We start from the raw sequence: 288358 nt of genomic DNA on the forward strand, positions 1-288358 counted from the left end.
CTGGTTTGTAGTTATTATTACTTTGTTTTAATTGTTCATAAATTTGTCTTTCCCACTGTCTATATAGAATCTAAACTGCCTGAGATCAGAGAGCTTGTTTCATGCTCTGCTGTATTTTAGCACCTACGGTAGTGCCTGGCACATAGTAAGTGCTCAGTTAGTATTTGTCACCAAGTTACCCTGGTGGAGATGGATACAATCCTCATCTTAGACTTAGGAGACCCAGTATCTCCATCCAAGAGAATTCAGTGTCTCATCTCTCTTCCTAGGCAAGCAAGGAGCCAGGCCACTGGACACAGGCTGCTCCCAGCCCACCTGGAATTGCCGTGGCTGGGTTCAGGGAAGGGTAGGAAGGACTAGCCAAGAGCTGAAGAGCATATCATTGAAGGCCCAAGATGGAGCGAGGTAAGCCAGGCAACTCCGTTATCAACCCAAAGAGAATAGGCAAAGAGGGAAAATCCAAGTTCAAGGAAACAGGAAGGAACCAGGGAAACCAAACCAAAACAATAGGGTTCAAAATAAAGAATGGGAGGTGGAAGCTGGAGGAAGTCCCTGAGCCATGGAATCGTAGATACAGCTGCTTATAGGGTCTTTTGACCATGTGCACAGGTGGCAAGGAAGCTATTAATGGCAGTGACTTAGATTCATTTACTCAGCATCAAATCAGACTTTCTACTGGACCAGTTTTGATCTTGTGCCCAGTCCTACTTACTAAATCTTGATCTTATTCCCAAAACCCAGTGCGTTCCCTGTAACCAAGTCCTAGATTTGAACGTTGGTCTTATTCCCAGTTATGGAGAGACAAGTTTAGCAGAGGGTAGATCTAGGTATAGAGTGACAGATCTTCTACTGTGAATGTATTTGGCAAGCCTTGTTTCTTAGTATTAAGTGTGAGCTTTGAAATGTTAAAATACTTATGAAAAATAATTAATGAAGGGAGAACTTATTCAAAGTGAGCTTTGGGGGACATATGTTGCCACTTAGCTAGTTATCCCTATGGATAGGCACTGTTTAATCTTTAGCCAGAACAAAAATGAGGTGTTTATGAGCTGATCTATTAAAGCTTTAAGTGTGCTTCATTCACCATGAAATCCTAAAATTCTGAAGGGTTATTGCTGGCCAGAGTTATATGGGGTGTGTCCTCAAGGTGCAGCAATGCTGAGACTGGAGAGATGGGTAAGAGCTCTAATCAGTCTTTGCTGTTAGGTAGCAACAAGACTTTGGGTCCCTCTCACATCATCTGTCAGATGAGTAGATGTCTAACATGCTTGATTCTCTGTTTATTTGTACTCTGTACAGATCTCATATCTGTACTGTGAGATCAGAATTCTTATGGCAAAATGTATTGATACATGTAAGTAAGGATGTTTTCAAAATATATCTACATTTGTATGAATATGAGCCTAAAAGTGAATTTTCCTGGTGACATTCACATCCTTTGCTTCATCAAATAACAGTGTCAAAATGCAGCTTGGTATTTTGGATGAAGTTTCACCCTTTGAATCCAGGACTCCTACCTGTTCATCTTGTCTCTACCGTAAGGCCGTAGTGGACATCTCAGTTGTTGTTTTGTTTTTTTTTTTTTAACTGTCTCAGCATCCGTGCCTCTTATTCTGGTAACAGCACTGTGATTCTTTGGGGGGGACAATCTCTCCTCTACTCTCAGTCTATTTCCAACAGAGGTTATATGAACCTAGGATTGGCGGATCAGAGCATTATGCTCCTCAGGCCATGGTGACTGGTTCAGGGGCCAGCACATGATCCTGTTGGAGCCAACTGGACTCAATCTTTTTTTGTTTTTTTTTTAAACTACTGGAAAGGTAGTTTCTATTTTTGTTGGAGTTGTTGGGGACACTGGACATAAGTCTGGAGTTGTAGACAGCCATTGTAACAATGTCAGGAGAGCTGGACTGATGCTTAAGTGATCACAAGAAAAAAGCAGGCTGAAATTTCATGAGATAACAAGTTCTGAAGGTTCCACATGATCTATCTGTGTGTGAAGTTGGTTACTCATGAACTTCAGTTTCATGAACTCCTGAATTTTCTTTTCTGCTAAAGCTAATTTGAAGTGGATGTTGTTTCTTGCAACAGACGGAATTTTGATATAAAGGTACTTATCTTCTCCACTTTAACTGAACAATCAAAATGAACTCTTCTAAATGAGAAGTCCCACAATGGCAGGAGTATTGCCTGGCCTGTAGTAGGTGCTCAACAAATATCTGTTACAGTAATTACAGTGAGGAGGCCCATTCACCAGTTCAGCTTTTCAAATATCTCTTTTTCTTATTATAGTAGTAAATGTTTGTTATAGAAACTTTATTTAAAAAGATAAAAAGAAGTAACTATCAGTCATTACTTTACCCCTCAGAGATAAGCATGGTTAACTTTAGCCATGGTTGTGGTATATATTTCAATCATAGATTATATATTTTTCAAAATGGTATTGTAGTTCATATACTGTTTTGTTCACAAATTTTCCAGTTAATGTATAACAAACTGGTTTACAAGCCACTACATAGTGTTTTGCAGCATACTTTTAAATGGCTACATGGTGTTTCAGTGTATGGATAAACTAAAAGTTATTTAAGAAATTTCTAAATATGGACTTTTGGGTTACTTCCAATTTTGAATAATATAAACAAACAGTGTTTACAAATATCAATTACTATTTCTTTAGCATCGTTTCCTAGAGATAGAATTACTGAGCCAAAGAGTATGAACAGTTTCAAACTTCTGATATAAATTGCCCAATGGATCTTCACCCTGACTAATCTGAGTATTAAAAAACTTTTTAAATCTTTGAAAAGTTGATAGGTAAGAAATATTATCTTTCTATTTATTTTGCTTTGTTGATAGTACAGTTTATACGTGTGTGTATGGTGTGTGTGTGTGTGTGTATGTATGTGTGTGTGTACGTCTGACTCTTTGCAACCCCATGGACTGTAGCCTGCCAGGGTCCACTGTCCATGGGATTCTCCAGGCAAGAATACTGGAGAGGGTGGCCATTTCCTTCTCCTGATCTGGGGATCAAACCCATGTTTCTTAAGTCTCCTGAATTGTCAGGCAGGTTCTTTATCAACTAGTGCCACCTGGGAAGCCCCATATATATATACATGCTGTGCTTAATCTGGAGAAGGCAATGGCAACACACTCCAGTACTCTCACCTGGAAAATCCCATGGACGGAGGAGCCTGGTATGCTGCAGTCCATGGGGTTTCTAAGAGTCAGACACGACTCAGCGACTTCACTTTCACTTTTCACTTTCATGCATTGGAGAAGGAAATGGCAACCCACTCCAGTGTTCTTGCCTGGAGAATCCCAGGGACGGGGAAGCCTGGTAGGCTGCTGTCTATGGGGTCGCACAGAGTTGGACACGACTGAAGCGACTTAGCAGCAGCAGCAGCAGCAGTGCTTAATCACTTAGTTGTGTCTGACTCTTTGCGACTCCATGGACTGTAGCCCTCCAGGCTCCTCTGTCTATGGGGATTCTCTAGGCAAAACACTGGAGTGGGTTGCCATGCCTTCCTCCAGAAGATCTTCCCAACCCAGGGATTGAACCCACGTCTCTCACATTGCAGGTGGATTCTTTACCATCTGAGCCACCAGGGAAGCCCAAGAATACTGGAGTGGGTAGCCTATCCCTTCTCCAGGGGATCATACACACGCACACACAAACACACACACACACATATATTTTCCCATGTGTAAAATAGGAGATTTTATTTTCTGAATATTTAGCAGTTTATTTCACATTCTACATGTAATGTCACAAGAGGCATGCTTGTAAGAGTCCAATACAGTCTTACTAGTAACTGAATGCAAACATTCTGAGTCTAGAGTATGATGCACACTTTTGTTTTTTTTTAACTATTCTCATTGTGCTCTCTTAGCCTGTCTGAGTCAGCTTTATCCCTCTTCTCCCCTGGACAGTCTCCCTCCTCCTTTCTTCTTTTACTCCTCTACCCACCCCATATGCTTAGAGCTGGGGAAACCACTGTTCCTTGGTTTATTCTGGAAGGCAATAAGGAATCAGTATTGGTGGCAATGAGGTTTATATTTTTTAAAAAATGTTATAGGTCACTGATATGTCCTCTTTTGTGAATTCTAGAATAGTTCTTTATTTAACCATCTGTTCCTTAATACATTTCTTGTGCTTTATGTTCCAAGATGCTTCCAGAATTCCTGTTTTCCCAACAGGGAGTGGATACGTGGCCTTTCCATGAATAGCCGTGTCAGCCTTTCAGAAGACCAGTCGCTGTGGACTTTTGTCTTTTAGTTCCATGAACAGCAAAAACATTTTCGGTCCCACTGAAATGCTCATACTGACATTTCTGCTTGATTTAATCACTTCCAAAGTTCTCTTTCTTTATCTAGACCATCAGTGTCAGTAGCATCACCAGCTGTTTCTATTTCTGTGCTTTGAACCATCATCCCCTTCCACCAAATTATTGCAATAGTCTCCTAAAGGGTCGTTCTTCCTTCTTCTCCTTCTTGGGCTAATCTTTCCCCTGCCTTCTTGCCTGGAAAATAAAAAAAAAAACAATCAACCAATCAAAAAAATCATAGCTTTTATGCCTTTGCTGCCCACAATCCTTCAATGATTCCATAGTGCTTCCTGAGTTCAGCCTGAGCTTCTTGAGCTCAAGGCTTGTTGTACTAAAGGCCTTTTATGATTGGGTCCCAGCTCACCTTTCCATTCTAATTCTGCGTTACTCTCATAACTCACAAACATTCCCCATCAACCAATCTGAATTGTCTCTATGCCTTTATTCACACTGTTTTCTTTTCCTTGAATGCCCTTCAAGCTCACCTCTTAATTGTCAGAATCCTTGAAGGTACAGCCCGTGTGCCCCCTCACCCCTACCATAAAGTCATCTCCACTTCCTCAGTCAGGAAAGTCTCCCTCTTCTGTGCCTCAAACCCATATTACATATAAATCTTAGAGAACTTACCTCCCCCTGTTGCCTCCTGCAGCTATTTTTATAGATGACTTGTCTTCCTTAACGGGAGGGAGAACACTCATCTAAATATATAGCTCTGAAAGGTTTAAGGGAAATATCAGTCAGAATATTTAAGAGGCGAATGTTTTTTTCCTCTTACATGGTGGATCTTGTCCCCTCCGTTTCCTGGGCTTGTGTGTCAGCATCCATCTTGACCTAGTCACTTGATTGTTTCGATAGCTCTGACTGCCCCTAATTTTATGTCTGAAATTTGCACAGAATTTTCTGAAATGCACTTCAGGATTCTACTTTGTTTCTCCTCTGTGTTTAGGAGGAAGGGAGGCAGGGGGTTGGTAAACACAGCTTGGACAGCTTCCCCAAACAGGCAGCTAGATACTTTGATCATGAGTTCTGTTAAGCGTCTTCCTTTCTGCTGCCTCCTGAGGATCTATTTTCCAGGCCTGTTTGGAGGAAGCGGGAGTAGTCACTCCCCCATAATCAGGGAGTTGCGGGGCTGTTTAATAGGGTGTTTGTTTCTTGTAAATTTAATTACTTATAGTCAAAATTCTACAGTGTAGAATAGGAGTTGCTCTTTCTCTTTTACACTCAGATTGGGTTAACTGGGCAGAGGGCCTAAGCTTCTTATCCATGGTGCCATATGGTTGTGAATCCCCTGATCACCCTGATCTTAAAATGATCATGATTTCACTTGGCATTGTCCTGGTGGAAATCCTGTCTTATGTCACATCAATTTCAAGATTGCTAAAATAAATACTCCTAAAATCACTACACCATGTTGACACAGTAAGAGAGTTAAAGACATTCCATTTCTCCAACCTTCCCCTCAGTCCCCTTTTTAACTCACCAAGGCTCACACTGGCAAGGTATGGCGGGTGGTTGAAAACAAATTTAATTTCCCACATGGTGCCAAATATGTTTGGTTCTAACAAGGGAAGGCTTGTCTTAAGCTGACATCCAAGTCCTTGGCTTGCCAGGAGAGTCCACAGGGAGTGTGCTCAGGAGCCAGGCATAGGCATCAGCTTCCAAGTGGAAGGTTCCACAGCACATCAGCCCTCACCAAGGAACCTCTGTTAATGTTTGCTATCTGTTGTCCACCTGTCCTGGTCTTCCCCACGCTCTCCATCACTTTCCTAACACCTTCATTTCTGTCCAGCATTTCTGTTCTGCAGCTGCCATGTCAGTGCCTGGCACTGGGATCCTGACCTGTTGAGGAAAACCTTGGGCCCTACACACAGAACCACTTGGTATGAGCATCACTGCCAACTGGGCTTCAGGCCCAGGCAGAAGCTGGGGTGAGTGTTCACTGAGGATCTCCCACGTGCTGGGCACTGAAGCAGAAGGAGGGGAAAACGGACTTCTGTCATTTAATATTTAAGGTGCCCAGGCCCAAGGATGTGACATCATCTTCACCAAGGGACACCTTTCCGTCATTTTGAACAGAATGTATATTGCCAGTTAAGCTCACAGATTTGCTCTTTCACCTCTGAAAGGGCTGAGCCAACTGTTCCATCAGAAACTTCCAGTGTCTCACTCCGTTGCTTAAGGAACTGCTGATGGTGCCGTGACCATGCTCTGTCATTCATTCACTCATTCATTTTCATTTATCAATCTCAGTGCAAGACCCTGGACTCACCACTGTGAAGGAAGCACATGAAAATAGTAAAGCTCTTCCATTTTTTGATTGGGTTGTTTGGTTGTGATCTTCTTAGAAATCAACATAACAATATGTATTGAGAAGGCTCAAATTTTTTCTTCTTGAGCCGGGAAATTTATTTTAGGGAAGTAATGAAAAGAAGAAAAATATGCTGAAGAGGTACTTTTGAGCATTGTTTATAGTCCTGAAAAAGTGAAAACAATATCCTTGTGGCCTAAACATTCCACAAATATTATATTTGAACATCCCAGTAAAATAAATATTATGATGGTAAAATAGAAGTATGAAGTATTAAGGTTATATAAAAATGAAGAGAAATATTTATATGTTAAGTGAGAGAACCATATGTATGTTAAGCCGCGCAGTCGTATCCAACTCTCTGTGACCCTGTGGACTATAGACCACCAGGCTCCTCTGTCCATGGAATTCTCCAGGCAAGAATACTGGAGTGGGTAGCCGTTCCCTTCAGGGGATTTTCCCAACCCAGGGATTGAATGCAGGTCTCCCACTTTTGGAGTGAATTCTTTACCATCTGAGTCACCAGGGAAGCCCAAGAATACTGGAGTGGATACCCTATCCCTTCTCTAGGGGATCTTCCTGACCCAGGAATCAAACTGGGGTTACTTGTATTGCAGGCAGATTCTTTACCAGCTGAGCTAGAGAGAACCATATGACACATAAAATTAGAACAAACAAAACATGAAAATAGATGCATAAATATGGACATTATGGAGTGGGCTTTTTATTTACATTAAAAAATCAATGTTAATATAATCTTGTTTTCACAATAAATGTATTTTATGTTAAAATTTACTACCATATAAAGTATATCCTACTGTCAAAAAAAAATGACTCAACTATAAAATGCCTGATTTTGAAGACTCAGTATGAAAAGAAAAGTAAAATGTCTCACTAGTAATGTTCTCAATATTGATTAGATACTAAAATGATAATTTTTTGAATACACTAAATAAAATATAATGTTAAAGTTAAAAAAATTCCTCATGCCTGCTTTCAAGGAACTTCTAGACTAGTAGCAAAGACAACCATTATACAGGCAATCATGAGAGAAATTCATAGAAAATAAGTATTTATTAGTGGTGTATAATACAATGGGACCCCAGAAGAAGAAGAATTAATTGTACTTGGGGATCTCGGTGGTTGTCTTACAGAGAGGTGAGACTTAGCTTGAGTCTTAGAGGATGAGTTGGATTTTGGTAGATGAACAAGAGAGGGTGACCTAGTTGAAAAAATGGGATGAACATGGTAATGAGGCTTGAAAATGCAGTATACTTGGCCCTTGGTCCCTTGAGCTGGGAATTTGGGGCAGATGTATAGAGTTAAGGTGTTGAGGTAGGGAAACAAGGCCAGTGTGGAGCTTTGGAATATCTTGAATGCTATATACAAGGTCATTGGAGCTTTTATTCTGCATGTGAGAGAGACCCATTAAAGTTTTCTGAGGAGGACAGTGGCCTGAACTAAGTTGTGCTTTACAGATACCATCCTGGCAGCAGCGTAAAGGATGAGTTGAAGGGAAGACATCGTGGGCAGAGGAAACAGGTAAGGCGCTTATCCAAACAAGAGATAAGGAAAGCCTAAACAAGGACAATAAAAGGACTTGACTATTTATCAACCTCATCTACTCAATTCTTTCCTGTAGTTTAAAAGTGGTTAATTGCCAGAAACACTTGCAGAATGAGGGTAATAATATAATTTTTAAAAAAGAAAACAGAGAGAACACATTTGTAAATTCTATGTTAGACTGTTACTGTCTAGACACATTTACTGAACCCCTAGAGTCTGCAAGTCTGCCTAGGGGATACATGAAAGGAAAAAAAGACTTAAAAAACCACAATTCATGTTGAAGAACCAGACATAGAATCATAGGAAAATAATCAAGTATATAAAGCACCACATACAGTTAAGGGTTTAGAAAACAGAATGCACAGGAGCATGGTTTCCCTGCGTCTGTTTTTTTCATAAGAAGAATTCTGTTAATTTTATTTATTCTGATGGCATCAACAAGTCATGGCTGGATGCCAGAGGCAGGAGAGGTGGTTGGATGTTTTCTGGGGTTCTTGATTGGAAGGTGAGAGTTTGCCTTATCTAAAGCCTTTGATGTGATAAAAAAAAAATTGAATATGGACACTCATTAGTAATACATAATTTATTCAATTAAATTCAACTAAACTTCATGAGGTAGTTATTATGTGTAAGCTGCTGCTCAAGAGGACAAAGATGAACAAGGAATGATCCTGTCTGCCTGCATGTGGCTGAGGTGTGTCCTCCCACAGCCGTATTTGATTCAAACCCTTCTCATTGACGTATTGCGGATGAGATAAAGACCGAGTGAGGGTCAAATGACATAATGTAGTGGGTTATTGTCTTTGTCTTCTTTTTTCTTATGTTGTGGGAGACTTGGCTGAATTTTTGGGCTAATCACTCTGTAGAGTTTATTTAGTCCCTGTTTATTTTCCTCATCTGAGAACTATGAGTCATAATTACAAATGTGAACGTGCTCAGGTCTGGACCCTAGGTACTCTATTTTCTTTCCTTTCTCTGTTGGACCTGATTCCTCAGCATCAGCAGTTCACCTCTTTCTCAGATGAACTTATTATTTCTTCCATGGTCATTTTGTCTCCATTTTTCCTCTTCTGGTCCCTCTTTCTCCTCCCCTTGGATGCTTTCTTTTCCTTGGACTCTTTCCTCCCTCAGTTGACCAGCTGCTTATCTATTCCTCGGCTTCTTAATACCCCGTGTCTATCTCCTGGGACTCTAAGAGAGAACGAATTTCCCATTTTAAGAGTATATTGTGTTTACTACAGAAACTCTTAGGTTTTTGATTCTAAACATAAAAACTGGTGAATTTAATGTTTCTTATTTATTTCAAGCAAACAAGGAGGTACCTTTTACTTAACTTACTTTTGTCATTTCTCATTCTCCATGGAGAGGTGACCCAGGCTAGGTCTGGTAAAGATAAGAATTGCCCTGGTAAATTTTCTGAATGGTTTAATTTGTGTCTGAGTATTGTTTAATGTAATTGGCCAGGCCATCTTTGACCAAGGTACCTGACTGTTCAGGTTTAACTGTGCCAAAACCCAGTACACACAGGCAGCCGGATTTCAGATCAGCTAGCTATTCTGCACAAAGCTGAGCTCCAGAATAAATTTTGAAACTTAAATTCCAATGAAGTCACTTTGCCTCTACCTTCCAAGAGCCTGTTTTCTCTGGTTTGGAGGGGTGAACTCATCTCAGTGGATTTAAAGTGAATCCGTGGAAGTCTATGTCTGTTTCTCTTGCTTTACGTGGAGGATAGTAGCATTCATTTTTTCATGTATAATGTGTGTCTACATTTAGCCCCTCCCAGCTTCTGTGCTAAGTGCTTTATGTTGAACCCTATTTAGTGGTATAATTCTGTTTTACAGATGAGGAAACTGAGGCTTAGAGATTAATGTTACCATGAGCAGTTCTCTGAGATTTAGGCCCAACTCTGTGTGACAGCTCCTTGCCTCCATGCTAGGTACGTTCGTGCTTAATTTACTTTAAATTCTACAACTAGCAGAAATAAAGATTATTAACCTGTTTCACAGTTGAGGACCCTGGAATAATGGCTTGAACTTAAACCCTGAAGAGAGTACTGTTTTGAGATCGAGTGGAAGGTAAGATTAGGAAGAGAGATCAGGGGCCAGTTTATGGACTTTGCATACTAAATGAAATACTAAGACTTTATCTAAGGGATAATTGTGAACCCTGAACTTTTTTTGTTTTTATTTTTCAACTTTATTCTCGTATGATAAGTCATATTTTCCAGACTTAATGGAGACCAACAGACTTAAAAAAAAGTAATTTTATTTATTTATTTTTGGTTGTACTGGGTCTTCATTACTGTGTGGGCTTTCTCTAGTTGAAACAAGCAGGGGCTGCTCTCTAGTTATGGGACATGGGCTTCTCATTGCAGCGGCTTCTCTCGTTGCAGAGCATGGGCTCTAGAGCACGCATGCTGCAGTCGTTATGGCGAGTGAACTCAGTAGTTGTGGCCCCCAGGGTCTAGAGCACGGGTTCGACAGTTGTGGTGCACGGGCCTAGTTGCTCTGCAGCATGTGGAATCTTCCTGGACCAGGGATCGAACCCGTGTCTTCTGCATTGGCAGGTGGATTCTTTACCACTGAGCCACCAGGGAAGCCTTCCCCACTCTTAAAGCTTAAAAATTATTAAAAAGTAAGTGAGTATGTAAGGTTGGATATTTCTCTAAAAACCTTCAGTTTTTCACAGAAAGGAAACTTGTTAAATTAAGAGCATCACTAAATTTTAATATTTAAAAAACATGAAAGACATTATTTTGTTGGAATTTATAAATAGAATAAATAAGAAACTGGCTGTATGGACTGATGAAGATTAAAGTCACAGTAAAAAACAAATTGTCAGGAAAAATCAAAAGGAATGCTCAGCAGATATAAAAGGAAAATAAATCTGCTCCACTTAAGGAGGTTTCACTAGAACCAGGGTCAAGGATACCTACACAGTCAGAGTTGAGAATGATGAAGAAGTCTCATGTGATTGAAATTTTACTCTAATCTGAAGACATTTTATTTAATTGGATGCTGTGGGCTCCAAATTCATGAAGTTTACTTTTGTATTTATGATAGAAGGATTGCCAAATAATTTAATAGTCTAAACAAGATGTCATGAAGATATTTAAAGTGCTTGAGACTACAAATCATAATGAAGCACCTCCAAGTGTTTCAGAAAAACATTTTATGTACAATTTATTTACTGCAAGCAAATTATTTTTATTATCTGCTAACATAGTTTCCTAAGGTCATTTTCTAAGCCTTATTTTAGTTTGGCTTTAGTATTTCTCTGAAGGTGAAAAGTGAAAGTATTAGTTACTTAGTTGTGTCTGACTCTGTGACCCCATGGATTGTAGCCTGCCAGGCTCCTCTGTCCATGGAATTCTCCAGGCAAGAATACTGGAGTGGGTTGCCATGCCCTTCTCCAGGGGATCTTCCTGACCCAGGGATTGAACCTAGGTCTTCTGCACTGCAGGCAGATTCTTTTCCACTTGAGCCATCTGGTAAATGTACATATATAAAATCTTTAAAAATATTAATTTGTACAAAGTAGAAGGCTTTTCTTCAAAATATACGTTTACTTTTAGCAGGGCGGCTACCTGGTGGCTCAGATGGTAAACAATCTGCCTGCAATGCAGGAGACCCGGGTTTGATCCCTGAGTCCGGAAGATACGTTGGAGGAGGGCATAGCAACCTACTCCAGAATTCTTGCCTGAAGAAAATCCCATTGGCAGAGGAGTCTGAGGGGCCATAGTCCATGGGGTTGCAAAGAGTTGGGCACGACTGAGTGACTAACACACTTTAGTGTATTATACCAAATAAACAGGTGAGTTTCAAAAATGTCAGAAAGGTTATGTAAGCCAAGCACGTTCATTTGAATAGATTGGCAGAGCCATTACTCAACTTTAGACTTGCAACCTACTGATCAGAACTAGAAACTTCCTTTTGCTAATGATATTTAGAATATTTTGGAAGGTAAAGGGTCAGAATCTTATTTCATTAAACTTGTTGTATACAATTACATATTGTGTATGAAAACAGTTGTTTTTAATTTGGCATAGAACTAGGGAATATTGTGATCCAGGGTGAAAATATCCAAAAGGAATGGTGTGATATATGCATCTGACTTTGACCTTCATTTTTTTCTTTTGTAAAACTTTATATATGTAAGATGGAATGGGAAGCTGAGGCTATTATTCTAAATAAATAAAACCCTTCACCATTCATTATCTTAAATTATTTTCATATTTTAGGCAGAAGAAATTTTTATTTGCCTATAATTTCCAGATATTTATGTAAATTCTTAATTCATATTTCAGGGATACTTCTTTCCTTCCTTTTGATTTTGAAGCTGTTTTCAGACTAGCTCTGGTATTCTCAAGAGTAAAGAGCATGTGTTTTACATACTTTGTATATCTCCAAGTGCCTTGTACAGTGTTCTGCACACGCTAAAAGCTTAATAACTGGCTTTAACTGATGGTGGTATTATGATTGATAGTGATGATGATGGTGGTGGTGATGGTGAAGATGATAAAGATGGTTCTACATTGGGCATGTTCAGTTCAGTTCAGTTCAGTTGCTCAGTCGTGTCCGACTCTTTGCGACCCCATGAATTGCAGCACGCCAGGCCTCTCTGTCCATCACCAACTCCCGGAGTCTACCCAAACCTGTGTCCATTGAGTCGGTGATGCCATCCAACCATCTCATCCTCTGTCATCCCATTCTTCTCCTGCCCCCAATCCTACCCAGCATTAGGGTCTTTTCCAATGAGTCAACTCTTCTCATGAGGTGGCCAAAGTATTGGAGTTTCAGCTTCAATATCAGTCCTTCCAATGAACACCCAGGATTGATCTCCTTTAGGATGGATTGATTGGATCTCCTTGCAGTCCAAGGGACTCTCAAGAGTCTTCTCCAACACCACAGTTCAAAAGCATCAATTCTGCGGTGCTCAGCTTTCTTATCACAAAAACATAATGAAGTCCCATTGCAACATGAAGCCAGTCAGTGGGCTATTTAAAAATGGTTAAACCTTAAATATATTTAGAAAGCATACTCATTTAAAAAAATATAGCATATAGGACAAGAGTGAGACTGTAGAGTTGAACTGATTGAGTTAAAATTCTTGCTACTCTGCCTATTGGCTCTGCAACTTTTTGCAATTTCCTTAATTGCTGTGTGCCTCAGTTTGTCATTTGTAAAATGAGGATAGTAATAGTATTTATTTTTTAGGGTTTTTTATTTTTAGGATTTTTAAGATAATGTTTATAGGATTAAACATTAGAAGGTGGAATATTACATATTGATTTAGAAGAGTCCCTGCTATATAGTAAATACTTGATAAGTGATATTATTATTAAATAAATCTTTAAAATAAAAACTTTCTATTGCACATTATAGAAAATTTAGGAAGTACAAAAACAGAAAGAAAAATCACCCAGTGTCCTATCCCCTAGAACAGCTATTTATTAATATTTTGATATATTTTATTTATCTTTGGGCTTCCCTGGTGGCTTAGATGGTAAAGAATCTGTTTGCAATACAGGAGACCCAAGTTTGATCGGTGGGTTGGGAAGATACCCTGGAGAAAGGAATGGCAACCCACTCCAGTATGCTTGTTTGGAGAATTCCATGGACAGAGGAGCCTGGTGGGCTGTAGTCCAGGGGTCACAAAGAGTCAGACACGACTGAATGACTAACAACATATTTATCTTTATTGTATATTAAGTTAAGCAATTAAGCAGCATAGTCTTAGAATAGGTAAGATATATAGCTGACATAACTGATGACAAAATTAGGTGAATTTTAGGTAAAAGTATTGTGCAGTCAGCATAAAAATGAAATGGTAAGACTATGTGGAAACATGTGAAAACGTTTAGCATAGTTTTAAGTGGAAAAAGACAAAAGTAAAATTAATGTGTATGTGCAGTGTATTCAATTTTGTAAAATTAAATATGCAAAATAAAATTAATATCAGTGGGGTAGGGTTATATGTGATTTATTATAGTCATCATTATTAGATTTAACATCAGTGTTGCTGTTGTTACTTTAATCTTTCTGTGTCAAATTTGTTTTTAAAAATATGGTACCTGCTTGAATTATAATTATTCCGTGGTTGAGTTGTCAGATGACAGTGTGAACTCTGCTATCTCCTTGGAGCTTGGACCTGGAAGGGATGTGTAGAGGGGGTACTTGCTTGGTACGGGTGGTACTCACAAGAGACCAAAGTGCTGGGTTAGTTTGAACAGTTATATAGCCTGATGTTGTTCAGATCAACAGCATCAGTTAGATGTGGTGTCGTGGTGATGTGGGGACAAGCATTCCAATGCAGAAAAGTACACTTGTGTGTGTGTGTCTTGTGGGAAAGGAGGGAGAAGAAAAGATAGAAGTAGGTGCAAAAGTAACAAGTGAGGAAAGTGAGACCTAAGAGAGAAGAAGTTAAAGAGGGGAAAGTTACCTTAGCTGGAATTTGTAGAAAACAGACAGCTATGAATTACATATCTTTTTTTTTACATTTATTTATTTTTTAATTGAAGGATAATTGCTTTACAGAATTTTGTTTTCTGTCAAACCTCACATGAATCAGCCATAGGTATACATGTATCCCCTCCCTTCTGAACCTCCCTCCCATCTCCCTCCCCATCCCATCCCTCTAGGTTGATACAGAGCCCCTGTTTGAGTTTCCTGAACCATACAGCAAGTTCCCATTGGCTATCTATTTTACATATGGTAATGTAAGTTTCCATGTTAGTCTTTCCATACATCTCACCCTCTCCTCCCCTCTCCCTGTGTCCATAATTCTATTCTCTATGTCTGTTTCTCCACTGCTGCCCTGTAAATAAATTCTTCAGTACCATTTTTCTAGATTCCATATATATGCATTAGAATATGATATTTCTCTTTCTCTTTCTGACTTACTTCATTCTGTATAATAGGTTCAAGTTTCATCCATTTCATTAGAACTGACTCAAATGTGTTCCTTTTTAATGGCTGAGTAATATTCCATTGTGTATATGTACCACAACTTCCTTATCCATTCATCTGTCAATGGACATCTACGTTGCTTCCATGTCCTAGCTATTGTAAACACTGCTGCAGTGAACAATGGGATACGTGTGTCTTTTTCAGTTTTTGTTTCCTCAGGGTATGTGCCTAGGAGTGGGATTGCTGGTTTTATTCCTAGTTTTTAAAGGAATCTCCATACTGTCTTCCATAGTGGCTGTATCAATTTACATTCCCACCAACAGTGCAAGACTGTTCCCTTTTCTCCACACCCTCTCCAGCATTTATTGTTTGTAGACTTTTTGATGATGGCCAATTCTGACTGGTGTGAGGTGATATCTCACTGTAGTTTTGATTTACATTTCTCTAATAATGAGCGATGTTGAGCATCTTTTCATGTGTTTGTTAGCCATCTGTATGTCTTCTTTGGAGAAATGTCTGTTTAGGTCTTTTCCCCACTTTTTGATTGGGTTGTTTGTTTTTCTGATATTGAGTTGTATGAGCTGCTTGTATATTCTGGAAATTAATCCTTTGTCAGTTGTTTCATTTGCTATTATTTTCTCCCATTCTGATGGTTGTCTTTTCACCTTGCTCATAGTTTCCTTTGCTGTGCAAAAGTTTTTAAGTTTAATTAGGCCCCACTTGTTTACTTTTGTTTTTATTTCCATTGCTCTAGTAGGTGAGTCGTTCTTGCCTGGAGAATCCCAGGGACGGCAGAGCCTGGTGGCTGCCGTCTATGGGGTCGCACAGAGTCGGACATGACTGAAGCGACTTAGCAGCAGCAGCAGCAGTAGGTGAGTCATAGAGGATTTTGCTTTGATTTATGTCATTGAGTGTTCTGCCTATATTTTTCTCTAAGAGTTTTATAGTTTCTGGTCTTACATTTAGGTCTTTTATCCATTTTGAGTTTATCTTTGTATATGGTATTAAGAAGTGTTCTAATTTCATTCTTTTACATGTATCTGTACAGTTTTCCCAGCACCATTTATTGAAGAGGCTGTCTTTGCCCCATTGTATACTCTTGCCTCCTTTGTCAAAAATAAGGTACCCATAGGTGCATGGGTGAATTTTTGGGCTTTCTATCTTGTTCCATTGGTCTATATTTCTGTTTTTGTGCCAGTACCATACTGCCTTGATGACTGTAGCTTTGCAGTATAATCTGAAGTCAGGAAGGTTGATTCCTCCAGCTCCATTCTTCTTTCTCAAAACTGCTTTAGCTATTCGGGGTCTTTTGTGTTTCCATGTGAATTGTAAAATTTTTTGTTCTAGTTCTGTGAAAAATTCCATTGGTAATTTGATAGGGATTGCATTGAATCTATAGACTGCATTTGGTAGTATAGTCATTTTCACAATATTGGTTCTTCCTACCCAGGAACATGGAATATCTCTCCATCTGTTTGTGTCATCTTTGATTTCTTTCATTTGTGTCTTACAATTCTCTGTGTACAGTTCTTTTGTCTCCTTAGGTAAGTTTATTCCTAGATATTTGGTTCTTTTTGTTGCAATGATGAATAGGATTGATTCCTTAATTTCTCTTTCTGATTTTTCATTATTAGTATATAGAAGTGCAAGTGATTTCTTTGTATTGATTTTGTATCCTGCAACTTTGCTAAATTCACTGATTAGCTCTAGTAATTTTCTGTTACTATCTTTAGGGTTTTCTATGTCTAGTATCATGTCATCTGCAAACAGTGAGAGCTTTACTTTTCCGATCTGAATTCCTTTTATTTCTTTCACTTCTCTGATTGCTGTAGCTAGGACTTCCAGAACTATGTTGAATAATAGTGGTGAAAGTGCACACTCTTGTCTTGTTCCTGATCTTAGGGGGAATGCTTTCAGTTTTTCACCATTGAGAATAATGTTTGCTGTAGGCATATCATATATGACCTTTACTATGTCGGGGTAGGTTCCTTCTATGCCCACTTTTTTGAAGAGTTTTAATCATAAATGGGTGTTGAATTTTGTCAAAGGCTTTTTCTGCATCTATTGAGATGATCATATGGTTTTTATCTTTAAATGTGTTACTATGGTGTTTAATAAATACAGTATGGTGTATTAACAAATACACCATTGATTGATTTGTGTATTTTGGAATCTTTGCATCCCTGGAATAAACCCAATTTGATCATGGTGTATGAGCATTTTGACATGTTGCTGAATTCTGTTTGCTAAAATTTTGTTGAGGATTTTTGCCTCTATGTTCATCAGTGATATTGGCTTGTACTTTCCTTTTTTTGTGTTGTCTTTATCTGGTTTTGGTATCAGGGTGATGGTGGTCTTATATAGAATGAGTTTGGAAGTGTTCCTTCCTCTGTAATTTTTTGAAGGAGTTTTAGAAGAATAGGCATTAGCCCTTCTCTAAATGTTGGATAGAATTCTCCTGTGAAGCCATCTGGTCCTGGCCTTTTGTTTTTTGGGGAGATTTTTTATCACAGCTTCAATTTCAGTGCTTGTAATTGGGTTGTTCATAATTTCTGTTTCTTCCTGGTTCAGTCTTGGAAGATTGAACTTTTCTAAGAATCTGTCCATTTCTTCCAGGTTATCCATTTTATTGCCATATAGTTGTTCATAATAGTCTCTTATAATTCTTTGTGTTTCTGCATTGTCTCTTGTAACCTCTCCTTTTTCATTTCTAATTTTGTTGATTTGATTCTTCTCTCTTTTTTTCTTGATGAGTCTGGTTAAAGGTTTGTCAATTTTGTTTATCTTCTCAAAGAACCAGCTTTTAGTTTTATTAATGTTTACTATTGTTCCTTTCATTTCTTTTTCAGTTATTTCTGCTCTGAACTTTATAATTATTTCCTTCTACTAATTTTGGGGTTTTTTTGTTCTTTCTTTTCCCAGTTGTTTTAGGTGTAAAGTTAGGTTGTCTCTTCGATGTTTTTCTTATTTCTTTGAGGTAGGATTGTATTGATATAAACTTCCTCTTAGAACTGCTTTCACTGCATCCCATAGGTTTTGAGTTGTTGTGTTTTCATTGTCATTTGTTTCTAGACATTTTTTGATTTCCTTTTTGATTTCTTCAGTAACCTGTTGGTTATTTAGAAATGTATTGTTTAATCTTCATGTGTTCGTGTTTTTTACAGTTTTTTTCTTGTAATTGACATCTAGTCTCATAGCATTGTGGTCAGAGAAGATGCTTGATATGATTTCAATTTTCTTAAATTTACTGAGGTTTGATTTGTGACCCAAGATGTGGTCTATCCTGGAGAATGTTCCATGTGCACTTAAGAAGAAGGTGTATTCTTATGCATTTGAATGAAATGTCCTGAAGATATCAATGAGATCCATCTCATCTAATGTATCATTTAAGACTTGTGTTTCCTTATTAATTTTCTGTTTTGATGATCTGTCAATAGATGTGAGTGGAGTGTTAAAGTCTCCTAATATTATTGTGTTACTGTCAATTTCTCCTTTTATGTCTGTTAGTGTTTGTCTTATGTATTGAGGTGCTCCTATGTTGGGTGCATAGATATTTACAATTGTTATGTCTTCCTCTTGAATTGATCCCTTGATCATTATGTAGTGTCCTTCCTCATATCTTGTTTTAAATGATAATTAAAGCATCTCAATGTCTGTATTTCCTTTGCCACCATTTTTTTTGTATATAAATAAAAAGACAGTATTTGAGTTGGTATTTGAGGTGGTATTATATGCCATCTCTCTCAGGAATCCCGAGGGGTAAGTGGCATCACCATTTGGCAGAGAGGATTGTGTGGGACATTTGTAAAATCTATAAAAATGTCACATGACAAATGATTTTATTTAAACTACCTGAGGTTTTCCTAAAGAAGTAGCCAGATTATTACACTGTCCATCCTGCTCTGCCAGTGGTTAACTTGACCCCTTGCCCAGGGTGAATCATAGTATTTGCCAGGTTTCAGTGAATTAATATCTGTCATTTTACTGTGATTTTGAGAGGGGGAAGTGAGAGGTGCAGGCTGGTGAATTTTGCCTTAGGGTGTTCAGAAATACTTATTTGTTGAACTCATTTTAGAAGCGTCTCTCAAGATAGAAGAATGAGGTGCCTAATTGCACAGAATGGCTGCCTGCTGCCAGATCAGAATTTTTTCCATGAAGCCTCTCCTCCTGAGTAGGGTAGCAATAAGCGAATAACTCAGACACATTGAGTTTCTCTCAATTAAAAGATCTTTATTTAAAATCAAAAGGACATTTAAATTTTATTAATACTTCTCAGGGTAAAAGAAAATAATAACAATATATATCTTCCCATTTTGCATAGCTTTATGAAACTTTACCTTTGGGACTTTTGTTCTACTTTTAGCTCAGGGAGGGTTACAGTTTCAGGTTTGCAAAGGGCTTCTTTTGGATGTGGTAGCTGAAACTGTCTGGAATCAATGTTTTATTAAAAGAGGCATCAAAATGGAGAGAATCATCTCTGTGAGAAGGAGTAGAAAGTGGTTCATGCTATGACACTCACAGACATACAAGAGCAGTGAAAATTTAAGACTCAGAAGCAAAAACAGGAAGAGCAAGAAATTCAGTTTCAGGGAGAGCTGGAGGACTTTGGAGGACTTCCTACCGTAATCCTATCTTCTCTCCATGTGTTTGTGTAGCTAATACCTGCCATCTGCGCAAACAGATCGAGGGACATGCATCTTTTTGAGGGTGTTTCTCTGGGAGGCCTTTTCTATCTCCGGGTTGAGGTGGAGAACTTTGGCACTAATTAATTCCACCTTAAAAACAGAATGGCTAGTTAATGAGCATGGTTTCCTTAGCACATTTCAGAATAAATCTGCACAAAGTTACAGGGAAAAAAAAAGAGTTGAATGTTTGAGGTTTTCTAGCCCATTAAATTTTCCAGCAGTTTAATCAGGGACCAAATACATATCAGCAAGTTTAAAACCCAGTAATACCAGACAGATAGATGCAAATGAGCTTTTGGGCAACTCTGTGGGGACCAAGGGATATAGGGAACTGATTTGAATATTCCACATAGCTTTGGGTGAGTGAGGTGTTGACAGGGCTAGGATAGGTATGTGTCACCCTGCATATATATATATCCTATGACCTAACGATTCCACTTCTGGGTACATACCCAACACAAGTAGTGTATATGTCCACAAAAACATGTACAATAATATGACATGACAGCTTTATAATTGCCCCCAAATTGAAGCATCCCAAATATCTGTTCACAGAATGGATAAATGGTGCATCCATAAAATAGAATACCACATAGAAGAGTGCCTACTTCTTGATTCCATTTATATACAGTTTAAAAATAGGCAAATTAATCTAGTGATTTGAGGTTAGAATTGTGGTTTCCTTTGGGTGGCAAAGTGTTGACTGGGAGCAGGGTAAAGAGAACTTTGAGGAGCTGCTGGCACGTTTGATGTCTTGATCTGGGTGGTGGCTACAGGTCATACACATATGTAAAAATTAGTCAAGCTATACCCTTAAGATTGGTGCCCTTTGTTGTGTGCAAGTTGTATCTCAATAAAATAATGTTATAGAATGATTGTGTTAAATCCGGAAGAGAGTGATGTGAAAACATCGATGAGGGGACCATTGACTTTTCCTGAGGGAATGAGATGCCCATGTGAGGGACGTTTGGCCTACTGTGTTGAGGGTGTTTGGCCCTTCTGGTCAAGGTTTCAAGGATTTGGACATGGGTCAAGAGGCAGTGTTTGTAGTCCAAAGAGAAAGATGATTGGAGCCAAAAGTTGGGCCCTGGGAATGGAGGGAGGCAGAGGTGAGGGCATTTCAGAGGTGGAATGAGAAAGGGTCTCAAGTGATTAAAACTGCATGTGTGCATGAAGCGGGTGGGAGATGGTAAAGGAGAAGGTAAAGATAAGAATGGCTCAGTGTGTTCTCCTTTGGATATCTGGGTTGCCGATGCCATTGCTAACAGAGAAAGGTTGGAGAAAAAAACACATTTGGAAATATCTTAAATCATATGACCAGTTGGTTTGACTTGGCCCCAGTCAGAACCAACATTTCAGTTAATTAATAGCACCTGTTATATGAATTCAACTTCTCCTCCTTTTTTTATTCTACAAATACAATCTCAAAGCATGGATCCCTTACACTATGTCTGTGTGATGTAGATCCTTTTCAGTAACCTGAAGAGAAGCCTTAAAATGTTTAATCATGGTGATCCTCATAAATTGGTATATTTTGGCACATTCAGCGCTTAGCTCTCTTCTGTTTCTAAACTCAGGCTTGTTTGGGAGTATTGTTAAATTTTGCAAAGAAATACAAACAGAATAAGCTGTGGGTGCACTACTGTACCAAGTCCAGGAGGCCACAGTACAGGAATTCGTGTGGAAGCATGGACTAGTTTCTCAAGTGACTCAGTGGTAAAAGAGTCTGCCTGCCAATGCAGGAGCTTCAGGAGACATGGGTTCAATCTGTGTGTTGGGAAGATCCCCTAGAGGAGAAAATGGCTGCCTACTCCAGTATTCTCTTATTACTGTTACATTTGCTAGGGGACACTATAACTCGTCTTACTGTTTCTCCTCATTTTGAGTTTTTTGTAGCTGAGTGCTATGGTGATGTTCTCCCAGAGGAGTTTGTCCTGTGTGTGCTTAGCCGCTTAGTCATGTCCAACTCTTTGTGACCTCATGGACTGTAGCCCGCCAGGCTCCTCTATCCATGGAGATTCTCCAGGCAAGAATACTGGAGTGGGTTGCCATCCTGTTCTCTAGGGGATCTTTCCAACCCAGGGATTGAATCCAGGTCTCCTGCATTGCAGACAGATTCTTTACTGACTGAGCCACCAGAGGAATTTGGGGCCCAGCAAAAGACTTCTGCTGATGGAAGGTAGCTTATCTTTTGGTTGTTCACTGCCATTTGACAAAACTATCTTCCCTTTTGTTTAAAGTCTAGTAAATGTGCTTTGAGTAACATTCATTTTCATTTTCCCAGTATTAAAACTGAATGGATGTTATTTGGCTGTTAGGGAGAGCTACAGTGGATTGTAGGTGTCTGCTACCTAGCAGCCCAGGCCTGCAGAACAAGCCATCTTGTTCCCTGGGCTGAGTCAACGTAACTGATAAGGCTCCTCCCATTGCTTTTCCTGTTCTGGGGCAGAGTAAGAATGGCTGGCAGATAGCTTCCTGTTTCCTGTTTGCCTCTAGGAGAGCACAATTTGAAATGGCCCCAGTTCTCTGCCTTTGGAAAGGCAATTGTCCTCTGCTGTTAATCAACCCTCTTGGGAAGTCACCTGTGATTCTTTGGAAGCCCTAGTCTTCTAGAGATAACACTGTTGTTAAGAATTCCTCACTTGCTGCTTGTTAGAAGAAAGAATGAAAATAGTAAAATTGCTGATAAATTACAGCTATTGTTATAGCTAATTTGAGGAAGATGTTCTGGAATGACAATATTATTAATTAACCCTTTGAATATTTCTGTATTTTTTTAAAAATTTTGAGCATGTAAGAAATTATGTCTTTAGTCTGCAAATTCTTAGAATAAATTTTTGGTTTTTATTTTTAAAAATACAAAAATTATTTTTCTAGGTCAATCTGTTAGATTGTGTATTTGAACAGATTAATTTTATGCCTCATGAAATCAATGGGGATGTTCAGTTAAGTATTTTATTCTGTGAAATATGTAAGAAGACCATCAAATTTATATTTGGAGACAAAAATTTACCGGTGATATAACACTTCACTCCAGGCTCTCCATGGTCTTGATTCCAGCTGTGTTGTTATGCTCTAGAAATTCTCTATCCTCATGAAGTCCATCTACTCATGAATCCTCTGCACCTGCTTTGCCTTTTCCCACACTCTTGGGCAGTATCTCACAAATGGTTTAGTATACATCAGAATTACCTGGAGGGCTTGCTATAACATAGATTGCTGGGCCTCACCAGAGTTTCTGATCCAGTAGATCTGGGATAAGGGCTGAGAATTTGTGTTTCTAACAAATTGCCAGCTGATACTGGTGCTGTTGGTTCTAGGCCACTTCATTAAACCTTTGCGAAAACATCTGTGGTACAGAATAATGGACTGCTGAGCATGTCTACATTTCAGTCCCCAGAACCTGCGAATATGTTAAGTTACACAACAAAAGCTCTGGGAGGTGGTGAAGGACAGGGAAGCCTGCTGTGCTGCAGTCCATGGGGTCTCAAAGAGTCAGACACAACTGAGTGACTGAACAACAACAAACACACAACCAAAGGGACTTTACAGCTGTGGTTAAGGCTCTTAAAATGGGGAGATGATACTGGATTATTCAGCTGTGCCCAGTGTAATCACAGAAGTCCTTGTAAGATGGAAGCAAGAGGATCAAAGGCAGAAAAAGGAGATTTGATGAAAGAAGCAGAGGTTCAAGGGACGCACTTTGAAGGTGAAGGAAGGGGCCACAAACCAAAGAATTCAGGTGACCTTTAGAAGATGAAAAGGACAAGGAAATATTCTCTCTTGGAGGCTATATAAAGAACAAATCTCTGCAAAAATAATGATTTTAGCCCTGTAAGACTCATCTGAGACTTCTGAACTCAGAGCTATAATATTAAGAAATTTGTGTTGTTTTAAGCCGCTAGGTTTGTGGCAATTGATTTCAGCAGCAGCTAGAGACTAATATGGGCTTCCCTGATGACTCAGATGGTATAGAATCTTCCTGCAATGCAGGAGACCTGGGTTCGATCCCTGGGTTGGAAAGATCCCCTGGAGGAGGGCATGGCAACCCACTCCGGTATTCTTGCTTGGAGAATCCCATGGACAGAGGAGCCTGGTGGGTACAGTCCATGGGGTCACAAAGAGCTGGACACGACTGAGTGACTAAGCACAGCACAGCACAGAGACTAATGAAGCATCCTACTCCATATCACAGACTACCTAAGTTCTATCCACTCTGGCTCAAATGTTAAAACAGAGGTTTACATCAACCTGCATCTTCATGATGTTTTTACGTAATGATTTTGGTTCAAATTTTTCTGTCTTTCTGTGAATTCCTAGAGTATTTATTGTCTTGACCAGTTGTATAAATTTAAAAGACCTCATTCATTTAACAGTTTGCTGTGTTGTAGACCTTCAGCTGAGGCTGACAGTGAAAAGTCAGAATTCCTGCCCTTAAGGGGTCAATTATTCAGAATTCATCAGTCAGGATGCTGCTGGTAAACTGAATTGCAGATTAATTCTTCAAATGACAATTATAAGTGATGGATAAAAATTTTAAAAATACATACTCAAAGGCATCTGAGAGTTACCAAGACTGAGGTTGAGGGGCCAAGATGCTGGAAAGAAGAGAAACACAAAAATGAACCCAACTTTTGTTGCCAATTTCTCTCTTAAGACATTGGGTGATTCATAAATGGAGGATGAAACATGAAAAAGCTGAATGGAAAATGGTGGCTAAGAGGCTAAATTTCTACCAGTGTTATAGCTGAAGAAACAATATTGGAATCTAGGGCCTATCAAGAAGGTGGGACTCTTGTGAATGAAATATTCCAGGCTTTCAAAGGATCCCCAAAAGATTGTATCCTAGCAGTAAGGATGAAATAGAGGTAAGCAACCTTCACAAAAAGCAAAATCCTGTATCATGCCAGCTCAGTTGGATTAAATAATCTGTTCTTACTCAGAATACCTGGGAGAAGCAAAGTAAATAATCTCTGGAGGACTGTGATATCACCCAGAGCTTCAAATTATCTCTATAGCTTATCTCCAATTTCTGGCAACTTACAGGCATACTAGCAGACAAAACCAATCATCAAAAATCAAGGGGAATAAACCCCAGACAATAGATATAGACTGAAAAAATTTCTTGATAGTTGAAGTAGCAGATAAAGAGTTTAAAATAATATGTTAAATAGATGAGATGAAAAGGTGGAAAATTCCCACAGAGAACTGGAAACTGTGAGAGAAAGCTATATAGTAGTTTTACAACTGAAATGTCAATAATTGAAATGAAGAATTCAATAGATGGGTTTAAAAGTACATTAGGCAGAGTAAGAAAAAAAAGATCAGAAGAAAATAATGGATTAAGGAATCAAAAGAAGAAATAATGGAAAATACAAAATTGAATGTAAGAGATACAGTGTTGTGTTAGTTGCTCAGTCATGTCCAACTCTTTGTTACCCCATGGACTGTAGCCAGCCAGGTTCCTCTGTCCATGGGATTTTCCAGGCAAGAATATTGGAGTGGGTAGCCATTCCCTTCTCCAGGGGATCTTCCCAACCCAGGAATCAAACTTGGGTCTCCCACATTTCAAGCAGACTCTTTCCTGTCTGAGCTACCAGGGAAAGAAAATGTTAGTCGTTCAGTCCTATCTGACTCTTTGTGATCCCATGGACTGTAGACCACCAGGCTCCTGTGTCCATGGAATTCTCCAGGCAAGAATACTGGAGTGGGTTGCCATGCCCTTCTCCAGGGGATCTTTCTGACCCAGCAATCAAACCAGGTAACCTGCATTGCAGGCAGATTCTTTACTGCCTGAGCCACCAGGGAACAACCCCAGAAATACAAAGAAATAATGAAAAGAGATAACATGTGTATGATTATACATATACATGTATAATACAGAAGTACAGAGATATAATGAAAAGAGAAAACATGTATATGATTGAACTGTCAGGTGAGGACTTCCCTGGTGGCTCAGACGGTAAAGCGTCTGCCTGTAATGCGGGAGACCTGGGTTTGATCCCTGGGTCGGGAGGATCCCCTAGAGAAGGAAATGGCAACCCACTCCAGTACTCTTGCCTGGAAAATTCCATGGACAGAGGAGCCTGGTAGGCTACAGTCCATGGGGTCGCAAAGAGTCAGACATGACTGAGCAACTTCACTGGTTCACTGGTCAGGTGAGGAAAGAGAGAGTAGAGCAAGCTCAATATTTAAATACTAATCAGAGTTCCTAAAATGGATGGAAGATGTCAAGCTACTGTTACAGGAGTTCTATGGACACCAAGCAGGATAAATATAAAGTTTCACTATGGGGCCTAGCTTATCAGAATTAGTTACGCTGGCACTCTGCTTGTTTTCCCAGTAAAATATTACAGTTTCCACCTGAGATGTAAGCAAAAGGTGTTGATTAGGATTGCCAGAAAAATTCCTTAATAAAATCAGAAACTGTCACACTTCCTTTGTCCTTGCCCACTTCCTCTTTTCTGCTTCTTGGAATGAGGCATGATGGCTGAGTTTCAGCAGCTGTATTACTTCATTATGACAGTGTTAGTGGTTAATTTTATGTGTCAACTTTTTGGGTATCAGATTCTTCCCTTTTCTTCTAAGTTTCATGTTTTACATGTAAGTCTGTGATCGATTTTGAGTTGTTTTTTGATAAAAGTTAGGAGACTTAGGTCAAGATCTTTTTCTTTTCTTTTTTCTTTCTTTTCCTTTCTTCTCTTTCTTCCTCCCTTCCCCCCTTCCCTCCTCTCCCGTCCCCTCTTTTCCCTCTTCTTCCTTCCCTTCCTCCCTCTTATCTTCCTGTCCTTCCTTCCTTGAGATGTCCAATTTATCGTGCGTCTTGAGAAGGTTATCTTTCCTCAATTGAGTAGTTTTGCACCTTTGTCAAAAACCAATTGAGCATATCAATGTAGATCTCTGAGTTCTTTACTCTGTTGTGTTGATCTATATGTCTGTCTCTCTGACAGTAGCTCAGAGTTTTTATTACAATAGCTATATCATGTCTTGAAATTGAGTGGCCTATACCTCCCCCTTTGCTGCCTCTCCCAAGTGTACAGTAATCACTGTGGCAACTGCCAGAGCACATGGGCGGAAGCCCCTCACCTTAGATTTTCCAGGTGGCTCAGTGGTAAAGAATCTGGCTGCCAGTGTAGGCAATGCAGAAGACAGAGGTTTGATCCCTGAGTCAGGAAGATCCCCTGGAATAGGAAATGGCAATCCACTCCAGTATTCTTGCCTGGAAAATTCCATGAACAGAGGAAACTGGTGGGGTCGCAGAGCTGGATACGACTGAATGAACTACATATGCATACCTCCCACTTTATTCTTCTTTTTCAAAATGTTTTAGCTATTCTTGTTCCTTTGCTTTTCCATACAGATTTAAAAATAATCTGTATATGCAAATCAATCTTGATGGGATTTTGCTAGAGATTTAATTAAGAAGGTATATCAATTTGGAGAAAATTGAGATCTTGACATAGTGGTCTTCTAATCCTTGAGCATGGTATGTTTGTTTATTTAGACCTTTAATTTCTTTCATCAGTGTTGTATAGTTTTCATCATGCAAGTTTTGTACATGTTTTGTTAGATTTATACCTAAACATCTCATTTAATTTGAGTGATTGTAAATGGAACTGTATTTTTAACATCTTAGTGTGTTTATTGGTAGTATACAGAAGTATGATTGAGCATAGTTTGCGTATCTTGTATCCTGTGACTTGCTGAGCCTACTTATTAGGTCTGGGATATTTTTTGTAGACGCCTTATAGTTTTTCTATGTTGACAATTATGTCACATGAAAATAGGGACAGTTTTATTTCTTCCTTGATTGCCTGTGTATCTTTTGTTTCCTTTTCACGCCTTACTGCACTGGCTAGAACTTCCAACGCTGTGTTAAATAAGAGTGCAAAGAGTGGATGTGTCCTGCCTTGTTTCTGATCTTAGAGGAAAAGCTTTGTCTTTCATCATTAAGTATAATGTTAACTGCAAGTTTTGGTAGAGGAAGCTGAAGACATTTCTATTATTTTTCTGAGAGTGTTTAACATGAATATATTGCATTTTGTCTGATGACTTTTTGTATTGATTTGATCATGCAATTTTTCTTCCTCATTCAGTTAATTTGATAGATTATATTGATGAATTTTCAAGTATTGAACTGGCCTTCATCCCTGAAATAAATCCCACTTAGACATGATATATAAGTCTTTCTATATATCATTCAATTATGTTTGCTAATATTTTGTTAATTATTTTTGCTTTTATTTATGATGGATATTGGTCTATATGTTAAGTTGCTTCAGTTGTGTCCGACTCTTTGCGACCCCATGGATTGTAGCCCTACCAGGCTCCTTCGTCCATGGAATTTTCCAGGCAAGAGTACTGGAGTGGGTTGCCATTTCCTTCTCCAGGGGATCTTCCTGATCCAGGGATCGAACCCCAGTCTCCCGCATTGCAGGCAGAAACTTTACCTTCTGAGCCACCAGTTTTTTGTAGTCTTCCCTTATTCTACTTTCGGTGTCTGCAGATTTTGTAATGATAACCCTTTATCATTTCTGATCCTTATATTGGCATTTTGGGGTTTCTTTTTCCTTTGTTAGTCTTTCTAGAGGTTTGTCATTACTGATATTTTCAAAGCATTAGTTCTCTGTTTTCTTGAGTTTCTCTGATTTTTTTTTTTCATTTTCAATTTCATCGACTTTTACTCTTTTTCTTCTTACCCATTGACTTCTACTCTTAACTTTATTATTTCCTTCCTTTCTCTCAATCTGCCTTCTATCCACATTTCAGACTCTTAATATCTGTTTTCTACATAATTTCTGAATTTTTAGATATAATTAATGGGAGGAGTAGGGGAAAGTATTTCTACTTCATCTTCCCAGACTTTGCATTTTGCTTTTGTATGGATAATGTCCTTGGATTTTACTGAACTTTAGGTCAAGTTCAACCTTATTCTTTTCTGTATTACAGGACAACTTTTGAAATATGGGCATGTTTGAAAATTTGGTTTTTGGTGATGATTTTTCATTATTATTATGGATGTTTAGTAAGTAATTAATGAAAGTAGATAAGACATAACTTAGGGCAGGGGTGATCTGATATTTACAGTAAATCTAAAACTTTTCCTACACTTCTGCTAGATGGCTGCTGTCATCAGGTTGTTGTCGTTAAGTTGTGCCTGACCCTTCGTGACCTCATGGACCGTAGCACTCCAGGCTCCTCTGTCCTCTGCTCTCTCTCAGAGTTTGCTCAAATCCATGTCCACTGAGTTGGTGATGCTAACTAATCATCTCATCTTCTGCCACTCCCTTATTCTTTTGCCTTCAATCTTTCCCAACATCAAGGTCTTTTCCAATGAGTCAGCTCTTTGCATCAGGTGGCCAAAGAATTGGAGCTTTGACTTCAGCTGCCATCAAGACTTTTCCTAAATAGTTAATGACTTGGTAGGAAGGGGAAGGAGCAGTAGGCTCAGAAACCTTGCTGTCAACTTCTTTTTTTCCCTCCTTTTTCCTTTGCTTCAAAATGATCTCACATCTGGAAAGAGAGAAGAAACACCATTTCATGGTAGAGATAACAACAATCATGCTTGGCTTTATAGTATACGTATATTTCAACAGTTTAATTGTACTCATTTAAGGTCTTATGTTAACTGTGGGTCTGTTTTATACTGCAATGGTTTTTACTTTTTGGTTACTCTTTATCATTCTGATGTGAAAATCATGTTGAAGGGGATATTGTTTTTGCATATAATGAGTATAACTTGCATCCTAGGGGCCTTGAAGTTCAGTTTACTAAACTAAATACAAAAGACAACAGTCTAAACATAGATTTCTCCATAGTCAAGCTCTTCCTGTGAAGGCTTAAAAAAAAACAACCCAAAACCCAGGGAAATGTCACACTTCCCATTGTTATTCACATGCTTGTTTTGGGAGCTAATGGTGGCAGCTGCTCAAGCCCTGATACTTCAACAGGGAGAGAAGCAGGACAATAAAGTCAGAAATCTCTGGGTCTGAGTGACACTTTCAAATTTCTTGAAAATGTGGTAATGGTTGTAGAATTTGGATAGATGATTCCTAGAGTAAAACAAATTCAGTTACCTAACAACATGTCTGAACATTACAGAACACAGAATTAAAATTTCACAAAATCCTATTAGTTGCTTTAAACTCTGCTCCTTAAATGGCTTGCTAGCCAAGTCTGCAAGTACTGTTTGTTTAGAAATGCCCATGTGCTAGGCATAGAGGTTGTTGGGGATATGAAAATGAACAAGCCCCAGTTCTTGACTTTGAGTGAGTCATCTAGAGGGGAAATAAAAATGTGTACAAATGACTGCTATAGTATGTTTGAAATGAGGCTTTCTGAAGGAGTTGCCATTTGAACTGAATCTTAAAGGATTGTTTAGTGGCTGCAAGCAGCAGAGATGGACTGTGGCTAGTTGAAAAGGGAAGTGGGAAGGAAAAGAGGGGAATCTGTTGGGGATTGTGGGAGTAGCTCCTGAATTAAAATAAAATAAGGGAACAGGCATCGTGGGATGATGTGTGGAGATTGGTGGCCGATGTGTTTTTTTGGAGCATGGTCTGTATGATGAGTCACCTCCAACACTGTTAGATTGACTCACTCCTCTTAAGGTACAAATTTCAAGGTAACAAGGCCTAGTAGGTATGACTTGGATCATGTGTCCACCTCTTGGCCAGTGCAATGCCAGGGGAGTCATTCCTTAAAGGAAGATCGTGAGCTCTGAGCTCTAATCAGAGATGCAGGGAGCTCAATCTGGTGCTCTTTGACAACCTAGAGGGGTCTGATGAGGTGAGGGGTGGAAGGGAGGTTCAAGAGGGAGGGGACATATGTATACCTATGGCTGATTTATATTGATGTATGACAGAAACCAACACAACATTGTAAAGCAATTTTCCTCTAATTAAAAAGAAAAATAAAAAGGCCAGTGGCTTAGATGTTGGGTGGCACAAACCACAGACAGGTGGATGGAATGGCTGAGATGCAGAGGTCAGAGAATAAAGAGCATGTTTGAGCATTGCAGAGAATCTGGTCTGTTGGGAGCATCAGGTCAAGGAGGGACTGAAGGTGGAAGAGTTGAGGAAGGAGAGGCTGATTGGAAGTGGTCAGTGGAAGGCCTGGGTCACTGTGCTTGAAATTGGAGGTAGAATGGCTGGGAGTGGGAAGAGCAGATCTGGTAAGACCTCTTCTTTAAGAATAGTTTTCTGGAAACAGATTTGGGTTGTGAAAAGAGAAGATTGGCTTAAGAAAGATCAAAAAAGGAGGTTGCTTAAGTGAAAAGAAAGCAAGAAGGCTTATAATGATATTATATTTTACCTACCGTTCAGCCACATCAACAAGGCTTCCCTATGGCTCAGGGGTAAAGAATCTGCCTGCAATGCATGAGACGCAGGAGACATGGGTTCAAGCTGAAGCTCCAATACTTTGGCCACCTGATGCTAAGAGCTGACTCATTGGAAAAGACCCTGATACTGGAAAAGATTGAAGGCAAGAGGAGAAGGGGATGACAAAGGATGAGAGGGTTGGATGGCCTCACCCACTCAATGGACAAGTTTGAGCAAACTCCAGGAGAGAGTGGAGGACAGAGAAGCCTAGCATGCTGCAGTTCATGGGGTCGTAAAGAGTCAGACACGACTTAGTGAACTGAACAACAAACTACATTAACAATGAAAACTTTCACACATTTTATCTTTACCCAGCAAAGAAGACAAGGCATGCATTATTTCCCCCTTTTACTACCAGAAGCTAAAGAAGCTAAGGACCTGTTCTAGATCCCGTGATGGGTAAGGGGGAGACAGGGCTCACCTTCAGGCCATCTGTTGGGGCTCTTCTAGCATATGAGACCCTGTAGCCACATCTAGCATACTTTGCTTTACTGCACTGCAGGCTGTGTCTCCTTTTTTTTCCCATCACCAGGATGATGCCCTTTTGAGGCTGTTGCCCTTGAATAAACAGCTCAAGTCCATCTGAATCTTCACTTGTGCCTGACATGCTTATGTGGCCTGAATGGGGTTTTTCTTCTTCCTCTTTGAGAGAGGATTTCCCAAGAGGAGTTTCAAATATAACCTGTGGTCATATTGAACCTGTTCTCAGCAGCTGAGCAACCGGATGACGATAGTGTGGGAGGAAGCAGAACAGTGGTAAGAATGTTAGGTTGTGGAGAGTCTGGGTGCTTTGATAAAAATCCCTGCTCTACTTCTATATAGCCATGAGACCTTGGTCAAGAGAGTCGCCTCTCTAAAGCTCTGTTTCTTCATCTGTAATATGAAATTAATAAAGGATCAACCTCATGGAGTTGCTCTGAGGATTAAATGAGATAATGCTTGCAGAAGCATGTGCTGTGCTGTGCTAAGTCACTTCCGTCGTGTCTGACTCTTTGAGACCCTGTGGACTGTAGCCTGCCAGGCTCCTCTGTCCATGGGATTCTCCAGGCAAGAATACTGGAGTGGGTTGCAGTGCCCTTCTCCAGGGGATCTTCCCAACCCAGGGATTGGACCCACGTCTCCTGCGTCTCCTGCATTGGCAGGCAGAGGTTCTTTACCACTAGTGCTATCTGGGAAGCCCTTGTAGAGGCATAGTAAGTGCTTAACAATGCTGCTACTGTGTTGTCATTATCTTAATTAAAATATGGCTGGAGAAGGATTCCAGTTTTGTGACATTTGAGCTTCAGTGCCATCTAGCGGCCAGGACATTTCAAAATGTGCAATGGGTGTGAGTGTTGCACCCATAGCTGACAAAAGAGCCTCCTGTTATTCTGTAGCGGAATGACTTGCTGCTAACTGCTTTCAAAGGTGAGTCTTGGGCATGCAGACCAGAACTGGGAATATTGTGTGACCTCTCTGCTTGCCAGAATTGCATCTAGAGGATAGTTTTGTCTCTATAGGCAGCAAAGGAAGTCAGAGCTTGGAGCCTCTAGAGCCTTCTTTTCCTTGGACTGGCCGTATAAGGGAACTCTGTTTCCTATAGGTGTAGCAGCCTCTTGGAGCATGCAGACTCCAGACTGACTTGCTAGTGGAGTGGTGAGGAATGTGATTATGGTGGTCATGTGGTCTGTGACATATAAGCAGAATGACATCAGTAAGTTACTTAACCTCTTTAAACTTCTAGGGCTGTGGAGGGAAATAGTACCTACCTCACAGGGTTCTCCTGGGAACTCATGTCTCTGCTTAGTGTAGGGCCTGATGCATAGAAGGTGCTCAGTCAATATTAGCCATGCCTAGTTTTCAGTTTTTTGATTTTTTAAATTGAGGTATAGTTGATTACAATATTTTTTTAATTGAGGTATAGCTGATTACAGGTGTATAATGTAGTGATTCATAATTTTTAAAGGTTATGAGTATTTGTGGTTATTATAAAATATCGGCTATATCCCCTCTGTTGTGTGAATATATGTATGAATATATCCTTATTTATATTATATATAATAGTTTGTACCTCTTAATTCCCACCCCTATCTTGCCCCTCATCCTTCTCTCTCCCCACTGGTCACCACTAGTTTGTTCTCTGTATCTGTGAGTCTATTTTTTGGTTATATTCACTAGTTTGTTTTATCTTTTAGCTTTTACATATAAGTGATATCATACGTATTTATCTTTTTCTGACGTATTTCATTTAGCACAGTGCCCTCCACATCCGTCCATGTTGTTGCAGTTGGCAAAACTTCATTCTTTTTAATGGTTGAGTAGTATTCCGTTGTATAAATACACCACATCTTCTTTATCCATTCATCTGTTGATGGACCCTTAGGTTGCTTCCATAGCATAGCTATTGTAAACAGTGCAGTTATGAATATTGGAGTGCATGTATCCTTTTGAATTAGTGGGTTTTTTTTTTTTTTCTGGAGTGGAATTTTTTTTTTCCAGGAGTGGAATTGCTGGGTCATATGGTAGTTCTACTTTTAGTTCTTTAAGAAACCTCCATACTGTTTTCCACAGCAGCTGCACCAATGTACATTTTCCTTAGTTTTTACTTTTTTAGTAGATTCTTGTGTTAAAGGGGGACCTTTCATTTACTCATTCATTCATTCAATCATTCAATGGATATCAAGTCATTCAATTCAATATTAAGAATCTATTATGTACCAGGAACTGAGCTAGATGAAGCCATACATAAAACAGACACAGCTCCTCATGGTGGGGGTGATGGACATTAAACAAGTGATTCCCAGGGGAGCTGTGTGTCATTGAACTTGAGTTGTAGACTGAAAAAAGTACCTTCTGTGGAGCATCATTAACATCACAGACATCGTAGATTTGTGCAAATTTACATGATACTTTTTAAGTAGATGGGAGTTGTTTCTTTTTTAAAAAAATCAGTATAGTACAATGATTTTTCAGGATATGAAAGTAAAGTGCTTTTAGGAAGGGCTGTGCTCTCCTAATTTGTCTAAAGGCACTGTGTGGGCTGGTAGTGGACCTGGCAATTACATTAAAATATACTTGGATTCATCCATTATTAAGACTTTGGTGGCTTAGGTGAACACTTGCATTTTGTTGAGGGGATGAAGAGCAACCTATGTATTTTTTTACCTGTCCATATAACTAATCTAACCCTCTTCCCCCTTTCCTCCAACTTATTTCCACATTAGCCATATGTTTCTGGATATTTTCTGCCTTCAGTTCACAGGAATTTAGCAAGCTCCTGAAGCCCTGCTGCTTTCAGAAAACCACTCTGCATATGTATTAGAAATGGAATAATTCTCCTAGGCTGAGTTCTAAAGCAGTGATTTTTATGAAGGACTTAGTGAGGGGCATTAGGGAGAGAAGAAAATAGCTATGTATACTTGGGGAAATCATATTCAGTTTGAAAATATATTAGGTAATACTTTAAGCAGTATAAGACTGTATACATGAAATATTCTGTGTTATATTGAACAATAGAAAATGTGGACTCTTTTCATTATATAATCATCAAAAAAGTAAACCTCAACAAAATTTTCCTGCCTGGAAGATAGATAGGCTCTTTAGGAATTCTTAGGGCTATTCCCTTAGAGGGGAACATACTACACTCTAGTTGAGTCAGCAAGGTAATATTTTTTCCATTTATAGAAATGGAACATGATTAAAACAAAATTGGCAAAAAAAAAACCCCAATATTGGAAAATATCTGCTTATCTGGTTTCAATTATCTTCTAAATGGACATTGCTTGGGAATTCCCAAAAATATAGCAACAGCCATGACAGTTACGACACTGATTTTTGTGCCAGATTCTGTGCCAGGAACATACCACACTTCGTTTACTCCCTACCTTGTCAAGGAGGAAGGTAAAAATGTTTTCGTGGTAAGACTGCTACTTTTGATATTTCAGCCAAGCTCAGTGACTTTCCTGGGGTCAGTTACTCTTGTCTTTCTGGGCCCTGCTTGCCTGCTTTGGTGCTGTTTGCTTCCTGAATAGCAAGCACCTTCCTTTTTCCTACTTGGCAGCCTTTTTCATAAATTCATTTCCCTTCATTATAGTGTATTCTGAAGCCCCTAGAGGATAATTAAAAAATAATTTTATGATAGTTAGCGTAGCTCTTCAAGGTCAGAATCTTCTACCAAAATCTCACTCCTTTTTTATTTCTTTTTCAGCTTCCATTTGTTGAGAGGTTCTGCAAAAAAGATTTCTGTTTACACAGTGCTGGCAGGGAGAGAGCGGAATCTTTCCTAGGTTGTTGTTTTTTGACTTTAAAAAATTTGGCTTAAAAATGTGTTTTTGTAGGATCTTCTTTTTCATTTTGTTTTATGGAACTGATTTGTTGCTACTGAACAAGTTTTGCCTACAAGTTACTATTACTGAATAAGATATCCAGTAGATCCTAGACTGAGATGACAGAATTATTTTTAGGCAGTTAAATTAGGGAAAAAATAACCATATAATTAAAATAAAGCAATTCAAGTGTTGGTCTTTAGCTTGTGCTCTCCAAAGCATGATTGTCTGAAATCTCACTCCCTTTTATGCTCTAAATGGGGACCTTCAGTTGCATCAAATGCCATGCTCTATATACCATCCTGAGCTCTAAACTCTTGTTTCTTGATGCTGTGTTATATCATCTCTTTATTCTGTAAAGGCTGGTGTTTTAAAGGACTGTATTTGAATCTATTTCTTGGTGGTGGAGGTGGGAGTAGTTAATGTTTCTGCTTCCCCTGATGGCTTACAACAGGAAGCTTAAGGCATAATCAGACTATAAAATCCCGACCAGAGGAGAGATCGTAATTTCAGCTACAGACTAAGCAGATAACAGACGATGGCTATTCACTAATCAGAAAGATAAGGGAATGAGTTTGATTCCTCATTAAAAGCTTCATGGTTTAAGTCTTTAAAAAAAAAAAAAAAAAGCTCTGGGTCTTTGCTTATTAAGTTACATAAACAGAATGAAGTGCATGGGGGAGAATGGAAATTCTCGGTGTGACCTATAATTAGAAAATTTCCACACAGAGAATAAAAACAGAGACTCTGTGCCACTTCCTGACCCCACTCACCCATAGAAGCTAAGCCATTGGTGGGAGACAGATAAGAAAACACCAAGGAAAGGAAACCTGAGTAGTCAGTCGGCCAGCTTACAGTGATGTAACTCAGCCTGAGGTCTGTGCATGGAACATGCCCTTGTAGTTTAAATCACCTCCAAGGCAACAGTAAGAAGAAAGGCTTCCCAATGCCGAACTCTCCCCTTGGGAAGAGCAGTTATCATGTGATTCCTGGATGCAAGGCAGGGAGTTGGAATCCTGCTTGCCCACTTAACTCGTTTTGTGACTTTGGGAAAATATGTTCACTTTTCTGAGCCTGCATTTCTGCCCATGTATCTTACCCCTATGTATCGCCATAGATCCTGGAGTGGCACAAGGACAGAGATTGCCTCCCAAGCAAATAACACAGTGGCTGACATGTAGTAAATATTCAATCAATATTAACTGAATAAAAATATATTTTAAAAAATCCTAGTGTGTATGGAGAAAAGGGAACTGTTGTGCACTGTTGGTGGGAATATAATTTGTGCAGTTCCTGTGGAAAACAGTGTGGAGATTCCTCAAAAAATTAAAAATAGAGCTATCATATGATCCAGCAGTTCCACTTCTGGGTATTTATCTGAAGAAAACAATAATGCTAACTTGAAAAAATACTTGGAGCCCTATGTTCATGGCAGCATTATTTACATTAGCCAAGGTATGGAAGCAACTGAGTACCCATCAATTGATGGATTGATAATGAAGATGTGGTATATATGTATACACACAATGGAGTATTACTCGGCCATAAAAGGAATAAAATCTTGCCATTTGCAACAATATGGGTGGGCCTAGAGAGTTTATGCTAAGTGAAATAAGTCAGATAGAGAATGACAAATACTGTATGATTTCACTTATACGTGGAATCTAAAAAACAAAACAAATGAACAAACATAAGTTATATAACAAACAGAGTTATAAATGCAGAGAACAAATAAGTGGTTGCCAGAGGAGAGGGGGATGGGAGGAAGAGAGAAATAGGTGAGGGAGATCAAGGCACAAAGCTTTAATTACAAAATAAATGAGTCATAAGTGTGAAATATACAGTGTGAGGAGTATAGTCAATGATTATGTAATATCTTTCTATGGTGACAAATGACAGCAAGATTTAGCATAGTGATAATTTTGAAATGTATAGAAATATTGAATCGCTATGTTGTATACTAGGAACTAACATAGTGTTGTAGGTTAATTATACTTCAAAAATAAGCAAACTCATACAAAAAGAGATCAGAGGCAGAGGGTGGGGAGAGGTGAATTAGATGAAGGTAGTCAGACAGTACAAACTTCCAGTTATAAGATGAATAATTATTAAGGATGTAATGTACCACATAATAAAATAATTAACACCACTGTACATTGTATGTGAAAGTTATTCAGAGTAAATCCTAATAGTTCTCATCACAAAGAACAGCAATTTTTTTTTCTATTTTTTTAATGGTGTATCTTATGAGATGATGGATATCCACTAAACTTATTCATGGTAGTCATTTCATGATGTATAAATCAAATCATTATGCTCTATTCCTTAAATTTGTACAGTGATAGTAAAGAATCCACCTGCCAATATAGGAGACTCAGGCTTGATCCCGGGGTCTGAAAGATCCCCTGGAGAAGGAAATGGCAACCCACTGCAGTATTCTTGCATGGGAAATCCCATGGATAAGGAAGTCTGGTGGGGTACAGTTCATGGGGTCACAAAATAGTCAGACACGACTTAGTGACTAAAACAACAACAATAATGTCAATTATATCTCAGTGAAACTGAAAAAAAAATCATAGTGTGGTGAGTGGCATATAGTAGGTACTTGTTAGAATTTTGGTCCTATTTCCCCATAACCTCTCTGGGCCTGATTCTTCATCTGTAAAAAGGAATTAGATTTAAAAATCAAACCTACTTCCCATGGAGGCCAGTTTGTCTCTGATAGAGAAATTGTAGCTTTGGAGCTTAGCTTAAAAGCAGTTGGCATGACAGAAAAAAGCCATAACATTTTAACTGACAAACTTTTGTATGAAAAGTTCTCTATTCCACCTTAGATAGTCTTGGTTTCTCCTTATCCCCTCAAGTTAGTGTACTTTTCACTCTCAAAAGTGTTCAGGTTTAGAAGAGAAAGTCACAAAACTATGAATGATGAGTGAACCTGGCCGCCTGGCACATGAGTGGGCTCCTAAGCTCCCTGGCAGGAAGTGAGGCATGACTTCCTGTACTCTATACCAGCCCGGCAGCTGTCCTGGACATGCTGTCTGGTTCTTTAAGGTTCAGAGAAGTTCCAGCATATTTGGAGGTTTCTAGAACTGTGTTCGATGGGGAACACCATTAGGCACTTGGGATGCTTAGTTTAGAGAAAGCTCTCATGTGATAGCTGACTTAAAGCGCTTTAAAACCACTAAGACTCTTCCAAGTGGCACCAGAAGGCCAAACAGGGGGAGGCCCACTGATGAGAAATCGATTAGATTAATCATGACCTGTCCACACAGTGCTGTCAATTCTTGTGTCAGGATATGGGGCTACATCTACAATACACTGCTGACTTTTTTAAAAGCTGGTGGCAGAAATATGTATAGAGTTTGATCTCATTTATGTAAAAATTCGTACATATGTAACTGTGTATACATAGACAATATCTGAGGAAGTAGAATGGAAAAACCATTGTTAAGAGGAGATACTTCTAGAGAGTAGAATTTGGTAGAGGGTAGTGAGAGAAGCTTCAATGTAGAATTTGGTAGAGTGTAGTGGGAGAGTTTTTCTTTATAAACTTTTGTGATGTTTTATATTACAGACTGCTGTGTTGTTTGAATTATCATGAATCTTTTTTAAAGAACAAATGAGGGAAAAGTTGTAATGAGAGGAAGTAATGCATAATGTAAGGAATAGGATTAGAATCATCAGAACTGGAAAAAAGAACGTCAGTTGCCTTTGGAACTAGCGAGTTCCCCTTCTCTGGAGATAAACAAGGTTTACTTTAATGGTTACACTTAAAACCTTTTTAAACCATAACTCTGGGCCCCAAAACAGGATTTAGGCTAATACTATTACTCCCTGTTACAAGATTTCCTCTGCTGATGTTGCTTTGTTACTCTCTCTAGCTGTAGTATTATTGTGGGGGTATTTCCTAAACAACTACTATGCTGTAGACATCATATTTTATAAATGCAGTCTCATTGAATTTTCACAATAATGCATGATAGCATGATTATTATTTCCATTTTATGGATGAGGAAACTGAGGCCAAGAGAGATAAAACAACTTGCTCAATGTCACAGAGCTAGGAGTGTGGTGAAGACTTGGGGTGTCAACCCTTTAACATTCATTTTGTAAAGCATCTTTGACCTCTCCCCAGTTACATCCAAAAATGTGGCCTTGGTAATTACCTTCTCTCCAAAGACATTTTCTGGTTAGTCTAAGCCAGCAATTGTAATAAAACATTGTAATTAACATTTTCCCTCCTCCTCATAGCTGGTATGACGATTGGGAATTTCTTCATGTGCTTTTTAATGCTCATCTTTCTGAGGAAACAACCTTGACCCTGGTGGGACAAGAAGGACATTCATCTGCCTTGGTGAGTGGGGTGGAAAAACACCAGGGGAGGGTGTGGATTAGAAATCTTACATAAAAAAATGTAAAGACAAAGGTGCAAGTAGCAATCCCTCCTGACACTGCAAATAAAAGATAGCTGTTGTTTTGAGTAGGGCTTTTCTAAATTCCTTCATTTCCCCCTAAAATACTCAAAGGAAAAGGCCTTGCTTTCTTGACTAGGGATGAGAAAGCCTGGTTAGTAACTTTGCCATACAACGTGCATTTGTGCTAAATTGCTTCAGTCATGTCCAACTCTTTGCAACCCTAAGGACTGTAGCCCTCTGTCCATGGGATTCTCCAGGCAAGAATACTGGAGTGGGTTGCCATGTCCTCCCTCCACCAGGGGATCTTCCAGACCCAGGGATCGTACCCACATCTCTGGTGTCTTCTGCATTGGTAGGTGAGTTCTTTACCACTAGTGCCACTTGAGATGCCCCTGCCACAGAACACTGGGTTGTAAATGAATATCCCACTCCTTTCCAGCCCCAAGGAGTGACAGGAAGAAGAGAAATGGGCAGAGAGAAAAGGAAGAGAGTAGAGAGGAGAGAAACAGGAGCCTGTCCCACCCTGGGTTGAAACTTCTGTGGGAGGATATATGTTAAATTCAGCCAGAGGAGTTTTAGGGCGTCTGAGGGCTGGGGCCCTGCCGTGCTTGTGAGCACAGCCTGGGACCACTGTGGTCTACTGAGAGAGAGAGTTTGTAGAGAGACTACAGTTTTGTCTCCCTCAGTGCCTCAGACTCTGGAAAACCTGGGCAGCCTTCGGACTTAAGATCTGGGGGAGGCTCTGGTGGAACAGGGCTCCCACTGAGGCTGGAGTGGTGGGAAGTCCAGACAATTCCATGGATCTAGACTGCAGAGTAGGTCACAGAAGGTGGTTAACTGAGAGAGGCTAGCAGGCTTCCTTCTGACCCTTCTCAGGCCTCCTCATGGACTGGAGGATCGTGTCAGTGGAAGGAACAGAGATTCGGCCTCCGTAAGACTCTGAAATCAGGAAGCTGAGTTGGGGGGATGTTTGTGTGAGCATTTGATGGCTGCTGAGGGACCCCAAAGTTGACACAGCCTGAGCTCACTGAAGACCAGCATCAGGTCACAGGGCTGGAGGAGGGGAAGTCACACCCCTTTCTCCATACATGCAGACCACCTTGAGACCTCACCCAGACCCTGTCCAGTCAAGGAGGAGCTGAATGACTGAGAAATCTGAGCCTGAACATTATCTGGAGCGGCACCGTTCAATAGAACATTCTGCAGTGATGCAGATATTCTAAATGTCCAGTATGGTCGCCACAAGCCACATGTGGCTATTAAACACTTGAAGTGTGGCTAGAGACTCTGAAGAAATGAATTTTTTTTCAATTTTAACCATTATTTTTATTGTTAAAAAACAACAATATAAATGGAGAACTTAAAATAAGTAACAGTATGACTTAAAATCCTTATACCCTAACATAAAGTTATTTGTATATAATCCTTGAATCTTTATTATTTTGTTTATTTATTTTTGTGGCTTCCCTGGTGGCTTAGCAGTGAAGAATCCACCTGAAATGCAGGAGACAAGGGTTCAATTCCTGGGTCGGGAAGGTCCTCTGGAGAAGGAATTGGCAACCCACTCCAGTATTCTTGCCTGGAAATCTCATGGACAGAGGAACCTGGCAGTCTACAGTCCATGGGGTTGCAAAAGAGAAACAACTTAGCGACTAAACAACAATATGTCTAGTTTTACATTTTAAAAATCATTGAACACATACAAGATAAAAATCAGCTTTTAATTAGTTTATCTCTAAGGATGTCTAGGAAGAAAGCCAAAATATTTCTGAGTAAAGGGCGGTGAAAATAAACCTTATTTTGTAGTTTTGTGAGAATTATTTTAAAGAATTAAAAGGGAAATCAAATCATACAGTAGTGTGGGTAACTGAATTTTAAATATGAGTTAATTAACACTTAAAATTATGCAGCCACCCATGGCTAGTGACTACCATACTGGACAATGAGTATACTGGCGAGGCTATTTAATTTATTGAATGAACTATATTTTAAAGTAGAAAGGATGAAAAGGTAATGTTTCTCTTCTAATAAGTGGTTATTTTAAAAAGTTAGTTACAGATCAAATAAGGAAATTACCTCTTCTCTGTATATCTAAAGGCTGTGAGGTATATTTCTGACCCCGCTTTGTATTGTTGTTAATGAATGTGTCCTCATTATTGAAATATCTAGAAAATACAAATAATCTAAAAGGGAAAATTAGCATCTAGGGTCCCACCTCTTCCCTTTTTATTTTAATAAATATCTGTCCAGTCTGGTCACATGTGTGTGTGTAGGTGTATATATCTGTGTGTAGAATTATTTTTGAGTGGAATTAAAATGTCCTATTCTATCGGGAAGATCCCCTGGAGAAGGAAATGGCAACCCACTCCAGTACTCTTGCCTAGAAAATTCCATGGATGGAGGAGCCTGGTGGGCTACAGTCCATGGGGTCGCAAAGAGTCGGACACGACTGAGTGACTTCACTATTCTATAATTTGCTTTCCCCCTGAATTATACCACAAGTAATCCCTATATGAAAATACTGGGGTGTGTTTCCGGGTCATGAACGAAGCCTTGGTAAATGTCCTGGTGGCTAAGTCTTTGAGCACAGCCATAGCTGTCTTCTTGGTTACTGCTTTCCTGGATCCCATGTCCTGACTTCTGTGAAATCCCCATGGCACATCCATTGTCCCCTTCCCTTCAACCCACCAATCTACCCTACTCTCTCTCCCCCGAGAACCCCATCTTGCCCCTCAGTGAAGGAGTTGAAGGAGTTTTATTTACCTCACTTGAATCTAGTTGAGTATTTACCAGGCTAAGCCAGACAGAAGAAGTCTGGTCCTCTCTCCTGAATGGGAGTGGGATTCTCGGCTTGTCTCCACACAAGATTTAAGAGGTAAAGAGGCCATACGGTTGTTTCCTGTTTATGGAAACCTCATCTTTCTTCACCTGTCCTTCCTGTTCCCTTCTTCCTATCTTTGCCTTCATGTACCCCCCACTATTTCCTGCTCTGTGACCTGCCATGAGGTTTCTCTGAGCTCATAGTGGGCTTGTTTGAGAGAATCCCCACCAGGCAGGATCATTGTGAATTTCACTTACTAGGCAGTAAATTAGCAATAAAACCCCCTTTCTAATTTGACTGACTTCCACACTTTAAAAATATTTCCCAGCCTGACACCATTCTGTTAGTAGCAAACCACGGCTCTCCTGTCACCTCTCTGACAGATTCTTTAAATTACTAAATAATGACAAGAGTAAAAGGAATAGGAGAGTCAGTCATCACTGATGATTGTCTTCATGTTGTATGAATAATCTGTCCCTAATTGTAAGCCAGGGTGATTAAAAAGTTACTGTAAAGAATTACTGTAAAAATTACTTTATTCATTTTATTCTGAAAAAAGCCATACATGTCTCAGGCATGAAATTAAGAAAACATGAAAAGGCATAAAGTGAAAATTAATTTTCCCTTTCACCCCCATTCCCAGAGAGGTTCTTCTTTCCGGAGGTAACTGTTGTTGTTATCAGTTGATTTCGGAGGTAACTATACCTGCAATGTCCAATAAGGACTTGCTGCTGTATGGGTCAATGTGTATGTAGCTGTGCTGAGCACAGGAAAGGTAGTAGTCCATGTGTTTAAGGGTAGAACACACACCATGATTTAGAGACTTAAAAAGAGAGCATGCAAAATATCTCATATATAATTTTTGTATTGAGTGCATATTGAAGTGATCATATTTTGCATATTATTAAGTGCATTTTACCTGTTTCTTTTTACTTTGTAGCAACTAGAAAATTTTAAATTAACATATGTGGCTCACATTTGCAGTTTGCATTATATTTCGACCTTAAAGTGGTGGACACTTGGGTTGTTTCAAGTTTTTTCCCCAGTTTCTACAGATGATGCCATAATAAGTAGCCTTTTATGTTACCACACTGATGCAATTGGATAAGCTAGATCAAAGCATCTTTATTTGCATTTTTAATTTTGACAAATGTCATTTGTCTCCTTATAATGTGACTATTTATACACCCATAAACTTGCTCACGCTCCTTACCTCCCTAATATATGTAATATCAAGCATTCAGATCTTTGCCAGTCTGATAATTGACCGAAATCAAGATTGCCGGGAGAAATATCAATAACCTCAGATATGCGGATGACACCACCCTTATGGCAGAAAGTGAAGAAGAACTAAAGAGCCTCTTGATGAAGGTGAAAGAGGAGAGTGAAAAAGTTGGCTTAAAGCTCAACCTTCAGGAAACTAAGATCATGGCATCTGGTCCCATCACTTCATGGGAAATAGATGGGGAAACAGTGGAAACAGTGTCAGACTTTTTTTGGGCTCCAGAATCACTGCTGATGGTGACTGCAGCCATGAAATTAAATGACGCTTACTCCTTGGAAGGAAGGTTATGGCCAACCTAGACAGCATATTTAAAAGCAGAGACATTACTTTGCCAACAAAAGTCCGTCTAGTCAAGGCTATGGTTTTTCCAGTGGTCATGTATGGATGTGAGAGTTGGACGGTGAAGAAAGCTGAGCGCCGAAGAATTGATGCTTTTGAACTGTGGTGTTGGAGAAGACTCTTGAGAGTCCCTTGGACTGCAAGGAGATCCAATCAATCCATCCTAAAAGAGATCAATCCTGGGTGTTCATTGGAAGGACTGATGTTGAAGCTGAAACTCCAATACTTTGGCCACCTGATGCGAAGAGCTGACTCATTGGAAAAGACCCTAATGCTGGGTAGGATTGGGGGCAGGAGGAGAGGGGGATAACGGAGGATGGGGTGGTTGGATGGCATCACCAACTCGATGGACATTGGTTTGGGTAGACTCCAAGAGTTGGTGATGGACAGAGAGGCCTGGCGTGCTGCGGTTCATGGGGTCGCAAAGAGTCGGACACGACTGAGCGACTGAACTGAACTGGACATGATTAGGTTAGACTACCTGGTCAAGTATCTTTGTTTAAAATATATGTAAGAATAATAATTACTAATGTTATATAGCAAGTAATCATTCCCAAGGTACTTTTGTATATTTTCTCATTAAAATCTTACAATAACCTGGTGATGTAAGCATTTTACCTAGAAGCAAACTAAAGTTGGGAGCTTTCCCAGTGGCTCAGCAGTAAAGAATCTGCCTGCAATGCAGGAGACACAGGAGATGTAGGTTTGATCCGTGGGTCAGGAAGATCCTCTGGAGGAGGGCAAGGCAACCCACTCCAGTATTCTTGCCTGGAGAATCCCATGAAAAGAGGAGCATGGCGGGCCACAGTCCATAGTGCTGCAAAGAGTCGGACATGACTGCAGCACGCACACAAACTAAAGTAGAGGTAAGGAGAAATGCACCTCTGTGTATGGTGAATACTTTATATATATAAATTCATTTAATTCTCAACTCAATATGGAGACAGATTTTATATGCCTTATTATTCCCATTTTACAGATGAGGATGCCAAGGTTCAGCATGGTTGAGTGACTCACAGAAGTCACACGGCAAATAGAGGGGTTAATGGTGCAACTTTGCTATCAGACAAGTGTGAGTCAACTGCTTTACTGTGTGAACTTAGACAAGTGTGTTAATATGTAAAGTTGGGAGAATAAAAGTACCTACTCTATGGGGGGGGTCAAAATTAATTGGAATAGTATATATCTCAAGCCCTTAAGCAAGTGTGTGTTTGTGTGCATATGTGTATATGTATGTGTGTGTGTGTGCATGCATGCCAGGATTCAGACCCAAGTTCGTGGTTTCCTGAGCCCCTACCTCTTAATTTTTCCCCTCCTGGTGACTCAGTCCCTCTGGACAGTGAGACTTAGTTTTCTGACCCAGTTATTATCTTTGTGTGAGTCGGGGGAAGGGCAAGAGCGGAGAGGTGGGGAGGCATTTCCAGGTTTTCATGTGCCTGCCACCTCCTTTTCAGCCAAGGGAGAGGTTGACACTTTCTGTACCTGATTATCTTCCTCATCAAATGGGTCAGGGGGTAGTATTGATAAAGTGGAGTCTCTTGCAAGCTTTCTTTGACGTCTTGGAGCAAAATCAGTTGTAAGCCACATGGACTTGTGAATTTTTGAAAAGGTGATACTTGTATTGGGCATTCATGTGGCAGTTGACCGTGGCTCAGAGACACTGTTGATTAGGGTAGGCTAGTATTGGTGTGTTTAGATGGCCAAATCAAGTAAATAATTATAATCAAATGAACTATAATTATGGAACTGAGCAGAATCTTCTGATTTTAGAAGGGGCTTTATTCTTTCCCTTCTGAAAAAAAAAAATGACAGGAAGTAAGTGATCAGGAAGTACAGGAACAATAGCCTTTTCCTGGAAGAGTGGCTCTGAAGTGATGACTAAACATTCAGACACGCTGAACTTACTTGGCAGAGGCGAGGCCATGGCCATGGTGGAAAGAGGGGCCAGAGGTGACTTAGGAGAGATGGACAGTTCAGCTGAAGAGTATTGCTAACTACTCCCTATCTGGTGAAAATAAGTGAGTGATTAGGGCAGTTACATTGGACCTGGAGACCATCAAGTTGTTAATTGGCAAAAACTGCTGCCTGACTTGAAGCCTTTAAGGAGTTCTTAGTATCAGACAGGGACAGCCAGGAGAAACTGCTTTCATTCGCTTCAGTAAAAGAAACATCCTGGAGGTTTTTGAAACGTCTTAAAAATGGTAGCAGACAGCGAAGGTCTGTTGGCCTGTTGGTCTTCCATCTTTTGATCCTCGGAATTCTGTGTTTTGAAAGACTTTGTATGACTAGCAACATTTATTCAGCCAAGAGTTGTTTTTATAATTAATCATGATTTGTAAAGAACAAAACTACCCCTCTGAATATCTCATCAGCCTGATGTAATCAGTGTTATCACACTGAATTAATGCAATTTGGTGCGGAAGCAGAGACTCACGATGCTTAAGCTATACTAAGCTGCCTTCTTACTGGCAAATGCATAATTTTTCCTGGACTTTGTGACATGTTTGATCAACCCCTCTGGAGCCTCTCTTTCTAGCTCCTCAGACCCTTTAGAGAACCAGAAGCCTAAGGATCTGTTTTGCAGTGTTCCTATGAAAGGAGGAAGTTCCTTTCCAATGGAGCAATAGATTCAGGTAACATTAATGGTTTTATTTCTTTGAAAAATATTTAAAGATGACAAAAAATTACTCATATTCTGACCACTTAAACAAATTCTGTAAGAAGAATGTCTTCTTCAGCTCTCTCATTCCATGTCCCTGGGGTAACATTGTCAAGAAAAAAGTTGTATATTCCTCTCATTTGTTTTGTTAACTGTGCAATTACACACACACACACATCTACTTTCTTAAACAGAACAGGATGTAATTTGCTGTTTCTTAACTTGATTTTCTACATCAGCACTTAGAATTATTCTTTTTTTTTAAAAAAGAAAAGGTTACAAAATGACATTTAGCAAATTTTATTGTTTATTTATTGTTTTATTATTATTTATTCTTCTAAGCATTTTCAAGAATTAACTATAATCCTCACAACAACCTCTGAGGTAACCACTTTTCTTATTCCCATTCTATGGAGGGAGGAGCCTGAGGCCTTGAGAAGCTGTGTGATGTGCCCAGGTTCGTAAACATTAGTGCATCCAGGACCCCAGCTCAGGCAAGTCAGCTCCATCACTGATACAGCTCAGTCTCCCGCTCAACTTGCAGCCACTGTGCCATTGACGGACCATGACTTGTTGGCTTTCCAATTATTTTCTTCTTTGTAATTTCAACACTTAATGAACACTTCTGTGTTCGTCTTTATGAACCTACATCTTTATGTCCTTTTGCTTTTCTGTCTGAAGTTTATCTCCTACAAGTGGGATTGCTGGGTCAAATAATAGTGTATGTCAGATTTCGATTAAATTTATTTTCTGAGCACCTACTGCTGCTGCTGCTGAGTCACGTCAGTCGTGTCCGACTCTGTGTGACCCCATAGACGGCAGCCCACCAGGCTCCACCGTCCCTGGGATTCTCCAGGCAAGAATACTGGAGTGGGTTGCCATTTCCTTCTCCAATGCATGAAAGTGAAAAGTGAAAGTTAAGTCACTCAGTCGTATCCGACTCTTAGCGACCCCATGGACTGCCGCCTACCAGGCTCCTCTGTCCATGGGATTTTCCAGGCAAGAGTACTGGGGTGGGGTGCCATTGCCTTCTCTGGAGCACCTACTAGTTGATAGCATATTTTCCCTTTCAGCATCATATTGAACCTTTATAGCAACCTCATGCATGGGTATCATTGTTGTCCTCATAACCAGTAAACATTAGGAGATGTGTCCCGAGTCCCACAGCTAATCAATGCATGAAACTCCTGGATCCATATCTTGTATGAATCCCACTGTACACTAACTTTTAGTGCTGTAATTGCAGTTGCTTTGTGTGTACGTGTGGTTTCTTTTTGGGAGTCAGAATTTAAGCTTGAATCACCAAGCCAGTCACTGTCATAGGGTCTCTGTTCTGTCTCAGATAAGAGAGGGATTTGTGCTCCTGGGAAAAAAACAAGTATTTCTTTGGAATTCAGTGTAACTAGAACATGCTGATCCTGAAAAATGATTCCTATGGGATTTTTTCTTCTAGTTTTTGCTGTTTAGTCACTAAGTTGTGTCTGACTCTTTTGTGACCCCATGGACTACAGCCCGCCAGGGTCCACTGTCCATGGGATTTCTGAGGCAAGAATGATGGAGTGGGTAGCCATTTCTTTCTCCAGGGGATCTTCCCAACTCAAGGATCAAACCTATGTCTTCTGCATTGGCAGGTGAATTCTTTACCATTGAGCTACGAGGGAAATCCTTCTAGTTTTATTGAGATATAACTGACATACACCACTATATAAGTTTAAGATGTACAGCATAATGATTTGACTTACGTATATCATGAAATGATTACTACATGTTTAGTGAGTATCCATCGTCTCATAGATACAAAATAAAAGAATAAGAAAAACAACTTTTTCCTCATGATGAGAACTTAGAGGATTTTCTCACCTAAGACTTTTGTATGTAACACGAAATCAGTGTAATTATATTAACCACGTTGTACATTCAGCCCTAGTATTTATTTATCTTAAAACTGGGAGTTTTTACCTTTTGACCACCTTTATTTAATCCCCCCTATGAGAAGGCAATGGCACCCCACTCCAGTACTCTTGCCTGGAAAATCCCATGGACGGAGGAGCCTGGTAGGCTACAGTCCATGGGGTCGCTAAGAGTCAGACACGACTGAGCGACTTCACTTTCACTTTTCCCTTTCATGCACTGGAGAAAGAAATGGCAACCCACTCCAGTATTCTTGCCTGGAGAATCCCAGGGACGGCAGAGCCTGGTGAGCTTCCGTCTATGGGGTTGCACAGAGTCGGACACGACTGAAGCGACTTAGCATAGCATAGCATAGCATAGTTTTAATTATTCCTAATGTTTTAACAAGCCTTACATCAAAGAATACAGTCTATACAATATTTTATCAAGTATTTGCTTAGTGGACATTCTAAAAAGAGGATCATAGCTGTACTTAAATATATAATCACAGTCTGATCATGGAACAACCGATTAGGCAATACATAGATTTTTTAGGTTTCTTTTTCTCTCCATTTTTGTGTATTGTAACTGCCCTCTCACTTGTTAACAGATTAACCTTGGGCAAGTTAAGAAAATTTCCTCATCTGGAAAATGGGGATAACAAAAGTATCCCATTCTGTGGAATTATTGTGGGGATCAAACCAAAGAATTCATGCCTGGCGTTTGACACTGTGCCGGGCACACTGGAGGCCTGAATCAGTATTAGCAGGGAGCAGTGGCAGCCGCACAGACCAGGATGGAGGCTGGACAGTTTGTTAGCAATTAAGTCGGTTCCATGTACAAAGGCTTCCAAAAGAGAGCATGGAGAAATCTTCTAAATGATTAAAACAAGGTTGCCTGGCCCTTGGAGTGAATGGAGTAAGGAGAATATTAACGTGAAATAGCACTGACCACTAAGTGGGACGCCACAGGCAACCCCTTCTATGTTGCCTTTCACTGGAAAATCCTGTTCACATCCTGTCCAGCATCTCTGGCCAGTTGGCTCCTCTGCATCCTCCTGCCTTCAAGGTTCTCTCTTCCACCTTTGCGATTTCTCATCTACCGCCTCTCCCCAGTGACCAGTTTATGCGTTGGTGGTTACAGAAACTTACAGAATAATTAAGGACAGAGGAGAAAGGAGTGATTTTATATTATGAGGATGGGAGGAAAAAGGTTGGGAATGTAGGAGATGGGGGTAGGGCAGGAAGGAATTCAGTTTAAAATGTCACCCTTTGGACTTGATTTTCACTATTGGCTTTTTGAGTCTCGGTTAATTGAGTCTTTTTGCCAAAATGATAAAGTGCTCCCCTTTTGCATTGGGGGTAAGTTGATAGGAATTAATCAGACTCTGTGAAGTGTGTCGAGGAGTGTATGACTTATCTAGGTATGTGTGGGAGCAGTTCCACCAGATGCGAAAGTCAAATTAGTCAGTGCGGTTGCTCCCTGCAGCTGGTGAAGGTCCATCTGGGAAAGAGGCTGAGGCTGTTGGCTAAAACAAGACTTTGGGTTTTATCCATGGTTTCTCATATTCTGTGCTTTTAATAATAAAGAGTTGGCTCTGTATGAGTAATGTGGAAGCCTCAGAATTAATATGTGGGAGTTTGGGTGAATAATGTTTTGATGCTTATTATTACCTGGAGGTAACTTTTGGGTCTGTAAGACTAGCCAGGAAATCTTATGCAAAGAGTTCGGTGGTTGATATATTGGCTCTCATTTTATTATATTTGGTGCAGTGATCTAATGAAAATAATAATTTTGACTTTTCTGGTTTATTTGTGGGTTGGACTAAGAAGCTAAGGAACTCAATACTTGAAAAAGGGACCAGAGGAAAAATGAATTAATGAAGCCTTTCCAAGCCCTGAATGTTATAGAGACTATCTGTGGTCTGCCTGCCCAGTGCCCTTTTTCTACAGAGGGTCCATCTCCTTCTTCAAGGAAATCACATGTCCCCAGCCCTGCTCTTATGGTTTGGATGGAAAGGACACAACCCTCTGGCTTTGGTGGGAACTCAGATCCAACCAATGAGAACACTTCATCCCTCGGCCACAGTAACTAATGCTGAGGTTGACCCTTGACTGATGCCAGAGCAAACAGAGACAGCCTTGAACCTCTTGCTAAGATGCTTGGGAGAGAGATCATTTCTCTCTGCTGTGACTGCTAAGCTGGCGGCATGCACACCCAGAGCTGCTGGAAGTCATCTTGCTACCATGGGAGGAGAGCCTGCCAGAGAAGACATCCGACATAAAGGAGAGCAGAACCAGGGATGGACGGATACTAATTCCTGATGACACCATACGAGTATCGGGATCCAGCTGCACTTAAAGCCAGAACTACTTGGATGTTTGTTATATGAACAAACAAAAAGCCTTCTGTTGTTGTCCAAGTCAGTAATAACTTGAATTCTAAGGATGCTATACCCAGAAAGGAAGACTACCAATATACAAATTTATAGCATAGAGAAATGAAGTGTCAGAATATTCTGTTAATTTTCATGGTGTTGAAAAAAGGAAAATATCTCAATGATGAGACTGTTTCCCTATTGGCTTGTTTCCAAAATGTGTCAGGATGAGGAATCATATTATTTTTTTTTCTGCCTCCCAAATCTGTTTCTGACAGGCACATGGTGTTCAGATAGCCAGCATTCGTGTAGAAATTCCCTGTCTGTCCAGCCTTATCATGCTTAGCGGATCTCTGTTTTGCAGAGACTAGGTGTCCCTTCTCCCTCTTTTGTCTTTGCTCAACGCATCCTAGGTCTTATCTGGAGCTCTATGAAAGCCAAGTTTCTCTTTTCAGATGAGCACCTCCCCACGTTAACACATGAATCATGCTGACAGTACAGAATAGCCTTACCCCTCCCAGTTCTGAGGAAAAGAGAAGGCCTGGAAGGCTTATGTAGCTGTATGATGACAGTCTACAGAGAGAGAAATAAGACTGCTGAGCCCACACATGCAAAAGGAGGTGGACTTTAGCCCTATGTTAGAGGAATACTTTTCCCCAGAGAGCAGAGTTAGTGCCACGCATCTGTTACCAGGAGCCATCTCCTAGACTCTTGATGTGGGATTGTAAAATAGAGTTGGCTTAATGACAAAGGGGCACAGAAATTGGAAATTCGTCACTCCAAATGTCTGCTTTATATACCGCTCAATTGGTAAGAATGTATTTCATATTCTGCTTGTTGTTGTTCAGTTGCTAAATCATGCCCAACCTTTGTGACCTCATTGACGGTAGCATGCCAGGCTCCTCTGTCTTCCACCATCTCCCGGAGTTTGCTCAAATTCATGTCCATCGAGTTGGTGATGCTATCTAACCATATTATCCTCTACTGCTCTCTTCTCCTTTTGCCTTCAATCTTTCCCAGCATCAGGTCTTTTCTAATGAGTCAGCTTATATTCTGCACCAGTTTGCAATGGTCAGTAGTACCATGAGACCAATACTGGCCTGAGCATCTCTAGATTAAGGATTGGGAACTCAAATGCCTACAGGTGCCAGGCAGCTGGCAGAGTTGGGTGAAGTGGACTGGGTAGAGCCTGAGTACTTGCTTGCATGATTCAAGGAAACTGTCACTATTCGGCTCCATTGGAGGGCCATGAGCACGTGAAGCATGGGCTCTGTGCTGTTGGATCTTATATGCTTCACCAGAGGGCCTGGAACCCAGAGTCATCCGTTTGTAACCACTGACTTGATAATAACATAGATGACAGTTCCAGGTGGCTGGGTGTTGGGTTGTGTTTAAACCTAATTTAGTTCACTTTGAATAGAACCCAAAGTGTCGTGGTTTAGAGCACAGAATCTGGTGTTGGCTGACATAGGTTTGTGGCCTCACTTTGACACTTACTAATATCATGAACTTAGCCAAGGAATTTAACATCTTAGGGATTCAGTTTCCACATTTGTAAAGTGGAGTTGCATCTAGCTTGTGGGTAGGCTTGGGGAATGAAGACTCTGAGGTTAAGTGACATGACACTCTTAAAGCTCTTACTCAGCAGTTTTGTAAAAGTGTAAAGCTTTCATAAATGCTAGCAATTCTATGACTAGAGCTGATAGAAATTAAAGTAAGATGTTTTGTATTCTCCAGAAGCATAAAGTCAGAGAGACAATATTGTGTGGTGGTTAAGAGTGGTACAACCCCTGGAGTCAAATCTTACTCTCTTTCTAGCCACGAGCCTTTAGCCTCAGTTTTCTCATCTGTAAAATGGAGATATAAGGTTGTCTATATCCACAGCTTCTGAGGATTATATGATTTGACACTTATAACTCAGTTAGCATTCCTGAAACATTTAGAATAGAGTCTGACACACAGTAAGGGCAGTGGGAGTGAAAGTTTACGATACTATGATTACAATGAAGTTTTAACATCTCATAACTGTCATTTGAGTAAGACTGTATACATATCCTGGAACTTGTGGTTTACACTATGCTAACTTTAATAACACCTGATGCAATTATTTTTAACTTAAAGAGCTGCAAAGTTTTACTTACTATTGTAAAGGCCACTTCAAATCCACAGTGAAAGGATAAAAATGTAGAGTATAAAAAATGAATGCAATTATGTCATGTTCTTTAAAAGCAAGTTACAAAAGTCATCTAAGTAGGAGTCACATAGCTTTGAAAAAAATAATTTGTTGAGAGCCTGTTTTGTGCAATGCACATGGTGAAGCCAAGAAGCGAAGCTCAAACAATAAATATGGAAAGGTAAATACTTCTACTTCAATCTAACGTCCATGTCCACACACACTAGCATATGGTCAGCGCGGGGGCATTTCCTGAGCTCCTTTTCTACCCTCAGAGGTTGCCTGGCAGTGCTGGTGTTCAGGGGATAAAGATCAGTAGTGAGTTCTGAAGTAACGCAGACTTCAAAAGATTTTGATCTGAATTTCGTGGATGTCTGAAAGTAGGCAAGACTGACATCTGTCCTGGCTGGGAACTCGAGTAAGAGCCCCGGGAGAAGCGGAGTGATGGGGTGGCTGGGAGACTAGGCCAGTGGAGGAGTTTTCATCTCCAACACGGGCCGCAGGGTCCAGTCCTCTGAGCCTGGGGTGCCAGCTGACTGGGCATCGCAAAAGCCACGTGGGAGAGGTGCATTTCCTGGCCTGGAGTGGCACTCTCTGCCGAGATCAGACCAGGCTTTAGCACACCCACCTGGGGCCCTCTGACAGAACTTGCCCTTGGCACCTCCCATCGAGGCCTCCAAAGGTCCTAGCAACCCCCCACCCTGCTGGCCCACGAAAGGGGATGGCCACCTCGCCGTGCATGAGCAGGGCTGTGCCCCAACTCCAAGTCCTGGGTTACCTTAACTGCCTGTTCTGAGGAGGAAGGGAGCTAGCCGAAATGAGACTTTATTAACTAAAAGGGGGTGAGACGTTAGGGAACTGGACTGAGATGTGATTAAAGGAGATACTTTATAGCTGGAAAAGGGGGTGGGGGTAGTTGTCCACAGAGCAGTTGGTGGCAGTTATTTGGAAAAGTTAAAAACATTTCATGTGTGTGTGCTTCTGATGAATTGAGTTACACAGGCACAGGCAGGGTAGCTTTTGCAGCTCAGCCAGCATGGGTGGCGGTGCCAGCCAGCCCGTTTACATTGGGGTGACCTCAGGTGAGCAGCCATTTAACTTTCCTGAGAGTCAAGTTTCTTCTTCATTAATGTGAGACGGTAATGACCTCTTAATCACCTCACAGGGTTCTGTAGGGGCAAGTGAGGCAATTTCTGGGTGAAAGTTCATAATAATCAACTATTGTTTGTATAAACCTTAGCTATTATTAAATGAATTTCAAATGCACTCCTCCATGTGCTGTCTGAATTCATCTCATGATTTAGGGTATAACTGCTTAAAGTGGAGAGATGAATATTCAGCTCAATTTCATAAATATTTATTGAATGACTCTTGTTGTAAGGAGCTGTCTGTAGGATTTGATCAGTGTGGACAGCTGGTCTGAATAACATGAGCCTCCTTTACGATTGTGTCAGTGATTTTTGGGAGGGTTGGGTATATATTACTAACACATCATCTTCAACTGTTCAGTTCATTTTCTCCATGATTGCTTGTTGACCTTCCATTTTTTTCTGTAGAAAATGGCTGTTAGAATGATGAATAATTGGCTTTGTTTCCATGTTATTCCCTATATCTAATTTAACCTTATTTAGAACTGTAATTAAACATTATTGAATGGTTTAATGTGAGGCTTCACAGTTCAGCTCAAACTGACTTTGTCCAAGGGGGAGAATACAATTTTATTATTGATGTTATTTCAGGTTAGATTATTTTCAAAGAGTTGAATACAGTTAACTATATTAAATATGTACTTAAAAACTCTAGAGAGAGAGAAAAAGAAAACCTTCCCTAAACAACTAAACAACAGTTTGGAGGAGGAAGAAAGCCCAAAGTTGTATTTTAAGATAAAGAAGTATACTTTAACTAGAATAATTTATAATTTAAAGGACTGAGCCTGTAGCTTGAGTTCTATGTGATAATCTCATTGTGATTAAATCCAAAGAACTAATTACTTTACAATATTGTAGTGGTTTTTGCCATACATTGACATTAGCCTCCAACTAAAATAAATAAGTTAAATAAATAAATAAATCCAAAGAACTATTTTCTCCCTGATGGAAGTCTAATTGTGTGTATTGTTTCTGCATTGTTTTAAAAGTGTAATCATATATTGCCTTGTATTACTTCATTTGATTGTCTAAGTATTAGTCTAACAGGAAAGTCAGTCTTTAGAGCAGAGAGATCGTGTACCTCTTTCTTATGCCCCTCCCCTCAGTGTTCTTCATAGAACTAAGCCTAAAATAATTTTGTAATATATATATTTCTTAAGTCTGAATTTGGCAATAAGGAGTTCATGATCTGAGCCACAGTCAGCTCCCAGTCTTGTTTTTGCTGACTGTATAGAGCCTCTCCATCTTTGGCTGTAAAGAATATAATCAATCTGATTTCGGTATTGACCATCTGGTAATGTCCATGTGTAAAGTCTTCTCTTGTGTTGTTGGAAGAGGGTGTTTGTTATGACCAGTGCGTTTTCTTGGCAAAACTCTGTTAGCCTTTGACCTGCTTTGTTTTGTACTCCAAGGTCAAATTTGCCTGTCACTCCAGGTAGCTCTTGACTTCCTACTTTTGCATTCCAGTCCCCTATAATGAAAAGGACATCTTTTTTGGGTGTTAGTTCTAGAAGATATCATAGGTCTTCATAGAACTGTTCAACTTCAGCTTCTTCAGCATTACTGGTTGGGGCATAGACTTGGATTACTGTGATAGTGAATGGTCTGCCTTGGAAACGAACCGAGATTTTTCTGTCTTTTTGAGATTGCACCCAAGAACTGCATTTCAGACTCTTTTGTTGTCTATGAGGGCTACTCCATTTCTTCTAAGATCATGGCATCCAGTCCCATCACTTCATGGCAAATAGATGGGGAAACAATGGAAACAGTGAGAGACTTTATTTTCTTAGCCTCCAAAATCACTGCAGATGGTGACTGCAGCCATGAAATTAAAAGACGCTTGCTCCTTGGAAGAAAAGCTATGATTAACCTAGAGAGCTTATTAAAAAGCAGAGACAACAATAGAGAAAAGACAATCTCTTTAACAAGTGGTGCTGGGAAAACTGGTCAACCACTTGTAAAAGAATGAAACTAGAACACTTTCTAACACCATACACAAAAATAAACTCAAAATGGATTAAAGATCTAAACATAAGACGAGAAACTATAAAACTCCTAGAAGAAAACATAGGCAAAACACTCTCCGACATAAACCACAGCAGGATCCTCTATGACCCACCTCCCAGAATATTGGAAATAAAAGCAAAAATAAACAAATGGGACCTAATTAAAATTAAAAGCTTTTGCACATCAAAGGAAACTATAAGCAAGGTGAAAAGACAGCCTTCAGAATGGGAGAAAATAATAGAAAATGAAGCAATGGACAAACAATTAATCTCAAAAATATACAAGCAACTCCTGCAGCTCAATTCCAGAAAAATAAACGACCCAATCAAAAAATGGGCCAAAGAACTAAACAGACACTTCTCCAAAGAAGACATGCTTATGCTTAAGTCGCTTCAGTCATAACCGACTCTGTGTAACCCCACAGACGGCAGCGCACCAGGCTCCCCCGTCCGTGGGATTCTCCAGGCAAGAACACTGGAGTGGGTTGCCATGGCTAACAAACACATGAAGAGATGCTCAACATCACTCATTATCAGAGAAATGCAAATCAAAACCACAATGAGTTACCATTTCATGCCCGTCAGAATGGCTGCTATCCAAAAGACTACAAGCAATAAATGCTGGAGAGGGTGTGGAGAAAAGGGAACCCTCTTACACTGTTGGTGGGAATGCAAACTAGTATAGCCACTATGGAGAACAGTGTGGAGATTCCTTAAAAAACTGGGAATAGAACTGCCATATGACCCAGCAATCCCACTGCTGGGCTTACACACTGAGGAAACCAGAATTGAAAGAGACACGTGTACCCCAATGTTCATTGCAGCACTGTTTATAATAGCCAGAACATGGAAGCAGCCTAGATACCCATCAGCAGATGAATGGATAAGGAAGCAGTGGTACATATACACAATGGAATATTACTCAGCCATTAAAAAGAATACATTCGAATCAGTTCTAATGAGGTGGATGAAACTGGAGCCTATTATACAGAGTGAAGTAAGCCAAAAAGAAAAACACCAATACAGTATACTAACACATATATATAGTATTTAGTTAATTGGTAAAGATAACTCTGTATGCGAGACATCAAAAGAGACACAGATAAATAGAACAGTATTATGGACTCTGTGGGAGAGGGCTAGGGCGGGATGATATGGGAGAATGGCATTGAAGCATGTAAATTATCATATGTGAAATGAATCGCCAGTCCAGGTTCTATGCATGATATAGGGCGCTCGGGGCTGGTGTACCGGGATGACCCGGAGGGATGGGATAGGGAGGGAGGTGGGAGGGGGGTTCTGGAAGGGGAACGCATGTACACCCATGGTAGATTCATGTCAATGTATGGCAAAACAAATACAATATTGTAAAGTTAAAAAATAAATAAACTAATTAAAAAAAAAAAGCAGAGACATTACTTTACCAACAAAGGTCCGTCTAGTCAAAGCTGTGGTTTTTCCAGTAGTCATGTATGGATGTGAGAGTTGGACTCTAAAGAAAGCTGAGTGCTGAAGAATTGATGCTTTTGAACTGTGGTGTTGAAGACTCTTGAGAGTCCCTTGGACTGCATGGAGATCTAACCATGCCATCCTAAAGGAAATCAGTCCTGAATATTCATTGGAAGGACTGATGTTGAAGCTGAAACTCCAATACTTTGGCCACCTGATGCGAAGAACCGACTCATTAGAAAAGACCCTGATGCTGGGAAGGATTGAAGACGGGAGGAGAAGGGGATGACAGAGGGTGAGATGATTGGATGGCATCACTGACATGGTGGACATGATGTCCACCATCCATGGACATCACCATGGACACATTTGAGTAGGCTCCAGGAGTTGGTGATGGACAGGGAAGCCTGGCGTGCTGCAGTCCATGGGGTCGCAAAGAGTTGGACAGGACTGAGCAACTGAACTGAGTATATATATCGCTGGGCTTCCCAGGTAAAGAAGACACTTGCCAATGCAGGAGACAAAAAGAGACTCGGATTCTATCCCTGGGTTGGGAAGATCCCCCGGAGAAGGAAATGGCAATCCACTCCAATATTCTTGCCTGGAGAATCCCATGGACAGAGGAGCCTAGTTAGCTATAGTCCATGGGGCTGTAAAGGAGTCGGACATGACCGAGCAACTAAACAACAACCACCAATATATATATCTTCGACTTCTTTAATTGTCCAGATGCTTTTGTTATACTGTGATTTGTTTCCACTGGGACAGATATTGTAATCTCTAATTGAGCTAAATACTCCATTGTCAATGTATACTTTTTGTAAATTTAAACTTCTCATCAGTTACCTTGGGCTGTCAGGCTTCTGTAACAATATCAAGGTGGTTATCATTTCCCCTTTTTAATCTAGAGAAGATTAAGACAATAAAGTCTTTTGGTTCAGAATGGCACTCATTATGAGCAACTTTGAAGAAATAAAGTTGGGGAAATGCCTTGCAACCTTGCCCAGCTAACACATCCACTGTCCTTTGCTTTGGGTTTTGGTTTGATGATCTTAGAAAGTCATCTCCTTAAAGGGAGAACCATGTTGAATGATATTTGGCCTCTGAGTTCAGTCTAAGGAAGTGGCGGGGAGGAGTAAGAATGATGTTTCTTTCATCACTGATCACTTTGGTGACATCAAAGGATTAAGAGAAGTGTTTTCCCTAGGCTTCTCACCTGTTTCTCTTGTCCCTTCCTCTTCACTCTCCATAAAGCTTATCTTGGAAGCCAGGCCGCATTTGCCATGTGACAGTAAGGTGTGTGTAATACTTGCTTTGATGGGATTGTGTTTATGACACAAATACATGGAGTTGTCATTGAGGCAGGAATTGTTTGCTATCAGGAGGTACATCCTGATTGGGAATTACCAAGGCTGGCCTGTGTCAGATCATCGTCTTCACATAGCTTTCTCTCCCCCTTCATATCTATACTTTTACTTTTGTTGCCTTTGTTGTTCACTTTATTTTCTCATCTCAACTTTTCTATGCATAAACTTTTGTTTCATCCTGAGGGAAAAAAAGTCTCTTCCAATTTCTGTAGGGTAGAGGTGAAAACAAAATGAAACGGAAAGCTGTTCAGATAACCCAGGAGGATTTTAAGACCCCTTTGTTATAACAATCCTTTCATGTTTGAAATATTTATTGGGCCTCTTCCTGGTCACGATCGGAAGGAAAACCTGAATTGGTGCCCTCTAAGTTGCTGGGCAGACAGAAGAGTACATGTTTACAGTCAAGATGGTGCTTGATCTTGGAACGACAGGAAATGATTTTGCAAATCCAGATAAACTATTTTATCCTAGAAAGCATGAATGCCAAACAAAGTTTAAAGTAAACACATAAGAAGCCTTGTGTTGTGCCCCATGGGTAGGGTGTTGGGAGAAGCTAGCACTTCTCCAGATTAAGGATAATTTGGTGTGACAGTTGTCTCTAAGTGACTTGTTTTGCCTATGTGTCCTCCTGTGGGTGTAAATTTTTGGATTTCCATAATGTAGCAATGCATAGCAAAATAGCAGAATTTGTTTGAATGAATGAATGGGATAGCTCTTCTTTCCCCAACAACTTCTGGAGTTTGCATTCCATGCCAAAAGTTGTGGGTGCCTTCAAGTAGAAGTAGATAGACTTGATCTCCACTCTTGGTAATAGTTTGGTACTAGTTTGGTACTAGCTCTTTTCCAGACAGGGTGAAGTTGGTATCTTAGTTTTGTTAGACAATAATATTGTTTTAAAATTTATATAGATAAATACGATGGAAAATCATTGAGAAAGTTTTGAAAAAAAAGATTAGGGAGAGGGACTTGCACCACCAAATTAAAAAATTTGCTCTAAAGGTAATAATGAAACAATATAGTATTCATATACAGTTGATGGAGCACAGAGAATCTGGAACAGACCCAAGTGTATATGTTTACTTCATATTGCTAAAATGGGCATTTTTCATTGAAAAAATTGTTTAGTAAATGGTGGCAGGATTTTTCAACTGGGTCAGTTAACAGCTAGTGTTTAGTGAGCACTTACTATGTGCCAGATACTAGTCTAAGATATTTCCATGTAGTAACTCAGTCCTCAATACAAGCTTTTGAGGTAGAAACTGTTTTTTATACCCACTTAAATTAAAAAAAAAAGAAACATAGAGGCATTTGGTAATTGGTTCAAAGTCACACAGCTAATAGAGTGTGGTAGAGTCAGGATTTGAACCCAGGCCATAAAATCAGATCATTACCTGGTTTATGCTATAGTATGAAAACTGACATTCCAGATGGATTAAAAGTCTAACTGTATAAAAGAGCATCTTTGTAACATCATTACACTGTAAAAAGAAAATCCAGAGGAACAATTAGTCTCTATTAGAGAGACTTTTGTAAGCAAGATAGAAATTCCAGAAAAAAAATAAAGAAAAACATTCATTTGACAATATTAAAAACAAAACCAAAGTTTTATGTTGACACGATATCACAAGTAAAATGAAAAATACGGTGTTTACCAAAGGGGAAATATATTTACAATACATTTGACAGAAAAAGCATTTGTATCTGTACTATACAAAGAACTTTTATAAAGTGACATTTTTTAAAAAGTCAACTTGAATAGGATATTTACTGGCAATTCACAGAAGATAAAATGCAAATGAACAATAAATAGATAACAGTGGCAACGTGTATGGTGCGAATAGGCTTTTAGGGAAATCCCAGTTGTTTTGTTTGGCTTTGCTTTGGTCAGGGAACTACGGTTTTCCTCTGTCTTCCTCCCCACCCCACTTTCTTTTCTCCACCACCCCCCCCTTCCACCCCATTACCTCTCATGATGTTAAAGCTCCTCCTGACCCTCTGTTCAGAGAGTCCGAGCCTGCGGGGTGGAGGGTTGTCAGCAACTGGGGAGCGAGATGCTGTGAGAAAGCAAACACTTGAGAGCTACCTGGCAGCGATTTCCTGCTGCTCTGTTTCCTGGCCCTCTCTGCAAAAGATATTTCTCCTTTCTACCTTGTGATCTGGAATCTTTTCCATTTCTTTCTCTGCCCCCAATTAGGATGGATCTTCTGCCTCCAATTTCCATCTTCATGCCAGAGGCTTTGGGAGAGGAAAAGCAGGCATTAAACTCTTCCTGTTCTGCAATTGGGCCTGAGGCATCTTGGAGTCTTTGTTTCAGTTTAGAGTGCGGTAGGGGGTGGGGTGATAGAAAAATAACCATCCGAGATCAAAAGTATCAGTGAGAGAACATGGAAAATGCTTTGATTAACATTTTGATATATTATCTTGCCAGAGGCCTGTGTTTTTTAACTTCTCTAGTACTCAAGACAAGCAAATAAGAATGAAATGGCCTTTTTCTTTATTTTTTTTTAACCTATTAAGTTGGTCAAAGTTTAAAATATTGATAACATCCAATATAGGCCTGAGCTGGGGAGGGGGGAGGGAAGATAACCTGATATATTGTTGTAAGATGAGTTGCTGAAATTTCTAGGAATTGTTAAAACATGTCTGTGCTCATTAAAAATTTAAATTGATATAAGTTATGACCTAGCAGTATGCAGCTCTGACCTGAGCCCAAAGAAACAAAAGCACCAGATGTATGGATTTACTGACAAGGTTATATATTGGAGAATTATTTACCTAGAGGCTGTAGACAACCCAAATGCCCATCAAGGGATAACTGAATAAGTTACAGCACATTAATATAATAGAATATGATTGTTATTGTTTAGTTGCTAAATCATGTCTAACTCTTCTGTGACCCCATTTCCTAGGCAAGAATACTGGAGTGGGTTGCATTTCCTTCTCCAGGGAATCTTCCCCACACAAGGATTGAGCCTGCATCTCCTGCATTGGCAGGTAGAATCTTTACCAGTGAGCCACCAGGGAAGCCCATAGAATATGATATAGCTACTAAAAAGAATATCTTAACTCCATGATCCCTTTTATTTTGTAGAACAACAATATTAAGAGCTTTAAATATAGTAAATATGTTTATATTATGTAAGTGTAAAAAGTATGAAGGATATACACCATACTATTAATTTAAGGTGAGCTTCATAAACTTCAGTGACCTCAGGGACCAGGCAGAAAGTATTAAATGCAACAGAGTGGACACTGAAACATCTGTAGGGGTAATATCAAGGTAATTCTCAAAATCCTTCAAGCTAGACTTTGGCAGTACGTGAACCGAGAACTTCCAGATGTATAAGCTGGGTTTAGAAAAGGCAGAGGAACCAGAGATCAAACTGCCAACATCTGTTGGATCATAGAAAAAGCAAGGGAATCCCAGAAAAACATCTGCTTCATTGACTGTGCTAAAGCCTTTGACTGTGTGAATCACAACAAACTGTGGAAAATTCTTCAAGAGATGGGAATATCAGATCATCTTACTTGCCTCCTGAGAAATCTGTATGCAGGTCAAGAAGCAACAGTTAGAACCGGACATGGAACAACGAACCGGTTCCAAGTTGGGAAAGGAATACGTCAAGGCTGTATATCGTCACCCTGCTTATTTAACTTCTATTCAGAGTATATCATGTGAAATGCTGGGCTGGATAAAGCCCAAGCTGGAATCAAGATTGCCAAGAGAATTATCAATAACCTCATATATGCAGATGATACCACTCTTATGGCAGAAAGTGAAGAGGGAGTAAAGAGCCTCTTGATGAAGGTGAAAGAGGAAAGTGAAAAAGCTGGCTTAAAATTAAACATTCAAAAAACTAAGATCATGGCATCTGGTCCCATCACGTCATGACAAATAGATGAGGAAACAATGGAAACAGTGACAGACTTTATTTTTTTGGGCTCCAAAATCACTGTGAATGGTGACTACAGTCATGAAATTAAAAGATACTTGCTCCTTGGAAGGAAAATTATGACAAACATAGACAGCATATTAAAAAGCAGAGACAAAGAGACCTTTACTGACAAAGGTCTGTATAGTCAAGGCTATGGTTTTTCCAGTAGTCATGTACGGATGTGAGAGTTGAACCATGAAGAAGGCTGAGTGCTGAAGAATTGATGCTTTTGAACTGTGGTTCTGGAGAGTCCCTCGGACAGTAAGGAGATCAAAGCAGTCTATCCTAAAGGAAATCAAACCTGAATATTATGGGAAGGATGGATGCTGAAGTTGAAGCTCCAATACTTTGGCCACCTGATGTAAAAAACTGACTCATTGGAAAAGACCTTGAGGCTGGGCAAGATTGAGGACAAGAGGAGAGCGGGTAACAGAGGATGAGATGGTTGGATGGTGTCGTCCACTCAGTGGACATATTTGAGCAAACTCCAGGAGATAGTGAAGGACAGGGAAGCCTGGCATGCTGCAGTCCATGGGGTTGAAAGAGTCAGACACAACTAAGCTACCGAACTAACAAATTGTTAGTATTAGGGTCCTAAGAAAGTGGCAGAGGATGGGTTCCAAAGCATAGAAGAAGAGATCATTTTGGGGTCAGAAGAAACAAAAATAGGACAGGAACAGATGTATGTAGGTTGACATGGTAAATAATGGGAGATGAGGCATTCCAACTGATGGCTTTTTCTCCCCTATAATGTTGGAATAAAGGGTTCAAAGGAAGTAAAGAAGGCTTAGAGCAAGTTTCCTAGTATTCTTGCCTGGAGAATCCCATGAATTTCCCTAGAAGGAAAGAAAGAACTCAACAGCCAGTATTGAGTGATGTTTTGTCACCAGCTTCCAAGGTTTGACCATTATACTCTCCTTAAAAATTAAGGAGCCCCAGTTAATTTCCTGAGGGTTATGTTTAACTATGTAAATTAGTTAGTTTTATAGAGACCTCCTTCAAAAAGTTTTGTTCCTCTGAAACCAAAAAATCCCAGCTTGGTGATATGGTTAGGCGATGGTGTGGTCAGGTGATGGTGTGGTCAGGTAATGGTGTGGTTAGGTGATGGTGTGGTCAGGTGATGGTGTGGTCAGGTGATGGCTGGATATGAAGTGAATTATTCTGCAGAGGACATAGGCAACCTGATGAAGCAGAATGATAGGTCCAGAACATAGAGATGAACAGGATGTCATTGTCAGCTAATCCCACGTGCAGGTGACTGCCCCTGGACAGATAAAAGGGGCAAGGGTCAGGAAACATGTGGACCCTGAGGAGAGCAGAGAAAGTACTGAATCTAAACCACTTTTCCTGATTTTATTCAAGCCAAGAGGAAAGCAAAGGGCTGCGTCATCTAACTTTCTCTGAACTGGTGCATCAGCAGAACGGACTGAGCCTCTCCCACTTACCTTCTGATCCCACGCACAAAGTTCATGGCCATCCAGCTGCCCTGTTTGGAGTTCCAGCAGGCGAAGGAGGAGAAAGGCCACTTGGTTGTCTGGAAGTCTTCAATCTTGCTCAAGGCTGGCAGCTGTCACAGAATGTCATAAAACTAAGAGAGCATCATAGCCACATGCTTCCCACTCCTTAAACCTTTACGTTAACCTCTCACAATTTATGGTTAGTTCTTTTCTGAAAAAGCACGTGCTTTTTCAGCTACAGGATTCAAGCTTATGAGGCTTTGAACTATTGGTTAGCACTCAAAAATCAAAATGTTCATCCATCTATCCATCAGATTTACTTGCTGCTGCTGCTGCTGCTGCTAAGTCGCTTCAGTCGTGTTCGACTCTGTGCGACCCCATAGACGGCAGCCCACCAGGCTCCGCCGTCCCTAGGATCCTCCAGGCAAAAACACTGGAGTGAGTTGCCATTTCCTTCTCCAATGCATGAAAGTGAAAAGTGAAAGTGAAGTCGCTCAGTCGTGTCCGACTCTTCGCGACCCCATGGACTGCAGACTACCAGGCTCCTCTGTCCATGAGATTTTCCAGGCAAGAGTACTGGAGTGGGGTGCCATTGCCTTCTCCGCAGATTTACTTGAGGAAGATCTAATTTTCTGTGAGGGAATGACCAATACAGTGAAATAAAAACAATCTGTGTGTAGTGGCCATTCTTCATGCCTGATGGTTCACTTTTGTTAATATTCTGCCTCACTTTGAGTGGATGTCTCTAGCTCATTCATTTGCAAAGCAGAATATCTGAAAAACAAAAATGTCAATAATATATATGTACATGTAGATTAATTAAACTATTTTAAAAGTATAATTGTGATAAATTTTTTTAAAAAAACTTCACCAGCACAGAAAATAATAAATAAAAACAAAAGTCAGCTACTGATGTCGCAGTTATCACATGATTGACAATGTCTCACATTGCCTCCTAGAATTGGTTGGAGGGTGAGGGCAGTCATGAGGTACAGGTGTCATTTTTTGTTTTAACTAAATGGGATCATATGAGACATTACTGCTTAGCAGTTTTATCTTTTCCATTTGCAATATGTTAAAATCCTCCTTGTTGATGGATATTAAGGTTGTTTTCAAAATCTTTTAATCGTCTAACATTGCAATGAATATCCTTGTTATAGGCAACTTTGCAGATTTGTGTATATATGTCTTCAAATCATTACATTTTGGTACTCATTACCAAGGTTTTCGAAAGCAAAGTTTTGAAAACTAGAAAGAGAGCCTGGAGGCAAAAATAAATGGTATGACATGTCCCTAGATTTATCCTCTTTGGTCTCTATTCTCAACTGCTACAGATAATTGAAAGCTGACTATAGGAAAAGAAGAGAAACAGAAAAGTGTATTTATGAAACGGGGACAAGGATTTTCTTGGGTGTCATCTAGTTCAGCTCTTAGGAGAGATGTGACTTGGTAATTTTTATCCTGGTAAACTATTTAGAAGAAAGTGATTTCATTTGTCATGAAATAAATTATGTTTTTCTTCAAATCTTACCATCACTGAGATTTTCCTCTCCTTTCCAACTCTTAGTTTTTGTTCCAAGAAATGCCTGTGATATTTACTGCATGTCTTGTAAATTTGACATGCTCGTGTACTTAACCTTACAGATTTATTTTCTAATGTATGTACTATGACTTGAGTATAATCTTATAAACCCCTTCAAGACAAGCTCAGTCCTCTCTATGTCCCTTGTAGCACCTCTGAAGCAAAATGCAATGCTTTGAAAATGGTAGTGAATTCTTAGTCATTTTATAAATTGATTTCTCTAGAGTCCTGCCTAATTTTTTTTATCCAACACCATCTGATGAGTAAGGGAAATATTTTTTCCTCTGCCCCTTCCTAAGGTGGCCCAATGCTTGGCATCTCATACCCCAATCTGTGTTTCCAAGGTCTGGTTGGACCAAAACACGACATTTCGGTAGACAATGACCGTGAACCTTTGTTTTGTTTCCTTTTATGGGTCAGGTGGCCTCAGCTGGCACATAAGTAGAAACAGATGTTGAAAAGGGTAAGGAGGTATGCAGTGCCAATGTCTCAGTTCTGGGAAAAGGAAACACTTCACAGAGAATAGGTGCCACCTGTAGTGGTTATAGTTTGCCAAGTGAAACCAGTTTGGCTAAAGATAGCTAAAACGAATTCCCAAGGGTATAAGGTAATGTTTGTTTATATGTGAGACTGAACGAGGGTGTATGTGTGTGTACGTGTCTGTGTCTGTGTGTGTACCTGGTGGTCTACTCCAATGAAGCCTATTGACCCATTTATGAATTCCGATTACTGAAAGAATATTTTGGTTTGATATTTGACCTGTTCAGAAGAATAGAGTTTTTAAGTTGGTTTCTAACAGGCATAGATGAAAGAGTTTTAAATTTCCTTGTTTTCAACTATCTCACTGAGATTTGTTAACCTATCCAGAAAGGATTTGGGGCTTTGAAGAACTATGCAACTTTACACAATGGTTAAATATTATTTAAATTTTCCTCCTAGCAGAATTTAATTATAGATGGGGCTTCATTATCAGTTCAGTTCAGTCACTCAGTCGTGTCCGACTCTTTGCAACCCCATGAGCTGCAGCACACCAGGCCTCCTTGTCCATCACCAACTCCCGGAGTTTACCCAAACTCATGTCCAATGAGTCGGTGATGCCATCCAACCATCTCATCCTCTGTCGTCCCCTTCTCCTCCAGCCCTCAATCTTACCCAGCATTGGGGTCTTTTCAAATGAGTCAGCTCTTTGCATCAGGTGGCCGAAGTATTGGAGTTTCAGCTTCAACATCAGTCCTTCCAATGAACACCCAGGACTGGTATCCTTAAGGGTGGACTGGTTGGATCTCCTTGCAGTCCAAGGGACTCTCAAGAGTCTTCTCCAACACCACAGTTCAAAAGCATCAATTCTTCAGCGCTCAACGTGTGCTTCCTCCAGCCCAGCGTTTCTCTATAGTCAAGGCCATTAGATGGAATGTAAAACCCCCTGGAAAAGGAAATGGCAGCCCACTCCAGTATTCCTGCCTGGGAAATCCCATGGACAGAGGAGCCTGGTGGGCTATAATCTATGGAGTCACAGAGTCAGACACATCTCAACAACAAGCACAAAAGCCATGTCTCTTTGGACAAATTACTGAACTTCTTTTGTGCTTCAGTTTCCTCATCTGTAAAATGGGTTTAATAATTGTACCTGTCTTGTGGGGTTATTGAGAACAGTGAATGTTCTCAGAAAGTCATAGTAAACAGCACACAAGAAGTCATCTATTACTGCTATACTTTACTACAACTACTAATGCTATTATGATGCCAGCCATCACTACTCCAGTCTTTCATCTTTTTCTGTCCACCTTTTCTCCTTTATTGACTAAGCCAAAGCCTTTGACTGTGTGGATCACAATAAACTGTGGAAAATTCTGAAAGAGACGGGAATACCAGACCATCTGACCTGTCTCTTGAGAAACCTGTATGCAGGTCAGGAAGCAACAGTTAGAACTGGACATGGAACAACAGACTGGTTCCAAATAGGAAAAGGAGTACGTCAAGGCTGTATATTGTCACCCTGCTTATTTAACTTATATGCAGAGTACATCATGAGAAACGCTGGGCTGGAAGAAGCACAAGCTGGAATCAAGATTGCTGGGAGAAATATCAATAACCTCAGATATGCAGATGACACCACCCTTATGGCAGAAAGTGAAGAAGAACTAAAGAGCCTCTTGATGAAAGTGAAAGAGGAGAGTGAAAATGTTGGCTTAAAGCTCAACATTCAGAAAACTAAGATCATGGCATCTGGTCCCATCACTTCATGGGAAATAGATGGGGAAACAGTGGAAACAGTGTCAGACTTTATTTTTCTGGGCTCCAAAATCACTGCTGATGGTGATTGCAGCCATGAAATTAAAAGACACTTACTCCTTGGAAAGAAAGTTATGACCAACCTAGACAGCGTATTTAAAAGCAGAGACATTACTTTGCCAACAAAGGTCCATCTAGTCAAGGCTATGGTTTTTCCAGTGGTCATGTATGGATGTGAGAGTTGGACAGTGAAGAAAGCTGAGCGCCGAAGAATTGATGCTTTTGAACTGTGGTGTTGGAGAAGACTCTTGAGAGTCCCTTGGACTGCAAAGAGATCCAATCAATCCATCCTAAAGGAGATCAATCCTGGGTGTTCATTGGAAGGACTGATGTTGAAGCTGAAACTCCAATACTTTGGCCACCTCATGCGAAGAGTTGACTCATTGGAAAAGACTCTAATGCTGGAAAGGATTGGGGGCAGGAGGAGAAGGGGACGACAGAGGATGAGATGGTTGGATGGCATCACTGACTCGATGGACATGGGTTTGGGTAAACTCCGGGAGTTGGTGATGGACAGGGAGGCCTGGCATGCTGCGATTCATGGGGTCGCAAAGAGTCGGACACGACTGAGCAACTGAACTGAACTGAACTTTCTCCTTTAATTCACAAAGATTGTCAATCATTTAATGTAATCATGAAATTCCACTGAAATTTGTGAAATATTTCCTAAATATAGGAATCTATAATTTTCCTTGATGTTGGAATTTAAATCATGAGGCTAGATGTCTTGGGAAGGTCACTATGTTTGGAGTCGAATGCCTTGGATTTTCTACTTCTGTCACTTACTAGCTTAGTGACCTTGGGAAAGTTGCCACATTTTTCTGGACTTTCTGTTTATTCAGCTGTGAAATGGAGGTGGTGAATGAATGAGATGATTTGTAAGGTTTCTTCTGGAAGAAGCTTGGGAAGACTTAGACTCTGAAACCAAGATATAGGAAAAAAACACTGTAATATTTTATACTACCAGTTGAACTTAACTGTTAATTTAATTTACGAAGACAAATTTAAAAGCAATCTACTCTAAATGAAAAGCTTAGGTAACAATTGAACAAAATTGTTTATAAAATTTATAAACAGGATTAAAGATAAGGATACTGGACTATAAAACTTCAATGGCAGGGACAATGCATTAATATGTATCCTTGTATCTCCAGAGGCTAGCAGAAGACCTGGTACATGGTTAATATTCAAAGTTTGCCAAAACGGCCAAACAAAATTTAGAGTCATTGAGGCTTGTGATCTAAATAATATTCTACTTGGATTGGACTCAGGGTTTAAACTGTGAAAAAATTGGAATTTCTGAAACCTGAGGCTTTATATTAAAGGAGAAGTTCTCTTGTGGTTGTTGGGTCAACATCATCATTATCACCCGGGAACTTGTTAGAAATGCAGATTTGGGGGCTTTCCCCCACATCTATTGCATGAGAAGCTCGGAGAATAGAGTCTAACAACCTGTGTTTTTGTTGTTGGTTTTTAATTAGACTTTATTTCCCTAGAGCAGTTTAAGTTTCATCACAAAATTGGGCAGAAAGTACAGAGAGTTGCTATATATCCCTGTCTATCCAGCCTACTCCCATATCAATAGCCCCCACCAGAGTGGTACAGGTTATAGTCAGTGAAACTGCATTGACACATCATTATCATTCCAAGGTCCCTAGTTTACATTAGTCTCATTCTTGGTGCTGTACATTCCACGGTTTTTGACAAATGTATGACATGGATCCACCACGACAGTATCACATAGAATAGTTTCACTGCCTTAAACAATCTGTATTTTAAGAAGCCCTCTAGGTGATTCTCATGCACATTAGATTTTGAAACCATTGCATTACAGGAAAGAATTTTTCAAAGCTAAATGGGAGAAACAGCCAAGAAATTAAGACTTTTAAATCCTACGTCTAAACTGAAGCTGTAATTGATTTACCCTACTCTCCTCTTAGTGCACATTTGGATGTTCATGATCAGTATAGTCTTTAAAAGGACTTGGGAACTCTCAGTGTCTGAGTTTCTGCTTCACTCTTTGCTGAAACTGTGGGGCACCCTTTTGTCTAGCATACTCATTGGAAAGTAGGGGAGAGCTGTGGAAAGGACACATTAATTTCTAAGAGGAAATATTTTATTATTGAAAATTTCTAACATACACAGAGGAGTAAAGTTTCATAAATCCTTACATACCCATTGCTAAGCTACAGTAATTATCAACTCCTGGCCTATCTCACTTTATCCGTATTCACATTCATCCCTCCCTTCCTTCCAAATTACTTTTAAGCAAATCCAAGATAATGATATCATTTCACCTGTAAATATATATGGTCCAGAGAAATAGAAGAGAAGGGAACACCTCTCAACTAACTTTATAAAGCTACCATTACCATGATTAAAAAAACAAAAACAAAAACAAACCCAGAAACTGTCATTACAAGCAAAGTAAACTATAGACAAATATCTCTCCTAAAAATGGATTTTAAAACATCCTTATTATCAAACCAAATCTAGCAAAATATGGAAAAGGTAACACATCATGTCCAAGTGAATGCAAGGAATTGCATTTTTATCCAAGAAATGCAAGTTTGGTTCAACATTCAAAAAAAATCTATTTAAGTGCAATTTATCAGAACAATCATAAGATTGTCTCAACAGATTCAGAAAAAGCATTTGAAAGCATTCAGCATTCACATTAACTTCTAATGAATTAGGACTAGAAGGAAAATTCTTCAGCCTGATGAAAGGAATCTATGCAAAACTTACAATTTCATAGTAATGGCGAGGGACTGCTTGCTTTCTTCTCAAGCATGAACTTGAGGCAAGGATGTCTACCCTCATCACTTCTATTTGACAGTATATGGGAGATTCTAGCCTATATAAGAAGCCAACAAATTAAAAGCATACAGATTAAAAAGGAAAAAATAAAATTGTTTTTACTCACAGAAATATGATTATCTACAAGGAAAAAGAAAATCCCAAAGAATCTACCAAAAAGCTACTTAGAACTTCTGTGTGAGTCTAGCAAGGGCACAGGTTACTAGGACAATACAAAAAATGAATTGTATTTTCATATAGTGGCAAAAACCGATTGGAAGTTAGAACACAAAATGGCATCAATGAATATGAAATGCTTTGGGGAAAATCTGTTAAAATATGGTCAAGATTTGAATGCTGAAAATGATGCAACACTAATAAGAGAAATTATAGCCAAATCCTTAATGACCCCTGTCTCCTGTATTTAATCCCTGGGTATTAATGGCCTCAGACTGTGAATAGGGTTGAACTGCTTAATAGAATATTGTGGACGTGATCATGTATGACTGTCAGTTCCAGGTCATGGTAGACTCTGGGGCTTCCACCTTGCTATCTTGGATCACTTGCTCTAGGAAAGCCAACCTCCTTGTCTGAGGACACAAGTAGCCCTATGGAGACTCCCAACTTTCAGTGAGGATCTGAATCCTTCACTATATTCATGTAAGTTTTTTTTTTATCCCCAGTCAAGCCTTCACATGACTGCATCCCAGGCCGACATCTTGCCTGTACCCTTATGAGCGACCTGAAACTAAAACAACCAAGCTAAGTTGCTCCCACGCTCCTGAACCACAAAAACTCTGCAATAGTAAATGCCTATTGTTTGAAGCCATTAGGCTTTGGAATAATTGGTCATGTGGTAACAGAAAACTAGGATAGCTTTTGGTACCTGGAAGTGAGATGTTGCCACAACAAACATTTAAAAATGTGGGAGTGGCTTTCAAAGGCGGCAGCTGGAGGAGGCTGTCAGGATTTTGAGAAGCTTGTTAGTGAAAACCTAAGGGATATTGAAGAGATGATCTTGTAATTTTCATCCTTCATTCCGTTAATGTGGTGTATCACATTAATTGATTTTCATATGTTGAGTCATCCATGCACCTGAGGGGTAAACCCCCCTTGGTTCTGGTGTATGATCCTTTTCATGTGCTGTTGAGTTGAGTTTCCTAGTATTTTGTTGAGGATTTGTGCATCAGTGTTCATCAGGGATACTGTCCTGCAGTTTTCTTTTCTTTTTTTTGTCTGACTTTGGTAGCAGCAGAGTTAGGCTGACTTCACAAAATAAGTTTGGGAATGTTCCCTCCTCTACATCTTTTGGGGAAAAGTTTAGAAGGATTAGTGTTAATGCTTCTGTTAGTGTTTGGCAGAATTAAGTTTAAGTTATGCAAGATGAATAAATTCTAGAGATCTGCTGCTCAACATTGTGCCTGTAGACTTACCACAATAACATTTTTAAAGTAGAATAAAATTTAAAAAAGAAAATTGGGGTTGAGCACAGTTAAAATTGGTCACGTAGCAGAGCTGAGATCCTAATCTTGGTTCATCTGGCGCCAAAGCTCCCACTCCTCCGCTACATCATTGTACTTCCCCTTCAAACAAATATGGGAAACTGGAAGAGGAAAATATCTTTAGAACAAGCCCTTTCAAACTAAATACAGTATGTTACTCCATAGGAAATCGATGAAAAGAAACAATGGCAGCCTTTACACGTAACGTATTATTATATATATTATATATATGTTCATGAAAAATCACCTATTGTATTTTAAGGAGTCTCCCCCCTTCACATGTATTTTGAAGGATTTCCCCCTTTTCAGTCATGGGGATCGTTATTTAGGAGCTTATTATGAGGAAAGGACCTAGGCTGAAGAATTGAACAGGGATCAAAACTTGCAATCAGTCAATGTAAAATTTTTAAAAAGTAATATGGACCAAACCTAGTATCTTGAAACTTCTCCACACACACACAAAAAATTTAAACTATTACAATATGTATGTATGGGAGGAATTGTATCTATAAAAAATAATATTGAAGTTGCTAGCAAAAGCATGATGACATTTGAGAAGCCTGCTGATAAGGGCTAGGAGGAAAATATCACTGGACACTGGAGGCAGCAAGTTTAGCAGAAAGACTGAAGGTATTCAGGATTATTCAGTCAAACAGTTGAGTTTCTAAGAAACTTGGGGCATTGTCCCCCAGCCATGTCAGCAGAAGCCCAAGGTAGAGAAACACTTGCCTCAAAGAGATTTGCAGTTGTGGACTTTGACTGATGGAGTCAAGAAGAGTTGTAGGAGAATTACAAAGTTTTAAGGAGGGTTACATTAGCAGAAATGTTACCAACTTAGGCAGATATTTACTTACTGTTCAAATTTCCTGATTGTCTCACAATTTTAAATTCTTTCCATTTTAGGACACTGGTTTGTGAAGCCAGAAAGATGTAGATTTATACTTTTTGTTTATTTATTCACTTATTTTTATTTTTGGCCTCACTGGGTCTTTGTTGCTGCACAGGCTTTTCTCTAGTTGTGAACAGCAGGGGCTACTCTCTAGTTGCAGTGCATGGGTTTCTAATTGTGGTGGCTTCTCTTGTTGCTGAGCATGGACTCGAGGGTGTGTGGGCTTTAGTAGTTGTGGTTCTCGGGCTCTAGAGCACAGGTTTAATAGTTGTGGTGCATGGGCTTAGTTGCTCCACAGCATGTGGGATCTTCCTAGACCAGGGATCAAACTCATGTCTCTTGCATTTGCAGGCAGATTCTTTACCACTGAGCCACCTGGAAGGCCCAGAAAGATAGAGATGTAAATCCTGACTCTTCCATTTACTGATGGTGTGGGCTGTCAAAGATACCTAAAATTTCTGAGTCTCATAGGATTGTTTTGAAGAGAAAATGAGATAACGTGTAAGAAACATTTTGTATCAGTTCAGTTGAGTCGCTCAGTCGTGTCTGACTCTTTGCGACCCCATGAATCACAGCACGCCAGGCCTCTCTGTCCATCACCAACTCCCGGAGTCTACCCAAACCCATGTCCATCGAGTCGATGATGCCATCCAACCATCTCATCCTCTGTCGTCCCCTTCTCCTCCCGCCCCCAATCCTACCCAGCATTAGAGTCTTTTCCAATGAGTCAACTCTTCGCATGAGGTGGCCAAAGTATTGGAGTTTCAGCTTCAACATCAGTCCTTCCAATGAACACCCAGGATTGATCTCCTTTAGGATGGATTGATTGGATCTCTTTGCAGTCCAAGGGACTCTCAAGAGTCTTCTCCAACACCACAGTTCAAAAGCATCAATTCTTCGGCGCTCAGCTTTCTTCACCGTCCAACTCTCACATCCATACATGACCACTGGAAAAACCATAGCCTTGACTAGACGGACTTTTGTTGGCAAAGTAATGTCTCTGCTTTTCAATATGCTATCTAGGTTGGCCATAACCTTCCTTCCAAGGAGTAAGCGTCTTTTAATTTCATGGCTGCAGTCACCATCAGCAGTGATTCTGGATAGCAGGTACTTAATATATTTGAGCACTTAAAATGTATTATTATTGATAAATTAGGGCCTCTCTGAGCTCAAGCTCCTGCTTTGGCACCTCCATGAAACCCACAAGGAAGCAGGGAGTATTCCAGAATTGCTCCATGCCCTCTAAGCAGGGGAGAGAAGGGCAAGCACTTCTGTTCATATCCTCTTATCCACCTGGGCAAAGGAGATGTTAACAAAGACACTTCCAAATTATAGAGGATGAGGATGACCTTTAAGAGCTTTCTACGAACCCAACACTTGTTGTGTTCATTATTATTTAAATTATGATTCTAAATTATCAATGAAAATACTAAAAAATACAAAAGAGGATAGATGTAACTGCTTCTATCTACCATTCCCATCCTGGTCTTCAGGAGTAATTATTTTTAAGTTTCATATGTGTCCTTCATCAGTTCTCTTTTCTGCATATGTAAGTAAAAAGTACTCTGTGATTGTTGAAGATCATTTAAGTTCTCCATATTTTTTCTTGAATAACCTCTGTTAAATTCAGAGGTTATTCAAGTTTTCAGTCTGTTTTCTGTATGCAAACACACACATACATTTTCCAACTTTTTGAGTTTGCTAAGAATAATTTTGTTCTCCTAAAGCACAAGCTGGAATCAGGATTGCAGGGAAAATTATCAATAACCTCAGATATGCAGATGACACCACCCTTATGGCAGAAAGGGAAGAGGAACTAAAGAAGCTCTTGATGAAAGTGAAAGAGGTAAGTGAAAAAGCTGGCTTAAAACTCAACATTCAAAAACTTAAGATCATGGCATCTGGTCCCATCACTTCATGGGAAATAGATGGGGAAACAATGGAAACAGGGACAGACTTTATTATTTTGGACTCCAAAATCACTGCAGATGGTGACTGCAGCCATGAAATTAAAAGATGCTTACTCCTTGGAAGAAAAGCTATGACCAGCATAGACAGCATGTTAAAAAGCAGAGACATTACTTTGCCGACAAAGGTCCATCTAGTCAAAGCTGTGGTTTTTCCAGTAGTCATGTATGGATGTGAGACTTGGACTATAAAGAAAGCTGAGCACCGAAGAATTGATGCTTTTGAACTGTGGTGTTGGTGACGACTCTTGAGAATCCCTTGGACTGCAAAGAGATCCAACCAGTCCATCCTAAAGGAAATCAGTCCTGAATATTCATTGGAAGGATTGATGCTGTGACTGAAACTCCAGTACTTTGGCCACCTGATGCGAAGAGCTGACTCATTGGAAAAGACCCTGATGCTGGGAAAGATTGAAGGCAAGAGAAGGGGATGACAGAGAGTGAGATGGTTGGATGGCATCACCAATTCAATGGACATGAGTTTGAGTAAACTCCGGGAGTTGGTGATGGACAGGGAAGCCTGGCGTGTTGCAGTCCATGGGGTTGCAAAGAGTCAGACACAACTGAGTGAGTGAACTGAACTGAACTGAAAGCTCCTGAAGAATTTTAGAGATGTTTGTAGTCCAGGGTCCTGATTTTAGACCTTGAAGAATTCTTGTAACTGGTTATCAGAGCTAGTGCTCCATATTACTCCAATTCATTGGAATCTAGCTTTTGATTTTAGGAGTTAAAGAAGAGTGAAAATGACGTCACAAACTGCATTGTGTTCAACAGTGTTTCTAGATCAGAGAAAGTGATTTAGATAATTCATCTTTCTTGAAACTCAATTTTGGTGTCTTCCTCCTTTCCAACCTCCCCCAAGCAGTTCTTTCTCTCAGAATACCATTTATTAAAAAACATAACTCAGAAAGAATGGAAGAATTGCCTCAATAAACATAAAAATCTTATCTTCTGTTTAAAGCTATAATTCTTTGTATCAAAATGAATGGTTGTTACCATACTGTTGACTTCATATTCTTTTACTTCCTTGACATTTTCTTCAGCAGTAGATAAGAACATTTCAAGCTGTAAATACTGAATTCTAATTTGAAATATTCTATTAAGGAGGATTTAAGGTCTCTTTATGTTGTAAATGTTCTTACTTTTGGAAGATGCACCTGAAATCATGGCAAATACATTCAAAGGTACTGCCATCTCATATTAGATTTTTTTTTGGTTGAAAAATATTTAAAAGTCTTAATAATTTTGAGTTTGCTAAGAATAATTTCATTCTTATGAGTTATACTTTTAAAATTTCTCACAAATTTTTGTACTCTTTGGAAAGCTCACTATGACTGTAGTACCCAGTGCATGAAATAGTCCTGGAGCTATAATGTGTTAATTTCAAAGCTTTGGGGATCTTCTCTGTTCTCATGAACAAGAGCTTAACATGATGTTTCTCCACTCTGACTACATATTAGAATCACATTAGAATCAATTTTTTGTGTAGAATCACATTAAAACACACAAAAAACTGATTGGTCAGGTTTTATTCCCAGAGATTCTGACAATTCTAGGTACCAGTAGTTTTTCAAAGCTCCCCAGACCCAGGATATTCTAATGTGTAGTCAGGATTGAGAACCACTGTTTTGTTGTTAATAAATAAATTTTCTAATAAATAAAAATGTAATTTAAATAATTTAATTTAAAAACAAAACTAAAGTAAGAACTATACAATAAAGTCTCTAATAAAAAACATGAACTGTATGTCTAGTTCAATTACTCTTAAAAAGTCTAAAATTCTGGTGTTTGCGTATATGTGTCATAATTCCCTTGCTATGAAAAAGGAAATGAATAATCTGCTGAATGAATAGGGATTGCCCAGAAGTCTGCCATCTGTACTCAAGGAGCAGACCTCTGGTACTAAAGTGGGTTTTTGGGTACACAGTGTGAGGTGAGACCTTATGGTGTTCACATCTTGGGAAGACTCTGTCACTGTCACATGATAGAAAAGATTCTGTGCTGCTGAGTGTGGTTGTAGAGAATCTTTTCAATACTTCTTCAAGAGGCAAATAATCAAGACCTGTCTTTAGTGGCTAATGGCTGTTGACTGAAGACAGGAGACTGAGTTAAATAATCTAATAAGGGCTCCTATAATTCTGAGTTCCATTTCATGGGATGGACAGCTTCAAGGAGTTAGTTGACAGACAGTCTTATAAGAATTATTGTCAGAAGCAACTCCAAATATAACCCAACATCAGTTCCTCATGCTACATGATAATGAAGTAGCATGCTACCTACATGATTATGAGGTAGCATGTAACATACTACATGCTACATGATAATGAGTAAAACATTAACTATTTGATCAGTTCAGTTCAGTCGCTCACTTGTGTCCAACTCTTTGTGACCCCATGAACTGCAGCACGCCAGGCCTCCCTGTCCATCACCAACTCCCTGAATCCACCCAAACCCATGTCCATCGAGTCGGCGATGCCATCCAGCCATCTCATCCTCTGTCGTCCCCTTCTCCTCCCGCCCTCAATCTTTCCCAGCATCAGGGTCTTTTCCAACGAGTCAGCTCTTCGCATCAGGTGGCCAAAGTATTGGAGTTTCAGCTTCAACATCAGTCCTTCCAATGTGTTGGAGATCAAATCAGGAAGAAAAGTGTAGAGACTAGGAGGATAGTTTGGGGTCAACACACGAGATTGATTTTCAAATATATTATTCTAAAAGTTGAGGCAAGAAATTGTCAGAACTTGATGGTCAGCTTAATATAAGAGTAAATTAGAAAGAACCAATATGTTAGGAAAGAAGAATTGGCAATATTGAGTGATGCTTGGAATGGGAGGGCTGAAAGACAAGAAGTAGCTTTTTAGTGACTGTTTTATCAAGAGGTGTATTTTACTGAGAGATGAACTAGCAGAAATCTGCTTTATTAACTTTTGGAAAAATATTTATTTATTCATTTGGCTGCATCGGGTCTGAGTTGCATCATGTGTAGTCTTTCATTGCAGTGCATGGGCTCTCTAGTTGTGGCTTGCAGCCTTGGTAGTTGCAGCCTGCTCGAACTTAGTTGATCCATGGCTTAGTTCTCCATGTTCTTAGTTCTCAGTTCTCCAAACAGTGATCGAACTCAAGTCCACTGCATTGCAAAGCAGATTCTTAACCCCTGGACCACCCTATGAATCTGCTTTAGAGTATAGCTTTAGATTCATCCTGCCTTGGCTTATATCCTGGCTCCACCACATGTAAACTATGTGGCAATGGGCAAGTTATTTAACCTCTCTGAGTCTTAGTTTCCACATCTGTGAAGTGTGAAGATAATAATAGTATCTGCTTTGTAAGACACTAGTGATGATTAAGGGAGTCAACACATGTAAAGTGTACACAAGAAGACCTGATTTAATAAATTTTAATTAGTTATATTTATGATGCATTTTGATGATAACATTGGAAGACGGTGAAATATTTCAGAGGACTAAAAAAGCTTGTCTTCAATTAATTGGAAGGTTAGAGAAAATAGCTATGAAAACTACATTAAACTTGTCCTCAGTCTCACAATTAAATGAAGACAGATACAGACCCAATAAATATGATATAAAGCAGGGTATCATATGTGCTAAAACAGATATAGAATAATGGGTTCTTGGAATATGGAGAATATAGTAGTCCTTAGTTGGTTGTCTCCTTAACATTCATATCCCCTTATTTTCTACAAAAACCTTTAGATTTTTCTTTGAGAAATAGTCCCTACCCCATTTCAGTGTTGTGGTTTTGATGTTATCGACCCTACTCTTAATTGCATGGGTTTCCCTGGTGGCTCAGGTGGTAAAGAATCTATCTGCAATGCAGGAGACCCAGGTTTGATTCCTGGATTGGGAAGATCCCCTGGAGAAGGGAATGGTTACCCAATCCAGTATTCTTGTCTGGAAAATTCCATGGATAGAGGAGCTTGGTGGGCTATAATCCTTGGGGTTGCAAAGAATCAGACATGACTGAGTGACTAACACACTACCACTACCAGACTCGGATTAACCTCACCCTATTGGCATCCTTCCTGGTCTGAATGTTTGTGTCCCCCCTCCCCAAATTAATATTTTGAAATCATAACCCCCAAAGATGATGTATGAGTAGATGGAGCCTTTGATAGGTGATTAGGTCATGAGAGTAGAGCCCTCATGAATGGGATTAGTGTTCTTTTAAAAGAAATCTCACAGAACTCCCCAGCCTTTTCTGCCCTGTGAGGATACAGTGAGAAACCTGCAACCCCAAAAAGAGTCCTCACACTTATCTCAGACCTCTAGCCTCCAGAATTGTAAGAAACAAATTTCTGTTGTTGGAATGCTACCCAGCCTTTGGTGTCTTGTTATAGAAATCCAAATGGACTAAGGTACTGCCCCCTTATAACTGCTATAGGGATGAGCAAATGAGATGCAAGATGTTTGCTGAAGACGAAGAGTCTTTCTCATTTTTTTTTCTCAAGAGCTCCTGACAAAGAATTTTTTGTGTATACTGTGGTATGAAGATGTACAGCTATTTTTTTTTAACAGTAAGGAGAGCCTGATGGCAGAATTGAGCAAATTATACAGAAAAATAGCAGGACAACACACTGAGATTCTAGATAAAATTATCTGAAATCAGCCCATAACTTATAGCAACATGAACTGATACATTTAATTCAGATTGAGTTGGTTTATTTCTATTGCTTACAATCCAAGGGGGCTTCCCTGGTGGCTCAGCCATGAAGAATCCGCCTGCTAATAGAGGAGACATGGGTTCGATCCCTGGGTCAAGAAGATCCCCTGGAGGAGGAAAAGGCAACTGACTCTAATATTCTTGCCTGGGAAATCGCATGGACAGAGGGACCTGGCAGGCTACAGTCCATGGGGTTGGAAAGAGTTGGACACGGATTAGTGACTAAACAACAACAACGTACATACAATCCAAGGACTTCTGACTATTGCAGGTAGGGAACGAATAATTCAGTTGGATGCAGGTGCAGCAGTAGGAGTTGAGGAGACTTCTTAGTGCCTGGTTTTGAAGGGAGGCCAGTCTCCTATAGGCAGACTTTGAAATAGAGTATATTCTAATCAAAGAGAACTAACATTGGGCAAAAGCCTGGAGACCAGAGAGTATAATGCATTTTTTGTAAGTGATCAGTGGACTCTGTATGGCTGGATATACAGTATGTCTATGGTATACTAGAAGATAAGCTGGAAAAACAGGAAGCAGGCAAAGAATGAAGCTTTGAGTACCAGGCTTAGTATTTGGGACTTTATGTTGTATGCAAGTGCCAACAGTCAAAGATAAAGGACAGATGAACCTGGTGTTTTAGGAAGATAACTTTGGCAGGAGAGTGATGGATGGATTGGAAAATTCCAGAACAAAGGCAAATGGTCATGAATCAGGGCAGTTTGTCAACCAAAATAGGGGTGAGATATGAGAGATATAAAGAAAGTAGACAAGATTGGTTTGGGTAGAAGAAAAAAGGCAGGGGAGTAGCAAGGCTGCAAGGTATGGAGGACAAGCATTTAGATGGACTCTGCGCTTGAGAAGCCTGCATGAGGCAATGCAGGAGTGCAGAGACAAGTGTGTAGTTTCGTACACTTTGAGTTTAAAAGATTGGTGGAACATACACATGGATATATCCAGGACAGATTGGAATTAGAGTCTGGAACTAGAGTAGATGTCAGAGCTGGAAAGCACTACTTTGCAGGTTATCCCCATAAAGAAGAGAGTTGAAGGCACAAGGGAAAATGAGATTCCTGAGAAATTCATGGGAGAGGAAAAGGGATGATGACCAAGAATGATTTGGGGATTCCCTATGTCTAGAGTTGAGCAAGGGCTTCCCTCATAGCTCAGTCGGTAAAGAATCTGCCAGCAGTGCAGGAGACCTGGGTTCAATCCCTGGGTTGGGAAGATAACCTGGAGAAGGAAATGGCAACCCACTCCAGTATCCTTGCCGGGAAAATCCTATGAACAAAGGAGCCAGCTGGGCTGCAGTCCATGGGGTCACAAAGAGTTGGGCATGACTGAGCGACTAACACTTCACTTCAGAGTTGAGCAAAGGAGCTTAAGCTGATGAAAGGCATTGGCTGGAGACGTAGGCATGTACAGTATAATGAGACTCAAGCAAACACAGAGCTTCAAGATGGGCTTGACAATGGATAGATGTGGTCGAGGTGCTGGGCAGAGTCAAGTCTGAGAAGAAGCTACTGTGTTTGAGAAGAGAAGATGAGGGATGGCCTTTCTCTTTCCAGAACTTTTAGATGAGGAAAGGTAAAAGTAACCAACAACCAAGTAGCCTTAAGGAGAATCAAGGTCAAGGTCCTTATTCCTTAGGATAAGGAAATGTAAGTGTTTTTGTATACAATCCAAAGATCATTTTGTCTAATATTTTCGATGTGTTGCTTTGTTACTAGACTCATTTTCTCCACATCTGGAACTTCTATTTATATTATGTGGTCAGATGCGTGAAATGACTCCCTTATGGCCTTTCATCTGCGTATAACCAGCCTGACCAATTTGGGGATGATTATCAGTTAGATCTGAAGTTGTACTTTTTATTTTATTTAAAACTTTTCCTCTGTGTGAGGTGTTCCTTGCTGAGTTGTTCCACTTGGTTTTATTACGTACACCAAACAGTGACTTGTGAGAAATGAATGTTCAGAAACACACGGAAAGAAAATTTTTATTTGTGCCTCAAGGGATTCCTCACCAGTGTTTTGGAAACTCTGGAAACTAAATTTAAATACAAAGAACTTAAAAATTTTCTGCTTTCATTGATTAGCTCTCTTTGCTGGTGAAGCAACATTACTGGGAAACGCTGTCTTTATTCTGTAAAAATGTGAAAAGCACTGAAAACTAATACAACTAACCTGGAAGTGGATATATTCTTCCTGTGAGGGATGAGTGACTGAAAATTATTCTCTAGGAGACAAAGCATTTGTTTTTGCACTATTTAGTTCTTTGAAAGCTTGATAAGCTTTTAAGAGGGGAGATGGCATTAATTCACTGGAAAATGGTTACAATCTGCAAAGGGCACAGGCATGAAATTTGGGTCACACATTTTCTGTATAGCACATGCAAATCTTATAATGCTTTTTTTGTTACTCAAAATAAAAAACAAAACTCCAATATTCACTGATTAATAAATTAAGAACTCTATGTCTGTTGATGTTGTTTAGTTCTATTTATTCCAGTAAGTTGCTTTCTGTAAAGGTAATTGTGATGGGTACCCAAGAGACACATGATTCTGAGGAGGAAAAAAAGTGAAGAAACAAAGAAGAGCAGAAAACAAAATAATAAAAACAGTTTGAGCTTCATCAGTGTGTTAAGGAAGGATACACAGAGATTGTGCTAGGAATTGAAAATGCAAAATAGATTTTACTTGATTCCTGCCTTTGAGGGAGAAACAGTCACATGAACATAGTCATATTATCATATACTGTGTGAGTGCTGTGTGTATATAAGAAAGAGAAAGTAATTTCTTAGCTCTGTGCATAACAAAATAGTCCAAACTAACTTGTTCTAGGGTAAAATATAAATTCAGTATAGCTTTGGATATATTTATATTTTTATATGACTATTATATAAATGTGAAGTTAAGAATGATTTGCAAGGTACATTTTATATAACTAGCACATATAATTTGAGCCCCACAGTATTTTTGACAATAGCTGTATTTAATCAGACATAACATGATAAGTATGTAATGTACAGGGTACATTTTATTAAATAAGCATCAACATCATGCATTTATTTCATCATTCTTATTACACCTGAATAACCATCCTGCTAAACTCAGCTACCTAATCAGGTAAGATTTAACCTCTGCCTGTTTCTTTGGGGAAGATCTCAGTTGAAGAAGGCAGTTGAACAAAAAACTAAACCATTACGTGGGGAGGTCATTTGAACTGGGTATTGAAGGACAAATAGAAGTCCTGGAGACTAAAGAACCCCCCGAAAACCATGGTAGAAAACAAATGCTCCAAACGCACAAGTAATTATGTATACAGGAGTACCTGCTTTTCTTTGAAGGGTAAAGTGAAGATCCAGTTGGGATGGGGTTTCTGGAGTGGGAGATGGAGAGATCTAGTGATGTGTCCTTAATTCTGCCTTGACTGTTCACCCAGAGTGATTCTCCTAGTCACCCTTGGCCTTCCATCCACCCAGCAAAACGGAAGCCATCATCACGGAGAGGCTGAGGAAGCCAATGACACCTACTGACTCAGCCTCATCCCCTGAAGGAGACCAGTCCTTCAAGAAACTGTATGTATTTGGAAGAGTGCTTCTTGTATATTTACTGCCTCTCTGCTTTGAAGTCCTGATTCCACCACTTATAGTTGTGGGACTTTGGAAAATTTCTTAAACATGCAAATCTCTTGCCCCCATTCCCATATGAAACTAATTATAGTATCTTCTCCACTGAGTTATTGTAAACATTACAATAAGATAATTCAAGAAAAATACCTGGCACACATAAAGTGCTCCAAAAATTGACGTATTATTATTGTTATTATTTTTATTTTTAAAAAGTCTCTTGGCTTTTAGCCAATCACTAACTAATTGTAGGAAAACTATGCATGGATTGTTTGCAGAGAGATGAAACAACTTTTCTGTTTTTGGAAGACTTTGAGGAAGGCAAAGGAACATTTATTTAAGGATAGTGATTTCTTGTCACTCTTCTTCACTGAGAATTGCTAACAGTGCTTGCTGCCTTCGTGGGATGTTGCAGCAATGAAGTGAGAGATGCAGTGAAGCATTCACAACAGTGCCTGCTCACAGAGTGTACTCAGTGAATGTTGGCTGCTATTATTATTTTCTAACATCCTTCTCCAGTGCCATGTGGATTTTCAGTTGATTATTTAAATTCTCTGCATGCTTTCCACTTTTTAAAATTGTTATATTGATCCTTGTGTGATATAACAAGAAACTATATGGGTGAGCTTGGGGGAGGCATATTGGCATTCATATTTATAGTAACTGAGATTTTGCCTATGCAGGTGGCAAGTAGTGAAGTCTGTTTCATAAATATATTGCAAACTCCCCAAAAGGATGGAGAGTTTGCAATATATTTATTGAAATGTAAGACTTTATGAATGAAACCAAACACTGATAGAAATATCCAAGGCAAGCCTGGCTTTGTGGTGAAAATCTTCTTTTCCTTGAACATACAAATATGTTTTAAATTTAAGTTAAAAATAAGTCACACCGAGAGTAAAATACACATGGGTGTGTAAGGAAGATGGATAAGGAGAGATAAAGGGTGCTCGTGAAATCCCAGTGCATGAGTGTCATGAGTACAATGGGCTGTGAAGTCCAGCCAACATCTGGCAAGGTAGTCAGGGCTCTGGTAGGTTAGAGCAAAAACAAATATTGGAAACAAATTAAGTGAAGTAAACAGGGGAAAGTGACATGCAAATATGTAATCAACAAATGGCGATAGCTGAAAAATATAACAGCTGCTAGAAGAGAGAGTTGATCTTGATTTATGTATTTTATTTGTACAAGTCACACTTTCTCATTTTGACAAAATGTTGTAGAAATATATGAATTAAAAGGTGCAAGTTCCCATCCATCTGCTTCTCTGCTCCAACCTTTTCCCAGAGGTAATGTTAAGACTGTGGAAGAGTCAGTGGTATTATACAAGACCAGGCAGCACTTTGATTATAGTTACTTAAAACGGATTTTTTTTTAAATCATGGAAAATTTTAAATGTGTAAATGTAGAGAGAATAGTAAAATGAGCCCCTTTTTACTCATCATCCAGCTTCCACAGTTATTAATCTTTTGCTAGCCTTCATACTTTCTAAGACATAAAATCCAAAATACTGGTGGTGATGGAACCAAAGTTGGCACCATGGAGTGTAATTGATGCTTTATGCTTTGGTGATATGAACCATTTATATTCTTTGTGCACAAAGCCTGATGAAACAGTTGGAGATGCAGAGCATGCTGTTATTAAGTTAAATTTGCCCTGGGTGGAGCTAGTGTGAGGACTGCTCATTTCTGTTCATGTTGTCTATATTTTTACTTCTGTACCCTAGTTCCTCATGTAGTATCTAGCACATGGTAGGTGATGAGAAATTGTTGTTGAAGAAATGAGCCTGATTTGCCATTCAGAGCTTAGCAACATGAAAGAGATTGGGCATTGTAGTGTAATTAATCTTTGCAGAATGCTTTCTAACGGGCATTGGGTGCCTATTGTGTGCTAGGCCCTTGTACTTACCAGGTGTTAAGTCATGCTTTATGTACAGTAACTCATTCAATTCCTGTAAAAACCTTTGGCAAAAGGTACTATTATCATCTTTTAGTTTCTTAGATATGCAACCAGTAAGTTGATCAAGATCATGTGGATAGTAAGAGGTAGACCTGGGAGGTAAGCCCAGCCAGTAGCCCCTGTGTACTTAAAGATGTCTGAATACCATTTATGGGAAGCTGAACACACTTGCATACTTTGAAAGGTAGTGATCTTACCTGTACTGCCTGATTAACTCACAAATCACTCCTTTGCAGCAGTGCCAGATAATGGGAGGGTATTGCACGTGGAACAGACTTAAAAAAGAAAAAACAGACTTTGTCATTTTTCATGAACACAAGGCACTTCTTTGTGCTGTGTGGGAGGGAATGTGGTAGACTGATTTCATTGAGATCCTGCCAAATTCTGGTCTTGTAGCCATCAAAGACGCATCATTTCCTCTAAGACTTCTAAGGGGGCTATTACCATGGGCCTGCAGGTTCTGGTTTGCATTCAGAGGAGACACTATCTTCTAAAGTGAGACGTGGAAGAGGAAGTGTCACGAATTGTAAATAAAGTTGAGAGAGAAGAATTGTTTGGAGATGGAGAAAAATTGCCTGCTCCAAACCAGGTTCCATCTCCGTCCCCCTTATCCAACTTTGCCAGAGCGCATCCTGTTTTCCTTGCTAAGTTTACTTGCAGGAAGAGAAGAGTTTCTTTTAAGTATACCCCTGGCCCTGACAAATAGCTCCTAGATTAAATATTAGTGTATTTATATAGCACAACACCGTGCCACTATGAAAAAGAACAAGATGGAGCCCTAAGGCTTGATGTAGAATGATCTCCAAGTTTTTTTTTTAAAGTGAAAAAGCCAACACTTAAATGGTATTTATACCAAGACTACCCTTTGGAAGGAGGATCATGATATACCTTTATTTGCTTGGAAAAATAGGAAAGGTAAAAATGCTTGCCTCTGGGACTTCCCTGGTGGCCCTCTGGTAAAGAATCCGCCTACCAATGCAGGGGACATGGGTTCAATCCTTGGGCCAAGAAGATCCCACATGCCTGGAGGAACTAAGCCTGTGTGCCACAATTTCTGATCCTGTGTTCTATAGCCACAGAGCCACAGCTACTGAGCTCACATGCCACAATTATTGCAACCTTTGTCCCCTAGAGCCTGTGCTCTGCAAAAAGAGAAGCCACTGCAATGAGAAACCTGTACACTGCAACTAGAGAGCAGTCTTTCTACCCTCTGCTCACCACAACTAGAGGAAGCCCACACTCAGCAGCCAAGACCCAGTGCTGCCAAAAATAAATAAATAAAAATTTAAAAAATATGCTTGCCTCTGCTGAAGGAAAGACTTTTCATTCTAAAACTTTCCACATGAAAAATAATTTTAACCATATACATGCATTACATTTCAAAGTTAAAGTATTTCAATTGTCAACCTGGCAAAGTAGAAGAATAGATACAGTAAGGGCTTCCCTGGTGGGTCAGACAGTTGGATCCCTGGGTTGGGAAGATCCCATGGAGGAGGGCATGGCAACCCATTCCAGTATTCTTGCCTGGAGAATCCCCATGGACAGAGGAGCCTGGTGGGCTACAGTCCCTGGTATGGCAAAGAGTTGGACATGACTGAGCAACTAAGTACAACACAGCACAGATATAGTAAGTATAAAAAAAAAAAATAGAAGAAAAGGAAGACTTTACATTAATTGTGTATTTCAGGAGGAGGAGTTTGGATTAGATGTAGAAATGAAATATTTCTACCTCTCCATCTTCCTGAAAGATGGTCCTTTAAGTTGTCATTTAAAAGCACCAGGGAAGTGAGAAGTTGCTGTGTAGCACTGGGAGCCCAGTCTAGCTCTCCGTGATGACCTGGAGGGATGTGATGGGGGGAGGGGAGGGAGGCTAAGGAGGGAGGGAATGTATGTATAATTGTGACTGATTTGCATTGTTGTGTGGCAGAAACCAACACAACATTGTAAAAAAAAATTTTTTTTAATTAGAAAAAATAGGAAAAAAAAAAAAGCTCCTGGAAAGTAAGAGATGGAGGGATCTAGAAGATCCTATTTAATGAAGTTAGAGGACATGTGCTGTCACTTCCCAGGTTTGGGGAGAAATGGAGAGAAAAGAATACACGTGGTTAGGAAGGAATCCGAATTCCCCTCTAACAGAGCCGCTAGGAGTCTACACCTGTGAGAGAGTCGAGAGGTTTGGCAGAGACAGTTCCGGGTGCCCAGGGTCGGGAGCTTGGCTTCATTGCCCCTCCAGTGCAGCCCGCCGCTACCGGCCTCCTTCCCCTTCGCCTAACGGGATCCTGTCTGGAAGCTGTGCTCTTGAGAAGGCCCGGGAAGCGTCACGCTAGGGACTCCTGGTCAGGCCACACGGTGGACAAAAGCTTCTTTTCAAGGAGACACTCACACACGCCCAAGGTACGCCAGAGCCCTGGGTACCTCCAGCTCCCGGGAGGCCCGAGGTAGGTTTTTGGTGAAAGGTAGGTACAGGGGGAGGGTCTCAGATTTAAATGCTTTAGGGGACGAGACAGGTAACTTAAGAACGTTCGAAGCCATCAGGAGTAAGAGGAATAGTGGAAACTTTGGAGAACTGGGCAAGTGAATATTCGGACTAAAGGCATTCAGATTCAGATTTTTAAACTACAGCTGTGCTGGCCAAGCAAAACCCTCTGGAGTCTGGCTGGAGTCACCACCAGGTTGCGATCCTGCGTTCCCCTGGGCTCAGTATCCGATTCTCCCGGGTTGCTTCAACCTGCCGCTGAGCCTCGGGCCGTCCCCCAGCCACTTCGGGCGCGCGCGGAGCCAAGACTGTCCCAAACTTTGGCGCGCCTCCTGACGGCTCAGTGTCCCTCGCCGAGCTCCCGGTGTTGCTCCCCAATATCTTGGGGGTTTGGGGGAGGCAGTGGCCAACTAAATCTTGGAGTGCCTCAGAACCCGTTGCGGGCTACATTTTCTTTCTGCCAGATATGGGGTTGTTGCACCCGGGACGTTCTCCCTTGGGCCACTCTGGGCCAGACGCAGTTCTGGGCAAGTGGGAGAGATGCAGGGATGTAGTGGGCGTGGGAAAGCACCGGATCCGCTCACCGAAGCCGGCTGAGGGGCGGGGCTGGTCTCGAAGGGAAGCCCCGCCCTGCATAGCCCCGCCCCCGCGCTCTAGAGTTTCGGCTCTGGCTCCCACCCAGCACTGAGTCCCGGGACTCAGAGAAAGCCGGAGGTGTATGGTTGCGTTTCCTCTGCCCGCGCGAGGCATCACTTGCGCGCCACGGAAAGCCAGGAGCTGTCCGGCAGCCGGGATCATCCTCTCCGACTGGCACCGCAGACGCTCCTGCAGCCGCGGCCGGAGCTGGGGCACCCTCGCCCTGAGTGCCCCAAAGCCCTGCGCGGCTGCGCACGTTCCATCTCCGCGCCTTTTTCGCGGAGCAGGACCAGAAAGAGAACGGGCGCCTCATTTCTGGGCATTGCGCCCTGCGCGAGGTGCGGGATGGAGAGCAAGGCGCTGCTGGCCCTTGCTCTGTGGCTCTGCGTGGAGACCCGGGCTGCCTCTGTGGGTAAGGAGCCCACTCCCTAGAGAGAAAACGGAGAGATCGGGTGCGGGCGGAGAGATAGGGATGAGGAGAGGACCTGGAAGCAGGACCTAATCGGGACTGGTAGAGTTGGAGAGGTGAAAGTGACTTGACACTTTGTGTTCTTTCATTTACCAAAGAGGAAGCTGAAGCTCAGTGACTGACCCAAGTTTACCCAGAAAGTTGGTAGTCTCTTGAGCCTAGTTCCATCTCCACGATTCTGTTTTCCGACAGGGACCTGGGCTGGAGAGTGTCCTGCAGAAGCCAATACACCCTCCGGCTCTTGGGAGGCGGGAGTGGGAAGGCGCCCCGGGCTGGCAGGCAGGAGGTGCCCCCTCAGGCGGGAACAGGCGGTGAAACCTTGTCCGGTTGCGCGCACCATCCTCGCCCGAGCGCGGGGAAGGAAGCCCTCTGGGAGCCGGGAGCCAGCTTGGCCGGAGGGCACCGTGCGCTCAGTTCTGCCTCTGTAGGAGTCGAACTGGGACCCCGGTCTGATGGTCGGATGTTCCTTTTTGGTTCGAGCTCATCTATACACACCCACTGTATGAGGTGGGGTCCAGGGGAGAGCGAAACTTTTTCTTCTTCCTGGTGCAGGACAGCACTCTCCTAGCGGAGAGAAAGGGGAATGGGGCCTTGGACCCGGGGCTGTGACAGCTTCCCAAAGTGTCTCCAAGTAATAGACACCTTCTTATTGTAAAACAGTTTAACATCTTTCAGAGCGCTTTGGTCTTTTGGGTAAGCACATGGTCAGAAGTTCACGTTCTGAAAACTCTCTGAGCGATTTGGTACCTAGATTGGGTGCCACTCGCCACTCTCCTTGCCGTCTGAAATTTCTCTCCTTCAAGGTTAGGAGCACACATGCCCTTGTTGCAATAAATGTCCTTTCTCTCTCTCTCTCCCTTCTCCCCCTTTTTCCCTACCCCGCCTTTCTCTCTCATCTCTCTGTTTCTCTCTCATCTCTCTGTAGTCAGTTTGCTGGTTTCCAGATTTCCACTCTTCAGAGGGCCAGAAGGAAGAGGGTGAAAAAGAAAAAAAAAAAAAAGCATAATTCAGGGGAAAATTCTTATAAAATTAAAATTCCTTATAAATTAAAGAATCACCTGGTTTTTTTTGTGTGTTTTTTTTTAAAGGACACTCACATGCATATACAGTAACAGGATCATCTGTCTGTAGTTACTGAATTTTCTTAATAATGACTTGGTTCATCCATGCCAGCTCTACCAGGGACACTCATTTGTCCCTGACAAGACCTCTCTCTGTGTCCCTTTAGGGGGAGAGAGTGAAGTTCTGGAACTTGTGGTTTGTTCTGTATTTCCCAAAGATGTGAGTTGCTTTTAAGCCCAGGGTGTTCCATAGCACAGCAGTAGGAACTGTAATCTGGTTGCCCTGAATATAATGATGAGGTTGCCCTTTTGGAGTGTGTGACATGCTTAATTGGATTGGGCTATAATTGATGCCATCAAATTTTAGAGACAGAGGCACCGTTGTTTTTCCTTCCTGTCTTTGAGCTGGAAGGGTAATAGTGCACAAATGAATTAATTTTGGTTATGGGATTTGAACATAGAAGAGCTTTTTATTGAGTAGCAGTGTATGTGCTTCTTAGAGTTATTTCTTTAGAACTTTATGAAAAGCAGAACTCAAACTTGCCAATGAAAATGAATGAAGCTTATTGGAGCAAAAAGAAATTGAGTGTTGGTCTACATGTATGAATTTGAAGTTATCATTATTGATAGCCTTGTAGAATAGTTTTTTGTGGGAGATATGTCTCTAGAATAGTATGATGTTGTTTTGGTTCCCTATGAATGGAGAACTTTTCTTTTTTAACATAGGAAAGTGTGTCCAGAGTGTGTGATAATCTGTGGAGGTGATTTACGAGAGATTTTCAAGAATGTTTTATTTTGGTGATGGGAGGAGCATAGCTTATTTAGAGCTTAGTCTTGACTACCATTTTTTTCTCTTGTGAATGTGCACAAATAATGGATTGTTTCTCATTTGGGTCATCATGTGAATTGTATTAAGTTACTGTTTTTGACACGTTTCTCAACTGAGTGTTTCTCAGTCACACTTGATATCTGTGTTCATCAAAATGAATTGTTTTCATGTTCTTTTCCTTAGATGCAGCAGGGGTCAATTATTGGAAGACTTTTCTTTTGCTTTTAAACATTTTGCTTTACTGTTTGCCTACTTTAGGGGTGGTTATTTCCTTCATGTTGAAAAGTGTTCTGCTAATTAACTGAACATGACCCCTCGGACCACAGCTATCCAAGAGTGGCCCATCTACCATGTATGCCTACCTCACCTGAAATGCTTGTTAAAAGGCAGATTTGTAGGCCTAGTCATATTCTGATACATGCTAAAGTTTAAGACTGCTGCCCCCGAGACAAGTCAGGTCCAATGCCTGTTAGCTTCTGAGATTTATTGATATAACAACTTCCAGTTTTTAAAATAAATTTTGATATTGAGCAATAAATCTACTAACAACATGTTTTGCACATCTGAATGAGTGTATGAGAACATGTGTGATCAGTTGTTCGTTTTGCCTGCAGCTGTTCATGCTGGGGTCCACAGAGTCAGTGCTCTGCACATTTACACTAAATATTTGCTCATACTTATTTATTCATACTTTTTCATATTTGCTAATACTCTTTTATTTGCTCAACAATGTGAATCCCAATTTAGGTCTATAGAGTCGTTTGTTCTTAGTGGATGTGAGTTAAGGGTCATATGAAGCTTGGGTGCTTACCTAGCATCAATCACTTTTTAAGGTGGTGTTTTGAAAATCTGGATATCAGTTAAGACCCTAGCATGGTGGACAGTTTTTCTTTCTCTGATGCTCTTTTAATACCTGGTAGCTCTTTGCATTTAGTTAGCAGAGAACTCAGTTTTCTTGCTGTGGAGTGACCCATGGCAAGGAAACTGTGTGGTATATTTAGGTAGACATTTTTCCTGTGTTCCAAGCTTGGTGTCAGGACAAGCTCAACACTTTGATCAGTAAGTTGAGATTCCCCAGTTGCAGTTCATTAGCGTTATCCTTTTTAAAGTCCTGTTCTCTGAGGAAAAGTACATGCATATTATATGACATTGGAAAATGTTTCTTTTCTCAATTCCTCTCACCTAGTTTTAATGTATGATTGTTCAACCTTGGCAGTTCAGTTACCAGAGTAAGTGCATTAGAAAATTGATAAAGGAAAATAAGACAAGGTCATGGACATTTCCAACCCCCACCAAAGTGCATTGATGAACTATGTAGAAGTCGCTCTATGTAGTATTCATTAATCAGCAGTTTGGTCAAATGTGTGCATCCTATGTTTTATAAAAAGTGTCAGTGGGTCCTTTCCCAAAGGAGTGAGGTCATCCGATGAAGGTTCATTTGGTTTCAATGTCCCATATCCTTTTGTAAGACCTTGAAGTTGGCAGTGCAGGAAAACAGGAACTCCACCCTCGCTCCATGAATTGCAGAACTGTTGTGTTGGTTTATGACCATCTGCCCATTCTTCCTGTTATGACACAGCTTGTGAACTTTTACTGGGAATGGTGAAAAGTAAGTTCACAAGTTTTACACAATGAACTGCTGAAGAGGCCTTTTAAAGTATAGAGTGTGCATTGTTTATGGAAGGTGTTTCCTATTGGCTCTGACTCAGTGGCAATTACATTCATTTATTTAATTTGTTTCTAGGTTTTTCTACTGCTTCCCCTGATCCACCCAGGCTCAGCATCCAAAAAGACATACTTACAATTATGGCTAACACAACGCTTCAGATTACTTGCAGGTAAGGATGCCTTTTAGATTCAGATTTCCTGTGTCAAATATCTCATTGTTTATTAAAGAAAAAATAATTTTCATACAGCAGAATTGTAATAGAGTCATCGTAATTGTTTATAAGTAGTGAGGTTTCTAAGAACTAATGTAATAAAACATGAGAAAGGTCTTCTCCCCAAAATTCTGTGCAATTTTACTGATATTTTTTCCCCTACTATTCTCTACCAACACACACACACACCCTACTAACCATTATTGATAGCACCTAGCATGTGGTATGTTATATATACTCTATCAATGTTGAATAAATAAATGAAATCAAGGATGTACCCTTAGAGTTAAAGAAGTTTTGGGACATATTTGTTATTCTCAGCATGGCTCTTGGACATCTGTTTAACATTTTTCAAGAACTTTATTTTATGATAAATTTCTGACTGTAGTAGCAATTTAATATTCAGTCATTAATATTACTGAGTGAATCTCATGCTCTGGCTTGAGGTTCTGACATGTCTGTCACTCACCAGCTAGCAAGAAGTCCTGCTCTTGATTCTTGTTCGATGGGGAAATAGGTCTTCTTGACAAGAAAAAGAGGCTTTTAAATTTTGCCTTCCAGCCCCTACTATAGGAAGAAAAGTAAGAGACCTTAGGGTTTAATGTAGTGATTATGCTTGTCAGACCCAGAGGCTTCTCGGGACCAGTGTGGCTTTGGCAGAAATGATGGGTGGAGGTGGCCTTGCCCTCTGAGAACAGTGCTGAGGGTCCACAAAGAACCTTGGGGCGCTTGTTGCCATTGTTTCTGCGTAATGAATGTGAAGTGCTCAGCACAGTGACACCGATCTATTTTAGCTTGCCGAGTGTAAAGGATACTCTAGTTCCCTTATCAAGGGTAGGTCAACAATACCCTGCCCTTGGGGAAAAAACATAGGAAGAGGTGCTGTTGGCCTAGCTTTGCTATTTCAAGATGCATTTCTCCATAGATTTTCCTCTCAACCACCCTTGACAAGAAAGGTTATTTAAAACCCCTGAGATTCTGTACTCCCTTTATGTCGTGAAAAAAATGATGGAGTATGTTAAAAGTAACTTCGTTAATGTCGCTGCAACTTGATGTCAAGTTCGCTAAAGAAGGGTCAGTAATGTTACATTTGTCTTCATGTTGACCGTCTTCTTTGGGGCTTTGCAGAAAAATTCTGCAAAGAAAGTAGTCTGTGCTTTAATGCTGTCCTTTCAACGTCCTATGAGGCCCTCAGACAGTTGCATTCCCTTTCATCCTAACCTCACCTCTTACTCTCCTGACTGCTCACTCTTCTGTAGCTACTCTGGGTTCCTTGCCATTCTCCTAACACTCCAGATAGGAATCTACCCCAGGGCCTTGACATTGCTGTTCCCTTTGCCTGAAACTCTGTCCCCCTCTATATACATACGGCCCACTTCACCAAGTTGCCTCCCTCCAGAACTAACTCTTCACTTGTTTCTTTGCATCTTCTAAATTTTTTTCATAGTACTTATCACTACCTTTTATACAGTATATTTTATTCACTTTTTGAATGTTTTAGCTTTATTGAAGTTTATTTACTCTTTTTTTTTTTTTTTTGCCTGTGTCTTCCAGTTAGACTGAGGTTCCATGAAGGCATTGATTTTAGTTTGGTTTGTTCACTGCTGTATTCTCAGTCTTTACCAACGTTTGGCACACAGCACATGCTTAATAAATATTTGTGGGATGAATGAATGAGTTAATTTCTGAAATTAAGACTCTGCCTTTTTGTCATATTGTCCATAATATCCTGTCATCACAGGTAAAAAGGTAAAAGGTGAATCTGTCTGTTGAGGAGTTTGTATAAGTTGGAGAATTAAACCTTCTATTTTCTTAGAAACAGCCGCATAGGCATTTCACTTGAATACTTGCTTGGAATGAATTTTTCAGGGGTCAGAGGGATTTGGACTGGCTCTGGCCCAACAATCAGAGCGGCTCTGAGAAAAGAGTGGAGGTCACAGATTGCAGTGATGGCTTCTTCTGTAAGATGCTCACAATTCCAGAAGTGATCGGAAATGATACTGGAGCCTACAAGTGCTTCTACCAGGGCACTGACATGGCCTCCGTTGTTTATGTGTATGTTCAAGGTAAGTGGTTAAATGCGGTTCACTTCTTAAGCTGATTTACCAGTTACAAAGCACAATAGGTGCACAGAAGAATTGAGGACAACAAAGGCTCGCTCTGAAGGCTGTTGGCCAACAGGAATCCACAGAATTCCTCTCTCCCAAGGCCTCCTCTGAGGACAAGATTCAGTGATTTGCTCTACAGCTTGGGCCTGGTTACACCTCTTTTACCCAATTAGTTCGGTTCTGATCTTTGTTTCTAAGGGAAGTCTGTGTTCACAACTGGCAATGGAGATTTATAAGAAGCCTTCTGATGTTTGAGGAAAAAAACCCTGAAATCCTTGGAAAGGAAGATTCAGGGATGAATTATGGAGCGGTTTCTGTGGAGAGATAGGTTATCTACAGCAGATTCAGAGATTTCCCCAAGAATGCACAGGGAATCAGCCAAGGGCTCTGGAGCTTTTTTGTTCATAAGAGCTTTTTTTCCCCCCTCTTACACTTTATAAAAAACAAGTTTCCATATACTCACGCAAATGAAGACACTGACTCAAAGAACCTTTTGAAGACAGGATTTCTTTCCTTTGTTTGTGTGGTCTGAGATCTTGGATGATGTGCCCTGTTATCCTAGAGTTTGCAATTTGGAATTTACGCTGTGGAGGCCAGCTTACCATCCACTTAGGGTAAAATACATGTCACGTGTATTTAGTATTTATAATCTGAATTATTCTTTCCTTTGTGTTTCAAAAATCTTATATTAACTGAATTTTCCTGGGAAAACTGACTTAACTAGTGAGATACCAATCATGTAACTTTGGTGGGTGTTAATTGTATAGTATTTTGCTTATATATACTAAATATTTTTCTTTTCAGTAAAGATGAGCTAAATTTTATTTATACATTTGTATACCTCTATACTGGAGAAGGACATGGCAACCCACTCCAGTATTCTTGCCTGGAGAGTCCTGTGGATGGAGGAGCCTGGTGGGCTGCTGTCCATGGGGTACACAGAGTCGGACACGACTGAAGCAACTTGGCGTGCATGCATGCATACCTCTATACATCCCAGAGAATCTGAAGCAGGTGAAGATGGCTTAGACTTTTTTCCAGAAGCATCTTTTATAGAGCAGGGATTTCATCAGCTTTGGGAAGCACACTTGCATATTTCCATTTACATTTCAATAGTGCAATATGGTCAGTGCAGTGGAGAACATCAAATAATGTATGTCACTCCTGGATTGCACAATATTTGAGAATTACTTTTGTGCAGGGTAAGCACAATCCAGGATAGATTCTGTGCCCTCCTCCCTTCTGCAGAAGTTGAAAGAGACAAGGCTCAGATCTTTGAGAATTTCTGGCTCCTTTTGATCTGGCAGTCTTGGAAGATCAGGCTTTCTCAGAAGATTGCAAGGATTTCCTGCTTTCAGCCTGTCTGGAAATACTACTAGATGAACCTCTCCCATAATATCTCGTTATTTCCTTCTCCCCAAGTCAGGAAACCTGGAGACATGCGAAAATTCATTTCATGAGTTCCAGTAAATATTTTATTTTGAGAGGATGGGTGGTTGTTTGGGTTTCTTTTGTTTATTTCCTTTTTTGGGGGTACTGAAATAGAATTGATTTACTGAATAGCTTTAGTCTTACGTCAAGGGGTTAATTTAGCTTCCAAAGACTTGCTCTGTAAGCAAGCTATGTAATATTTCATAGCATGTAGCTGAAAGATAGGTAATATTAAGAAGTAGCCATCTCCAGCACTGTTTATTTGTACACTGCCTGTCTTTGAGGATACCATCAAATTCTACTTCCTGTCTAAGCCTAGTGTTCTAGGAGGTGAGTTGTCCAAGATTTTGGTCATGAAGTTTAACAATGGAAAAGTAAACATTGAAGTATTCCCTATGGATAGTCCTTTAATATCCCCTCTGGTCCCCACCTTACTTCCATAGTCTTCTGACCCCATTCCCTCCAGCAACGATGGAGCCAGGAAGTGGGTCTTGGCCTCGTAAGATAATGGCTGTGGCATGTGGTGGCCTGGATTGGCTGCCTTTCTGTGTTTTCCAGCTGGGAAGGAAATCAAACTTCTGCTGTTGCAGGGAATTAGCTGCTTTTTCCCCTTTGGTTTAATTAACTCTTTCTTCACTTGGACCAGCGACCCTGAAGAGCTCTGTAAATGTTCTTTGTGTGTGTTGCTCCAGGTGTGTTGGGGGTATTGGTATGACCCATTATCTCTCAGAGATTTCAAGCACGACTTTTCCCCAACTCTGTCTCTGGGGAAAGAAGTGGCTTCCCAGCAGCATATTAACATCATACGATCAATGTTTGAACAGCATTAAAATCTCTTTTGTTTTTTTCTCAGTCTTTGCCATGATGGTTTTTCATGTTTTGGTCACTGAAAATATTAATGACTACTGAATCTTAAACTAAATGCAATAACTATTAAACATTACCTTATACAGAATCTTATGTTTATTCTTCACAGTTTTAAAATAAATAAGCTTTCTCTTGAATTAAATTAAAAATGGTCAGTTATTTCTTTGTTTTAAAGATCCTTTGGGAGCCATTAATCTGCTTTCATGACACTTACATTATTTGCTTAAAGAGAAAGAACATGAGTATTTTTTAATATTAATAAAACTTGATAGGCAAACTATACAGATTTAACTTTAAATTTACTTTAAAATTTATGTACATGAGAGATGTATAATGTATATGAAAATGTTTATGAAAATAAAGACATGCACTCTTTCGCTTTGAAAAAACTGTAGTGATCAATCTGCCAGATTTCTGCCGGAGGACCTACCTCCAGATTCCCTTGCCTAGTGAGAAATGTGTTTCCCAGTCATTCATTTCTCTAGTTAGAGTTTATGAACCTGAAAGATGACCAGCTTTTCTAGTAAATTCCATTAATGAATGAAATTACGTTCTCCTCTAGATTACAGGTCTCCGTTTATTGCTTCTGTTAGCGACCAGCATGAAGTTGTGTACATCACTGAGAACAAAAACAAAACTGTGGTGATTCCATGTTTGGGGACTGTTTCAAACCTCAATGTGTCACTTTGTGCAGTAAGTTACATCTTCTTCCATCATCTCTTCCCTTTAATCTTTAGCTAATATTAAGATGGTTAGCCTGTTTATATTGTAGTTATATATATTATATATTGTATATATTATATAACATTAAAATCAACAATGAATTTTAAAGGAAACTTTAGGAAGCGTCAATATGACAATAAATAAAACCAATTTATAATCTTAAAATAAGATGAATTCTTTAGTGTTCATGGTTTTCACTTTTGGATAACACGATTAAATATTTGATATTTCTTTTTCTACCCAGAGATATCCAGAAAAAAGATTTGTTCCTGATGGTAACAGAATTTCCTGGGACAGCAAGAAAGGCTTCAGTATTCCCAGCTATATGATCAGTTACGCTGGTGTGGTCTTCTGTGAAGCAAAAATCAATGATGAAAGTTACCAGTCTATTATGTACATAATTGTGGTTATAGGTAAGAGGACAATTCCTGTTTAATCTTTACTATTAGACAATAAAAATTAGCTTCTTATATTAAGATCCTGGGAGACAAAAGATGTTGAGAAATATGTTAATTCAAGATTTAGTGTTAAGCAGTTCATTACATCCCCTCTTTCTCTACCCAATAAATCTATGTGCAATTGAGGTTTTTCTCCTTTCTTATCAGGAACAAGGATGAATAAGAGTTCTATTATAGGAGCATATTTTGTGAAAAATTCAATGTTCCGAGTATTGCTTGGCATCAATTCTCTTAAGTATACCTATTTTAGAGGTATAAAATAAAGTTCAGTAACTTTCTAAAGCTGGCCCCAGTGACTATTGACTTCTCAGATTTTACTGCTTTTCTATCCACTGGGGTACAACACATTGGAAATCCCTTTAGAGCTGCTTTGTGAATCTCTGTAGGCCATTTTTCCTGGGAGTTACCAAGGTTTGGGGAGGGCCTCGGGGAAAATGATGTGACACATTTTGAAGTTGCATCATTTCTGAAAAAATGTGAGCCAAGTTATAGATTTGGTTTCCCTCTCACTTTCTCTTTTTCCAATTTATTCGCTCCAGGGTACAAGATTTATGATGTGGTTCTGAGCCCCCCTCACGGAGTTGAGCTGTCTGTTGGAGAGAAGCTCATCTTAAATTGTACGGCAAGAACTGAGCTAAATGTGGGGATCGACTTCCACTGGGAATACCCTTCTTTGAAGGTAACACTAACAACTCAAAGCCAGACCTCCAAATACTTTGATAATAAGCTCCACCGAAGTTTGCTTGAGAGAGACAGGGACCTCTTTGGCCAGATAAAGTTGAAACACCTTAGCTCACACTAACACACACACACATACACATACATTTTAAAAGAACTACAGGACATACAGCACTCATAGAAAGAAAGAGGCAAAATCAAGAACTCTGTCCAAGCTATGAAGATTAGTTTTCTTTTGATGATTACGTCTTTCCAGCGTGCATTATTCCTCTGTTCTCCAAAGTCCTTGATCTATTTTCCCTTTAAGGAAATCTTCTGCAAGAAGTGGCATGAGACATTCTTCTCCTTAGACTGTGGTCATATTTCCTTGTGTTTCTGCAGTTTATATTTCTCTCATTCCTGTTATGTGAGGTTTTAAAATTCCTAATTCAGTTGATTCTATTTATTTCTCCTGAAACCAAATGTAATTGTCATCTGCATAATGTTAAAAGTTCAGAAGTCTCTATTATTAGCATTAAATAGTGTTCACCAAGGGCCAAGACTTTTGTGGGTATCTAGAAGCTATTGGGGAATGTTATGCTGGCCTTTGGAAGTTCAGTAACCTCTTTTTCAGCATCAGCATAAAAAACTTATAAACCGGGATCTAAAAACCCAGCCTGGGACTGAAATGAAGAAGTTCTTGAGCACCTTGACTATAGATGGTATAACCCGGAGTGACCAGGGGTGGTATACCTGTGCAGCTTCCAGTGGGCTGATGACCAAAAAGAACAGCACGTTCGTCAGGGTACATGGTAAGCCAAGATTGCCTTGGGAATTATGCTCTGCCTTGAAAAGTGGGATAATTCAAATAAGTTTAGGTCAGCTAGTGAATCCTATTTTGTTCATTCAAAAGATGTTTTTGAGCTCTTGCTAGGACCTCAGGGTCAAGAACATAGCTTGGGTTCAGACCCCAGCTTTAGAGATGAAATGAGCTGATGTAGTAAGTGCTCACTAAATATTACTTGTTCTTACTGCTATTCTTATTATCACTATAATAAGCAGAGGGTTTTTATCTAAGATCATTTTACAAGTTTTGTTCAATTACAAGGCTGAGAGGCTTCCTTGAATTGCAAACATAAGCCTTGCAGTTGGTGAAAGCTATATTTAGTTAGTTTCTGTGGGGCTTTGAGAAAATAACTTAATTTCCCATTTATTCTCTTTCACTCACATAAATGTCTCAGTTTAGATGATAATTTGTATGGCATCTAACTTACATGCCTTCGTAAGAGTTTGGATTTTATAATATGGGAATACAAGATGGGTTTTGAGCAGAGAGAGACACGCTCTGGCTTATGTTTTTATAGGATCATTATATAAGTTTTTTTTTTTTTTCCTAATGTGAAATACTTTAGGGAAGTTAGGACAGAAGTAGACAGGCTAATTAGAAGGCTAGTTGCAGTCATCCAGGTGAGAGATGGATGGGTGGCCTGGACAAGGTTGGTGGAAGTGGAGGTGGTGAGAAGTGAACTGATTCTGGATATAACTTTGAAGATAGAGCTAATAGCATCTGCCTGTCGATTCTCTGCCTGTGGGATATAGAGAAAAGAAATAGAAGATAACTCTGAGTTTTTAGTGTGAGCAACTGAGTGAATGGTAGTTTTCTTAACTGAGATAAGGAAGGCAAGGAGGGGAGTCAGATTTGGGGACCCAGGGTTTGGTGGCTTCATTTGGAGATGCCCACTAAACATTCAAGTGGAAACTTTAATATATTAACCTAGATCCCAGAGAAGTTGGGGCAGGAGATGTAAATTTAGGAGGAATGTAATTGACAGGAGGTGTCAGTAGAGAGAAGAGGTCTGAGGACTGAGTCCTGGTGCACATGGGGTTATGCATAGGGTGTGAAGGGGCCAGAGGAGAAGGAGCGCCCAAGGTCTCCTGGGGGACTTAGAGAAAGCTTCACAGAGAAGCAAATGCTTGGACTGAGTGAGACTGGAGTGCTCAGTAGACTTGCAGAGCAGGCTGGGGGAGAGACAAAAGCTAGAGACCAGGGCTGAGAGAGAAGCTGGAATGGGACCCGTAGGAGGGTGGGAACCGCAGCAACTCAGACCCACAGTTTTTGACTCTTCACTTGAAACTCTTCTTAGAAATGGTCATTTCTAAGCAGTTAACATCTCTGAGAAAAAATTATCTTTATTTTCTTCCAGAAAAGCCTTTTGTTGCTTTCGGTAGTGGCATGGAATCCTTGGTGGAAGCCACCGTGGGGGAACGTGTCAGAGTCCCTGTCAAGTACCTTGGTTACCCTTCTCCAGAAATAAAATGGTAACGACTGGAAATAAATGCAGAGCCTTGTGCCACGTGAAAGCAAATCCTCAGATTGGACTAATTCTTGGAATTTTTTTCCCGATAGGTATAAAAATGGAAGACCCATTGAGTCCAATCACACAGTTAAAGTGGGGCATGTGCTGACTATTATGGAAGTGAGTGAAAAAGATACAGGAAATTACACTGTCATTCTTACCAATCCCATTTCAAAGGAGAAACAGAGCCACATGGTATCTCTGGTTGTGAATGGTAAGTCCGTTCAGTTTTCCTTCTCTGCCCTAGTTCTATTATAAATAATTTGATGATGTCCTCCTGAGCAGCTGGGCTCCTCTGCCTCACTGGCATCACAAGTAGGCTCCTGTGTGTAAAAATGATCCAGAACAGTGTGGCTTGAAACGAGGTGGCAGCAGTGTGCTTTGGACACGTTTGCTTACAAGGCCAGGTGATTGAACCTTGGTCAAATGTGAGACTAAAGTAGATGGTACAGCCGATGGCTAAATACTATGGAATAAAAGTGCTAGCAGGGACAGTTATCAGGTTCAATTGCAGTACCTTTGAATTGTGCTTCTGGCTTGCAAATGTTTAAGATTCTTCTTGAATTTTGTGGGAAATTTCTAGTTTGATTTGGGGTTGATGTATCAGTGATGCGCAGGTAGGCTCCAATGCAGAAGGCTCTTCTAGGTGAAGATTGCTTGGAAGTGTTTTAATCTTTTTTTCAACAGAAGTCTGGGACCTGACTCTGAGGCTGTAAAGGGGAGATATTAAAATTTGGATTTAAGGATAATTTGAACTTTATTTTTCCAACCTGAAAGATGCTTATTTATAATAAGTCTTCTGGGTGGGAGAAGAAGGTCATCATGGTCAAGCAAATGCAAGAGATGCTAAGTTGATGGACATCATATATTGCCATCTTCCAGTGGGAGAGGGCAGGAAGACAGAGTAGCCAAGGTTTAACAAACATTTGACTAGCGCACCCCTCCCCCATACATCCGTTAATATCTTGCTCCAGACGCAGGTTGGGAAATACCTGTCTGTTATAATTGTTTATGCTTTCTACTGGCACAGCAGATTAAAACTTCAGAACCTTCTATGTGATATTGAAGTGCTTCCTTATGTGTCCTGCCATGCTCTGTATGTCTGAGCTTGGCTTCATTTCTTTGCTGGGACATCAGCTTCAAGGAGTATTTTAAAGATAACAGGTTCCAGAAATGTCATTTAGGAGCCAGTTGGATATAGGGGTTTGGAAGCAGAGAGAAGCTGGTAGGAAGGGTGGGGAGAAGGAAATGAACAAGAAATAAAGATGTAAGAATGGACAGTGAATAACCATCTCATTCATCCAGGAAGTCACTCCACATTTGATTCACCCTAGCATTTACCCTCCTCTCTAAACAAGCATTAAAAAGAAGTCAAGTTTTGAAAGTATAATCTTGGGCCTTAAGTTGGTAGTGATGAGAAGATAGTTTCACATTAATGACTTTGGAGCCAAAAACAAAAAAGGGAAAGAAGGAGGTCAGGCAGGGAAGGAATGGAGGGAGGAAAGCAAGAAGATAAGAAAGGATAGGGAGAGGAAGGAAGGCAGGAAGGTGAAGAAGGAGGGAGACATGGAGAAGGAGGCAGGGTGGGTGCCCTTGTCAAGTCATTTCACTTTTCAATTTTTCTCATATGTAAAGTGGAGAACAGTAATAGTGGCTGTGAGGATTAAGTGAATAAGTTGGTGTAAAGCACTTAGAACAATGTTCAACACATAGTACATCTGCTTACTGTATTATTCACAACTACAGTATTTTCCTTCTGGAGGCTTGCCCAGTCTTATGAAATTGGAAGGGCGAGGAGAGCTCTCCTGCTGATGCAGATGAGAAAAGTGAATCACAGGGCAGTGAGACTGGCACACAGTCACCCATCTTACTAGTTGATTATTATTATCATGAGTATCACTAGAAGTCAGGTGTCCTGTTTGCAAGTCTAAATGCGCTTTGAAAAAGCAAATGGGGGCAAAAATCCTATGCTTGGAAAAACGCAGGCGCTGGTTGCTGAAAACTGCCACTTTCCACTCCTCAAAGCTGACTGTCAGTTCAAAAGTTGTCTTTCTCACCTCCAGTCCCACCTCAGATTGGTGAGAAATCTCTGCTGTCTCCCGTGGACTCGTACCAGTACGGCACTTCCCAAACGCTGACGTGCACGGTCTATGCTGTTCCTCCCCCAAGTCACATTCGCTGGTACTGGCAGCTGGAGACAGAGTGCACCTACCAGCCCACGTGAGTAGGACCACGCCCTTTGCGCCTGCTCTTTTGCACTTAAAAATTATTTATTTGTTTTATTCTTTAGATTCCGGTGTGAGTGATAACAGACAGTATTTGTTTTTGTCTGGCTTACCTCACTTACTATGATAATCCCTGGGTCCACCCGTGTTGCTGCAAATGGCGTTATTTCATTCTTTTATCCGGCAGAGTAGTACTCTGTTGCAAATAGGAACCACAAGTTCTTTATCCACTCCTCTGTTGGTGGACATAGCCATGCTATGATACAATTCTATTCTAAGCCAAGAAGGCTATCTCTAAGGTTATTCCTCAAGCAGTACTCTTCATCTTCTTCCATCTTTCTCTGTGCTATGTCCTTAGGAGATGTCATTCCTTGGGGTATCCTGCTTTGAGATTAGCTCTCTCTAATTAGCCCTTATGTCTACCTCTCTGAATGCAGTTTCTTTGCCACTTTGTTAATTGCCAGTCCTTGGTTTTTCTTCCTATGCCAGTCAGCCAGTGAATACCCCAATCTCCTTATCTGTGAGAAGGTCCATCTCAGAGGAAGTGCTGATGTTTGCAAGGGAGTGATAGACCTCAGAGTCTCAGGCCCGGCTTATCAGGTCCTAACACACAAGTCCAGACATCCTTAGGAAAAACAGCAACAGCAAGTCACCCACCACCCTAAGCAGTGCACTTCCTGTTGTTGTTTTTGAGATGGCCCCTCTAGTTTCTTCCTCAGATGCTGACCGTTTCCTACACAAGGCTACAGTCCCAGGGAAATTACTTTAAGAAGCCCAATGGCTTCTTAGTTTCCTTACCTTCCTTTGAACTAAATTAACTTGAATTGTCTTGTCGATCCAATTTATGAATGGAGGTTTGTTCCCAGAATAGCTGCTTCCCTCCTGTATCCTGAATGAATCTACCTAGAACCTTTTCCTCCATTGCCGAGGCCTATTTTTAATTGGCGCCAAGTCTTGTAACTCAGTGGAGTGCATTCGAAGTTATTTCTAAGAACGTAATAACCAAAGTCTGACTCCTTTCCTTGATACTGATTTGAATTAAAGGAAAATTAAGTCATGACATCAACTGTTACCTTTGTCTTACAGCCTCGCTGCCTTGACCACAAACCCATATGCTTGTAAGGAATGGAGAAACGTGGAGGACTTCCAGGGGGGAAACAAAATCGAAGTCAACAAAAATCAGATTGCCCTAATTGAAGGAAGAAACAAAGTGAGTTTTAAGTTTTTGAATTTGAAAATCTGTCTCTCTTTTATGGAAGGATGGACTGAAAGCAGGGTAAAATAATAGGTGAGGAATATTGGAGATTGACTCAGATAAATGGAATGATAAAATACTAGCATATTAAGTCAGTTTGAAAAACACCATTGACTTTTAGAAGCACTATTGACTTGCTATTACTGTATCAGAGAAACAAAATACATATGCCATTAACTCTGTACAACAGCTGTATGGTAGTTCTGATTTTATAAACATGAAAGTGAGAAAAGGTATGTAATGTTGTATTAAAACATTTTTAATTTTGTGGTTCCAAAGCTCATTCTATATGATGTGTGAGTAGCACCAGCATAATTATAATTGTATGGATTTGAGTGCAGTCAGTACTGGAGTATGAGTGGAGTAGGCAGGTCACAGCAGTGCAGGGGGGACACTGAGTTTTAGTCTGAGGGCATGTGCATAAACATGGGCTCCATTGTTTATGGCCTGGGATTTATTTTTTTCACAGACTGTAAGTACTCTCGTTATCCAAGTGGCCAATGTGTCCGCTCTGTATAAATGTGAAGCAGTGAACAAAGCTGGAAAAGGAGAGAGGGTTATCTCCTTCCATGTGACCAGTAAGTGCTCTCCAGGGGCTGGGCTGGCTGATAGATACTCTGTCATCCTGACTGTTCCCATGAGTGGCAATGGCTTTAGGAAGGGAACTTGAGTGGATAATCGATGCTTTTGTTCATAGAAGAGAACTCCTCAGGTAGCTCCTGGACTCATGTGAAGTCAGTGCATTTGACTTCACAGGAGAGAGAACAGTTGATTTTGACCCTCAGGTCCTGCGCCATGTTTTTTGTCTCTGTCATCAGAGTCTTAGCACAGTGATTGGCTTAGCGAGATTCAATCAATATTTATGGGCTTGCTGTTGAACAGTTGACAAAGTTGGGTTTTGGGGAGACAGTTGTAATGACATTGGAGCAGTGCCATCCCAATGCTGCCGATTTTGGCTGTTCATCTTAATTTACGGTTTGGTTTTCGCTGACTGGGATAAAATATTTTGGTCTGGGCCAATTCATGGTAATAAACGTAGCTTTCCTGTCGGTGAGTATTACATATCAGTGAGGAATTAAATTTGTAAATCTCATATTATAATTATCCTCTTTCAATTTGAATTTTTTAATCTTAAAACCATACTTAGACTCCAAGTGGAGACTTTATAAATATCTGAGGAATTCATTTGCATTTCCAAATAATGTGTTTTAGCAAAACAATACATTTTGAAATCACATTGTCCAGTTTGGTTGTCTCTTTGTATTCTGTTGTCTGGGAATGCCAGGGCTTCACTTTTCTTGGTGCTTCATTGCAGACTGAAGGCAACACGAAAGCAGTAGCAGAAAGCCCAAGGTAAATCACTATCTCCTAACCATGGGTTTTACATTTCAGGGGGTCCTGAAATCACGTTGCAACCCGGCACCCAGCCCACCGAGCAGGAGAATGTGTCTCTGCGGTGTTCCGCGGACAGAACTATGTTTGAGAACCTGACGTGGTACAAACTCGGCCCACAGGCCCTGCCCATCCACATGGGTGATTTACCCACACCTGTCTGCAAGAACTTGGATGCTCTTTGGAAAATGAATGCCACCATGATGTCTAACGGCACAAATGACATCTTGATCATGGAGCTGCAGAATGCATCCTTGCAGGACCAAGGAGACTATGTCTGCTTTGCTCAGGACAGGAAGACTAAGAAAAGACATTGTGTGGCCAGGCAGCTCACAGTCCTAGGTAGGGCGATCACTCTGGACCATCCAGAGGCAGTTGGGATGCCTTCAATGTAATGCTTTCAGGGCCCATGAGAAGATTGTCCTCTATGTGCTTATACATTAGACAGATGAGCTCACATCTGACTCACCGAAAGTCCTCAAGGCAGAAGGAACCTAATCATGCTGAAGTGATGTATTAAAAAGCGAAAATAATCCTTTTCTTTCCAACCCTGATGGTGGGGTCGCTCACTGCTATCTTCAGGGGATTACCCTAAACCAAGGACATTTCTGCCTCATTCTTGAGCATTCATTTATTTAAATAGACATGTATGTGTGAATGCCCACCATGAGCTTGGAGGGTGCTGGAAGGTCACAGTGGTGACTAGGTGGGTAGGATGAGAACACAGACAACCTGTCGTAGTCCAGTGAATGCTCTGTGTCCATGAAAACTGGGACTGTTTTCTGCTTTACTCCTTGCTGAGCTCCAGACATAGAAGATAGTGGCACATATTGCTTGATAAGACATTTGCTGCCTGGAGAATGTGGTGATGGGGTTGTTTAACACTGGTGCTGCACTCAGTGTGTGTACCTCTGTGGTACAGCCCAAGGTCAATGAGTTGATCATTCTAATGAGCAAAAGGCTTTGTAAGTTCCACATGAAGCCACTCTCTACATCTCCTCTAACATTTCACCTTGCACAAAATCTGTGCAGCCATGACTGTCTCTGGGGAAATCAGGCAAATTTAGAGAGTTTCTCTTTGCACCCTCTCTTCTCATTTTCTCATCTCCTTAGTGTCCCTTCCTAGTTTCTAGGATGCATCTGTTCTGTTTTTTTAAGGAGAACTGCCCAGATAAGCTAATTTATACTGTAGTTTCAGACGAATAATATCTTCAAAGGCCTTGACATATTTTCAGGCGGGAGCTAGGATAGATTTTGCTAGTGTTAAGACTCTGGTGTCAAAAGAAGAGATTTTTTGAGTGTAGTCATCCCAAGGCTCTTCAGATCACAGCCCTTATATGAGCATGGTTTTTCTGTTCATCTTGGTGACTGGTCTGGATTCAAGCTAATGAAAAACTTCAGAAAGAGATGTAGAGGAGGCTCCCAGCTTGACATGCCCAGGAACCACTGGCTCACAGTGGGCTGGTTTGCTTCCCTAAGGACTCTCAGGTTGTTTTCCCAAAATTATTCTTGGAACTAGGCTAGAGTCCATTTGCTTAAGCCCCAGTGCAGTTCACTGTTGAGGTACTGTCGTTTTGCCAAATGTTGAAGTGGATTCTTTCAGCAAAATTCCTTTCGATATTCAGTTGGTTTGGACAAGTTATTTCCATAGCATTTTGCTGATTTGTAGGAAAGGTTAAATCTAAAGTTGTCCTGTACATTTAAACAAGTACCCGTGGGCTTCATTTTTTAAAAAAATCTTTGACTTTTGTTAGCATATTATTGTTTTGTCTATATTTTAGTGGAAATAGTATTGAACTAACCTTTTAGGCTAACTAGATTCGGAATTCAGCTGTTAACTTAGTTACAGGGGCTTGGACAAGTTGTTTAACCCATTTCATCTTCAAAATAAGACTATTACTCCCATCATAGAGTTGACAGTGAGCAACAGAAGTAGGACAAATGAGTTTTGTAAAAAATACCAAATAAATATAAGGTGTTCTTTTTGAGTTGCACTGAAGTTATACATTTTCCAAGAGAAACATGGCAGAATTCTTGGGTATCAGTGGCTAGAATTTATCTATCTGTCTATCTATTTGATAGGAGGGAAGTCCATAAGAATGACAACTTTAATTTTGTGTTGATTACCAGATCGAATCACTAGTATGAATGTTTAGAGATGCAGTAATCTGTCTGAACTGACTTGTTTCATTTAACTTTGCTCAGTGACCAGCACTCCTGTTGTCCACCTCTTGTGTATTTTCAGCTTAGTAAGTTAATAGTTTACTAAATGGTTTAATAGTTTACTGATATGAAAACCACTTCAAAAGTCATAACTAAATGTCCTGTAATTTGTGTGTGTGTGTGTGTGTGTGTGTGTACATAGAGCGCATGGCACCCATGATCACAGGAAACCTGGAGAATCAGACAACAAGTATTGGTGAAACCATCGAAGTTTCCTGCACAGCATCTGGGAATCCCTCTCCACAGATTACGTGGTTTAAAGATAATGAGACGCTTGTGGAGGACTCAGGTGAACAGAGCATGTCTATCTCACTTTGGCTGCATAATTTTCCTAGAGATATTGACTAAAGTCCATATTATATCTTTTTAAAAAATTATTTACTTACTCATTTATTTTTATTAAGGTATAGTTGATGTACAATATTATTTAAGTTTCAGGTGCACAACATAGTGATTCTCAACTTTTCAAGATTATTACTCTGTTTATCATTATTGCATAACATGGACTATATTCCCTGTGCTATGCAATATATCCTTGTAGCTTATTTATTTTATACATAGTAGTTTGTTCCTCTTAATCCCTGACCCTATGGTATCTTCCCCCACCAGCTCCCCTCTCCCCACTGGTCATCACTGCTTTGTTCTCTGTATCTGTGAGTCTGCTTTTTATTTGTTATATTCACTAGCTTGTTTTATTTTTTAGATTCCACATAGAAGGGTCATACAGTATAACATCCATGTTGTTTCTTGATTTGTTTTAGGCAGAACAAAAAGCAGTATTAGTGTCCATGGTCTGACTCATTTTGTAGACTCAGAGCCCAAGTATCCAGAGCCTGCTGAATTCTCATGGAAGCCACGGGTGCTGAGATAGAAGTTGACCCTGACTCTTTGGAGTCAGACACTAGCCAAAGATAAAGGGAAACATGTATATTAATATTTTTTTTCCTGGAAAGCTCCACCAGACCACACCATAAAATATAAACCCTACTGTATAGCACGGCTTCCCAGATGACTCAGTGGTAAAGAATCCGTCTGTCAATTTAGGAGACATGGGTTTGAACCCTGAGTTGGATAGATCCCCTGGAAGAGGAAATGGCAATCCACTCCAGTAATTCTTGCCTGGGAAATCCCATGGACAAAGGAGCCTGGCTGGCTACAGTCCATGGGACTGCAAAAGAATCAGGCACACCTTAGCATCTAAACAACAACAGCTCTACAACACAGGGAACTCGACGCAATGCTCTGTGGCGACTTAAATGTGAAAGAAATCCAAAAAAAGAACAGATATATGTATGCATATAGCTGATTCATTTTGCTGTACGGTAGAAACTAACACAACATTATAAAGCAACTATATTCCAATAAAAATTTAAAAATAAAACAAAAACTGCATTTCCCCCTTTTCTCAGGCATTGTGCTAAAAGATGGGAACCGAAACCTAACTATCCGCAGGGTGAGGAAGGAAGATGAAGGCCTGTACACCTGCCAGGCATGCAGTGTTCTTGGGTGTGCAAAAGTGGAGGCATTTTTCATAGTAGAAGGTCAGTGGGAATACATAGACAATCCGATTGCTTTTAAAAATTAGCTTGTATCTGTACTCAAGTACTTTGGGTGGGAGGGTTATGGCTGGTTTTTAATATTCTTTGTACTTTGTAAGTTTTCTACTATAAATATATATTATTTTAACCAGAAAACATAATTAATGTTATTTTAATTCTGCTTGCATCACATTTCTATCCCTGCAGTTCTCATTGTAGAAAAATTCTTTAGCCTGGCAGGTGGAATGTCTTTCTTTCCTTGATTCTTTCTTCATAAGACTGGCTCAATTAACTAGTTATGAAAATTAAGCCCCTATATTTATTGGGTAGAATTACTGCCTAGTCATGAAAATCAGTGCTATCTAGATAGTCACAAAGGTTCATAGTTTTTATTGGACTGGAGATAATTAAGATTCAGCTGTGAACAATGGACCATTGCTTCTCTGAAGTGGAAAATTTGCGGTTCTTATCTAAATGAATATGCAGGAATGATGTGAAATCATTTTTCTCAGATGGGAAAGGTAATTTGTGACAGAATATTTTATCTTCAAAAGTGTATTCCTATCTTTAAAAAAAAAAAATAACCCATGAGCGGGACAATGAAACTGTATCATGTGGGTGAAGGAATGGTGTGCAGGGGAAAGGAGAGGAGTGGTGATAGATGGAGGAATTGACAGATTTCTATGAACTCATCCTAATTTGTCTCTCAAGGTCTAGATTTTAGTCCCTTTAATCTGTCTAATCTGTGTTGCCGAGTATTACATCTCAATACTTTGACTTCTTTTCGAATCTGTAGGCTTATTGCCATTTTATAACCTGCACTTGCAAATAAAGATTTCAAGTGACATGGTGACTGGTTACATTCAAAATGCTTTATGCTTTAGGGAAAATCCTAAGGGAGATTTCCAGTTCTCTCCCATGCCGTGCCTCAGCTCTATTAGCTTTCTGCAGCTGATTTCAAGGAGGCCTAACTAGGTAACATTGGCACTCAGATTATGTTTACTTTTCACCAGGAGAGAATATTAAGAAAGGATGAGGTACATATATAATGCTCCTGCTGGTTTCCCAAATGTTCATATGGGAGTATTAATACACCAACTTATACAGACAGTTGTATCTTTGCACTTCCTACTCTGAACAGACGTTTCAATCTCTATGTATAAATAGAGAAATCCTTCAGTAAGACCACCAGAGAAACAAAGTCTGTTTGCTTCCAAGCATACTTGATGCTTGTCTCTCAACTGTAACTCTTATTTTGCTAACTAATTAATTACTTGTCTTCCTGTCTTCTTGAGGCTGCCTGAGCCACACTCACAGCTTGTGGCCCAGTTTGATTCACATTGCACTCCTCCAGCAGGCGGGTGACCCTAAGTGATAATTGCTTCCTTATCACCACTTTGCTAATCACTCTTAGTTGAAAGCCTCCTCCAGGCTGAATTTTCCCCTCTCAGAGCTGTCTTCTGGAGTCCTGAGCATCCGCAGCTTCCTTGCTGACCTTCAGCTTTTTCTCTTCTCTGTCCTTTCATGAGTGATTGTGTACTCACGCACTCACCTCAGCTTTTTCTCTTTCCTCTCTGAGGCTACTACCACATGAGGATGGAGTAATGTAATGTTAGCCGGTGTTCGACAGACCTTGTTTAATTCTTGGCCATTCCAGCAACTTGTTGTGTGCCCTTGGTGAAATAGCGTAATTCTCTCTGAGCGTCTTCTCCATCTGAAAACTGAGGGTTATTGAGAAGACTTAAGTGGCATGACATGTTTCAAGTGATGTGCACCTAGTAGGTGCGTGGTCACCAATGATTCTCTGGCTGAAGAAATACATTTATTTCCCTACTTGTTTTCTTAAACAATCCTCCTCAAACTCCATACAGATCAAAATATAGACTATCAGCACAAAATCAAACATTTATTTTATCCAAATATAGTACTTTTCTTCTCTATAGAACATGATCTGTTTTCTTTCCATCAAAGTCTGCTCTTACAAACACTTTGTTTGCCTTTTAAGATATTAATATTTCTCTCCTTAATTACTTTAGAATTTTAACGTTTTCATGAGCAATGTTTTGCAAACTTTGAATTATCCATTAATATTATAAGCTCCATCCAAGTTAGAGATTGTGACTATTAATGCCTAGGATTTTTCTGAGTTCATAAGATGGAAATTTTGCTTTAGTGATTGAACTTTGTTATTTCACGTCAAAAGGTATGAGTTTCCAGTTGTTGATGTTCATTCATTTGTGTATTGCCAGGTGCCCAGGAAAAGACAAACTTGGAAGTCATTATTCTAGTAGGTACTGCAGTGATTGCCATGTTCTTCTGGCTACTTCTTGTCATCGTTCTACGGACCGTTAAGCGGGTAACAGAATAATTTTCCTTCTGTCCCATTCACATTGGTTTTCATGATTAATGAAAGCTGACTGGAGTTCTTTGAGTTGATTCTTTCCATTGTTATTGGCTCAATAGGCACAATTTTATTTCTATACAATAACGTTCTTACCCACTTACTTTTTGGCTGGACCGCTGGGCTTTAATTGATAGAAGCAACTAGAGAAGAAATGGGCTTGGACTGTCTAGTGTAATTAAGATTTGAAAATTAAACTCTGAGCTCATTTGGGGGTTGAGGGGACACTGGGAACAGAATTATACTAGGACAACCCTCACACTCCATGAGCCATTTAGAAAATGAGACACCAAGAATGGGACCTCTATAAAACAACAATAACAAGCACACAAAACAACAGCCAAACAACAGAGTGTGTGTGACTGGACAGAGTAATGCTTTCCAGGCCAATGGAGGGGAACTGAAGACGGGCTACTTATCCATCGTCATGGATCCAGACGAACTCCCCTTGGATGAGCACTGTGAACGCCTGCCTTATGATGCCAGCAAATGGGAATTCCCCAGAGACCGGCTGAAACTAGGTGTGTTTTCAATCGATATTGATTTGATACTGGGTTTACCAGGCCGTCTCATCCTCGTTTAAGCTGATGACAGATCTAGTCTATTCAAATGTTAGATTCTGGTTTAGAAAATTCATTTCATCTCTTGAATTTGAGTAATCATCCATTCAGTCACTGAGAAGTAGGCTCCTTGTATAATCGCTCAGAGCAAGACATTCGGAGAGTGAAGATGACGAGGAACTGGGAGAAGCCCAGTGAAGTGAAAGTCTCTCAGGTGTGTCTGACTCTTTGCCCTCCACATGGACTGTAGCCTGCTAGGCAACTCTGTCCAGGGAATTCTCCAGGCCAGAATACTGGAGTGGGTATCCATTCGCTTCTCCAGGGGAACTTCCCAACCCAGGGATCGAACCCAGGTCTCCCGCATTGCACTCAGATTCTTTACCATCAGAGCCACCAGGACAGAGGGAAGTATTAAATCACTAAGCCAGGACAAGGGGGTCAACAGGACCATCCATGAAACTAGGATGTATGGTCATCCCGTCAAGTCAAAATCTCTGCCTATGGTTTCGGTAGTGATCAAATCCATGTCTGTTTTGTTGTTGACTCTAGGTAAGCCTCTTGGTCGTGGTGCCTTTGGACAAGTGATTGAAGCAGATGCCTTTGGAATTGACAAGACAGCAACCTGCAAGACAGTGGCTGTCAAAATGTTGAAAGGTAAAAGCAAAACTATATGGTGATATGTCCCTCTATCTGTTTCATCCCATCCTTTAAACATGATGAAAGGCTTGTATCAGTGGCTTTGTGGCTAGATGGCCCCACTAGCCAGACTTGCAACCAGACTATATAATGCCTTTGGGCAAACTGGATAAAAAGTTCCTCTCATGCCAGGGTCCATGGCCTGGCAGGCAAAGTTGGGATAGATTTCAGCTACCCTACAGCCCCCACCTTGCCTGAGAGCCCTCGTACAAGAAACAGCTTTTACAACTATATATATATTTAGTTGCTGGGCCATAGGAAAATAAAAGCTTGGTTACTTCAAAATTGTTTCTTAGTGTACTGTGGTGCATTAGCAAGATAACTATAGACAATCAAGAAGCAGAAAAAGAAATTTGATCTAAGAAGTAAAAATAGTAGCCATATTGCCTAGAATTGGAGTATATAAAAGATAATATGTAAAAAAATGGTTGTGCTGGGGAAAAAAGGATTATGGGTGACATTTTAAGAATTAAAAGTTTCATAAACAATTGTTAGGGGCTTCACTGGTAGCTTAGAGGTAAAGGATCTGCCTGTTAATGCAGGAGACACGGGTTTGATTCCAGGGACAGGAAGATCCCCTGGAGAAGGAAATGGGAATCCACTCCAGTATTCTTGCCCGGGAGATCCCATGGACAGAGGAGTCTGGCGGGCTACAGTCCATGGGGTTGCAAAAGAGTTGGACATGACTTAGCAACTAAACAATAACAACAAACAATTGTTAAGCCTAATAGTAATGGTATTCTGGTCTTCTCATTTTAATTTGGGGAGGTCATGCCTATAAAGCTCTGTGCAGGCATTGTGATGTGCTTTCACTGATGGAGACAGTGCTGCTGATCCTTTGCCAATAGGTCTTGTGCATTTTGAAGCCATCTCTCTCCTTTTGCCTCTTCTCCCTTGTGGACAAGGGGGTGTGTAATTTTGAGGTGGCTCATCAGGGTCTGAGGCGTGGACCATGTCTGTGAATCACAGTGAAGTGTACCCGTCTGGACAGGATCAAACTCACAGTCTTAGCCTTATCAGCCTTATGTGCCAACTGGCTTTGCCAGCTGGCCCTTGTTAAGTTTCCTGCTCAGCACAGATTGATGGGAACTTCAGCAGAGCCCATAACACATGAGGATATTTAATACATGATGTTGCTTCCTTATGAGGAAGCACTGAAATAATCAGGCCCTAAGAAGCATGGTAAACCTGATATGTGAAAATCCACTTTTGTAAAAGAAGAAAATCTGGGCATGATTTCATTTACAGATGTTATTTCTCCACTTTGCAAGAAGACCTCACAATGGCTTCCTTCAAATATCAAGCTTTGTGGATGCATTTAAAGAATCTGATCTAGAATTATAAAACATAACTTATATTTGTCTTTTAATGTAGCTAGTCTGTAAATTGGCTCATATTTATATTATCCCTGGAGGGAAAGTTGCACAGATGCATGCAGTGTGGCATCCTTCCTCCTAAGGTAATGCCCGCATGTTTGATTGCCTTCTTTGTTCCGTGTCTGTAGAAGGAGCAACACACAGTGAACACCGAGCCCTCATGTCTGAACTCAAGATCCTTATTCATATTGGCCACCATCTCAACGTGGTCAATCTTCTTGGTGCCTGTACCAAGCCAGGGGGTGAGTGTCTGTGGATGGCTCTGGTTGGGGGATTTCAGCATATACTTTTCTGCTGGTATTTGAGGGAACCACCCAACTCCCATGGCCTTGGTTTCCTTAAGTTAGGAAACTGTGGCAGATTCCTAGATATAAATAAATTTCATGGAGATTTAATGGGAACTATAGATTATTCTAGAACTTCCTATGAATTAAAAAATGCCATATCACTATAATACAGTTTGTTTCCTATGTAAAAGGTGTTCAGAGAAGAAAAGTAAACTTCTTCCCAAATTTGAGAGCAAAGGAATTGAAGAGTAGTTCCCCCTAAAATGAAATCAGCTCAAGTGATTGTGTTGAAAAGCAAGTGGGTGGATTTTCTTCTGAAATTTTGACTAAGCTTTTACGGAATTGCCTGTTAGAAAAAAAAAAAAATTACAATGTAAGGGAATGGCAAGCAGCTGATTTCTATGATCCTGTTTCCAGTGAAAGGTTGTAGCCTTGTCTGTGATGTTTTCTGACTCACTGATGTATTAAACACTTGGTGAGAAACATGAGTGGAAATACATTTTTCCTTCTTGGCATGCTGTGCTGTCTGCAGGGCCACTCATGGTGATTGTGGAATTCTGCAAGTTTGGAAACCTGTCAACTTACTTAAGAAGCAAGAGAAATGAATTTGTCCCCTACAAGGTATGTCCTTTTCTACCTCAACTGTGGCCACACTGTAAAGCAGAGGAAAACTCAAAGTGATACAGATTAATTGTTTTGGTAAAATTCTGTGAGGAACTTGTGAGGAATCATTTCGTGTTAGTTTCTTGGCTGTTGTATTTTTCTCTTTTACCTTCTGGAGGACACATCTCGTGTTTTGCTTTTGTGAGTGTAATCTACTGGCCCATTATAGGTGGTGCTGAGTAGGGGAAGGTGGGTGATTACGGAAAAGGAATGAGAAGGGGAGGCCAGCTCAGGATTACCCTGTCTCTTCCTTGGCCATATTTGGCCCTGTCGAGTATCAGTCTCACTGTCAAAGTGCCCTAATGTTGGAAGTGTGTCTGAGGGAAACTGGAAACAAGGCCTTTATCTCTAAGTTAAAAAGGAACCAGGCTTTATGGAAGAAAATGTGTGATGTAGCACAGCTGCCCAAAATTTCAGCCCAGAGATTTCATGATCCTGAAATCGATGTCCCTCATCTTCTTCTAATAGTTAAAGTTGCTTCTATAGTTTATATTTTAGAGATTTTCTGGTATTCAAGGAGTTTGTTCATCTGTTTCTTTATAGACCAAAGGGGCGCAATTCCGGCAAGGGAAAGAATACGTTGGGGAGATCACCATGGATCCTAAACGCCGCTTAGACAGCATCACCAGCAGCCAGAGCTCAGCCAGCTCTGGGTTTGTCGAGGAGAAGTCCCTCAGTGACGTGGAGGAGGAGGAAGGTACCTGCCATTGCTTCCTCTGTGCCGAATACATGCTCTTGTGGGAACAGACCAGGTGACGGGATGTGACAAAGAATTTTGTCCTGGAAAAGTCTTACCTAATATTTGGAAAAGAGCTAAATTTCTAGAAGGCTTCCATTCAGTTTCTCCAAAAGTGAAGGGCAGAAGGTCTAAAGAAGCAGTGGGCTAGGTTGAGTGGAGCATGGCTAGCCTGAGATATCTCGGTCCTCCGGGAGAGCTAAGCAGTTGGCAACAGTCAAACCAATGCTCTTCAAGAGTTGGTTCAACATGTATCAGTAGGAGAAGCTCAGTGCAAAGGAGACTCCCTGGTGGTTGATCAGCCTCCCCATTGTCCACAGGGGTTCAGCCCCACCTTGTTTGCTTTAGCAGCACAACAGAAGTCCTTCAGTTAATCATACCCAACCTTTTCCAAGGCAGTGTAGGCATCTATTGTTTCTACCCCATCCCAAGTGGCTTATCAAGTCTTCCATACTTCTTCAGAGGAGTCTTGGCAAATACCTGTTTCTTTATCCACTTATGCTTCCAGTGATATTTTAGTGCTCTTTATGGGTGGAGCTGTGCTCCCAGCCTAACTTCCAGAACCTCTTCCAGCTTCAGGATACCCTGTATATCTACTTCCCTCAGAAGGAGCAGAGACAGCCCCGTGGAGGAAGAGATGGGGCCTCTTGACATCTGGCTCTTCTTGAGACGTGAGCATAGACGAATTCTGTTATGAAATAGTGGAAGAAACCCACTTCTGTTCCCTTTGACATGAGGCCACAGAACATAAAACTAACCTCTTTCCCATAGAAGCCAAGCAGGCAGCGTGAGGTGGAATGTGGTCTAGAAAAGCATGATGAGGTTGTCTAGAACTCACATAACCCAGCACACACCAAGTGGAGCAGTCTCTGCCCCATCTTCTCTGTCACAAAGTGGTGGCCAGTAAGCGGGAAACCTAAGAGCTTGAGGGAATCATTGGAGTGGAGGGGTGTTGGCCTGGAATTTTGCCTTTATTTTTTTGGAAAAGGAAGAGGTTTCACTAATTATTCATGGAGAGGCCTCCAGCCCTAAGCATAGAAAGTCACTGAGAAAAAGGTTCAAGTGTTTTAAATACTTACAAGGTTAGTATTACATCTGAGTTTTCATTTACTCTGGTATTTGTCTCCAGGAGAGAAGCCATGTCTTATCTTATCTGACCAAAGTTAAGAGATCATGTTGAAATACCCAGTAATGTCTTTGTGTTTATTTGTACCAGTTGCCCGGAAGTAAATACCATGAGTTTACATAAATTTATCTTTCTTTCGATGTTCCTGTCACCTCTGGTTCATATCCTTGAAGGAAAAAAAGCATCCTCACAGGCCTGATTTAATGTGTTTACAGCATTTTCTCAGCTTGAAAGTGAGAGAAGTAAATATATTTTTGGTATTTTTAGTTATCCGATGTAGATTATAATTTGACCTTTGGCCTTTATCCTAGGACAAAGCTTGGAGAGAAAAGATTCAATGACCCTGGAGATTGTTGTTTTATTTTTAGAGTTCTTGATATGAAACTATTGTTTATCCCTCTCGGTACGTGAAAAAAACAAGTTTAAAACAGCAAATTTGTAAAAGTCCTCTTTTACCTCCCTGTTATCTATGCCAGTTTCACCTCCATTTTGCCTCCTGGATTTATTCGCCCAATTTGGCTAAAATGGAAAAAACCAATATTTTTGCTAAAGGGTTTGATGAAGGCTAATAATATACCATGATTCAGCATACTTACAGAAGAGAGAAGTATTTTCTCTCTGCTTCTATTTCCTGAAATTTAACTCCCAATTTTTAAAATGAAGATTACTCTATCAAGCTTAGAAACAAATACTTTCTGACTGAAATACCAATCTCTGTGCTCCTGTATCTTCTGACAGTTTCTGAAGATCTGTACAAGAACTTCCTGACCTTGGAGCATCTCATCTGTTACAGCTTCCAAGTGGCTAAGGGCATGGAGTTTTTGGCATCACGGAAGGTGAGACAGAGTATCTCTTTATATCACAGATTTGGAAATGAGATGTCCAGTGCCAGCCATTCATGTTTGTCTGGAACTGTAATTCATTCACCACTCCTGGGACTGTTAAGAGAGTCTTTTGGGGAGGTTCCATTTCTGCTCATTGAAGAGATATAAGGAGCTCATGAAATTAATTCATGTGATAAATAGCTTCCAAGTGCTAGCAGTCTTCTAGGCCAGGGGTCCCCACTCTCTGGGATCTAATGCCTAATGATCTGAGGTGGAGCTGATGTAATAGAAATAAAGTGCACAATAAATGTAATGCATTTGAATCATGCCCAAACCATCCCCTCACCCCCAGTCCATGGAAAAATTGTCTTCCCTGAAACTGATCCCTGGTGCCAGAAAGTTTGGGAACCACTGTTCTAAGCACTAAGGACACTGTGTGGGCAAGTAAGCAGACTGTCTACCTGCATGGAGATTATGTTCTAGTGGGTGGAACAAACAATAGAAACAAGTGAAATAGCTAGTGGTTTAGATGCGGGTAGGTACTGTGTAGAAAAATAAGCAAGAAAGAGTTATAGAGTCTGTAGGAGCCGTATGTTTGTATGTACATCTGCCTCTCTCTGTACACTGATTTTAAACTAAGTGGACATGGCTTGAGGGGAACATGGAATTTGACCAGTGGCCTGGAAGAGGTGAGGGGCTGAGCCTTGCAGATATCTTGGCGTAAGAGAGTCTATTTTTCATTTCTTTTACATTCATCACCATCCATCAAAAAGTATTTGTTAGTAGTATAATTAGAAACCAGGAAGGACAGACTTTAGAGAGAGCAATTGAAAGAGCTAAAATTAGAAAAGTAGGCTGAACAAAGGCTGAGGTGGGTACGTGACAAGTCACAAACATTCCAAAGGTTGTAAACATCGTGGAGGGAGTGAGGTTGAAGTCACCACCCTGGAAAGGGTAAAGTGGCTGGTTTTACATGAAACCAGACAGATTCAAATCAAGATTCAGGAAAAATGCTCATTTGACAGAATGCATTTGCTGCAGCCTACTTAGAGAAGAAGGACTTAACATTTTTATTTTGTTGTTTGTTTCTAAATTCGAGTGAAATCCCTCAGCTGTGTCTTTTTCTGGAGTTAAAAGCTTGTCACAACTTTCAGAGTCTCAGGATCCCAGAGATTTCTGCCTGGGAACTCTTGTCTTCTTGCTCCCAAGGAGAAGGGAGAGAAGTGGAATCTTAGAGGATTTTCCCAAAGAGCTTTCTGCCCTTCTTGACAATTTTATTTTATTACGTTTTAAAGGCCAGAGCCTGCCATTTAGTCAGGGCTCCTTTCACAAGGAAGGGAATGAGGGGTGGAGGAGAGAATCCTTTCATTTCCCTGCATCTACCAGCTGATTCTTGAATAACACCTGGTTGCTTCAAAAAAGGAAGCTCTTTGGTAGGGCCTGGGGGAGGAAGTAGGAAGGACTGTGTTTTTTGGAGTCTTCTGGCTTGCTTAATCATACTATACAATGTGCTTTGTAAAAAACTTTTTTGAAATTTTTATAGAATTTTTTTCTCCATTTACAGTTATTACAAAATACTGGCTATATTCCGCATGTTATACAATATATCCTTGTGCCTTGCTTGTTCAGAGGAAAACTACTATAGAGATGCAAGGTGTGGGGTCCCTCATACTTGGCTCACACATCACTGTTCAACGGACCTAAGAGTTTCTCATCCGAGCCTTTCATTCATTTCTAAATGTTCCCCAAGGCTCTTGTTCCGTCACAAATCTGTCCAGTGGAGATAGAACTGCTTAGTGTAGGAAGTTAGATGAAGTTAGGAGATGCAGAGAAGAGAGAAACTGAGGGACAGAAAACAGTAGAAGGAAAGCCAAGGGGAATTGGCTTTTCCTTTTGTGTGCTTCAGAGAATCTCCTTGATGGGCAAGAGGCTGAGAGTGCCTTCATTGGCCTCTGTGATAAGCCAGCACTTTGAAAACAGGGTGAGCCCCACTCAGAACAGTTTCTCAGAGCTGGTCCAGCTTTGGTTACATATGAAATGGAGAAACCAACAAACGGCACCAAACCAGGGAGAGCCCCTTGTTTTTGATTTCCGTGCATTCATTCATTCTAGGGCCTCCTTAGAATAACACATTTTAACCGTATATGGTGCCAGGCAAAAGGGATGTGTGGATGTGACCAGAAACACATCCTTAATTGTGTCCAAGAGAAGTCTATTTATGACTCCATCAGCATGCTATAACTTAATTATTTAGTTCCAGAGTCCGAGGCTGTTTATGGAATAAGCAGATGTGTGTCTCAGTGAAACTCACAGACTTTTTTTTTCCCGAAGTGTTGATAAAATATGTTAACCCAGTGCTTGTTAATCAGTTGGTTTTCTGATGTGGGTTTTTTTTTTTTAAAGCATGAGGTCACAACAGATGTAGAAGAGATCAGCTAGGCTGAGCACTAATGCACACAATTCTTTTTGCAGTGTATCCACAGGGACCTGGCAGCGCGAAACATCCTCTTGTCGGAAAAGAACGTGGTTAAAATCTGTGACTTTGGCTTGGCCCGGGATATTTATAAAGACCCAGATTATGTCAGAAAAGGAGATGTAAGTTTCAAAGATGCACGCTGTGATCTATTAAGTTGCAGAATCCAAACTCTCCTGGGCCAGCCTGAGAAGCTGTGTTCAGGGATAATGGAAGTTTTTTCTTCAGGTTTTTGCTAAGTTGGGTTCTCATTGTTTGTCTGCTAACCCTATAGGCTCGCCTCCCTTTGAAGTGGATGGCCCCAGAAACGATTTTTGACCGAGTGTACACAATTCAGAGTGACGTATGGTCTTTTGGTGTCCTACTCTGGGAAATATTTTCCTTAGGTAAGTCCCTTCTCCTTGTTCCTCCATCCATACTGCAAAGAAAATGATAAAAGTCAGTTACTCCCGTATCTCACGTTCATTGGATGAAACTTACTTTGAAGCTTTGGGTTATAAAAATCTTAAAAAGAGAGAAAGAAAGGGAGAAAAAAGATATACATGTGAAGAAGGTGTGAGTCAGGCTCATATATATGTGAATTAGACTCGGATTTCTGCAAGAGAAAATCTAATCAATTGTGTCCCATTCCTGTTTTCTTTCAGGTGCTTCTCCATATCCTGGAGTAAAGATTGATGAGGAATTTTGTAGGCGTCTGAAAGAAGGAACTAGAATGAGAGCCCCTGACTACACCACACCAGAAATGTAAGATTTTACACATATTTCTCTATCTTCCTTCTTTACTCACAAAAATTCTCCTTGCCTAGAAGACTTTCCATTCTGTGTACCTGCTTTGTGGCCCAGTGTGCGTCTTACTTCTCCCTTGAAGTCTTCCTTGATAATCTCAAGCACAGAGTCATCCTTCTTGAAATGACAGCAGTTTATCTGTACGAACCAGTCAGTTTTTACTAGATGTTGATTTATGATGTTTCCTTTTCTATACACACTTCATGCTCCAAGTGTAGGGCTCTATGTCTTACATAGTTTCATATCCCTATTTAGCATCTTGGCTCATGGTAGACTCTTTATAAATGTTTACTCATTCAAGTGCTTATTTTCAGCATCAGATCAGGAAGAAAGAGGCAGTTGATGACATCAGTGTTTTGCTTCCCTAGGTACCAGACCATGCTTGACTGCTGGCATGGGGATCCCAATCAGAGACCCACGTTTTCAGAGCTGGTGGAACATCTGGGAAATCTGTTACAAGCTAATGCTCAACAGGTTTGTGACCTCCATGCAAGAAGCTTCTGCAGAGAGTACTTAGGTGTCCAGGGCCCTTTTGCTGCCTTCTCATGGCCACCACGCTGTCCTCTCAGCCACTAAATGAGGAGCCACATTCCAGATCTGAGCAGTAATGCTTTTCTAAAAGTCTTAATTGCCCCTTTAAACAGATGAGATCCTAATTCATAATCTGGCAGCTGATCATTTTTATTTTTACTGATGTATATTTTGGTGTCTTCAGGTGCTCTTACGAAGTAAAAAAAAGCAAACAAAGACAACAAACAAAACCCCAAAATTGAAAAAAACAAAATCTAGTTGATTAAGTGAATATCAACAGTGGGTGAATATCAACAGTGGACAGAATTTCAAGGAATTTTAAATACATTCTTCAGGCAAAAACACATGTGAATCCTGCAAAATAAATGTTTTGTTTTTTTATCCCCTCCATGAAATCCCAGGCCCCCATAACTTCCATCAGAGGATTTTATTGTAGTCTTTACCCTTAGAAAGTTATTTACTCTCCAGTCAACACCTCTTACCACAATGAATGGAAGCCAATTTCCTCCTGCTTTTCTTCTGAACAGCTGGGGGACAATGGGTCAAATCTGTCTTTATTAATAAACCTCCCAAACATTGAGAGGTATCAAATTGCCCTTTATTTCTTTCTCTCGATGAAATAATGTTAAGTTGTGTAACCTTTTCTCAGAAGACCCATTTTCCTGCGCATATATTGCTTTTCTTTAGACTGTCATCAGTTTTTCTGTTGCCTTCAAGTGTAGAGACTAAAATTGGATGACATGCCCTTTAAAGGACCTGGCTGGCATAGATGAGACTTTGTGGAGAAATGATCTCTCAGCCCTGTGGCGCTCTGCCTGTTCTGTTTTCCGTCTGTAACTACAGCCTGCTTCGTCTTCATTGTACCACACTTCTCTGTTGTCCCCATGCCCATCTCGTGTCTTGTTAGCTCCTTAAGTATCCTCTCGTAGACACATCCCTTTCAAGTGCCCTTGTGTTTTTGACAAGCCATTTTTAAAATTGTCTTAAAGTTTTACCTTCAGATATGAAAGCCACGTTCCCCATAAACAAGAAGCCCCCGTGGGCTTTGTTCTTCATGTAAAGGCTCTTGAAGGACTGAAGCCATAACAATAGCACTCTGTGTTTATTGTTTCAGGATGGCAAAGACTACATTGTTCTTCCCATATCAGAGACCTTGAGCATGGAAGAGGATTCGGGACTCTCTCTGCCTACCTCACCTGTTTCCTGTATGGAGGAAGAGGAAGTATGTGACCCCAAATTCCATTATGACAACACAGCAGGAATCAGGTACGGTCTAAGGTCAACATCCCCTGGGGGGAAGGGGCTTCAGGGTCATCCTGGGGAGGCGGGTGGAGGAAGGACATTGTATGAAGTTGCTGCATTTCACTTGCACGTTCACCCTTGGCCCTGAGAGGTCCTCCTTGAAGGGCGCCTGGGTAGGTGAATCTCTTCCCATCTGTGGTCCACATTGCCGCCGAAGCTCTTCCTTTCAGAATCCTAAGCCCCGCAGCTGCAAATAGCTGGAATGCCATAGTTTGTTAATCTCCAGAAAAAGAGACTGATTTTACAAAGACATCTGTATTTAAATTATCCCCATGTAGTCTTTTATTAATGTGATTTAAACAGCTTAGGAAAGATTCAGGAAGGAAGAGTTCTATGCGTTTATGAAAGCACACTTTTGCCTCTCTGGCTGGGATACAGTTGCCGTGGGGATGTGTCCTGAATTAGACTGGACAGCACATCTTCAGAAGCCCCTCCCAAGTCTGATTTTCAGCATTTTATTTGCATAATGGGACTTCTGGGCTTATTTAAAACACATGCGCTGCAGTATTTTCCTGATTTGTAGAAGGGTTCTAAAGGCAGCTTTCTTTTTATTCTCTCCCAGCACCTGTGCATAAGGAAAGAGTTGATATGGTTTCTACAAAATGATATTAAAATTGCCTTTTCATAAGCCTGGAACTACTTCACTTCACTTTGTTCCCATTCCCACCCCTTTGGGTGTTTTCCTCCTATAACCGCACCGCTGACAGTATAGGCCCAGCCTGCCCCCTTGAGTGTGCGCAGGCTGCAGGGGGGGCCTTGAAGCTCGGGGTGTGGGGGGGGGATGGAGCTCTAGCCTGTGGCCAGGGTGCCAGATGGCAGGTGGGGAGTCACCCTGGTCAGTGTGCCCTGTGGACTTGCACAGGGAGGGCAGCAGGAGTGCTGCCATGGGAGAGAGGAAAGCTCAGAGTGGGTAGAAGCCAGCTGGTAAGCTGTCCTTTCCATCTGTGTCAAGAACTTTGGGCATTTTTGAAAGAACTTTTTCTTAACAGGTTTTGCCAGCATTAGGCAAAGTAGGTACTATTATCTTTTGATGTAAATGTTGAATATGAGACTCAGAGCAGTTACCTGGAAGAATACAATATTGTGGTTAAAGATCCAGATTTTAGAGTCACATAGAATTGGGTTTCCCTGGTGGCTCAGATGATAAAGAATCTGCCTACAGTGCCGGAGGCCTGGGTTCGACCCTTGGGTTGGGAAGATTCCCTGGAGGAGAGCATGGCAACCCACTCCAGTATTCTTGCCTGAAGAATCCCCATGGACAGAAGAATCTGGAGGCCTACAGTCCAGGGGGGGTCACAAAGAGTCGGACATGACTGAGTTACTAACACTTTGACTTTCATAACTGGGTTGGATTCCCAAGTCTGCTCTTTGCAGCTCTGATCTGGGGCAAATTTCAGTGTGACCCAGGCCAGGACAGTGGTGGTGTACAAAAATGATGACTTTGAGAATTACATGGCCTAATGAGTTTCTAAGTGCCTGGTACCTGGAGAATACCCAATAAATAATGGCTATTATGAGAGCTGCTTAAAACACATCCCAGGGATGAATCCCGTTCCTCTGACATCTAACTCAGAGCTGTTTTCTCCCATACTAAGGAGGGGACCTCAAATAGAAGGAGGAATGAAATGAAAATCTGAAAATCCATATTTCCACCCCCATGTTTAAAAAGTCCTAGTTCAAGTTTAACTGGCCTTCTGGTGTGGTAATTATTCCTGCAACACTGTTGCCTTCTGCTTGATCAGAAAGCCATTTGATCATGAGCTGTGTTCCTTGGGTTTTCTGTGACCAGGTGGGGTGAGGACCCAGCCGGCAGCCTCTTGGCTCGCTTGGGTGCTTTGCATATGGTGCCGAGAGTTGATGAAGTCATGTATGTGTGATGGAAGTGCCCAATGCGATGCTGTTTCTGAAGCAGGGCTGCTAACATTTGTCCCCAGAAGCGTGGACAAATGTGACACCACACTCCCAGCGCAGGCCTGGCTGCTATTTGCTGTCTGTGATTTTTGAATTGGTCTCTGCAGTCCAGTTTCTCTTTTATCCAGCCATAATTTGAAAAATAAAGTGGAAATTGGAATCTCTTGTCTGCATCCCCACTCAACCCCCTCCACCTTTTTTCCTTTCCTAAAAATCAGACACCGCGGTCACATTTTAATCATTTAGGTTAAAAGAGAGGCCGAGTCCAGGCGTCTACACACAGCACATTTCATTTCGATGCTCTCTTGTGGTTCTGCTTCCCTGAGGAGCAAGAGGAGAGGTTGGCGTGCCTCCCAGGGGACTTGTTCTCTTATCTTCATGTTGCCAGTCAAGGAGGAGAGCCGAGGTGTCTTTCTCACTTGCTTCCTGCTTATAATTTTCAATTTCATTGTGTTATAAATAGAGCTGAACAGAGACATCCCTATGGGAGCCAATCTCCTGATTTTTTGCCCCATTAACTATTTTAAAAAATATTTGTTCAGCATTTATTTAGAGAAGAGGCTGAGAGGTATGTGAGAGAAGGGTGAGGAGGAAGGACCACTAGTGTCTGGACTCTGCTTTGTCTCTGATTTCCCTACGGATCAGCTCTGGCCCCCGGTTTGCATGCTTCCTGCAAGAAAACACATCTTAATTGAACTCATCTTCCTTACAGGGTAGTTTGGGGACCGTCTGCGGTTGCTCCACTGTTTCCCCTGGGAGTTTCACCTCCCACTGCAAGCAGCTTATCAAAGATTTCTTTTCAGTTCTCTCCCAGAGAAAGGTTCTGGCACATACTTTTTTTTTTTCTTCTCATTTTGGTTAATTGCTAGTGATGATTTAAATGCTCCTTGTAGATTGATGCCAGAGACAGCCCGCTGTCTAGATGTTCCTGAATTTGGCTCTGATATTAGACTGCTTGAAATGAACCTGTCCTTTCTTCACCTTTTGTCTGTCTCACAGCCCACATTCCCCCTCCTCCACCCCATATCACTGCACGGTCAATGCACACATGGAAGCGAGCAGGGCTACATGCATATCAGATGCTTAATAAAGAATTGAACAATCATATCCGGTGCCCTCTTCTCCCTTCTCCCTCCTAATGCTATTCCAAGGGCATCAATGTGGCGTAAGGTAAAAACAAACAAAAACAACCCTGCATGGGCTCTAGAAACCTAAGTTTGAGCTCCAGTTCTAGTTATTTCCTCCCTAAGCCATCACTTCCTCTTTTCCAAATAAGAAATAAGAAAAACCTACCGTGTAGATTTGTTAAGAAAAGATGCAACAATGTATATGAAAATGCCTTGTCAACTGGGACTGGCTGAGCAATGTTTGGAATTACTGGGCTCAGAAATCAAGAAAGTGGCCTTTCTAAGGCAGCTGCATTACTGCCCAAGCTCACCAACTCTACCTGATGTTACAACCCAAATACCTCTGGAATCTGTCTACTTCTCCAGACCTGTGGGCATCACCTTTTAGTCAAGCTACCCTACCTTCTCCTAGATAAGTGGAATAGCTCCCTAATTGATCTCATGATTTCTGGTCTTACCTTCCTGAACCCAGAGTCATCTTTCTAAAGGGTGTATCTGACTTTGTCAGTCTCATGCTTAAAATTCTTCAGTGGCTGCTCATTGCCCTCAGGATGATAATCCAGGTATTCTAGTTACGTGATTTTGGACAAGTTCCTTAACCTTTCTATGTCTTAGTTCCACATCTGAAGTTGGGCTAATGATACCCATCTAGAGAGGTACCATGGAGATGCCACGAGACAGTGGTTGAGGATCATTTGACACAGTGCCTGGCACATGGGAGTCTCAATAGAGGGTTCCTGAATGAGTGAATGAATAAATGATTGACTATGGTACCACTAATTTGGTAGAACTACTACTTCTAGGGACTGGATTTAGGAGAAGTAGGCTTTTCAATCTGTGTCCTCTTTCCCGTGGGGTTTCCTGAGTAAGGATGTCACTGGTGAACCTCATTCTCTCTTTGTAGAGGAAGAATGAGCCTCCTTGGGCAGGGGAGGGAAACTTGGTTTCCATTATCCTCCTTTGCCCAAATGAGTCCTCTCTTCACTTGGTCACAGAAAACACAAGGAATATGCAACATATCTGGAAGGGTGCTAGGGTGGAAGTACAGTGGGGTTCAAGTGAAGAGTGAATCTGCTGTCCCTTCCTATGAAAAAGACTTTGCTTCTCTCCACTTGGGCTGATTTTCACAAAATCACTCAGACTCACCCAAAGTCACATGGTAGGGGAAGAAGCACTCCTAAGGAACAGGTGACGTGCTGTCTGACAGGTCCTGTCCTCTGAACTCTTGAAAGAAACTGGTAGTCTTTGGAATTTAAAGGAGGAAAACAAGTTTTGGTTGATGGGTCATCGCTCTTTCTAAGATCCTTTACCACCCACCACTGATCACCTCATTCATCCTCCAGATATCTTTGTGAGTGAGGGAAGGAAAGCTTTGGCCTGTACATCTTAAAGATGGGGAAACAGGGACAGAAATATATTCGTGGCTTTCCCAATTCTGTGTAATCCATGGTAGACTTGGAAATAGATGGAGTATCTCATGATTCTCAAACTACAGCCCCAACTCTGTGGGCCAAAAATAGGAGATCGTGAGATTCAGCCCACCTCTACCCATTAAGCCTCTATTACATATAGCAGGAGAAGGTGGTCTCCAGAGTCTGCTGGGTTCAGCATCTTTTACTGAACCCAGTGAAATCTGAGAGTGTTTCCTCTGCCCACCTTTCATGGAATGGTTTCTCTGTGGACATTGTCTAGATAACTTGCCTGGGAGATGGCCATAAAGATGTGAAACACTCGGCGATATGCTGAGAGCTTAGTGGAGGAATCACAGGCAATCAGGAAGCCAAGTAGTAGGCAGCTGACCACTAAGTCTGCTGTTATTGTCTTCAATCCAGCCCTGGACCTCAAAAGTAAGATTCAAAGGAAAGGGGGCTCATCTAGGCCCCTCCATTATATTATACTTTTAAATGGACTTTCATAGGAAATTAAGCCTTCGGTGTGTGCTAGCAGAGAAAGATTTTTGTTTTGTTTTTCTTTTTCCAGAGGATGTTTTGAAGGTCGCTATTAAACTTGTGGTTCAAAGATAATGAACTTAGGTATCACTTGTGGAATCTGCAGTCAACTATACCACCACTAAAATATAAATATTTGTTCTTTTGCAGTCAGTATCTGCAGAACAGTAAGCGAAAGAGCCGGCCTGTCAGTGTAAAAACATTTGAAGATATCCCGTTGGAAGAACCAGAAGTAAAAGTCATCCCAGATGTAAGTACATCTTTTAAAAATAGTCTCAGAAATAATACCAAAGATGAAACATTAGCTAGATAAATATTAGCCTAAGCGTTAGAGTCTTGGAGCCTCATTATGAGGCTGCCCTTGTGGGTATGTGTCTTGGGGTCATTATAGTGATGGAACTTATTGGGCCGCCTTGTTTTTTCCATAAGTGAAGCCCCTGGTTAAGGTTCAAGACAATTGAGCTTCATGCCCAGTTCCACTGAAGTGTAAATAATATTATTGTGGAAAGAGGGATAGAAACGGGTCTCCTTAGCGTCTTCCTAAATTCCTCTCTTCTTCCAGGCCTGGGTCTATTGTGGAAGCAATTGCTTCCTCTCATAGCCCAGTACAGTTTATGGCGATAATACCTTTACCTCTCTCTGCAGAACATGGAAATGCTGTCTCAGAGATGGGTTAGGAAATCAGTTTGATTAAGCAATTGGTCAGTATATACACTCAATCAACTGTGCCATCTCATTGTCTCTTAAAAAGGACAGCCAGACGGACAGTGGCATGGTTCTTGCATCTGAAGAGCTGAAAACCCTGGAAGACAGAACCAAGTTAGCCCCATCTTTTAGGTAAGGTTCAGCCAAATAGAAAAACAAATTTCAAGGGGAATTTTTGGAAGGAACTTAGGATTTTGAGCATAAGTGCAGAGTTTTCCTTTTTTTATATCTTTATCAGTTAGGCAAATTTGCATCAACCTAACTAATAAAGAACAGAAACAAACACATTACCTGGAAGTCTAAAAAGAATCTGAAATAAGAGGATTTGGTTGGTTTTTACCAGATTTTATGTATACTAGGGAATTTCTGAGCATATTTGCTGTGGTCAGTGGTTTGTGTGACATTGGCTAAGTGACAAAGAGGTTATTGGCTTGATCTTTAATAAAACTCTTGAGATAGTTAAAATCTTTGTAGACTCTACAGTGAAGAATTTTCAAACCTGAATGGAAATGGGTGCACCTGTCCTTAAGAAGTATGATATATAAGTAAATCATTGTCTACTTGCTGAAGATATTTAAATACTGTTGGCTGAATTATTAAGTATTTAATTGTGGGGAAAACAGTGAATTTGGTTTTGAATATAATGTCTTCCACATGGTTCTATAGGAGTTTGTAGTAGTTTTGAATAGATGTACCTGCTTTTACAGTTGGCTTCCTGTAGCTTCCCTGGTAGTTCAATCAGTAAAGAATTTGCTTACAGTGCAGGAGACCTGGGTTCAATCCCTGGGTCAGGAAGATCCCCTGGAGAAGGAAATGGCAACCCACTCCAGTATTCTTGCCTAGAAAATCTCATGGACAGAAGAGCCTGGCAGGCTATAGTCTATGGGGTTGCAAGAGCTGGACATGACTTAACAACTAAACCACCACCACCTGCTTTTAACTTAATAAATAAATAAGAAACTCTGTATTTATAAGAATAGTAGGATGCAGAGTGGTTGTTTATTTGCTGGCAGTTTCACTCTAGGTGTGAATTGAGAAGATTTTGATCTATTTATAATCAACTGTTGGATAAAATGAGAGCCCCCTTGCATTCCTGAGTGATGCTCATGTTAAGAAAAAAAAAATTAGGGACTTCCCTGGTGGTCCAGTGGCTAAGACTTTGTGCTCCCAGTGCAGGGGGCCTGGATTCGATCCCTGGTCAGGGAACTAGATCCCACATGCTGCAACTAAGACCCAGTGTAGCCAATAAATAAATAAATATTAAAAGAAAAAAAAAATTAAAATGTGCCATTGTGCAATTTTATCATTTGCCCTAGGCCCATGATGAGAAATTGTGAGAGCCAATTATATGTTTTATTCACTGATTCAAAGTATTTTATTTGCTTAGCAATGATTATGTACCATTCCATTGTCTGATACACTAAGTCCATTTTATTGAGGTTGGATTGAAAGAAAAGATGCATTTCTAGTTATGTGAAATAACTTTCAAACCATATATGAACATAGAGTTAATAAAATCCTTTCTTTTTTGGTTTGTAACATGCATAGATTGGTAAAACACCTAGTAAGGGGGAAAATCACTATACTTCAGAATGACTTAAGCTCCACACAGCCTACACCCAGCTACAAAAGGCCTTTTTAAGCTTTTTTCTAAGCTTTGACATGATTACTGTCTGTCACAATCCCACGCCATTGAAAACGTTTTCTGGTTGCTGCTGAGTGATCCAGTCCTCCACACTTCCAAAGAATGTGGTTTTGATGAGTAAAAAGCAGTTTTTGACATGTCTAGCTTGATTGTACACACACACTTCAGCTTACCAAAGTTTAAAGTTGCTCAAGAATTTTATTAACACCATACATGGGCCTTGTGATCCCCTACTTGGCAGTGTGTGACAAGTACCATTGGACTTTCAGAACATCCCAGTTTCCTCCCACTTCATGAAAGAGTCCCTTTGGCTCCTATTCTTGTACACAAACTTGTCAGTCTGCAAGGCCATAAAAAGGTTCCATTGGTTGTAGCCTTTGCATAATCCAAGAGAACTGCCTTTCATCTCATCTCAGGCTTGAAAGGCTTGGACTCGAATAAGAGGACTTATCTGCAACTCAGATTTCATCCTGGTACCTGAAAATAGACATTGTCTGAGTAAACCTGCTATGTTGATTAACAAGTGGGAGGGATGGGCTGTGTCTCCAGGAAACTTGACAGCCCACATGGGGTTGAGGATGGGGTTAGGATTAAATGCACAAGAACTGCCTTCTCTCTGCCAACTTATTTGGTTGCCATCTCTTCCGCAGTGGACTGATGCCCAGCAAAAGCAAGGAGTCTGTGGCATCCGAAGGCTCAAACCAAACGAGCGGCTACCAGTCGGGGTACCATTCTGATGACACAGACACCACTGTGTACTCCAGCGAGGAGGCTGAACTTTTAAAGCTGATGGAGATTGGGCCACAGGTTGGCAGCGCAGCTCCGATTCTCCAGCCTGACTCTGGGACCACACTGAGCTCTCCTCCGGTTTAAAAGGAGGCACCCGTGTCCCCCAGTCCTGGAAATCACACGAGAGGTGCTGCTCCGATTTTCAAGTGTTGTTCTTTCCACCACCAGGAAGTAGCCACATTTGATTTTCATTTCAAAAAAAAGGACCTCAGACTGCAGGGAGCCAGTCTTCTAGGCATTTCCTGAGATGCTTGTGATCCAAGAATGTGTTTGTGTCATCTCCCCGTGTTGATCTTATTCTTTTTTTCATTCATTTAAAAAGCACGGTGGATGCGCCCTACCCTGGGTTGCCCCAGGGGTTGCAGCAAAAGAAGTTCAAGAAATGACTTCACCCTCAGAGAAGTAGCAGTGCCCGGGGAGCGGACACCTCGTAAAACTAGAAGATAAACCAGGCAATGGAAATGCTTTAGGTGTTGAAGACGGGAGAGACCTTTAGAGCTAAATCCATCTAGGAAGCTTTGCTTGTTGGAGCCAAGTCTTACCTGTGGGGTTTGGATTGACGGAAAGGAAGACGCTGACTTGCTTTGGGAGCGCCCTGGAGCCTGCGCATGCGTTGTGTTGGCTCTGGTGGAGGTGGTGGACTTAGAGTTTGTGAGGAAATGTAAAGGCTTCAGACAAGGTGACTGGTTTTAGAAGGTTGCGTGCTCTTCCCATTTGGGCTAAATGAGAGTTCCTTGTGCTGTTTCCGACTCCTAATGAGAGTTCCTTCCGGACTCTTACGTGTCTCCTGGCCAAGCCCCAGGAAGGAAATGATGCAGCTCTGGCTTCTTGTCTCGAGACTGATCCTTTACTCAGGATGCCACAGAAAAGGACACTCAGACGGAGGCTCCCTGTCACGTTGAGGATTTCTGACTGTGTGAACCAGCTTCTGGTTTCTTCTGGATGGACACCCACCTGTCTGTCCTGATGTGATATGTCTGAGCCTGACCGCAGTAAATTCGGTGTGGAGCTGTGGTGTCAAAGCTTCAGGAAGGATTTTACTCTCTTGTTCCTTCTCGCCTCTCCATGTCTTCCCCTTTCCCTTCGGTATTTTCCTGACTGTCCCTTCCCCACCTTCCCGCTCCCGGCCAGTCAGTATTCTAGTCATTTGACCCGTACGCCCTAGTAAAATATGATTTGGTTTGTTCACTCTCTGAGTAATTCTTCGCCAAATTTCAAAATTACCTTGTAGCCCAAGTTATGACAATACCTGTTGTATTATTTAGGCTTTTAACATGTAAAGCTCTTTCTACTGGTTCTGCCCTTGTTCTTTTCTTTTTAAAAAAGATGTATTTTCTGTTTGGTACCATAGTATGAGAGGCTGGGAGCAACGACTATAAAACATGCTATGGCACATATATTTATAGTCTGTTTATGTAGAAACAAATGTAATATATTAAAACCTTATATTATATATAATGAACTTTGTACTATTCACATTTTGTAACAGTATTATGTAGCATAACAAAGGTCATAACGCTTTTAGCAATGCCATTTTATTAAAAAAAAAAAAAGTGAAAAACTTGAAGGAATCCTTTGCAAGGTTGCATCACTATACCCATCACTCCTCTCACTTCTGAAATGGAGGAAGGGGATTCAGACAGCGTTTCCTGTGGCTGTTTTTTATTTTTACTTGTTCTCTTACTCTTCTTATAAAGGATATTTTCATAAAATGCTTATATACTTTATAAACAAATGTATTCTTAGTTTAAAAAAATACAATGGTATAATACTATCACAGCTGTCTTGAGGGTGAATATTTCTGGCTTAAGGTATAATTGCTTCTCCCTCTCTTCTTCATAGCACAAATAATTCACACACACACATACTCTTGTTAAATTCCGAGCACTTTTGAGATTCTTAAAACATGGACTGAGAGATATGTGATAAGTACTCTAACAGTATTTCTGGCCCTCTAGTAACCCCCGTGCCTCTCAGAACCGCCAACCATGAAATTCAGGGACCAAGATATCTGAGAAAAGTGACCAGACCCAGCAGTGCAGGGAAGCATGGAGCATATTTATAGTTTTCAATAACGCTTTACTGTATCCTTACGGGGCTTCCCTGGTGGCTCAGACAGTAAAAATCTGCCTGCAGTGCAGGAGACACAGGTTTGATCCCTGGGTCGGGAAGATCCTCTGGAGAAAGGAATGACAACCCTCTCCACTATTCTTGCCTGGAGAATTCCATGGACAGAGAAGACTGGTGGGCTACAGTCCATGGGGGTCGCAGAGAGTCGGACACTACAGAGTGACTAACACACACCATCCTTACAGTGTCAGAACCTCTGATCCAACATTGCCATTTTGAGTGATTACTTTTGCTTGAATTCAGTAAGTAGAGTTATCTAAAAATTATTGGCACTGAAGAGTAGTCCTATTCTTTGTGGGATTTTTTTCATAAAAGATTTTGAAATGTTTATATAGTCAAAAGATATGCCTATGTATATTTTTAGGTGTCTTCTAAGTTTTAAAAATCATATTGAGGAAGATCTTCCCAATTCTAAAATAATGCAAAATTCTAAATTGTCTTTTTTCTTTTATTACATTGAAATCCTTTGGGGATTTGAGAGTGAGGATGAGATGGTTAGGTAGCATCATCGACTCAATGGACATGAATTTGAGCAAGGTCCAGGAGACATGGAGGACAGGGGAGCCTGGCATGCTGCCATCCATGGGGTCACAAAGAGTTGGACCTGACTTAGCTACTGAACAGCAACAACGATGGACTGAGGTAGGGATCTAGCTTTGTTTTCTTCAAGCAGTTGTAGCTGCGTCCTTTATTAAATATACCTGTTTTCCCCTGTGGTTGGGGAAGTACACATTGTACCATTTTTCATACCCTATCATTTCACTCAGACGTTCTGTACAACTTTATGATGGAAAAGAGGGCAGTTCCAGGTTTGTGTGGCTCCTGGGCACTGCACTTACAGATTGAGCCATTGGCTGGTGTTAGTGAGGCAGGGTCTTCCGAGAGATGCTAAACTGTAGGTCAGGTCTGGTCTTGTCTTTCCTGTTGTTACAATGTTGTCCAGTAAATGAATGGAAGGAGAGTCCAGGCTGTTCAAGATGGAGAAGACCTCACAGAAAAACAGAACTTTCTTCATTTTAAGAAAAAGAGATTTTGTTTCTCATGAGCGGCCCCTGTCACTGTTTCCAATGCCAGGGGTTTGGACTCGGTTGAAACTTCACGCTTTATAAAGACATGCTTTCAGCACGTCAGACAGAATAATTCGGAGGGGAGGTTTAGCCCCCCCCTTCTTTCTTCTGTTTCCCATGCCCCTTGATCTTAGCTCCTTTTCTCTCCTCATTTGCCCCTGTATTGAAAGGCACCTTGTAGCTTTTAAAAGTGCTTCCTGCATGGCCTTATTTTCAATATTTTCACTGGAGACATTTGGTGTGTTTTCGGTGAGGCCACACTGTCTCCCCTTGGCTCCTGGCTGCTCTCATTTTCTCCCTTGACTTGCTTTGTTCTTCTCCCTCCTCTCAACCCCCCTTGTCCTTTCGCCTTCTGTTTCTCTCTTTCCTCTAAACTTCCTCTCCTCGCAACCTTCCCACCTCCCCCACTACCAGCAGCCTTTCTCCCCAAACACACTGCAGGAGAGAGGAGAGTGGTGGGAGGTTTAAGTTCATTACCCATAGAGTAGCGTTTCTTATCAATGCATATTCCTTTGTTTCAATGAAAGAAGAAAAGTAAAAATCTAAAACCCACCACTTTGTAGTTAGCCCAGTTTTCCTGTCTCCCCTAGTATGTCTTAGAAGTCTCACTCAGATATTTATCACCCTGTGCCTTTCATTTTTAAAAAAACAAATAAAAAAAAAACAACAACAAATTTCTCTATTTTTTTTTGATTGGCATATAATCAGAGAGTAGCTCTTAATATACAACTTTTCACATTTGTGTGCCCTTGTCCTGTAGGGGCAGTAGGCATATCATGCCCAGGCTTTCAGGTAAGGAGTGAGCACAGATTAAAGGGGCTTCCAATATGTTATGTTTTTATAAAATTGTGTTTTCTACATGAGTCTCTCCCACAAAAGGCTTTAGACATAAGTGAAAATCTGGGCAGTCTTTGTGAAAGTAATTTTAAGCCTGATGTCCTGGGGGGGAAAGTTACAGAATGCTCCTACGTCATAGAAGTTAAAAAGGTAAACTAAAGACATACTCTGGTTTTGATCAGAATGGAAAGAAGAAGAGAAATCTGAAGTAGCAACTTGGAGAGAAATATAACAGTCAAGTTAGCCTGAAGTTCTGGAGCTAAAGTGGTAGAACATAAACTCAGCTGAGGTCTGACTCAGAGATAAGAAAGAGCTCTGAGTTAGGGAAGACTTATTCTAAGGAAGACTATTGATAAGACGAGGATTACAGTAAACTGTGACAGATATGTGATGAGTGAATGTTAATGAGAAGACATCAAATTGTATCTTAGATTTTATTTTATTTTTTACAACACAGCATATAACCTTTCTGTAATCTCTTGATACCTATAGAACAACATTACATTCAGTAGTTTCACTCATAGTTTTTGGTTTAAAAATAAAATGAAAACATATGGTTTGATTTTTTTTTTTTTACGTTAGTCTCACGCTTTGTTTATACTAAATACTTTAGAACCTATGACAGCATACTTACTAGTAACTGGTGACAGCATACCCCCATGCTTGAATTGTTTGAAGGTCTCGACTTTTAGACGCACTACAAAAAGAAAAAGGCAGGGAATGAGAAGCTGACCTCTGCTCCAGTTTTGTCCCATTCTTTGCTCTTTGTCCTCTCTCTTCTTCAAGGAGTAATATTTGGGGGGAATAAGTCCAGAAAGGTGGTTGAGTTCTTCAGTGGGAAGGGTAGTTGCACTGACTGACTCGGATCCCATGTGTGTTTCACAGGATGTGGGGTAAGAAATGACTCATCAAGAACCCTCTGAGCCATTGTTAGGGAGAGAGATTTCATGGGAGCCTGGTGCTTTGCGTAGGGAATCTCGTTAAAGCAAAACGACTTATCATGAAAAGGGGATTGAAAACATTCTGTTCATTGCCACAGAAAGAGCAGAAATGGACTTATGAAAGCCCAGACCCAATGTTAAGAATTCAGGCTGGATGCACAGTGGGCAACAGCATTCCACATTCATTGCCTAAGCTAACGAGAAAACTGGCAGCCTGTAGTGGGAAAGCAGGCCTTCCAGAGAAATTAGGACCAAAGACTCAGCCTTAATACTCAATTATAAGTAAGTAATATCTGTTTGTTTGTATTTAACTGTACTTTAAAAATGCTACATTGTGCCAGACACTCTTTTGAAAAGAGTTTATTAATATTAACCCATTTAATTAATAGAGACTCTAAAGCAAGATATAAGCATCACAGTGTAGATTGGGCGTCAAGCCCATCTAGGAGACATTAAAGGAGCTCATTGATGGTTTCTACAAATGTTTGTTAGGCATTTACTATGTGCCAGGCACCTTAACAGTTAGTGGTCAGAATTGTCTTCATAGCTGCTTGGGTTAAAAGTTATTAGCAGAACCCTGGAAAGGAAGAATTTCAATCTTATCCCAGAATTCTCTACGTATTCTTAGGGTATCCCTTTAACCAACTGAGCACATTTCTCATTATTGGCTTATTCTTCTTTCAGTCATTTTTGAACAAATATCTGAGTTCAAGGACATTTCTAGGTATTATAACACATAGATTCTACCATGGGGGGACTTAATCTGACTTTAGAGTCAGAATGCTCATGGCAAAAATCAGGTAAGAAGCTCTTTGACAGCAGGTTGGGGGAATGAGGCTTTTCTTGATCTGGTTCACCTTATGTTGAAAAATTTGCACTTATATAGCAAGAGGAGATTCTGATAATGCATTTGGAAGAATTCCATGTTGGAAGGCATTGTATGGCAACACAGAAGGAATCTTTTGTTTTGTCATAAGTAACACTGACCTTTATACTACTCTTCCGCATTTTAAACTTTTCCAGTTGGTGAACATTTGAAGTACAGAAAGAGTAAATTCCATCATTGTCATTAGTTTTACTAGGAATTCTTCAGTAGGGATTGCTGTATACAATGACTTCCCCTTGGGTATTTCAAAATACTATCAGGTAAGGTGCAATATTTCTTAAATATATCTGTTTTACAAATCAAAGTGTGCTCCTGTATAAACCAACTTGAGAATCTTTTAAGCAGCATATACTTGAAGTCAATAGAAATAGAATTTTCTTTTAGTTCAGTCACTGTGAATAGATCATGATACATTTCTCTACCTTTCCCCACCCCTCCTTTCTGCTGTCTAATATGGTTGGCAAATTGCCTTGAGGACCTGTCATGAAGACAGAAAAAAAGATCCTCATTCTTCCCTTATCACCGCATTTATCAGTAAATTTCAGCGTTCTGCACAGCTTTCACTCTCGTAGTCTTCTGCACTGCAGGAGAGCTTATTGCTTCTCTGACTGATGGACAAGACAAGAAGATATCATGCCAGAAACCATTCCTGAGTCAGAACTTACAGAATTAGCAATGTTCACTTTAAAAGGAAGTACCAATAAGTATTAATTTCAGATGACATATATATTAGAGCAAATTTAATAGAGTTTTTAGATAAACATATATTATGGATTCCACTTTCATTATGTTTCTCTGTTTCATGTTGATAAACATTTCAATTAGCTCTGCAGTCACTCAGACCCGAGTAGCCTGAAAGACAGAGAAATAACCTTGATCGTTCATTGTCTACCATATGCCAAGTATTGAACTATTCACTCCACATATACTATCTCATTAAATCCTTGTCATGGCCCTTATGTTAGGTGCGATCATCACCAGGTTACAAGTGAAGACTGGCAGTTAAAATTTGAAGCCCCAGGAGGCAAGGTCATGCCAGGATTAGATCTTGTCTACTTATATTTTGAGGGCATGCTCATATTTTGGGATGGGAATCAGGATGAAATCCTTTCTCCTGATGGAAGGCAGTGCACTGACTTGTCTTCTGATAAATCAAAACCAAAGAAAAGATACATGTGAAGGTAGTCTGGTACCTTTAAGTGTGTTAGTTTTTTACATATAATTTTATTTATTTTTGGCTGTGCTGGGTCTTTGTTGCTGCATGAGCTTTTCTCTAGCTGGGGTGCTTGGGCTTCTCATTGCACTGGCTTCTTCTGTTGCGGAGCACAGGCTCTCGGGCATGCGGGCTTCAGTAGTGACAGCACCTGGGCTCAATAGTTGCATTTCCCAGTTCTATAGCACGGCCCAATGGTTGTGGCTCACAGGCTTAGTTACTCTGCAGCATGTGGGATCTTCCTAGACCAGAGGTTGAGCCTGTGTCTGCTGCATTGGCAGACGGATTTGTTACCACTGAGCCACAGGAGAAAACTGTCTTAGTTAATATCTAGTTGCCTTCAGGATTCCCATGTTTCAGGCAGCTTTATCTATAAATTAAATCCATTTTGACTAAATGTAAAAGCTTAGTGTTACAATAAACATCTGATTGCCAGAGGGAAGAAAGTGTGTTACTTACTAGCTGTGTGGTCTCATGCAAATTACTTAACTGCTTTGAGTCTTCCTTTCCTCAGCCTGATGAGGATTAAATGATGTATGTATATAAGACACCCACCATACTGCCTGATAAGTGGAAAGTACTCAATAAAGGCAATTATTTTCCTATGATGATGCTGGGGATAGGGAAGTTAAGTTTATAGCGTGTTGAATGATTCAAAGATTGCTAATTTACTTATCATTGACAAACTGGATAGAAGCCTTCAGTGGGATTTTCTGCCGTCCCTGGTCCCCTGGGTTTGAAGACTGGCATATGGACTCAGCATGAGGAACAAATTGCCGGGTGACAAGTGCCGGGGCAGACCGCAGTGTGAACAGAGGCAGGATTCAGAAAAACCCACTGGTCAGAGACTCAAATAAATTAATTTGATTTTTCTGCTCATATTTTGGGATGGGGCAGCATAGTTAGGTAATCACTTTACATTGATTTACAAATATCAGTTTGCCCCAAATCAGCTAGCCAGTGACCAATTTGCTAAGAATCAGTTTGTCAGATACTTGGTTTGCCTAATAATTAACTCATCAAATTCTATGTATATGTATGACTGAGTCCCTTCACTTGAAACTATCACAACACTGTTTGTTAATCAGCTATACTGAACTAAAAATAAAACGTTCAGTTCAGTTCAGTCGCTCAGTCGTATCCAACTCTTTCCGACCACATGAACTGCAGCACACGAGGCCTCCCTGTCCATCACCAACTCCTGGAGTCTACCCAAACCCATGTCCATTGAGTTGGTGATGCCATCCAGCTATCTCATCCCCTGTCATCCCCTTCTCCTCCCGCCTTCAATCTTTCCCAGCATCAGGGTCTTTTCAAATGAGTCAGCTCTTCGCATCAGGTGACCAAAGTATTGGAGTTTCAGCTTCAGCATCAGTCCTTCCAATGAGTGTTCAGGACTAATCTCCTTTAGGATTGACTGGTTGGATCTCCTTGCAGTCCAAGGGACTCTCAAGAGTCTCCAACACCACAGTTCGAAAGCATCAATTCTTCGGCACTCAGCTTTCTCTATAGTCCAACTCTTAACATCCATACTTGACCACTGGAAAAACCATAGCCTTGACTAGACAGAGCTTTGTTGACAAAGTAATGTCTCTGCTTTTAAATATGCTATCTAGGTTGGTCATAACCTTTCTTCCAAGGAGTAAGTGTCTTTTAATTTCATGGCTGCAGTCACCATCTGAAGTGATTTTGGAGCCCAGAAAAATAAAGTCAGCCACTGTTTCTACTGTTTCCCCATCTATTTGCCATGAAGTGATGGGACCAGATGCCATGATCTTAGTTTTGTGAACGTTGAGCTTTAAGCCAACTTTTTCACTCTCCTCTCTCACTTTCATCAAGAGGCTCTTTAGTTCTTCTTCACTTTCTGCCATAATGGTGGTGTCATCTGCATATCTGAGGTTATTGATATTTCTCCCAGCAATCCTGAGTCCAGCTTGTGCTTCCTCCAAGCCTAGCTTTTATCATGATGTACTCTGCATATAAGTTAAATAAGCAGGGTGACAATATACAGCCTTGATGTACTCCTTTTCCTATTTGGAACCCGTCTGTTGTTCCAAGTCCAGTTCTAACTGTTGCTTCCTGACCTGCATACAGGTTTTTCAAGAGACAGGTCAGGTGGTCTGGTGTTCCCATCTCTTTCAGAATTTTCCACAGTTTATTGTGATCCACACAGTCAAAGGCTTTGGCATAGTCAATAAAGCAAAAGTAGATGTTCTTCTGGAACTCTTTTGCTTTTTCGATGATCCAGCGGATGTTGGCGATTTGATCTCTGGTTCCTTTGCCTTTTCTAAATCCAGCTTGAACATCTGGAAGTTCATGGATCACATACCATTGAAGCCTGGCTTGGAGAATTTTGAGCATTATTTTGCTAGTGTGTGAGATGAGTGCAGTTGTGAGGTAGTTTGAACATTCTTTGGCATTGCCTTTCTTTGAGATTGGAATGAAAACTGATATTTTCCAGTTCTGTGGCCACTGCTGAGTTTTCCAAATTTGCTGGCATACTGAGTGCAGCACTTTCACAGCATCATCTTTTAGAATTTGAAATAGCTCAACTGTAATTCCATCACCTCCACTAGCTTTGTTCGTAGTAATGCTTCCTGAGGCCCACTTGACTTCACATTCCAGGATGTCTGGCTCTAGGTGAGTGATCACACCATCATGATTATCTGGATCATGAAGATCTTTTTTGTAGAGTTCTTCTGTGTATTCTTGCCACCTCTTCTTAGTATCTTCTGCCTCTGTTAGGTCCTTACCATTTCTGTCCTTTATTGAGCCCATCTTTGCATGAAATATTCCCTTGGTATCTCTAATTGTCTTAAAGAGATCTCTAGTCTTTCCCATTCTGTTGTTTTCCTCTATTTCTTTGCGTTGATCACTGAGGAAGGCTTTCTTATCTCTCCTTGCTATTCTTTGGAACTCTGCATTCAAATGGGTACATCTTTCCTTTTCTCCTTTGCTTTTCACTTCCCTTCTTTTCACAGCTATTTGTAAGGCCTCCTCAGACAGCCATTTTGCTTTTTTGCATTTCTTTTCCATGAGGATGGTCTTGATCCCTGTCTCCTGTACAATGTCACGAACCTCCATCCATACTTCATCAGGCCTTCTGTCTGTCAGATCTAGTCCCTTAAATCTATTTTTCACTTCCACTGTATAGTCATAAGGGATTTGATTTAAGTCATACCTGAATGGTCTAGTGGTTTTCCCTACTTTCTTCAATTTAAGTCTGAATTTGGCAATAAGGAGTTCATGATCTGAGCCACAGTCAGCTCCCAGTTTTGTTTTTGCTGACTGTATAGAGCTTCTCCATCTTTGGCTGCAAAGAATATAATCAGTCTGATTTCAATGTTGACCATCTGGTGATGTCCATGTGTAGAGTCTTCTCTTGTGTTGTTGGAAGAGGGTATTTGCTATGACCAGTGTGTTCTCTTGGCAAAACTCTATTAGCCTTTGCCCTGCTTCATTCTGTACTCCAAGGCCAAATTTGCCTGTTATTCTAGGTGTTTCTTGAATTCCTACTTTTGCATTCCAGTTGCCTATAATGAAAAGGACATCTTTTTTGGGTGTTAGTTCTAGAAGTTAAAAAATTATTAAAAAATAATGGAAGAAACAGCACTGGGGGATGGGGTATAAAAGAACTCTGTGTTCTTTCTATGCAGTGTTCCTGTAAATCTAAAGCTGTTCTAAAAAATAAAATCTTAAAAAAGTGAAAAGAAATTATCAATAAGCCCCAAAATTTAAAAAAATTATCTATAAAGTTTACATCATTTTGTACTGACAATTTCTGTGAAGTTGTAATGGATTGGTTTTCACTCTGTCTTCATAACAGAATTTTATGGAAACTTCAATTTTTCAGAAATTGATGGACATAGGTTTACATTTCCCAGGAATACATTTAATCATTTTCAATGATTCATTCAAATTCATCAATTTTAGCATAAAATTATAATATTTATTTGCCATTTATATGTAAATTCTGTAAAGGGACCCAAACTAATCACACTGATATTAAATGCTGAAATTTTTTTCTGACTGCTAGAAATACTTGATGAGTGCTCATATGCCCATTGAGGCATTGTGAAATGACATTCATGCAATCAGAAGAACTCAAAAGTGGCTGGAGCAATTCCATTATATTAAGAATGTTAGCTTCATCAAGACAAGAATTTCTGTCTATTTTGTTCATTGCTTCAGCTCCAGTGTTTAGAACGATGTCCAGACAGTGGTAGGTACTCAGTATCTGTGGAATGCAATGATAAAATCTATCATTTGATAGATAGAATTTTAGCCAATTGGCTCTCTGCAAATTGATTTTTGGCATTTTAGCTTGCTTTCCTAGGCATCAGCAAGAGCAAAACACCTTAGAGACTTTTGTTGACTGCATTTTCAGGGTATGTTGGGGTTTCCAAAGAGGTAAGGAAATTTTAAGTTATATAACTAGGTGAATAGAGGAGAGAGAGGGAAGGAGGGAGGGTTTCCACTGTCTCCAAGCTGATCAGACCAACTTAATTCTAACTCTCCATTCTTGTAACCACACTTAAGAGTTAACAGGTTGCCTCACACCCAGAGGTGGGTGCCTGTGACGGCCTTACATACAGAATGGTTGGCAAACTGGAACTAGTTGGACTGGAGAAGATGTAAGGGACTAAGCAAGGGCTCTCTTTTCATATATGAAGACGTGTCCATGGAGAGTATTCTGACTTTCTTCTGTGTTCCCAAATGGTGATTAGACCAATGGATAAAAACCACGAGAATGGCAGACTCGGGGTCGTCTGATACCCAAGTCTCTTTCCTTTGTACCTCCCAGGGTCTGCCTTCCCTGAGGTAAGCAGAGACTGTTCTGTGAGGTTGTTGGAAAGGAGTTAAGGAGTTATAAGAGTTGAGGATCAGAGTACCAGTTGACTCAGATGGTCTCCAAGTTCCCTTTCTGCCCAGAATATTAGAGACAACGAAGCTGAGTGCTTGAATAAGACAGACCCATGTTTGGATCCCGGCTCCACCATGTAGTAGCTACGTGATCATGTACAAGATACATGTACAAGGCTCTCTGAGCCTCCGTTTCCTCAATCATGCAGTGGAGATAACAACAGTACAGACCTCAAAAGGTTGTGGTGAGTATTAAATAAAGCAATAGATGTAAAGCATTTAGTACAATGCCTGGCACCTAAGTGCTCGACAAGTGCCTTACTTATTACTATGAATCAATGAAAAAGAATGTACTAGGTCTTCTTTTTTCAAGAGATGATAATCAAGGTTTCAGTCTCCAATTGTTAAAGTAGACACTTCTAAGAGCTCACCAAGTTCTTCTCTGGGTAGGGAAGTTATTTTCTGTTTTCAAAAGAGCTGCTTCCACAGATGACGCCCAACTGTATACACAACACTTCAGTCCTTGCTGTGGATTCCAGACTTCTGCTTTGTTCAGGGGCCTGGGCGGAATGGAGACAGGAAGAGACGCTGAGACACAGTGGCCGAGGAGCAGGAGTCCAGGCCAGGTCAAGTAGGGAAGTAGCCTCATGAGTCACAGGCTGGAAAACTCCAGCAGGGCCCCTCTGGCTCCAGGCTCCTCTCACTGGGAGACATTTCCTGCTCTTTGCGCTCTGCCGACACCCCTCCCTCAGGAGTTCCTTAAGACAAGGTCTCTCACTGAATTGTTATAACCCAGGGGAAGGAGTGTTTTTAGTGTCTGCCAAGGCCAGGAATCTCCCAAGACTTGTGATAACTGTGTGTGAAACAAGTTGGTTCTCTGGCTGGAGCCCACCTTGCCATCTTGGGAAAAGGAAGCCGTTAATGTTAACTGGTTTCCTCACAGGTTAGAGGGATTAGCTCCTAAGTGAGTTAAAAAGCCATGTGTTAGTGCTTCCACAGCACCCTGGGAACGGGAACCGGCAGAGGCTTCCCTGTGATTTCGAATGAGGTGCTCACGAATCCCCCAGGCTTTGACAGCACAGGAAATCACCTGGGGAGAGGAGCTAATGTGGGCCACCCCAGCCCTGGCCCTGAGTGGCCTTCGACAGGTTTATGCAGGGGAGGAGGCAGGGAAGAAGCTCCTCCCTTGGCTTGGGTCTCTGAGCTGGTTCAGGTTGCGACTCTGTTCAGGCCCCTGCAGCCTGATGAGGCCCCAGACTCTCTTGGGGTCATTTGGAAGCAGCCCAGGCCCTCTAACATATGGCCCTGATAAGGATCTCACTCTCCAAGATAAGGAGCTGTTTAGGGGAATCTGAGGAAGCCCGGGGTTTGTTTCCATAAAGCTGCACAATGTAAAGTGTAATCCCTACACAGATGCAATTAGCTGTTAAACATATTAAGTTGTGAGGAAGGGGTGCTCTTCTGGCTCATAAATGAATGTGAGTCTGTCCCAGGGGGACTGAGGGCAGGTACTTTTCCTGCCAAATCATTAGAATGGTGACAGATAATGGATCAAGAGGCTGAGCTTTCCGCAGCTTCAGCAACCACGAAGCCCCTGAGGAGGAAGGGCCTGAGGGAGCACCAATAGAGTATATTAACCCATATATATGGAATTTAGAAAGATGGTAACGATGACCCTATATGTGAGCCAGCAAAAGAGACATAGATGTAAAGAACAGACTTTTGGACTCTGTGGGAGAAGGCGAGGGTGGGATGATTTGAGAGAAAACTTTGAAACATGTATATTATCATATGTGAAATAGATTGCCAGGCCAGGTTCGATGCATGAGACAGGGTGCTCAGGGCTGGTGCACTGGGATGACCCTGAGGAATGGGCGGGAAGTGGGAGAGGGGTTCAGGGTGGGGAAAACATGTACACCCATGGCTGATTCATGTGAATGTATGGCAAAAACCACCACAATATTGTAAAGTAATTAGCCTCCAATTAAAATAAATAAATTAAAAAATATATATGTTGTAGAGCCCATAACAATATGCTCTTCTCCACCCCCTGCTTTGTCAGCCTGATTTAGCCTGACCTTCAGAAACTCATTTGGGGCTCAAAAAAAAGTCATTGTTAACATTACGTTATTTGAGAACTTTTTAAGATGATGTAAGAACTAAGCAATCAGTGAAAACACTGGTAATTATTTCTTTGAGTATCTTCATATTTTATAGCTACAGTTTTTGTTTTTGTTTTTTTGGCAAATAACCTGTTTTTCAGGTGGGATGCTGGGAAAATCATTGCAAGTTAAGATTTTGGATATTGAAGCAGAATCTAGGAAAGCCTCTTTCCTTTGAATTAGCTGACTAGCACTCCAACTGTCAGGCTCTCCGAAGTTTGTGTGCCTGGGCAGGATAAGATGTTTAAGGGTTGGCTGGGTGGCAGATGACAATTTCTGAAGTGACATTCTCTTTCTCTTCTGGTCTCCTCTATGCAGCTTCCAATCAGAAATATTTGAATACTGATGATGTCTGATCTAAGAACCCAATGTGCATTCCCTGCCAAAGCAGGTTGTGATGTGATGGCTTAATGATGTGACTGCTCTCTTTAAGATGCTGGATAGATCTTCTGTCCACTAACTTGTGATGGGAGATTCCTAGAGACTGATTCACTCTAAATGGAAGCTTTGTCAATCTCTCTTAAATGACGAGAGTCTCCCACCAGGCACTTAATTAAAAGTCTCAGCTCGCTACCAACCTTCATAAGCTGCTGGGGTTCTTAACCCATGGTTTCCCTCAAACTCTGCACTGTATATAAAATGCTAAGTCCACAGAGGAGGACGATATGACTGCCTTGAGCATTTAGTGCACCAGATGATAGGAGTTTGTGCAAGAGACTTAGGATGACAAGAAAGTAAGTGGCTTTGTGGTCGGCAAGAACCAGGTGGGACCTGGAGTAGAGTGACCAGGTCAGCCAGGCTACGCTGAAACAAAAACACTGCTTACTCCATATCTTATCAATTGCCATTTTGTGTGACTTAAGTAAGCCCAGTATTAATTTTTTTTTTAAAAGAGTGTGTGGGGGTGGAGTGGGGCAGACATGGACGGAAATCTAAATGCCGTCGTACTCATTTCCAGAGCCTTCAGGAGATAACATCCCACCAGGAGCTGTGTTGGGGCACTTAGGGTAGCCTTGCACTAGGGCGAAATAATAATCGCAAAGTGATCTTTACATTTTCTGATAAAGCTCTGCCTCTTGCTACTAGCAAAAGCTGATGAACATCACATTTGAGTTAAGCACTAAAAGCAGCAGGGAGTGTTGAGATAAACCACTACAATTATTAACTTACTTGCTGTTTAATGGCACGAAAACCATCAGTAGCGTGGTGGGTCTGACTGGGTTCCCACAGGGGTCCTGCCATCTGTGGGGCAAGCTTACAATGTTTCATTGGCAGCCCACAGGCGTTCGTGCATGCTCAGGTGTGCATGCTCAGCTGTGTCCGACGCTTCGACCTCATGGACTGTAGCCTGTCGGGTTCCTCTGTCCATGGAATTCTACAGGCAAGAGTGGGAGTGGGTTGCCATTTCCTAGTCCAGGGGATCTTCCCAACCCAGGAATCAAACCCATGTCTGCATTGGCAGGCAGATTCCTTACCTCTGCACCACCTGGGAAGCCCATTGGCAGCCCATTGCTGCTGCTGCTGCTGCTGCTAAGTCGCTTCAGTCATGTCCGACTTTGTGCAACCCCATAGAGAGCAGCCAACCAGGCTTCTCTGTCCCTGGGATTCTCCAGGCAAGAATACTGGAGTGGGTTGCCATTTCCTTCTCCAATGCATGAAAGTGAAAGTGAAAGTGAAGTTGCTCAGTCACAGCTCGTGTTAATTCTACAGCCATCCCTCTGAAGGGTTAGTCCCTGAAAGGTGCAGGATTGGCCCTCCTGAGACCAGTTTGCTTTCTAGGGCCTGGTTAAGTAGAGTAGTGGGTCAGTTCGAAAGTTGTCATTCTTATTTATGGATCTCTGATTTTTTTTTTCACTATGTATGTCATGATACACACCCCCTCCATTGAACCCACCAACTGTTCAGACATGGTGTTTTGACGGTCTGCATTGAGAATCGATGCTCTGAAAGACTTCATCTTTAAGATCTTGTTGAATTCTTTTAAGCAGGTACTATTTATAACAGTTTTCTTGCTAAGAGTGATTTTATGAATGTACTTGCATGAAAAGTGTTTTTTGAAGCTTACTGGCAATTTATAAAAATAGAATATATAATTCTAATAGAAGATTCTAGCATCCTATACCTTCCACAATGTACCAACCAAAAACATAAGATATTCAAATATCATATTCACTTGATAGTTAAACTCAACATTTAGTAAAATATCATGTAACTACTGTGTTAAAGGTGTGTGCGTGCTAAGTTGTTTCAGTTGTGCCTGACTCTTTGTGACCCCATGGGCTGTGGCCCACCAGGCTCCACTGTCCATGGGATTCTCCAGGCAAGAATACTGAAGTGGGTTGCCATGCCCTCCTCCATGGAATCTTCCCCATCCAGGGATCAAAACTGCATCTTTTACATCTCCTGCATTGGCAGGTAAGTTCTTTACTAGTGCCACATGGGAAGCCCAGTCTTCACAAAATATTTTTTGAAAACATAAAAAACACTTTTATGGAATGCCTGAGTAGATTCATCCACATCCTTGATCCTTAACATGTTACAAATATGCAAACTCACATGGAACAGGCGTTGAATGGGTTTGGTAGGTCCGCAAGAAATAGACGTTAGTCATGGTGCACCTTAGAGGCAAAAAACTCAGCCCAGGAGGAACTGACGTGAGAAAACCTCAAAGCAAATCCCTGACTTGAAGGTTTAAGGAAAATAGCAATGGAGGTGTCTGCAGAGGTGTCTTCATCCGTCAAAATGCTTTCAGGTGTAACGAACAGAAAACCCTAACTCAGATGGGTTTGCCCCTGAAGACCTTGACTTAACCTTGGAATAACCTGGGGATCGGTAGTTTCTAAACCTCCTAGAGATTCTGTTACACAGTGAAAGTTAAGAAACACTGATTGAAACAATAATAAAATGTATTAGCTTACATAACAGCAAGCCTGTATGTGGAACCGGCTTCAGCAGCTCTGTACTGCCACCTGATACCCAGGTTATTTCCATCTCTCTGGTTTCTGATCTTTGGCAGCAGTTGCAAAGATCTGCAAGATGGCTGTGGTTGGTCTAGACCACAGTGAGAGAAAGTACAGGAGAAACCATCTCCTCCTTGCGCTCTCTCTCAGAGGCAAGCAAATGATCCCTACTCACATCTTGGACTTCACCTGATGGCTCATTTGTCAGAGTTAGCCATTTCTGAGTCAGGGACTGGCAAGGAGTATGGGACTATCCTTAGATCTATCAGGAAGCCCTGGGAACCAAAAGTAAGATGGCCAACACCCATGGCTTTGCCATAAAGCACAAGACCATGTGCCTGAATAAACTGTTATGCAGAAAAAAAAGTCTGGATAAGGGAGACCATTCACTGTGAATGATGAGGAGAACTGGAGTGACTTGTTTGGTTTTATTTTACATTTTACTGCTTTAAAAAATACTTATTTATTTATTTGGCTACATTGGATCTTTGTTTTGGCATGTGGGCTTAGTTGCCCTGCAGCATGTGGGATCTTAGTTCCTCGACCAGGAATCGAATCTGCATTCCCTGCATTGGAAGGCAGATTCTTAACCACTGGACCAACACGGAAGTCTCTTACTGCTTTTCTTTTTTCTTCAAGTCACAAAACCAATATATGTTCTTTATATGAAATTTTTAAAATGCAGGAAATTAAAATCACGTTACTCTCTACCTAATAACATTATTATAATTTGGTTTTAATCATATGTTTTAAATATGAGCTTCCCTGATGGCAATGCAGGAGACACAGGAGATGCAAGTTCAATCCCTGGGTTGGGAAGATCCCCTGGGGAAAGAAATGGCAACCCACTCCAGTATTCTTGCCTGGAAAATCTCATGGTCAGAGAAGCCTGACAGGCTACAGTTCATGGAGTCACAGTGTTGGACACAACTGAGCGACTAAACACATACATACACATTTTAAATATATGTTATATATATTTAGCATATATGTGTATATTTAGAATATATATGATTAGAAACCAAATAGTAACACAAAAATATATTTATTTTATATCTATATGTGGGTGTATATTTTAGATATCTATGTATGTCATATTTGTAAGTATATAATTGTATAATAATATGCATGGCATTTGTAAGTCTGCTTTTTCACTAAATATATACTGTGAACATTTCCCCGTGTTAGTAAATGCTCTTCTAAATCTTGATTTTTGATAGTCACAGTCTTCCATTGTTAAATGTATAAAATCCAGTATTCTGTTTTTGACCTTTGTTTTTTCTCATGTTTTTAAAATTATAAATATTAGTTTGATAAACCCAACTGTCTTTTCTTTCTCTTAGAGATCTATTCCTAGAGGTGGAGTGGTAGACTTAAGATTAAGAACATTTTTAAAGCCTTTGTTAACTACTGCCAGTTTATCAACTGCTTATTTAACTTATATGCAGAGTACATCATGAGAAATGCTGGGCTGGAAGAAACACAAGCTGGAATCAAGATTGCCGGGAGAAATATCAATAACCTCAGATATGCGGATGACACCACCCTTATGGCAGAAAGTGAAGAAGAACTAAAGAGCCTCTTGATAAAAGTGAAAGAGGAGAGTGAAAAAGTTGGCTTAAAGCTCAACATTCAGAAAACTAAGATCATGGCATCTGGTCCTATCACTTCATGAGAAATAGATGGGGAAACAGTGGAAACAGTGTCAGACTATTTTTTGGGGCTCCAAAATCACTGCTGATGGTGATTGCAGCCATGAAATTAAAAGACGCTTACTCCTTGGAAGGAAGGTTATGACCAACCTAGATAGCATATTTAAAAGCAGAGACATTACTTTGCCAACAAAAGTCCGTCTAGTCAAGGCTATGGTTTTCCCAGGGGTCATGTATGGATGTGAGAGTTGGATGGTGAAGAAAGCTGAGGGCCGCAGAATTGATGCTTTTGAACTGTGGTGTTGGAGAAGACTCTTGAGAGTCCCTTGGACTGCAAGGAGATCCAATCAATCCATCCTAAAAGAGATCAATCCTGGGTGTTCATTGGAAGGAATGATGTTGAAGCTGAAATTCCAATACTTTGGCCACCTCATGCAAAGAGTTGACTCACTGGAAAAGACCCTAATGCTGGGTAGGATTGGGGGCAGGAGGAGAAGGGGACGACAGAGGATGAGATGGTTGGATGGCATCACCAACTCAATGGACATGGGTTTGGGTGGACTCCGGGAGTTGGTGATGGACAGAGAGGCCTGGTGTGCTGCAATTCATGGGATCACAAAGAGTCAGACACGACTGAGCGACTGAACTGATGAGTGGTACAATGCCTTAGGAGAGCAACTTAGAGAATGTATCTGGTCTGTTGTATCAAAAGCTTTAAACATATTTATATCTACTAATCCTGTTCCTGGGGATTTATTCTGAGGAATTAATCTGAACTAAACAAAAGTAGAAGGTTATTTGCACAAAGATGTTACTGGCAGCCTCCTTTATAACAGTAAACTTTCGGAAACAACTAAATGCTTTAGAAACACATTACTGGAAGGGTTCTGGAGATCATCTTTCAGTTTTCACATGTGGAAAACTAGCATCCAGAGAGTTAAAGTAACTTCCCTGAGATCACACAGAAAGCTGGGGTATTCTGACTCCTGTTCCACAGCAGGAGACTTATAAAAGTTTAACTTATAGAATGAAGAATCTGCCTGCAATGCAGGAGACCTGAGTTAGAGCCCTGGATTGAGAAGATCCACTGGAGAAGGGAATGGCTACCCACTCCAGTATTCTTGCCAGAAGAATTCCATGGACAGAGGAATCTGGTGGGCTACAGTCCATGAGGTCGCAGAGTTGGACATGACTGAGCCGCTACACTTCAGTTCACTTATTTTTTCAAAATATTAAACTTTATTCATAATGAATACTCAGCCCTTAATGATTTAATCTCTTTGGGGGGAAATAAAGTTTCCAAAATATAATATAAATTACATTATGAAATATGCAAAATAAGCTAATTTTACAAATGTAAAGTCTAATCAGATTTTAAAGCATTGAAAAAGCTATATATCCTACCTGAGCTTTATTGTACACTGCTTATAAGATATTATTATTTTTAAAATTAGAAAAAATTAAAATATTTTTAATGTAAAAGATATATTTAAAAACAATGTTCTGTAAGAAAATCTACCTGTTTTGAACAAAGCAAAACTTAACCCATATTTCTAGTTTCTTCTTAAATTACACAGGAATTTAGAATGCACTAATTTTATACTGTCCCAGTTTCCATCTTCATATTAACTTGAACTTAAATTCTCTAAAATTAGTATTTTTAACATGAGATAAATCGTAATTCAGAGTAATGCAAAAGATTTATATGTACAGTTAAAATAATAATTACAATGTCAATATCCATTTTGATACCCAAATTCCAAAAGAGATTCACTTCTGAGAACAATGAGCTAATTCAAGAAATTGAATTAAACCAGTGTTCCAGAAACCATTTCACAACTCTCCCAAATCAAGTCCCTCTACTTCCTCATCAGAGTTAGTCGCTATCTAAGTTTTAGTGACAAAAAAATCTCTTAGAGTTACAGATGCAGAAAAGAAACTTATTGTTACCAGGATGTAAGGGTGAGGAGGGATAAACTGGAAGATTGGGACTGATATATACACACTCAATCAGTCAGTTATGTTCGACTCTTTGCAACCCCATGGACTGCAGCATGCCAGACTTCCCTGTCCATCACCAACTCCTGAAGCTTTCTCAAACTCATGTCCATTGAGTCAGTGATGCCATCCAACCATCTCATCCTCTGTCCTCCCCTTCTCCTCCCGCCTTCAATCTTTCCCAGCATCAGGGGCTTTTCAAATAAGTCAGTTCTTCGCATCAGGTAGCCAAAGTACTGGAATTTCAGCTTCAGCATCAGTCCTTCCAATGAATATTCAGGACTGACTTCCTTTAGGATGGACTGGTTGGATCTCCTTGTAGTCCAAGAGACTCTCAAGAGTCTTCAAAAGCATCAATTCTTTAGTGCTCAGCTTTCTTTATATTCCAACTCTCACATCCATACATGACCACTGGAAAAGCCATAGCTTTGACTAGACAGACCTTTGTTAGCAAAGTAATGTCTCTGCTTTTTAATATGCTATCTAGGTTGGTCATAAATTTTCTTCCAAGGGGCAAGCATCTTTTAATTTCATGGCTGCAGTCACCATCTGCAGTGATTTTGGGCCCAGAAAAATAAAGTCTGACACTGTTTCCACTGTTTCCCCATCTATTTGCCATGAAGTGATGGGACCAGATGCCATGATCTTAGTTTTCTGAATGTTGAGCTTTAAGCCAACTTTTTCACTCTCCTCTTTCACTTTTATCAAGAGGCTCTTTAGTTCTTCTTTACTTTCTGCCATAAAGGTGGTGTCATCTGCATATCCGAGGTTATTGATATTTCTCCCGGCAATCTTGAGTCCAGCTTGTGCTTCTTCCAGCCCAGCATTTCTCAAGATGTACTCTGCATATAAGTTAAATAAGCAGGGTGACAATATAAAGCCTTGACATACTCCTTTCCCGATTTGGAACCAGTCTGTTGTTCCATGTCCAGTTCTAACTGTTGCTTCTTGACCTGCATACAGATTTCTCAGGAGACAAGTCAGGTGGTCTGGTATTCCCATCTCTTTAAGAGTTTTCCACAGTTTGTTGTGATCCACACAATCAAAGGCTTTGGCATAGTCAATAAAGCAGAAGTAGATGTTTTTCTGGAACTCTCTTGCTTTTTTGATGATCCAATGGATGTTGACAATTTGATCTCTGGTTCCTTTGCCTTTCCTAAATCCAGCTTGAACATCTGAAAGTTCATGGTTCATGTACTGTTGAAGCATATATACACACTACTATATACAAAATAGATAACTAGTAAGGACCTACTGTATAGCACAGAGAACTCTACTCAATACTCTGTAATGGCCTGTATGGAAAAATAATCTAAAAAGAAGTAGGTATATGCATATATATAACTGATTCATTTTGCTGCACACCTGAAACTAACACAACATTGTGAATCAACTATACTCCAATAAAAACTATTTTTAAAAATTTCTCATTTTTTAATAGTTTTAATAAGTGTGTACGTGTTCCAAAACTATATAATTTTGGTTTGCCTGTCTTGGGACTTTATATAAACAGACTTTTACTATAAGAACCAATTGTAAGTATCCTTTTCTCATTTGCATCTGCTTAAGATTATTCTTAGTTAGATTTAATAACATTATCAACTTTTTGTTTACTGCTTTATGCATTCATTTCTTCTGTTTTCAATTCCTTCTTTCATACATTATTTTCTATGTTGTGTGTGCATGTTAGTCACTCAGTTGTGTTTGACTCTTTGTGACCCCTGACCAAGAGTGGTGGATTTCACTGAAGACAAAATTTAAGTATGTCTTGATTCTCTGCAGTATGAGTTTCTTCCCCAGGTTGATGGTTCCTATGTCCCCGTATGTGTGATATTCTTGTCCAGTGTTCAAACAGGTCTTCACTGGAGAGAGGAACAGACCTCTGGAGTGTCCATTGAGGGCATGAGGAAACAACAAACCCCCAGGAGCATCCTTTCACGAGAAAAGGTATTTTAAAAAAACTTAAAAAACTGTGTTGGGTGGAGAATAATAATGCTAAGGCAACTATTTCTACTAGAGTTAGGAAAAGCTTTCTGGTTTGGACAGATTTATATTTACTAGAGGGTGAGGAAGGGAGAGGCCAAAGGCCAGGGAGGATGTGCTTCCTTCCTTCTTTTAATTGTTTAGGCAGTCACTGCACACACACAAACACACACACACACACACACACACACACCCATGTTCTACAGTAGGTGTTTGCCAAGAGTAGATTCTCCATATATGCACATGGTGGAAAGCAACCTAACTAGATGATAATCTACATTTATTTATGTTATTCGGTATACAGCATGTATACCTTACACTGTGATGTGTTGTAAATAAACTTTGGAGTCGGGCAGCATACATTCGAACGCTTTGGGTCTTACTCGCAGTATATTGTTTAGTAAATTAGCTAAGCACTGGTTTTCTCATCCCACAGTTACCTTTTAGAATTATTGCAAGTATTGGCAACAAGGTAAGGTGCTTAACATATTCCCTAGCTTTATAGTACCTGCTTAATAAATAGAGTAACAGTAGTAATTGTCATTTTGTTTGTTCTCTCACTGGAAAAACATATTAACCATTTTGACAAAGATACACAATTCTATACTTTATCAATTCTATACTTATACTTCTTTCTGGAAGTTGTTTCCACTGATGCTGGGTAAAAAGGGCAGTCGAAATGCATGGATCATTTATTTTGAAATTTACTCCAAGATTTTCAATAGGATAGAACATCATTTAATTCATTAATTAATATGTTTTTACTTTGTGCTAGACACTGTACTAAAATGCTGGAGATAAAATGGTGAGCAAGATAAATTGGATTCTGCCTTCCTGGAGTTGATAGCACAGGGGACTTTTTGCCCCCCTTGTATCCTTTTTTGGGCCATATAGGCAATATTCTTTGTACTAGAATAATGGATCCTTTGAGATGTCCATCTGGAGACCTTGTCCTCTCAATAGATCTCTCAGTCTGAGCACCTGTGGAAGCAATGCTTGCTGCATTTGGGGATCCCTAGCTCAATCCCAAACAGGCCACCAGCCATGAAGGAGCCATGGCAAATTCAGGCAAGGAAATCTCCTACAACTTCAGGAACCTGGGCATTTCCGACCTATTCTGGAAGGATTTGAAACCCACTTAATATAGATATCCTGTAGAGCTCCATTCTACTGGGATCTTTGTATAATTCAGTTTTTATAGAAGCAGTTTCTTCTGCAGATGTAACAATCTTCTAAGGAGAAGGAGCAACTCCCTAATTACCCATTCCCTGCCTGCCAGTCCCCCTCCCCTTTTTCTAAAAAAAAAATTTTCTCCTCCTTTTGGGGTGGGGGGAATTTTCCAATAATTTAATGTGAAAAATTTCAAATTACACTATAGCTGATAAAATTGACAGTAAACACTTGTACACCCTCCACCTAGAGTCTACTACTAACATTTAACTAAATTTGCTTTTTCATGTATCTGTTCATCTGTTTCTCCCTCTATCCATCCATAAGTGCATCTTTTCTTTATTGCATGGCAAATAGCAGACATCAGTTTTTTTTTCCCTATACATAGTTCAGTATGCATAACGTTAAGGAGAGTTCAGTATTTGTTTGCAGCTTTTTGTTTTGATATAGAATGCACAGAAGAAATCTTAATTTATGTTAAGTATATATGCTGATTTTGATAATTCATAAACTTGTAATACCCAAACCTCTTTTGAACAGTACCTTCAGGTTCAGGAAGTTGTTTCTTGCCCTTCCCAGTCAATCTCTGCCAACTCCCATCCACCAGAGTCGACCATAGTTCTCACTTTTTCTATCATAGATTAGTTTTCCCTATAATGGAGTCATACAGTACATAGTCTTGTGTGAGGCTTTTTCCACTCGGCAACATATTTTTAAGTTTCAATCATATTTTTTTATGTATTGGTGGTTCATCAGTGGTTTATATTACTGAGTAGCATTCCATTTTATGGCTAAGCCACAGATTTAGTATGTCAGCTTCAAGGTAGTTAAAATTTTTACATACTGGTTCAGGGTCTCAAAAGTGGGTGTTTTCAGTGATCAAGGCCAAAGTTGTGTGACATTTTATGACCTAGCCTCAGAAGTCACCTTGATGAAAGTGTTTATAAGCCTACCCAGCTTCAAGGGAGGAGAGACAGACTCCAACATTCAATGGAGTGGACCATCAGAGAATTTGCAACCATGTGTTAAAACTAACACCAGTAGGTTTACGCTTAACATCTAATGTTTGTTTTCAACTTATTCGGTCTGATTGTTTATTTCCTTGTTCTTGCTTACATGTTTTCTCTTGGATTAATTGGGTGCTTTTTACTCTTCTTCTGGCTTTTTGATATGTATAATAGAATGTTCTTAATTCCTCCCTCCTATTCCTTATGTCACTGGTGTCATTCATTTAATTTATATATAAGCGTACATAAACCTATGTATGGGCTTCCCTTGGTGGTTCAGACAGTAAAGAATCCTCCTGCAATGAAGGAGATCTGGGTTCAATCCCTGGGTTGGGAAGATCCCCTGAGAAGGGAATGGCTGTCCACTCCAGTATTCTTGCCTGGAGAATTCCAAGGACAGAGGAGCCTGGTGGGCTACAGTCCATGGGGTCACAAAGAGTCAGATGTGACTGAGCAACTAACACTTTTAAAAAAAATATTGAGCTTTTTTCATAATGAAAACTCACAAACATATGTATATATGTATGCTTGTGTATATATGCTTATATATGTATAAACATTCATAACTGAACCTATTATTGCTACTATTATTTTGAATGAACTGTTATATAAACTAATAATAAGAAAAATAGATGTTTTTATTTTACTTTCATTTATTATCTGGTACTCTTTCTTTCTTTTTGTAAATCTGAGTTTTTAATCAAAATCAGTTTCCTTCTCTAAAAACTTCCGAACATTTTCTTGCAAAGCAGGTCTACTGGTAACAAATTCCCTCAGTTTTTGTTTTTCTGAGAAAGTCTTTATTTCTCCTTCACTTTTGAAGGATAACTTCACAGAGTACAGAATTCTAAGTTGAAAGTTTTTTTCTATTAATTTTAAATTATTTAAATTATTATTATTTAAAATTTGAAATATTTCACCCTATTCTCTTCTTGCTTACATGGTTTCTGTAGAGAAGTAGGATGTAATTGTTATCTTTGCTCCTCTATACATAACTGTTTCTTTTAAGAATTTTTCTTTATGCTTGATTTTCTTAAATTTGAATATGATATACCCAGGTGTGTTTTTTTGTTTCTGTGTTTATTTTTCATTTATCCTGCTTAGTGTTCTCTGAGATTCCTAGATCTGTGCTTTCATGTCTAATGTTAATTTGGGGAAATTCTGAGCCCTTATTGCTTTAAGTATTTTTTCTTCTCCTGTCTCTCTTCTCCTTCTAAGATTCCCATTATGTGTTTATAACACCTTTGGTAGTTATACCTGTTTTTGGATACTCTGCTCTGTTTTCTCAGCCTTTTTTTTTTTTTTTCTTCTCTCTTTTGGAAGTTTTTAACACCATATCCTCAAGCTTAGAGATTCTTTCCTCAGCCATGTTTAGTCCACTAGTGACAATCAAAAGGCATTCTTCATTTCTGTTACAGAATTTTTGGTCTTTAACATTTTGTTTCAACTAGTTTTAAGACTTCTTATCTCTCTGCTTAAGTCATACATCTGTTCTTGCGTGTCGTCTACTTTTCCCATAAAGCCTTAGCATGTTGATCATAGTTTTAAAAATTACTGGTCTGATGATTCCAGCGTTCCTGTCATCTCTGGCTCTGGATCTGATGCTTGTTTCATCTCTTCAAACTGTATTTTTCTTGCCCTCTAGCATGCCTTATACTTTTTTGTTGAAAGGTGGACATCATGCAGTGTATAAAGGAACTGCAGTAAATATGCCTTTAGTAATATGGTGGTAAAGTCTGGGGAGAGGGAAAATGTTCAGCGATCCTATGATTATGCCTCAGATTTTTGGTGACCTGTGTCCTGGACAGTGAATTTCATCAGTTCTTCTCAATTTTATTCCCCTTCAGTAGGACAGAATGCCTGCTGGGGGCTAAAGTTGGGTATTTCCCTTTCTCCCAGTGAGTTTAGGCTCTGAAACAACCCTGGGAAATTGGGCTTTGATAAAATAGTTTTTCTTGAGTGCAGGTCTTGCTAAGAAGAACAGAATGCTCTAGCATATTTCAAAATGGTTTCTTTTCTACTTTTCTGCTGGAAGCACTGAGAGAGATTTCTCTACTGTTTACTGTAAAGACCTGGTAAAACTCTTAGAAGTAAAACTCACAAAAGTATGGGAGTTTTTGTGAGTTGTGAGCCCCTATGACTGGGCCTCTCTGAAGACTTTTTAAAAGACTTTATTTTTTCAATGTATTTATTTATCAAATTTTATTTAATTAATTAATTAATTTATGGCTGTGTTGGGTCTTCGATGCTACTTGTGGGCTTTCTCTAGTTGCATGAATGGAGGCTGCTCTTCATTGTGGTCTGTTGGCTTCTCATTGCAGTGGCATCTCTTGTTGTAGAGCACAGGCTCTAAGGCACAGAGGCTTCAGTAGTTGTAACTTACGGGCTCAGTAGTTGGGACACATGGGCTCAGCTCCCCCGCAGCATGTGGAATCCTCCTGGACCAGGGATCAAAGCCATGTCCCCTGCATTAGTAGCAAATTCTTAACTACCAGACCACCAGGGAAGCCCCAGACTTTATTTTTTTTTTTAGAGCAGTTTTAGGTTCACACCATAATTAAGAGGAAGGTACAGAAATTTCCCTCATACCCTCTGCACCTACACATGCATAGCCTCCCCCACTACCAACATCATTCAACTAAATGTTTCATCTTTTACCAAGGGATGAATCTGCATTGGCACATAATCACCCAAAGTCTTTAGGGTTCATTCTGGGTATTGTATATTCTAGGGGCTTGGACAAATATATAATGACGTGTACTCATCATTATAATATCATACAGATTATTTTAACTGCCCTAAAATTCCTGTGAGCTTTGCCTCTTCATCCTTTATGTCCTCTCTCCTGGCGATCACTGATCTGTCACCATAGTTTTGCCATTTCCAGAATGTTGTAGAGTTGGAATCACACAGTATGTAGTCTTCCCAGGCTTTCACTTAGTAATATACATTTTCACTTGCTAATACACATTTAAGATTCTCTCGTGTTCTTTCACAGTTTGATAGCTCATTTCTTCTTAGTACTGAATAATATCCCATTGTCTGGATGTGCCATAGTTTATCAGTCCATATGCCCACTGAAGGACATCTTGGTTGTTTCCAAGTTTAAGCAGTGATGAATAAGGTTATTTTAAACAGTCAGCAAAAACAAGACCGGGAGCAGACTGTGGCTCAGATCATGAACTCCTTATTGCCAAATTCAGACTTAAATTGAAGAAAGTAGGGAAAACCACTAGACTATTCAGGTATGACCTAAATCAAATCCCTTATGATTATACAGTGGAAGGGACAAATAGATATAAGGGACTAAATCTGATAGAGTGCCTGATGAACTATGGACAGAGGTTCGTGACATTGTACAGGAGACAGGGATCAAGACCATCCTCATGGAAAAGAAATGCAAAAAAGCAAAATGGCTGTCTGAGGAGGCCTTACGAATATCTGGGAAAAGAAGAGAAGCTAAAAGCAAAGGAGAAAAGGAAAGATATTGCCATCTGAATGCAAAGTTCCAAAGAATAGCAAGGAGAGATAAGAAAGCCTTCCTCAGCGATCAATGCAAAGAAATAGAGGAAAACAACAGAATGGGAAAGACTAGAGATCTCTTCAAGACAATTAGAGATACGAAGGGAACATTTCATGCAAAGATAGGCTCGATAAAGGACAGAAATGGTATGGACCTAACAGAAGCAGAAGATACTAAGAAGAGGTGGCAAGAATACACAGAAGAACTGTACAAAAAAGATCTTCATGACCCAGATAATCATGATGGTATGATCACTCACCTAGAGCCAGACATCCTGGAATGTGAAGTCAAGTGGGCCTTAGAAAGCATCACTACGAACAAAGCTAGTGGAGGTGATGGAATTCCAGTTGAGCTATTTCAAATCCTGAAAGATGATGCTGTGAAAGTGCTGCACTCGATATGCCAGCAAATCTGGAAAACTCAGCAGTGGCCACAGGACTGGAAAAGGTCAGTTTTCATTCCAATTCCAAAGAAAGGCAATGCCAAAGAATGCTCGAACTGCTGCACAATTGCACTCATCTCACACGCTAGTAAAGTAATGCTCAAAATCCTCCAAGCCAGGCTTCAATGGTATGTGATCCGTGAACTTCCAGATGTTCAAGCTGGTTTTAGAAAAGGCAGAGGAACCGGAGATCAAATTGCCAACATCCACTGGATCATCGAAAAAGCAAGAGAGTTCCAGAAAAACATCTATTTCTGCTTTATTGACTATGCCAAAGCCTTTGACTGTGAGGATCACAATAAACTGTGGAAAATTCTGAAAGAGATGGGAATACCAGACCACCTGACCTGTTTCTTGAGAAACCTGTATGCAGGTCAGGAAGCAACAGTTAGAACTGGACATGGAACAACAGACTGGTTCCAAATAGGAAAAGGAGTACGTCAAGGCTGTATATTGTCACCCTGCTTATTTAACTTATATGCAGAGTACATCATGAGAAACGCTGGGCTGGAAAAAACACAAGCTGGAATCAAGATTGCCAGGAGAAATATCAATAACCTCAGATATGCAGATGACACCACCCTTATGGCAGAAAGTGAAGAGGAATTTAAAAACCTCTTGATGAAAGTGAAAGAGGAGAATGAAAAAGTTGGCTTAAAGCTCAACATTCAGAAAACTAAGATCATGGCATCTGGTCCCATCACTTCATGGCAAATAGATGGGGAAACAGTGGAAACAGTGTCAGACTTTATTTTTCTGGGCTCCAAAATCACTGCTGATGGTGATTGCAGCCATGAAATTAAAAGACGCTTACTCCCTGGAAGGAAAGTTATGACCAACCTAGATAGCATATTTAAAAGCAGAGACGTCACTTTGTCAACAAAGGTCCATCTAATCAAGGCTATGGTTTTTCCAGTAGTCATGTATGGATGTGAAAGTTGAACTATAAAGAAAGCTGAGCACTGAAGAAAATTGATGCTTTTGAACTGTGGTGTTGGAGAAAACTCTTGAGAGTCCCTTGGACTGCAAGGAGATCCAACCAGTCCATCCTAAAGGAGATCAGTCCTGGGTGTTCATTGGAAGGACTGATGTTGAAGCTGAAGCTCCCATACTTTGGCCACCTCATACGAAGAGCTGACTCATTGGAAAAGACCCTGATGCTGGGAAGGATTGAGGGCAGGGGGAGAAGGGGACAACAGAGGATGAGATGGCTGGATGGCATCACCTACTTGATGGACATGAGTTTGGCTAAACTGCGGCAGTTGGTGATGGACAGGGAGGCCTGGCATATTGCGATTCATGGGGTAGCAAAAAGTCGGACACGACTGAGTGACTGAACTGAACTGAACTGAAAAACCAAATAGATGCCTTTCTTGCCTACAAGGCAAGAAAGTGCATTTTTAGTTTCAAATTTTAGTGTTCGTTGAGAATTCTCAGAGTTGTCCACACTCAGCCTGCAGCAATTTGTCAATTACAATTGAGGTTTTTCTGCCCAGGCAGTAGTTCCCACAGAAGTTTCTACATGTAAGTTTCTGCTCCAATAAGTTGTTACTCTCCTATTCACTTGTTTCTTCAATTTGAAGGGCAGCAGTTTGACCTTTGACCTCACTTCTCCTACAGAAAAGTCTAAGAAGAATTGTTGATTTTCCAGTTTGTTCAGCTTTTCACTGGTAGGACTGAGTAGTGACTTCTTAAAGTTCCTTACATGCTGAACAGGAAACTGGGAGCCCATTACCTTTCCTCATTATTTTTTACTTTTTGTATATTAAAGTTGCTATCTGATAAATTTCTTTTTAGTCTGAGATTTTTTCTTTAGCATATAATGTATTGAATAGTATAAATTTACTTGCAGCAAATTCTGTCCGCCTCCTTTCATCTGAAAATGTCCCTACTTTACCTTCATTGTTGAAGAATCTTTTAGTTGGATATAGAATTCAATGGTGACAGTTTTATTTCCTTTAAAGATGATATTGCATTGTCTTCTAAGATGTTTTTTGTCTTGTACAGTTTCTGATGAGAAATCAGCTATCATTCATATCATTGTTCCTGGTATGTATATCTTATTTTTCTGGTTGCTTTTAAAATGTTCTCTTTCTCTTTATGTTTCACCAGTTTGGGCATCATGTATTTAGGAGGCATTTTCTCTATATTTATCTTGCATGGGGCTTGTTGAATATCTTGGATCCATGGGTTCGTGTTTCCATCAGATTTGGAGAGTTTCAGTTATTATTGTTTAAAGTATTTTTTTCTGCCTGCTTATTTCTCTCCCTCTCATACTCAAATTACATGGATATGGACTTCCCTGCTGGTCCAGTGGTTAAGACTCCATGCTTCCACTGCAGGGGACACAGGTTCAGTCCCTGGTTAGGGAAGTTCCACATGCCATTTAGTGTGGCCAAATAATAACAAAATAAAAAATAAAGAAGTCATAGTTTCCAGGGGCTGAGGAGAGGAAAGAATGGGGAGTGACTGTTTAAAAAAAATTGCATGTACATTAGAAACTTGGTTTCTTCCATGCTTATTGATAATCTATTCATTTTTCTGTCTTTTTCTCTCTTTCCTCCTATTTCAGTAATTGGTATTGTGCTTTCTTCCCATTCACTGATCCTTTCCTCCACAGTATTTAAATGCTATTCTTAAGCACCAGTGTCAGATACTATATTTTTCAGTTTTATATTTTCAATTTTTTATTGTTTAAATTGTTCTCCTAAAATACTTCATCTCTTTACCTATTATATCCGTATTTTAATACAATTTCTTTAACATATTACAATAGCTGATTAAAAGTCCTGCTATGATAATTCTAATAACTGAGTCATCTTTGGGTTTGTATCTGTTGACTGCTCCTATATCCTAGCTTCAAATGTGAGTTCTCCCATGCCATTTCTTAAAATGCCAATTCTCCCATGATACAGCTTTCAAATTGGTGTGGAAAAAAATCCAACATGATCTGAAATGTCAGTGAAGCCTCTTTTCTTGTTGAAAATTTACCTGAAAGGTAGAAGAAGACAGAATCCCACTGGAGTCAGCTTGGAGATGGTGGAAGTATTTGGATGGCTTTAGACATCTGAATAGTCCTAGCTTTCAAATGTAGAGGATTTTCTGGGTTCATTTCTAGACTTTATCCCCTTCTTACTCTACGTACTTTTACTGGATGATCCTATCCATTCTTATGGCTCCAATTGCTATCTATATACTGATAAATTTCAAAACTATACTTATAGCCCAAACTTCCTCCTAAGACCCATATATCCACTGCATACGTTTCCATCTGCAGGTCATAAAGACACTTTCAACTGAGTATATTCATAACATAATACATGTACACATTCTTTCTTTCTCTCTTTCTCTCCTTGCTAGACTTTGTGAAAAATTGTTGGTCGCTCAGTCATGTCTGACTCCTTGTGACCCCATAAACTGTAGCCCACCAGGGTTCTCTGTCCACAGAATTCTCCAGTCAGGAATATTGGGGTGGGTAGCCATTTCCTTCTCTAGGGACTCTTCCTGACCCAGGGATTGAATCCGCATCTCCTACATTGCAGGCAGATTCTTTACCATTTGAGTTACCAGGGAAGCCCAGACTTTAGGGTATCACAATAAAAATTTTTTAAATACTTTATATAAAATTGTATATAAATTTTTTATATTAAAAATTGGGGTACCAAGATTAAATTCCTAAGGTATCATTTCTTGTTAAAGTGTTCACTTTAATAATTAAACCAACATCTTATTTTATATCATTTTACATTAGAATTTTTATTATTTGACCTTTGAATATCTATTATTTACATAATCAAAAATATAAAAAGTCTATTAAAAGAAGTCATTGCCCAGGCAAAAAGAAGATTTAGAGGAAGCATAAATGATTGTCTTTGAATGTGTAAAGGTGTAGCAAGCATAAATCAATACAATATCTCTTTGCCACTTCAACTAAAATCTAAAAAAAAAACCTATTAACTTCACTGAGTTGTGAATTGGCATACTCTATGAATTTAAGTTATGAATACCCATAACATCTTTATCACTGAAACCTGATAAGACAAGTCCTTTGTTAGGGTGTATCCCAGGAAACCAAAGGGAGTGTGTCACATTACTTAGCCTGGGATGCGACACGAAATGATGCACAATTGCTGATGTGAAGTCTGTAGGTAAAACCACCATGTATTTCTCCTAGTGTAAAATTACTGGAAAGAACATTCTTTTATTTCTTTCTTTAAAGAACATAGGTGATAATTTGATACTAAATTGGAAGGAGTTGGCTACTTAGGCTATAGAACAGAACAGCTTGAAAAAAAAAATTCTTCAAAACTTTGCCCAGGGTTTGTCTTTGATTTCCATGCTCTTGTCTTGCTTTACATCTTTAGTGAGCATGACAGCAAAGACTGGGGGTTTGTCTCAAAACTGCCCCTGAGAAACTGCAAGCCCTGCACCTGAAAGTCTGCTAGCTTTCTCTCACTGGGCAAGTCAGTGTGTATCCTTGTGGAAGGCCAGCCCCAGGGAAGCAGACAGCCTGCACCATGTCTCCAGAACTAGTTCCACAGCTGGGCTTTGTTTTTTTCCATGGGTCAATAAAGTAGTAGAAACGGTGAAAAGAGCCCAAGATCTGAAGTCAGAGACCAATATTCAAATTCCTGCTTCTGTGCCTTGATAACCTTAGGTAATTCTTATCTTTCCTTCTCTGAAAAAATGGAAGTAATAGTACCTTTCTTGCACAGTTGCGGTGGCAACTAGGTTAAGACACTCTAGTACCTGATAGCCAGTTAGTGCTCTATAAATCCTAATTTTCCCCACCTCTTTTCCTTTCAACCTCTAGGTAAGTTATGGGAAAGAGTGAGGCAGATCACCAGGTACAACCACAAAGATGTCAGAAAGACAGGTCTGTGGAAGTGGATATTATGCATGTTTGTATTTTTATTCCCCTTAATTCTCCATTAGTCCTACAGTTTTGTATGGAAAGAAAGAAAGCAGAATTCCCTATGGTCCAGTGGTTAGCACTCTGCACTTTCACTGCTGAGGGCACGGGTTCAATTTCTGGTTTGGGAACTAGGATTCTACAAGCCATGTCATGTGACCAAAAAAAAGAAAAGAAAAAGAAAATTATGTTTTCCTACTAAGGTTGGCCAGGCTTCACTGGTAGCTCAGCTGGTAAAGAATCCGCCTGCAATGCAGGAGACCCTGGTCATTTCCTGGGTTAGGAAATTCCCCTGGAGAAGGAATAGGCTACCCACTACCCAGTATTCTTGGGCTTCCCTGCTGGCTCAGATGGTAAAGAATCTGCCTGCAATTCGGGAGACCTGGGTTCAATCCCTGGGTTGGGAAGATCCCCTGGAGGAGGGCATGGCAACCCACTCCAGTATTCTTGCCCAGAAAACTGCCATGGACAGAGGAACCTGGCGGGCTACAGTTCATGGAGTCATAAAAAGTCAGACACGACTGAGCGACTAAGCACAGCACACCACTAGGGTTGGCCGCTTTCAGTTGGATCCAATCTGTTTCACAAACTTCCTCCAAGCAAAGAGCAGCATCTTGCCCCTCCTTTTCTGCAGGATCCGGTAATGAGGGTGTACTCCCCATGGGATAATTGCTGTCCGTAGGGGTCCTCTGTACCGGCAGAAGCTAAAGCCTGGGAAACACTTGTGGGAAAAAACAATCAAATGGACAATGCCAAGAATGTTGCAGTGACTCAGGGTTTTCTCAGTTCAGTAGTAGCCATTCTCCACGTTCAGCCTGAAGGAAGAAAGAGGTTATATGAGGAAGGTGATTCGAAATCCGAAAGCAAAAAAATTTCTGATATTTATATACACAGACCTTTTCCCCTCAGTGGTTCACACGGAAATTCAAGAACAGCACTGCTCTTCTGAAAGCTATTTCAGGATTCCACACATCTTGTTGACATTTGGAGACAAGCTTAAGCAGTGATGTACTGGTAGGCTGGCTCTCTGGGTGGGGTGTGAGGGACCCTATTGATGGCACCTGTTGGTTTCCATGGTGTAAATACTGCCACCAGGGTCAGTGACAAGCTACCGCTATGACATCACTGAGCATGGGGTTGGGAAGAGCCTTGCAAAACTGGCTCTCTTGACTTGGGGCAAGCCAGCTCTGGCACAACACTGAGCTCATATTTAGTGAAAATTGCTATAGCTACTGGCAAATTCAACCCTTGTTGAAAAAAGACATCATCGAGTTCTAGAATTCACTGCCTCCTGCTTTCTGGCCTACATTTTGGTCATTGTTCCTCCCGCTTTTTGAAGCGGCTTAGTGAATCTCACTGCTGTGGACCCCAGACCCTCTGACTAAATGAAGATTGATGTCTTCATTAGATTCTGAAAAGGAATGCTTGGACATTTTATTACCTGGTGGCTGGTGCCTAGTACTCTCTGTTCCATGGCCCATCTCCCCCACCTCCTGTGACACATTCCTGAAAAGGCTCCAGGAAAAAAAAAATGCTACAGACTTGGCAGATCAGAGTTTTCTGATTGTGCAATGTTCTTCCTGAGAAACCCCATTCTCCAAAGGCGGTCATTCTGAAACCAGAGCAAGAAATGGGGGGAGAGGCTGGCCACCAGGAGGGCAGTGTAGGAAGACAGGCGGTGGAGCACTTGGGCAGAGTAAATCGATGGGAGATGGCATTCATGTCTGCTGCATCAGTTTTAGGGGTTTACGTAAACTGTCAAAAATTGCATCAGAAAGAATAAAGGAATGAAAGTGTTTACTTTTCCAAATACTCTACTTTCATTTTAATTATTTCACACCCCTTATGAACAATTTCTCATTATCTCATTTGCACCTCATAGAAGGCTGATGAGACGTGATAAAAAATATTGTTAATATAAATATAATAACATAGTACATATAATACATTGGTGTAATATGTGATATAACAAGTCTTAATATGATAAATATGATTATGCCCCCTTTACAGACAAAGACACTGAGATCAGAGAAGACAAATGACTTGTTTAGGATCACACAGATGTAATGACAGTGGAGGAACTTGAACCCCACATGTCTGATGCCAGGTAAGAACTCGCTCTATACCAGACGGTGTGTGTGTGGTGATTGGAGGTTTCTATCAGCTCTGATTATGTAATCACATGTGCCAGGTGGCATCAGAACCATCAGAACGTTCAAACAAGTCTGAAGTTATGCTACTATCCAAGGAGTTTCAACAGGCTCCTGGAGGTCAGGTTTTCTCCAAGGTGTATTTCAGTAACACTCACTTATTCAAGCACTGGCAGCGAAGGAGATAATCTGCAAAAATAAAATGACTATGTAATTATTTGCATTATATAAGCTTCCAAATTTTGAACAAAATATTTTAAAGCTACTTGGCACATCATCCTGTGTTTTTAAACATAGGATGCAAAATGCAGTTTGCTAACCTTTCTCGTTGACTTAGGGTATTGCTGTAAATCTCAATATTTTTAGACTTGAATTTACAACCCTCTAGGGCTCTATACCACAAGGTTCCAGACTGCTATGCTGTTTGGAATTCCTGCTTCTTTTTGGCTTCTACGAGTGCACTTACCTTTAAGAGTCTCTGCACTCTCTACTCTCTTGCAATTTCTCATCTATTAAGAAGTGAGCAACTGGTCCAGATAGACTTGTTAATGAAATAAGAGGAGATAGGCTTTAAATAAAGGTTTACATAATCCTTTCTAGGGGTAAGTCCTTTCATCATCTTTTGTTTTAGGGGTATGGTAGGAGCTTTTGTTGTGCTTCCCAGATCCTTTCCCAGGCCAGCTCTCTTGTCGCTCCGCTGCTGTGAGTTGGTGACCACTGGCTTGCAGCTTGATCCTTCCCTGAAAACTTGCTCTTTGTCCACAGGAGCTCCTCTACCCAGAAATGCCTGGGAGGTGTCCAGGGGTGGTTGCAGCCAACTACAAATTCAAGGGTATAAAATCCCAGCCCCGTTGCCTCCAGGTGGGATAATTCTGTGAGGCCATCCTTCGGGACTTCCCATGGGATTGGGCTGAGGCTGGACTGCAGCTGAATCCACCTCTCACTTTACTTTGCCTCCAAAGTGTGTCCCTGAGAGCACTTGCACGAGACTCAGCCTCTGATTTCAGAGACTCTAACCTAAGACAGGTTCACCTGCTTTCCAGCTGTTCATATTCTCAGCTGTATTTTGGAGACATCTCCCTATCCCTTTCCTCAACTCAACATTTAACAGAGAAGGGCAACCTAATCAAGAAAGAAAGAATTCATAATGAGAAAAAAATATTAGTTTTGCAAAAAATATACTAGAAAATTTTAAATTTGTCAGAATTAAACTTAAAGCCTTATGAGTCACGTACTAGGATCCTAGAATACAAATATAAAGGACAAAATTTCCCTTCACCTCATCCTTTTGAGAAACTCACGGCTTGGTGAAGAAACCAGCAAGTTAAGTAGGACAATTACCACACATCATAATAAATGCTATTATTGAAGCCTGAACTCATTCAAGAAATATTTCTTGAACACATTACTATATACAAAACTTTTGGAGTCTAAACAACCCAGAACAAGAAACTGTAGAGTCCAAAGGCTGGAGAAGAGATGATAGTTTTTACTTTGGTAATGATACTGAAGCTGCTTCTGGTAGAGTGAGCAAGTGTTGACCAGGTGAAGGTTAGGGAAGCTGTTCAGATCAAAGAACAATGACCTGAAAGGATGTGGTATTCCAGGGCACTGGGGAGAAGTTTATCATGGCAGGAGTTAAGGAGAAGGCAGAGAATAAGGAAGGGATGAATGTAAAGACCATTATCTGATAGGCTAAGAAGTTTGGGATGAGATGGTTGAATGGCATCACCAACACAGTGGACGTGAGTTTGAGCAAGCTCCGAGAGATAGTGAAGGACAGGGAAGCCTGGCATGCTGCAGTCCATGGGGTCACAACGAATTGGACACGACTTATTGATTGAACAATTTGAAGTCAAGACAGACCTGTGAACCTAGGAATGAGGCCAAGACCATTCCAGTAGGAGCACGACTGTCAACCATTGGGCAGGGAGAGGTGTGAGAGATCATAGCTTGACAAGCAGAGGCCTGCATCAGGCCCTTGTGTGCAGCTACCAACAGCCCTAATGACCTGTGACATCATGGCTTAGCTATGACACTGGTGGTCCAATCCATGTCTCGGCCTGGAAGAATTCTTAAGTTTTCACTCGTGAAAATTTGACCTATAAAGGAACTTGAAATTCTCCTGCTCAGAGCTTCTTGTGTTCGAGGTGATTAGCTGTCCATATATGACTTGATAAGATCAAAAAGTATTTAAGAGAATCTCGGTCCCCAGACCCCTTAGTCTGTCATCATTGCCTGAAAGGTTAGAGTTGTAGATCCATCCTTATGACTCACCAGTCTTTCACCAGATTGGGGAAGAAGGTGGGGACTGAGGGGAGGAGAGGGTAAAGAGGAGAGAATGGGGGTGCTCAGTGGGACCATGGGGATACAGGGGTAGCAGGGATGGGGAAAGAAGCAGGAAATTAGAGCTTGAGAGAGGTATAAATAGACATTTTCTTTCCCTCACAATGATGCAATGTGCAGGTGCTGGCTGCTCAAATTTATTATACATAGGTATCACTTAATATCAAGTATATTGATTATTTGATTATGGAAAAAACCTATTTTCAGACTGAGAAATTCCTGCCTTGGTTTATATTTTTCCTAGTACTAATAGCAACAATAACAATAAATAAACACTGAATAGTTACTATATGTCTGGCATTGGACTAAGAACTTTGCCTTCACTAATCTCATTTAATTCTCCAAAATTATGATGGAGGTATTGTGAGTGCTGATTTATAATGGACCAGGGAAGTAGAGCTTAGAGTGCTTCCCTGACTTGCTCAGAATCACACAGTTGGTGAGTGGCATACCCAGGTCAGCCTGCTTCCCTCCAAAGTCAATCCTTAAGCTCTGGCTTTCCCGACACAGCTATTTGCTCCTTCCTCCATCATTTCAAGGACTTCCCAGGTGGTGCTAGTGGTAAAGAACCTGCCTGCCATTGTAGGAAATGTAAGAGACACAGGTTAGATCTCTGGCACAGGAAGATCCTCTGGAGGAGGGCATGGTAACCCATTCCAGTATTCTTGCCTAGAGAATCCCATGGACAGAGGAGTCTGGCAGGTTACAGTCCATTGGCTTGCAAAGAGTCAGACACTACTGAAGCAACTTAGTGCACAGCACCACCATTTCAAATGCTTTTTGTCCTTCAAAGCCCGTTTCCATTTTCCTTCATTCACTTAACTGATACCATTGAGCACCTTCTGTGTATACTGCATCCTCATCCTCCATGGAGCTTTCCCACACTGAATTCTACTGTCTTTAAACACCTGAGTCTTTAACGTAGGGAGTGAATCTTATGAATAGATTTGTACGGTTCTCTAAATGTTTTTACTGGATTTATTTTTTTTCTCTCCAAAGATTTTAATCTATGGTCGGGTCAGGATCAAGTCTTCAATTTTCCCATCTTCTCAACAGCACCCAACTCGGTGTTTGGTGGATATGTCAGGATGCCCCTGACTCTTAGCCCATCCAGGGCCTGTATTTTTAGGAAGAAGAAATGCATGTGTGGACCTGATAAGATCTGAGTGACATGTGGAGAAGATGCCCTATGAGTGATGATCAGCTGTGTTTACCATTTAACTCCGCAGCAGCAGGCCAAGATAACTGTCGTGGTCTGTGGACAGAAGTTCATGAAGATCACTGCTTGACAGATCAGGGTAAAGGTCTCTTTCTTTCAAAATATGTGAAGGGGCAGGAAACGTGTACACCAGGTGTTTTGTGTTCATGGCTGCCTGGGAAAGATAATTCTGTCTGCTCGATAAGAACATTGTGCTCTGCCCACCAGGTTGTTTTTCCAGCAGCTATTTTCTGCCTATAAAAACGAGCATCGCTGACTCTCAACTTCTTTCCGCAAATCCCTTGGGCTACAAACAATAACAAAGGTATCTCATATTTATACAACACAGTCCTCAGAAAAGCTCAAGGACCTGAACAAAGCTTGTTTTCATATGTAAGGGTTCTTATATAATCCCCAAGGGGAAAGAGACAGAGGGTGACAATTGAGTTTGGAACGCTGTCATTCCTAGCTAATAAAACGGAAAAGTGAGGCCCTACAGCAGGATACACTAACGGTCATGATCAGGACAGGAAGGCCGTTCTTCCCCACTGCCTGTCCAGGGTTCTTCCCTCTGGGCCACACTGCCTTGTCAGAAATCTGAAAACCTGGAGGAGATGACTGGCGGGGAATGCATGGGAGAGGAAGCCCGGCCATTTGGGGAGGGATGCCTCAGTCTCACTGCATTTGATGACTGCTGTTTTCACTGGTCAGGATTTTGCAGCTCCTCACATGAGTGCACTTTCTGTCCTTGGTAGAACGGATCCTGGGAAGAGGGTTCATCACCCTCAGTAGGAGTTGGAGGAGGATCAGAGTAGATTTCAGAGGTCTGGATGGTTTGGGGAAGAAGAAGAGCCGTCTGAGCAAAGGGCATTCTGTAAATATTTATTACACACTTAGATACAAAGATGAGTAAGGCATAAGCTTGGGACTCAATCCGGGCACCATGTTGCAGGGGAGACAAACTGGATGAAAGGATCTGTGAGAGCTGGATGAATACAGTAAAGGAAAGGCAGTCACTTTTGATTGTGAATTTGAGTCAGGACTCAGTGGGCCTGGGAGAGGGGCATTTGTGTTGAGGCTTCTAGGATAAACAGGAAGGGTTTGAAGGGATACCTTCTACACTGCACTGAGGCTGTAGCTCTCTAGTAAAATCACCTGGGGAAGGTTTAAGGCAATCTCTGTCCCTAAATAATTGGATTTAATTGATCCGAGTGTCACCTGGGCTTTGGTATTGCTGAAGGGCTCCCAGGTAATTTTACTGAGCAAACAAGAGAGACGACCACAGAAGGAGCATGGGCTCTGGAATTAGTTCTGTTTGAACACTGTTACCTTGGACTAGGGCCATTGTGGGGGCTGTGTCAGTGTCCCACTACTGCCGTTTCCTCCCATTTCTACCTGTGCCTGTGAAGAAACTCTGCCACGGGAGAGTCTCTCCCTTTTGACAAGCTTTCCTCGACTCAAAAAGCCTGGACTGGGAATCAGGAAATCTGGCTTCTATCGCAGGTCTTTCACTGAGGTGCTACACGAGTTTGCTGCGTCACATAAAGAGATAAAGACATTCGGCTTTAATATTTGCAAGACACTATGCTGAGGACTCAACACATATCCAGGCTTTGATGTCTCCCATCTGTTGAAGTTTTCAGATCAGGATTTGTGGTCATAGAAACTATTTAGGACCAGAATTATTTTTCAAGAATGGTATAGGGACTTCCCTGGTGGTCCAGTGGTTGATGGGGTGCGGGTTCCATCTCTGGTCAGGGAACTAAGATCCCACATGCCTTGGGGCCAAAAATTAAAAACATAAAATAGAAGCAATATTGTGACAAATCCAATGAAGGCTTTTAAAATGGTCCACATTTTAAAAATCCTTTAAAAAGATGTAAAACAAAGAAAAGTGGGGTGCACTGCATAGAATTGGGGCCAGTATTGAAGTAAAATTTTGTTTCAGTTATAAATATATGCGTTTACTGGGTCATAAAGACCCTGATGGTGGGAAAGATTGAAGGCAGGAGGAGAAGGGAATGACAGAGGGTGAGATGGTTGGATGGCATCACCGACTCTATGCACATGAGTTTGAGTAAGCTCCAGGAGTTGGTGATGGACAGGGAAGCCTGGCGTGCTACAGTGCATGGGGTTGCAAAGAGTCGGACATGACTGAGCAACTGAACTGAACTGAATGTAAAATACATGTCATGTTGTGGGTTGTAAGTTAAAAACTGTAAGAGTACTCACTGGTAGTACATATACTAAAATTGAAAAGAATCAAAGAAAATTAGCATGGCCCCTGTAGAAACTCACAAAACATTTCATATTTTTTTAATGTCAATTTTTTTTAACAACTTAAAGAGAAGAGTTTGAGAAACATGAGATCAGAGGCTCTCTATGGACACCTTCCTTCTGCTCTATAACCCTTGACTACTCCAGCTTGCCATGAATTTACCTTTCTGTAACTTCCTTTTAGTTAGTACCATGTATTTCTGGTATTATTTCATGTATTAGCTCAGTTGGTAAAGAATCCGCCTGCAATGCAGGAGACCCTGGTTTGATTCCTGGGGTGGGAAGATCCGCTGGAGAAGGGATAGTCTACCTACTCCAGTATTCTTGGGCTTCCCTTGTGGCTCAGCTGGTAAAGAATCTGCCTGCAATGCAGAAGACCTGGGTTCGATCCCTGGGTTGGGAAGATCCCTAGAGAATTCCATTGACTGTATAGTCCATGGGTCACAAAGAGTCAGACACAACTGAGCAACTTTCATGCCACTTCATGTATTTCTGGCCTATCATTTATTTTCTCTAAGAGGGAGGCAGGACAGTATAGTGGTTAAAAGCACCTTATGAAGTTAGGTAAATCTATGTTTGAATTGAATTTCTTCACTCTTTAGTTGAATGACCTGGAAAATACACCCAACCTCTCCCAGCCTTGGGTTTCTTATGTGGGTGATCACATCTAGGACACACAGTGTTTCTAAGATTTAATAAGATGCTGTAAGTCAATCTCGCAGCATGAAAACCTTGTTCACAGAAAGTGCTTGGTATAAGGCAGAAATTATTATCTGACTTCCTGTCCCACAGATTTTAAGGCACAGTCTGCAATTTAGAGCCTGGGGTACACAAAGTCATAAATACCGTATGCAAAGAAAATCAAGAATTCCAGCCTCAAGCAGCCTTGCAAGATGCAGAGCAGCCATTCTCTGTGAGCATACCCCAAGAGCATCCAGGTTGCAGGAGGAGAGACAGGGCACTCTATCCTCCACCCACACATCCCCTTCACTTTTCCTCTGACATGATTAGCTGAACCTGGGAAGGCAAGGCAGAAAGAAGGATGCAGATCTTGACTACAATTTTCTTCAACGATCAAAACAACCCATGATGTTTCAGTGCAATCCAAACCAAGACAGGTGGAAACTCAATATCAACTGTTTCACAAGCATCTACCTGAGAAGATTTCAGACAGAAGCACAGGACAAAGAAATGAGAAACAGCCAGCGGCCAGAACACTGAGAAAATGAGTGTCCATTTCACACATTGCAACAGGGAAAAAATGACCATCATCCAACAGTCAAAAAATAAGCAACTGACCAGGTCTTAATTGCCTCAGAAATACTCTGGGAATCAAAGCATTGTCTTGTAAATGATTCATTTCAGGAAATACCTACTAATCAATTACTAGGGCTTCTGTGTAATAGTTTCCCCACATTTACAGGCGGTGATCATGTGAATTGGATCATTGACTTTAGAATAAGATAAGCAGCAGTACTGGTAACCTAACCTACTTGCTCCAAGTAGCTACAAAGAAATTAGCTGCCCTTAGTGGAAGCCAGCACTTTACAAAGAGTGAAAAAAAATCCCATTCATCATGAGAGAGCCTCACACCAACCGAGTCCCCTCCAAGGACTAAGTTGAGAAGATGTTGATGGAAGAGGGGATAATGATCCATAAATAGGCATATGGGAAAGGAGTGGGGAGGGGAGGGAAGCATCATGAGATTGGAGAGGGGAAAAAAATGGGCTTTAAAATGATAAAATGTTAAAAATATTATAAGGATTACTCAAATAGTATTACAAAGGACAGGACTGTTGAAAGTAGCACTCAATGCTGGCATTTTGGGGGGACGGGAATTAGTTTGAAATCGTAAGATGAAAAAGAAAAGAAAATGTATGTGAATAACGTAGCCCCACCTAAAAATATGTTGCTAACACAATGGTTTTTCAGGAAAGAAAAGGCAAGGATGCCTGGAAATAGCTGCATCTAATCAGCCCCCATCCCAAGCAATCAACTGAAATCCAGGAAATTCCATATGTAACCAGAAGAATAGACATCCTGGAGCATTTTGCCACAGTTAAGATTAGCGGAAACAGACCCCCATCAGCACTGGTAACAAAGAAGAATTAAAGGTGAAGAAACTGCTGTGGGCCCCTGTGCCTCCCTTCTGGGAAGGTGGTGGCCGTGGAGGCAGAAGGATGGGAATTAGGACAGAGGCAGTGGCCCTGGCTGTGCTGACAGCCTATTGTTCTGAAACTGCCCCTTCAGTGGCAGCTCAGAGCAGTGTATCCTCCAGGGAAAATAATTAAAACAACAGCAGCTAGAGCTCAACTTATCCTCCTGACTTATCCTAACAATCTCTAAAAATGTTTGTTAACATAGCAATGGTTTATGATTAACAGTTTGGGGGTATCGTTTAAGAAATCCTTCTGTACCCGAAGATCATAAAGGTGTTCTCCTGTATTTTCTTCTAAAAGATTTAAAGTTTTCCCTTTCACAGTGAATTCCTCTTTCTTTACGGAATTGAAAGACACAAAAAGCGCAAACCAAAAAGGAAAAAAATGAATAAATCTCACTTCACCAAAATTTCTTCTTGCTGAAAGTATCATAAAGAGAGTAAAAAGATAAGCCACAAACTTGGAAGAAAATCCTGATACCACATCTGACAAAGAACTAGGATGAAGAGTATATAAAGAATGGCTGCAACCTATTGAAATCCAAAAAAACTTGATAAAGTAATTCACAAAAATAAATATAGATGACTATTCAAGATACTAAAAGATTCTGTTTTTTTGTTGTTGTTTTTGGTTGCACCTCAAGCTTATGAGAATCTTATTTCTCTGACTAGGGATGGAACCTGGGCCCTCAGCAATAAAAATGCAGAATCCTAATCATTAAGCCACCAGGGAATTCCCAAAAGATTCTTGACTTCCTTAGTAATCAGGGAAATGCCAATTAAAATCATAATGAGATATCATTTTACATCCACTGTACATGCGTGCATGCTAAATCATTCAGTTATGTCTGACTCTATGTGACCCTATGGACTATAGCCAGCCAGGCTCCTCTGTCCATGGGATTCTCCAGGCAAGAATACTGGGAGTGGACTGCCATTTCCTTCTCCAGGGGATCTTCTGATCTAGGGATTGAACCCCTGTCCCTTATGTCTCCTGCATTAGCAGGTGGGTTCTTTACCACTAGTGCCACCTGGGTTCATTCACTAGGTGAGCAAAAAACAAATTAGTAATCAGAGAAATGCAAATTAAAATCATAATGAGATATCATTTTACATCCACTAGATTAAAAAAAATGATGAAATCTGGTAATACTAAGTGTTGGTGAGGGTGTGGAAAAACTGAATCTTATTTACTACTGTTGAGCTATAAAATAGTACAATTTCTTAGGAAAACAACCTGACACTATCTAAAATAAGTAAAGATTACACTTCTATGGCCCAGCAATTCTACTCCTAAGTGTGGAAAATCTTGCATATATGTATAATACTATCAATAGAAAGGAGCACAATCTATATTATTCATAGCAAAAACACAAAGAAAGCCAAGCGCCATTGTTTGGGGATACCTACCTTGTAGTCTACTATTTTTAAAAAGCAAGAGATGATAAACACAAAATTCAGGAAACTGGTTATGTTTGTAGGACAGGCAGGAAGGTGGGAAAAATTGGGGACAAGGACACAGCCAGAGTCAATTATAATGTTAATGTTAGGAATCCTATATTGGCCAGTGGCTTTATATATATTACACATACCCCATTGTAGGCACAGAATATTACATAACAAATTGAATATGACATAACAAATTGCTTTCCATTTGTTAAGAAAAGAAATGGGTGAACAAAGAACAACAATCTCTAACGGCTCAGTGCCAAGGAAAGCAGACCTTGGTAACGTGGGTCTCACTAACACAAGAGGAGAAGGGTCACTCAAGAAGTGATGGATTGCTCTATGTCAGGGAGGGTCCGCATAATTTGTGTGTCCCTGGAGGTCCTCCCAGAACATGGGCAGCTGGCCTAGTAACCAGGATCTGTGCCCGGGGTTCCACCCTATTACTCAGGTTGGCACGTGGCCTTGGTGGGCAAGTGGTGATCAGTTATGGAAAAGGCGTGCCACTTAGCACATGAATGATGTATGTGGCAAGATCTGTTTTAGATGATTTTCCAAACAGAAAACTGAAGGCTGTTCTGGGGCAAGCTCTTTTAGTCTAATATTGGAGATACCCTTCTGTACTGTCCACCTTGACTGCATGAATTTGACACGGAAACAAGGCTGATTTCTCAACATTTGGCACTTGAATTGTTATTTCAAAGACTCAGTACTGAAGTCTTGAAATTGTTGGGCTTTGTAACCCTAGCATTACTCATATAGCTACAACCATTTTTCTGTTATTTCTATCTTTAATATATTTTCATCTTACCTATTCACACAAAAGGATTATAAAGTTACTAGAGGGAAGTATGGTATAAAGCCCTGTTTTGTTCATCCTTGCTGCCAAAAATTCAGCAAAATAAGGGCTTAGCTAAAAAATTGGTTGTTATTTTGAAAAATTATGAACTCATAGCTAGTTGCAAAATATAGTAGAAAGGTTCTATGTACCCTTCACTCAGGTCCCCACAATGATTACATCTTACATAACTATGGAATAAGGTCAAAACTAGGAAATTGACATTGGTGCAATGTGTGTTCCAAGTCCATCCATGTTGCTGAAAACAGCAAAAAAAAAATTTTTTTTATAGCTGAGTAGCATTCATAGGAGAAGGCAATGGCAACCCACTCCAGTACTCTCACCTGGAGAATCCCATGGACGGAAGAGCCTGGTAGGCTGCAGTCCATGGGGTAGCTAAGAGTCGGACACGACTGAGCGACTTCACTTTCACTTTTCCTTCCATGCATCAGAGAAGGAAATGACAACCCACTCCAGTGTTCTCGCCTGGAGAATCCCAGGGACAGAGGAGCCTGGTGGGCTGCCGTCTATGGGGTCGCACAGAGTTGGACACGACTGAAGCGACTTAGCAGCAGTAGCAGCAGTATTTCATAAGCCTATATATGTATCACATCTTCTTTATTTGCTTTAAACTTTCGGCTCTCTATCAGTTTTATTAATAAGTATGTTCAAAATATTTTGACTGAGAGCCTTTTAATCACAAAATTAACATGTTACTACTAATCCAGTTAAAATCTTACTCAACAGAACCAATAGCAGCAATAACTGACTCTTATAATAATTTTATTTGGTACACACTTTTGAATTGTCTCAATATCTACAGCATCAGTTCCTGCTTCCAAGCTCAGGGATACTGGGAATTCTTTTATAATATAATATTTGCCTACCAGTATCTTCGTGGAGTTGAACCATAGAGCTACAAAAATATGTTTTAGAAGAATTTTTGTGCGACTTTACTTTCAGTGAGACTTATACAGAGTCACATCTATTCTGTTTGAACAACATGTAGCATGTCTGTAACAATGTCAAATTTACAACTCATACAGATTCCCCACAATCCTGTATCTGTGTGGGAAGTGTGGAAAGACTAGAAGCTATGGCAGAGGTTATCATGACAGATGAGATGGGTTGGCTTACTAGATAAATTCAATTCTCTGCAATGACAATCTGAGTTGCCGATGAGTGTGTTTGCAACTGTAAGAGAGACTATACCTTGGATGTTTGTAACCAACAACTTCAACAGCTCTTGCAAGGTGTGTCAAAGGCAATTTGTCATCTGTCAAACAAATCTCACTTCCTATGAATTAACAGGGAGGCAGAGCTGTTCTTTTTCCTTTGTGTGGGCACAAAAAGTCACCAAAATGAAACTTTGCTAACTTAAGCTTTCCATCAAAGGAGATCCCTCCAATCATAGTGAGAACTATTCTTGGCCCCTTATAATGTGTGGTTATATAGTTCACAAGGTCTTAATAATTTATAGATTTGATATTTTCAGTTGGTGCCCAAATTATCCATCCAAGTGCACAATTGTGATATGCTGTGGCATGAAGATAATAAAAAACAACTCTTTGACAATTGCGTATCACTTCATGCATCTCTCCAAGGATTACTGTCTACTCATATTCAGTCTCTGCTTCCCCAATGTACTGTTTTGTGTTACATTAGCAAGAATTTCTACAGATCTTGACAAATCTTAAGAGAATTCTTTGGAATAATATATCATCTGCTTTCTGGAGGTGTAGGCTTTGAAATGAGCACCCTTTTTTCATTTTCTTTTTGGTGACCTTGAAGTTTGAATGTTCCAGAGAATAAGCTGTTCCATTATTCTTATTTTCATATCAAATTCCAACATTAGTCCAGAGACTAATGGTGCATATGACAATCCACAGTTTCCAGAGGCCACTCTGAGTTCATTTTCCAAACATGTTACTTATGTTTCAGGAACATTCAGAGCAACTTGTATAGTGGCTTGTGTATTTCTCAATCTGTTTTCTCTGAGTTATAATGACAACCCACTGGCACATCTGATCAGGACCCTCTTAATGAAATCCCACCACCACTACCACACCATGGGCATCAGCATGACTTAGACATCCACTGCTACCATCTCTTCTCAATGTCTTTTAACTTCTGTTTTATTTTTTCAATCTCTTTTCCTCTCTGCTGAATATTGAGTAGCTCTTCAGTTCTTTCTTCCAGTTCATTAATACTCTTTTCTGTTGTATCTAATGGTGTACCCATCCACTTAGTTTTTCTAGTTTCATTTACTATGTGTGTTTCTTTTCACCCAGGAGTTTTATTTGGTTCTTTTGTAAGATCCACTTGGTCAAATTCTATAATTTCTGGTATCTTGTTATACTTCAAATATTCTCATTTCTTTATTAAGAGAATCAATCTACTTACTTTATATTTCTTAATTTATAATTCCAATATCATCTATTCTTGTAGCTATAATCTTGTCATTTGTTATTGATCTTGTTCTTCTTACTTATTCTCATCCCAATGACTTGTTTCCTCTTACAGTTTTTTTTTATACTTTAAAAAATTTATTCCTCTTGTGTTTTTATAATTTTTATATTTCGTTAGTTTGTAATTACCTGAGAAAACTATTTGAGGTCTTGATTTAAGGATATTTATCCAGGAACTTGTTATGAATCTTGAATCACTTTAAGTTAAATTCCAAAGCTGAATATTGTGGGACCACAATTCTAGTTTCTGTCTCTAAATCATCATGAAGACCAGTTGTGAACAGCAGTTTTCAAGATAGACTCTATCCAGTGGTGAGCTTGAGATAAGAAAATTTCTTTACTGTTTTCTTTTGTGCGTTAGGTTTTCTTCCTTTGGTTTACATTTGCATTAAAAATGTCAACTTCTGTGTCCTGAACTACTTAAGATGGATCTTTTTCTGTCTTCATCTGGTTCAATTTCTAGGCATTGTATCCCCAACCCTGCTTGATCCCAATTAAAATAAAGACTCTAGGCCACCAGTGATAAGTTAATAATCACAGGGACCCATTGCTTCAGGACGGTTGGTTACCTCTGAAGATTTGTGCTTTCTTGCATTTTTAACCTCTGATGATTTCCATCATTTTCCTGACAGCTCAGATAAGCACTTTAACATCTTTTATCCATGGATTTTTAGATGTTGTGAGCCAAGGAGATTTCTTGTGATATTTATTCTTTAATATTTTGGGAAGTAGAAATTTGAGCACTATTCTTAGGCACTCTAATTTACAAGGTTTCTGTTGTAAGGTAAGCTATATTGAGGAATGATATAGTCCTCATCACTCCCCTACCCCCACCACCAGATAAAAATCGTCTAAACACATCAGACTCAAACACTTGAGCTATTAGGGCCAAGTTACCATTTTACCCCATTACAGCATGACTGCTGCCTCAGTGCAACACTAGATAACTTCTCTCAGTAGAAGATAGACTGAACATAAAGTAAGGAGGGACAGTGTCTGGGTTATGGATAGGCAACCAGCATGAATTACTTATTTTGAGCTTCACAATAACCTAATGAAATTGGTAGCATTGCTTTCATTTTATAAGTAAGAAAATTGAACCTCAACAACATTAAGCAATTCATCTGAAGGATATAGAAGGAGTGAAAATGTTCTGAAAGATCACCCAGGCACATCTTCCTAGAACAGGCCTTCAGAGGACCTGAAGGTTAACCATTTACTTACTTATCCACTCATCTGTGGATTAATTCAAGAAATCCTTCTTTCTTTTTAAAAAAAATTTTTATTGGGGTAAAGTTGATTTAAAGAAACTTTTCTTGAGAACTTGCCACGTGTATGACACTGTGCTAGACACTGACCTACAAAAATAAGACAGAGTTGACGTTTTGCATTCTCACATAAAAAGGCTCAGAAATGACTGGATCATAAGTTATATGACTGGGGTTATGAGACCATTGGGAAGGGTGTCACCTTGGAGACTGGATGTAGTTTGGGATGGAAAAGGGAAGATGGTTCCTGACCAAAATGGGTAGTGAAGTAGAGGTAGGACAACAACACTCAACAACAAGTGAAGGAGCAGTCTTTCTTTTTTCAGGAGCTGACTTTTTCCTTTTTCTAAAAAGAGGAACATTAGAACTCAAAACAATTGTCTTTAAGAAGGATTTATTCTTTCTAGTTACCAGGTGCAAAGCTGTCTCAGTACAGGACCAGCTCACTTGCTGGATGGGAGAGATCAGTAATGGTTTGGTTATCCAGCTTGTGGTCTTTTCTAAAACTGGAACATCACACAGGAAAAGACTTGTCTAGTACAATTGCTTATAATTGCATGTTCCTCTTGATCACATAAGTCCTTATATCAGGAGCTTTAATCCAATTTTCTTAGACTCCATCTCTCTACTGGCCAACAAAGTTTCCTTGCTGGGTCTTGCAAAATTAAGCTATAAGCTTTTCTTCCACCCAGAGTTCGAATCTAAGCACAGATGTCAGAGTTAATCCCATTACCTTCAGGCACTCTTAACCCCCCTAGAAGAGTAAATTTGTCTTGCTGCCATTTTTTTTTATGATGAGGAATTCTCCTGTACTCAACAACTTTCTTCACATTGTTGGTTACACTTAATTGGGTTTATCTTTGTCTAAAACGACATGATGGACAGGCCTTTTGGCAAGTATTCTGTGTTTATTTCTAGGGCTTAAAATGTGGGTCATAGACACTGCTAAAGACTAACTGTCCGCTGGGAATCTTTATCCCACTCTACCTGTTTACTCTAAAAACAAAACTGTCATCAATGACCCTGGAAAACAGAACCTGGAACTTTAAGGATGTTGTACCAGTTACATGATATTACAGCTAAACCGAGTATGCCCAGTGGTGTTAATTGGGGTCATCTTCCAACATACTTTTGAGGTCTGTGATTGCTACCTCTGTAATCGAAGTCTGTTAAATGCTGCCTACTTATCAGTAGTTCAAACTGACCCTTGGTCTTTTAGATAAGTCACTTACCATCAGAGTTGGGCATTTAATTTGAAATTGGGGTCTTTCCTAACTAAACTTTTGTTGAGTAATCTCTAGTAAGTCCCTTATATCTGTAATTCTTGGCAGTACACTTTGGACAGGACAGAAAGTCTTGTTTCACATTCTCACTGGAATGCTTTGTAAATGTGTAACCTTGGGCAAGTTCCTCAAACTCCATTAGAGTTTCTTTATCCACAAAATTGGGACAATAATGTTCATCTCAAATATTTTTTATGAGGAATAAGTGAAATAATGTATGTAAAATTTAGCATAGGCCATGACTTAGAGTAAGCACTCAATAAATAGAAGTTGTTCTGATTTCCTTACTAATAAGGGCATGATGTCCACAGTTTTAACAAGAATGGGTTGCCAACTTATTGCCAAGAAGAGGGAAGCTACAGATTTACACTCAAGATGGTATGAAGAGCAAAAGTGTCCAAGTTGGTAAACAGATTTTATACACTCATCTCTTCCCAGGCTTTGGCAAATAATATTGCAAGAAATGTGAAACAAAGGGGAAGACTGCAGAAAGTGGGGTAGATTGAAATTATACAGTGGTTTTGCAGTCTCTCTGTTACCATAGCCTGGGCCCATCATTCCTAATTATGTCTACTGCTTGCAGCTCCTCTTTGCTTCCCAGTCTAGGATTTCTGAGACCACTTTGTGTGCTAGGCATTAGGTCTTAAAGCACCTAGGGGAGTTATGTTGGGTGTGGTGGTGAAGGAGATGTGCTGAAGTGACTGGAAGAAGAGTCCAGCTACATTAGTGTGCCAGGTGCTTTGCTGGGAGCCTAGGAAACCATGGCCATGATTATCTCTGTCCTCAGTTTGTGTACCACAGTCCAGTGGATGAGAAAAATCAAGGCATTGCCACTGTAGAGCACTGTAGAGCGGTTTCAGCATAGGGTTCTAGAAGCCACAGCTAACCCTCCTGGACACCAGAGATAGGGATGCCAATCCTGAGAAGTAAAGATATAGGGGTCAGCCAAAAGACAGAAGTGTGTGCACGTGCGTGGACCTGCCCCTGTGCACTTAGTGGGATGTAGGGTAGGGCAGGAATGTTCAAAGGAGACGAGAGATGGAGTGTTTGGAAAGTGCTCCTGGTATGAAGATACAACTCGTGTGGCGCTTGGAGATGCAGGCATATTTGAGGAACTGTTTGCCTAACTGCTGTTGGTGCCTCTCTGGTGTCTCGTATGGAACTCGGTCAGCTACGGGAGATTCCTGAGCCATAAGGAGGGTCCTCTGCTCCCAGGACGCTGCTGTGAGAGACAAATCCCTTCTTCCCAGCTTCTCTTTGATCTTCCTTGTTTCCTTCTCCCAGTCTTCTCCATCTTCTCCCAAAGTGTTTCTACTGAAATCCTGGGCCTTGTGCTAGAGTTCTGCAGCTTGTGGAGCTTTCAGGGAGCAGATTCTCTGGGGTGGGGTCAGGAATGGAGCCACCACCTTCCTGTCAAGCTGCACCCATGCATTGGGCAGGGACACTTGCTGTCCGAGCTTCCTGTCGTGTCCAGCCCACTTTGGCCCTGCTTCCTAATCCCTGGGACCTCTTTGCCGGCTTGCCTCTAAGAGAAGCATGTTCTTTCAGCTCCTAGTTCAGAAAAGAAAGCATAGTCCTTTCTTCCTGAATCCCAGTTCTGTCTTAACTCCTGAAAGAAACTGTTTTACATTCCCCTGAACCCTGACTAGGAAAAGCATTCATTACCCACTATTCACAGAAATCTCTCTGCCACAATAGTCAGCCTGCCTCCTTTCTCTTTCTCTCTCTGTTTGTGTGTGTATGTACACACACACACACACTTATTTAATCCTTTAAGAAATCATGCGAAGTAAATGTGATCATATCCACTTTTTGCAAATAAGACTATTGGGGATCAAAGGTATGATTTGTCTAAGATCACCACCTAGTGAGTAGCAGAGAATCCATGTCAGGTCTGATACAAACGTCTTTGAGTTTTCTTTTGTGTTTTTAAAAAAATTTTTCTGATTATGAAATATTTATGTAGAAAAACCCAAATAATACAAAAAAAAGATGCAGCCTCCTATATTCTTACATCTTATCTCACTATTGACATTTTATATATTTATCCTGTTTTTATCTTATGCAGTTTTAAATAAATGTTTATAAAATTGGCTCATATGTATGAATGTATATATTTTTCCAACTTAATTGGGGTATAACTGACACATAATACTGTTAGTTTAAGGTGTACAATGTGATGATTTGATACACATATATTGTGAAATGAATGTCACGGTAAAATTATTAGCACATCTATCTCACAAAACTATCATTTTTTTTGTGATGACTATATCTAAGCTCTATTTCTTAGCAACTTCAAGTATGCAATATAGTGTTGTTAATTGTAGTCATGCTGTACATTACATCCCCAGAACATTTTCACTGTATACATGAAAGTTTATATCCTTTTACCAAATTTCCCCACTTACCCTAACCCTCACCCCTGGTAGTCACTATTCTAACCTATTTGACTTTTTAAATTCCATATATAAGCAATCTCAAACAATATTTGTCACCATCTGTGTGACTTATTTCACTTAACATAATAGGCATATATATATTATATATATGTACAATACACATGGGCTTCCCTGTAAAGAATCCACCTGTAATATAGGAGACCTGGGTTTGATTCCTGGGTTGGGAAGATCCCCTGGAGAAGGGAATGGCTACCTACTCCAGTATTCTTGCTTGGATAATTCCATGGACAGAGGAGACTGGTGGGCTACTCTCTATGTCAGACACTATGTAACTTTCTACAACAAACTAATTTTGAGTTAAATTATACCTATTCATACTTTTATCAGAATTATATAAACTGAATCTCTTTAACAATAACTTGTTAAAAATATTTGTCACTTGTTTGTTGATAAACGATTCCATCACCGTTTAGATTTATAGTTTTTGGATTCCTACCAAATTATTTTTCAAATGTGTAATGATCTGTTATATTTGTTAATTCCCTTATTTTTAGAGCAAGTGTTGGATTGGCAAACTACAGCCCATGGACCAATCTAGTCTGTCATCTGTTTTGGTAAACAGAATATTATTAGGACACAGCCATACCTTTTTATTTATGTATTTCCTACGGCTGCTTTGTATTTATCTATTTATTGCTTTGTATTTATGTATTGCCTCTGGAAGATTTAGGCTTCCCTAGTGGCTCAGATGGTAAAGAATCCGCCTGCAATGCAGGAGACCTGGGTCCATCCATGGGCCTGGAAGATCCCCTGGAGGAGGGAATGGCAACCCACTCCAGTATTCTTGCCTGGAGAATTCCATGGACAGAGGATCCTGGTGGGGTCCATGGGGTCTCAAAAGAGTCAGGCATGACTGAGTGACTAACACCATGGCTGCTTTGCACCCTTCTGTTAAGTGACGTAATTGTGACAGAAACAGTGTCATCTGTAACACCTAAAAAACTTCACCATCTGGATCTTTACAGAAAAGTTTTGCCACCCTGGCTCTAGAGAATAGACTCCTGTATTGTCAATCTCCTATGCCCTTTGTCTTGGATTTTCAATACTTTTCCTGTAAGTCTTGAGTTGATTTTTTTCATGCTGCTCAGAGAGAGATGTATCTGGACTAGGTGTGTGTCACTAAGTGGGATGCAGGGATTTCTCTCAGTTGTCCTTGTTGATCACTAGCCTTCTGGGTGAGACCTTCTCAGGTTTACAGAACCGTGATTGCACATTCAATTCCTAATCCTCTGTATCCAGCTGGGGCTAGTGTAACCAGGCTCTGGGGTTCCAAGAGAGAATTTTCTGTCTTCTATCCACAGTTTTCTCTGTTACAAATCATTAATAAAATATTGGTACCTCTGTTAGTTTTGAAAAGCAATACAGTTGTCCCTTGAACAATTCAAGGGTTGGGGTGTTCACCCCTGTGCAGTCGAAAATCCACATGTCCCTTTACAATCAGCCCTCCGTAACCATGAATCATGTAATACTGAGGCACATATTTACTGGAAAAAAAATCTGCATATATAAATGGACCCATGCAATTCAAAGCCATGTTGTTCAAGGATCAACTACATAATATAATCGTTAAAAGCACAAATTCTGGAATCAGATTGTCTGGTTAAAATCTCAAGTCTTTCACTTACTAACAATGTGGATTTGGGTAAATTATTTTTTCTTTGTTCTAGTTTCTCATCATCTGTAAAAATCATAGGGATTATGCTATTACCTTTCTCACAAGTGTTGTGAACAAGACAGCTAGTGCTCACTAGGATATCCAGGAGCCCCTTGGCATTTCCCAGGTGTCTTTGCTGTGATTGAGGCCATGTGACCAATTCTGGCCAATGGCCTGGGAGTAGAAGTGTCATGAATCACTGCCAGGCTGGGGCAGGTATGAGCTGGTTTGCCTTTGCATCCTCTCTTCCTCTACCAGGGTGCCCTTAAGTAGTATCACAAGATAGAAGGAGTCAGAATCTTTGAGCTACCAAGTGGAGGATAATCTCTATTTACTCAAATCCAACTTTTCATAAACAACAAATAAACTTAGGTTATGCTAACTATGAAGATTTGGGGATTATCTGTTTCATTTTACCACAGCACAGTTTATACGAATGCAGGGTTATTCTAAACACTGATTAATACATCAAAAGCACTTGGATTAATGCCTAGAATATTAAGTGGTATAAAAATGTTTTCCTTTTCCCCCTCTTCTTCTTCTTTTTAAAAGAACCAGAATTCTCAGCATGGACCATTTTGTTTTTCACTTACATCTTTACCACTCCATTCGCTTTTCTACTTATGATGAACCAGTCTCATACAGAAGCATTTACCACACACACACACACACACACACACACACACACACACACACACACCCCATCTTGTCTAAGGAAGTTAATAGTCTACAAGTAGGGCCAGAAACTCGGGAATAGAGTAAGGTAAGAGAGAGTTCTCTATCTCCAAAGACAGCAACCCACATATGAAGTTCTGCTTAGACAGACTGTGTGTCTTCAAGCAAGAGAAAGAAATCTATGTGTCTTAGGACTTTTCTCAGGTTGCTAGGGCTGCTCTGTTTCATGAGGGAAAGCACGAGCAGGCTATCATTTTGTTTTCTCAGTACACTTCCATTTGCCTTACAGTTAAGAAAAAGTTCTCCCAGACTCTGCCATAGGCTGTTTTTATCTTTCAGTGTTAATAATTTTCATCTTTTTCTAAGTCTCCAATGGTTCTTTCTTAAACCATCAGTCTTGTCTTCAGCCTCCACTGGCATTCATTCAGTCATCTTTCTTACTCAAATTATACTCAGGCTATACATTCTCAGTGAAGTTCTTTTAATTCCAAACCTATTTGCTTTGATTGCTCTTTAATTAGTTGGAGGATGGAACACCAGAAGAACAGCTTTGATTAAAAGAGTAGCTGTATATGGGAAAAGAATCTTGAAAAAGAGTGAATATATGTATATGTGTAACAGATTCACTTTGCTATACACCTAAAACTAACACAACATTGTAAATCAACTATATTCCAAAAAAAAACCTCTAAAAATATAAAATGGGAGTGGCTCAAGTTCAGTATTCTTTGTCCCCCATAGTGTTGCTTATTTCAAATAGCAAGCCATCCTTTGTTTCTTCTTTGACATATCAAGTATGCATAAGCTAACTTTCTTATTCTTAGTATAGTAGAGCTCTACTATTCACAGTCTACATCCTGAGCCCCAGTATAGTCTTTCCTTGCTGTTTTGGAGTCATAGATTTAAGAACATGTAAACGGAGAAGGCAATGGCACCCCACTCCAGTACTCTTGCCTGGAGAATCCCATGGACGGAGGAGCCTGGTAGGCTTCAGTCCATGGGGTTGCTAAGAGTCGGACACGACTGAGCGACTTCACTTTCACTTTTCCCTTTCATGCACTGGAGAAGGAAATGGCAACCCACTCCAGTATTCTTGCCTGGAGAATCCCAGGGACGGGGGAGCCTCGTGGGCTGCCGTCTATGGGGTCGCACAGAGTCGGACACGACTGAAGCGACTTAGCAGCAGCAGCAGCAGCAAATGGGCCAGATTTGGTTGAATAAGTAGGGAGCAAATCATGAAGGGACTTTAGCACCAAACTTAGGTCTTTGCATTGTAGAGGCTGTGGTAACTTGATACAATATGCATTTAAGAAGGGTGATCCTGGTAGGAAACAAGGAAGGAAATAAAGATGAGGCTTGAAAAGTTGTGAATAGAAATGTGGGTGTAGCCTAAGAGCATTTGGTTTACCTCCTCACCCTTCAAAAAATGGAAAGGAAGTATAAACTGTTGTCAGGAAGGTAAAAATGATGGACTTAGTGTCTGGTTGAAGAAAACAGGTAGGTTGAATCACTATCCCTGTGAGTCCTGGTGTCCCTTACTCATCAAGATTCAACTGACAAGAGGAAAAGATTTTTGGAGAAGAAGGTAACTTATTTTGCATGTGTTGTGTTTGAGATATTTTGGGAATTTTCTGTTGAGATGTCTGAAAGGCATTTGGACGTATAGACCCAGAACTCAGGCATTTGGATATATAGGCCCAGAACTCAGGCATCTGGGTAAATAGGTAACTAGAATAGAGAGGAAGAGAGAAGCAGTGTCAGGTGACCATTAACTTTGGGGAGATGTCTGAGAGATGGCAGTGCTGCAGGTAGAACCCTGAGGGATGTGAATAAGCAACAGGGATCTGAGAAAAAACAGCAGTGTTACTGAAGGGTAGCTTTAGTCTACTGTTCCCAAAACACTCTGGGGTTTCCTAGAGATTCTAAAGGGGAGAGAATCTTAAGTGGAGAGGAAGTAGGATCCTGACGTTCAGTCGATGGGGACTTTGGAGCCAGCAAAAGCTGACATATTAACTTTCTCCCATTAGCCCCTGTATGCAGAATGCTTTATCCATTTATCCCTCAGGGGTTACCTTATTATTCAGTAACAGAAAAGCCTCAGACTTTCCTCTTCAAAGCATTATTGGCCTTTTACTTCTTTCATTCACACAGAGCCCAGGGCCACATATGGAGGCAGCAGCTTGTGGAAGTAGCAGGGACTCTAGAAACTTTCAATTCTAGATTTAAATTTTGGGTAGTAACTTACTAGCTAGAATACGTTGGTAAAACTGCTTTGCTTCACTGAGCCTCTCTTTTCTTATAACTTTACATACTCTTGAGGTAAAATAAGGTAATATAAAGACACTTGACACAGCTAGTTTTCCCTATCTTTGTTTTAATTGATGAGTAGTGCTTTTATGCTTTAATGTCAGCATCTCAGCCAAAGACTTTTTTCAGTAAAGAGCACCTTTGTACCAATACCTTTCATTGAGGTCTGAGAACCTGATCCTCATTTTACTGCATGTTGGTTTTAAGCTTCCAAGGTGTGTCTCTGATAGGTTCTGACTAACTAGATAGGGTCCTCTTTCGCTTTGATGAAGTTCCAGAATACCATTCTTCAACAAAATATTCCCCCCCTCCTATTTATGTGGCCCACGGAAACTGCAGTCTAATTCTCTTATAGTTCAATCTTGTCTGACACAGTTTTCTTTGTTTGAGCCCCATGAATGGAGATACTGCTGCTTCTGCTTCTCTGTCTGCCCATGAAGGCCTCAACTGCCTCATTTATCTCCTTGAGGTTTGTGATCGCAAATTCCTATTTTATTTACCCACTACAGTCCTTGATTTTTTTTTTAATGAATCAGTTTATTTTAATTGGAGGATAATTGCTTTACAATATTGTAAATTTTTTGCCATACATTGACATGAATCAGCCATGGGTATACCTGTGTCCACCCGCCCACCATCCTGAAGCCCTCTCCAATCTCCCTCCCCACCCTATCCCTCTGCGTTGTCCCAGAGCCCTGGCTTCGGATGTCCTGCTTCATGCATCAAACTTGCACTGGTCATTTATTTTATATATGGTAAGATACATGTTTCAATGCTATTCTCTCAAATCACCCACCCTAGCCTTCTCCCACAGAGTCCAAAAGTCTGTTCTTTACATCTATGTCTCTTTTGTGGCCCTACATGTAGGATCGTCTATATTTCATAGACCGCAGTCCTTCGCCTGGGGAATCATGTGGATTCCTCTAGTTGTGTAAATGGTCCAGCCATTTTATTGAAATGTTCAAATATCCCTCTGCTATCTGAATTTAGAAGTTCCTATGAAACCTTTCCTAAGCTGAAACGGCCTAAAGTGAAGAAGCAATTACCCGAGGGCATGTCTTGCTAACAGAAGCACAAAAATCAATGAAGATGAAGCACAGAAGCTCACAGACACGGTTCAAAGGTGTGGAAGCTGATGCTGAGTGTAGTTCCCGGAAGGAGCTTGGTGGTACCCCTCCCTCTGCTCAGGTGTGTGCTTCCTCTGTAACGGTTGCTGTAAGACCAACGCTAAATGCTATTTTTATCTTTTGTCTTTTTGTGTGATAGCAAAAACCTCTTCAGATTTATTTCGGTTAGATAAAATAGGTACTAATGTAAATCTTCCATAACAGCTAGGTGGAGTAAAGTGAACTCTTGAAAAGTAGGGGATACTTGGACCTGATAAAAGACTGGGCTCTGTCCATCAACATACTTGTGATCCTGGGTTGGTTATGGCCACCATGGGAAAAGTAATCTTCCAAACCTCCTGAAATGAATTTTAGAGTGTCTTATTCTAGATTATTAAACTAAGCATCGCCTTCCCTTTGTCATTGTTAGCCTGGGACCCGGGGCATTGAGTACATTTGGAAAAGCTGACCCACAGTCCCTGACCTTGGATTGCAGAGGTATCTTCAGGGTGAAGCTTTGGATTTCCAAAGCAATCTTGAAAGACCATTCTCTCTTGACCAGCCTTTTTGGTTTTTTAGGAAAATGAGCTACTACCACAGCCTTTCTCCCCCATACCATTGTTTGTTAATTCTTTATCCCTTTCAAGAGTTAAATGCTCAATGTTTTATAGCCTGAAGTAGGCCCATATCAAGCTATGCAGTACTTTGTTTCCTCTCAACTACCTTCAGGAAAATAACCCAAGATATTACTTTCATAAGACATCTTTTCTTATAAGTCCTGTTGTTCTAAATTACTTTAAAGTTAGAAACTATGGAAGATTATTTTACAATTCTGTGAATAGCATTTTAGCTTACTGAGAGGCTTTTAAACATAATCGTGGCTTCCTTTTTTTAATCTCTAGAATTACCCTTCTGTTTTCTGAAGTTACTTTAAGGATCATCTTTCAGAAGGAAAACAACTTGACATATACACCACTTCTGAGCCTGTTTATCCAGAGTGGAGAGTGAGAACAATAATAGGCATGAAAAACAATTTCATGGGTGTTAAGCTGTGGCTCCAGGCTTCACCTTCAAGGAATCAGTGTCTCTGCTGCTGCTTCTGGGGGAAGACAAGATGTGAGAGGGAATATTGCTGAATTTGCTTTCTGAAGAAATATTTAGAAACACCTCTTCACTTTGCATCTTTTCACCGGCACACCTGATTAAACATCTATAAAAGTAACTGCAAAGTAAAAAAGCCACCACAATAAAGACCAGATGCAAATGTGCATACTGGAAAAGGGAGCAGATTGAGGTGGGAGCTTGGCGTGTGGGTATGACTAGGAAAGGGACAATAAATGAGGCAGCCAGAGATATGTCTCAGGAGAAGGCTGCGGAGATCATTCTGGAAACTTCCTCAGTCTCTGGTCTAGACCAGAAAGGTTCAGGCTGAGCCAAGAGCTCATAAATATCTCTGGTCAGTGAGTTAGTCATTTAATGAATAAGGGAACTATGCACGAGCCTCAAGGTTAAAGGTTAACAGGCAGGGTTTCAAAAACAATTTCATTAAGTAGACACTAATAGATTACAACTTACATGTTCCCACATTAAAACAAAAAATATACCTTTGAAATTTTTCTTCTAGCTATCAACACTACCAAGAGTCATTATTTTTTTTAAATGTCTAATATGCAAAGTGCCTTGTTAGTACATTATGTAATCATTAAATATTAAATAAACTTTGGAAGTTAAATCAGTGAAATAAGGCTTTAAAAAGATTGTTCTAGTTGGGGAAATATCGCAAGATTTCTAAAGGATTATATGTTTAAATTACTTCTCAAATATTCTTAATTCTCTCCATTTTGAAGAAATAAATATTCGAAATTATAAAAAAGAAACAAGAAACTGGTTCAACTGAATGAATCTATCCTGGATTCAAAATTATAAAATAGATATGAGTGAGAGACTGAGGAAAGCTGAAACTTTAGGACAGAAATAAAAGAACCATATTGTATGTACGATATAGTAAATATTGGGAAGTTAGCTGTGTATACATTGATCTTCCGGAACAGACAGTGGTTCTGTAGATAGTGGTTCAGGGAAGGACCTTGAATTCATCTTTCTGTTCCTCATTGTGTGTTAATTCAATAAATAGGTGTTGAATTCAACTCAGTGTCACACTGGCATTATGGTTATACACTGGGTATGGAGAAAAAAATCAGTGAAATTGTTTATAGCATATTGAATCATAGTATTTGAATCAATACACTTAAGCTCTAGACTCTGTGCTGTGGATCCTCACTTTACTACTCCATGTTGGCACTGTACAAAGAGCTGAATAATGTTGGGAAAAAGTACTATAAACTTACTAGATAGGGAGCATTTCATTCCATCTGGAAAGTTCAGGGAAGACCTTCTATAGGAGGCATAATGTGAGCTGAAAGACCAGTTGGATTTTATCAGGTGGGGAAAGAAAGAGATAGTGAAGAGTGAGGTGGGTTTGCATAGATGAGTAGAGGAGATGTGAAGGATGTTTCAGATAACAGAAAGGAAAGAGAAAGAATGTGGAAGAAAATAAACTCAAGGCAATTTGGGGAAATAGTGGACAGACTAGTTTGGCTGGAGAAGACAAATGTTGTGCTGATATAGGAGATAAACTTGAAAAGGTACAGATGATGGTGAAATGAACTTGATCCCTGAAGACAATGAGAAGCTATTGAAAACTTTAAGGCTAGTAAACCACATAAGTAGAAAATCTTCCTGGCTTCCTCTAGACCAAAAATGGACCTCAAGACTTGGAATCCTATCTTGCCCAATGACTGAATTTAGTTAGAAGTTAGACTCAGATATAGAGCTTGACTTTCAAGGGTCTCAGATCTCAGTTATACAATTATGCTATTTTGTTTACTTTCCGTTTTAATGTAAAAACACTATTTCGGGTCCTAAGAAGATATTAATGATTAAAACAAAAATAGTGTTATCTTCATGGAGCTAACAATTTAGAGGAAGAAAATAAAATGCACAGGATGAAATAAGTAAAGAAAATGTGTGAATATTTTGAATATATTGCATATCTGAAAGTCGCTAAGAGAATAGATTTTAAAAGTTCTCATTGTAAGAAAAAAATTATTTTTAACTATGTACGGTGATGGAACTAGATTGATAGTGTTTATCATTTTGCAGTGTGTACAAATATCAACTCATTATGTTGTATACCTGAAACTAATATTATATATCAATTATAGCTCAATTTTTGAAAAAGAACGAATCACATAAATGTGCACATTTTTGCACTAAGTTTCTGGACAATGGCACAGACTTAAAAGAATCTTAGTAAGAATTCTTAGTAAAAATCCCCATTCAACAGACCTTAAGGGAATGTCCATTCTATTGACTCTAGTAAACGTTATATATATAACATATGCTATAAGTATATATATAACATATATGAATGTTAGATGATGATAAAAGAAAAGGATAAAAATAAAAAGGAGAGGGAGACAGGAAAAATTAGAGTATTGAATTTTGGACAGGATTTCCAAGGAAAACTTGTCTAAGAAGGTGATTTGAGTAAATACTTGAAGGAGTTGAGGATGAAACCATGTGGTTATTTGGAGGAAGAGCTTTTGGGGGGGAGGGAAGAACAAGTGTAAAGGCCCTGGGGTGGAAGCATGCCTGGAATATATGAGGAAAGAAGTAGAAGGAGAAAGGATGTAATTAACAGGAGGTAAAGTGAGTGATAACACTTCACCACTGTGGTGTTGGGGGAAGACTCTTGAGAGTCCCTTGGACTGCAAGGAGATCCAACCAGTCCATCCTAAAGAAAATCAGTCCTGAATATTCACTGGAAGGACTGATGTTGAAGCTGAAACTCCAATACTTTGGCCACCTGATGCGAAGAACTGACTCATTTGAAAAGACCCTGATGCTGGGAAAGAATGAAGGCAGGAGGAGAAGGGGACAACAGGATGAGATGGTTAGATGGCATTACCGACTCAATGGGCATGAGTTTGAGTAAACTCCGGGAGTTGGTGATGGACGGGGAAGCCTGGCGTGATGCAGTCCATGGAGTCACAAAGAGCTGAACACAACTGAGCGACTGGACTGAACTGAACTGAAAGTGAGTGAGGTGGCCTTCCCAGGTGGCACTAATGGTAAAGAATTCGCCTGCCAATGCAGGAGACATAAGAGATGCAGGTTCAATCCCTGGGTCGAGAAATCTCCTGGAGGAGGGCATGGCAACCCACTCTAGTATCCTTGCCTAGAGAATCCCATGGACAGAGAAGCCTGGCAGGCTATAGTCCATCGGGTCACAAAGAGTTGGACACAACTGAGTGACTTAGCACTCACACAAAGTGAGTGAGGTAGGTGAGAGATAGATCACATGGCCCACATAGGTCATAACAAGGATTTAGCTTTTACTCTGAGGCCACTGTATTCTATGAGCAGAGGATTGATATGATCTGTTAAAATTTCAGTGGAATTGGTGTGACTCACGTGTTGAGAATAAGCCGTGAGGATGAGCTTGGGATCGGAGACAACAGCAGAAGCAGGAAGACCTGTTAGGAATAGGGTGGCAGCAGGAGAGAGGGTATTCAGTTTTGAATATATTTTAAGGTGGAGCATATAGAATTTTCTTTTAGACAAAATATGGAGGAAGAGAAAGAGAGGAGTCAGGAACAGCATGGTGGATATACCTGAGTGACTAGATTATGGGATGATCTGTTTTCTTTTTGATAGCTGTGGAAGGCGAACCATTAAGGGCTCAATCATAGATGGGATAGGCTGGCGAGTTCTAGTAAACATCCAAGTAGAAATATCAGCTGTGAAGATAGATATAAGATTTGGGGCACAGGAAAGGGGTTTAGCCTAGACACACACACACTGGATCATAGCACATGGATGGTATTAAAGCCATAAACTAGATGCGATCATCTAAGGGGAAAGAGGGCTTCTGTTGTAGCTCAGTCGGTAAAGAATCTGCCTTCAGTGCAGGAGACCCAGGTTCAGTCCCTGGGTTGGGAAGATACCCTGGAGAAGGAAATGGCAACCCACTCCAGTATCCTTGCCTGGAAAATCTCATGGACAGAGGAGCCTGGTGGGCTGCAGTCCATGGGGTCGCAAAGAGTTGGGCACGACTGAGCGACTAACATTTACTTGCTTGTTTACTTAGGGGGAAAGAAGAGCTCCAAGTACTGACTCCTGGGTACTGAACATTCAGAAGCAGGGAGGGTGGGAGGGCAGGCAGAACCAGCAAAAGAATCCAAGAAGGAAGGCTTGTAAGGTGGGAAGAGAACAAAGTGAGTGTGATGTCTTAGAAACCAGGGCAAGAAAGGGTTTCAAGGAGAAAAATGTTATCAACTGAGTCAAATGCTGCTGATGGGGAAAGTCAGATGAGACCTGAGAAAGGAGGCCCTGACTTAGCTACATGGAGCCTTTGTGATACTGAGAAGAGCAGCAAAGGTCCAAAGTAGAGTGCAGCTGAATGCTTGGAGAGGCTGAATCTGACTATTTTGTTTGAGTTGGATGGTGAAGAAAGCTGAGCACCGAAGAATTGATGCTTTTGAACTGTGGTGTTGGAGAAGACTCTTGAGAGTCCCTTGGACTGCAAGAAGATCCAACTAGTCCATCCTAAAGGAGATCAGTCCTAGGTGTTCATTGGAAGGACTGATGTTGAAGTTGAAACTCCAATACTTTGGCCACCTCATGCAAAGAGTTGACTCATCTGAAAAGACCCTAATGCTGGGAAGGATTGGGGGCAGGAGGAGAAGGGGAAGACAGAGGATGAGATGGTTGGATGGCATCACCGACTTGATGGACATGGGTTTGGGTAAACTCTGGGAGTTGGTGATGGACAGGGAGGCCTGGAGTGCTGCGATTCATGGGGTCGCAAAGAGACACGACTGAGCGACTGAACTGAACTGAACTGAATGTCATTCTCTTGGCTTGGTGTTTTCTTACGTGGGTACCTGGTGGGAAAAAAGTTCCCTTTTATAAAAGTGCTTCCATGGTCATTTGCCTTTGCGTGGCTTTTATCATGTGTTCATTTGTGGATTCAAGTGGATTTTTTTTTTTTTTTTTTTTTTGCCAGAAGACTTATATTGATGAAAGCCTCCTTTGGGCAAAAGCATGGTGCTAACTGGTGTTCTGGGTTGAGAGGTTAGAGGAAATTCAGAGAAATAGGAAAAGTAATTCCAGTAGTTCCATTACACTTCCTGGAAACAAGGTTCACTGTGGTGTGGATATAACTTGAGGTTGCCTCACACCCATCCAAGAGTGGGCAGGTGACCTAGGCTTAGCCAATCAGAATGCTGCTTCTACTCGGCTACAGTGATTGGTTCAAGGGCCAGCGACCACCGCCACACCAAAAGCTCCACCGTCTAGCACCTGCATCCAATAGCATACCCGGCTTGGGGAGGACTGGGCTGTGAGTGGGTGAAATGGGGAAGTTTTCAGCTTCCCCAAGAGGCCCCAAACTGGCAGAGTATGGAAGGCAGGTGGCTGTGTGCTCTCCAGAGGACAAATGGCAGTCTCCAGCAGCAAGTGGGAAGCTGTGACTGCAGGGAGATCCCTGGCCAAAGGGCACGTCCCACCGGGAACCTCCCTTTCCGACTTGGCCCCCCTCAGCTGACTCTTGGTACTCGGTTGGACCGACCTCAGGAGCAGCCTGGCTGTTTTGCATTATCAGCATGTATTACAAAGCCACATGATAAATGACGGCCTGTTTCCTCACTTCTGTTTTCGAGGGTACCACAAAAGGACATCACACTCAACAGTTGTGCTGGACCAGAACTCCCTCCGCCCCAGCCGTCCCACCGCCCACCCCCACCACACCCCCACCACATGAGTAAGATTCTCCCCCAAGCCTGATTGATCACAGGAATGGCAGCACTCCAGCTGAAGCTGGGGAGAGAGGAAGGATGGGCATTGGGATTAAAGTGGATGGAAAAGTTAAAAGAGTGAGAATTTTTATTTTTGCAACATGCCCCTCTGCTAACCATTATTTCAAAGCTTCCTGAATGGAAGAGAATCAGGAAACAGCAGTGGGACTAATAAAATCATACTGGAGAACAGCTGGGGATAGCATCAGTGATCATTAATAACACCACTATTGTGGTCATACACACACTTGGCTAGTATCTTTTTTTTCTCCCAATGTCCCCAAGTTTATTTATTCTTTTTTGGACAATCAGAGTGTAATTCAAAAAGTTAAGTGACTTGCCCAAGGTCATCCACACTGGATCAAAACAAGGCAAGAATTAAAATTATGTTCTTGTAATGTCATTTCTTCACCCCTCCACACTGGATGTGCTTAGCTTTCCTGGCTGTGCCCTTCTGCCCCCTCTGCCTGGGGCGGTTCAGCTCATTTTCAGTCTCAGTGAACAAGGCGAACAATGTTACTTTCAACACTAAGCCTGAAGATGAATGTCCTACAACGAATCCCTGTTGCTTTTTCTGGCGATTGACCTGGTTGACCTGGCCTGAAAATTGCCTTAAGCAAAAGCACTTCAGACCTTAAAGAATTTATTTTCTTTTGTTCTCTTCTCTTTGCTTTGTGGCAGGGACTTTTGTCCACCTAGTTCTCAGTTTTTAAAGAAAATATCCATTGACTTTAACTTCTTTTTCTGTTCATGTGCTCATTCATTCATTCATCAACATTTATAAAGAGTAAATATTTATTGAGCACTTACTATGAGCCATGCCAAGTTCTTGAAGGGCAGTGGCCCAATCCAGTTAGGGGGTTAGGAGATCTTTCCTTGGGCAAGGACAGATTAGCTGGGACTTGAAGGATGAGTGGGCTTTAGTCAGGCTAAGATGGGGCTGAAAGAAAATTCCAGGACAGCAGGTACATACACCTGAAGGCAGTAGGAAACAGGGCCCCTCAGAGAAGTGCCCAGGTGTTCAGTTAGCAAGAAGGAGGACTTTGAGAGATAGACTCTAGAAGCATAAAGGCTGTTGAGGGGTGTGGACTTTCTCCCAAGAACCATGGGAAACTAGGAAGGTTTTACATACACAAGCTTTTAGCTCCATCTCTTTCTTGCCCCTTCATCCTAGAACACTAATGGCTATGAGAGAAAATCAAGTCTTTTTACTTTAAAAAATACCTGAGTCCCCAGGCCCTGGCCACTCCCGTGCCTTTTTAACTGTGTGTGTGAATCCCTACTCCCCAGGCCTTCTGATTACAGTAAGAGAGGAGGGGGCAGTCCTAGGGTATGGATCATCCCTTGGTGAGATCTCATTTCAAGAGTGGCTCTAAACAGAAAATAGTTAAGAGAACCCCAGTGACTAAGGCAACGCAAAGAAGGGATTAGGGGACAAACACAGCTGGGGAGGAACAATCCTAAAATTCTGTGATCCAGGGCCAAATTCCACAAGCACTTCAGAAGGCACCTACCAGGCCACACTTGTAACTGTGTGGGGAATCAACACAACAATGCTCCTGTCTCCTGCTGACTTGTTTTGGGTGTGCCCTTGAGATTCCAGCCCCGATTCTCCACTCAGGGAGTGGACTCTTGGAACGTGCTCCCTTTTTAAACCTCCGACTTTGCTTTTTCACCCATGCACACCCCAATTCCACAGAACTGCCTGTGATGAAACCATATTCATCACTGTTCCCACTGGTTCAAAGCCATTCCCTCTGCTGCCCACGGATAGTAACTGTCTTGTCTGGGGCCTCCGTGGGATTGGAAGAGAGGGAAACAAATCTTACTGTTCACCAAGCATAATGATCCTACCTTTGGCTGCTTGTCAGCTTGGATGATTCCTCAAGACACCTACCTCCCATGGAGTCTCTGCTTATCTATTACCTTCTTACTGCGGTCCTCTCTGTCTTATTTAACACCACCCACCTGCTCCATCCTTTTTACCCTACTTTCCTTTTCCCTTTTTCTACACATCTGTCTTAGAATACACTAATTTATTTATGTACTATGCTTATTGTTTATTGTCTGTTTTATCCAACTAGAATGCAAGCTCAAAAGGGCATGGGCTTGTCCCGAGCTCACATAGCATTGCTTGAGTGTGGTGAATGTTCACTGAGTGGATGAATATTCTGCCAACAAGATGATGCATTATTTCCTCCATTATTTCTTTCATGCTTTGTTGGCAGTGGACACTGATGTCATCAAAGTGCATGAGGTTATGCACAGGTAACATCTCCCCTCCAGGGTCCTCTGAGGTACCTCATCTTCAGTCAGTTCTCTTTTGACATGTAGGAATGAGACAAAGGATAAGGAATCAGTCTCTGATAGGCACTGAGCATCAAGGGGAAAAGGTTTGATGCCTGCAGGCAGATGTACAAACCAATGCTTTTAAAATGGGGGCAGGTGTTACTGAGCCCTGAGAAATGTCCGTTGGTACGAACTCTCATGAAGTCAGGAGGTGGCAGGCCAGCAAACAGTGACCACACTCCAATCAACAAGGTCAGCGAAGAATTTACATGCAGGAAGTCATCTATTTTTAATATTGCAATTGCTTTCCTGTTTTCCTTTATTCGGTATGTTACCGCAGGAGCCCCATTCCAAGAGTTTTGTTTGAATGCTTTCCTCTCCTATTTTTCTTTTTTAAATTTGGATGCAACCTGGTATTTCCAGAGAGCAAATGTTCTCCTATTATTTAAAGAAAACCAGGAGGAGGCCGGGTCATCTGTCAGGCTGAACAATGCTGGACTGATGTAGAGAGTGAGGGTCACAAAGGTTGGAGATGCTTAAGGGTCAGGCTGAAAGTGATCTCTCTTGGGAGGATGGTGTGAAAGAAGGGCTGGGTGAGCCAACTCAGTGAAGCAGGAGGTTTCTTGCCAAATTGGCAGGACTTGAAGTGAGTCCCCAGTATTCCAACCTCCACTCCCGTCCTACCTCACCACACCCCCATGGAGCAAGAGGGAGACATTCCTTTCATACCCAAAACACTCCAAGCCCCTCTTGGATGTATTTTCCTGGCCAATTATCTGTTATTCAGCTGAGGTTTTGTAGACTTTGTATTTTCCAAGCACCAAAATTGCAAAGTTTCCCAACTGTTTGATTATAACTCTGCCATCAACTCTGTTTGCTTTATTCTTTCATTAGCCCTTCACAGTGCCATGATTGGAACAGAGGCAAAGGCAATCAAGAGATTTATCTGAACACAGATTCTTTTCTTTTTGCCACACTATGCAGCATGTGGAAGTTCCCTGACCAGGGGTCAAACCGTGGCCCCCTGCAGCAAAAGCACAGAGTCTTATCCACTGGATCACCAGAGAAGTCCCAGAACACAGATTCTTTATTGTAATGCAATTAACGTTGAGCTACGTTTGTGCCAGACTAATGCAGTTCACTGGGTCCTAAATGTCCCAAACGGTCCTTCCTTTGTGGCCGAGCACTTGGATTTGAGTTGATGGACTGTTGGTCATTCTTGGAGTTTACTCCTGGGTCTTCCATCGACCCCTTTGGCCTGGTTATTTCAGCTCTGCTCTGTCTCAGGGAAGGCACTTCCCTCTCTGAGTAGCAGCCCTGGACTTCCTGCCCTGACCTTGCAGATGTTTCCGTAATTTCTCCTGGAAATCTTGATGGTCCCGTGCCCCTTGCAAGTCCTAGGTTATGCCCACCCCTTCTTTCTCTGTCCCTTGTTTGTTGTCTCTAAGTCATATTCAGATGTCCAGTTTGGGCTCCTTTTTGCTGGTAGCATGGTGGCGGTTGGCAGTTTGGTCGCTAAGTCGTGTCCAACTCTTGCGACCCCATGGAGTGTAGCCCGCCAGGCTCCTCTGTCCATGGGATTCTCCAGGCAAGAATACTGAAGTGGGTTGCCATTGCCTTCTCCAGGGGATCTTCCCGACCCGGGAATCGAACCCAGGTCTCCTGTATTGTAGGCAGATTCTTTACCAACTGACCTACAAAGGAAGCCCTCTACCTATTTTTCTTGTGACTTCAGCATACTCTTAAGGGAAATGTTTTTATAGAACAGAAAAATGTTAAGTGGACTCACCTTTCACAAAGACATTGCAACTAAGAAACAACCCTGAATTTTTTGTATTCAGAATGATTTCAAACATTCACCCACAAATCCAAATGGAATTTTGCAGTGAGCAATGCTAATGCCACATTAGAAAAGAGAACCTGTCAAAGTTAAGTAATTCATTACTGATCAGAGCAGAAGCCCAACAAAGAACTCTCACCACCAGTACCATCTCCAGATCTGGAGTTATGTTTTAGGGAAACAAACATTTCACCTTGTAAGAGTCAAGCTAATACTCCCTTGTTCTAGACATTCACCTCTGTTGTCTCAGACATCCATACGCTTTGAAAAAACTATTGCTTTATTTGAGCCAGAATTGGCTTATCCTGTACCTTGTTTAACAAATAATACAGGGGAGAATTCATATAATAAAATATAGGCCTAAAATTGAGTAACAGGGCCGGAGAAATGTAAATTATAACAAATGCAGAGTGAAGATGAGGGAACTCAAAAAATCTTATCAAGTTATAATAACTGAGCAGTAAATTTGCCTCAGAGCTCCCTGGTGGCCAAAGTAAAGAAAGAAATGTGTTCATTGGTGTGCATGCTAAGTCACTTCAGTTATGTTGACTCTGCCACCCTATGGACTGTAACCTACCAGGCTCCTCTGCCTGTGGAATTCCCCAGGCAAGAATATTGGAGTGGGTTGCCATGCTCTTCTCCAGGGGATCTTCCTGACCCAGGGATCGAACCTGTGTCTCTCCTGCATTAGTAGGCAGATTCTTTACCACTAGCACCACCTGGGAAGAACTGTGGTCATTTACACAGATGCTTTTATCCACTAGGGGGAAAAATATACCCTTTCCTCAGGAAGCAAAGCTTTTTGCTTTTAGTTTTGAAGGATTTGGCTCATGGAAGGCTTCAGCACTTTGATAAAGTTATCTATTTCAGGATATACCTATGAAGTGAAATCTTGGGTAGGATGCAGAGTTTCTCTGAGCAGCAGTTTCTCATCATGTCCAATCCATTTTAGGGGGTCCATCACCCATACCTGGGCAGAGCTAAAGATGAATCATTTCAATAAATGTATTTAAAGATTTCATGTGTGAAGCAATCTGCTAGGTGCTCTGGAAATACAAAATTTTTTGAAAAAAAGATATGGTATTTGTCCTCTGGGTCCATAGCCCAGTGAAGGGAACACATAAATACACAAATAATTCTCACACAAAGTAATTTGTTTTCTTAGCTATAAGACTACCATAGACTGGGTGGCTTAAACAACAGACATTTATTTTACACAGTTCTGGAGGCTAGGAAGTTAAGATCAAGGCACCAACAGATCCAGTGTCTGGTAAGAACCTTCTTTCTGATCTGCAGGTGGTCATCTATTTGTATCCTCACATGGTGGAGAGCAGAGGGACAGAAAACTCTCTTGTCTCTTCTATAGGGGCACTCATCCCATTCATGAGGGCTCCACCCTCATAACCTACTCACCTCCCAAAGTGCCCCTGCTCCTAATATCATCACATCAGGGGCTACAATTTTGCCATATGAATTAGGGGGGACACAAATATTCAATGCATGATACTTGTGTTTAAGATTGTCATAAAGTGTGAACAACAAGCTGTTAGGTAGATTCATTTTCCGAAGAAATTTCCCATCGTCTTTTGATATAATTGTGTAAAGAGGCTGGACCCATATATATCTGAAACTACTCACGAATGACCATATTTACACCCCTAGGATTTTTCTTGACTGACTTGGTAAGGAATGTGTCAATTCCTAAACTAACCTCTCTGGCCAAGGGTGCAATACTCTCTGCAGGCCAGACTGGGGCCAGAGTGGGGTCATTGTCTCTCGGGTGAGGCGTGGGTTCTGCTACCCAAATCAAGGCTGCTGGGAAGCACAAAGCCACAAATGTCTACTCCCTGGTTTTCCCTTCTTCACGCATGTCCCCTCTTTACTAGCTTGGATAATTTAGTTTCTTCTGAGATCCTTGCAACCCAGATTCAGTTGCTATCTCTAACTGTGTCTAACTGTGTCAGGAAGACACAGAAGACATACAACATTCACTTTTCTTAGTGTTGGAAGAGAAACAGTTAATCATGAGGAAGCAATAGTTCTGCTCCCTTTTCTGGCCAAAGCAACTTAATTTGTAAAATATTTCCTATCACCTTACTGCTGTTACCCAGGGAGCTAGGTGGAAGCCTCCAGTATTTGTGCAATTCTTTAAATCCTGCCCTCCTATTAGCCACCAAACTCTGCTTGGGTCACTTGACCCCAGAGGAGCAAGACTGAAAAACAAGACATCCACACTAAGAGCCTCACTGAGAAAAATTCATCAGCTCTTGATATGAATTATGGCATAAGTCGGAGGAGGACTCTCACACATATCCTGGTGGGGCTTGAGGGCCGTGTCTTTGACGTACGTTCTTTTTCTTCTCCCAACCTGGACCAGATGTCCGCTCTTATTCCGTGTCCCGCTCCAAGTGTGGGAGGGTGGGCAGCTGGATGAAGCTCATCAGAGGAGATACGCCTCTCCACTCAGACCACACAGTGCTGTCCTGGCTCTCTATCAGTCCAGGGAACGTAGGAACAGGGGCATGTGCATACTTGCTTGGTTGCTCAGTCACATATGACTCTTTGCGACCCCATGGACCGTAGCCTGACAGATTCCTCTGGCAGGGCAAGGACTCCATGTAGTGATCACTTGCCCACGGAATTCGCCATGCAGGAATACTGGAATGGGTTGCCATTCCCATCTCCAGGGGATCTTCCTGACCCAGGAATTGAACCTGGGTCTCCTGCATTGCAGGCGGATTCTTTACTATCTGAGCCAGGAACAGGGGCACAGATGATGTGAAATAATAGTACTTAAACATCATTTTTTGTCCCAAAGTCAGTCTGCAGTGCACATGGAATGTCATCCCTGCAATGCATGCTTGTGCTGGGTTAGCCACTGAACATATTATATGTATGTACAGTACACAAAACAGACTTACCTGCCTAAGTCTGGTAGGTTACGAATCAGTTTTTCCTCATCTCCAAAAATCAGTTGAAAATATTCCCTGAAGATATCCCCTTTGAACTCAAATTCAACATGTCTATGAGACTTTGCTATGACCAAAACCTCAGAATCATCTTTGTCATCTCCATTTCCTGTTTTCCATCTAATTATGTGTCAATCTGCTTATCCACCTGTCTTCCCCTCAGAAAATATCTCCTGAGCTCCTCCTGTGCAACTGGCACTGGGCAAGGCCCTGAATATAAGACGGGGAGGAAGAGCAGACAAGGTCTCTCCCTTATGAAGGCTCTCACCCAATAGAGGAGACAGATGTTACTCAAATCATCATAGACACAAATAATGAATTATAACCAGGACAAATGCTAAAAAGAGAAGTAAGCTCAATTGATGCTTATTTCACAAGAAGCATCCTGAGTTTAGTTTTCACTTTTGAGTTTATTTTTTCTTTCCCTTCACCATGGCCATACGTCTTGAGCAGGATTTATAATCTCACGTCCAGATCTCTGCAGTAAACCTTCTGTTCTCTTCCTCTACTCAGCACAATATGAGGACTCCTCACTGCCGACACACTTTGGACCTTTTTGCCTGAGTGTCTCATTCTTTAATGGTCCTTCCTATTTGACCCGGTCACCATTGTTATCTCCTCTACCACTCTTTAAGATATAGAAAATGCAAATGAACTTATTTACAAAACAGAAATATACTCACAGACATAGAACACAAATTTATGGTTACCAAAGGGGAAGGGGGGAAAGGGATAAATTCAAAGTTCAGGATTAAAATATACACATTGCTATATATGGAGTAGAAAACCAATGAGAACCTACTGTATAACTCAGGGAACTATACTCAATATCTTGTAATCTACAATTGAAAAGAAACTAAAAATGTATAGAATATTTATATATGTATATATATAAATATGGGCTTCCTGGCTAGCTCAGCTGGTAAAAAATCCACCTGCAATGCAGGAGACCCTGGTTTGATTCCTGGGTCAGGAATTTCCCCTGGGGAAGAGATAGGCTACCCACTCCAGAATTCTTGGGCTTCCCTTGTGGCTCAGATGGTAAAGAATCTGCCTGTAATGCGGGAGACCTGGGTTCGACCCCTGGGTTGGGAAGATCGCCTGGAGATGAGAATGGCCACCCATTCCAGTTTATTCTTGCCTGGAGAATCCCCATGGACAGAGGGGAACGTAGCCTGCTTATCTGGCAGGCTACAGTCCATGAGGTCACAAAGAGTCGGACATGACTGAGCAACTAAGCACAACACAGCATATACAGGAATCATTTTGCTTCTACCTGAAACTGACACAACATTTTAATCTCCTATGTTTCAATAAAAATTTTTCAAAACAGACTCAGTGGAAGTGTGATCCTGTCATCTCTAGCCAGAATTGGACTCTTCCATCTCCCTCCAAGGTGCAGCCCTTGTCCTCATCACTTTGGTGGCACATCTTACACACCACAGTTACTTGTGTGTATCCTCTCACCCATGTGTGTGTAAATGCCTGCAGGGCGAGGACTCCATGTAGTGATCACTTGTCATAATTTTGGCTGTACCAGCCTCTGAAATCTCTTTCCGTGTTTTGGGAATTGAGTGTTTGTTAAAGACTCAGCCCACATCCTACAACAGAAGTTCCTAGGCATTCATGTTCCCAGGCGTCTTCATTGTTAGGATTCAGACATGTGACTGTGTTTTTCCAAGTGAAAAGCTAATGATGCAGAGCAGCAAGGATATCAAAGATGCTCTCTGGTGGAGGCTGCAGCCCAGCAGTGGTGATGTGCTGCTGGCATCTTCCAATTCTCATGATGGTGCAGTCAGTGGTGACAATTTCCTTACCAGATTGGGTCTGTGAAATGACTTTAGGGTTTGTCCCTGTTGGCATAGCCATGTGTCTCCAGGATTCTGTGAGCTACTCAGTATCCTTCTATGAACCCCTTCCTGCTTAACTCAGCTGCAATCTGTCTTAGCCTCCAAGGATAGTCACACAGAGCCTTAGTCATGGTAAGAACTTTGTAAATATTTGTTGAATAAATGCATGAACCTGTTATTACTAGCTGTATTAGCCTACAACTGTGCTTCCCCATCCAGAAGTGAGCTAACAATTCCTATCCCAAAAGGATGCTGTAAGAACTGGATGAGATCATGTACGCACAGCAGCTAGGACATGGTACATAAGCAATAAAGAGGAGTTTGGGGGTGGAAATAGGGACCTGATGATGATAACAATAGATCAGTGAATACTTCATGCTTGCATAGAAGGAGAGAATTTGAGAAAGTTCTGTGTGTCAGGGACATGTGCTGGACTTCTAAACTTGTTTCATGTCATCCGTATTTAAACATGGGTTGTCTTAGTTTTTCCACAAAATCTGAGGGTTGTATGCCCAGACTTGGCACCTGGCAGGACCAGTGAATGCAAATCTGTGTGAAAACTCATCTGAGAGTGTACTGTAAAGCAAGTGTTTCTTTTGACATCATTACATCACTTCGAGAGCCTCAGAAAAAGCCAACCTTTGACTCAGGAGTCTAACGAAGTAAACCAAGGTTTCAGTTCAGTTGCTCAGTCTTGTCCAACTCTTTGCGACCCCATGGATTGCAGCATGCACGGCTTCCCTGTCCATCACCAACCTCCTGAGCTTGCTCAAACTCATGTCCATTCAGTCGGTGATGCCGTGATTAAAGAACACCAAATCTTGAACTAAAAGAACCAGAGCACCACTTGCAGGACAACAGAGGAACTTGAAGAATGAAAGAGACGTCAGGCAACCCTGTACCTGCAAGAAAAAGAAATCAAGAGTTCAAGCAGTAGCATGTTGAGAATAGCTTCCAGCTGACCTGACAGTGAGAAAGCAAAAGCAGCCCAGCTCTGAAACCAGTTGCTGAAAGCAAAGGACAATCTTAAAACAAGTGTGACATGGCAAAGTCTGTTGATCCAGTCTTTGATCCATATCTTTCCTTTATACCTCTACCACACAGATGATTATGGAGCTCACATTTTCATACCAGGATCAATGCTTTTGATATTTTGTTTCTCATGGAGTTTTTTTGGTAGTAAATTTGACTTTTTAAAAATACGGTATTTAAATATTTATTTTGATTGCTGAGTTTTGGGGAGTTCCCCCTCAGTTTTTCTCCTCAGTCGCTTCACCTTGGTCCTGGCTTGGTTCATGCCAGATTGTAGTTCACAAATATTCGCACATGGGATCACATCCATTCTTCACAGCAACCCAGCAAGAAGGTAATGCTAGTTCCATTTTATGGTGAAACAAACCGAGCCACAGGGAGCTTCAGCGTCTTGCCCAGCTTCACGCAGCTAATTGAAAAATTTCACCTGTTCAAGTCGAATTTGAACACCAGCTGCATTCTAACTACAGAGATAAAACTCCAGTCTAGGACAATAGACGAGGGACAGCATAGGGCATCAGGTAATACTGGATTGAAACATATAAAATTCAAGAAGCATTATAATTGAAACTGAGATAACTGTATGTTTAAAGCAGAATGACTGTAAGGTTGAAAGGAATTACTTTCCAAGAGTACATGACACGTGCCGCTTAGAAAGTCACACTGAATGAAATGTTTCCATGATATTCTCTTCTCCAAATAGATATCTCTCTCTACAAATTCTTTAAGTCATCAGCTCTGTTTGGCATGCAAGCCAGTTCAAAACCCTACTTGTGCTCTCCTGCTCCATAATAGCAACGTGCTTTAAGTATTCATTTCTTCCTTCATTAAAACCAGGAATTGGTTTCCCTTGGATACACACGGTCAAAGCCACTTTTAATTAAATTTCTGAGAAAGTTGGCAGAATGAAGGAAAAACATTTGACTAGCCAGACAATCTTCATGAGAACAATATCCATAAGTTTGACAGAAAATTGTTTTCATTAATTTATAATTACAGCTCATTCTCACTCACATGCTTATCTTCAGAGAACTTTTAGAAGCACATAGGCAAGAACCTGAAAAAACTCCAGCCAGCTGAACTTGCGCCACAGGGGGAAACAACCCTGATGAGCAGGGTTTGCAGCACAGACTCCAGCACTGAGTGTGTTCAGGAAGGCAGGACTCCCTTTCAAGTGCTTTCTGTGCAGTTTCAAAAGTGCAGCTTTTTCGAAAGGGAAACTGGTGGGATGAATCTGCCATGGGAAACCTCAGAAGAAGGACTCATGAACTCTTTCATGCCTGTGCTTTCAGTCTGGGTCTTAGTGATACTAAGAGAGCTCAGTAATACTGGTGGAGTCTCCTTGTAGTCCAATTTTTATTGCAGAGACAGGCTGCATGAGAAAGTTTTTTTTTTTTTTTCAAGAGAAATGGTTGGGATAGGGATCCTCTCTTCAGACATCTCTCAGGAATTCAGTGTTATTAAACACTCTTGAAAAACATAATTAAATCTTCCCAAAGGGAAAGGTTGTCTATATTAAATGTCTCCAGTGAACTGTTCATTATTTATTTAGCAAACAGGCAATAATTGATTGATGATTCAGGCAGTGTTCCAGGATGAGGGATACAGCAGTGACTGAGGCCAGAAACTCTGGCCTTCTTGAAGCTTCCATTCTAAGGGAGACTATAAGAAGACAAACAAATGACTAGTAAAATTTCAAGTACTGATGAAAAATAGTGTTAGGAGCAGAGAATGGCAATTGACAGGGTGGTAGGAGCAGTCTATTGTAGATGGGATATCCAGGGAAGACCTTTTCAAGGACATTTGAGCGAATGCCTGAGCGATGTGAGTGGGCAAGCCATGTGGGAATCTAGGGAAAGAGGCTTCTAGGTGGAAGGACCTTTTAGAATGTGAACTCAATGAAAATAGAGACTTTGTTTTGTTCACCAAATCCCCAGATATAATGTTTGCCACATAAACATTTCATGCATCTTTATTGAATTTTTGCTGGTGCAAAAGCCTTAATGTGGGAACCACTGAAAAAAGCAACATGGCCAGTGTAGCTGGAGCTGAGGGATCAGAGAAAGGGTTAGATGTGAGGTTATCCTGGCATTGTTACATGTAGAGCCTCAAAAGTGCCTAGTTTCAATAGATAAATTATATGGTCACTTTCCTAATAGACTATGATAAGGAGCTGGGATGTAATTGTGATGGGAAAACAATAGAACCTTTTCAGTAGGTGAGTAAAGTTATAGTGCTATTTCCTTTGTTAAAAAAGATATTTTCACTATGTTCCTATTAGAATGGCCAAAATCTAGGACACTGACAAAATCAAAGACTGGTGAATATGTGTAGGAATGGGAGCTCTCATTTGTTGCTGGTGAAGACGTAAAATACTACCGCCACCTTAGAAAATAGCTTCGTAGTTTCTTACAAACTAAATATACTCTTACCCAAAAGTTTGTACTTTTGGGTATTTACCAAAAGGAGTTGAAAACTTATGTTAACACGAAGACCTGCACAAAGATTTTTTTCAGCAACTTCATTCACAATGGCCAAAACTTGGAAGTAGCCAAAATGTCCTTCAAAATATAAATGAAAAATAAACTTTGATACATACAGAGAATGGAATATGATTTAGCACTAAAAAGAAACTATTGAGCCATGAAAAGACATGGAGGAAAGTTAAATGTGTCAGGCAGTTCAGTCACTCAGTCATGTCCGACTCTTTGTGACCCCATGGACTACAGCACCCCAGGCTTCCCTGTCCATCACCAACTCCCAGAGCTTCCTCAAACTCATGTCCATTGAGTTGGTGATGCCATCCAACCATCTCATCCTCTGTCGTCCCCTTCTCCCGCCTTCACTCTTTCCCAGCATAAGGGTCTTTTCAAATGAGTCAGTTCTTTGCATCAGGTGGCCAAAGTATTGGAGTTTCAGCTTCAGCATCAGTCCTTCCAATGAATATTCATGGTTGATTTCCTTTAGGATGGACTGATTTGATCCCCTTACTGTCCAAGGGACTCTCCAGCACCACAGTTAAAAAGCATCAATTCTTCAGCACTCAGCCTTCTTTATGGTTCAGCTCTCACATTCATACATGACTACTGGAAAAACCATAGCTTTGACTATACAGACTTTTGTCAGTAAAGTGATGTCTCCGCTTTTTAACACGCTTTCTAGGTTGGTCATAGCTTTTCCTCCAAGGAGCAAGTGTCTTTTCATTTCATACCTGCAGTTACCATCTGCAGTGATTTTGGAGCCCCCCAAAATAAAGTCTGTCACTGTTTCCATTGTTTCCCCATCTATTTGCCATAAAGTGATGGGACCGGATGCCGTGATCTTAGTTTTCTGAATGTTACATTTTAAGCCAACTTTTTCACTCTCTTCTTTCACGTTCATCAAGAGGCTCTTTAGTTCTTCTTCACTTTCTGCCATAAGGGTGGTGTCATCTGCATATCTGAGGTTATTGATATTTCTCCTGGCAAACTTGATTCCAGCTTGTGCTTCATCCAGTCCAGCATTTCACATGATGTACTCTGCATATAAGTTAAATTAGCAGGGTGACAATATACAGCCTTGACATACTCCTTTTCCTATTTGGAACCAGTCTGTTGTTCCATGTCCAGTTCTAACTGTTGCTTCTTGACCTGCATACATATTTCTCAGGAGGCAGGTCAGGTGGTCTGGTATTCCCATCTCCTTCAGAATTTTCCACAGTTTGCTGTGATCCACACAGTCAAAGGCTTTGGTGTAGTCAATAAAGCAGAAGTAGATGTTCTTTTGGAACTCTCTTGCTTTTTCAATGATCCATCAGATATTGGCAATTTGATCTCTGGTTCCTTTGCCTTTTCAAAATCCAGCTTGAACATCTGGAAGTTCACGGATCACATACCATTGAAGCCTGGCTTGGAGGATTTTGAGCATTATTTTGCTAGTGTGTGAGATGAGTGCAATTGTGAGGTAGTTTGAGCATTCTTTGGCATTGCCTTTCCTGGAGATTGGAATGAAAACTGATATTTTCTAGTTCTGTGGCCACTGCTGAGTTTTCCAAATTTGCTGACATATTGAGTGCAGCACTTTCACAGCATCATCTTTTAGGATTTGAATAGCTCAACTGGAATTCCATCACCTCCACTAGCTTTGTTCGTAGTGATGCTTTCTAAGGACCACTTGACTTCACATTCCAGGATGTCTGGCTCTAGGTGAGTGATCACACCATCGCGATTACCTGGGTCTTGAAGATCTTTTTTGTATAGTTCTTCTGTATATTCTTGCCACCTCTTCTTAATATATTCTGCTTCTGTTAGGTCTATACAATTTCTGTCCTTTATTGTACCCATCTTTGCGTGAAATGTTCCAGTGGTATCTCTAATTTTCTTGGAGAGATCTGTAGTCTTTCCCATTCTATTGTTTTCCTCTATTTCTTTGCACTGATCACCAAGGAAGGCTTTCTTATCTCTCCTTGCTATCCTTTGGAACTCTGCATTCAAATGGGTATATCTTTCCTTTTCTCCTTTGCCTTTAGCTTCCCTTCTTTGCTCAGCTATTTGTATGGCCTTCTCAGACAAACATTTTGCATTTTTGCATTTCTTTTTCTTAGGGATGGTCTTGGTCCCTGCCTCCTGTACAATGTCACGAACCTCCATCCATAGTTCTTCAGGCATTCTGTCTATAAGATCTATTCCCTTGAATATATTTGTCACTTCCACTGTATAATCGTAAGGGATTTGATTTAGGTCATACCTCAATGGTCTAGTGGTTTTCCCTACTTTCTTTAATTTAAGTCTGAATTTGGCAATAAGGAGTTCATGATCTGAGCCACAGTCAGCTTCCGGTCTTGTTTTTGCTGACTGTATAGAACTTCTCCATCTTTGGATGCAAAGAACATAATCAATCTGATTTCAGTATTGACCATCTAGTGATGTCCATGTGAGGAGTCTTCTCTTGTGTTGCTGGAAGAGAGTTTTTGCTATGACCAGTGCATTCTCTTGGCAAAACTCTGTTAGCCTTTGACCTGCTTTTTTATGTACTCCAAGGCCAAATTTGCCTATTATTCCAGGTATCTCTTGATTTCCTACTTTTGCATTCCAGTCCCCTATAATTAAAGGGACATCTTTTTTGGGTGTTAGTTCTAGAAGGTCTTGTAGATCTTCATAGAACCGTTCAACTTCATCTTCTTCAGCATTACTGGTCAGGGCATAGTGGATTAATGTGATATTGAATGGTTTGCCTTGGATACGAACAGAGATCATTCTGTTGTTTTTGACATGCACCCAAGTACTGCATTTTGGACTCTTTTGTTGACTATGAGGGCTACTCCATTTCTGCTAAGGGATTCTTGCCCATAGTAGTAGATATAATGGTCGTCCGAGTTAAATTCACCCATTCCGGTCCATTTTAGTTCACTGATTCCTAAAATGTCGATGTTCACTCTTGCCATCTCCTGTTTGACCACTTCCAATTTACCTTGATTCATGAACCTAACATTCGAGGTTCCTATGCAATATTGTTCTTTACAGCATTGGACTTAACTTCCATCACCGGTTACATCCACAACTGGGTGCTGTTTTTGCTTTGGCTCCATCGCTCTGTTAAATGTGTATCGCTAGCTAAAAGATGCCAGTCTGAGAAGTTTCTGTACTATATGATCCTGACTCTATGACATTCCAGAAAAGGCAAGACCATGAGACAGTAAAAGCATCAGTGGTTGCCAGAGGTTATAGTGGGGTAAGGGAGATAAACAGGCAGAGCACTGAAGATTTTTAGGACAATAAATATTTTCCATATGATACTATAATGATGGATACATATCATTATACATTTCTCCAAATCCATAGAATGTACAATGCCAAGGTTGAACCAGAATGTAAATGATGAACTTTGAGTGATTAAGATATGTCAGTGTATGTTCATCAGTTGGTACATCAGTATGTACCATCAGTGTGGTACATCAGCAAATGTACCACTCTGGTCAGGGATGTTGATAGTGGGGGAGGCTATGCATGTGTAGAAGTGAGAGTATGTGGAAAAAACTCTATATTTTCTGCTCAGTTTTGCTATGAACGCAAAGCTTCTTTTAAAAAATCTTTAAAAATATTAGTGAGGCCAATATAACTATGTTATCATCATCTATATTATGACAATGGTAAGACACTATTAAGAAAATTTTACCACCAGGAAAGCAAGGATGATGCAAAATCAGAAAATCAATCAGTGTAACTTACCACATCAATAGACTATAGGAGAAAAACTATACAATTACTGCAGCAGAACCAAAAAAAGCACCAGTAAAATTTAATAATTATGTATGTTTAAAAATAAAAATTCCTAGAAAATCAGATCTGGAAGGAAATACCTTCATTTTATAAAGGTCATATGTTAAGTATCTACAGAAAACATTATGCGTGGTAGAGAAATTCTAGAGGAATTCCTTCTAAGACTAGGAACAACACAGGATGCTCGCTCTCACTATTATTGTTTAACTTAATATTGAAAGTCCTGGGCAATGCACTGTAAGGGAAGAAATTGAATCAAAGGCCAAAGGATTTGGAGGGAAACAAAATAATTGTCATTTGCCGTAGTCAAGATCATCTATATATTAATAGAAAACTATTAGAATAATCAACCATCTATTAGAATGAATAAAAGTTCAGCAAGGTTGTCAGATACAACTTAAAAAATCAGTAGCACTTCTCTACAGCAGTAGCAACTATTTATTAAACATATTTTAAAAACTAGGATACACTTCAAAACAAAAACAAAAATGGTAAAATACCTAGGGATTACTTTATCAAAGAACATTTAGTGATCTCTCTGGTATACAAATATGTAATATTCATCTTCCAGAATATTCGTCAAGCTGTAAAAATAAATGTGTAGCGTGAGAGTGTTAGTCACTCAGTTGTGTCCGACTCTTTGTGGTCCCACGGACTGTATTCTGTCAGGTTCCTCTGTTTAAGGGATTCTCCAGGCAAGAATAATGGAGTGGGTTACCATTCCCTTCTCCAGGGGATCTTTCTGACCCAGGGATTGAACCTGGGTCTCCTGCATTGCAGTCAGATTCTTTACTGTCTGAGCCAACAGGGAAGCCCCAAAGTGAAGTTAGAGTGTTAAATACATAAGTTTAAAAAAATAAAAAGGACTAGCTTGGAACATTCTGAAGAGAAAAAAATAAGATAACAAGGGGAAACTAGACTTACTAGAAATTTGGAAGTATTATTAAGCAACAATTACTGAAACAATTTGATGAAGAAACATATACTTAGAGTCTCAGTGGAGAAAATATGAAACTCTATTAAGGTACATAAATATGACAAAAGTAAAATGAATAGTTATTCCATACCCTTGAATGGGATAACTTACCATAATAAAGATGTCAGTTCTTAGCAAAGAAAACTATAAATTCAATGAGATCCCAATGAAATCCCAGCTAGATTTTCCTTTTAGAAATCCAATAATTTAATGTAAATTTGATAAGGAAGTTTAAGGATTCATGAGTAACCAAGTCAACTTTGAAAAAGAAGAGCAAAGGGTGGGGAAATGAGGAATCACTTTACCACAAAGTCATAGTTATAAAATCAGCACACATCTGATAAAAGTACAAATAGACCAATGAAACACAACTTGAGGCTCTGAGACAGAGCTGCATTCCTGTCTAACACCACATACATGGATGGACTCTAGCTAGTTTAAGACCTAAATATATGAAGGGCAAAACAGAAAGTTAATAGAAGATACATCAGAGAATATTTTTCAGAAATGGGAACAAAATTCTTAAACAAAATCCCCCAAATACAAGCTATGAGTACAAAGCAAACCATGGATGGATTTGATTTCTCCACAAATAAGTTTTTCTGTTCAAAGAAAATAACCATGGACCAAGGTAAGAGATGGAGAACAGGTAGGGAATTTGTTAATTTTAATAGAAATTCAGTCAGGGACTTTACTGATGGTACAGTGGGTAAGACTTAGTGCTCCCCATGCAAGGGACCCACGTTGGATCCCTGGTTGGGGAGCTACATCCTGTATATTGCAACTAAGAAGTCCACATATTGCAATGAAGATCCTGAGAGCTACAACTAAGACCCAGAGTAGCCAAAATACATAAATGAAGATAAAAAAAAAAAAAGAAACTCAATCAAAGGGAAAAAACACTTGATACATAAAGAAGAAAAAGCATAAAATGATATCCAGTCTGTGATGAGGTGCTCAGACTCACTGAGGTTTGCAAAAAAATGGAAATTAAAACAAAATCTCTCACTTTACCCAAATCAGATTAGCACGATTTATGAAGCGGGAGCTCACACTGAGTGCTGTGGAGAGGTGGGGATGTAAAGATCTTTATTCCCTACTGGTGGCCCTGTAGACTGGCACAATCAGATTGCCTGCCCTATTTGGTCAAGTTAAGACTAGTATATCCGATGACCCAGCCATCCTGCTGGGAAAGCCTGTCATCCTGCTGACAGAGGTCCTTAAGGGGATGTATATGAAGATGTTCGTTGTTTTTCACCTTCAGGTGGAGGCCATCTGGGGTCCCTCACTAGGAGAATGGAGAAGCATTTGTAGTGGATATTCTCTAGGGAGTAAGCAGTGGTTAACCAAGGCTTCATATATGATCAGCAACATAAAGAGAACTTTGAATCACAATGCTGAGAGAAAAAGTGAGAAACAGACTGAGGTGTACAGTGCAATACGATTTGTGTACGTTGAAAATACCTGCATAGGAGACAACAGTATTTTTTTTCCCACAGGAAATACATAATTTTGTATATACCAGAAAGGTGTGGAAACAAGCCTTGCATAGATAGATGGTGATGAGACATCATGAGCTGAGGATTTGGATTTAAGATCTAACGTGGAATTTACAAAAGAAGGGAGGGAGGGAGGAAGGCAGGAAGCAATGAAATTGGAAGGTGACTCTGATCCAGGCCCTCCTGCTGAGCCAGTCCGTGTCTGGTGAGGCTGTCTCAAGGGTGGACCTCAAAGAGGGTGATCCAAGGCCTTACCATACAAGACTGGCCTCAGGAAAGTTGCCTGTTGGAGAGATCACTGAAAGAGGGGTATTTGTGGGAGATCGATCCATAGGCTTCCCAAGTGGCGCAGTTGGTAAAGAATCTGCCTGCGAATGCATGAGATGCAAGAGATGTGGGTTCAGTCCCTGGGTCAGGAAGATCCCCTGGAGAAGGGAATGGCAACCCACTCCAGTATTCTTACCTGGAAAATTCCACGGACAGAGGAGCCTGGCGGGCTACAGTTCATGGGGTTGCTGGAGTCAGACACGACTGAGCACACACTTCTTCTATCCATGGAAAAGTCCAGCCAGAGGAGCAGTGCAGAGACCAGGTGGCCAGGGGTGGATGAGCAGGGTAGGAATCCTGTTTACCTAGTCAGGTGCCTGAAGCATTGTGGCTTCTTCACAATTGGGAATAAAGATTCGTGCAAAGTGAACCTATGAGATCCAGCCAGAATGTCGAGAGATACAGGAAAGACACTTCTGGACCAAGTCTGCAGATGCCTTGCAATAGTGAGGGCACTCACCATTCACCACCCATGGTGCTGGCAGCCCACACTGGTTTGAAGGGACCCAAACTGGCCAGATATATTTGGGCTGAAAGGTAAATTGTAGATATAATAATTCCAAGTGAATTAAAAATGTAAAGTAAGACCCACAGGTGCATAGTTAAGGGAACTAAGTGGTAGTAAAATAATTAGTAAGGTTGTACCTGTACCGAAGCATTTCCCTAAAGGGCCTGAAAAGCTTGTAAAGCTCAAGGTAATGCATTGAAACAATTCTCTGATATGTAAATGTTTATAGCCAATCTCTGTATGTTTTGACTTTTCTATAAAGAAAACCACTCCTAAATATTACTTTTAAGCCTCCTTTTAGGTATCTTTATTTATCACTTTTGTTCCAGAAGCAGAGGCTTTAAAATTTTTCTTAACTCAGAGCCCTATATTCTAGGCTAGGCAGTCCTTAATAAATAATTTAAATTATTCATGTTGCTGGTCTTTAAGGAGCAGTAAGTACTCAGCATGTCACCATGGAAACCAGCGCACACACTCTCAGGCTCTTTCAATCTCCTCTGTCTAAAATCCTCCTGCTGATTTGACCATTGAGGATTGGAGACCCAGATTGTAGCTGGGATGAATTCCAAATATAAGTCAATGTTCCCAAGAGTCTCAAAATGTCCTTCAGGGATGCCTGTACATATCAAAAAGGGAGTAACCATGGATCCCTTAAACAGACTTTTCTTCTTGCCATGACATGGTGAGAAATATCTTGTCCATGCCCACACCTTCCTAGTCTACCTTTTCAGGATAGATATGGATACTCAGTATGAGAACCTCTGGGTCTCTGTCTTCAGTCAGATTCCTTTACGGTCCACTCTGCACAGGGAGCAGGCAGAATTGGAGAGAGCATGGCAACTCTCAGAGTGGAGATGGAGATGCTGCTTAAGTAACTCACTAGTAGCATTCACTTACTCTACTGTTACAGGAAAGAAACACTCCAAGCTAGCTTTAATGAAATACAGTGCTCAATTTTATGTAAGATGTTAAAAATTCTTCCCTGTGCAACTACGTGACTCACAGGCCACCATCCTTAATATGACCCCTCCCACCAGACTCTTCACGCCTCACCCACCCCTGCACGATGGGTGTCAGAGATGGATGGGGTCTTCTGGCTCATGGTTCACCACCCACGGCCCAACACGAGGGCCTGGACCACGGGAGGGGTTCAGCAAAAACTTGTTGAATGAATAAGTGATTAACACCTGGCTGACTATCGCTCTCTTAAATGGGTTGTTGATACTGTAGTTTTCAGACTTCCGGATTTCTCACACCAGTGTCAATCTTCAAAAAACACATTTCAGGACCCACACAATGGTGCCACAGATTGGAGGTGTCAGGACTCACAACAAAACAGCAAAATGACACACAAACAGCTCTATGGTGACCACTCCACAGAAGGAAGGCTTTTCTTCAATTTTAGAAACGTAGAAATCTAATCTAAGGATAAAAGCAAATTTTAAAGAATTTAACATATTTAATGTATTGAAAAATTTTTACAGTGTCCTTCTTTTCCCCTTTTCCTCACAGACCAGTGAAACCTTAGCATGGGTCAAGTTCTTAGGTCAGCGTTTGGAAACAAGATATAAATAACCTGCTTGCTTAAAATATTATCAACAATAAATCATTTTTTTCCTTTTTTATTCTCTGCCTAGTGTCTTGCTGACTTCTGGTGTTCAATATCAAAAATTTTTTCCACTCCTTTTGCATATAATAAATGAAATCTACACTCCTCTCCCCTATAATTTACCTGTTTGCCTAAAATACTTTCAGTTGTAACTATTTCCTTCATTTTTCTTTTTTGCCTGTGATATAAAATTCCTGCTCTTTTATGGCTCTAGGAGTTAAGGTTTCCCCTTATCTTTGTCATCTTTGAGACTTATGGCTAACATCTGGTATTCTCATAATTCCTTTAATTCAAGGAGCTTAACATGCTTTCCATAGTACCTCTAATCCTCTGATATAGCATTCTTCTATTAACAGAGAGGGAGGCAGGCATTCTGTATCAAGGCTCAGATCTAGTGATTTGGGTGTTGACTTTTTTTAACAACTTCTTCCAGGTTGCAAGCCTCTCCTTAGAGACTATGAAGTTGAGTGAAAGGTTAAGGTTGCTTGGGGAGACTCTTGAATATGAACTCCTGACTCCATTGTCCACAGGCATTGCTACCTTTACGAAACAACTTGGCTGAAGGGGCCTGGGAGAGTGTCCTTCCAGTGGTCACATCACCGTAAATGTGACTGTCTACAAGAAAACATTTGCTGTAAACCGAAGATATACATGGTTCATTATAGGGAAAAGATACCACGAAAGCTATTATCCCCTTCAATCAACTCACTTTCATGATAGCTGTATTCAGAGTTTTGTTTTTCCTGGAAAGGGTGAGCCTTCCTTCCCTACTGGCTCTCTCCAGGCAATGTCAAAGATAGCAAACTGTGCTAAGATCACCACCTAGTGTATAACTTTGAAATTACTGCTGTCCTAGAAAAGATCACTAATTTTAAACTTTGTTCATCAGCTAATATGAGGGTATATTTTATTGTGTGTTCTCTTGTATTGATTGTTCCTTGTGATCTTTGCTTTGAAAGTGAATTTTACCACAATGTGGATGGTGGGCTATAAATATTGCGTATATTTTTATTGTCCAGTGAGTGCATGACTGCATGATTTGGTTTATTGGTTTTAAGTGAGAATTTGACTTTAAAACATGAGTCAAAGGCTCCTGAAGATTGATCTTTCAAGATTCAGATTTCACCACTTCCAAGAAGCCTTCCATGAATTTTCTTCAACTTCATTCTCTGCTGGGTGGCTGCTCTATCTTTTTACTTTTTAAGACTGTATGTACATATCATAGCTCTTGTCACTGTGGGCTGGGATTGGCTGCTCACCTGTTTTTCATTCAATAGGGTGCACACTCCTCGAGGGCAAGCACTGGGTCTCATGGTCTATATTATATACTCTGAACCCAGCACATGGAGGGGCTCTACTGTGAACATTCTGAATCTGTTGAATGAATGAGATTTTCTAAGATTCAAGAGTGAGGCTTTTTCCTGTAACTCTCAGCTTTCTTCTGTGCTCAGTAAAGCTCAGTTAAAGCATTCTATCCTAAAATAGCTGAACCAAACAAAACTAACAGCTCTAGGTAAGATCTTGGCAAGATAATCAAAATCCTGATTTGAGGGCAAAATCTTGAATTCAAAGGTGAATGAAGCTCTGATGACAGGCTACATCTGCCTTTCAATATCAGATTCCCTGCTCTGCCTAGTAACTTTATAAGGTAGAACATAACTGTTTTTCTCTTACACTACAGTCTTAATCAGCCCTGATTGTCTTTAAAAAGTCATTTGCAGCAGGGACCAGAGTAGCAAACTACAAGAAGAATAGAAATGGGGGAGCCTGGCAAAGTGGGAGCTCTCCCTTAAGGGAGTCCACATCTCCTTCCTGGAGACCTCCTGCTGATGTGCGATAAGTTCCTGTCATTCTCCCAAATTAAAAACTTTAATCTTCCTGTTTCTTAGGAGAGATGCTCCTTATCCAAGCCTAAGGTGATTAATTCCCCGTGTGATATTGGGTAAAATTACCTGATCCTGATTAGTCAGAGTCCTGGAGTCACTAAGGGCTTCCCTTGTGGCTTAGCTGGGAAAGAATCTGCCTTCAATAAGGGAGACCTGGGTTCGATCCCCGGGTGCTGCAGTCCATGGGGTTGCAAAGAGTCGGACACGACTGAGCAACTGAACTGAACTGAACTGGAGACACTAAAGTACCATTTGGGCTCTAAAACTGACATAAATCACACATACAGACTCGTCACTGGAACTCTGTGCCTAACAGTTCCTCTTAGGAAGGAGAGGGGGTTAAGAATAGGAGATTTGGAGTCCTAGTCACCTGAGCTCAAAACCTGGCTCTTGTTACTTATTTGTTATATGCTTTTTCAAAAGAATTATTGATATTGCTAAACCTATCTCCTCCTCTGCAAAATAGGATATAGGCACATCATACCAGCTCTTAGGGTGGTTGTAAGGATTCAGTGAGGTTTGCTGCATGTAGCCTGCTTAGAGGACTCCCTGGCATATGAGTAAGTGCTTAGTGAAAATACTAGCACCAAAGACTTGCTGCAGGCAATTCTGTTCCCAAATCCTACAGTGTTTTAATCACACTCCTGGACACAAGACAGCAGGAGTATCCTTCAGGATCTACTGACGTGTGGTTACCAGGGAAACCGCCCTCAAAGCCTGCACTCTGGGCTCTGGCACCGCTGACAGGCCCAGCACTAAGCAGGCCACAAGCTCTGACGTCTCCAGTTCTTGTTTAGCTGCAGCCTTCCTCCAGCTCCACCCTCAGCTTTTTATTCTTCCAGACCCAGCTCCTGGGTCACTCCTTCTCTGTAGCCTTACCTTGGGACTCAGAACAACAGATGAGTCCCTCCCCTTGACCCTGGACACACGTTACCCTCGCACTCACAGTTGGCTGTCTCCCCTGCCAACCTCTGAGCACTGGAAACTCAGGCACCATGCCTCCCTCATCTTCATCTCTCAGCACTTACTTCACACTTGGCCTATAGTAGGCCATCAGTCAATGCTTCCAAAAACAAAATGTATGCAGTAGCTGTAAACATTTATTTAGAGAGAACCCTTCTACCTCTTGACTCCTGTTTCTCCATCCTGGTTACATCCTTCGGAAGAGCAATGCAAAGGGAAAGAACTGGGCAGCGATGCCCTTTCAACGCAGTCTAAGCTCAGAAGCAAGCAGCAGGGAGATGTTCATTGTTAAATCATCAATACAAGTGGCCTTTGAATAGAGACATGAGGGAAGTCCCCTGGGGACACTCCAGGCAGCCAGTGTGAAGTTGTGGTTTGAAATGAGTTTGGCCAAGTACTTGCTCCTTTGATATGGACAGCTCTCCCTCGAAGAATGGTCCACGGGGAGGCACCTCCCCCAGCCTCCAGATTTTGGATGGAGCTTTGAAACAGTCACTGATCATTTTTGCCTCCCAAATGCCCTGCCAGTACTGTGTTAAAAGAGTAAAAAAGAATTCACGAAGTTCAAAGGAATGTCAAGGTGGGACAGATCTATAGCATCTACTGTGCATCTCAAAGGATACGTCCTTGGAGCTGTAGAGGTCAGTCCTATGGACTGGGCAGCTGTTTCAAGTAAGAATGTATTTATGTGTGTGTGCACAGGAGTCTGGGGGGAGGTTCCAACTGAGCTCTTGTTCTGCTCTGGAGCTTACACACAGGGAAGATGGTCTCCAAATTTTCTAGGGCCAAGTTTAAATAAGAGATCATTCTTGGTGTTATAGTCTGTAGTTCCAGGGGCAAGCAATGCTAACCAGAGTTAAGTTCTATACTGTCGAGAGATGGAAGCTGGAGGTCGAGGCGGTTGTATCTTGTCCACAAAGATCAGAGAAGGCAACCCCCCAAATTACTTACAGAATTGTGAGTTCTGTAAGAAGAGGTGACTTTCCCTGTCCTGGTTAGCAGTGCCGAAGTTTCCTGACCTAGTACACCTGACCTGAGCAGAGCACAGCCACACAGAGATGAAGGACCAAAGACCACTCCTGGCTGGTCTCTGAGGGGCCCAGAAGATGTACTGAGCCTAAGGATTAGGGCTGCAGACTGTGCATCAGATCGGGGGCCTCAGGCTTGCCAGGAAGTGCCAGAGTTGTGACCAAAGAAGCACATTTTATCAGGGGGATGCAGATTTGGGGCTAGTATTCATGGATCAGAAGTCAATGGAATCAAATGTCTCTTTATTAGATACTGTTACAGGTTCCATCTGCAACCACAGTGGAGTATACAGTTTATAAGACAGATTAGTGGCCAGGAGTTTACAGGAAGGTGGGTAAATATATCTTATCATAACCAGTCCCAAAGGGAGACTTTCCCCAGTCCCCACCTCTCTAGTCTCAGGTCAATGTCAGAGGAGTAGCTATTAGAAAGAGGACAGAGGGAAAAAGACCCCATCAAAACTAGCCACAGCCACCTATGCTGGGAGGGGGCCACTTTGAATTAAACACAATATTGAAAATTTAAAATGAACAAAACTAAGTCTTGGTAACTAGAATGAGACTGTTATAATTACCAAAAGTGAATTAAAAGTTATAGGATTGGATTGAGATGCCTTAAAGGAAGCCACCACCCAGTGGGAAAATGGGGACTTTGATAGAGGACAATGGGAAAAAATCTGAAAAAAAAAAATCAATTCACACTTCTGTGCTATTGAGTCAGACTGCTTCCTAAAGGTCATGTGTGTATATGTGTGTGCGTGCATGTGTGTATAGCTATACTCTGCTTTTTCTAAAAGTTATTCAAGTGACTTTAAAAGATGAATATGTCTATACAAGGTCAGTTCATTTGTAGATAACCCAGTACCATGACTGGACTTGGGTTAAGAGCTTCTTTAGCGCATGAATGGAGAAGGGAATGGCAACTCACTCCAGTATTCTTGCCTGGAGAGTCCCATAGACAGAGGAGTCTGGCAGGCTACAGTCCATGGGGTTGCCAAGAGTCGGACACCACTGAGTGACTAACACACACTCACACTTAGAGCATGAACTTTGTCCATTAAGTTTGAACACCACCCAGTTCATTGGCTTAACCAAAGGGGGTATAACACAAATCCCATCAGAGAACGACAGCATGGTTGTGGTCACAACACGAGTTAATCATGCTCTTTGTACTTAGGCTACTGTTATGAATTCACGCTTTCTATGAAGTAATGAAAAGTCCTACAGAAGTCTTTCTGGATATGGGCTTTCGGACACTCTCCTGAATGTGTTTACTGGTGTTTCATGGGTTTGCGGGGGAAGCATCTTCTCCTTGGTGCTGCTTCGCTGTGTCAGCTGGAGCTGCCCACTGAAGCTAAAGGAAGAAGCCTTTCTGGAGGAGGTCACAGAAATCTTGTGGGGTTTCTTTTAAAATTAATTTAGATCTACAGAAGAGAAAATAGTACAGAACGTTACATATTATAAATACATCTTTTGTTACCAGAACATTATCGACTGGGGACACTTCAACGTTTACTTACATAACAAATAGCCAGCCAGGACATGGAAGCAACCTAGATATCCATCAGCGGACGAATGGATAAGGAAGCTGTGGTACATATACACAATGGAATATTACTCAGCCATTGAAAAGAATACATTTGAATCGGTTCTATTGAGATGGATGAAACTGGAGCCCATTATACAGAGTGAAGTAAGCCAGAAAGAAAAACACCAATACAGTATACTAATGCATATCTATGGAATTTGAAAGATGGTAACGATAACCCTATATGCGAGACAGAGTAAGAGACACAGATGCATAGAACAGTCTTATGGACTCTGAGGGAGAAGGTGAGGGTGGGACATTTTGAGAGAATAGCATTGAAACATGTATATTATCATATGTGAAACAGAACACCATTCCAGGTTCGATGCATGAGGCAAATGCTCAGGGCTGGGGCAATGGGATGACCCAGAGGGATGGGATGGGGAGGGAGGTGGGTGGGGGGTCCAGGATGGGGAACACATGTAAACCCATGGCTGATTCATGTCAATGTATGGCAAAAACCACTACAATATTGTAAAGTAATTAGCCCCCAACTAAAACAAATAAATTTATAAAAAAAAAAAAACACAACAACAAATAGCCAGATGCAGCTGTTAGTTCCTGCTAACCCCTCCCCCCGACCCCACCCAGTCCATAATGTGTTAACATCTAACATATTCATAGCGTGTACATGCGTGCAAAGTGGCTTCAGTTGTGTCCGACTCTTTGCAACCCTATGAATTGTATCCTGCCAGGCTCCTCCGTCCATGGGATTCTCCAGGCAAGAATACTGGAGTGGGTTGCCATGCTCTCCTCCAGGGGATCTTCCTGACTCAGGGATGGAATCCATGTCTCTTATGTCTCCTGCATTAGCAGGTGGGTTCTTTACCACTATTGCCCCTGGGAAGCCCATTCATAGTACATCCGTCAAAATTAAGAAATTAACAATCCTATTGACTAAATACTTTACCCAGTTTCTCTGTGAGTGCGCCTTTCTGTTCTAGTATTCAACCCAGGCTACCCACATCACATCTTGTTGTCTTATTTCTGTACTTTTAGAGGAAGTAACTTCCAAGATGAGGCATCTCTTCCTGAAGACTGTTTCCCTGGCCGCTGGACTTGGCATCAGGAGAAAAGGGTGGAGGCCAAGAATATGCAGGGCAGGTCTTTAAACCTCTCTGCCTGGAGGTCATAAGTCAACAAGAAAGCTTCTCATCTTATGAAGTCACTAGAGACAGATTCTGGTGGTTCCCAGTTTTTATTTGGAAGTGCCTGGCTAAAGTAGCAAAGTGTCTGGATTCCACCTCCACTGGATTGAGAAGATGCTGAAGCACCAGAATCAAGAGGGCAGCAGCTGGACTTTATGTCCTGCTACTGCCACCTCCCAATCTTTTCCCTTCTTCTTCCTTTCAGTTTCTGCTTCTCCAGACAGGCATTTGCCTCTCTGCTGGCAAGTCTATTTCTCTTTTTCCCTGCTCTTCTCTGTATTCAAGTGGCTAATGCCTGCAAACCCCATGCCCCTTTGCCAACAGAGAAGGACGAGCTCAGCCCAAGGGAGGCACTGGCCAGAGACCAGGGAGCAGAAAGAAGAGAGACCTCCCTTCCCCTCTCTGCTTTGGGTGGGGGCAGCTCTGGGAGTGGCTGGGCAGCTCTGCATGGCTCCCCCTCTTGCCAGGGGCCCTGCTCTGGCTCTGATGCCCCCTCCGTCCTTTTCCCCTCCAGCAGTCAAAGTGGTAGCTACTCCCCACTGCTGCTCATCTCTGGGTTGCTTCAGTGTCTCCTATGTGGCTTTTAAACTTTCCTCACACCTTTGTAACTAGTTCTCAATATTAAGTACCCTCTATAAAAACTACCTGGGATGGATTCGGTTTTCCTAGCCAGACTGTAATTGCTACAGATACCCCAATCATCATTTCCTGCTCCTCTTTTCCTGGACTAGCAGAGGAACTGGGGGGACTAAGCCCCACTAATTCTGCTCAAGGGATTTGTCATCACAGGCGGGGAAGGGGCTTCTGGGCTCAGCGGCACAAATGTGGACAGAAAGCTCTACTTTATTCCTTCATGTTAAGCTCTTGCCAATAACCTTGAATGTGACCTGGTGATAAGCACTGGTCTGTATTCCATCAAACCAAGAAATTATTGCATTCAAGTATTCTTCACCTATAAAAATGGCAATTTCACTTGAAAAGTGAAAAGTGAAAGTGAAGTCGCTCAGTCGTGTCCGACTCTTTACGACTCCATGGACTGTAGCCCACCAGGCTCCTCCATCCATGGAATTTTCCAGGCAAGAGTACTGGAGTGGGTAGCCGTTTCCTTCTCCAGGGGATCTGCCCAACCCAGGGATTGAACCCGTGTCTCCCACATTGTAGGCAGACGCTTTACCGTCTGAGCCACCAGGGAAGTGATTTCACTTGACTCTACTTAATAAAGAAAGAAGCGGATAAGGAATAGATAGCAAGTAAATTGTCCATGATGACTTACAGCAAATAATAAGGCTAACATTTACTGTGTGTTTACCATGTGGAAGGCATCCTAAGGTACTTTAAATAGTAGTAACACTGGCAAATTCATCCACGATGCCTGATCTAAGTGTTTTGTGTATATTGAGTCATTTAATCTTCAAACAACCCTGCAAGGTCAGTACTACTTCGTCCTGTTTTATGGATTAGGCATAGAGAGGTTAAATAACTTGCCTAAAGTCACACAATAAGTGTCAGGGTCAGGATTTCAAGCCTGGGAGCTTGGCTCAGAAACATGTTCCCTGGACCATGACACTATACATGGTCTTGAAGCAGATACTGTTACATCCACTTTACAGATGGGAAGCTGAGAATCAGAGAGGTTGGACAGCTTGCCCTAAGTCACACAGCTAGGATGTGCTAAAATGGCATTAGAACCCAGTGCCATCCAACTGCGAAGCATAAAATGCTCCCCCGTTCCATGTTCCATCTCTCTCCAGTTTGTCCTGAGAGGTCTCTACCACTCCTTTTCACTGGGCCCCTTTGTCTTTGCCACAAAAGATAATAATGTACATATTTCATCATATTCCACCTGCACATCAAAAACTCTTGCAGCATTTATTGAGTTTTCTTCTCTGTGGTGCCCAGGAGACTTACTTGTGTGTATAACCAATTCTGAAGTAAATCACTGTGTTTATGTTAAGACCTCTGCCACGTACAGGGTCTAAGTAGCTCTTTTGTTCCCAGACCTAGTCTCACTCCCTCTAACTTACACCTTTAAAAATTGGGCATTTAATATGGCCTTGATTACAGTTTATGTTTTATATTTGTGTAGTGCCAAAAAACACAGGAATTATTTCTATGGATACTAGGCTTCTCTTCTGTTTCTTGGAAATGCAGGGCAGGATTTGTATGATATTTTTCTGTTTAAAGATCAGAAATGTTGATACGAAAGATCAAGATGTTAATACTATCAATGTTGAACCGCAAGGGGTTGTAGTACTTAAATTGGCCACAGGAGGGCTCTATTTCTTTGTCCCGCAGGTCCACAGCAATAACAGCTTTTGGGGCCACAGATGTGAAATGCTATTCTGGACACGATAATTAAACCACATTTAGTGCAATTTACCAAAAATAAGTGAAATTGTTTGTTTAGTGGAATGATAAATTCTATCATTTCTTTAATCTCCAAATACAAAGAGGAAAACCTTTTAATAAAATGAATTTGTTTTCCAGCAGGAATTCACAGGAATCTCCCCATTCCTATTTGGATAGTAGTCTTGAAAAATACCAATTCCATATTAAATTTACTTAAAACTCCCCCTCTTTTTTGTGACTGAGTGTTCCAATGAATCTTTCTGAAAAAAATGGATAATAACTGAAATGCTACATAATCTTGAACGTCCTTCTAAGGCTGGGTATCAGTCAGGGTCTATGCAGGAAGACAAAAACCACATTTGAAATTTCAACAGAAGGGATTGAAGATGGAGAATTGACCACACAGGTGTGAGAGGGCTGAGGGAGCAAAAAGGGGACCACTGACGTAATCAACATTATTACCGGTGAGAGTAGCAACTATTCTCGGGGCTGAGGAAACAAAGAGGAGGAGGTGGGATTATCAAAATACTCCAGGGAAGGGACTTTGCTATGCCTGTACTTCTAAGAGGGTAGAAGGAAACTGCTTTAAGCAACTCTTGACAAGGCCAAGGCGAAGGGTCCCTGTGAGGCAAAGTTCCTAGGAGCAGCAGGTCTCCGCCCTACCCCAATTCCGGCCTTTTGGTATCTCGCTAGTGCCCCCTACTGGCAGAACATAACCAGGCGCAACTGTCAAAAGAGAGGAGTCAGCCCTCGCATCACTGAGCAGAACATAGAAAGGTAGTTTTGGAGCACAGATCATTCCCTTGGCTACTCAGCTAAGGTACACACTTTTCCTACATGTTTAAAGTTCCATACAAAAATGATAGCTTCTTGGTTTGGCAATAGATGATATCATGTTCATTACCTTTTCGTACTGGATATGGATGTACTATGTAATGGGTTTCCCAGGTGGCACTAGTGGTAAAGAACCTGCTGGCCAATGCAGGAGATGTAAGACACCCAGGTTTGATCCCTGGGTTGGGAAGCCCCTGGAGAAGGGAATGGCAACCCACTCTAGTATTCTTGCCTGGAGAATCCCATGACAGAGGAGCCTGGTAGGCTGCAGCCCATAGGGTTGCAAAGAGTTGGACATGACTGAAGCAACTTAGCACGAACTATGTAATATGGACTTTCCAGGTGGCACTAGTGGTAAAGGACTCGCCTGCCACTGTAGGAAACATAAGAGATGCGGGTTGGATCCCTGGGTCAGGAAGATCCCCTGGAGAAGGAAATGGCAACCCACTCCAGTATTCTTGCCTGGAGAATCCCATGGACAGAGGAGCCTGGTGGGCTACAGTCCATAGAGTCGCAAAGAGTCAGACACAGCTGAAACTACTTAGCAGGCACATACATGAAACAGCCACTTCCAAAATCAGATTCTAGCTGATGTACTATGTAATACCCTGGAGAATCCCTTAGTTCTAGATAATGGTCTTACGTTGTCGGAAACTGATGTCCCTCAGTACATAATGAGAATCCACCAGTACAGAAACCCCTTCTCCCCTAGCAAGTTCAGCAGGAGGGGGAGCCCCAATTGGCAGTCACAGCTTTCAAATCAATGCAGCAGTTCCGTGTCACCTGACAGAAGCTTTTCTCCAGTATGAAATTGGACCTCGGAACCAGAAGAGCCCAGAGTTGCAGGAACAGAAAGCAAACATGCTGTGAGTGGATATTAGGCGTCATAGTGAGAAAAGCCACTCCCACTTTTACCCTTGATCCTGGACCCATATGTTCTGGCTTTGGAAGAAACGCATTGGTAACTGGTTCAAAGCATATGTGGCATCCTATTAATTAGAACTCTGACCTTCAGGTGATTCTTCCAAATTGGGCTGTAATTGAGTCTTCCACAGCCCATTCTGCCTTCTATAAGGCCAGCTGCTCCTGGGTGATGGGATATGTGGTGAAAGTCGCTCAGTCGTGTCTGACTTTTGTGACCCCATGGACTATACAGTCCATGAAATTCTCTAGGCCAGAATACTGAAGTGGATAGCCTTTCCCTTCTCCAGGGGATCTTCTCAACCCAGGGATTGAACCCAGGACTCCTGCATTGCAGGCAGATTCTTTACTACCTGAGCCACAAGGGAAGCCCCTGATATGTGGTGAGCTCAGTGAACCCCATGCAACATTTTTTTCCTTAAGAACTGAGTCCCTTGGTCAGAAGCAATGCTATGTAGAATTCTATGCTTGTAAATAAGGCATTATGCAAATGTGTTGATGGAAATCTTCATTAAGCATGGGTTTTTTGATGGCCAGTACACATGTTGGCAGAGAATAAGCTGTTGGATAATAGTGTCCTATAAATCAAGTCAGATCTGGCCCTCTGTCCTGTCCTTTACCATTTTCCGTACTTTCTTTTTTGTTTCTAGGTGGGATTTTCTGTTTATTTGAGAACAGGTATTTATGAAACCAGAGCCTTGTTGATGCTGAGCTGAGTTTTCACCATTATTGATGTGAGTCAAGTTTTCACCATGCCTACATTTCAACACGTCAGAAAGAAAAATGGGGAAGGGCAATGGGAGGGGTGGTCACACATGCATTCAGAGGCAAATGTTTGCCTAAGATTGACTTGGCTTCAGTCTCAGTATTTATTTTTCTGAGCATAATGATTTCATGAAAAATGGTTATTCCACACTCATGCACATTCAACTGTCATCTATATTTGTGCTTCTCTAAGGAGAGGTATGTAAATACATTGTTTTCCCTCAAAATGACCAAGGACTTAAGCAATTTTCTTTTTGTTCAATATTGTTATGGCAACACTGTTTATGTTTGGTGCTAGTTTTCAAGGTGATAATACCTTCAATGTTTTGTGCTAATACCAGATACAGCACTAACCCTGCCTAGTGTTTTTACAAGCATTTAAAGAGCTGAAACTCACTCTACCACTGAACATCTTAGGACTAGAATTGTAAGGACCAATTCACAAGTGAGGGTTTATCTGGAAGACACAGTCCCCAAGCATCAATTCGGTTCTAGATGGTACCTTGGTTTCCTACAGAAAAAAAAAAACCCCACCTCCTCTCCCTCCACTTTAGTTGGTTGACTTTTTCACATATTAATAGTGTGTTTTGTGGTCAAATTCTCTTCATTCTTATGACTATGGAAAGAAGAAGTTTGATTTCTTTAAATATATGTATTCATGATTTTTTTCCCACATTTAATGAGGACCTTCTTTATACTGAGCATCGTGTAGGCACTGAAGATACCTCTGTTATAAGTGTTCTTCCACACCAGCCTCAGTGAACCAGGAGACTGACAGTAACAGGAACAAAAAACCTAATTCCCTGCGTTCTGTGCTCATGGGAATCCCAGTCTCATCCCTGCCTCTCCTGATTTGGGGATGTCCACATGCTTGCAAACAGTGGGCTTCTTCTACTTCTCTCTAGGCTGACATACTTTGCATGGCCTTGAATTCACCCTTTGTGACCTCACTCCTAGGAAACAAGTAAGGGAAGCACTGGTAAACCCTGACCATTGAAACCAGAACAACTAGCTCTGCTGTCAGAGTCAGGGTGAGGGCAAGGCCAGAAACAGGAAGTGACACTGAAGGGGTCAGGAGCTGTGGGAAGTGAAGAGCGAGAGTCTAAATCTTGCCTTTTATAGGGTGTGGAGACAGGGCTATCACTCAGGATTCTTCACGTTGCTCACTGTCAGCTCCTGGGTACTCCATTCACATAAATCACAGTGTGACTGGCAGCAACTCAAGATGTGCAGTGCTCAACCTACGCAACTGTACTAGCCTTGCTCTAAGGCTGGGTTCGTTTTGTTTTATCTTGGACACTAGTGCTACTGTAGTGCCTGGAGGGCTTTACTTGGAAACCAGGATGGGGCAGACATACCAGCATCTTCTTCATCACTCCATTTCCTTCTGCATCGGAATATGTCAACTCTTTTCCATGTCAGTAGTTTTGCTCACTCTCAGAGCTACTGCTGTGCTTAACCCTTGGTTTTATACTGAATCTAGTGATATCCACATTGCATTTATCTCAGACTTTTTAATTTTTTTAAAGGCTGCTTCTTCCTGGAAGAAGGCAGTTTGACGATTCTCCCACTGTGGAGCCTCAGTTCTCTTTGATACCTGCTTCAGTCCTTCAGGCTTCAACTTCAACTTGGCCTTCAGCAATTGCCTTTCCTTAATAAGCATTGTTCTCCTGTGCTGCACCTCTGGAATATTCATATTAACTCCTGTTCCTGAAGCTGAATCAGTACTCAGCTTCTAGCTAAGTGTCTTTCCCTGAGGATATTTGATTCCTCATGCAAGCTGATGCCTCAATCCTTTATTCAGATCCTCTAGTATTAGGCTAGCTCACTACTGTGTCATCCTTCCAGGCATATGGTAGGATTGCACTTAACCCCCCTCTTAGAAGTTCCATGTATCGTGTGACTTGTTCAGTCAATGAAATGTGAGCAGATTATGACACTTCTGGGCAAAGGCTTTAGAATCTGGGGCATAATATGCCATGCCCTGTCCCCTGATAAGATGATCAAGAAGACACATGTGATGGTGAAGCCAGGAGTATCTGGGTCCTTGAACGACTAATGAGAGCCTGCCTGACAACCATGTCGGACATGTAACATGAGGAATAAACTTGGGTTGTGTGAAGAAACTGAAATTTTGAAGTTATGGCAGCAGAACCTTACCCATCCTGACAGACACAAGGTCCCCGAAGGTCTGGAACTGCAGTGAGTACATACAACTCGGGCTTTGGTGCACTGTGTTCTACAAACAAATATGGTAGTCCAAAAAGCAGCCAAGTGAAGATGATGGCAATTGTCATCTCCCGAAATCATTGCTCACCTTCACTTTCATCACTTCCGCCATTTTGGAAGAGGTCAATAGACAGATCATGGATGCTGTGATTGTCACAGTGATGCAACTGCAGAGAGGGAGGAAAGAAGGACAGTGGCACGTTGCCTTGCAGTCCTGGCTTATAGAAGAGCTAAGCTGTTTCCAAAGGGCTTTATGGTTTACCTGAGCCAGAACAACAGGACTCTGGCTCATTGTATGGAATGACAAAAGCAAACATCATTCCTGAGGCAGGGATATACAAAAAATGCCGAAGTTGGAAAGAGTGACTGTGTCCAGGGTTTCTTATTTGATTCCTTTGCTTCCAATCTTTACTTTCTGCTGGTCCCTAGATGGAGGCCATGATGCTCTCAGCCGGGTGTGGGATCTGGAGATTTATGGCTATAACCAACAGAGCTGTTTAGTTAAAATTGCTAAGTCGGCAAATTTGATTTTAGAGCCCTACCCTCCTCAGTTCTCAGCATCTGAATATTCCCTGCTCTATCAAGGCTCCCTCTGGAAATGCTGGCTATCAAACAGCCTCCCTTGGACTGTCGTTAGCTGGTAGCTACTTCAACAAACAGCATTTCAGCATCTCTCCATTCTGCATGCCTCATGTGAGAGGCGCTGGGGATAGAGAGATGGTAAGGTCACTGACTTACAGCTTCACGCAAGGCTGACAGATCATGGGCAATGGGCCCAGTCCAGCCTGCCACAGCCTTGGTAAATAGAGTTTCCTGGAACACAGCCATGCCCATTCACTTACATGCCATCTGGGGCTGCTACGGGTCTACCTCTGCAGAGGCTAATATTGCAGTTGCAGCAGAGACTGTGTGGTCCACATAACCTAAAACATCTACCATCTGGTCATTTTCAGAAAAAGTTTACCGACCCCTGTCGAGTGGACAATTGGCCTTCTAGGGGAGTTCGCATTGTCGTCGCAGTTCTCTTAAAGGACAGTTCTGTGAGACTCAAGGGTATTATGTTAATGGGGGAAATTCAGGCATAGGGAGCTATTTTGAGGAAGGAAGTCATGTCTAGCTGCTGTCAAGCTACACACGTCAGGCAGCTGCCTGCTCTGTCAGTCCAGGAAAGTGGAGTACTGCTTCCAAATCCCTGTGCAAAACAGCAAGAGTAGGGGAGCAGAGGCTGCTTAGCTTTCATGGCTGGGGCCGGTCCCACGGAAGAGGCGAACACATCCTCTCCGTGTTGCTCTGGAGGGCCCTTGGCTTCAGCGTGGCCACAGGAGCCGAGGCTGCCTTCTTTACTCCTCTGGGTTTTCTGATGACCACAGAGTGAATGATTTGTGAGCCCTAAAGAAAGCTTTCATTCATAGCACTCTCTCCACAGGCACAAATGGGGAGTTTTCTGAGGTTCCATCGTTGTTTTTGTTTTTTTTTTTTTCCGCTCAGGGGAAAATGGAAAAAGCTGAGGCAGGCTCAGGTGGGAAGGCTTTTTGCTGCACTGTGTCCACTCCAGGAGTAAGAGGATGGCTGGCTACCCTCTGAATCACCCAGGCTCTCATTGGCCAAGAAGAATCCTGCCCCTAAGAGCAGGGGCCAAGCAAGTTTCCTTAGCATCTTCTAAGCAACTTGGCCGGTGCTTACTTCTGAAATGGGTCCTGGGCTGAAGCCTCTGCCCCTACACGTGTGACACCCATGTGTGTCAGCACCGGGGCTGTGACTTCTCCCAAGGCTGCGAATGACACTTCTGGCCTGAAGCGAGCTGAGGAGGACTTCTTCTCGTTCTGTGATGCTAAGGGGAGGAAGAGCACACGGGGCCTCTGAGCCCTTCTTCCTCCTCTGATGTTGTCATGGAAATGTAGTCATCTCAGCAAACAGGGGCAGAGTGTTTGGAGAGCAAGGCAGTGTCCTGATAGGAGCTATGAGAGGATGTGGTCACATTGCTCTCAGAAACCGTGAAGCAGAGACAGAAAAGTAAATAACAAAGTTTAGAGCAAGATGGATAGTGTGAAGTCTAAAAAAAGGCATAAATCCCAGATTTTAGAGAAAGGCATGTTGAGGTTTAAATCTCAACTCTGTGACATACCAGCTGTGTGACTCTGGGTATATCCATGATTTCATCCAAAGAACACTAATTGATGGCTTACTATGCACCAGGAATCCTTTTAAGAGTGGAAGATTCAGACTGGCCCAATTTAGAGGAAGTGACCTTTCTCAACCTCACAGAACTTACTCATTCTAATGGAGAAAGACAGACGATAAACTTGAGACACATAAATTAAAAATATAATTTCAGAGAGTGATGGGGCTGTGAAAAAATAGAATGATGTGCAAGAGTGACTGAGAGCACTAGCTCTTTAAGAATGAATGGTCAAGGGAGGCTTCTTGGAGGAGGGGACATTTGAACCAAGAGCCAAGGAAGGAGGAGAGGATTGCAGGAAGAGGGGAGTATTAGTGCAAAGGTCTGCTCACTTGAGGCTCTGAGCATCAGCTTTTTTGTCTATAATTGGGGGAAAATTCACTTAATGGGGTTGCTGTTACATAAAAGCAAAGTCTTCCTGGGTTTCCCCCGTAACTCCAATGGTTAAATAAGACAACGCATGCCAAGTATTTAGAATAATCTTTTGTGCATACATGAATGAATGAATGGTGGGAGGGCTGTGACGTAGTAAATACAACATGAAATTGAATTTGTTTGGGAACTGGTGATAGACCAGCAAGAATGAACACAGAACCCCAAACAGCTGACCTTTCCCTGAGTAAGAGAGGATCCTGCCTGTGCCTTCTTTGATCTAGGGCTCACTTTTTTCCTAACCAACTTTTTTCCTAACTCAGCTCTTCCTGAGCCTCAAGCCTGCCAGCAATTGGATGGAGTTACCCTGTCAGCTCTCCCAGTTCCCAGGTCCTCAGATCAGGTGAGAACTAAACCATCTGCTCTCCAGTGCCTTCAACCTGCTGACTCAGTCTTGCTGATCACAGGACTTGCCAGCTTGCATAACCATGCACCACACTGTGGTGCTGGAAAAGACTCTTGAGAGTCTCTTGGACTGCAAGGAGATCCAACCAGTCCATCCTAAAGGAAATCAACCCTGAATATTCATTGGAAGGACAGATACTAAAGCTATAGTACTTTGGCCACCTGATGTGAAAAGTCAACTCATTGGAAAAGACCCTGGTGCTTGGAAAGACTGAAGGCAGGGGAGAAGGAGGCAACAGAGGATGAGATTGTTGGATGGCATCTTCAACTCAGTGGACATAAGTTTGAGCAAACTCTGGGAGATAGCGAAGAACAGGGAAGCCTGGTGTGCTGCAGTCTACGGGGTTGCAGAGTCAGACAGGACTTGACTTAGTGACTGAACAACAACAAAATAGCCATAGAAGCCAATTTCCTGTAATCAATCTCTCTCTATATTATGTGTGTGTGTGTGTGTGTATCCTATTGGTTCTGTTTCCCTGGAGAATGCTGACTTAACACAAGGGCCCATTCTGAGGGATCCCTTTGTTTTTTTTTTAAGATTTTTTTTGATGTGGACCATTTTTAAAGTATTGAATTTGTAAAAATATTGCTCCTGTTTATTGTTTTGGCTTTTTGGCCACGAGGCATGTGGGACCTCAGATCCCCGACCAGGGATCGAACCAGCACCCCGTGCACTGGAAGGTGAAGGTTTAACCACTGGACCTCCAGGGAAGTTCCCAGGATTCCTTTTAATTTGATCATGTCTATAAAGGCCCTATCTCCAAATAAAGCCACATTCTGAGGTATTAGGAGTCCTGACTTCAACATATTATTTGGGGGAGGAGTATACAACCCAATCCATAACAGCAAGCAAATCATCCTTTATGTGTTTGCCATTGTTACCTGCAGCTGAGACAACACCTAATTGCTTACACAAGGTGCAGATTCACATACCAACATAAATGGTGCACGAGAAGGTGTCTTGCTACATCTCCTTGGTAGCATGTTACAATTTCTTCCAACTTTGAAGAGTCATTTAATGATGGGCTTGGGAGAAAGCAGGTCTCTTAGGGTGTCAGTTTGATGACTGATTTTGGGGGGCATCTCTCAACTATGTTTTAATTTGCCCATTTCCAGCTAACATTAAAATGACATCATGCACCTCGGATGTGAAAGTCATTCCAAACACGGAGTCATCATCTGCACGTCGGGGCTGGGGAGGGGTGTTCAGCAGCCGTGGAGAGGCAGCTCTCTTCAGCCAAGCTTACTGAAATGTCCCAATTCTTGCCTCCCAGCCAATGTCAGCTGCTAATCTGTATGAATTAATGCAGTAATAATTGAGCCGTATTCAGCAAGCACTAATTTCTTTCACTACATCAAATCAAGCCTCATGACTGTTTCGAAATAAACATGCCATGCCCGGAATGCCGAATCCCTGTGCCGGCAGCTGGGCTCTGGGTGGATCTGGAACGGGTTCAGGTAAAAGGCGGGGCTGTCCAGTGGTGAGAGTCATTCCTGAGCATAGCAACCAGGTAAGACGTCGTGAGCCCATCCACATTTTAAAGGGTGAAAAGAAGCCAAGCTTCGATTCTTGCCAGTATCCAAGCAGCCTTCATCCATGCAGCATCCTTCTACCCTCTCCCTCCTATAGGAGCTTCTGTCTCCACAGCGCAGGAGAGAATAGCCCGGCAGCTAAGATCTCCAGGTGAGCGGCTGCTCCTCAGACCTTGCTGAGGGGGGCCTCGCGGTGTCGCTGCAGGGAGAGACCAAGAGAGAGACCATCTCAAAGACCGACAGGTCAGACTGCAGATAAACCTCAGAGGAAGTGCCTGACAGACTCTCACAAGAGAGGAAACAGGAAAACCAGAGACAGTCTTCAAGGCAGGGAGCCGGAGAAGCTTTCCTTTGTTCTGTCTGCAGGAGGGGAAGTGGAAGGAAGAGCAAAGTCTAGAAGGACAATGAAGGAAGTAGGGCGAGGATGGACGAGTTATGCTAGAGAGCATATATGGAAGTTCTCCAAACAAGGCAGCCAACAAGTCGGTGGGAAGTTTAGATGTTCCAGTCTGGTTTCAGTAGCATCATAGAGACTGATGTTGCCACCTCACCTCTTCTCACTCTCACACCTTCATTCTTAATGTGCCAGCCCCTGAGCTGCACACAGGTTCCGGGGTGGGGGTGGGAGGCTGGGCAAAGCCCTTGGTTTCTGACTTGTCTCCCTTCCGTTCCTATCCCTTCTCTCTGTCTCTCTCCTTGTCTCTTCTCCCTCTGTCTCTGTCTCTCCTCTCTCTGTCTCTGTTTCTCCCCTCCCACCTTCTTCCTCTCCCCTCCATGACTAGGCTCTAAATAACCTTGGGTAGAATTAATATTCCATTCAGTGGAACCACTGTCCACTAACCATTTACTAATTAATTTTCCCAATAAGCAATTTAGGACTGAATTCCACATCTTTTCTCCTCACATCGGTTGTTCTGTGTAGAATAAGTCTCCCCCGCCCACCTCACTCTGGGTGCCCCTCTCAAGCTCTCCCCCAAGCCCCACTGCGTGTGCTGCCTCCTACCCCACCCCCTGCTCCCCACTAGCTGCTTATCTCTGGAAAGCTTAGAATGTCAGCGCCAGTAAAGCTCCTTTAGATTTCTCTCCTCTTCCTTCTGTCCTTATCCTGTCAGTCAGGATGAAAGAAATTAAGTTGTGTAAGTCTGTGCATTTCTCTGTGATCCTAGCTCCCAGGACTTAGAGCTGCCTGCAAGTTCTCACATCACCTGGGTCTGGGTTCAGACATGAAAAGCTCCAGGAGTTCTGGGAAATGAATGTCATGGTGTTCTCAAAGCTCCAACTTTCCAGTCCATACCTTGGAAAGTGGAAAGGAGGCTGTGAATCAAAGCTCCAAGGAAACTGCTTCTAGCGTTGGTGGCAATGAACCAGAACCCATACAGGATAAGACTCCTGGACTGCCTTCCCCTCTCAGGAGCAGCGCTGCTGTATATGGTGCACAGGTCATGCTTTGCACAAAATACCAGCTGAGGGGGCAGCTCCTGTTCAGAGCTTGGTCAGCTCACCAAGGTGCCAACTCCTATGTTTTCCTGCAGAGCCGTGTCTGCCTCATGCAAGGAGTTATTTTTGTTAGGCACTTGCCATGCTATTGGCCCTGGGGGTGGCACCTACTTAAAGGGCACAATCTTTTTCAGATTCTACATCAGTGCTGATTAAATATATAGATGACAAGATAACAAACTGATTGCCTTTTTAAAGTTTAAAAACATTAAATGTTTTCAAAACATTACTTTTTAGGGGGTGTTTTAGAAGTATTGTAAATTTAGTGCTGTGTCTTATACCTTTTGTATGTGAAAGGTATATAATAATAACAAATATGTTATTATATAATATATGACGGTAATATAATAGTTATATTATGATAATATAATATATAATAAGAAGAATAATAACTTCCCGGGAGTGGCTCAGATGGTAAAGAATCTGCCTACAATGTGGGAGACCTGGGTTGGGAATACTCCCTGGAGAAGGAAATGGCAACCCACTCCAGTATTCTTGCCTGGAGAATCCCATGGACAGAGGAGCCTGGTGCACTACAGTTCATGGGGTCACAAAGAGTCAGACACGACTGAGTGACTAACACTTTCACTGTGTGCCTATGCATTTTGTCTGCAATTCTTCCTTCCCTGAGGCTCACTATGGGTAACAGTATTCTTCCTGCTCCATTGACGTTGGCTTTGGTCATATTATATTTTGACCAATATAACATGGGCAGAAGTAAGAATGTGCCAGTTACAAGCTGTGCCTAAAAGAGGACTGGTGAGTTTCTGCCAGCTTTCTTGAGGCTCCTTCTTCCACCATGAGAGGAACATATCCCCTGGTAATTGTTGCTTTTTGACCTGAAACCAAGACATATTGAGCCAACCTGAGCTTGACCCAGAGCTTGAGTCCAGCCAAGTTCAGGCAAGTACCGCTGACTACAGCCAAATCACCTGAACAGAACCATGCATGTGAAATGGATGTCCAATTGCTTGAAGTCATGGAAAATCTGGGATTGTTTGTTATGCGGCATTATCACAGGGATAGTAGATGCCTACAGTGCCTGACTCTTTTTTTTTTTTTTAACAACTTCTCACAACCACTCTTTAAGGTATGTGTTTCTATTTTACATAAAGGGAAATGAAGGCTCTGAGAGGTCCAATAAATTATTTAAGTTAAAACCTGTTATAACCACCAGTATTAACATTCAAGTCTGTTCCAGTCCAAAGCCTGACATGTTTCCATCTCCACCTCCCTTGTACAACTGGCCCTTGAACAACACTGGTTTGAGCTATGCAGGTCAACTTATACGTGGACTTATTTAAATTAATATATTAGAAAAAATTTTGGAGATTGGTGACAATTTGAAAAGACTCATAGATGAACCATATACCCTAGAAATATTGAAATGATTAAGAAAAAGTTAGGTATGTCATGAATGCATAAAATATACTAGTCTAATCTTACATAGGTAAAAGGTAAGTGGTATTTAATGTAAAACTAATGTGTTAGTTTTCTTACTGCTTTATAACTTTGCTTTCAAAGAATTGCATATATGACATACATGTCATATATATAATGTACATATGTACAGTGTAACTCTCTTGTAATTGGAGAAACTGCATATCATTCTATCATCACAAGTCAGTGGTTTTTCAAAAAAGTCACAGTTTTCAACACTGTAATACTGTATGCCATAAAATTTTTATTACAATAAATTCATTAGTGTAAGGCTAGGCTACTGTGAAGCTACTGTGTTGATTACACCAGACTACCATAAAGCAATCATATTGCTTCTTCTTTGTCATCAATACATGAATCATTATGCCAGTAAATAAATCTGAATTTTTTCACATTATCTTTTCATTCTTGGTGTCTAGCATTAGTAATATGGATACATAACATCTACAGTGTTTTGTATAAGACAATATTGATGTAGATATTGACAGACAATTCATCTTGTAAACAGATGATATAAATGTACATTATCAATAAAAACAGTACTGTAAATGTGTTTTTTCTTCTTTAAGTTTCTCTCTATAACATCTTCTTTTCTCTGACTTACTTTATTGTAAGAATACACTGTATATAATACATTTTTGTTGTTGTTGATGCTTTAGTTGAGTCCTACTCTTTTTGACCCCATGGACTGCAATCTGCCAGGCTCTTCTGTCCACGGGATTTCTCAGGCAAGAGTACTGGAGAGGGTTGCCATTTCCTCTTCCAGGGGATCTTCCTGACCCAGGGATCGAAGCTGTGTCTTCTGCAAGTCTCTTGCATTGCAGGTGGGCTCTTTACCACTGAGTCACTGGGTGAAGTTGTCTTGCAAGGTTATATAATACATAGACAAAATATGTGTTAATGGACTGTTTATATTATCAGTAAGTCTTCTGGTTAACAGTAGGCTATTAATAGTTACTTTGGGTAAGTCAAAACTTGCACGTGGGTTTTCAGCTGCATAGGAGTTGGTACCCATAGCCCCCATACTGTTCAAGGGTCAACTGTATTGTATCCAGAATACTGGTGTTATCTTGTCCCTAGAGTTCCTTAACTAGCAAAAACGACACAACTATGACCATTAAGTTTGAGTCCTACTTACAAACACAGGGAAAGGCACTAATGGGTTTTTGTTTTGCAGGACTGAATTCAAAGGGTCCTTCTGCTCAACTGTCAGTCCCACATGGCATCCTATTAATATTAAATAGAATCCATCCCTTCCCCTTCTTTTCTATCCACGCCAAACTTCTTGTTATTTGAAGTCATATTTAGCAGAAATAGCAGATCCCTATTTCTCCAGACTGACATGACCTGAGACTGAGGTAGAGTTTAATTTGGTATCTTTGTTGTCAGTATAGTGAGCCAGAACTTGAATCAGATCATTGAACTGAAGGATGACTTCTCTCTTCGATAGCACTTTGGGGAAGCAAACAAAAACAAAACTTTTGATGTAGTGTTAAATGAAAAAAAGCAAGGTGTAGAACAATGTGTATTGAACGTTATTATTTGTTGTATTTAAGACACAAATCCATATATGAATGCTTGTATTTATATAGGATGTTTCTGGAAGAATGCTCTAGAAACTGTTAATAAAGATGATCTCTGGTAAGGGAACTGATGGCTGGGACTGGGGCAGAAGCTGGGGCAAGGTGGGGGGAAGGGTGCAAGAAAAAATTAATTATTTTTCACTGACTACTCCTTTAAAGCTTTAACAATGGGTGTGCATGTTCTAACTACCTCTCAAAATAAAGATTAAATTTCTTACAGGAAAAAAGTGTACCTCCTCTGGCCTAGCGCCTCCTTTCACTGCAATCAGACTGCATCTCTCAGGCCTCCATACCTCTGCTTTTGAACAGACTTGGGAGGAGGAGCTGGCATAAGAGGAGGCGGACCTTCAGGCACGTCTCCTTCCCTCCATAGATGCTGCTGCTGCTGCTGCTAAGTCGCTTCAGTTGTGCCGACTCTGTGCAACCCCATAGACGGCAGCCCACCAGGCTCCCCCGTCCCTGAGATTCTCCAGGCAAGAACATTGGAATTGGTTGCCATTTCCTTCTCCAATGCATGAAAGTGAAAAGTGAAAGCGAAGTCGCTTAGTCATGTCCGACTCCTAGCGACCCCAAGGACTGCAGCCTACCAGGCTCCTCCGTCCATGGGATTTTCCAGGCAAGAGTACTGGAGTGGGGTGCCATTCCTTCTCCCCTCCATAGATGAGGCCTCCTCTGTCAACATCTTCAGAGTCTCCACGGACAACAAAGACAAAATGAAGGGGCAGGAACCAGAGCCTATTGCTTTCCACAAGCGAAAGTGATCAGCTGTTTTCTTTAAAACAGAACCAAAAAAAAAAAAAAAAAAATCCTCTAATCTCACTCTGAGTTACATTATGAACATTCCAAGAGTCAGTGCGTAGAGTTCCACCTGCCAGCCAAGGATGTTTTTCTGTTAAACTTTAATCACAACACTAGAGTTTATTAATTGTCTCAACAGACATCTACATCCATTCATTTAAGAAAAAAAAAAGGACAGGGTAAATAAATCAACCTTCAGATCATGTTCTTCTGCAAACACCAGCTGCACCGGAACAGGAAGGCAGCCTGTGAGCAGACTCCCACTGCAGCCCTAGCAGGGCTGTCCGTGCATGCGCCTGGAGCCTGTTGATGTGTCCTAGGGCCCACAGGAAAGAACCTCAGCGGAAAGCAAGAAGGCAGAACAATTGTGTGAACCTACCTCCCCTTCTTACCCTCCAAACATCTGGCTCCTGCGTGTGTCACCTCTTTGATTCAAACCTACCCTGGGATTATTGATAAAGAAAATCTCCATCTGGGATTGGAAGGGCGGGGTAGTGGTGGTGGTGGTGGGCCAACTACTTCTTCATTAAAGAACAATTAGTATAGGCTCACTTTTTGCAGCAGGTTGGTTATAAACTGTGTTTTTGAAACGGTCCAGCTAACTCTTTGCCAACTTTTATGGAGAGACTGAAACAAAGGCTGGAAGCAAAGAGATAGTAAGGAAAGCCCCTACGACTGGGCTATGGGAAAAACTTAAACACCCAAGATGCCATCTTGGTATTGCAAGCCATAGGGAACTCTGCGTTGTTTAACATAATGCATTTATAAACACAGATGTCAGGAATGACAAGTTTATTTTTGTAGTTCCGCATCTTAGGGTTTCCCCAGTTGATTCTTTTTCTTATCTTCTTCAATGTCAGAATAGCTAAACAGGATTCAAGTGATGTATCTTGGATGGCTTGCTTCCCTGAATTGTGTCTCTATTCATTTACAGGACAGACACTTAATTCCACCTGTGGTCACGGCAGTTTTGCAATTGTCGCAACCATTGCCCTGCTCATTTCATTTTACTGAGGTGCTTTGGATAACAACCTCCTGGACTTATTTTGAATGCAGTTTGATAGTAATGTTGCCTGGAGATCAGCTATTAAGTTTATGTGCTTGTCAAATTTTAACTCTATGACTAATTTTAAAGTGATTAGAACCACTTGAATTAGGTCAGGCTCCAGTGTTAAGTTGTAGGCAGAACTTGATGATTGCAGGCTGCATGCTTAGTCTGCAGGGCACTGCTTTCCCTTCTCTTTTCCACCTCTCTCATTATCAGCACTTGCAGCCAGAGATGGGTGGATGGGTGGATGCAGAAAGTGAGGGAAATAAAGTGCCGCTGAGCCAGCACCACTGGAAGAAATTTAATAGGGTTAAATGCAAAGTCGTGCATTTAGACTGGAGAAAAGAAATCAATTGCACACTTTTACCGTCTGAGCCACCTGGGAAGCCCTTATTGCACACTTTTAGATTGGAGGAGACTGAGTTGGCAGCCACATACATGGCAGAGATTTGAGATTTTAGTTAACTACAAGCTTATTTTTTAAAAATCAAAAATTGTGGTAGAACTTACAACGCACTGAAAAGCACTGTTCTAAACAGTTTACAAACATTAACTGTTTTCATTCTTTATGAGCAATATTATGAGATAAGTACTATCAATATGCCTAATTATCAGATGGGAAACTGAGACAGAAAGAAAATAAACAATTCACATGTAGCTACAAAGCTAGAAAGTGCCAGAGCCACAGTCAAATTCAGGCAGTCTGGCCTAAGAGTCCACACTGCTAGCGCCGGACCTTGATACAAGCCAGTAATAGGCAGATTCACTTTTCATGTTGTCCCTGGTTGAAACTCATTACAGTGAATATCATGAAAATCAAAGTCTCTGTGAAAAGTAGTGGTCAAGACCCAGGCTTAAGACAATTAGCTTTCTCATCCCCTAGCCAGGTAATCAGTTCAAGATGAACATCTGAATGTGTTCAGATCAAAAGTGTTGGACTCAGGACTCGATTTGAATATTGGACTGGCTCATGGGAAAGTGGAGTCTATGTTTCTTGGCTGCCATCATAACACCATGGGGAGTCTTGAACAAAGCCAAGAAATGAGAGCAGAGCTAGAAATGGAGAAAAATTAAGTTCTGGTGACAACATTTGAGCCCCTGGATCAAGCTTTTCCTGTAATTGGCATACCCTCTGGCTTTTTCAGTCATGTGCATCAACAAATTCCCCCTTTCTCCTTAAACCACATTAAGCTATTTTCCTGTGACTTCTTTCCAAAATTGTGTTAATTTCTACACATACATTGACTCTTTCAATCCTCACAAATTCCCCATAAGGTTAATAATATTATCACATTTCATAGATGAGGACTCCAAAGCTCAAAAAGATTAATAACTTGCCCAAGGTCACGTGACTTGTCCACATGACTTCATTGAACACATCCTTACACTCCCACATTATGGAGGAGCATTGGAGAGTGTTGAATGGGAGATGGCACTGTGATCTGAAGTTGGAAAAGCAGACCTTACAGGCTAATAGTGAGGAGCTTCAAGATGGCAGGAAAAACACTTTGAATTTCTCCTCTATTCCCTGCAGTGGCTAGCCCCATGTGTGCACACACATGCTGGCGTTCAGTATGAACTTCTTGCTTATAGAGTGAAGTGGCCAAGGAGAGAATGAAATCCCTGCAGTCTGGGAAGACAATAGACTTAGATTAGCAATCTCCTCCCATATGATGGGGTATCCTGTGACTGACAACGACAATGAGCCTATATGACCTCTGGCTGGAGAACAAGGATACATATGTCTGTATTTCAGGGACATGAACAAAGGTTCAACATCAAACAGAACTTGCTACTCGCAGAGGGTTTGAGGCAAAGCTGTGCAACACTACAGACTAATTTTCTGAAAGTATTAAAGAAATAAAGCTATGATCTTCCTACCCTATTTGATATTTGCTTAACCTCCAGAAGCTCTTTCACATTTCACTACACGTGTCTTTCCTTCTACTGGAAATGACCCTCCAACTCCTTGTTTGTCTAGCAAATTCTTACACAACTTCCAAGATTTAACTCCAATGCCACCTCCTCTGGGAAGCCCTCATTAACTTGTTACTCAAGCAGGTTCAATTCCTGCTTCCTCCACCTCCTCACAGTGTCTTGTGTACATCTCTGCTGTCCCCTACCACACATTGTTTCACGAAAGGGCATGTTTTATTTCTCCTTGTATTCCTAGCATCATGCCTAGAACTCTCTCTAGGTGATCTTGCAAATCCTGCCAAGAAAGCCCTTTCTCAACCTCTTTGTCTGACTCTTATTTCTATTTGTCCTTTAGGAGTCTGCTTAGACATTACCTCCTGGGAAGCCTTACTCAACTCCTGAGAGCTGGGTTACGATGCTTCGCCTATATGGTCCCCACCGCACCCTGTTCATATGTAAGGGTTAGAGACAGGTATCAATGTCTGATTGCCTGAGTGTGAATCCCAGCTTTGCCATTTCACAGCAGGTTCTTAACCTCCTTGTGCCTCAGTTACCCACCTGTAAAATAAGAATAAGAATAAAAGTAATATCATCTTCTAGAGTTGTTCAGGTAAAACGCTATAACTAGTGCCCAGCAAAAAAAAAATTATAATAAGAATTAATTTAACTATCACACTAGATGTTACCTATGATTATCATTGTTCACCAATTTACTAAAGATTTGTTACAGCACTTATATCTCAAGTGTGGACATACAACTATCAATAAAATTCCTGTTCTCATAATCAGAATATTAGGTAAATTAATGAATGAATCAAATGCAATATATATTAGTTGTTTGTGAAATTAACTTGATGCATATTTCAATCATTATTAGCTGTGTTGCCCTGAGGATCTCTGCTTTTGGGCCAATGGCATTCCTTCCTACACAGAAATGTCCCAGTGAAGTCTGAGAAAGGTGGATGTACTCTGAGTTTCAAATTAGAATTTTTTTGAAAGCAAAGTATAGATAAAGTCTGAAAGCCAGATTTTGCTGAGATGGAGAAGGAGTGAAGTAAGTCAGAAAGAGAAAAACAAATATCATATATTAAAGCACATATATGGAATCTAGAAAAATGGTACAAATATACCTATTTGCAGAACAGAAATAGAGATGCAGTTGTAGAGAATGGACCTGTGGACATGGGAGGAAGGGAAGGGTGGGATGAATTGGGAGATTAATTGGCATATATACACTACCATGTGTAAAATAGATGGCTAGTGGGACGCGCTATAAAGCACAGGGAACACAGTTTGGTGTTACGTGATGACCTAGATGGGTGGGACAGGAGGAAGGGAGGCTCAAGAGGGAGGAGATATATGTATACATACAGCTAATTCATTCTGTTGTGCAGCGGAAAGTAACACATATTGTGAAACAATTGTACTCCAATAATATTATAAAATTTAAAAAAACTACACACTTGAAAGTAGATCTCCCAGCCCCTAATTGATTTGCGCCCAGTGGATACATGTAGAGCAGAGGCAAACTGTCTTTACCAAGCCCAGTTCAAATTGCAAACTCATGAATAAAACAAATGATGGTTTAAACCTCTAAGATTGGGGGTAGTTGTTACAAAGCAATAGATTCTTAAAACACATCATTCACCCTGTTCTTGGCTCATTCATTGTCAGAGCTGAAGTTTTTACTGATTTTTGCTATCAAGAGCAAAGCTTGGAAGCCTGAGCATAAAGTCTGCAATCAATCCCTGCTGTGGAATGAACACAGGATCTGATATAAAGAAGGTTTCTGGTGCCTAGAAAGGAGAAAGTCCTTCTAGTGCAGGAAATAGCTTGTCCAGGGTCTCTGATGGTCTGAGACTTGAGCAGAGCTGCCGCTTTGGTCTAGCAGGGAGGAGGAGAGCATGGAGAAGGAAGACAGAGAGCCCCAGAGAGGAGACAGCTTGAGAGGGATGGTCAAATCTCAGAGGAAACAGATCCTTGTACATGGCTACAGTAGAACCACAAATACTGAGAGGTGACTACCTGGGAGACACTGTTCTAGGCACATAGGAATCAGTAGGGAATGAAACAGACAAAGATTCCTATCTTCACAGAGTTCACCTTCTAGTAATCAGTATAGAGATGGTATTTAAAGCTATGACGTGCAACAAACAATCTAAATGAATAAATCATATAGTCCATTAGACAGTGATGATTACCAAGGGAAAAAATAAAGTGGAAAAAGGGAAGTCACTAGGGAGAGCATGTTTGGTTTGCCAGTTTGGGAGGGAAAGTCTTACTGGAAAGATAGCAAGTGATTGCAGACCTAAAGGAGATGAGTGAGTGAAAGTGAAAGTTGCTCAGTTGTATCTGACTCTTTGTGATCCCACGGACTAGACAATCCATGGGATTCTCCAGGCAAGAATGCTGGAAAGGGTAGCCGTTGTCCTCTTCTCCAGGGGATCTTCCCCACCCAGGGATTGAACCCAGGTCTCCTGCATTGCAGGCGGATTCTTTACCAGCTGAGCCACCACGGAAGCCCAAGAATATTGGAGTGGGTAGCTTATCCCTTCTCCACGGGATCTTCCCCACCCGGGAATCGAACTGGGGTATCCTGCATTGCAGGTGGATTCTTTACCAGCTGAGCTACCAGGAAAGACTGAGTGAGGCCTCTGTGTAAATATGGGGATGTAGATGGAAACAGCAAGTGCTAAGGCTGTGAGACAAGCATGTCTGTGTGGTCAGGGAGCAGTGAAGAGGATGGAGAGGCAAACACGCGGGGGGTGAGGCTGCTGCAGCGGGAGAATCTCCAAGGTAGTAGAACAAACCACTGTGAAACATAATGACTACAACAACAATCATCTTTTTGTTTACATGAGCAGGACTTGGTGGGGACAGCTTGTCTCCATTTCCCTGTGGTATCGGCTGGAGAGAATCAGTGAAGGGCTGGGGCATCCACTTTGAAGAAGGCTCACTCACATAGCTGGCAAGTAGGTGCTGGCTGTCAGCTGAGAGCTCAGGAGGGGCTACTGGCTTCAGTTTCTCTCCATGTGGCACATTCTACAGTCTCCTAGGCTCCCTCAGCCATGGTGGCTGGGTCCGTTGAATAAATACCCCAAAAGGCAGTGAATGGAAGCTGCTGCACATAACCTTATGCCTAGCATTCACAGAAGCCAGATCAATAGCAAGAGACAGAGTTCTCTGGCCTCTAAATAAAAACAGCATCAAAGAATTTGAAGACCAGGTTTTAAAACTGCCACAGAGGGGGAGTAAAGAAAGGAAGGAGGTTAGAGAAGGCAATCTGATCATCCAGGAACTTTAAGCTGTCGTAATGGATTTGGCTCACTCTTGGAGAGGAATGAGGAACTGTGGGAGGATTTTGATAAAGGCATGACCCTATTTGATGAATGTTTAGCAGGATCACCCTGGCTGCTAAATTAAGAACAGACTGAAAGTAAGCAAGGCAAACCAGTTAGCCAGGATCCAGGCAAGAGATAATCGTGGCTTTTACCAGGGTAACAGCCACACAGAGGATAAGAAATGGTCAGAACGTGAATACATTTTGAAGGCAGAGTGAACAGGATTTCTTGATGGATTAAATACACAATATAAGAGAAACAGATAAATGGAGGGTGACACCAATTTTTTGCCCTGAGCCATTGGAAGAATGGAGTTGCCATTATTTGATGTGATGACTGAGGAAAAGCAGATTTGGCAGCTAAGAGCAGGAACTTGCTTTTTTCACTTGTTAAGTTAGACATCCAAGTAAAGATGCTGAGTAGGGAGGGAGATCTATGAGCCTGGAGTTCTTGGGGCCGGGGGGAGGCAGGGTAAGCCAGGGATGGAGATATAAATTAGGGAGATATTAGCATAGAGATGATATTTAAAACCAAGAGATTGGATGAGACCACCAGCAAAGTAAGTGTGGATGGGAAAAAAGAAGGACCCAAGAACTGAGTCATGGGATAGTCCAGTGGTACAAGATCTTGATCAAGGGGAATGAAAAGGAGACAGCAAAGGAGGCTGAGAAAGTGCAGCAAATAAAACAAAAGCCATAAAGGACACTGTATTAGATAGGAGAGAGGGTGTCAGTATTATACTGCTGCTGCTAAGTCGCTTCAGTCGTGTCCGACTCTGTGCGACCCCATAGACGGCAGCCCACCAGGCTCCCCCATCCCTGGGATTCTCCAGGCAAGAACACTGGAGTGGGTTGCCATTTCCTTCTCCAGTGCATGAAAGGGAAAAGTGAAAGTGAAGTCGCTTAGTCGTGTCCGACTCTCAGTGACCCCATGGACAGCAGCCTATCAGGCTCCTCCATCCATGGGATTTGCCAGGCAAGAGTACTGGAGTGGGGTGCCGTTGCCTTCTCTGTCATTACACTTGAGCAACATGTAAATTAGGAGAAGCTGAGTGAAGGGTATATGAGCATGCTCTGAATTATGAATATTTTTGCAACTATTCGGCAAGCCTAACATTATTTCCCCAAAATAAGTGATCATCTATTGGGCAGTGCTGACATTGAACAAAGTCCCACAGGTAAACAAAATGTCAAATTTCTTTTCCTTTAGGTTTGGCTAGAAATTTTTAAAGTCCCAATGGAAATTATGGGTTATTATAAGTTTCCACAGAGTATAACTTGCTGTAAACATGGTATATTATATACAATAAAATATAGTATTATATTATATATAATATTATAGTGTAGACTAATACTAATTTTAAAAGGTGATTTTGATCTCTACTTATTCTCCTCCTCCCCAACCCCCATCTCCACCCCAAAGAATAAGGAAATCAGCTACAAAGTTTTCATAAACAGATGATTTACCATGTACTCATTTTAAACGTAATTAAAATAATACATGTTTATAAAAAAACTCAGACATTAAAAACAAATATAAAGAAGAAAATGAGAGTCATACATTATCCCTCCATCTAGAGATAACCGCCCTCAATATTTAGATGTGTGTACGTCTACTCATGCATTGTATGAAAATGGGATCACACCAGATGTGTAGTTTTATAACTTAAAAAAAAATTGAATTACATAGCATGGGCAGCTCACTGCTAATTAATAATTTTATACATCAACTTAATTACTGCTTAAGATTTTGGTTTGTCTATGTACTAATTATTCATCCAATCCCTGTAAGAGAAAACTTAAATTGTTTCCATTTTTCACTGTTAGAAGCAACAGCAGAATTAATACTATTTTAGTTATAGCTTTGTGTAAAGCCCTGATAGTTTATTCCCTATGAATAAAATCCTATAATTGGGTCATTTATACTCTAGCTGGGTCAAAGAATATGCAAAATTTGAAGCCTTTTCATACCTATTGCTATGCTGTCCTTCAGAAATATCTTACCAGTGTAGTCTCCTCCCAGTGGGACGTGATCATGTTCAGTTCCCATACCATGTCTCTTACTATTAGCACTAAAGGGTCTTTGCCTTGAATGACTTGTGGAGATTTCTTCTGACCCTTTGTTTCCAAGGCGAGAATGAGACTGCTTCCATTTGGCTTTTTCTCTTACTTAAGGGACCTGACTGACCTCTGGCAAGAAGGTTTTGGCCACCATTTTTAAGCCCTCAGAAGGCGCAGACGCTTATCAGCACAGGGAGGCCAAAATGGTTTCAAGTCAAAAAGCACTGGAGTGGGAGCCATCTGTCTCATTCTTGGGAGTTACTCATAATCCTGGGCTCAAGGCACCTCATCTGACTTCCTTCAGCTCTTAATTTCCACGATCCTTTGTCTTCCTGTTTCACGGAAGACTCTTGCCAGCTCATCCTCAGTATCTGTGGACAGGAAGGTCAATCCAAAGTCAAGCATATTTGGACACAATTCTGCCTCATTATCCTTCCTTGCAAGTGTACATCCTTAATGAAAGTTAAGGAGATCTATCTTTGCCTTTGTTCAGGTTGATAGAGATCTTTCAATTCAACTCGGATATTTATTGAAATATGACTAAATCGTTTGAGACACGGTAGGCATTACAGAAAACCACATCCATTCTTCCCCACTGATAAGGTCCTTTTCTTTCCTTTCTCTGTAGTAAAGTCCTGTTCACCTGCAGACATTTCCTCCTTGGTCTCCTATCTAGTAGATTCCAGATGTCATATCTGTCATCATCACCCTGCCACCAAGGCAGCGTGATTCACTGGCTGCTTATTATTCACCAAGACTTATTATTTGACTATGAGATCACAGCAAATGAGAGCCCCTGATAACATGGGTGAGAGGTTCATTGTACGACAATCCCAGTTATAGAAGATGCATTGTTTTGACCACAGGCTCGCTTTCAAAACAATGGTATGTGGTGGGGGGAAAAAAAAAGACTAGGAACAATGGCTAACACCTGAACAAATGAGGTGATTTGGAGGAACTTTCTGGCTTATGTAGCATTTGCAGTGGCTCCAAAAGTTGAGTCAAGTTTTTTTTTTTTTGCTAAAAGCTCGTTTGAGACTCTCACAAACGGGACTACAATGAGTTTAAATGGAGAGGGAAAACATTTTGGCTTTTTGAGCAGATTTTTAGCCCTTCAGTGGGGACTGAACAAAAAGCTGAGTATTAATATTGCAATGGAAACTGAGTCTGTTGCTTAATGCAGTACCAGGATGCAGTTTGTGGGAAAATAACCTGTATTTTTATATGCTGTTTATCCACACAGACATGCGTATGAGAACACGCTGACACATGCACAGATACATGCTCAAATAATGCCACAGTGTTTTTAACAGGAACATATGGAGATAGACATAGAAATGTAGATATATAGAAATAGAGATGCACACACATATATGGGTATACGTGTAGATATTAATGTATACATACACACACACACACATATATACATGTTTGTGGCGTTTCTTGAAACATGAATTACATTTACAAAAGTTGCATCCTTTTGTCCTAGAGAGAGAATCTTGCATGGAGTGTAGAGATTTCTGAACCACCCTCTCTTCTCCTTATCTGAAGCACAAGCCAGTGATCGTCATTAGCACAGAGCAGAGGTATCTGTGCCAAAGGGTGACAGAATAGGGAAGTAATCCCCAGTGTCAGCGGCTGGGCGTGATCCTGCAGTGAAGTAAGCCCTCCGCGCCTGCCAGGCCTGTCTCTCTCTGTTCTGGAGAGTGGAATCCAATGATAAATGTCAATACACTTACGTTGCCACATGGAAGTGAGCTGTAGCTGTCTGGAGCACAAACAGAAGCAGCAGATCTCAAGATGTGGGTGCCAGATGGCACTTAGGAGCTAGGCGCAGGGGGCGGCTGCTGGGGGAGGTTTTATTAGCTGAGACAAGTGGCCTGGCACCACTGGGTGCCACCTCGCTCCCTCCGGGAGTTCCCTTTAGAAGGCATTATCCAATTTGCTTTTCAATACCCATTAAGCACACAACCTCCTCCCTTCTTAATGGACTTGGGTAGTGTTTGGAGGGGTATTGGGTAAGAGTGCCACCAAAAGCTGCAGAGGGGAGGAGAGAAGCTTTGTCAAAGAGAAACTGTCCCACAAACAAGGCAAAAGGGATTTTTGTTTTTAGTGAGTGATGACATTTCTTTCACAGTGTCATCAGGTTTAAGTGGTAAGTGAGATGTTACCTGCGTCAACTTCCCACTTTATTGAAAACTGGACTTTGGGAAGGTGGTGGGTGCTGGAACACAAGTCTCACTTTCTGTTTTCTCTGGGGTGGAGGTTTGGGGAGAAGTACCTTTACAACATTACAACCTTATATTTGCGATTTTTAACTCTGCAGTTGATTAAACACTTTCACACATACTCACGTCTCCTCCTAGCTGCACTGCTGTCATCTCGATTCTACTGATGCAGCAATGGAGACCCTGAGAGGTGGTCACTCTAAAAGTTAGTCACACAGTAGGAGCCCCCACCATGAAGTATATCCAGGCCTGAGCCCTCCCCAGCATCCACTGCTCACTGATGCCTACTGTCTGAGAGTCTGCTCGGCTGTTATAACAGTATTCTGCAGGCTGAGGGGGCTTAAGGAGAGCAGATATTTATTTCTTTCAGTTCTGGAATCCAGAAGCCCAAGATCAGAGCACCAGCCTGGTTGAGTGAGGGCCCTCTTCCAGGTTAAAAACTTCTCATTGTGTCCTCACAGAGTGGAAGAGGCCAGGGAGCTCTCTGGGGTCTCTTTTATAAGAGCACTAACCCCATTCACGAGGGCCCCACTCTTCTGACCAAAGACCCCACCTACTAATGCTATCACACCAGAGGTTAGGATTTCAACATATGAATTTTGAGAGGCACGAACATTCAAACCTACTATGTGCCATGTGCTTTATACATATTATTTTGATCTTTTCAACAAGTCTGTGGAATAGGCATTATTGTCACATCTAGATGATAAAATTGAGGCTTAGAGGAGATAAATTCCTTACTCAGTGCCACATAATTGTTATGTAGCTAAGCTAGAACTTGAACTCATGTCTGCTTTGATCCCCAAACCTATCCCTTTCTACTCTAATAAGTACACACCTAACAGTTAATGAGAACTTACTATTTTCCAGGCACTGTTCTTGGTGTCTTATCTGTATTAATTCATTTAATCATTATAACAAGAATATAAGGTAGGTGTTGCTAACATGCCCATTTTCGAGATGGAGAAATTGAGGCATGGAAATGTTGGTGATTTGTTACAGTCTGTAGCTCAGCTGGTAAAGAATCCACCTGGAATGTAGGAGACCCCAATTCGATCCCTGGGTTCGGAAGATCCTCTGGAGGAGGGCATGGCAACCCACTCCAGTATTCTTGCCTGGAGAAACCCCATGGACAGAGGAGCCTGGCAGGCTACAGTCCATGGGGTCTCAAAGAGTGAACGACTAAGCACAGCACAGCACACAGCTTCAAGAGGCTTCCCAAGTGGCACTAGCAGTAAAGAACCCACCTGTCAATGCAGGAGATGTAAGAGATTCAGGTTCAATCCCTTGGTCAGGAAGATACCCTGGAGGAGGAAATGGCAACCCACTCCAGTATTCTTCCATGGACAGAGGAGCCTGGCCAGCTATGGCCCAAAAGGTCACAAAGAGTCAGACACAACTGAATCAACCTAGCATGCTCACACACACCCAGCTGGAGATGGGGGGAACCAGAGTTTGAATTCACATATAGTTTAACTCCAGGTTTCACATTTTTTTATCATTACTTTGCACTAGTTCAGCACTAAGCTAGCTTGCAGACTTCAGGTCAGTAGATGCGGTTTAAGAAGGCTTTTAGATTTCTTTATAACTTTTGGAACCATCCCACACTCTCTCCAGAGTCAACACGAGCTCCTCTATTAGTTACAGAACTACCCTCCAGGGTCTGCTTTCGATCAGAACTGACTAGAGTCTTGCTACTGAAAATGTAAATGCTGACTAGCAGCCTCAGCATCTACTTGGGAACTTTTTGGAAATGTCGAGTCTCAGCACCAGAGCTACTGAACCAGAGTCTGCGCCATTAGCGAATCCCTGGGTGACTTGGGTACTCTTGACGGTTTAGAAGCCCTGGTCTCAGCAGGAACTAGGGCCTTGAAGGGTGTAGTTCTAAATCTCAACGACATGTTGAGAGTTCCAGGAAGCTTTAAAAAGGACCGAGGCCTGAATCCCACCCCCAGAGATTCTGATTTACTTGCAGCCTGAACATCCAGAATTTTAAAAGCTCTCCAGGTGATTCTAAAGTGAAGTCGAGGTTGAGAACCCCTGCTGTGGGGATGCCTGGCCATGCTCTGTAGGTCCTTAGGGTTCACCCACATCCCCACAACCAGACATCTGCATCTGCCCCTGTGTTTGGGGTAGGGGTGGGGCATTATAGAAAGCATCAAAAGCCTGTTCAGCCTGTAGTTAATGGTAGTTATCATCTTCCTTAGAGCAGTAATTGTAATAAAATCAACATCATTCAGACTAGACTGACATGGAAAGTTCTCTTTCATCCCACTCTAATGATATTTCATCTGTATTTTTTTTTAAGTCACATGTGAAATAAGCCCACTCTCAAGGAAGCTTCAGATGTGATGCTAATTACCCTGACCCTTCAGGGTAGATCTGTCATTGTGAAGCCCAAGTATATATATCCCAACTGCCCAGAGAAGCAAGATCTGTGTGGCAAAGCACCTGATAGTGAAGAAGTGCTGAGCTTTGAAATAGATGCCCATCATGTCCTTGAGGCATGACCTTGTCCATGAGCCTGAGTGTGAAATAGAGCCATGGGTTTGTAGAAGTATAATACAAGCCACGGGTTTGTAGAATAAAACTGTAGAAGCTAGCTATCTAGGGCAGGATACTTGTTCACACTAGAAAGTAAATCTCAAGAGGTCAGGGACTTTTTTACACTCTGTGATGTCTCCAATGACCAGTACTTGATGCACAATAGGGGCTTTGTAAGCCCCTACTTGCTAATCCCCTATTTGTTGAATGAACAACAGGAAGAGAGGACAGTCAACAATACCCCTTACCGAGTGCTCTCTGTATTCCAGACACTTCACAAACATTATTTCCCTCAGTCCTATGACAATCTTAAGAGACAGATTTTTGTTCATTTGCTTGCTTTTAATTGTTCAGTAAAGTTAAATAATTCATCTGTTGGTTGTTGCTTTTTATTAAGTGGCAAAACCTGGATTCATTCATTCAATTCATATTTATTGAATGTCGGACGATATTCTAGGTATTTAAGCCACATCAGTGAACAGAACAGAAAAGATTCCTTACTTTTATAAATTCAAAGGGGAGGGGCATACAATAAATAACATAATAAATAAATAAGTTACCTAATATGTTTGTTGTTATTGTTTAGTCGCTCAGTTGTATCGGATTCTTGCAACACCATGGACTGTAGCCTACCAGACTCCTCTGTCTGTGGGATTTCCCAGGCAGGAATACTGGAGTGAGTTGCCATTTGCTTCTCTAGGGGATCTTCCCAACTCAGAGATCAAACCCACATCGCCCATGTCTCCTGCATTGCAGGGGGATTCTTTACCACTGAGCCACAAGGGAAGCGTGTATCTAATGTGTTAGGGGATGTTAAATGCTCTGGCAAAAAATAAATACAATGATCCAGGTGTTGTTGTGGAGGTACTTTGTAGATGCTGTTAATATCCATAATCAATTGACTTTAAATAAAGGTAATCACACTTAATAACACAGTGAAAGTAAGAGTCACTCAGTCATGTCCATCTCTTTGCAATCCCATGAACTACACAGTCCATGGAGTTCTCCAGGCCAGAATACTGGAGTGGGTGGACTGTCCCTTCTCCAGGGGATCTTCCCGATGCAGGGATTGAATCCAGTCTCTTGCATTGCAGGTGGATTCTTTACCAGCTGAGCCACAAGGGAAGCCCTGATAACACAGTGGGCCTCACCTAATCAGTTGAAGGCCTTAAGAGCAAAAACTGAGGTTTCCAAAGAAGAAAAAATTTGGCCTCAAGACTGTAGCTTTACCTCCTACAAGAGTTTCCAGCCTGCTTGCCTATCCAACAAATTTTGGACTCAAGACAAGATAGCAACACCAGCTCCTGCTTGGATTTCCAGTCCACTGGCCACATGAATTTTGGATATGCCAGCTCCTTAAAATAAAAGGAGGACCATGACTGATAGAGAATTTGGTACTGAAAGCAGGACACTGCTATAATAAATGCCTCAGAATGTGGAAATGTTTTGAAATTGGATAGCAGTAGCAGCTAGAAGAATTTTAATGTATGTGATAGAAATTATCTTGAGAAGATTGTTGGTAGAAATAGACATTAAAGGCAATTTTGATGAAGACTCAGAAAGAAGTGAGCAGATCTGTAGAGAAAGCTCTTGTCTTAGAGAATACATATATTGTCAGGAACAGAATGTCGCTACAGACATGAATGTTAAAGGTGCTTCTGGTGAGGTCTCAATGGAAATGAGGATTATGTTATTGAATATTGGAGGAAAAAATGTTCCTTGCTATAAAGTGGCAGAAAACTTGGCTTCATTGCAGATGCCTCAAGGCAATTTAGGTCAGCGTATTATTTTAATGTAAAATAGATTGCCTGCAACGCCAGGTCTGTGGGATTTGTGTAACTGATGCTTTTGTCCCCATAATTAATAATTCATGAACAGAGAAGAGACAGGAGGTAGAGTGGGGTAGTGGTTAAACACTGTGATGGTTAATTTTATGTGTCAACTTGACTGGGTCACAGGTTTCCCAAATATTTGGTCAAACATTATTCTGAGTGTGTCTGTGAGGATGTTTTTGGATATGATTAATGTTTGAATTGGTAGACTGAGTGAAACAGATTGCTCCCCCTAAGGTGAGTGGGCTTCATTCAATCAGTTGAAAGCCTGCATAGAACAGAAAAGCTGACTCTTCCGTGAGTAAGCGAGAGTTCTTGTCTGCCTGTCTTTGGATGGAACATCAGCTTTTTTTCCTGCCTTTGGACTCAGACTGAACCACTGGCTCTTCCAGGGTCTCAAGCCTGCCAGCCTTTGAATGGAACTACACCATTGGCTCTCTTGGTTCTCAGGCTTTCAGACTCAAACTGGAATTAAAGACGGTTCTCCTAGGTCTTCAGCCTTTGACTCCCTGCAGACCTCGGGACTTGCCTACCTGCATAATTGAGTGAGTCATTTTCTTATAATAAATCTCCTTAAGACACACACACACACACACACACACACACACACACACACACACACCCCTCCTATTGGTTCTGTTTTTCTGGAGAATTCTGACTGGTACAAGCATGTTTACTTTGTGGTTAAACTTGAGTCCAAACCCCAGCTTCATCACTTATTTAACCAAGGAGACTTGGACTAGATATTAACCTCTCTAAAGTTCAGTTTCCTCAGCCATAAAATAAGGGCATTGACAGAATCTCAATGACAAGTATGTGAAGTGACTGCAAGATAATCCTTGTAAAACATTATGCCTGACCTTAATCATGTTCTCTATAAGTATTTAAAATTTTTATTAGGGTTAATAAGGTATATCAGGAACAGTTTTGGAGATGTAAAATTCAATACTATGCCTTTCATTAACTAGCTGTTTCACCTTGTGTACATTGTTTGTCTGGGCCTCTGTTTTCCCTTCTGTAAAATGACAATAAATTAGAACGGGGCTAATCAAAGTGTGGTCCACTGTGTATTGACCATCCATGAACCTGTTATTGGTCAATGTTGAGGAATCCAGAGAAACAGCTAGTGTGCATCATTTAGAGACTTTCATAGCAATTTGACTGAGTAATTCCATGTCTTTAGAATCTAATAATAAAAGTTTGGGTTTGTATTTTATATTCATATGTCTCTGCCTTTTTATTTCATTATTCTTATAATTTAATTTCATTGCATTTTCAAATGCATCAATCCACAACAGATTAAAGGGGAAGAAAAACACCAAGCTATAGTTCTTCAGCACAGATAGTTTGAGAACTCTTTTACATCAGTACTTCTTCGATTTCAATGTACACAGGGATCACCTGAGAACCTGTTAAATGTGCAGGTTTGGACCCAGCAGGTCTGGGAGGTGGGGATGGAGATTCTGCATTTCTGACAAGCTCCTGGGAGATGCTGATTTGCTAGTCCGTAGGTCACTCTGAGTGGCAAGGTCTAGATAACTCCGATTACCACAGACTGATTAATTAATGTCCTACCTTTTTACAAAATGGAATTACAGAAACATGAGAAAATTAAGGTGATCTCTGAGGTCTTCTAAACTTGTCATTTCTTTGGGACTTTCACATATGTTGTTGAGTTTTTTAAAGGGTTTTAATATGCTAATTCAAGGATGGTCAACATGCTGTTTTCCATTTTTATCTAGAAACTTCGAGGTTAAAATAACACTATCTGGGTCACCAAGTCTTCTGCACTGGAATTATAGGAATGCATTTTTATATAGTTTGATTTGGGCCAACGATTTTTTAGAGAGACAAATTGTTCAGACCAGATGAGCCATCACTCCAATCAGGCATCTGTCTTTTGGAAGGCAGGGGTCTCATGGAGCCATCAAAGGGGCCTCTTTGCTAGACTCTCAACACAGCTGGCAAAGGGGCCTCTTTGCTAGACTCACTTTGCTAAACTCTGAGTTTAGGCCGTTAGAGAGGAGACTATAAGGACCCAGAGGTAAGTGTAGATGAAAGGTGGCCAATGAAGTGCCTTAAACGTCTGTATGTGGGAGCTGGAGAGGAAGGGTGTCGTCAGTCTCTTCTGCAAGTTTTAATTACGGATTTGCAATTAAAAAGGATGTGAACTAGTCTTCTAACATGAAAGAGCAGGAAGAGGGGAGACAGTGCTACTGGAGCTTGAGGCATGGAAGAGAGGGGACTGACAGGAGCTACATCCGCGGTACTGGGGCCACTGCTGCCAGAATCAGAGCAGGCAGGGGAGGGCAAGCGAGAAAAGACACACCCCTGGCCTCTCTTCGGCCTTCCAGTCTCTGTACTGGTGCCTCCTATTGGCCAAACCAAGCTGCAGCCGGATGTGACTCTGAGTTTAGGCATTTGCAGACCTCAGCCTCCAGGAGCACAGAGGAAGACAGGGAATGTGGACAATGGATACAGAGAGGCACAGGGAGAATAAACAGCACAGATCCCATGTTCTATAACCTGACCCCAGAGATCTTGGGCTTCTCATAAAATTTCCCACCCACGTGAACATTGGAAACCACATTCATGCACCACGCTGAGTTGGGACCAAATGATACAGGGCATCTTGTGTGACAGAGGAGTCATTAGACTTGAGTTGGTTCAATTCAAGATATCTTTCTAGTTGGAGTGGCTTTGAGTAAGGTCACAAGGAGATGGTTGGGTGAAGACATGGGAGCTTTAATTATTACCTCAAACTGAGTGTGCCCTCAACTGGTCTCATTCCTCCTCACCAGCCCCAATTCATTCTTCCTTCTGTATTCGGAGTCTCAAGGGGATGTGGGGAGTCACTTTTTAGATGTCAAAATAACTAGGAAATGCTACTGGAGCTTAGGGGATTGGGCCAAAGATGCTAACAATTTTAAATGCACAAGAGAATCCCACACATAAAGAATCTTCCTGTCCAAAATGCCACTAGCACCTCTATTAAGAAACACTATATGATACATGGCAGAAACCATCACAATACTGTAAAGTAATTATCCTCCAATTTTAAGAAAAAAAGAAATGCTCTATGAATGTCATCATTGGGTATTCAGTTGCCTGAGAAAGAAACCTGAAAGTCATTCAAGATCCCTTATCCTCTCTTCTGCCCTCGCCCAGCTAAGCTGCCACTGAGTTTTATTAATTATACCTCCTAAACACTTCTCAAATCAACATCCTTCTCTTCATTCCCTCTGTCCTATATTGGCTCCCACAGTCTTCCTCTTAGGCTGCCAGCTGCTTCTACACAGAAGACGCCACTAAATGGATTTTAACTCCTTCAACTGTTTTCTCATCCTTAGTCCGAGTGAGCACTTTAAAATGCATGTCTGATTAGACAACTCCTGTTTTTAAACCCTCATTTGCTCCCCACCATCTTCAGGGTAAAAATCAAACACAGATCACCTTGCCTCACCTTCTAGCCTCATCGTCTACCATTCTGCCATGACAACATTTGTCCCAGCTTTTTTGAACCGTCGTTGATAACTTCTGACCATTTTTTTAAAAATGTACTTTATTGAAGTACAGTTGATTTACAGTGTTGTCTTAGTTTCTGGTGTACAGTGAAGTGATTCAGTTATACATACACATAGCAGTTTGCATCTGCTATTCTCAAACTCCTAATGCATTCCTCCTCCAACCCTCTCTCTTGGTAACCACAAATCAGTTCTCTACATCTGTGAGTCTGTTCCTGTGTTGTGAATAAGTTCATGTGTCTCATATATTAGTGATACCATATGGTATTTGTCTTTCTCTTTCTTATTTACTTCACTTAGTATGATGATCTCTAGGTCCATCCATGTTCTGGCAAATAGCATTATTTCATTCTTTTTAATGGCTGAGTAATATTCCAGTGCATACACATACCACCTCTTCTGTCATATCCGTTCATCTGTTAACAGACATCTAGGTTGCTTCCATGTCTTGGCTATTGTAAATAGTGCTGCTATGAACATTAAGGTACATGTATCTTTTCAAATAATAGTTCTGTCTGGATACACGCCCAGGAGTGGGATTGTTGGATCAAATAGCAATTATATTTTTAGTATTTGGGGAATCTACATACTAGTTTTCCATACTGGCTGCAGCAATTTTCATTCCCATCAACATTGGTGGAGGATTTCCTTCTTTCTACAGCCTCTCCAGCATTTGTTATTTGTCAATTTTTTAATGACTGCCATTCTGACTGGTGTGAGGTGATACCTCATCGTTTGATTTGCATTTCTCTAATAAATAGTGATGCTGGGCATATTTTCATGTGCCTATTGGCCATCTGTGTGCCTCTGACTGTTTTTGAATTTGTATACTCTGTTCTCTATGCCAGAAGTATGCTTCTTCCCCTTCATTGAATGACTGATTCATAATTCTGGACCTAGCCAAAGTGCAATTTCCTCTAGGAAGAATTCCCTGGCTGCTGATCCCACCAACAGCTGGACTGGCCCTTCACTACACCTCCATGCCATTGGAATCACATAATTCCATCACATCATGCCAATACAGCTATGTTTCATGCCCTTCATCCCCTCTAGACTGCTTGCATGCAAGCATAGTGCATTTCATTTCTTTATCTTCATGTCCTGCAGAATCCTTGATCCATAGTCACTTGATCAATGCTTCTTGCATCTGTAGGAACTAGCCAAGGCCACACGGCCCACACGTGACCAAACTGATCTCCATCAGACCTTCAGCCTCCAGCACACTCCCCTCTTACTCATGGAACTTAAAAAGTAGGACGGCAGTTACTGGGCTGATGTATTAATTCTGCAATAATGGAATATTCATGAAGCTGGAAAAATAGAAAGTAGAGCTGAGCTTTCAAAAAGGTCTATTGAGCACTTACTGTGTCCAGGAACAGAGAAAAGAAATACTTTGATGGAAGGTGCAAGAGACAGAAAGGTTGGATTTTTCACAGCTGTGGCAGATGAAGGAGTATCACCAGGGAATCCTAGAGTCAAATGGGGTCCACCTTAAGACCAGACGCTCAGTTGGGAAGTGGCCTGACCTCAGGAATTTAGTAAGTTGAGTAAGGTTAGACTGTTAGCCACCAGCAGAAATAGCCCCAGGAACTCCTGCACAGCCAGCGTACCATTCTCCTTCTTCTGTCACTCTGTGGGGAATGGAGACAAGCTGCCAAAGGAAAAATGTCTAGAAGACAGAGCCAAGTTTCCTCCCACCTCGGTCATCTGCCAGAAAAAAAGGAGCTGGCGTTCCAGGAGGAAATCTTGTATTAGAACTCATTGTTTATCAACAGGACCACCTGGCACATCTTCAGCCACTGGTTTCTGTTAAAAGTGGGAAATGGAGCAAAATAAATAGCAGCTTGTCATTTCAAACACCTGAATGGGAAGGGAAGGGAGGAGAAGGGGGGAAGTCAGCAAGATAGGGGCCCAGAGGTCATCAAAAAACCCAAGATCCAGAGTGTTGATAGCCCCTGAGTTGTGGAAACTGCATCCTCCAGTCCATGGCCCTATGAGACTCCTTCAAGGGGAAACAGGCAGGAAGCAGGAGCCCAGAAGCCAAGATTCAGGGAATACTCTGATCTGCAAACACCAGGAGGCCTTCCTGCCTCTGCCTGGATGGCCACAAGTGACCTTAGTGTCTTAAAAAGCCATCTCAGGGTTTTGACAGGTGCTGGAAAAGATCAGGATAATGACAAGCCAGTGTGAGCATGAAGCCCAGTCCTGGTGATGAACTGGACTTGGAGAAAGGGAAGGATGGTTTTGGAGACAGCGACCAACATGTGGAAATATACAAATCAAGAGTTAATGAGAGCCAGCCAGATCTGCAAAATCTACCCCTGTTTTAACATGCATTTTGATTTCCTCACTCAAGTTTTACTAGGACAATGGGACACACAATAAAATGGATTTCAGTGGACAAAATAAACTTTTAGTTACTAAATATGTTGCTTTTGGAAAGTTTGTGTTTACAGGATTTTTTTCCTAAAAAAATAATGATCTCAGGTCAGTTTGGTTACTCAAATCTGGACAAAGAACAGGGTATTTCAACTTTTGTGCAAGATAAAGTTAGGGAAAACAGTGCTCTTTACTAAAACTTTAAAGTCATTAACATTAAAAAATCTTTCAAAATTAATTTATGCCTTCTCATTTGTTCTGGAAGATCCAGAGATTGGAACTCACATCTGATGCCAGGGTTTAGCTTAGTCTGGCCATTGGAATCCACTACTACAGGCTTCTCTCTGTGCTTCCCTCTCAAAATAGGTTCAACTCCCAGGAGTCCTAAGCTGATTACTGTAAAGCCTTTTCCTAGAGTCTGAGAAAAGAAAACACTCTTAATAGAAAATTACAAGAGGGAGGTTAGTTACTAGTTAAATGAGTGTTGAGCTGTATCTTTAAACGTTGGTCGGGGGGGAAATGAGGGCCCAGCACCTTCGGACAGGGTTTCACGGTGGTGTCAGTAAGGAGCAAGAAAACTCATAGAGTCTTAAGCATTCTTAAGCGGAAGCTCAATTAAAAAGACAAACGTTGGAACAGGCTATGTGGAAGGCCAAGAGATTTGGATTCTGCCAGTGCAGGAAGGAAGGGATTTCAAAGATAAAGGGCATCCATCGCAAACATCTTGTTACCAGGTCCCGGGAGCTCTCCATCAGGAAATGAATAGCCATGTGCTGCTTCACAGAGACAGAGACAGAGAGAGAAGGAATGTCTGTAAGATAACCATTAGCGTGAACCTCTAGAATCCAAGTGTTTTGGTTTCCAAAATCTTCAGAGAAAGTCTACATCCCTCAGATGCTAAATGCATTAAAAGGCTGAGAACCTAACGTTTCCACTGCCCTTTGTATTACAATCCTTTCCTCCACCTTTCTATTTAAAACTAAATTTGGTTTCTTTCTTTGGTCCAGACTCTGCCATGATGACCGTTCCTGATGTGCAAGTAAGAAAATTTAATTGCTGGGGAAATGCAGATTTTTAGGTTAGTCATGAAGTTGTCTGTTTCTTGGCATAATGACTCTACTTGAGCAGGGTTGTAATGTGGGTTGAGGAATCCCTGGTTGTTAGTATGACCGAGTTCTGGTTCTCACACGTGACCTTCACCCTGATGTCAGACAGGGAGACAGAATGACTCATGTGTCTAGATCTGTGTTAAGAGCAGCTGGGTGTAGTACCGGGGAGGTAAAAGTGTGGATGGGAGAATGACACTGTTTACTTGGGCCACATAATGAGACCGCAGCAATGGTGATGGTGAAGGCTGCATTTGAAAACAGGAGGTTTATGTCTGAGACAAAGCACAGCAGGAATAGAGCTACAAATCTCTCCTGTACAGCCTGCTGGATACAGGTGCCTGCTCTGGGGTCTGCCTCCTGGGTTTGAAACCTATGTATTAGCTATGTAGCCCTGGCAAGTTACTTAGCCATTTTTGTCTTAGTTCTTAACAACTGCAAAGTGGAAAGAAATTAGAGTCTACCTTTTAGGGTTAATTTAGGATTAACTGAGTTCAAGCATGCAAGTGAGTATTGTTCATACCCAGCGTGAAAGTCATCAACAGATAGCCAGAGCTCTACCATAAACACCTAACATTACACATTCCCCAGGCTGAATCATCACACCTGTTCCTAAGGTATCTCTTGTGCCACTTTCCAGCTGTGTGACCCTAGGCAAATTACTTGACCTTTCTGTGTTAGACTTGTTCTTCTGTAAAATTTGATAGGATTGTTATGAGGGTTAAATGAGTTAATATTTGCGAAATGCTTAGAACAGTATGCACTGGACACATTAAATAAACAAGACTGTGCTTGAAACATCTAAGAGTTGAATATGTGTTAGCTATAACTTTAAACATGTTCACCTTCAAGGAGAACTTGATTCTGTTCTGAGCTCTTAACTAGAATAAGAACTTGTGAAGTCAGCTAGGGAGCAACAGCAAGAGAAAGTGCCCATGAGTGCATGCTGGAGAGAGGGTGCAGAGAATGAGAAAATATCTCTTTGAAGATTATCCATCACTCTGCATAATAACCCCTTTCTCAGTGTGGTAGAAGAATAAAATGTAGGCCCAAGGCAATATCAATTAATATTACTTATAGCCATGTCTTCATCATGATTAAACAATTAATTTTTCTAGCACCATTGTAAAGAATCAGGGACTCACAGTGTAGAATTACTGGACCTTTGACTATGATCATGGCGTTTCTGTAATGGTTCATCTTCTTTGATCCTTAAAATGTTTCCCTTTTTATTTGGTTTTAATGGAGTTCCTGCTGCTGATCAGGAAGCATTTAATGTGAAGTTGCCTCGGACAAAATTGAGTCACTGAAGCATATCTTCTGAAATACAAAGTTAATTTTTTAAAAGATGAAGAAACCATTGGCCTAGACCAAAAGTAGAATGGCAGTAGACATCGCCCTCTTTTCTTTGACTTCACCCCAAGATGTGGAAGGCTGTGAGTCAGGGAAATATAACCCAAAAGTAGAGGGAAGGTGGTGATAGTGTTCTATTGGTAAGAAGCCCAAGCCTTTCATTCCAGAATTCCATTGTTGGGTTTGGTCTTTTCACTTTATAATGCTCTAAAAGTGTCCCAGATTCAATTTTCCCACTCCTGGTGTGGTCAACCAGGCACGTCTCAAGGGCTTCTAGGCAGCCCTCACCAACCACAGCGCTGGCTGCAGGAGGGTCCTGAAGCCTTGACTCTGCAGAACACTGTGCTGTGATCCATTAGCAATGTATTTGCCAGGCCGAAGTGATGATGGCAGAGGTATGGGTGCGCATTTTATTTAGACTTTCCTGCCCTAATTCCTCTGTTTAATTGAGAGGCAGGATTACAGAGTAGTTTCAGCCAGGAGATCTGGGGTATATTTCTCAAATTCTCTGAGCCTAATCCTCATTTTTAAAAGGGAGAAAATGGCAGTAACAACAATAACAATATGAATTAATACATGCCAAGTCTGTTTCTAAGAGCTTTATGTATATTAACTCAGTCCTCACAACAACTTATAAATTAAGGCTATCGTTGTCCCTTTTCGCAGATGAAATGAGACTCAGAATAATGGTCCCAGCTAAGACAGGCATCAGCCCTCCCCTTCAAGGAATATGGCCTCTTTCGTGTGCCCATGAACCCACTCAGTACACGTTACTCCCTCTGCTTTTACTTCTGGGTTTTAGGAGCTTCTGGAAAGCACAGGAACCTATAAAGGAAACAAACAGGAAATGGGTTAGTGGATTCTGCCGCAGCTTTCAGTCGTCATATTTCATTTGGTTCTCGTGTCACTTTGAAAAGGGATATTAACACTTAGATGAAATCCACAGGCAAATCTCTTCAAGCCACATTTCCTGGCTATATAACCTCAGACAGTTTGCAAAGCACTTATTTGTCAATATCATTGTTGATGCTCACAACTGTATTAGAGGCAGAGGTCTTGGTTTTTATTGGGGAACTTTGTCTTTTTTGTTTTTAAGAATTCATTCACTTATTTATTTAGGAAATACATATCCTAATTCAAATAATTCTTTTATGAAACACATTACTAGTCATCTTGGATTCATAGACTCATAGATGGACTCATTATTAACAGGCAGCATTTTGGATTCAACCAGTGTCTAGTGCTTGCAGCCCAACACTATCTTTGTGACCAAACTATGTATTTTAATGAGACTAAATAAAACACTTGCTTCATGACCAACCTTCATGAAATGGTCTTGGTCATTGTCAGTTGATGAATTGGAGTTACAATTATCTTCCATTTGTTCCTCTTTATTCACATGGGGACTTTTGTCTTATTAGGGATCTTTGCATTTTATTAGAAGATGGCACAGCCAACATGAGGACTCTTTCTACCATTCTATACATTTGATTTTTCAAGCTCAGTGGTTCTCAAAGAGCATCTGTGCTGGATCACAGCATTAGCAGCACTTGGGAACTTGCTAGATATGAAAATTCTCCTGCCCCTCCAGGCCTACTAAATCAGAAACTCTGGGGAGGATATCCAGGAGCCCATGTTGTGAGCCCTCCACACAATTCTGATGCACATGCAAGTTTGAGGACCACTGCACTATTTGAACCTCTTATAAGAAGAAAAGTGGCAAGGAGGTGAGAAAAATGTCTGCTGTGAAAGGTTTGACAGATGTATATGCACAAGATAGAGTACATTTGTTCAGTGCTATTTTAAAGAGTTTTCAAAAACTTAAGAAATAACATTCTAAGAAAAAGCCCTTCTAATTGACTGTTTGGGGAGACATTTTTGACCACTAAAGTAAGCAGAGACACCATCCATGTCCACTTAGTGGACAAGAAAAATTCTTATATTGGGTTGATAATGTTGGAGTTTTAGGAGGCCACTGAATAAATTTTTCCCTCCTGAATTTGGAACCAATTGACAAATATGAGAGAGGGGTTAGATAAGAGCAGATCAGGAACTTCCCTAGCAGTCCAGTGGTTAAGACTCCACACTACTACTGCAGAAGGCATGGGTTCAATCCCCGGTGGCAAAACTGGGATCCCACATGCCACATGGTGGGGCCAAAAATTAAAAAAATGAAAAAAAGAGAGGAGATCAAACTTCATTATTAGTAAAGACTGGGGTGGAGAATATTATGTGTTCTGGATTTTTTTCCCCTCCGATAAGCCACCCTAAATCATAAAATGATTATGCCTTAAAATGATACCAATCCTTTATTTTCTCACAATGTGGGAACTTGCTAGTCTCATGGAGGTGAGTTTCACACAGTTCCTCACATGGTTGCAGTCAAATGGTGGCAGGGAGCAGGCACACTCATTGCCATGTCTAGCACCTGGGCTGGAAAGCCTCCAACAGCTGTGGCTAGAGCACTGTCTCTCCCTCCGGTGGCATATGCTCTCTCCATATGGTGACCTCAGGGTCCCTGAACTTCTTTCGCCGTGACTGAAGAGTCCCAAAATGATTGTTCCAAGAGAAACTAACAGAAGCCACATGGCTTTTTTTTTTTTTTTAACACCTTCAGAAGTCAGGCTACACCACGTTTGTCTTATTCTATTGATTAAGCAAAGTCCTTAGCTAGGTTCAAAAGGGAAGTACATAGAGACTCTACCTCCAGATGGGAAAAATGCCAGAGAATTTGCAGATATGTTTTAAAACCACCACGGTGTGCACCACGTGGATCTCTAACACCTTTCCCCTCCATTCTAAGTCGTGTTCTGATCCCTTGCAGGGACAAAGACTGCCACAAGGAGCTTCCTAAATGCCTCTCTGTAAGCAGACCCAGCTGCACTAGAGCGCATGCTCAGTTTCATTTCTAAATTCACCAGTCAGTTAAGTTGCTGCTGTATTGGGGACAGGGGTTTGGAGAGGCCAGGTGTGTTGCACTGGAAGGATATTTCCATGGGAAGATATGAGGCCTGGAAACAGGGATTAATTACCCATTTAATAGGCAACTGGAGTGGATGGAATGCTTTTCATTTTTAAGCTTTTAAGTAGTTAAGAATTTTGATACCTAAATGTTGTTTGTTACAGAATAACTTAACATTGCTGGCAATTCCCCAAAGGAAATCTGGACATTTTGTTTTAAATATATGTCCATTTTATTTATGCACTTGTGTATGTATGTATCTATATATTTACTGAATTACTTATTCCCTCTTTCCTTCAAGGTGCCTTTCAAAAAAATTAACAGTTTTACTAAGAGATAGGCTTCCCTGGTGGTTTAGACGGTAAAAATCTGCCTGCAATGTAGGAGACCTGGGTTCGATCCCAGGGTCAGGAAGATCCCCTGGAGAAGAGAATGGCAAACCACTCCAGTATTTTTGCTTGGAGAATTCCATGGACAGAGGAGCCTGGTGGGCTACAATCCATGGGGTCACAAAGAGTTGGACATGACTGAGTGAATTTGACTCACTGAGAGATAATTCATATGCCACATCTTCATGTCTTTTTAGGTTTGATTTGCATTTCTCTAATGACTAATATTACACAATTGAAGCGACTTAGCAGCAGCAGCAATGACTAATAATGTTAAACAACTTCATATGCTTATTGGCCTTTTGTCTATCTTATTTAGAGAAATGTTTATTCAGTGCATTTTCCAATTTTTAAATTAGGCTATCTTTTTATTACTGAGCTATATGAGCTCTTTATATAGAGATATGTCTTCTTCTGGAACTCTCTTGCTTTTTCAATGATCCAGTGGATATTGGCAATTTGATCACTGGTTCCTCTGCCTTTTCTAAAACCAGCTTGAACAACTGGAAGTTCATGGTTCACGTATTGCTGAAGCCTGGCTTGGAGAATTTTGAGCATTACTTTACTAGCATGTGAGATGAGTGCAATTATGCGGTAGTTTGAGCATTCTTTGGCATTGCCTTTCTTTGGGATTGGAAGGAACACTGACCTTTTCCAGTCCTGTGGCCACTGCTGAGTTTTCCAGATTTGCTGGCATATCGAGTGCAGCACTTTCACAGCATCATCTTTCAGGATTTGAAATAGCTCCACTGGAATTCCATCACCTCCACTAGCTTTGTTTGGGAAGAAACACAAGCTGGAATCAAGACTGCTGGGAGAAATATCAATAACCTCAGATATGCATAAGATACCACCCTTATGGCAGAAAGTGAAGAAGAACTAAAGAGCCTCTTGATGAAAGTGAAAGAGGAGAGTGAAAAAGTTGGCTTAAAGCTCAACGTTCAGAAAACTAAGATCATGGCATCTGGTCCCATTACTTCATGGCAAATAGATGGGGAAACAGTGGAAACAGTGTCAGACTTTATTTTTTGGGGCTCCAAAATCACTGCTGATGGTGATTGCAGCCATGAAATTAAAAGACGCTTACTCCTTGGAAGGAAGGTTATGGCCAACCTTGATAGCATATTTAAAAGCAGAGACATTACTTTGCCAACAAAGGTCCTTCTAGTCAAGGCTATGGTTTTTCCAGTGGTCATGTATGGATGTGAGAGTTGGATGGTGAAGAAAGCTGAGCGCTGAAGAATTGATGCTTTTGAACTGTGGTGTTGGAGAAGACTCTTGAGAGTCCCTTGGACTGCAAGGAGATCCAACCAGTCCATCCTAAAGGAGATCAGTCCTGGGTGTTCATTGGAAGGACTGATGTTGAAGCTGAAACTCCAATACTTTGGCCACCTCATGCAAAGAGTTGACTCATTGGAAAAGACCCTGATGCTGGGAAGGATTGGGGGCAGGAGGAGAAGGGGACGACAGAGGATGAGATGGTTGGATGGCATCACTGACTCAATGGACATGGGTTTGTGTAAACTCCACGAGTTGGTGATGGACAGAGAGGCCTGACATGCTGCCATTCATGGGGTAGCAGAGTTGGACATGACTGAGTGACTAAGCTGAACTGAAATGGTGTCTTCTTCATCAGATATTTGATTTACAAATATTTCTTTCCCAGTCTTTTCACTGTCTTGATAATGTCCTTTGAAGCACAAAAATTTTAACTTCGATGAAGTGTAACTTATCTATTTTTCCTTTCGTTTTTCATGCTTTCAATGCCACATCTATAAGTCCATTTCCAAATCTGAGGTCATAAAGATTTATCTCAATTTCTTCTTCTAAGAGTTTTACAGATCTCTTATATTTAGGTCTTTGATTCATTTTGAATTAATTTTGTATATGATGTGAGGTAAGGGTTCAACTTCAATCTTTCACATGTGGATATCCAGTTTTCCCAGCACATTTCATTGAAAAGATTACTCTTTTCCCATTGGATAGACCTATGGAGGCCTAGAGGATAGACCTATGGCAGTCTGCAGAACTTACAAACCCTAAAAGCAGGCTTGTTATCCTTTGAGCAGGGAATTTCAGTTTCTGAGCACTCAGATTGTGATCTAGAAGTGGGAAAGAATACAGGCTGTGGGTGAATACACCTCGTTGGCCCTGTGGACTCCTTGTCTTGTGGAAATTGATATGTCTATCAGAGGGCCAGGTGGGTCTCCAAAAGAGCAGGATCCCATGGAGGATGTCTCTAAGTTGTCCTGTGACACTCCCCTGCATAATATTCTCAAGTTCCATCCCGTAGCCCACTGAATTGTACCCAAACTCCTCAACTTAGTACACAAGGCCAACCACAACCTGATTTCATCCTGTTTTCCCATCCCTTTTCATTTCTCCATGAATTAAGCTCCTTCTAAACCTCCAGGAAGAATTATTTCTCGTGCTTTGATGGCCCTCAGCATTACTCTTAAGCATACTTCCATTAAAGCATGTTATAACATTACATTATCATTATTTGCTTGCATGTCTGTCTTCCCTATAACCCAGTAAGCTCCTTGAGATGGATTTGTGGTCTTTGGTCTGCATAGGAGCACTCTTTTTTCAAGTAATAGTAACCCCTTTAGGCTTCCCTGGTAGCTAAAGAATTCACCTGCAATGCAAGAAATGCTAGTTCAATCCCTGAGTCAGGAAGATCCTCTGGAGAAGAAAATGGCAACTCACTGCAGTATTCTTGCCTGGAGAATCCCAAGGACAGAGGAGCCTGAGGGGCTACAGTCATGAGGTCACAAAGAGTCCAACACAACTGAACAACTAAACCATCACCAGCACTCCTTTTGTCTTAGGAAACTGTTCCTCCCTCTCTACCTTTGCAGAGGGTAATATGAGATTACATAATGAGATGTAAATATGAGATATATGAGATGTAATATGTATACACATATATGAGATGTAAATATGAGATTTAAATAGTAGCAGATGTCTGGACTCATCAAACTGTACATATTAAATATGCAGTTCTCTGTATATCAATTATACTTTAATAACCTTTTTTTTTTTTTTTAAGATTGCTGACCTTGCCCCTATAGCCACAATATCTGACAGTATATGGCCTATGATGGACCAATCAAATTCTTTCCTAGGACATTTTTATATGCAACTGTGTGGAAAAGTTTTTTTTCCTCTTGGGTGGAAAAAATAGAGAAGGTATAACCTGGAGTTCTTGGTTGTGATGGTGTCAGTTTCATGGGAAATTGCCAAAACAGAAATCAAGCTGAGATAAGAGATGGGAAGAAACATCTGAAAAGCACTCAAGTCTCTAGTTCATGTTGTCCTGGTCATTTCTGTGGTTTGAATATGTGAGTCAATGAACTCCCCTTTTTTGCCTCAGCTAATAGAAGTTTGGTTTCTGTAATTTGCAACCCAAAAGGTTCAGTAAGTTTTTCCTCCAGGGTGGAGGCCAGGGTTTGTTCATTTTTTGTATCCTGAAGTCTAGCAAAGACCCTGGCACAGAATAGGCACTCAAGACATTTATTTATTGCTTTAAAGTAAAGCACAAATTGGCTGAATTAATTTCCTGAGAACTGTGCTGGTCAGTCTAAAATGAAAAGAAAGCATCCAGTGTTACTTAGGTATATTGGGAGAACAAAAGCTTGATGGTTGTGTAATTAAATGTGGGGGGAAAATAGAGTAAAAAGTAAAATAATCCCAGAAAAAGAATAAATCTGCTGCCAACTTGGCAAAGTGAACTACAGCAAGCTAGAAATATTTGTTTACCTTACCTCTTCTCCAATAGTTTTCAAACTAAAACTTCCTTTTGTAAAATATAAAACTTCCTTTCATAAAGTATTATACTTGCGATTTTGCTCATGAAAGATGGAAACCAGAGGGTTTAACTTCCCTCACTGAGCCTTTTTGTATTTTACCATCCTAGTTTGGGCTTCAGGAGGCAGGGGAAGAGGGTAAAGTACAAGTGGAGAACTGGGATGACCTTTGTGAACTCACAAGTACAATTACTTATTCCCAAACAAGAATGGGCACTTCAGTGTACCTCCCTTCAGGCATTCAGTAAAAGGAAGTCTGGTTACAGAAGTGACAGAAAAATGCAACCCCATCTTCACCAAACAGGTCTGGCTGGTTTAGAACCATATGTTTTGCAAACTTAAATGGTTGTACCAACAATAAGGTCGTGAAGAGTCTACCCATTGTGAAAACCTTGGATCAGTTATTCCCGAAGCTGAGTGGAACCTTACAGGTTATCTGGTCCAACTGTAATCTAGTGGTCATCTCCATTCTAGCCTTTAATTAATTTCCACTTCCTTCTTCAGCTCACTTCTTGAGACCCAGGTCTCCAGATAGCCCATCCCATCTCTGAACTGTTAGAAAAATCCTCACTGAAGTGGTGAAATCTATTTTCAGAAACTTCCTGTCATTGGTTCAAATGACTTTGCTTAAGTTTTTGGAAAATAATCTAGTCCCTCTTCCAAATTAATTCCTCCTCCAGATACTTGAGGTGAGTATCTTTGGGCACACCATTAGATATTTTTAGGCAAGACATCCCAGGGTCCTTCAGCAATCCCTCATAGGACTCGAGGGCTTTAATCTCTGGGCAGGCTCAGGGCAGCAATTACAAAGGACTTTCAGCCAGTTAGAGCCAGGTCACAATCCTTGTTCTTCTAGGCACCTTGTCTGTGTGACATGTACATTGCTTACCTTTATTGATTTCAGGTTTATCATTGCTAAAAGAAAGATATAACCTCCCTGAACTGTACTTTACTTGTAAAATGGAAACAATAATAGCTATATTATGGGTGTCTTGAAGATTATGTGAGCTATTACATTACAGAATGGTTAGTACAATACCTGGAATACACAAACTACACTATTGCTGTTAGTATTATTATTTTATTATTTTAATAATATTTTCTAGAGTGTATTAGCTAACTCAGGCTGTCATAACAAAATACCATAGACTAGGTGGCTTAAACCACAGAAATTTATTTCTTACAGTTCTAAAGACTGGATCAAGGTGCTTATAAAAGATGCTATCCAAGATCAAGGTGGCAGAAAGGTAGGTTTGATTCTGAGGCTTCTTCTCTTGTCTTGTAAGGGGCCACCATCTATATTGCTGTGTGCTTGGTGACTGCTTACTTGTGCACAGAGAGAGAGAGAGAGCAAGAGAGAGAAAGTTACTGGGTTTCTCTTTTTATGAAGACATTAATCTTATCATATTAGAGCCTCACACTTATGACCTCATTTAACCTTAATTACCTCCTAAGGGCCCTATCTCCACATACAGTCACACTGAAAGTTAGAGCTTCTACATACAAATCTGGGGAGTACAAAGGTCAGTCCATAACATGTGCTGTTATACTATACTTCCAACATTTAAAAGAAAAATATGCATCCAGCTAAGGACTCAGCATCTACAAATGTTCTCAGGTGAAAGACTGAATATAGTTACATGTGACTGAGGCAGAGAATACAAAGGAAAGATAAAATTGAGAAGGAAATAGGGGTACCACTGTGATGGGACCAGTAGTTCATGCTAAGGAATGTGCATTTTTCTCCTAAGGGCAATGAGGAGACTTTGAAGGGTTTTAAGTGGGAACGTGACCTAGTATATTTTGTGCTTTATTAGGATCATTCTATCTGCATGCAGAAAATGGTTTCTCATAATCCTATGAGAAACCTAACTTGCAAGTATTACAGGGTTGTCCTTAGGATGGTGGAAAGAAGAGAGAAGTATTAACAATCTGACACAAACTCCAAGGATGGTTTTGAACTCAAACCTTAATGGTTTGTATTCAGTCTTTCTAATTAACTACCAGCACAGCCCCCCTCCCTGCCTATCAACCCTCCTCCTGCAGCCTTTCTGTAATCTCCAATTTTCTCTGATGGTTGTGGAAGAGTGAATTTCGGGTGCTGTTACTAATTAGCATAGTGTAAGATAAGCAGCAATTTGGTTGGAACATTTTAATAATAGTTATTTTCTCTTTTGCCTGCGTTTAAAAGTTCTAATTTAATGAATAAATTATCTTCAGAGATCTAAGTTATTTCTAGTTTTGTTGTTCCATCTGATATGTTAATTTCAACAACAGATTTATTTTATTAATAAAAGATGAAACTTAAAAAAAAAAAACTTCTACCTTGAAGTCTAAACTGACTTGTATGTGAATACCCTGGGAAGTTTGGTGAAGAGTCTCTACACAGAAGAGTTTGGACAATGAACTTTACAGACAATTTCATATCCAAAGATGGGGCATCTGAATTTCTTTTGAACAATTTTTTTAAGCCACTTGGGTTGAGATTGTTTTTCCTTTGAATGAAAGCCAAGAGGTACAACAGAAATAGCAGTGAACCAGTAACTCCTAGACTGGGTCCTTGGCCTCATCATTTATTGCCTATAAGGTGTGACACATGCCCACAACTCTTCTGGATCTCAATTATTCTGGGAAAACAAGAGAGTTCATTTCTAAAGCCTTTATAGTGTGCCTCTTATATCAGACTCTGCTCAAGGAATGTGGGAATGAATAAAATATATATGATCCCTGATCCCACTGAGCATTTATTCTTATGGGGAAACATAATTTCTAAAACTGGCATGTTAATTAATAAATAGGATGCATTCAGATAATGTATGTGTTTAAGAACATGAAATCGGATAATACCAATAGTATCCAGAGAGATATGTGTTTGTTAAGAGCAACTATTTATATAGGATGGGTAGACAGGCAAACTTTTCTGAAGAGGTTCCTTCTTTGATGATATTTGAGTGGTGGGAAACAGTTATCTACACGAAGATCTAGCGTAAGAGCGTTCCAGGAAGCAAGAGGAGCTAGAGCAGGCCTGGAAGAGTGAAGGAGCTCGGTGCATTCCAGGGATGAGGAGGTGAATGTGGCTGGTGCTAAGTCGTTTCTGTCATGTCCGACTCTGTGAGACCCTATGGACCATAGCCCACCCGGCTCCTCTATCCATGGGATTCTCCAGGCAAGAATACTGGGGTGGGTTGCCATGCCTCCTCCAAGCGATCTTCCCGACCCAGGGATTGAAACTGTGTCTCTTACACCTCCTGCATTGGCAAGTAGGTTCTTTACCACTAGGGCCACCTGCGTGGCTGGAGATTAGTGTAAATGGAGTGGATGTGGAATGAGATTAGAAAGGTGCCTGGTGGCCAGATCCTGTAAGGTGTGGTTAGCTGTGGAAGGGGATGGATTTTATACACCTGGTCATGAGCAATTCTGACCCATCAGACAGTTTTGGGCAAGGGAGTAATGTGGTCTATTTTTGTCTTGTTTTGTTTTTAAAGATTTGTCAGGAGGCTCTGTGGAGATGGGCTGTATTAATGAGTAAGAATGGAGCCAAGACACGAAGTAAGCACCTGCTTCAGTAACCCAGCTGAGTGATGGCTGCAGTGGGAGGGGGTGGAGTGTGTTACAGAGCTGGAGTCAAGAGCTCTTGCTAAGGAGTGGATGTTTATGCCTCCAAGACCTACTGGTCTATTAAGATGCCATCATTCCATGCTCCTAGCTGAGTCCCCCTCTTCCCTCCCACATCTATGAGATGGCTGCTTGGGATGAGAAAAGTAGTTTGTGGTTATGAGGCAGATTCACACTGGCTGCAGAGAGACCAGTGTGACCTTGCATCCACTAGCATGATGCCTTGTCTCAATGAGTCAGTGGAACATTTGATGGGAGAAATATCTCCGAAGGGAAGAGAAAAGTAGTGAGTACCTTGTGGCATTGGAAGCAAACTTGAGCCTCTGACGAAGCAAAGAAACGTTTCTGCTTTCTTTTCCTTTCAAATTTATTCCCAAGAATTTGGTACATTCAGTTTGGCTGTAGTGGAGACAGCTGTTTTAAACAGAATCAAATCCAATTTCCATGACATTTTGCATGGATGCAGATTTTGGCATTCAAATGATTTGTGAGTGCAATTAATAAATGGCATTATTATCTTGGAACATTCAGTGCATTATATTTTCAGGAAATGCAGCACACCTAAATTTTAACAGCTTCTTTTCTGCCTTCACTTTGATATAGTCATGTCACTGTAGTTTGGGGCTACATAACTCTACAACATAATTATATTCCCCATCAGGCTGAAAAATAAGGTATAATTCTCTTCTTGCTATGACCCAAATACTGGGATGTGTCCATTTTGTAAGAGCTAACATATTAAACCCAAGATCCTAAAATGCTATATTCATTCTGTATCTACTAAGAATGTTATTGGTATCTTTGGGATCTAGCTTCGCCAATAACTTTCTTGTACAAGTGATTCCACCAAGTATGTCTGGGAGGCCTAGAGTTTGGGTCCATTTGTTCAGCAGATATTTGAGCCCCTTACTCCATGCAAGATACTCCACACTGAACAATGGGGAGATCACAAAACATAGTGACATCTCTGCCCTCCATCTAGCCAACTACCCACTTGGGAAAGTTGTACAGAAAAGATTCAGTAATCTTTTTAAAAAGCACAAGAATCTAAAAATACATACTAATATAGGACATCTCAGAATAGCAGGATATGATCTGGTGCTCAATAATGCTTATAACTATGCTTCTCAAACTGTTATATGCACACAAATCTCTTTAGGCATCTTGTTAAAATGCGCATTCTGATCTGTAGTTTGGGGGCAGTGGGAATAAGTTCCTACTTAATGCCAAGGTTGAAGGCTCATGGCCAAATTTTGAGTAGCCAGGGATAATACTTAAGATTTCCAAACTGTACGCTGAGGCACCCCAGGGTGCTACAGTGAATTCACAGGGGCACCATGGGATTTTTTTAATAAAAAAAAAAAAGCCCAAAGACAGTAATCCTCATCATATGCGTTACTAGTAGTTCATTGTTTCTACATTAGATCACGCTACATTCCTCTATCTTACATCTTGGCAAAGCTGGATTCTCACAGTAACTCTACTGTGATAAAAAAAAAAAAAAGTAAGTACTACACAAAAATCCATGTGGAACAAGCAAAGAGAGTGGTGGTGTCTAATCTGATTTCAAAGTTTAAGAAGTTGTGTAGTGCCCAACAGGCACATATATCCATTAGTAAGTAATTATGGTTATGTAAGAATAAAATGTCAAAGAGCAGTTTTCTTTCAATTTGTATGTAGTATTTCTTTCAAACAGCGGCTAAGTTGTTGCTGCTGCTGCTAAGTCGCTTCAGTCGTGTCTGACTCTGTGTGACCCCATAGATGGCAGCCCACTAGGCTCCGCCGTCCCTGGGATTCTCCAGGCAAGAACACTGGAGTGGGTTGCCATTTCCTTCTCCAATGCATGAAAGTGAAAAGTGAAAGTGAAGTCACTCAGTCGTGTCCGACTCTCAGCATCCTCATGGACTGCAGCCTACCAGGCTCCTCCGTCCATGGGATTTTCCAGGCAAGAGTACTGGAGTGGGGTGCCATTGTCTTCTCCGGGCTAAGTTGTTAGGACATGATTTTTTTGGACATAACTGCTAATGATGAAGACTATTAGGTATTTTTTTTGGCCAAGGAATGCCACACCCAAACAAATTAGGAGACACAAGATGTTGTGAATAGAAAAAGTTTGGAAGTCTCTGGGTTAGCTAATAAGTACTATGACTTCAGAGATGTTTGGGTGGTCAGGGAAGGTCACGTGGAGGTTGTAGAACCTGGGTCAGGTCTGCAGGAGAAGCAATATGACTGCACTCCCCAGGTTTGATAAAATGTGTGAATGTGTGCTTGTACTTTCATATTAATTCTGTAACAGTGTCTACCTCCTGCCTCAAGGAGTGGAGACTCCAAGGGACACTGCAAGCCTCCAACAAGGCTCTAAATGAAGAGCCCACTCTGTTTTCCAAGGACAGTCATTTTTGAACTTAGAAGGAAGGGGAGGGGATTTAACTAGGCTGATTTTATTACAAAATTCTTCATCTCTTGTTATCTCCTGGGTTTCAGATGCATTTAATTATACTTCCCAAATGCCATATTCTGCTTTTAATGAAAATCTTAAAAAAAAAAAAAAAGCTTCTTGATACAGATGCAAATTAAATTTAGTGTTTTGTTTACATGGAGGAAAATAAAAGATGGACCTGGTTTGCTTCTCCATGGGCTCTGAGGATAGTGTTTGGGGGCTTATTTTTAAACAAAAATAGGATTTTTATTATCATTATCAATAGATGCTTATGGAATATACAAAATCAAATTTAGTTCATGTTTGTAACACCTGGGCATTATTTTTTTTTTTTTTTTTTTTTTAATAAATTTATTTATTTTACTTGGGGGCTAATTACTTTACAATATTGTAATAGTTTTTGCCATACATTGACAAGAATCAGCCATGGGTTCACATGTGTTCCCCCTCCCGAACCCCCCACCCACCTCCCTCCCCCTCCCATCCCTCCGGATCATCCCACCGCCCCGGCCCCGAGCCCTTGTCACATGCATCGAACATGGAATGGTGCTCTGTTTCACATATGACAATACACATGTCTCAATGCCATTCTCCCAGAACGTCCCACCCTCACCTTCTCCCTCAGAGTCCATAAAATTGTTCCATGCATCTGTGTCTCTCATTCTGTCCCGCATATAGGGTTATCGTTACCATCTTTCAGATTCCATATATATGCATTAGTATACTGTATTGTTGTTTTTCTTTCTGGCTTACTTCACTCTGTATAATGGGCTCCAGTTTCATCCATCTCAGTAGAACCGGTTCAAATGTATTTTTTTTAATGGCTGAGTAATATTCCATTGTGTATATGTACCACAGCTTCCTTATCCATTCATCTGCTGATGGACATCTAGGTTGCTTCCATGTCCTGGCTATTGTAAACAGTGCTGCGATGAACATTGGGGTACACGCGTCTCTTTCAATTCTGGTTTCCTCGGTGTATATGCCCAGCAGTGGGATTGCTGGGTCATATGGCAGTTCTATTCCCAGTTTTTTAAGGAATCTCCACACTGTTCTCCATAGTGGCTGTACTAGTTTGCATTCCCACCAACAGTGTAAGAGGGTTCCCTTTTCTCCACACCCTCTCCAGCATTTATTGCTTGTAGACTTTTGGATAGCAGCCATTCTGACTGGTGTGAAATGATACCTCATTGTGGTTTTGATTTGCATTTCTCTAATAATGAGTGATGTTGAGCATCTTTTCATGTGTTTGTTAGCCATCTGTATGTCTTCTTTGGAGAAATGTCTGTTTAGTTCTTTGGCCCATTTTTTGATTGGGTCATTTATTTTTCGGGAATTCAGCTGCAGAAGTTGCTTGTATATTTTTGAGATTAATTGTTTGTCTGTTGCTTCATTTGCTATTATTTTCTCCCATTCTGAAGGCTGTCTTTTCACCTTGTTTATAGTTTCCTTTGTTGTGCAAAAGCTTTTAATTTTAATTAGGTCCCATTTGTTTATTTTTGCTTTTATTTCCAATATTCTGGGAGGTGGGTCATGGAGGATCCTGCTGTGATTTATGTCGGAGAGTGTTTTGCCTATGTTTTCCTCTAGGAGTTTTATTGTTTCTGGTCTTACGTTTAGATCTTTAATCCATTTTGAGTTTATTTTTGTGTACGGTGTTAGGAAGTGTTCTAGTTTCATTCTTTTACAAGTGGTTGACCAGTTTTCCCAGCACCACTTGTTAAAGAGGTTGTCTTTTCTCCATTGTATATTCTTGCCTCCTTTGTCGAAGATAAGGTGTCCATATGTGCGTGGGTTTATCTCTGGGCTTTCTATTTTGTTCCATTGATCTATATTTCTATCTTTGTGCCAGTACCATACTGTCTTGATGACTGTGGCTTTGTAGTAGAGTCTGAAGTCAGGCAGGTTGATTCCTCCAGTTCCATTCTTCTTCCTCAAGATTGCTTTGGCTATTCGAGGTTTCTTATATTTCCATACAAATTGTGAGATGATTTGTTCTAGTTCTGTGAAAAATACCATTGGTAGCTTGATAGGGATTGCATTGAATCTGTAGATTGCTTTGGGTAGAATACTCATTTTCACTATATTAATTCTTCCAATCCATGAACACGGTATATTTCTCCATCTGTTTGTGTCCTCTTTGATTTCTTTCATCAGTGTTTTATAGTTTTCTATATATAAGTCTTTTGTTTCTTTAGGTAGATATATTCCTAAGTATTTTATTCTTTTTGATGCAATGGTGAATGGTATTGTTTCCTTAATTTCTCTTTCTGTTTTCTCATTATTGGAGTATAGGAATGCAAGGGATTTCTGTGTGTTAATTTTATATCCTGCAACTTTACTATATTCATTGATCAACTCTAGTAATTTTCTAGTAGAGTCTTTAGGGTTTTCTATGTAGAGGATCATGTCATCTGCAAACAGTGAGAGTTTTACTTCTTCTTTTCCTATCTGTATTCCTTTTATTTCTTTTTCAGCTCTGATTGCTGTGGCCAAAACTTCCAAAACTATGTTGAATAGTAGTGGTGAAAGTGGGCATCCTTGCCTTGTTCCTGACTTTAGGGGAAATGCTTTCAATTTTTCACCATTGAGGATAATGTTTGCTGTGGGTTTGTCATATATAGCTTTTATTATGTTGAGATATGTTCCTTCTATTCCTGCTTTCTGGAGGGTTTTAATCATAAATGGATGCTGAATTTTGTCAAAGGCTTTTTCTGCATCTATTGAGATAACCATATGGTTTTTTTCTTTCAATTTGTTAATGTGGTGTATTACATTGATTGATTTGCGGATGTTAAAAAAACCTTGCATTCCTGGGATAAAGCCCACTTGGTCATGATGTATGATCTTTTTAATATGATGTTGGATTCTGTTTGCTAGAATTTTATTAAGGATTTTTGCATCTATGTTCATCAGTGATATTGGCCTGTAGTTTTCCTTTTTTGTGACATCTTTGTCTAGTTTTGGAATTAGGGTGATGGTGGCCTCATAGAATGAGTTTGGAAGTTTACCATCTTCTGCAATTTTCTGGAAGAGTTTGAGCAGGATAGGTGTTAGCTCTTCTCTAAATTTTTGGTAGAATTCCGCTGTGAAGCCGTCTGGTCCTGGGCTTTTGTTTGCTGGAAGATTTCTGATTACACTTTCGATTTCCGTGCTTGTGATGGGTCTGTTAAGATCTTCTATTTCTTCCTGGTTCAGTTTTGGAAAGTTATACTTTTCTAAGAATTTGTCCATTTCTTCCAAGTTGTCCATTTTATTGGCATATAGCTGTTGGTAGTAGTCTCTTATGATCCTTTGTATTTCTGTGGAATCTGTTGTGATCTCTCCATTTTCATTTCTAATTTTGTTGATCTGATTCTTCTCCCTTTGTTTCTTGATGAGTCTGGCTAATGGCTTATCAATTTTGTTTATCTTCTCGAAAAACCAGCTTTTAGTTTTGTTGATTTTTGCTATGGTCTCTTTTGTTTCTTTTGCATTTATTTCTGCCCTAATTTTTAAGATTTCTTTCCTTCTACTGACCCTGGGGTTTTTCATTTCTTCCTTCTCTAGTTGCTTTAGGTGTAGAGTTAGTTGATTTATTTGATTTTTTTCTTGTTTCTTGAGGTACGCCTGTATTGCTATGAACCTTCCCCTTAGTATTGCTTTTACAGTGTCCCATAGGTTTTGGGTTGTTGTGTTTTCATTTTCATTCGTTTCTATGCATAATTTGATTTCTTTTTTGATTTCTTCTGTGATTTGTTGGTTATTCAGAAGCGTGTTGTTTAGCCTCCATATGTTGGAACTTTTAATAGTTTTTTTCCTGTAATTGAGGTCTAATCTTACTGCATTGTGGTCAGAGAAGATGGCTGGGATGATTTCAATTTTTTTGAATTTACCAAGGCTAGATTTATGGCCCAGGATGTGATCTATCCTGGAGAAAGTTCCATGTGCACTTGAGAAAAAGGTAAAATTGATTGTTTTGGGGTGGAAACTCCTGTAAATATCAATTAAATCTAATTTGTCTATTGTATCATTTAAAGTTTGTGTTTCCTTGTTAATTTTCTGTTTAGTTGATCTATCCATATGCGTGAGTGGAGTATTAAAGTCTCCCACTATTATTGTGTTATTGTTAATTTCCCCTTTCATACTTGTTAGTATTTGCCTTATATATTGTGGTGCTCCTATGTTGGGTGCATATATATTTATGATTGTTACGTCTTCTTCTTGAATTGATCCTTTGATCTTTATGTAGTGTCCTTCTTTGTCCCTTTTCACATCCTTTATTTTAAAGTCTATTTTATCTGAAATGAGTATTGCGACTCCTGCTTTCTTTTGGTCTCCGTTTGCATGGAATATGTTTTTCCATCCTTTCACTTTCAGCCTGTGTGTGTCCCTAGTTTTGAGGTGGGTCTCTTGTAGACAGCATATATAGGGGTCTTGTTTTTGTATCCATTCAGCAACCCTTTGCCTTTTGGTTGGGGCATTCAACCCATTTACATTTAAGGTAATTATTGATAAGTATGATCCCGTTGCCATTTACTTTGTTGTTTTGAGTTCGTGTTGAAACATCCTTTCTGTGTTTCCTGTTTAGAGAAGATCCTTTAGCATTTGCTGGAGAGCTGGTTTGGTGGTGCTGAATTCCCTCAGCTCTTGCTTGTCTGTAAAGCTTTTGAATTCTCCTTCATATCTGAATGAGATCCTTGCTGGGTACAGTAATCTGGGTTGTAGATTATTCTCTTTCATTACTTTAAGTATGTCCTGCCATTCCCTTCTAGCCTGAAGGGTTTCTATTGAAAGATCAGCTGTTATCCTTATGGGGATCCCCTTGTGTGTTATTTGTTGTTTTTCCCTTGCTGCTTTTAATATTTGTTCTTTGTGTTTGATCTTTGTTAATTTGATTAATATGTGTCTTGGGGTGTTTCGCCTTGGGTTTATCCTGTTTGGAACTCTCTGGGTTTCTTGGACTTCTGTGACTATTTCTTTCCTCAATTTAGGGAAATTCTCAACTATTATCTCCTCGAGTATTTTTTCATGGCCTTTCCTTTTATCTTCTTCTTCTGGGACTCCTATGATTCGAATGTTGGGGCGTTTCATATTGTCCCAGAGGTCCCGGAGGTTTTCCTCATTTCTTTTGATTCTTTTTTCTTTTTTCCTCTCTGCTTCGTTTATTTCCATCATTCTATCTTCTACCTCACTTATCCTATCTTCTGCCTCCGTTATTCTACTGTTGGTTCCCTCCAGAGTGTCTTTTATCTCCTTTATTTCATTATTCATTCTATATTGATTCCTTTTTATTTCTTCTAAGTCCTTGATAAACATTTCTTGCATCTTCTCAATCTTTGTCTCCAGGCTATTTATCTGTAACTCCATTTTGCTTTCAAGATTTTGGATCATTTTTATTATCCTTATTCTAAATTCTTTTTCGGATAGATTCCCTATCTCCTCCTCTTTTGTTTGGCTTTGTGGGCATTTCTCATTTTCCTTTACTTGCTGAGTATTTCTCTGCCTTTTCATCTTGTTTAGATTGCTGTGTTAGGCGTGGCCCTTCTGTATTCTGGTAGTATGAAGTTCCTCTTTGTTGTGGAGGTTCCTCACTGCGGTTGGGGTTGGACAGGTGGCTTGTCAAGGTTTCCTGGTTGGGGGAGCTTGTGTCGGTGTTCTGGTGGGTGGAGCTGGATTTCTGCTCTCTTGAGTGTAATGGAGTGACCAGTATTAATTTTTGAGATGTCTATGGATTTGGTGTGCCTCTGGGCAGCCTGTATATTGATGCTCAGGTCTATGTTCCTGCGTTGCTGGAGAATTTGCGTGGTATGTCTTGCTCTGGAACTTATTATCTCTTGGGTGGAGCTTGGTTTCAGTGAATTTATGGAGGCTATTGGATGGTCTCTTATTAATTAATGTTTCCCCTGGCTTTCAGTCTTATTCTTGCAGTAGCCTCAAGACTTCTCCTTCCATACAGCCTCAATAATAAAACTTTTAGGTTAATGGTGAAAAGATTCTCCACAGTGAGGGATACCCAGAAAGGTTCACTGAGTTACATGGAGAGATGAGGTGGGGGGGGTGGGTTGAAGTGACCAGGAGGGGAAGAGGGGAATTCAAATGTGGAGAGAGCAATCTAGCCAGTAAGCACTTCCCTCTGTGCTTTCCACAGTTTGGAACCCTCAGAGTGATTCACAGAGATACATAGAGAGGGGGGAGGAAGGTAACAGAGGTGAGCATGAGTAGAAAGGGAGGAATTAAGAGGGGAGAGAGAGATCTGGGCAGTATCCTGTTCCTGAAGTGTTCTCCGGTACCCAGAACACCCTCAGAGATTCACAGAATTGGGTTGAGAAGAGAAGGAGGAGGGTGGGAGATAGAGGTTCCCTGGGGGAGAAGAAAGAGCATCAATAGGGGGAGAGAGTGATCAGGCCAGTGATCACACTCCTGAGTAAAAATGGGTCCTAAAGATTGGGTTCTTAAATGTACAAAGTTGATATCAAATATGTAAAACACAGATTAAAAATCTAGAGTAGAGGTTAGACTCTTATAAAACTTACAATCTAAAAAAAAAAAAAAAAGAAGAGAAAAAAAAAAGAAAAAAGGGAACAGTGTAAAAAGAAAAAAAAAAACAGTAAAACAGTAAAAAAAGAAACAGTAAAAAAATGTAGAACAGGAAAAAAACATTAAAAAAAAAAAAGAACACAAAAGGTATAAGATATATGTATGTAGTTTGCTTCAAAAATAGGGTTTTTTTTTTTTTTTGCAAGTTAATAGTGTGTTATGAAAATGAAAGTTAAAGGTGTAATAGAGGACTTGAAGAAAAAGGAAAGAAGAGAAAAAAAAATTTTTTTAATTAAAAAAAAAATTAAAAAAAAAATTAAAAAAAAAAAATAATAGTAAAAAAAATATATATCCCGGACTTTCTCTGGAGCTGTTGTGAGCAGTGTGGGATCTGCTCAGTTTTAGATAGATCCTTATTCCTGCTTATACTTTTCAAGATCTGTAGGTCCTTTTTAGTGCAGTCGGTATTAGCTACAGGGATCTTAATCTGTTGGCCTGTCCCTTCCAAAGCACTTCCCTCTGTTTATTTGGCTTCTGTTTGGAGATCTCTTCAGTATCTAATTTCCGCCCTGCAACAAAGCGGTGGAGGTGATCTCTTTAGGTTCGCTTGTTCAATCGTGCTGTGGGGAGGAAGGAACACTGCAATTCTGGCGTGTGTGTGGTAAGCTCGCAGTGTCTCGGCCGCCCCCGCTCACGGCGTGTGTGCTTTCCCCGTCTACCCTGCTCAGGCTTCAGGTTACTCGGCCGGGGAGCGGGCCCTGAGCTGCGTGCACTTCCCAGGTCTAAGCCGCTCAGGTTCAGGCTCCCGGTTACTCCACAAAGGCGCAGACTCGATTTTGCCCGCGGCTTGTGCCGTTCCCGGTCGGAGCTGCCCAGGCGGCCAGGAGTTTGGCGAGGGCGCTGTCCCCTGTTGGGGCGGTGCGGCTTATCACCTCCCTGGTCCCCGCCTCGGTTTACGGGCGCGCCCGGCTCCGGTGTGCTTTGTGTCGGTTCTGGGGAGCTGGTCTCTGGCTGCGACCCTCCCGGCTGCTGTCGACCCTCCGGGATCTCAGGCAGTCTTTGCTTAAAAACTGGGAGCCTGTTTGCAGTTTGGTAGGGGGTGCCCTCTCTGGAGCCGAGTTTGCCCCTTTCCGGCTCTAGCGGGCCCCGCCTGCCCGCTGTGTCCGGCGGGGGATGGCGCGGTCCGCAGCCGGCTAGCTCTCCTCTGGTATCGCTCAGTCCTTTGTTCTGTGAGCGGGCCGGCAGTGCCTTAGAGTTGGGCTTTTCGCGGGATAGTTCTCTCTCTCTCTCTCTCGCTGTCCCACAGTTTAGGTTACTATCTCACGTTAGCTCCCTCAGATTGCCCTCGGGGCACTCGGGCCCGGTCCTTACCCTAGGCAATGCCTCCCGCTCCTCTCCGTTCAGCCCCCACTTGCTGGTGGCGGATGATGCGAGCGTCTGGGGTTCTTTGCTGGGAGTTGCTTTAGGCACGTAATCTGTCGATTTTATTTATTTTTTCCTCCCAGTTACGTTGCCCTCCGAGATAAAAAATCCTCCCCCACACCCGCCGGTGAGAGGGTTTCCTGGTGCTTGGAAATTCCTCCTCTTTTACGACTCCCTCCCCGGGACGGGTCTCCGTCCCTAACTCTTTTGTCTCTCTTTTTATCTTTTATAATTTCTCCTACCTCTTTTGAAGATAATGCGCAGTTTTTGTGAAAGCCTGACGTCCTCAGCCAGCCTTCAGAAGTAGTTTTGTGAAGTTTGGTCAGCGTT

General features: G+C 41.0%; 1 protein-coding gene, 5 long non-coding RNA genes and 2 pseudogenes across 11 annotated transcripts; 5 read left to right on the forward strand and 3 right to left on the reverse strand.

The window, feature by feature from the left end:
- Positions 1-338: 338 nt before the first annotated feature.
- On the forward strand, positions 339-151318 carry KDR (kinase insert domain receptor). 5 transcript variants are annotated; one of them, XM_081589818.1, is made up of 33 exons: positions 339-405; positions 74886-74969; positions 75590-75708; positions 83947-84082; positions 93308-93401; positions 95313-95509; positions 98412-98542; positions 98817-98985; positions 99570-99709; positions 100322-100499; positions 101892-102006; positions 102095-102258; positions 104108-104264; positions 105356-105479; positions 105994-106102; positions 106917-107258; positions 109282-109428; positions 110549-110680; positions 112927-113033; positions 113464-113599; positions 114188-114292; positions 115839-115952; positions 116530-116618; positions 117204-117357; positions 119261-119358; positions 121819-121941; positions 122094-122205; positions 122464-122563; positions 122974-123079; positions 124251-124402; positions 129576-129675; positions 130177-130262; positions 132426-134022. In XM_081589818.1, exons 5-33 carry the CDS (start codon positions 93370-93372, stop codon positions 132646-132648), a joined length of 3942 nt encoding a protein of 1313 aa, XP_081445944.1. In that variant the 5' UTR covers positions 339-405; positions 74886-74969; positions 75590-75708; positions 83947-84082; positions 93308-93369; the 3' UTR covers positions 132649-134022. The 5 variants fall into 5 exon arrangements, with proteins under 5 accessions (XP_081445944.1, XP_081445962.1, XP_081445933.1 ...); XM_081589836.1 differs by lacking the exons at positions 339-405; positions 74886-74969; positions 75590-75708; positions 83947-84082; positions 132426-134022 and adding exons at positions 21800-21971; positions 39729-39831; positions 88229-88486; positions 148569-148651; positions 151072-151318; XM_081589807.1 differs by lacking the exons at positions 339-405; positions 74886-74969; positions 75590-75708 and adding exons at positions 32436-32577; positions 39729-39831.
- LOC145545404 (uncharacterized) lies at positions 120378-124334 on the reverse strand. Of its 2 annotated transcripts, none has more exons than XR_014082062.1 (2): positions 124132-124334; positions 120378-122237 (listed from the first exon to the last, which is right to left on the reverse strand). It is a non-coding gene; the product is annotated as an uncharacterized LOC145545404 (long non-coding RNA). The 2 variants fall into 2 exon arrangements; XR_014082056.1 differs by having other exon boundaries at positions 122647-124334.
- Positions 151319-166211: 14893 nt separating the features above from the next.
- Positions 166212-172288, forward strand: LOC145545424 (uncharacterized). Its single transcript, XR_014082071.1, has 4 exons — positions 166212-166274; positions 167205-167324; positions 168321-168417; positions 171806-172288. It is a non-coding gene; the product is annotated as an uncharacterized LOC145545424 (long non-coding RNA).
- On the reverse strand, positions 166867-167366 carry LOC145545418 (uncharacterized). Its single transcript, XR_014082068.1, has 2 exons — positions 167207-167366; positions 166867-167125 (listed from the first exon to the last, which is right to left on the reverse strand). It is a non-coding gene; the product is annotated as an uncharacterized LOC145545418 (long non-coding RNA).
- A 1940-nt stretch (positions 172289-174228) lies between the features above and the next one.
- Positions 174229-174320, forward strand: LOC145521751 (U6 spliceosomal RNA; annotated as a pseudogene).
- A 5139-nt stretch (positions 174321-179459) lies between these two features.
- LOC145515463 (mitochondrial-processing peptidase subunit beta pseudogene) lies at positions 179460-184935 on the reverse strand (annotated as a pseudogene).
- A 3155-nt stretch (positions 184936-188090) lies between these two features.
- Positions 188091-194474, forward strand: LOC145545437 (uncharacterized). The gene is made up of 3 exons (XR_014082081.1): positions 188091-191309; positions 191831-192028; positions 192849-194474. It is a non-coding gene; the product is annotated as an uncharacterized LOC145545437 (long non-coding RNA).
- Positions 194475-232466: 37992 nt separating this feature from the next.
- Positions 232467-239087, forward strand: LOC145519743 (uncharacterized). The gene is made up of 3 exons (XR_014063854.1): positions 232467-232624; positions 235162-238200; positions 238320-239087. It is a non-coding gene; the product is annotated as an uncharacterized LOC145519743 (long non-coding RNA).
- The last annotated feature ends 49271 nt before the right edge of the window (positions 239088-288358 follow it).

This window comes from Giraffa tippelskirchi, chromosome 1 (genome assembly GCF_054371585.1).
Source record: "Giraffa tippelskirchi isolate mGirTip1 chromosome 1, T2T-mGirTip1v1.2.pri, whole genome shotgun sequence".
Lineage (NCBI taxonomy): Eukaryota > Metazoa > Chordata > Mammalia > Artiodactyla > Giraffidae > Giraffa > Giraffa tippelskirchi.

Bases quoted from the DNA above. Each gene is read 5' to 3' on its own strand.
- KDR (XM_081589797.1), top strand. From the start codon at position 89,550: ATGGAGAGCAAGGCGCTGCTGGCCCTTGCTCTGTGGCTCTGCGTGGAG. The intron at 107,259-109,281 runs GTAGGGCGATCA...GTGTGTACATAG, and splicing joins CAGGCAGCTCACAGTCCTAG to AGCGCATGGCACCCATGATC. The intron at 114,293-115,838 runs GTAAAAGCAAAA...CCGTGTCTGTAG, and splicing joins GGCTGTCAAAATGTTGAAAG to AAGGAGCAACACACAGTGAA.